We start from the raw sequence: 208,116 nt of genomic DNA on the forward strand, positions 1-208,116 counted from the left end.
CTCTAACAATACACACTTTCCTAATTTTCATAAAATACCTGTTTGAACAAAGTACAGAATTATATTTGGGTTCATTATTCACATTTTTAAGCCAATATCTACTGGATTTAATCCATTTGTTACTTTTAGTGATAAAAGTAACAGGTCTATCAGGTCTGGATCTGAATTCTAAACACAATAAAATGCACTGGATTTAAAATGTTTAAATGGATCCTTTATACATTTGACAGAGTATAATTTGTGAGCAGAATGCACCTATTCCAGTTATGGAATTGGTCTTTTTTTGTGTGAATTTAACAGCATGGAAGTGGGAATGCCAAAATGTTTGTTACCAGTCCTAAGTTGATCATTTACAGTCATACCAGTCTTATTATTTTATGCTACAATTATCCACATTATTTCTTAGCATAACATTATAGGTCACAGCTAGGCCTCTTTTCAACGACAATAGCATTCCTGCTATCTAAATTATATTACATTTAGAACATTTCAATCGATACTGGCCAGAAAAGGGAATACTGATCCAAATGCTGATATTTATTTCTCATAGCTTATTTATAATGCTAAATCTGTGACCCTGACAACAGACAAAATTCAAGTGGTTTGTGGTTTCGTACATTAGCAATAAACTTAAACGGTTACATTTTAAACAAGAGAGACGATTTATGGTGTTGGTCTTATAGTTGTAGAGTTCCCCTTTGGTAGACCTTACATGGTTATCATCAACCAGGCCAAATTCATCAGTGTATGAAATGTTAAGTTCTCTATACAGTAAATACAGTCGCTAGACTATCTAAAATACATTGCTCCTTAAATAAACAAACTAGTTCCTTGCCTTCAAAAAGATAAAATACTTTAGCATGTAATATGTTATCTTTAATAGTGGTGTTCTAACTTGACAACATCTTTAGGATATCGAATTGGCTGAATATTGCAATTTACCTTACTGCTATGAAAAAATTAATAGGTTGAGGCTTTAATTAGGGTTCATTCAAAACCATCTGCAACTGATTTTCTAGCTTTCCACTGAGGACTTTTGCAAAAAACTTTTTTTCTGCAACAAACTAGAATCTTAATTTTTGAAACTTTACGCAAAGAAGGGGGTTCGGAGTCCAAAAGTGGCACTCCGAAGGTACAACCGCTATTAAATAATAAGTGCAATTTTGAAGATCATTGGTGGACAGTCATAACTTTACTTTGTATTAAAGATATAATTTGCTGGTGACATTACTGAATGGATGGTTTAGGTAGCAGCACAAAGTGACACTCCTGAGGACACCAGCAAAGTAACTGAATTTGTTTGTTATCATCTGACTTTAGATGAACACAGCAACAAGTGTTACTTTAGACCATGGCTTCTGCTGGTTTCCATTCCAACTGAGATCTCAATCACTTGACTATACCCTTAATTGAACTGATCATTTGCTTAATTAGACATTTTTACAGCTCTTAAACAGTTGCAGATTTCAAGTTAGCTATAACATCATGTAAGTAACTTGAACTCTGCAACTGTTTAAGAGCTGACAACAATTTAAAAGGTCTAATTTAAGGAAATTATTAGTTCAAATAAAGGTTTAGTTAAGTGATTGAGAGCTCAGTTGGAATGAAAACTAATAGACACAGGGGGTCCCCAGGACCGGATTTGAGAACCCCTGCTTTAGACAATGGAAAATACAAACCTCAAACGCTGTACAGGATACTACTGAGATCGCTTGGATAGACCAAAACCTCACAGAAGGGGATAAAGAATAAACAGTTGTTGTTTGTATCTGCGGGAAATTAAATTGTGATCTCTCAGACAATTAAAATCTGCCTGCCAGCAAAGAGTATATAATTTCCAATACATAGGTATTGTATGTACTGGAAATGTTGCTTTTTTTTATTTAATTTATGCAGTAGTAGGTTTCAATCTGTTAGTAAAAGTACATTCCCAGACAGTATCTTTGCAGGACAGTTTTGATATCTGTTCTTTTGGGCCGATGTTCAGTGTATGTCTGGTATGGTGTTGAGTTACTGGTAGTGTCCTCAGTCTGCTTCAGTTTGAAGCCAAACATACGATCAGTCTTTCTGAAAGAGGTCTCAGTACTGTATTAAGTAAATTCAGGTATGGGAGCATGATTCAAACTGAAAAAGCATTTTGTTAAGGCAAGGATGGAAGAAGCATAATAGTGTGTTTTCATTTTTTGTTAAACATTTTTTAAAATGAAGCTATTATGTTGTGCTTTATGGACACAAAGTACTACTTGAATGGTCCACTGCTCTACAGTATTGGACTATGGCGTCTTACTTGTTTTATGAAAACCTGTTAACATTTCCAAGGTGACAAAAAAGAAAAGTAAAAAAAATAATTGTAAAATAAAGTCTGCTTGATTCTTATCACTTGTGACTGCTTATGTAGTTCTGTTCTCAGGAATATAAAAATAACACAAAAAAACAGCATTTCACTCAAATATGTGTACAAAAAATGTATATATATATATATATTATATATATAATATATATATATATAAATACACACACACACACACACGGTTTAAAATTTTTAAACTGATTATATATATATATATATATATATATATATATATATATATATATATACACACTGATATATATATATATATATATATATATATATATATATATAATCAATTTAATGAGAAGGATGTCCTCCTGAATAATTACACTTTTAAAGTGAAGGGCTAAATGTGAGAGAAGAGGGAATCCTGTTGTAAGAAATAAGGATACAGCTTTTGTACACATTTAATAACCAAGATAGATTTGCTTACCCTAATTACCACAAGCTGCTCCGCTGTGCTGGGTTAACCTCATCCTGCAACCCAGGCTCTATAGCCCCTCAATACCTGGGCAACAGTCCCCATAGTCGTTCTCTAAAATCTATTAACCAAGGCACAACTGGGAGGCTGAAAAAAACACAGCAGAAATGCTTGTCGTTTTTGTTCAGGGAATTGAAAGCATTCATGAATACAGTGCAATGTTACAATTTAAAATAAATGGAATATTTTGTCATGTTGTTTTTCCCCCACTGCACTTTTTGCTTTTATTTCAATTTTTAAAAATTAGATTTTGCTGAGACTAGATTTTCATTCTCCTGTTATGTATTAACATCATGAGAGCTTGAACAGGTCACCTTGCAATTCGATATTTCTCTGTACAACATGCAAACATTCAAAACTTGTGCCTTTCAATGCTTTCGCTAAGAGAAAGGGGAGAGCTAAAGCATCCAATATCCAATCTATTTCAATTAAAAAAATATCATTCAATGCACAGCAGTCAGAGTGGACCAAGCAGCTTTTGCCAGAATAATAAATAATGACACTTCCTTGAAAGTCTGTTTCAGTTGCCCTTTTTTCCACTTTTTCAGCTGGAAAAACTACCTTCATATGCATGATATTGTACATACATTTAATGAAAAGTAAAATAGACTGGTTAGCAAACTGAATGTGTCTGATGTCTGTTTTACACAAACATGACTTGGGTACTACAAGGAAATTTTATATGGTACTGCACAATGATTTCACATAATGCAATTTATTGTCAGAGTGTAAAACGCAGAGAAAATGCCACAGCATCACATAATATAAAATGTAATCTCTGGTGGTGAAAACTGCACTCATTATTGGCTCCCTAGTGTCCTGCTTCAGGTCAAAGGTCACCAGGTACATGTACAGCAATCAAGTGCTTTTTCACTCCAATAATAGCTACATGACACAAAGATACACACTGTGTAGCATGTGGTCGGTGGAGAGTGTGTCCTCCCAGGCCAGCACAGTTAGTTTTTGATTGAGATTTCCTGTTCTACCTCTTTCCACAACCAGACCCATGTCTGCCATCTCTCTCTCATGTCTTCAGTACCTTCTGAAAATATTTTGATAAGGAAAATGCAGTAACAGCTTTGGCTGCACCAGCTATGAAAGACCTAACACCCACTATATTTTTTCTCTCATGATTTCTTTTTAGGGGTGATTTTACTTCACACATTAAGCAGCCAGGTAACCCCTGTGTGCATGCATTGATGTTATACTTATCACACACAAAAGGCATTATTCACTTTTAGCTTATTTTAAGCAGGTTAAATAGACTTGCAACATTAAGTGAATGATTATACTATACTGTGAAAATAATTACTGTGGTTAATGGATGTAAAACAAAATGTAGAAAAACGACATACAATTACATTAGTCAACTCTAGTCACCAATTTTGCAAAGTAAATTCTACATTAAAATATTATGTTTTTTTAATTCCCATACTAATCTGTATTTGACTACCTACTGTAATCAAAGCAATTTTCTAAAAAACTAGACTGGATCCAGTATTCATGTACTGAATAAATAGCAAATGAAGATAAACTTATTGCAGCCCTGAAAAAGCAATGTGTTTTATTAGTCTAAAAATTGGGTGGAGGAGGAGAAAAAAATAAATAAATAACCTGTTACTTACAGCGCACTCCAGCAGTAGACTCTACATCTCAGTAGACACTGCAGGCAAAGGAACATTGTACTCTGATCATTACAGAGTGAGATTAAACCTGAAAACATAATTTCACAATATCCTTGAAGTCAGACCCCAAGGCAAGGACATTAGACAGACAGCAAGATCAAACAGTGTCACATAACATTAAATAATTTTCAAAACCAATGCGCACTAGAGACAAATTGTGAAAGGCTTACATTTTAATATATGTATACAGAGAATCCCAGAAATTATTTACAAAGTCGAAGATCTAAATAAACACAGACTGTTTGATTTAAATAGGTATATAAATACAAAAGTGTTAGAATACAGTTTACATTCTTTCCAGTGTCAAAAGAAAACCACTGCAATTTGAAATCTGCAGCATCCCCCTTTCTAACCATAAAAAAACATCGAAAAATGGTAAACACTAGAATTAAGAACTAAAAGAAAAAACAACCACGCAGTTTTATTTTCCAAACACACAAAAGAAAAAGGAATACTGCAGCTTTAATTGTAGTTGCACAACAAAACACTTGAAGGGTCAGCTCTTTTTATAACATGTTCCACTAAGAATGACAGTGTTGAAGAAATAACTGCATCAAATGAAGAGAATGTGACATCATAGACCCCCAGAATTCTGTGTTCACTTCTAAATCGCTGCTGCAGGGTAACTGCTGGGGTCAATCGTTACATGCGCACACATTTTATTTGAAATGGGTCCAGGTTCAATGCAGCCCTCTTGTGAACCTGTGGTGTGTGACTGCAGATACTGCTGTAAATCAGGTACATGCAGAGGCTTCATTTTATATGAAGTCCCCAGCAAACTTGACTGTAGTAGTACATAAATCCTCCCGAAAATAAACATTTTAAAGTATTTTTATTATACTAGTAAAGAATCTCTAATATGGTGTTATTGTACTGCCTGCAGCATACAAAAAGTAATAATGGCAGCAATTATGCACAACTTGGTCAGACTTTACAAAAGGATTTGGAATTTTTAGGGGAATTTTAAGTAATTCCGGTTGTACTTAAAACATCAGAGCACAAGTACAGGTAACATTTAGTGGTTATACAGTGAAAACATGCCATTTCGTAACAGTTCAATGGATTAGGTAGTGCTACAGAACATGTTTTATAAATATATGCTGTACCTTCAATATTTCTTCTTCAGGCACCAGAATTACAAACAAAACACAGCATAAAGAACATTTCTAAATACACTTCAAAACACAAGTTGTTGTTCCTAACTTGTAACAGCATAACATCCTTTAAAATGAATCCTCTCTTTTTTTAACCAATAATATAATGTAACCAAACTTATAGGTTGTCTGTTTGAACAGTAATATAGTCAGGAAAGATGCCTTTGACAGTGTGTTTGCCATATGTAGAACTGCTGTGCATTACTGACTAGCTGTAAGAATCTAGCAGTACACACAGTTTCCTTGTACAATAGGTATATTTGATGTTTTCACAAGATTCATGACTTTAGTTTTGGATCCATTATTGCCTTGAAAAAGCATAACAAAAAATGATATCTATAAATTAAAACTATGACTTAACAGTGTCAATTGCATCAATGGCCAAACATATCTCTTGAAAACATCCTTTGCCTGAAGTAAAATTTTCATCCAAGGTCCACGATACTGAAGAAATCATATTGTTACGGTTCATGTGTAAAATTGGTAAATCTGTAGATTAACCGGTATATGTGTAGATTTACCAGATCAGCGGTCAATGTATGACTAAGGAGATGGTAGTTATAATAATTCAGCATTTGAGGTGATTTCGGAAATAAAGTAACATCAGGGAGCTTAACGGCATAAAAATAAATTTTAAAAAATTTAAATTTCTGTAAGATCTTTTAGGTACTGTACGTGGGTAAATAACTTCACTACATCCCTTCTTCCAATACTATTATTATTATTTAATAATTTATTTATTATTTATTATTATTATTGTTTTATTACTATTATTATTTTTATTAATATTAATAATAATAATAATAATAATAATAATAATAAATGTATTTAGCAGAGACCATGTATTAATGTTTGGTCCTATAAACAGACATGATTAGAGACAGATTTCTGGTTTTATTTCTAATGATTTTTTACCCACTTGTCTTTCGCTTTATGTTGAAAAAAAAAAAAAAATACACTTTCCCGATTTTATTTTAAAAGTGACCATAGGGCAACCATTAGGTATGGTAATAATTACATCTCTTCAGCAAAACGCATGCCTCTACTAAGTGTGATTTAGTATTAAGTTGAACTCATTTAGAAAAAAGCATAACCTAAGTGCACACATGTTTTGCATTTTAGTGAGAATCATATAGTGGGCTACGTCATTTTGCCGGCAAAACATTGTTTTGTATTGTGAATTGTTGTTGTTGCCAGACAGTGATCGTGGATGTAAGTAAAAGAGATTGTTTACTACCATCTCCTTATTTATACATTGACCACTGAGCTGGTAAATCTACACATTTACTGGTTAATCTATAGATTTACCGATTTTATATATATATATATATATATATATATATATATATATATATATAGTGAGATTTAAGATCCCTTTTTTACCTGTGCATCTATACAGTTGCATTATTTTACGCTAATAATAATCTATAGAATTGGTAGTTCCAAAGTCTGAGCCTCTAAAATTGTATAAGTTACAAATCCTCCTGCTGCACCCTGTCACTTGTTTCACAGTGGAAGGAACATTCAATTTCAAGATTGCAGCAGCCAGGTAATACCTGTGTCATGAAATAAAAAGCAATTCCCACAAAAATAAGGGTTACTGTCCTAAGAACAAACTGTATGACCCCCCCCCCCACCCCCCCCCCCAACCCCAACCACTACTATTACTACATCATCTAGCTGAGAAGATACAAAAGCAATGATATTTTCATTGCTCTCAGCAACGCTGTCTTGTCTAGCCAATATTTAGTGTTTTTTTCTTCCCTCTTTATACAGAACTAGGAGGTACTCACTGATGTAAGACAGTATTGAGTCAGTGTCTGTCTTTGCAGGTTGCTCTGAAGGAGTCATCAGAAGCCTGTAACTGCAGATGTATTACTGAGGGATGTAAAATGTATTTTCGGTAATGAAAACAGGGAAACGGTTAACGTTGGTCACAAAAGTTTTCTTTTCTAAAATACCATTTCAGCTGTTGTATTCTTCAAGTTCTATTTTAGTGAATTGCTTCATTTCAGTTAAAATCACAGTTTCTCTGTTTGAAGACACAGAAGAACCAAAAAGGCAAATGATCCATAAACATATCGGTATGCCTTTTCAGTCCAGTGTTTCGATGTGTGTTATGAGACCATGTTCCAGTTATAGTTAATGCATTATGCTATGACCTAGCGTGTAATATTTTATTGATTGATTTATGGTAAGTGTTTATTTTTAATTAGATTTATAAAAGTATACACACACACACACACAACAGAGAGGTTTAAATATTAAGCTAGTAATATCCTACTAAGCCAGATGTTTAGCCAGTCACTGTGCATTCTGGAAACTTTCCTGGATAAATCTGAGTAAAAAAAAAAAGTCATCTACATCAAGGCAGGTTTCCTGAAAGAAACAAGTTTTGGAAGGGATTAGAGAATCTATACCGATCCTCAACACAGATTGGACAGGAAAATTCAACCAGAAGCACACCTCTGTGGTAATGAGTGAAGCCCAGAGAGCTGGAATATCCTTGCCTCAGAGTAGCAAAGCACCCCATGGACTGAAAAGGCATAAAAAAACGGTATCTCTAAACAATACAACATACACACATGAAAGTGTAAATAACTCTGCATATAGACAGACAACACACAGGCTGTGTACCAAGAATACCACTTCTTAGGGATGCAAGTGTTTCTTTGGGTTATTAGTAGAAATAAGGAAACCTCAGTGATACAGGGTTTAATTCATCCCTTATGGGGGCACTTTCTTGTTCCTAGGTTTACGGATGGGTGGGATATATCAAAATGGCTTGCTGGAGAACAGCTCTTTCAGTGACAGACTTATGGATCAAAAATGTTAACTGTAACCTCTTCATGAAAGCAAGACATTTGCAAGGTTGAACATTTGATTAGCAAATGTTTCCCTTTTGTTAACTACATTATATATTATATCTTCTACCACCACAAAGATAGTATAGGGAGAGTATAATACTGAAGGTTGTTAATTTGGCATCTTGATTACACCAGCATTACTGGTTTCAAAAAATGCTCCCACTCCCAAAGAAATAAATTGATGTCTATTTGTGCAATCCCCTCAGGAAAGCAGCGATTCCTGTGGTACACAGCACTGATGGTGTTAAAACAGCAATTTCACACACGTCTGACTGTGGGACACAATCTTCTTCAGGCAGTCAGCAGCTCATCATCAGTGCGGCCAATGGCATCCGGGTTTGAAAGGGGGTCCAGGTCAGCAAACAGGTTAAACCAGGCCGACATGTCTCGAGGAGCGCTCTTTGAGGCTATGGGTGGTAAAAAGAGGTGAAAAAGCTGGTTAGAAATGTCTTGATCAAATACACAGGTCCTGAATTCACATTTTTGGTCCGTTGAGTTGAGAATGCACTCCAATCCTACCAAGAGAGAGATCTAAGTGTCTTCAATTGATCTAAACATGAAGACCATGTATATAGTACCTCTGATACCTGTATACCAATGCTGCAACAACCAACATCTCCAACACTGCTTGGGATTCCTTTTCATCTGTAAAATGCCAGAGAGGGTTCTGTTGCAATGTTCCACAGCCATTAGAGTAACCAAACTTAATATGCATGACCTCTAAAGGTTCTTTCCGAGGGTTCATTGAAAGGAAAAGGCTTCTCCAACCCTAGAGTACAACAAACGGTCTGTTTTTTTTTTGTCATTAAATGCATTACACTTTCTGGTGCCACACTTCACATAAAGAGTATATGTATGTATGTATATATATACACACTACCGTTCAAAAGTTTGGGGTCACTTAGAAATGTCCTTGTTTTCCATGAAAACATACATGAAATGAGTTTGAATAGGAAATATAGCAAAATGAATAGGAAATATAGTCATTGACAAGGTTAGAAATAATGATTTTTAATTTAAATAATAATTGTGTCCTTCAAACTTTGCTTTCGTCAAAGAATCCTCCATTTGCAGCAATTACAGCCTTGCAGACCTTTGGCATTCTAGTTGTCAATGTGTTGAGGTAATCTGAAAAGATTTCACCCCATGCTTCCTGAAGCACCTCCCACAAGTTGGATTGGCTTGATGGGCACTTCTTACGTACCATATGGTCAAGCTGCTCCCACAACAGCTCAATTGGGTTGAGATCCGGTGACTGTGCTGGCCACTCCATTATAGACAGAATACCAGCTGACTGCTTCTTCCCTAAATAGTTCTTGCATAGTTTGGAGCTGTGCTTTGGGTCATTGTCCTGTTGTAGGAGGAAATTGGCTCCAATCAAGCACCATCCACAGGGTATGGCATGGCATTGCAAAATGGAGTGATAGCCTTCCTTCTTCAAGATCCCTTTTACCCTGTACAAATCTCCCACTTTACCACCACCAAAGCACCCCCAGACCATCACATTGCCTCCACCATGCTTGACAGATGGCGTCAAGCACTCCTCCAGCATCTTTTCATTTGGTCTGCGTCTCACGAATGTTCTTCTTTGTGATCCGAACACCTCAAACTTAGATTTGTCTGTCCATAACACTTTTTTCCAATCTTCCTCTGTCCAGTGTCTGTGTTCTTTTGCCCATCTTAATCTTTTCTTTTTATTGGCCAGTCTGAGATATGGCTTTTTCTTTGCAACTCTGCCTAGAAGGCCAGCATCCTGGAGTCGCCTCTTCACTGTTGACATTGAGACTGGTGTTTTGCGGGTACTATTTAATGAAGCTGCCAGTTGAGGACCTGTGAGGCATCTGTTTCTCAAACTAGACACTCTAATGTATTTGTCCTCTTGCTCAGTTGTGCACCGGGGCCTCCCACTCCTCTTTCTATTCTGGTTACAGCCAGTTTGCGCTGTTCTGTGAAGGGAGTAGTACACAGCGTTGTACAAGATCTTCAGTTTCTTGGCAATTTCTTGCATGGAATAGCCTTTATTTCTCAGAACAAGAATAGACTGACGAGTTTCAGAAGAAAGTTCTTTGTTTCTGGCCATTTTGAGCCTGTAATCGAACCCACAATTGCCGATGCTCCAGATACTCAACTAGTGTAAAGAAGGCCAGTTTTATTGCTTCTTTAATCAGCACAACAGTTTTCAGCTGTGCTAACATAATTGCAAAAGGGTTTTCTAATGATCAGTTAGCCTTTTAAAATGATAAACTTGGATTAGCAAACACAACGTGTCATTGCAACACAGGACTGATGGTTGCTGATAATGGGCCTCTGTACGCCTATGTAGATATTCCATTACAAATCAGCCGTTTCCAGCTACAATAGTCATTTACAACATTAACAATGTCTACGCTGTATTTCTGATCAATTTGATGTTATTTTAATGGACAAAAAATTTGCTTTTCTTTCGAAAACAAGGAAATTTCTAAGTGACCCCAAACTTTTGAACAGTAGTGTGTGTGTGTATATATATATATATATATATATATATATATATATATATATATATATATATATATATATATATATATATATATTAATTCATTTAGGAATGACCTATTCCTGCTTAGATGATGGTGTCCATTTTAATGATCGACTCTGCATATATATAGCATTGTTTAAGAACTTAAGAAGAACTCCCTGTATATATAATTTATTATTAACATTGCTAAATACAATAAAAAATATGCAGTTAAAATACAAAACGATTACAGCTAAGTCTTGACATATTCACAATGGAAGTCATTACACAGAACATGTAGCTGACCATTCTAAAACAATGAAGTTTCATTTTTCAACCATATCACCATATTATGTTAGACTTTGGCATTTGAACTTGTAGTTTATTATTATTTTTCATAAAAAGCAGCAATAAAATGAACCGTTTCATCAATATCATCCATTTAATTAATTGAGTAAACTTCCGTATAGTTTAATTTTGGTTTGCATTTTTCACTGCATGAGAAAGTCCCTTGATTTTATTTTGTAAATTTCGGCACAACCAAAAGTAAACAGTACAGTTTAATTTACTGCAGTTAACACACATTTTACAAATACTAGAAGCCCTAGTGTGTACTTGCTTCTCTACACAGACTACACCCAAGTATGGCAAAACCACTTACCAATGAACTTTTACAAACAAAACTTTTGATGCTGATGTTATTTGTGTGTGTTACTCAGAACAGTGTCACACCCAACCAAGTTTTTCCAGATAGAACGTGCACAGACTCAAAGTAAAGTCTGGACTCGCAGCCTTTGTCTTAACACTCGTTCATTCTTTACACGCAATAAGTCAACAATTAAAAATGTGAATATTTAAACTTGTGTACATCATGACGGGCCTCCAGAAGACTTTCCACTAGTCTGATATTGGATTCTTAATCAAGGCCTGAAACATCACCATGATACCCTGGGCTCCCCACAGCTAGTACCTGCTGATTCGTGCCCCTGATCCTTAGCCAGCTTTGTGGTTGCTGGTGCTGGATCTGCGATACCTTGTCTTCACCCCAGGGGCACCTCCTATTACTGAGGAATCTGAGAACACGCCCCACTACTTGATAGCTGGTGAACAGCAGACTATCTTTAGGCTGAACTGAACTCCCAGGCAGGCTATGCCAGGCACAGTAAAGTGCATTCTTTCTTTTTTTTCCCCCTCATACATGCCTGTTATACAAATACACTTGGCTCCCCACACCATCACAACAATCTCTGTTTAAACCTATGGGGTCAGGACTAAACAATGTCAATAGATTGCAGGCCTACTATTGGAAACCAAGACAACACCAATTCAATTAAATGCAAGGCCTACTGTACCTTAACCGTTCTAAAAGCGTATGTGACCATTCCTCAATGATTAACGTCACATGAGTTTCTTATTTCTGGTCTAAGCCAAGGATAAATGACTATTGACAGCAAACCTTTCAGCACAAAAGTTAATTCAGACATGTAAGGTCTATAGGAGGACACTCTATTTATCAATAGCTGTTTGTGATGCAATATATTTTATAAAAAATGAATTATTTCCTGTAAATATGATGGACACCAGCTTTCCTTAGCAAATGAGTTTCATCCTTCAACAGTTTCTAAAGGTTATCAAATCCATTATGAAGACTGACAGACAAGGTAACATAATCTGCATAGCTGCACTGTGCTGAACCCTTTCAAAAGTGAAATCTATGACCAGATTCCCCTCCAGGGGATCCTATGTAATGCTATTTCCCTCTGCAATTCCAGTAAACCCCTAATTCACCGCAAAGGGATGAGATCACACATCTAAAGATTGCAGCTTGGAATCCCAGCTTTCACCAATTCCTCCAGGGTCTGCCCCTAATCCTAGAGATGCAGTCTTCTACTGATCTTCACTGCCATTAGCAGGAAAGGTAACACTCCTCGCTCAATGATAGTGAAAGTAGGAGACAGCTGGCTGCACTGTGGAGCCAGGGCACAAGATGCTTGCACAGCACTAGCTTCAGTAAAAACCAAAGGCTCCCACTGAAGCCTCTCCCAGTGAATGTCTAGAGGGCAATCAGCTGAATAGGTATTGATCAAATCGCTGAACCGGTTTAAATTTGTTTAAAATTATTCCTGTACCAAAATGTACCTTTTCTAAGTATCATGACAGTTAACAAGCAAAGGCATGATTTTTAACAATCACTGCTTAACCCAAGCTGACTGATTTCTATAGTGCAGTAAGCTATAAAACAAAGATTAAAAAACAGGGCTAATTCACAAAATCAAAGGCAGATCTCCTTGTACAGTACAACGTGAGAAATGGCATACAAAATATATACTAACCTCAAATGAGAACTTCCCTTTAATACAACAGATACATCCAAAACATATCCTTCTACTATATATAGTCTAACTTGCAGACAATAACCAACTAACTCAAAAAGTCTCCCATTAAAATACCAATGCATCCCTCAGTTAGGCCTTGAAAAATTAATGAGAGGAGAACACTGACAGAGCATCTTGAATACTGAAAGGTTGGGGTGAGTTTTATTGCCAACTGTAACATTGCTGTAATATTAATGCACCAATCCACTGAACAGTTTTTCATTTTGGCTGTATCAGTTACTGTTAGACTAATGAAACCTGTTACTTGCGTGTGTACATTATGATTTAGCTATGTGGGGGTTTATTTTTGTTGTACATTTCATTGTTCTACTGAGACTGACAAGTTCTTTCTTGTTTTGCTCTACAATATGAAATGCAGTCTCGTCAATTTCTGTTTGCAATAAAACAGATATTGCAAAATGTGTTTTTAATGTCATGGTATTCGGGTTACAGAGTATTGGTTCATTAATCCAAGGAAGAGGTTTATTGAACTCAGAACACACACATTACTGACAAAGAAACATTTATCTAATTTTAGTGAAAAGTTCATTAGAGCAACCCTGCTATTCTTCGAAAGAGTGCCAAGTGATGTCTGCAGGCTCGCTGAGATGTAATGAACGAGGAGTGGGGGTGGGGGGTGTTTGAAACCGTGCAGCCATGCAAGCAGCCGACAGCAGACACAAACTGCAATGTTGCCGCTGAATAAACAAAACTCCTCCAGTAACGTGGTGCTTTTGTGAACGTGAAACAAAAATGTTCACACGAACCGTTGAGCGGGGCCTTGTTGAAACCAGCATTCACAGCTTAGCCTCATGAATAGCTTGCAGTGATAACAAACCGAAGAGTCATTTCTCACCCCAGTTGGCCCATGGTACCATTATGTAACAAAAAGGTACATTTTAAAGAATCTGCAATAATATGAGGGTACTATTTTATGGGCCTATGCAAACACAGACAGCTTATTAAGACACATGAACTGAAGGCTTAATTATGAACTGACTGATTTGACCCTTTGCACTCCTGTTCTAAAGGAAAAGGTAACAGATGCTGCTGTTGTAAAAAAGTCAAGCTCGCTTACACAAGGAGCTACACAAAAAAAAAAAAAAAACAGTGGTCTTGTCTGCTGGAATATATGACAAACCTCTCTCCACTTCACCAAGCTAGTACATGTGGACTACAAATCATTACTCATGATTAATGGCCTAAATGTGCTCCAAGATAATGGTGTCAAATTGAACACGTGTACGCTCTTCAGTTTATTTTAACCCTTTAAAACGGCTGCATTAAACTCGGAGACAGTCACTAAGTTCATTCAGGTTATGTTGGTCATTTGCTTTCTTGTTAATTGAACACTTTTTTTTTTTTTTTTTTTAAGTTTATACTAGAAGTATCTTTTTCTTTTAAATGGAACACAAATTTTGGAATCAATTTAGCATTCGTATTTTAGCAAAGCAGAGTTTAGACAACTTTTTCATTGAGTGAACTAGATTGCGCTTTTTTTGCAAATTCATTAGAATTTTTAGAGAATATTCAAAACATGAAAAATCTAAAGTTTATCCCAACATTTTTTAACAGGCTTTCAAAACCTGACTACCCATCAAGGCTAAACCAAAACCATTTTTAGTACAATGAAGTCAACATTAGGATTACTTTGGTGCAACCTACAGTATATCTCACTGCAAACTGACAAAAAAGCAAAAATCAATTTCCTTTACAAGTTTGATGTCAAGAGCTTTGATGTAATACTTCTCAATGGACCCTTCTTTGTCAAACCATGCTCTCCTACTATTGAGCAATGTGCCAACTAACTGCAGCAGGAACTATTTTAAAGCTTTGAAACGATACGGTATGGTAGTTTCGAGAACCTTAATAACATCTAATACCACAACCATTGCAATCAGCCATGTGCATCCTCAATAAAAATCCAACTAAAGAGTCCCTGTTGCCACCTTGTGGTGAAACAACAATAAATCACTCAAAATAATGGAATTGCGATCATTACCGTATTTGCTCGAGTACAAGTCGAGAAATTTAAACCCAAAACACAATCCTGAAGTTGGAGGGGTCGACTAATACACGAGCAAACATATGAACCGATCTATAATTTAAGTAACAGCCTATATTCACTGATTGCGATGACTGGCGGCAGCATGAACGCTATAAACAGCACGTGGGCCAAAATAAACAAACACGGAACAAAAAAAGCAACAAGTAGTATGCTGGTTGCAAAACCAGCATACGCAGCAATTGTTATATCCCGTAGTAACAGTTTTCACAGCTCACGCTTCGTTCCGCCTGTACACACTCCTCCAGTGCAGCCAAAGTTGCAGGTCTTTTATATTATAGCCGAGGGATCAATTGGCTCGTAATTATCTTGTTAACCCCTCGGCCACAGTTTGCACAAGTTTAATAAATCTGCGTGACTGTCAGCTAATTAAATAATTACCAGCCGACAGTCACGCAGTCTCACAAGTAAAGTACAAAAATACAAATAACAACAGTAATGGCGGACAGCTTTTTGTCCACCCTGCATTTTAAATAATAATAATAATACAAAATAATACAAAACATGCACAGGGACGGGGAGTACCCCGTCACAAGGCTATAAAAAAAAAAACATGCACAGGGACGGGGAGTAGCCCATCACAAGGCTATACAAAAAAAACATGCACAGGGAGAGGGAGTACCCCGTCACAAGGCTATACAAAAAAAAACATGCACAGGGAGAGGGAGTACCCTGTCACAAGGCTATACAAAAAAAACATGCACAGGGAGGGGGAGAGGGAGTACCCTGTCACAAGGCTATACAAAAAAAAAAAACATGCACAGGGAGGGGGAGTACCCAGTCATAAGGCTATACAAAAACACTGTATTGGAATACGCGTCAAAATGACGTGCCTGGCGGTGCTAGGTAGAAGTGCTTATAAAATTGTTATTTTTGCAAATCTGCTGGAGGTCTGATCATCAGCAAGCTTCTATTATTATATTTTTCATAGTATAACCCAGGCCCCCTACAACCATGTATTCTGTTTAAACATATTAGGTCTAATTCTAAAACACTATAATAGAAAAAATTATGAATTACAGCACAAGCAACATTAAATCATAATGGTTTCTTAACCATATGCACTGTAGCATTTTCCAATAAATCACATTATAATGAACCTAAAGGATTAAATCAGCCTAATCAGAACATACTACACTCTAAAAGGATTACCGGGCCATCTGTGGCCTGTATTATTTTTACATCAGACTATTTTAAACCTCACAAGAAAAGCTAATCTGATGCTGTTTGCATGGGGGATATCTTTTGTTCCCGTAACAATACCTGATAATTAAATCAACATCTATCTCTCAAAATATCATCATCTAGCTTACTTAGACACCCATCACAAACTTTAAAAGAGTTATTATAGTACTTGAAGTCATCAATAAGCTCTTACCCTTTTGTGGCATCTTTGGCAAGTTCTGGTGAGGCACTGGCAGGATCGCCGGCTGAGACGAGGGCCGAGGGGTCTGCATGGGCTGTGCTTGAAACATGGGTGGTGTTGTCCAACCTACAGGAATAGCAGAAAACTCTAAGAAACATGCACATCCCAGCAGGCAAGGGGCAATTGTGCTCACAGATTCCCGTCATTGTACATTTGATTTTTAAAGTGCAAATTCCTTAAATATATTATTGATGCCAGACTGCTATATAAAAAGAAGAAACTGTTAGTTTACAAGCCTGGCAAATAACAATCTAGGCAGACAACAATGGAGAATCACCTGTTGCGCTGAGGCTGTGATCGAGGAGCTGGGAGGGGAGGAATCCGGTCGGGCTCGAAGGCTGCTCTGGTGATGAGGCTGGTCCGGATGCTGGGGCAGGACTGGGCTCAAAGCTTCCAAATGCATTATTCCACTCCCGGCTGAACTCGTCAGACCCTAGAGGCCCCGGGCTCAGCAGGTCCTTCAGGAAGGACATGTCATTCCTGTCGGAATCCTCTCCTTCTTGGAGGTCAGCGAAATGGTCCTTCGGGACTGAAGAGACAAATCAACATGATGTCAAGAAGTATACACAGGGTGGTAGCTTCAATGTTATACAACAGCAGGGGCCCAGATTTTTAACCTTTGTAATTAATAATCTCCACCCCAGGCCCCAGCCAAATTATCTGCTGATTAGCTTAAAGTTGGGTCTCTTATTTTCCTGAAATAGATTATTTAAAAAAAAAAAAATACAGTTTTTATATTTTTGGTATAGAAAATGGGATTTAATTTTTTACAAATGAATTGTTTCCATTAAAAAAAAAGACAAACCCTTGAAGTCAAAGCAAGCTTCCAGTTGTAGCAGACTGGTGCTAAGTTTCTGAAACCTGTACACACCGGGGTAGGTAGATGAAAACTCCTTTATACCAAAATGCATTTTGCAGCTGTATCATCAGGGAGCTGTTAAAAGCCTAAAGCCTATAGTTAATGAACTAGAGGAGCTCATTTGACCATCAATGGTTTTTCAGTTCCTAATAACTAAGTTCCCAGAACCGCTTCCTGACAGATCCCAATGAATCATCAGCTACAACATCTCTTGGCAGCACATTCTATACATACACTAAAAAAAAAATACTCCCTGCCTACCCCCAATCATGAATGCTGTTAAATAATGACTGGGGTTGACCTTCTTAATAATCTACTTAGTTTATTATTGGCTTTCATCCATGACAAGAAAATATGTTATTCTTTATACAACTTTAGAGACTGGGACCAAATCCATACTAAACTGATAGGACAGAACTGTGTGAACACTAATATTTTACAGAGATTATTCTGAGCCAAGTGCTTAGTTTGTAGTACTGTATATAGTTACAAAACTGCTCTCTGTCCAACCTGTACCAGAGACCCTGGAGATAAGATATAGCGGTATGTATTTGGGATTCATCTCCAAAAACAAAGAAACAAGTGCAAACTTTATGTTGATTCTTAATAATACTTTGAAGAGATAGTTTAGAAATATGCAAGTACCCTTAAATAATGTTGTAATTAGTTGTGTTTCCACATACAAAGACTGTAAAGATGACTTTACACATGACTGCAAGACACTACTAACCCTTACTCCGTTTTGTACTGTTCAATTAATAGCACTGGGTAGAGTATGGGACATAGTATTTTACCATTAAAGTTACGGTAAGTTATCATTTGAAGAACCTCAGAGACCCTCTAGATGAAATGGCAGTTCTGATTGGTTATATTGCAAACAAAACCAAAAATCCATCCCACAGCACTGAATTTCAAGCAACAGAAAAAGGAGACGCATGTGCCCATAAAGCAGAGAACCTGTTCAAGCAGCACCAGTGCACAGTATAAAAATGCTTCTCTGGTCTCTACCCGTCTCATTGAACTGCTTGACCTCACTGCTGGATGCTCGCTTTGCCTCAAGTGATGTGGGGCTCAGGGGCAGATCCTGGTCAGCCTTGCTTGCTGTCGTCTCTCCCACTCCACTCTGCCCGTCTGTTCGTTTAAACCAGCAATAAGCAAGGCTCCTCTGGGCTTTTAACACACTGCTGCTATCATTACATCTGCACTAGAAACCTGCCTGTAAAACTAAATCTCACTGTTCTAATTGATTGCAAACAACATTGCAAAACGTTAAGGGAACAGTCTTAAACCTAAATAAATTATTCTGAAAAAACGTACTCTTTAAATGTAAAATATCTAAAAGAAAAAAACTCATTTGCAGGAGTTGGCAGTCACAAGTAAGGTTGTTTAGAAATTATTATTATTATTGTATAGCTTCAACATCTCTGTGAAATTAAATACACATACATGTAAACAAGTGCTCTATTTAAAGCAAGCAAGATTATGTCAGCTATAAATTCTGGCTTTTGCTGCATTTGCTGATTTAGCATTTCTCGTGCATACAGATATTGTGGTTGTCAGTCACTTACCACTGTCAAGGCTTGGGAATAAGGAACTGTCACTGTCTTTGCTTTGGGTGTCGGCACTTTGGGCTGCAGCACACATAGAAGGACAAATCAAATAAAATGGCACACAAGCAAAGCAATACTAAAACGATCATAAAGTGGTCTATATTTTTGCTGAAATTCTTTAGTCAGAATATATTATAAAGGCAAAACTTGGTGCTTTTCCTCTTACCATCGGTTCCAGATTTTGTGGGATTTTCTTCATCCAGTGAAATCAATCTGCAATCACAAATACAACACAAAGGTTATTTCAAGTTAATTAGCTTTTTTTCATGCCCTGGTGCCAGGGATGAAGTTGGCAGTAAGGCAACAGCCATCAAGAGTTTAAAGTTGTTAAAAGAAGCCTTAATGACAGCCTGTCAGTGACAGTTTCTCTTTCTAAACCCTCATTTTCAAAACTGATTCATCCAATAATACTACTAACAGGTTAACTACTGGTAAAAGACCATCCAGCATAGTATGAACTGGATTTAACTGCAGAAAAAAGCTCAATGGAAATGGTAGGGCAACTGCCTCACAGTGTAACACTTGGCATAGTATAATAATCTGATCAGCAAAAAAAATAAAAATAAAAGGATTGTTCTGAAAACAGGAAATGTAGAATTGGAATACAAAACACCAAAGGAACATTACTCTGGGTGAGATATGTCTTTAAAGTGTCCCCACAGTAAGTTCATTTAGTTACTATGGGTTTGCATACACACCCAGATTTAAGATAAGTATACATGATGTGCCAATAATGAACTGCAGTGGTCTCCTTTGGACTACTGTATTAAACAGTTGAACATCAGCTACCCCAAACTAATTTCATCTTACCTGAGAGACATGATATCTTTCTACAGAGATGGCCAAAAGTTTTACATCACCTAGAATTTTAGGATTGAGACAATTAAACAAAATAGATTCTTGTATATAATATATAGATATAGATATAAATTTATATATTTTATTTTACATCATGTAAGCAAAGAAACTACAAAATGAAAACTCTACCGGAAGCCATAATAGTACAGTATTTCATGTTAGATTTATTTATTTTTTTTAATTAAATGGAAAACTACAAAGCAGTAAATTACTTTAATATGTCAAAGTGACATTATTCAGCAGGTTTCATTCAACTTTTGAAGCAAAATTAGTTAATTTTATAAGGTGATGCAAAACTTTTGGCCATAGCTGGATATTTATAGAAGCTACCCCAACTAGTTTTGTACAAAGAACATCGCTGTGCTAAACACCTTTGCGGGCCATTCATAATGGATATCTGTTGCAGAGTACATTATGGGTGAAAATAATCTGTTTTTGGAAGTCCTCCGATTAACTTTGAAATACAACATGCTAGGTGTCTACTAGCTGCGTTGCCCATCGATCACCGGGCGCACAGAAATAACAACATGGGTGATTTTTATGAAACACGGATCTAAATGGTGGAGAACGCAAATATCATCACCCAATTACTTTATTAATCCAATTGTTTATACCTTCAGCTAATATTTATTCAGAGTGAAAAAAAGGTTTAAGTGCATTAAAACAGACCTCAAAAGAATCCAAGCAGACAACGACCCCTCTCGAATCCTTTATGGACAGCCCTTTAGCTAATGGTAGAAGCTACTTACGTTTGATTAAATAGCGCTCTTAAATGAACCTCATCTTTGATGAACATAGAACTGGAAACAGTCATAATAGCAAAGGGAAGGTGATGAAAAGAGTCTATTGAAAAGGAAGCAGTGTAAGAGAAATAGGACAAAGAACAATGAAGTCTCCTTTAATGATGAGCACAGTCCATCACAATCAAAGAAAATGAACACATAAAAGCTTGTTGTAACTCAAAATATACTGTCTCTATATAGCAAAAACCTAAAGTCACATTTAGGTAAGTGGTAAATGTCACAGTCACTGTGGCAGGGTAGAACAGAGCCCTGCACATAATTAGGGGGCAGGGCAAAGCCCTGCTTGCAAATAATGTATTGTGTTGTGTTGTGTTTATTTAGCACAGCTGAATGTATTGTAAATACTGTATTGTTTTGGTTTAGAACGGGTGATTCGAAGGTGGTGGTTTGATGTCATTGTTGTACAGCTTAAGTGTGGTCTGGCAGAGGCGGTGTTAGCAACTGTTCTCTGCCAGACAGCTTGTGAGAATGCGTGTCTGGCAGTCAGTGATTATTGACAAAGTGACTGTCGAGCACGCAGATATAAAAACCCTGTGCAGATTGTGACCATCTCCAGGTTGATTAGAAACGATTAGAAAGAGAGAAAACGAAAGAAAGTAAAAACAGAAAGAAAACAATTGCTACATGTGCAGGAAGCAAGTGGTTTTTGGGTGTCAGTATTTTTGTATAACCGTTTTATTTTGCTCTGCGAGCAGTGTTTTTGTCTACACTTTTTATTTATTATTGTTTTGAATAAAAACGGCACAGCAGCGCCTTCACCCGAAGTACCTGTCTATGTCTGTCCGCTTCCTGGTCTTGGGACATCATCATGACTCAGCTATCCTGTCACCAACATATACTGTGTAGCAAGCAGTTTATAAAACCAGGCAAATAAAGTCATCACCCTAATAACTTGCAGGAAATGTAGATTTTTTTCTTGTAGGAGACCCACGATCTAACTTGACACAGAGAATCACAAAATAGTTATGTATGGAGTATGACGCCGATATCTTGAAGCGTTAGGTGTTTATCACTGAAATGCTTTATGAGTAGGCTTGCTACTATTCGATTTTTATTTTTTTGCCAAATCGACGAATAATATCGATTTTTTTATTTTTTATTTAATTTTTCAATTCAAGCAGAGAATGGGTGAAATCGACCTTCATGCTTTAAAAAAAAACAAAAAAAAAAAACACCTGACTGTTTATGCCACTGCGAAGCCCCTTTATTATTCCAAATGCAACCAAACCCTGGTCACCAATATTCTAATACAACATTCAAACTGAAATGACGTTTGGTCAATGCGGAGCTATGCCTTGTATAGATAAAGATCCTACACAATTAAAAAAAAAATGTCTCAAATTAACTGCAGAAAATGCAGCATATAAATGTTTATTACACAAACTTTTATAGCATACATTTACTAGTAAAAATATGCACAGAACAAAACAGATAGTTGAACAGAACTAACTTGCACTTATTATTCGGAGTCTGAGCTTCCCCCCTCTCACAGCTGGACTCAGATACCATGTTTCCAGGACACCTCCCTCAACTAGTAGCATGGAGCAGAATCGCTTCAAAACACACACCACGCATTAAATCATGAGGGAAACCACCACCGGATTCTTGTTTTTTCCTGCATTTTCAACAAACAAGCTTCCATTGTACTTCAAGACAGTTTAGTATTTTTATTACCTTGTTGTGATTGCATGTGTTCAACCATTCTGTTTGCCTGCGCGGTGACTTCTCCTCTGCAGTTACATACCAGGATATGTTTTTCATCTCCTGTCCCACATTTCTTTACAGTTTTCACTTCAAAGTCAGGGTATTCTGCACAATACTCATCGGCACCACATTTTAAAATCTAACTGTCACCGCATATCTAGCAAAAGTTAACCTACACCTTACCTGTAGCTGGCAAATGAAAGTGCACAGTTGGTGCCGGTCTAATGATTGACAGTCATTTAAACGAATGAGAGCATTCTAGCGCTGCTTCAGGCAATGAGAGCTGTCTGAACAGGGTGAAATGACAGTGACAGTGAAACCACAGTACTAACAGACCACTGACTGACAGCGATACCTAGCCATTCAGAGCGGAAGAGAGACGGGACAGACAGTAAGTATAAAAACTGCACAAAGATGATAAAAAACAGCGAGTGGTTTTACCAACGTTTATCCTGTATAAATCTATTTCAGTTGAACTCATATTTTTTGGGGAATTCGACGTTTAACGAGCTTTACCGATTAATAAAGAAAAGTAGCAAGCATATTTATGAGATATTGGCAGTTGAGGCAGTGTTGGTGGCAGGATTGCAAACACATACAATTTCAGGTTTCAACAGAAATTTCTGTCACTAATACGCGAGTACCCAACTTTAACAGCCATTTTTAAAATAGTAAGGTTTTTGAATGCTTTAGTTGCTTACTTATCTAGGTCGTTAGCTATTGAATCCTCAGTCTTCTCATTTTTTTGATCTTCTGTTAACTGGCCCAGTGGGTCTTGTAAACCCTGTTATTAGGAGAGAATAAAAAGAAAAAAAAAATGTTTTGACACCAGTCTTTATTTATTTATTTATTTTTTTAAGCCTCTGATATTATTTTCAAAAACAAGCAACACCCACTACATCCCTGACCCCAGGTAACATAGCATTGGCTGGCAGAGTAAACATGGATCTTCATAGCTTCAATCTAAAGCTGCTTTTAGTCAAGGTATGTTAGAGAGGCAGCAGTATTGGGACAGTGTGGTGTTGTACAGGGCATTTAGAAAGATCTATATTCATTTAATTATGACCATTCATATTCATATTCAGCGTCATATTTCTCATATTACCTCCCCAGAAATTATTTGTCAAAAAATAGTCGTGCTGGGGGCTCCCGAGTGGTGCATCCAGTAAAAGCACTTGCTAGAGTGCAGGATGCGCTCTATAGCCTGGATGTCGCGAGATTGAATCCAGGTTATTCCACAGCCGACCATGGACAGGAGCTCCCAGGGGGCGGCGCTCAATTGGCCGAGCGTCGCCCGGGGGGAGGGAGGGCTAGGTCGGCCAGGGTATCCCCGGCTCACCGCGCACCAGCGACCCCTGTAGTCTGGCCGGGCGCCTGCGGGCTTGCCTGTAAGCTGCCCAGAGCTGCGTTGTCCTCCGACGCTGTAGCTCTGAGGCGGCTGCACGGTGAGTCTGCAGAGTGTAAAGAAGCGGGCGTCTGATGGCACACGCTTCGGAGGACAGGGTGTGTTCATCTTCGCCCCTCCCGAGTCAGCGCAGCGGTGGTAGCGGTGAGCTGAGCCTAAAAATAATTGGGCATTTCAAATTGTGGAGAAATTAATAAAAACTAATTGGCAACGACTAAATTAAAAAAATAAATAAATAAATAGTTGTGCAGTAGACTTGCACTAAAAGGGTTTTATATGTATATTTCATCCACAAATCAGTAAAGCATACACAGACAGCTGTAAATGCTTCACACAGCATGCATTTTATTATGACTGCATAAAATGGTCACTTCGGTTCAACCCACAGTCCAACAACCATTAACCCTTTTAGTCCTGGTGGGACCTCAAGGTCCCGCCTTATCTTAGTTCTGTTTAGAGTTCTTAAAGCACTGTTCTTCAGCTCGACAAAAAGAATTCAGGACTGAAAGGGTTAAAGTAATGAACACTTGAGTGTGCCAGGTTAATGGTTGCTCAAATTGAGAAAACACCTTTGTGTGAGACCCAACACTCAAGTATTAAACATGGACAAAAAAAGTATTAATCTGGCACTCAATGGAGCCCAGTTTTGTAAGACACTGATGCATTCTTTTCATGCAGATACCTGCCATTTTTGTCTAGGAACAATGGGCATAAGTTAACATTGCAGAACGAGAATGTATACTAACATTGTGCTTCAAAACATCACAGATTAAAAGCATGATGGCCACATCAACCCTAATAGAGAACATGATGCTACACTTTGAAAGTCAGAAGAATAGCTTGAGTATTACTTCAGCCAGCCACAAAAACTAAACAGCATTCCAGACTATTTATTGCAGACATTGAGCCAGCCCATGAAATGCCTCTTAACAGCGTGCTACAACCCAGAAACACTAAGAAGAAAAAAAAGGTCCTTTATCCAATTTGCGGCATGTCTAATTATGGTTTATTTACCAAATGTCTAATTAAGGTTTGGGCTGCTTAGCAACCAACACTACATTTGACAGCTTTCCACAGAGGGCAATTCTTTCAGCCAGTACTGCTGATTCACACAGTGACTGTTAACAGATTCTGCATGTTTACACCAGGAAACTGTCAGTCATGAAAATGTTTTCTTTAAATTCCAGAAGTTTATAGGTTATTATAGAGAATAATAAAGTTGTTATTTCTTAAAATTGCACTTATGGTTTTTGGAGTATAATTGTGGGCCACGTATGAGTGTTTTTGTAATAAGTGAATATACTGTGTTTATAGGTTATTTTTCACAGCAAGCTGAATAATATTTTAGCTCTCTCCAGTGAACATCTTTAATTTTATTTGATTTCCCCGGAGAACTAGCCCATGGTGAGGAGTGAAATGGCAAAATAAATATTATCAGAAGCAGGGTTTCAATAAGAAAATGGAATGACATCGTTTTTCTTGTTTGTTTTTTTTAAATCTGTGTTTAGAGTAATTTTTTGTAGGACTGTAAAGTGTAAGTGTAAAATGTCCCTCCCCCTTCCAATACAAAGATCTAGAGCAGGGTCTATGATTACTGTAAGGGTCAAGCCACATCAATCATGTTACATGCAAGCAAACCCAGTTACATGCCAATTGAGCCCTTGCCAATAGTCCTTCATTCATTCTTAATGCAAGAGAAAGTAGGCCTGCTATAATGTTACACAAACTAGTTTTAAATGCAATAGACTGCATCATACAAAACATAATAATGAATATGTCATTAAGACCATATTTGCACAAAAACAAACTATGAAAATGGCTAAAAAAGTAAAAGATGAAGACACTTTTGGTGTAATTATAAAACAAACAAGCTATATAGTGAAAGCAACTTCCCCCGAAACAATCAGAACCCATACCCTGGAGATTAGATACAAGTTTGGAGCAAGAGTTTGAGTCACTTTTTTTTTTTTTTTTTTTTTTTTTACAGTATTAACCCTTAGGTGCATTTTTCTACAAAAAATGCTATAATTATCAGGGCCATGAGAGAAGGAAAGACATTTATTGCAACACAGAAATTAAACTTTTCATCTGGGGAAAATAAAGTTCTGCTTGTAGTGTTCAAAATAGACATCCATCCATGTGCATGCAACCTTCAGATCAGAATTGTGTCCTTTACCCACCAGAGATTAGAACAGCCCCAGCCAAGACACATGATTTAGTTATTTTTTTACCTTTAGAGTAGTGAACTCATATGGTATGTAACCTTTAAAATCTTCTTGGATTTCTGACATCATCTGGGCTGTTTTCTCCCAAAAGTGCAGCTGTGCGGTCTGTGAGGGGGAGGAGGAGTGCAAGAAAGACAACACGTATTTAATATGTACCAGTATATTCTATCTGGAAGATCTGCAGACATGCAGCTTCCTTTACGCACTCTGCCCCCTTAATCATGCTGCTTTCTGCAATGAAAACCACATCATAGGTTGACTAGGCTGATATATCTAAAGGTTACGCTAAATCAAGCAAAAAGTCTCCTGACCCTTACATTAAGTGAAATTTAATCTGATATAGTGGTCGTCATCATATTGCAGGACTGCTTTTTTTTCTTTTTTTGTTTTAATAGATTTGTAGTCATACGTATGTAATTGTGCAGTTTTGATGACCTGTGAATAGACATTGGTTATGATAGCTTACTCTTCATGCTATGCATACAGATTGTGGTGAAGTACTTTATTACTATCCTGACACTAGGTATATATTACAATATGTATTATTATTTTTTGTTTCAGGCTTTTGTGCAGTATACTAGACACTCTAGTTGGTTATAAAAAATATATTAAAATTATTTCGTTTTAGAGTATTTCACGGTTATGGTTTCACGGTATGCAACATAGGGATAAAATACATCTTTCTGAACAAGATTCCACATTGGAGAAAACCTCCCTCAGTGGACCAAACAGATAAGTTTAATTTTTTTTTTTTTTTTTTTTTTTTAATCATTTTTCAAAGCCAGCTGCACATGATTCCACAGTGCTTGTGCTTTACATGAAAAATAAAAAATTATAACCTTAATTAATTAGATTGATCACACTGAAAAGAATTTGGTCAGTGAATATTTGTTTTGTTTAATTTGTAGTCAGATATATACAAAATAATAATTAAAAAAAGCAGATATGGAACATATTTAAAAAACTTGTCACTCAATGATTAGAAATGCTCCTGAATTTTCCAGTTGTCTGTTGCCAAAAAGTTTAAAATAATGGAAGAGATCACTGAGGCACCAAGACCTTGAATTTTAATAAGTTTACTGTTTTGATAGACACAATTTATTTAGCAGTTCTGTTGTGGTGTGGCTATATAGTGAACGGAGATTTGCTGAAAGTACCAGGTATCTCTCTGTGACAAACATTTTAATATAATGACAATAGTATACTTCTATTCAACAAGTCCTTCTACAACTCAGATTAGACAGGGGTTTTAAAGTCTCACAAAACATTTGGTTTTATTTTATCCTGTTTGTTCGCAGGCAGTGTTTGCACGTGTGATTTTCTGGCCCAGGGGACAAAGCTTGCAATTTACTGAGCCGCAAACAAAACTAATTGAAGAAATGAAAACCACCATGTTAATTACCTGGTAGGTGCCAAGGGAATGTGAAAGCATGTTGCAGCGACTTGCTCCCAAAACGTCTACTTTCTGGCACACGTCATTCTTCAGTTTATCAAACTGTGTCTTGGTGTTTCTCACCTGCACTTGGACCTGTAGGGAGAAACAGACCAACGTCAAAGGTGCGTCTTAGCAACGCCTTGTCTTATTTGCTTATTTGGTGCTGCAGTAAGCCTTTCAATAAAACTTAAACCATAAAAGCTTGAAGGGACATGATATTTATTTAAATAAATCCAAAATGGTGCAAGATCTAAATACTGCTGCTGTTTAGATTTTTGCTGTATAGTAAGGTTACTAAAATCTAACAGTACTTGTGAGCGTCTATTTTGTAAAAATATGTACAAAAAAAAAAAGGCAGCAAGGGATCCATGTTATTAAATAAAACAATATTCAGCTTCATTTACATTTTTTACAGAACCTTATAGGTCAACCCATCCCTCAGAAAACCATTATAAATTGTAATGAAGCACCCCCCCCCAAAAAAATCTATGCATTCAATACCATCTGATGTACCAAACCGTAAAACAGAAATTGTTGTTATTATTATTATTATTTATTTCTTAGGAGACGCCCTTATCCAGGGCGACTTGCAATTGTTACAAGATATCACATTATTTTTGCATACAATTACTCATTTATACAGTTGGGTTTTTACTGGAGCAATCTAGGTAAAGTACCTTGCTCAAGGGTACAGCAGCAGTGTCCCCCACCTAGGATTGAACCCACGACCCTCCGGTCAAGAGTCCAGAGCCCTAACCACTATTACACACTGCTGTCCTCATGCTGTATGAAGACTACAGTATAGATCTGAGGAAGGTGGAATACGTAGTACTGCACTATAATCTATTCCATTACTCTACCTTCCTATGTAGTACTGACATTTAAAAGTGCATGAAGGGTTGAGATGTCTGAAGGGCAGACCAGGATTACAAAAACTGACACAGTTAGCATTCATGAGGCAAATCTTATCTTCAGGGTCCTCTCCCCTAATTCAGAGGGTGTTTTCTCCAGGAGAGGGGTTATCAGAGTACTTGGACCGGACAAGTGTACAGTATGGTAGCGGGTACAGGATGGAGCAGGTGGCGTTTCAGACAGCACTGTTCAGCACAAAATACAATACATTACACCTTTCACTGGAGTCCCAGCAGAAATCAACTATAAAACTTGGCATAAAAAGGAACCTACTGGAAACAATATATTCAATCGGAGGCTCTCAGTTGAAACATTTATAAAATTTGTGTATTTAAATTATTATTATTATTATTATCTATTTATTTATTTATTTATTTATTTAAAAGGTTCACACCCCAAAGCTTGACTGCCACATTTATAATGGACTACCAGGGACAGACTGGCATATTATGTGAAGCATTTCTTTGGAGTGTGTGATATGGCAGTGGAGCGAGATGTGATGTCTATGTTGCCTAAGCGCCACAGACACTTTGTACATTATATTATATTTCAATACATGGATCATCGGTGATCAACAATGAAAGATACATTATGAAACTAACAATGAATAAATATATCTATTTATAGAACAGGGTTTATATATATATATATATATATATATATATATATATATATATATATATATAAAAACAGCCAGAGCACAAAACAGTGCCTGAAGCTGACCTTAGCAATACCCTGAACTCACGTTTAATAATCTGCAGCAGCCTTGTACATATAGATTTTCCACCTAAAGGGAAGTCCAATGGAAGATCTGCGAACAAGAGCACAGTCTGGCTTCAGAGCTGCAGGAACAAAGCTCAGTCAAAACATGGAACAGACGGAGCGTGAGGGGAATAAAGATCCCACAGGGCAACGAGTTCTGAAAAAACTGTGTTCCCCCAGTGTTTTCATATGGTGCACTGCCATTCTGGGAATATGAAAGGGAGAGAGAGAGTCTTGCACAACCGCATGAAGGAACATCGCTCATATTTTACTGGCGGTTCACTCTGCTGCACGAGAACGTTTTTTTTACTTCTTGGTTCAATACAAATGACATCCTGTGTTGTTATTGTTTTCTTCGTTAAATCAGGGAAATAAAGAATATAATGTACACAAATATATACAAAATATATGTACAGCATACGTTACATCACTTCAAAAAATATGGTTTCAGGCACGGCATTGGAACCTATAAAGACTGTTTGCGAGATCCGAGGTGTTTCACCTGAAGCAAATAGTTGCTGAATTAAAGAATACAGCTGTGTGCCAAAACAGAAGTCAACATTTCAAAGCATGTTCATCCACAAACTACCCATGTAACTGCAACATGGCAACCATATTAGGTTGGAAGTCAAGGCCACCATCAAAGACAACTCTTCAAATATGAAGCCTGTATCTCAAGTGGTTTCTGATATAGGTGTATAAAAAATTTGAGATGCTAGTTTTGCAGGTTTCATTACCACACAAACGAGAATAAAGTTTTTTTTTTACACCACTAACTGAATTTCCATCCAATTACCAGCACACATGATGAAATGAATTGATTGCAGAGGGCAGAGAAAATGTATACCTTTTTATAAAGCTGTCTACTTAAGTTTGTGGAATCTGACCACCGCAAACCGTACCATTGGAGGGAGGCATTTTGCTTTTGAATGGTCTGAATGACTTCAAAAATCTCTGATTATCAATACATACACAAAGTAAGTAAATGGGTTTAAATGTCTACCAGCAGTCACATTAAGTCATCTGGGGTTAAAAGATACAACCTGTGGATCAGACAATGGAATGAACATCAAGACAAATTCAGTTCAAGTGCATAGAGTATACTTAGCGAGTGAATGGGTAACTGTTTTATTGTGTTTTGTAAGAACCTAGGGGACGTGTCATATTTTCCAGCTGAAGAGGATTACCATGTTGAAATAATAAGTCTTTCTCATGCAAGGAGAATTCAGCGCACAGAAGGGCTGAAACACAAGCTTTTTAAACAGATTAACAAATTTGTTAAACATCCGTTGACATACAAAAAAACATGACGCATCCCTCTCCTCTATTTCATACTGTGCTTCTGAGAGATTCCACCAATGTGACAAAGTATAAAGAAACACTAAATAACTTTACATGTCAATGCGAAACAGTATTTTCTTGCATAGACTGTTCCAAATACCAAATGGCATTTTTTTTCATTAGTCAGAAACAGCACTACCTAGTGGGATCATCAGAAACAGCACTGCCTAGTGGGGCAATTGTAGAAACCTCCCCCAACCTATGAGTGACATAACCACATACCACATATATAGTTCCAGGGCCTAAAGATGACAATATGAAGTTCTTCTGGTTCCAAACCTCTAATTAATACTACTGCTCAATGTGGCTCCACAGTGTTGTATCAAACCTTTCTGCATTTTCTCTTAGGGCTAAAACACTCCAGCATGTTGTGCAATAAAGTATGGCATCAAACTGCTAATAATTGACTTGGAGAGATGAAAATAAATACTGATTAGTATACATTTCTTATCAGACAATTTCTCTCAGCTAGACCCCTTTCCTGGTTAGGAAGGGAGCTTTTTAAAAATAAAAATCAGTTTACTGTTACCAGGAAACAAAACAATTATCTTACAATGTCTGAATTAGTGGCCTGTGGTCTGAATTAAATTTAAAGGCAGCATCATAATTTAAATTTAAATCATGCCTTTATCAATCTACCAGGGCCAAAAGTAATGAACTAATTAAACAATCATACAATGTTTTTGTTTTCCTCTGTTCACTACTTAAAAAAAACCCCAACACATTATACTGACTGCAAAACTGAAAAAGGTCAAACTTTAGTTTAATGCTATTCAAATAAATGTTAAATACTGGCAAAAAAACATCTCCAACATGGAAAACCTCAGCTCTACCAACTATACCTTTACAGACAGCTTTTTTCAGGCCCAAATTCTCAATATTGCTGTTGGAGAACACAGGAACTCCTTTAATGGTCCCATGTGAGAATCAAATACAAATCTTAAACCTTACACCTTCTGTGAGGACAATGGCACATAAGTGCTTACCTTCCTGAACTTCTCCAGCTGTTTGTAAGTGTCTGGATCCAGTTCCTGAGAGACATCCTTCATCCAGAGCAAGGCGCCCCTGTATTCGGTGCGGGCCTTTTCCATGCGGTCCACAGTGATCAAGCTGTCAGCGATGGCGCGTCGCCGGAACGTCTCCACTTCCTGTTCCATCCGGTGCAGTGAAGTGCATAGCGTTATCCTGTCACGATGCAAGCAGCACATGCTTATTCAGGCAAGGGGCCTTTAAAATAGGCAGGCTAGTTACTTTATCTTTATTTTTCTCTGTGTGCTCTCAGTACCACCTCAAGCTAGGCATGCTAGTTTTCTAAAAAATAAAACAAAAACACTGTACAGCATTATACTGGGAAAACATATTTTATAAGTTAGGTTCTGTGTTTCCAATGCAGCTGCCGCCCTTGCCACATAATGTCTGTGCTTTGAGGCTCAGCAGCTTCTATCGCCCATCTGACCCAGAGCAGCAGTGCCAAAACATGGAATTTGTATGTAAAAAGGAAACACAAGTGTGCTTTCTGCTTTGCTTGGAGGCAATGTGCTTGGTAAAGGTCATCATACAGAGTTTAACTACACTAATTATATTTACCCTTAACACTAATATACCATTCTGGACTGCAGAATAATGGTTTGACCTCAAGCACACATGTATGTTGTAAGGTAGTGCATGAAGCAGTCTTTTAGTTCAATCCCGCCTGATTACGAACCAAAGACCTTTTGTATGTAAGATAGGACGTTTACATATTTTTTTTTCTGATCCATTTTCCCTTTATTTAATGTATAGTGACACGATTTGTGTGGCACAATGCTATAGATAAACTACTGCAGGCCACATAGTCTGACTGCAATGACCATTGGAATGCATTTCTATTGCTAGTCCTAATATGGTGCTTGAAAATGGATTCTGAGACTTTGGTTAGTACTCCTTTAAAGGCACTGTTTATGATGCATTTTGCAGCTGAACACAAATGTACTGTATTTACTTACAGTATGAATCACTGGGGGGCTAATTTAAGCCTGACTAAAGTCTTTTTTCCAGCCCTATCATTAAACTAATGAATACAACAACAGTGGTGTTTTAATGCTTGAGTGGCTACATAAGAAAGAGAAGCTCAATATACAAAATAAGAAACACCTATTCTTTAGTGCTAGTTAAAAGTTTAAACAGAAAATATGTTAGAAACATGTAAAGTCATCTAAAACAATACAAGCCTAGCAAGACAAAGCACTGTCTCCCACTCATACACATCGTTACTTAGAAAGGGATGGGGGAGGACAAACTAAAGATAACATATGAATTTCACACAAAATATTATTATTAAATTCATTATCCTTGAAAGGAGTAGTCTAAAGCGCTATTATTATTTTATAATGTTTCAAAATTAAAATAAGCTTTTATTTAGAATAGAAAATCCCATTAAATTTAATTCATTGTCCAAAAGAATAAACACCATGTGCCTGCCTGCAACAGTGCACTGATGTACAATTTTAAAAGATTACATTATTATGGTAATAAGCCGTACCTTTGCTTTGCTGATGCACACAATGCCTTGCTGGTGGCATCCATAATGTTGGCTGCCTTGGTTTTGTCCCGCTCTGCCTGAAACCTGAGAAACAACCCCAGCTCGTTCTCCTCCTGGGATAAACCTGCAAAAGAAATGAGCAAAATCATTACTTATACTTAGCGTTCTGCATTTTCGTTTTTTAATTTTAACACATTTTTACTGGGAATTTTTCGGAGTTTATTTTCCAAATCTTAAAATAGGGAAAAAATCGATAAAAAATGTGTTTTTAATCGAAACATCTGTAAAAATCGGGGAAAAATTCTCAGTATACACACTTTACATGTGGAATGTGATGCGTAGCAGTTCTGGTTTCTGATTAAGTTTAATGTCCTTGGCAAATTTTGCCATGTATGATGAAGCAGAATCTGTGCAAGTCAAGGCCACATTTTCCCAAGTTAGCTGGTACTTTGCGACCGTTTGGGCAAGCAGCACATCAGCACAAAACAAGGCAGGTTTATTTGCCTTAAAATCATAAAAAGAAAGACATTTCACAGAACCGGACGGTCCAAGGCATCAGCAGACGTGTCAAAAACTACACTGAACACAATATTTTCATCAATGTGTTCCGGCATAAATTTACCAACTAAGGCATCATCATTTTCTGTAAAATATTTACAAGCAAGATTGTTGGCATTAGGCAGTCGTTTAGCTGATCAATAGTACTGTGGCACGAAGTCACCATACCCTTCTGCAATAAACAGTGGCTGTCCAGCAAAGTACAGATGTCTGAGAAACTCATCAACAGAGTCATTTTGCGCTCTCTCTTTCATTAAAGCATGTGTACGAGCCGCAGAAATGGATTGCTTGTCTCTAGTTCACTTTCTTGTTTTAGTTTAAAGTGTTGCTTACTTTCAGTATGTTCTTTTATTCTGTCAGCGTGAGCATGTACCTCAACGCAGCAGTATTTGCAACGCTATGCATGCTCTGCCTCATCTGGTCCACTTCTGCTATGTGGCTTTTTGTATACTTTGAAACCTTAGTTTTCTTTTGAATATTCATAACCTGATTTACGTTTTCTCCCGATTCTTCATCCACTCAAAATATTATATTTGTGTACTTCAGTTAGTTTTTGATCAAGCTAGTTACTACACCCAGCACTTATAATAATCTGACTGATTGGCCATTGGCCAACAGAATCAGGTGATAACGTGTTTGGTTCTTTGTTGCTTCACAATCACGGCGACATTTGAACATTATTTGATCCTCTGTCCTCTAAACATAGTTGCTGTATTATAGGATATAGTGTAGGGCTGCTTATTACAATGTCGGAGTCAAAATAAAAAAGCATTATAATCAAAATACTGTGTATTTTCTAGAAAGTAGTACTGGGAAAATACTGCATAGTATATAAATCAGTAAAAACTGAGGTTCCGAATTTTATCAAAAAAATCCTGTAATTTTTTTATAAAATTCGGAATAAACTGGAAATGCGAAACGCTAAGCCTACACTGCACCTGGTCCAATCCATCTTGTTTTGCCATTACTGTATACAAATTTTCCCCACAAAAATGTAACTGGTGGCATCAGCTAGCATGTGCAATAAGAACATAAGAATACAGTTGCATTAACATATGTGTTAGGCTCATTATAAGGACTGATGATGCATATGGATGGATTCCCTTAGGGTTGTGAAGCAAAAAGAACGCAAATACTCACAGTTTATTCTCTGCTGGTACTTCTCAAAAACCCTCAGAAGTTCTGTGCAAGTTGTCTGAACAGATCCAAAAAACTAAAATAAAAAAAATACAATTTCAAAAAAGTTCAAATATAGTATTTCTTTAAAAAAAAAATCTTACAGTTTATTCTCTACATGAAGGTGTAACGTGAAGTCACACTGCATCACTTTTGTCTATAAAACTAACTCCGACAGCAGGCCAAGAGCACAAGGTGATATAATATTTATTACTTTGGCAGCATGGTATGATATTGCTATTGGTTGTTTTGTGTGTTGTAAGCACACATAACAATGTCTGGCAGGTGGTATTAAATTACACTTGATTTTCTAGGTTGGGAGTACACTTGAAAAAACTCCCAATAACCTTAAACTATTATTATTCTGAATGCAGCCTACACTACAGCCATGTTGTTGCTTTTCTAGTCAAGCAGCCATTCTTTTCGTCAATCATTAGACAGTGTAAACTAAGCAAGTCTGATTTGGTTTCTGTTTGTACCTTTAATCAAAAAAGCGACCGTGGACTTCTATTTTTAGTACTGGCAAACAAATATTAAATTGGTTTAATAGCCTAAAATTAGTATCTGGCCAACTTGTACAGCCAAACTGTAATCAACTATAGTATTTTTGGTGATCTTGAATTGATCCTGAAGTGCTGTTGTACACCACTGTAGTTTAATACTGTATGTGTAAATTAAGGTAAAGCAAGATATGAACACTACTGTGAAATGTACCGAGTAAACAGCAATATACTCAAAAGCAAGACGTGAACACTACTGTGAAATGTACCCAGTAAACAGCAATATACTCAAAAGGTTTAAATGTTTCTTCTTTTAAAGGCAGATTTACAGCCTTAGTTACAAAACTAAAAAACTTTGTCCTTAAATTACCCACTGGAGATCATTACTAGTAGTTAGGCAACATTAAAAAAACAAATTCAAAAACAAAAAAAGTGGAAAAAGACCTTGACATGCCTGTCCAAAACGTTTTTTGGTTTTTTTTTTTTGCTGATCAGCTGGTCAGAAAACTACTGCCATTAAAAGTATTCTGTTCATTTCAGTATTTCATTTTTTAGTATATTGTTTTAAAACAGTTGCGTTTGCACTAGCAAAATTATAGGCCCTGTACCTAATAGCAACCACAACTAATATTACTTAAACTTTGGGCTCAAGGAAGGAAATGGGTGGAGTAGATGCAGGTATTCCTAGTACTGACATTTTATCCAACCTATCTAATGGAATAGAAAGACCTCGAGACAGTTTTAGATTTCTGTATCTGTTTTGAACAGCTGCTGTTTGTTATGTCGCCCTGAGGAACTGATTAGTTAACATTGAGCAGTTTGCAATGTGTTAAATGTTTTTGCAACAAGCCCTAATTCTTGGCCTTTAAGTCGATTTTCAGTCACATCCTGGAATAATTCCATTATTTGTTTTGTGGAATTATCTGCTATGAATCACCATGCACGGCAGAAACTAGCCTTAAAGGTACACAGTGTCCTTGGTAGAACAAAAAACAATTGTATATCTATTTTCTAACCTACAAGGAAAACACACCACTGTAGCAGACAGGGTTTATTTAAAAAATAGTTAAAAGCAGAACAAAATCCCATATATGTCCAGTATTTACTTTATATACATTTGGAGCATTATGGCATGGTAATATAATGCTGCGCTGTTTTACCGATTGAAATGGATGGCATTTCAGATGCAACTCCAACATAAATAAACTAAACCCTAATTTAATTTAGACCTTTGCCCTTATGTTTCTATGTGTTAACCTTCTTAAAAGGCTTTTAAGTTAACACAGTAAATTGACCAAAAGTGCAGTTTCGTTCAGTTTTCCACATACAAACAGAAGATTAGCTACATATTTAGTTAAACAGCTATAAATCACTTATGTTTGATACACCAGGTCAAGTTTTAAATAGGCTACATTCCATAATGGAATACAACTTGGAACTTCCACAAGTCCAGTTTGATTGATTGGATGAAAAAATATCCTAAAACATGGTCCAAATCATAGAGCTCCCCCAAGTGGACAAAGCTTGTACACAAACAAAGCAATATCATCCCAAACTCCTCTTCTAACCTTGCATTTTTACTGTGCTGTGGAGTCTACATTTCTGCTCCGTCTACTTTCCTGGGTTCAGTTTTTTTTTTATTACAGTTGTAGCTTTTGTTTAAAGGCATGTTTTGTGTGGTTTATTTCTAATTTTTAAACAAAGTTTTTTTTCTTCCAGAAATTTGAAGCTTTATCAAATTTGACCCATTGTTGTTTTTTTGTGTATATATAAAAATAAAAAAAAACCCTAAAAAACGAAAGTTACTGTTGCTGCCTTTTTTAGTTGAATTGTATACAGCGAGGTCCTGCAGCAATAGACAAAGCAGCACTTTGATGAGAATTCCTTGTGGCTGCTTATACACTGCCTGGAGCATCCCTTCATGATGTCAACACGTTCAAATCAAAGAAGTACTTTGTACCATTTAAAAAAAAAATAATAATCCCCCTGCAATATAAATCATTCAGTAAAATGCTAACCTCCAGTTTTGCATCTAGGTCTGCATCCGATGCCACCACATATTCATCTTCTTTCTTCCCCGTTGCTTTGATGAGAACCTGCTTGGTTTTCCAGAACTTCTTCTGCATGCGAGCCATTACAGAGCTGTCCTCCCCAAGAACATGCCGATTGTACACGTCCCCGGAATACCTTGAGAAAATGTATTACAAATCAGAAGCAGCAAACATCATATGTGGATCCTATGTTTAAAACCTGTAAGGATATTGTATAGACCTCACTAAATAGAGTATGATTCTAACAGAATCTATTCAAACAAACTCCCTAAAATATTGGAAGCAGAGGTCTGAAGCATAAAAAGCAAATAACCTTCATTCAGCAAAGATATAAATTAGTAAATACATTTAACTGTGGGAGGCAGGGATCAAACCAAGTGGTTGGGAATAACAGATGAATAATCCAGGGGAACCTGGTTTTAATCAAGGAGATTCCTCATATTCTCTCCCTGTGACCAGGCAGGCAGGCAGGCAGGGGGGTTGGTCACAGGCGGTAAAGAGCAGAGACATCCTTATTGCTTTACCTTTCTAAACTGGGTAGCACTACATGGGTTGTAGGGCAATGTTCACTCCCTTGAGCCAAACAGCAACTTGCTGGACAACTCTGAGTTTAGATTCAAGACCATGATTTTCTAGATTCCAATCCTCATTTTTAGCCTTTTGACCATGTTACTTCCACCATTTGGCTACTACAGTTAAGGCAAATTGATGATAAATTGCATGCAACCACAAACAACTTACCCATATTGATTATCCATGTTCTATGTACTGTAGTTTTTCAACTCTGTGTAGGAAAAACAATATTACTGTAATTTTTGAATGGCTAATAAGAAACTCAAAATCATCAAAAGGAATACTTGTACCACACATTACCTACAAAAGTAGCTTTATATCGTCACATTACATTACGTAGTTCCTAAAAATAAAGAAACATTTTATTACTTTGAGCGTATCAAATCCAAACTGAATTCAACTAGCAAAATATACTGGTTTATTTTTAATATGCAGTCACGTTTTATTTATTTGTATATGTATACTCTTTCCATTGTATGCAAAACATGAATAAATATTGATAATTCTAAAATAACCCAATGACCAATTGCTCCATTAACAGCTTCCAGCTTTTGGGCATTTCATGCAGAGGGAACAGATACAATTGTATAGACAAGAATATTGTTGTTTTACAAACTGTCAGATTTTATTTTAGCTTTTAAAAAAATGTATACATAAATTAATTTTCAGATTCATTTTGTAAATATTTCACGAACAGTAATGCACTTTTACCACATCTAGTTACAAAAAGTAAGTAAATATTACACCGCAGAAACACGATGAGTTAAAGTGAAAGATTACAGGTCAATTTAAGTAACATCAATTACAGGTACCAATACTGCCCATCTAGAGAAATGATTAATGGTCAGGGATCCAGGGAGAGAACAGTGGTCTAAAAATTGATGTACCTGACTCGGCCTGCTATACCCCTCAATCCATTGTTTGTTTGGTTTTTTTTTAGACACTCTGGAATAAGAATCAAGAGGCCTTTTGGTGACATGCTAAGATGCTTCATCTATAGATATGTCCATATTAGTTTCAGAAGTCTTCTGCTCTAGTCTTTCGGTTTGTGTCTTATTTCTACATTTAGAATGCCAAACTAGATGTTTGCCCATTAACTCCTCCTGTACATTTACATCACTGGAAAGCTGGTTTTGAATTGCATAAAGCAGGGGATAGGTATCCCAACATGGTAAATCTCTGTAGCAAACCATTTTCAGTCCCATACTGACAAATTAGACATTTAGAATAGTATGTATGAGGCCTGGATCTCTTTTGACAAATAGAAAGTGCTGGTTCCATACTCATGCCTCACTTACTCTGATCTGTGTAGAAAAAAACTGATGGGGTCAACTGGTATTAATAACTGTCAGCCACTCTGCAGTACAAACACAATGGCTGCATTAGTAACTGAATTAGGAGGCTTCATATACTGTCTTAACCTTGTTTGAGATTACAATATGCTTGTAAGAGAGCATATAGTAATCAGACACTGCTGAAAAAATAAAAAATCTCTCCAAGAGCTACAGTACATTCACAATAAATGGAATAATCATTCATATACATAAAACAAGTTGATTAAATTTTACTTTCTGAAAATAAAGTCTTCATTAATTTAAATAGACCTATATTATAACAAATCTTAACAGCTTGTTGCTAAGGAATGCCTGTACCAAGTTTCATTCTAATTCAATGACCAGCTCTTAAGATAAGACTAAATATGTAAGTGTGACATGTACCGCAGGACATATGGAAAGGCCCCACCACTATATCTCCCAAGCTAGGGAGAATATTTTTTTTTTGACACATATCTTGAAAACCATGTATATCTGAAAGAAAACTTATTTGCCTGCAAAATAAGACACTTAAATTTTTTTTTCAGTATTTTTTTTAATAACAAATTTTGACATCTAAAACAGTGATTTTTTTTTTCTTCATATTTTGCAAGTTCCGGCAGCGCAGGCCACTCGATTATTATTCCTGAGGGTTTAAATTTAAAACAAAAAACTGGATTGACGAGTATAGCAGACCGAATCAGGTACATCCCAGTTCAGGCTGTCTGGATCCCCGACTATAGGTTTGGAAAAGATCACTGACTTCGAATAAACAACGTAAATGGCCTGCTACGCGACAGGTATTGTTGTGAATAATTTTGAATGGATTCAATTATCTTATCCTTATCGCACAGACGATCTGTCAGCGCTGAACCAACTCCCAGGCAGGAGTCAGGACAATGATGTAACCTGCCAACCGTATACGAGCCTAGCAACGCTGAAAAGGCTACAGGAAAAGCCGATCTAAAGGCCTCGGCTCAAAACGAATATATATATATATATATATATATATATATATATATATATATAAATTGCACAACCACCTTGGCGTCTTGCTGGCGTATATAAAGACTACCTGTTTTTAAGGCCCACAATGTATTTAGTTATCATTTTGATTACAACCTACTTAAAACAAATACGTTAAATAATTAACATAGCAATACAATTGTCTAACATTTAAGTTAAGCAGTTAAATAAAACCAATGTTTACATTGAACTGTTTTATTTTTTTTTTTTGTAACGAAAAATACAGCTGTTTATTCAGAATGCAAAACAGTACCACACCAGGCAGTAACTAACCCAAATCTGACAGCTTCACGTTAACGTCAATATTAATAAACTACATACACATGTTATCGGTTGTATCGCTAATTATATGTTCATATTTAAGGCTGACACAAAGTCACATTTAAAGATATTACATATTGTTCTGTAAATTGATACAATACCTGCCTGTTGTGTATCCTGTCTAGTCAGTGGCAGGATGTAAGAAATGATTCATCCACACCACTAGGTGGAGCCCTGGCTCTGATATTCATACAAACAGGTGAATTGCTGAAGAACGTTCAGAGTTATCTTGTTCAGCAAGGGTGGCAAAAGTTATTTATATTTTAGGTTGATAAATAAGCACAAGCTGAAACGGGTACTTAACCAAATGATTAGCTTGGCTATTAAACGTAAACTTAAACTTCAGTCCGGGAGAAGTTACCTACTACTGACCTAAAACAGTTTCACGAATATCAAACTTTAATTCCTAAAAACGGACTTTCTTTAAATAACTCATGATTTTGCCAGTATTGTCTACATGTAGTTAAAAATAATAATAATAATAATAATAATAATAATAATAATAAAATAATAATAATAATAATAATTCATAAAAGGTTTTGGAACCTAGTGACTGGAACCTACGGGTCGAAACGCGTAAGCAATTATTATGTTTACTGTGGTTTTAAACATGTTTAAACAAAGACTTGCTTTTGAGAATTCCTTGGGTCTTTGGACTTAATTGAAACGGGAGTTGCTGTCTGTATTTCTCCTTCGACGGGATTTCTCACTGGAGACCTCTCTCTCTTTCTATATATATATATCTACATATATATATATATATATATATATATATATATATATATATATATATATATATATATGTAGATTGTTGGTTTATACAATCCTTTATTGCTCCATCTAAACATTCAATATAGCACATAGCTCATTTTCAACTTCAATTCTTTCAAAACATAATTGAATACTGTAACAGGGTCAATTGATAAGAAATTAAGCTCTAGATACAATACCAGCATTCATAGAAAAGTTCTACAAAGACACTTATTTTGTACCCTAAATATATATTGCCTTGTGTAATATTACCTAGTATTAACCTATCATATAATTTAGAAACTTAATATGAAAACTGTCAATAGACATAGAGAAAGACAATGCAAGAAGCAGCATGTCTGGGTAAGAGTCAAAGCAGGGTAGCATTATAAAGGCCACAAAATGAATACACACACAACTGTGTACACAGTTTATATAACATGTAGAGATCTAAAATGGTAAAAGAATGAACCTTTACCAATACACCACTGTATAAATAATGCATATACAGCCATACAAATAATAACATTGATGTAACCGTATTACATAATATTTAACACAAAGGTTACATTACAAAAAATACTAATACTTCTATGTAATTGTAGCTAACAAAACAGTTACATACAATTTCCCCGCCATGCAAATCCATTCATTTCATAGGTCTCAAATGTGCAGTTTTAAAAGAAACACATGTTTTAACATAGCTTTTTATTTGAAACATGATACCTGGTACTCTAGGTTAAAGAAACCTGTTTGCAAGCAATGCTTTTAGTCCTTCTTGTACTTCCTGGGGGGTGAAATTGTTCCAACCCCCTCATCAGCTTCTTTCCTGTCAATAACCAATCAGCTGCTTTCCCCTATTGATTGGCATGTTTTGACCCAGAATACACTGCTGAGGTGAAATTACCCATGAAGTGCCAGATAAAGAATAAGGCTTAGAAACTGCACTGCCTTTAACCTAAAGTACTGCCAGAAGTCAGCTTAAAAATGAAAATACAACATGTTGCAAGGGACTTGTAAAAATTGTCTACTAATGAGAGGTTGGCATAATCAACACCAGCTTTTACTCAACATTGAGAAATAAAAATCTCTCTTTATTCATCAGACCGGTCTCACGCTTCTGTGAAAATAACAATAACTATTTTCCACACATATCATTGATGATGAGATCATTAAAAGCCTAATTCTTAAAAAAAAAACACATGTATTTGTTACCTTTGCAAAGTCATATTTAAAAGAAAAAAAAAAAATCCATTACGTCTGTAGCCAGGAGCCATGTTCTCAGTTTAAGTGGCCTGTTTGGTTGACCAGCCAGTAAGTAAAGTTTGTAATTTTGAGGTTCTACTGCATAAGCTTGAGTCTTACAAAATAAAAAAGGATGCCTTGTAACATTTATATATAGGCTTGAGGGTGGGGAAAAAAAATACCATGTGAGGTTTCTGTGAAAACGGCATTCCAGCTCAAGTGGACCGAACTGTGGTTGATGTGACTGAGCTAATGGTTCCAGGGCAGATGTCCTGTGTACGCAAAGGAGCCGAGTAACTTGCTCCCTGCATGGTGAGAACTTGCCTGAAGGTGATACAGGGGGGGAAATAAGACTAGGTCTTACTACAAACCTGATTAGCATCAGTGTAGAGGTAACAAGATCAGGTGGATTTTATTAAACTCAGTGAAACCAGGAATGGATCAAACTGCTATGCAAGGGGTCTTATTTCCATCCCTGTGACAAATTGTATTTGTTGGTGATGACCTAGAAATACAGTATTATAATATTATCATTTGAAAGAAGAAAGACTTTTCAACAAAAAAAAAAAAAGAATTGATGTAGGAGGTTGAATAACCATTGATCCACTTGAGCTGGAAAGACTAGTCTTGAAAATGGCAAACAGGTACAGTAAATAAAACTTTTAAAAAATCAGAAATATGTTAGTCAAATCACATGGGTCTGAAAATCCAAACCTAATTTTGTTTGGAAGGGCAAAGTAATTGTAATTTTTTTATTTGGTAAATGCTTCCTGTTTCTTTCAAAGTTAATGTGTTCTAGAATCTTCTTTTCCTACTGGATACAAGCCACATCTGGAAACGTGGAAGAAATGGTTCAGTCAACAGACACGGGCCTCCCAGCAACCTCCCGACTGCTTTACGCGCCGTCGTCAGAAGGGGGAGCAGAGTATTTGTAGGTGTACAATTTGTTGTCTGCTCCTCCGCTTAGCAACAACTAAAAACCACAAAAGAAAAAGCGTGTTAGAAATGACACAAGCCATTTCATACCATTTACCATCGTGCAAATATGCTTATCTGCTGGACTAGTTTGTAAAGAGTTCATAGAAAGATAAAAGTGAAAAAATATTAGAAATCCACATACAAGACTTTAATATGGTCTTCTATACATGTTTCTAAACTGCAATATAAATGCACTTATCTTCAGTTGTGGGGCACTTAAACACAGATGCAATGGCATATACTGTATATGAAACCAAATTAAAACAGCGTATACCCAAGGATGAGCCCATTCCCCTATTTTCTATTTTCCAACAATCTGCCGTGGTTGACCGATATTAAGGATAGCACTCACACATGGGCTGCAGGGTACTGATCAGAGTATAAGGGAGCATTTAAGAAACGTTTAAGTCAGCCATTAGACTAGTAACTGGTCTTGTGCAGACAAGGATTTAAGGGCAGTCTGAATACTCCCATCATTAGAGGATATATGCAAAGCAAACCAAACCAAGGATCTCCAGAAAATGACGGCAATACACTCAACTAGCTAAAACTCCTGATAAAATACTGTGTCCTTACCCCTCTCTCTGTCCAGTCCACACAGAGGACTTTGTCATCGTGAGCAGCCAAGTCGTACAGAGGAGCCTTGGAACTGAAAGAACAGCAGAGAGAGCAAGAAAACTCTTAACAAATCACAACAAACAACATTTAAGGGGTGGGTGCTGTGGTAGATCACCCATGCTTCTAACAAATACCTACTTGCAGTACATACCACACACATTTTATCCCCCAAAAGTTACTTTACACTTTCAGCATTGCAGATCTATAAAAGAGGTATTGGTAAAATAACTCAGGACAGCAGACCAGTTAACCAGGCCCGGTCTTAGGTATGCCCCTATGTACAATTTCTATGACTTATTCCATAGAAGACACTGAAACTAATCATTTGTTTTAGCGGAATTGTCTTTTTGCTTTGCAGTTGTCTAGTCATTACACAAATGCTGGAACTGAGCATGAGTAATGATAATTGCTATAGCTTTCATTCAACCCATTTCATTGCTGTTGTCATGGTTTGGGTTACATTTTGATTTCTCCTCCTGCTACTTCCCTTGACATTTCCTTTTATTAGCCAGCCATAATAAAGTATGGAGTGTTGCCACCAGTAAGCAGGTCCTTCAGTATGCTTCTGCCTAAGCAACGTGCAGTTAGATTTCATCCATAACTATAAAACAAAATAGTGGTAAATAAAGAAATACCTAAAGAAGCTTTGTAAAATTCAAGGCCGGATGTCTTTCTCATTTTGTTTTGCTGAATTTCTCTTAGAATTTCAATATGCCGTTGAACCCTGCTAGGTTCAATGAGCTGAAACTCAAGATTTTTCTATCACTGCTTTTTTATTTTATGTTACTTTAATGCAAGTGGCTGTTGTCACAGGATTTGCACTTGAAGAACACGGCCTACAAACCTCCTTGTGTCCCAAAGCTTAACAATGTTGTCCAGAGATCCTGATATGAGCTGATGTTCGTGTGCTGGTGACCATTTCACTGCTGTAACCCAGCCATTGTGGGAGGTGAGAGAGAGCAGCACCAGGGAGCCATCTAAAGAAACATACAATTAAAGATTAGCAAGGACAAAATGGTTTTGAAAAAAAAAAAAAATACAATCATATACATGTTTACTTTTCGATCGGTAAAAGTCCCTCAAAGTGATGGCAATATATCGTATTACTTTCAAAGAACCTGCAGCGTTTATTTTAAATTGCTAAATACAGCTGCAGCGCTTACTCAAGGGCGGTGGTAATTTGAAGTACTACAGTTTTGGAAAGGCGTAATTTTGTTATTGAGGTTTTTACAGTATTTGAGGGAGGCGTATGTTGAAGTTTATTTCTGTGGACACAACTTGATCAGGGTGGCGAAGAAGTCCTACAACTTTAAACTGAAAACTGTTGAGCTGGCAGATCAGATCAGTGTTTGACTAGGTGAGGTCACATACCAGTATCAGTACATAGTGCTGTGTACCTACTTTTTTTGCTTGTGTTCCATAAACTTTACAGCAAAATACCGGTATGCTCCAGTGTGTAATTGTATTTTTAAATAACATTCATTTTGTTTCTATTTGTATTGTTTTGCCATACTGTGTTTTTGAGCTAGGGTAGGGAAAAAATGTACATGTTTCATTATTGAGAGTGGCGTTTATTCGAGTGCGGCGTCTATTACAAATCTGATATCTGAGTTTGATGATCATTCAGATGGCGGTAAGGAGGAAGACAAAATAAAACCTCTAGTGCGTGGATCCCAGAGCCGGATGTGTCTGTCTGTGCTGCCTGAAGCCAGCCTCTTGCAAAGTGGAGAGAAGGAGATGCAGTTGAACACCTTGTTTCCTGTCTGGAAAGGAAAGGAAAGTGTTACAGTAATAGGATTTTGATAGAAAACAGAAATTGAAACGTCTGGAATGAAAACTCAGCTAGGTACCCTTCCAGATCTCAGTTTGGTTTTCATTATTGTAATTAAATCAGTTTATGGTGGCACCAATTTTTTTTTGTTTGTTTTATTTATTTTTAAGCACTTTTCTTACACACAATATTTATTTCAGAGGACTTTTCAAGTAAAGCAAGCTAAGAGAAGATTTCTGTAGCTCACCAGCGTGGATTTAAGCCCGCCAGTCTCTGCGTCCCACAGTTTGATGGTGTGATCCCATGATGCACTGCATACTTCTTCAGTGTCAGACCAAAGTACTGAGGAGACGGCTTCGCTGTGGCCAGACAAGGTCATCAGGGGTGTCTGGCAAGGTTACAAAAGAAGAACACTGTCTTTTTACATGTACGCCAAAACCTACCAGATAACTAAATAAAGCCCAGTTTACATTAATAATTTTGGTCTGTCGGATTTGAATTGAGCCATTTCAGATTTTTTTTAATGAGGCAAACCATACCATAAAAAAAAACTTAATATTTCAAAATGCTATGCACTGCCAGTCTGGCAGTTAAAGTACTCTACATCCTTACCCTAGTTAACCCTATTTGTTTAATTTTCTGTTTCTTCCTTGGTCTGGCTGCTGCATCTTCTATGTCATCCTCTTTATCTGTTGGAACTGAGGCGATAGGAAAATGAAGACAAGCAATGAGAAACGATACCTTTATTTTATTTTAGAGTATATAATATATTTTTTTCACCCACCATCCTTGTCCTACAGTCAGCTGCGACCATACTTTTTACAGACAATTAAAAACCCTAGTGTTTCCCCCTTCCTAGTAAGTAAAATAACACCCCAGAAGCTGCAAATTACACTTAATGTGCCATACTGATTTAAAATGTAAACTGATTTGGGACCGACTGCCTTAGTAAACAGATTTAAAAAATACCTGCAGACCAAATCTTGAGCATTTTGTCCCAGGATCCACTGCAAAACTAAAGAAAAGAAAACCTTCAGTACTAGGATTTTTAAAAGAGTAACAAAAATATATATCAGCATAGGTCCTGTCCTAATAGAAAACCTACTTTGGTCCTGGTGCTGTCGACGGCGATGGAATCCACGCTCCCTCCGTGCCCTCGACAGCAGTGCAGAGCCTTCACCTTGTTCCTCTCGGAATTCCATTCCCACAGGATAGCAGTCTGATCCATGGAGGCGCTGAGGAGCAGGGAAGTGAAGCCGTCTGGTAGAGACAGGGGGAAGGGGTCAAAAAAACAGATATGACACACTACGAAACTGATCCACCTGTTTTACTTGACGAACACACCTTAAAAGTTACTTTGGTAATGGTATATAACATAATATTAGTGCTGGGACGAACACAAGATTTTCATATTCGGATATTCGCTCAATTTAAATATTTGTTCTGATATTCGTTTGTTTTCAAAAAGTAATAAAAGCTATTATATTGCATATAACACAGGCATAGACAGCATAGCAGCAGAGGCGGGGGGGGGGGGGGGTGGCCCCTGTGTGTGTACCTTTATTTTACAGCAAGACGTTACAATATGTAACAGGGTAAAGTAGAAAAATATCCCAGGAGTAAAGAACACGTTGTGTAGGCCTTACTTCACCCCAGTGAATTAACTACAAAACAAAAGGATGCCAAATAGCAGTTCAAGTTAAACGCTGTTTTGTTTATTCCCGAAATAAATAGTACATAAAGTTGACAACGCATTTTTTTTTCATTCCTTGCTATTGTCGTTTCTTTGCATTAAACAGTGGCCAAAGACACGTTTTCATAAAGCAATAACATTTACTTGTGTCTTTTTGTAGATGAACAAGCAAAAAGTGACATTTAATTTTAAACACTTAAGTTAAAACATTCCACAAAACCAAGTCACAACTATATATATATATATATATATATATATATATATATATATATATATATATTATATATTATATATTATATATATATATATAAAATCTATTTGAAAATCACTACACATTTCCAGCACGTTGGGCAATGTTTAAGCGAGACATTTCAGAATGACATGCTTGCCTTTTTTCTATCCCATGAGATTGTGACTCGCTCTAAAGCAGCACAATGCGTTTTTGAATCATATGGCCTTCCATAGAAATCACTATGCGTGCGCATGCATAATCAGTTTTTTTTACTTTTTGCCGTCTAAAACTTTTAAATAGAGGCTCAAGAGCTGCTGTGTTTATGCTGTGTTTTTATATATTTATCTCACACATCACACAGAGCTCTTTTTCATTTGCCATTTTTGAAACTGTTGCACAACTTCTGGTGAGACAGTAAATAAGTGGAAGGTATTTTTGTAATTTGTAGCAAATACAAACATCTGATTTTTGTATCGGAATACATGTCAAGAAATATTCTGATATTTGTCCCAGCACTACATAATATGTTTATGAAGTCAAATGAATGGGAATAGAAATGTGAAATAAATCTTTTTTTACACTGCACACCTTCACATTGCATGCTACCTTAAACTGAATTACTTTAAACCTATTTTCATTATTTTATAGATTGTTGAGAGTATTTTGTTTTGCAACAGAAAATATACCAGCACCACAGTGACTGCTTAAGAATGTATTATTTGTTTGAGATGTTCAAACACCAGTTAATGGCTTTTGCATGTATTTTGCAAATGTCTGTATTTTGCTGCTTATAAAAAATAAAAATAAATCACTACAACAATGAATTTTACCTTGTTTAATCCACGCCACATCTTTCACAACCTCAGTGTGCCCAGCGATCGTCATAATGGCCTTTCCTTCTAATGACCAGATTCGGGCAGTTTTATCATAGGAGCCAGTCAAGATCCTAATAAAAAAGTGGACACACTAAACTTAAAAACTTCTACTGCTTTGACTTTAAAAGAAAGAGGGGCTCCAAACTGCAGAATTAAACACCAAAACAACAGATGGTTGAGGGGGCTGATTAGATTGTTCATGCTAACAAGAGGTAAGGAATTGGATTTTAAATACTTGGTTAGTATTCCTTTAAAAAGGACAAATAGATAGCACATGACAAACTGATTATTAACAGTAAGCTGGGGTTAATTATATAAAGAAAAACAAGAGGATCATTGTACTTACCATTCTCCATCAGCCTCTACAGCACTGACCCAATCATCATGCATCATGCACTGCTCGGGCTGAGGGGCTGTATACTTCTCCACATACTCGATCTCAACCACGTCTTCCTGTAACAGCAAAGCACAAAACAAGGTAGTCCTCAGAGTAACACAGCATCCAACACTTCAGATACTGTAGCCAATGGGAAGGTTACCACACACAGAAAAGTGAACAACATTCCAGCAGTTCTATAAAGAAGTTTACAACCCTTGAGGTGCATTCTGGTTGTCAGCTAGTTCAACTGCCCACCACCCCACACAATCACTTGCACAACAAAGTTGCTTAGATGAAGACCCAGGTTAACTCCATCCAAGAAGACAAAACCATTGACTTCTATGCAAAACCTAAATTCAATCCATTAACTTTCGCTGGGAGGTAACTTTTTATTGATCTGTAATGATTTTTAACATCTGGCTATTAATACCATGAAGATCTGTGTTGTTTTTTGTCTGGAAAGATTCCATGACACCATGCAAAAATCACATCCTAATCCATGTAAAAGAACATACCGTTGATATGCTCTCAGTCTCCATGTGTTTGGCCAGACCAGTGCGCAGGAACTGACCCTTGATGAGAAAGTCAAACTCCACATGTTGGTGGACCTCTGAAGCAAAAAATAATAGTTGTTATGAAGACATTCACCTTATGTTAAGCTCCAAGTGTTTAATGATAATTGTATCTAATTGTGAATCTTTTTTCACATCATACAATGTAGCTTTCCGTTTATTTTGATCTGCATATCCTGATGCACATCGTGCCCTGGTTTAATACATTGTTCACCCCTACTTTAATTCAAAATTCATTTTTAACCATTTTTTAAGATCATTATTTTAAAATATACATAATTTTTTTTTTAGAATGTATGTCACAACTATTAAGTATTTAAAAATATATATATATTTTATACTCTGTCATTATTTTAGTATTAATAAAAAAAAAACTGTTTGGATAACAAAGACAATCTTATTTTTTATTTATTTTGAGCTTAAATATAACCTCCTACTTCTGAAAGTTGTATCAGGAGCATAACTTTAGTGTCTCTACAGCAAAAACTACTGAGCCTTGCCCGGGCGCGTAGACAAACTGCGCTGGCTACTGTCTAGACCAGCTTCCTGGAGAACAAGTGCAGTGGAATCCACTGCAGGTTTAACTATGAAAGACTTGTAAATAGTCACAGTTACATTATATCCTTTACTGTGCACATTCACCGGGTCAGCACAAACTGCTCTACTGGAGTGAAATCTTACCATGTTTAGCTTCCAGGAGTTTGTTAATGACGTTGCTGAGATCCACAATTTCAGAGGAGGCTGGGATTGAGAAGGGGACATCATCTATTGCATACCTTAAAGGAAAACGTAATACAAAAATAAAAATAAACTTTGCATAACTTTGCGTATCACAGCACAGTCCTACCTCTTTGCTGGACTGTAATGTGTCACAGTTCAATTTGCACTGTATAACAAGGCTGAACGTTTTACATTTTGCAAGTTACATACTATGTAGATGATCCTAAAACAAAATACATGTTAAAATCACAACACTAATTTTGCAAAGCAGACCAGCAAAGGTTATCATTAAAAAAAAAAAAAAAAAAACTTTTGCTTGTCCTGTTAAAAACGTACAACTCCCAGGGCAGTGTATCAAAACACTGCCGTTTCACACTTACTTTTTATTTTCTGTGAAGAATCTAGCTTGTACCTGCGACATTTTCGCTATGTAGATGGAAACCTCTTGTTTATAATGTACTCTTATTTAATTATACCTATTTATGGTACAAAATTACACTGCATATAACTGTAAGCAGCACTACCCCAGAAGAGAGTGATACCATGTGGTTCCCTGACCAGCATGCGTTGCAAGCGAATATACATCAAGCACAGAGCTATCGATCGATGGAAACGGTTGATTAGTACAGTCTGGTCTTAAGGGGTAATATATATTTTTAGGACTTGGTTACTTTTGTTTGATAGTTCTTCCCCAAACCATGTTTCTTGTCACGTGTTCTACAAAAATGGCATTGCACAGTGACTTAACTGTTTATGCCAAAAGGTATGTATAATTATTTATCTGCTTCAATAAAGTCAGAAGCAGCTTGACTGATGTGTTTATTACGTTCCGGATCGAATTACGGTGGCCTACGAGAGCTGGTGTTGCGCACTTTGCCTGCAGTACGGTGCTCGCGCTTTGTCTCCATGGTGGCAGCGGGTGAAGTCCGGGTTGAAGACGAGGTTGAGTAGACTCGTTTTGAATTTTCTGTCCTTCCTTGGTTTAATTCCATTCTGGAACTCCAGAGAGGAAGCAAGTTAAAGAGACAGGGCAGGCACAGCATGCTTTGAATCGATCACAGCTGTTGTTTTCTAGGGGGAATTCGTTTTAATCCCAGCATTTAAGAAAGCCTTTATTTCTGCATCATCCAACATGGCGTTCTTGTAAATGCGTGGTGTATTAAATGCAAATAACTAAGGAGCTTTTTTGGTTAGCCTTGAGTACAGGATTGAGTTATTACGACCTTGTAATAATCTGCCCCTCAAATAGTGTGTTGTATGTCAATTATATTTTATTGACTTTGTTTTTTTAACTTCCCTTTCATGTGAGGCTTCTGTTTCCTTTATTTAGTATGATTAAAATAATAATCTGCCGTTGAAAATTAGAATACAATTAAAGACAGGAAATAAGGTGCTAATTTAGTTTTTATATTTATTAGCTTGTACTGGTATGTTGCTACAGCATTAGTGTGTACCGGTATGTTGCTACATAATTTCAGGGATTATTATTAGACATTATTTAATTACTAAGACCATGTAGGTCATAACGGATATTTTTAACAACCTTATTGACACACTGATGTAAATGATCCTCGTGGCTTCAGATTCTGTTAGACTGCAGTGTGTAATCAGCGCGTGTGCCTATGATATTTCTCATTTTATACAGATTTTCTGTAAGTAGCTAACTGTATCCATTGCATAGATAATTACTTTACCTAAAAGCTACCGTTGCTTTACGAGTCTATTACTGGTTATTAATGTAACCGATAGCTGTTTCAACTGTGCGCCTCATTTATGAATGGTTAACTTAATAAAACACTGGAGACACTTAAAAATACAAATACATGGTAAAGTGAATTACGAGGTTTGTCTGTCTTTTCATCAGATATAGACAGTAAAATGTATACTAATAAAATACAACATGACGCTGGTTGTCCTAAATATAAGATTTGTGTTTTTAGCATAACTAATTTACACTGTAAGGCAAGAAACAATAATATTTGACATCACCCATCCTTTTATTTATTTATTTTTATATTTGAAATTACTTTAACCTGAGATGGGAAGCATCAATCTCCAAACTTTATGACTGTGCTGGGTTTTTTTTTTTTTTTTTTTTTTAGTTCCCAAAGCAGAATTATTTAAAGGTCAGACATTTGCTTAGGACACGTTACACACACACACACGCCCTATTGTGTTGGTGGGGGCCATGTGTTACTTCTAATTAGTCAGAATTGCTTCCACATTCACAAGGTGTAAAACCAACGTACCGAACCGTATTCTTATTGTTGTACTGGATCCATGTTTTAGGGGTGTAGTAAAGGGTGGAGACCAACAAGAGCTTTCGTTATTCCAGTTATTAAAATAGCCAGGGTTTTCTAATAATTATTAAAATAGCCAGGGTGTTTGTAATAATCTGCAGCACTGGGGCCATGCATTGATATAGAACATGTCAAAAACGTCTAGGTTCAAAATGCTGCGGAACCGCGACATAAAAATATGACAGATTTCAAAGTGAATGATATGTAAAGGCATTCTATTGCTACATGTATATTGGATATTGTGAAGCGCAATGCGATGTTTGACTGAATTGCTTTATATAGCACCTAACAAACAGTGGTTAATAAATAAATACTATCTGTGTTTTACGTTTGAGAAAAAAAAATTCTGCATGTCCCCTATTAAATAGCCAGTAAATTGACTATTTGACCCCCCGCCATTTTTATGGTTGGTTGTGTGAAGCATAATTCCACAAAGCATACAGATCTTCAAAAATGTTCTTCTTTCTTTGCACTCTTAAAGCAGTCAACAGCATCTCCATGCCGTTATAGGGCAGCAGTGTAGAGTAGTGGTTAGCGCTCTTGACTCTTGACCGGAGGGTTGTGGGTTCAATCCCCAGAGGAGGATACTGCTGTTGTACCCTTGAGCAAGGTACTTTACCTAGATTGCTCCAGTAAAAACCCAACTGTATAAATGGGGAATTGTATGTAAGATAATGTGAAATAATGTATAATGTGATATCTTGTAACAATTGTAAGTCGCCCTGGATAAGGGCGTCAGCTAAGAAATAAATAATAATAATAAAATATGTACACAGGGACAGGTCTGTGTGTGTGTGTCTGTGAACAGTGCTCAAAAGGTATGTTTATCTTTGCCAGGTTCATGGGACATGGAAGAGAATGAAATCTGTATGGAGAGAGCACATGAATTACTGGGAGCAGAGCCCAACATTGCAGAGGTACCTGAGGGTGCACAGCAGGTTTTCCAGGTGTGTAGTCAGTCGACGTCTGGACAAAGACCTGGGATGTCTAGCACACACTTTTGTGTAAATGTAAATGCTTGATCTTGTTCTGCAAATGGATTCTCTGACCTATGCATTTCTCTTGTACAAGACACATTTTGATAGATGGATGATAATTGGCACTTGGTTGGTTGGCAGGTGCTTCCACAATCAATATTGCACAAATTATTTCACAAGGAATAGTCTCCAAAGTGACCACTCTGTGACTCTGTTCTGACGAACAGGCTTGGTACAGATTTCTACTGCTAAATATCCCGTACAAAGCTAATCGTTGTGTTGTGGCAGTGGTTTAAATTCTGTATCTAAACCCTGCATCACATGGACGGTTAAACTTCTTCCTGTCACTAGGACCGTACCATAGATAACTTATTTTATTCATTTTGGATGAAAAGGACATGGCTTTCGGGATAGCTCATCCTTCAGTGTTAGTAAAATCCCCATTTGGATGGTCCCAAAGCAAACTCGACAACTAATAATAAAGAGGTATTTAGTCCAATAACAATCCTGAATCCCCTTAGTCATATTTTGACTTGAGTAGAGATGGGTTATTATAGAGATGTAATGCTCTAAAAAGTTACCCTGTCTGTGGCACTCAAAGAGTTATACAATAATGCTGTTTATTTTTTACCGTCCCTGTATTTTCAAGCAGCTGCCTGGTATCAATGCCAACCAGCCCACCCTGGAACACCAAAACTCGTCTGCAGTCCTGCCGATCACACTGCAAACAGACAATCCCCCAGCGTGTGGGAATGTGCCTGAGCAAGCATCCCATAGCCAGCCCAACGCCAGCAGTCAGTTCCACATCTTCGATCAGAATGGACAGCCTGTCCAATACGAGCGCATGGTTAGTAACACAGCAAGTCTGGGGGCCATTTCACAGAAGCATTTTCACCTAATTGTATTATGAGAGTTTTGTAAGAATAAGTGTACCCAGCCACTCCTGGGTTCATGCGAGGTTGAAGGTCAGGCTGGGAGAGAACACACCCCTTATGAAAGCTTGCACAGTATTTCTGCAGTTTTCCCATGGTTACTATTTACTATAGTTTACCCTGGTTTGTCATGCAGTTACGCTGTGCCAAGCTTTTACTGTGCTACACATTACACATTGCTATGGTTTTACTGTGGGAAACTATGTAGGGACTTTAAATCAACATAATTATAATTTTTTTAACATTCTTTTTTTTAAGTATATGATGGTGTGAGCCAACGTTCTGTATTGCTTTCAAATTCATTCAGCTAAGCCGCTGTCATTTTTATAATTAAATTTTTTTCTCTGAATTGTTTTTTAATGTGTGTCTGTTTGTTTCTCTGTCTAAAGGTGATTGTCACTGGCCAATCAGAGAATGGACAGGTCTTCCATGTGATTCCATCCAGCCAGTTAGGATCAGCGCAGGTGTTACTACCTCAGGGACAGCTCCTGGATGTGACGGCCGCACAGAGTAAGATTTTATGTTAAGGGTGCAGCAGCGCAATTCTGATAACGTATAGTAGATATTTTCTAGTCGCTAAAGAGTACCTTTTTCATTTTCTACGTAGATTCCTGTGAAGAAAAGACAGCTGTCAGTGAATTGCAAACAGTTTCCTTGAGTGCAATAGCAGACAGCACAAGTGGCTACGTGACGCTTTCCCAGCCTTCCCTTACCCTGCCGAAAAACACAGCACCCAGGTGGGAGTCTGTTTTTTTTTTTAACAAAGTCCGCACTTATGTTATAGTTGCATACATATGTTTTGTGTTGAACTCTGCCATTCTGCCCCAGAATTGCATACAGTGCTTCCCCTTTATTAGGCTCTCCTTTATAACGAAGAACTAGTTACAAGGGGCATGGTCGTGGCTTCCATTTGCCCCATAATGCCATTCCACTTTCTAACAATCTTCCAAAGCTTGGAAAACTAACTAATGGGGTCATTTAACAGATTTTACGTGCACCTTAATTTCTTTCTTGCTGGTTTGCTTACACTTATAGTTTAATTAGTCCTGCTTTCCCCAAAAGCAGAGTTGCAAGTGCTTTGTGGGTACGGCCCACAGTACCTATCTGTTCCAGCTGTGATGCAGGCCGAAACCCATGGTGTTCCATGACGTGCATATTGATGAGCAACTGTACTTACGGTAACAGGTGACAAACAGATGGTTCGAAGAGGCCGTGCTTCCCTTTTCATTTCGCTTTGGTTTCTTCCACAGCGCTGATAACTGTTTCGCGGTGCCTTCCAAGCCTCTCCCACCCAACACACCCGCCTGGGCCCGGAGACTCAGGAGCTGTGAGGTCAGTTTCATGCGCCTTGAGAAGCCCTCATCACACCCCTTTCAGACAACCAGAAAACATGATTCACATGCATTCTCATTAACTGAGAAAGACATGATGCGCATACTGCACCATTGTTCTAATCCAGATTACACACAAGAACCACTATCAATGCAATATGTCCTGCTATTCATTTAAATAAACATGTACATTTGACAGTGTCATTTACTGTAGAAGACCATGTCATGAATAGACCATACAGTACTGGCTGTGCCCAACCTCTAAATGGTTCAGTTCCACCACAATTGTAGCTTTCGAAAGGCTTAAATTCGCACAGTGAGTCATCACCAAAATGTATAAAATATTTACCACTGTAAACATTTAGATGGATTCTTAGTCTAAATGGACAGGTATTCACAACACAAACCTCTTTCAGTTCCTCAGTATGAGGGTAGGCAGCAGTGTGGAATAACAGCACCATATATCATCGGCTGTCATTTGTGCTTTCTAGTGCATTGCCCTACCCTCTGTTTTACATGCTGTTTGTTTACCCATAATCTCAAAGTGTTTTGTTTTTCTTTTTACTGGAATTCAGAAAATCGGAGACTCGTTCCGCGGTTACTGTTTGAACGAAGCTGAGCTGGAGGGGGTGCTGACGCTGCACAAGCAGCAGACTCAGAGCGTGTGGGGGACCCGGCAGTCTCCCAGTCCGGCCAAACCGGCCACCAGGCTCATGTGGAAGTCTCAGTACGTGCCCTACGACGGGATACCCTTTGTGAATGCAGGCAAGTCTGCGCAGGATTCGAGTTACGCAGGATACATTCTGGGTCTCAGTGACCTATTAGATTTTACACCACAAGTGGGGCCTGATTACTAACGAGTGGCAGAGCTACAGTTAAATAGGGTTTTACTTCTATTGGAGGAAAGTCTGATGGATGACTGAAATGCATTATGTAGTATGTTTTCATATGGTTTATCAATCCTTCAATACATTCTGGTTTAAGGAGCTTAATTGCTGATGTTGCGCTGTTCATGTTAAATCTGTCCATATTCTGTGACTGTTAACGACGCAGGCAGCAGGGCTATAGTGATGGAGTGTCAGTTTGGACCAAGACGGAAAGGACTGCAGCCTAAGAAGACTGTAGAGAATGAGGTCAACCCAAACCAGCAATACAAGGCAACCTGTCCAGCGAGGTGAGGGTCACGCATTAACATAGAGAGAAAGTCATAATGAGTAGTACCCATTCCCTTTTATCACTACATGAGACAACCTTTGGTGCAACTGCATCTTACAAAGACAGAGTCTTGCTTTAAAAAAAAAAAAAAAAGTAGCAATATCGATATTTTAAAAGGGTGATTTTCAGGATCCATTTCAAAAGCGGGGCGCATTCATTTATATGGAAATTTAGTATTTTTGGTTTCTCTGCCGTTCTTAAGCTGTTTTTATTGTCTTGATATTAATCCCTCCCCCAAGGATTTACATCAAGAAGGTAAAGAAGTTCCCTGAACACAGAGTGCCGACAGACCCCAAAGTTGACAAGAAAATTGTCAGGCAAGAACAAGAGAAAGCTTTTTTGAATCTGAAGAAGAGCCTCTGGGATGCAGGAGGAGTGTTGAGGTAAATTTGCGATGTTCAGTCACTCGTGTACTATACTTGTGTCCAATGTAGCTTTACCAATTCGGCTTAAAGAAATGCCCTTTTTATTACAACACAGTATTCCATTAAAAATGTTTGCTTCTTGGTACTTAATAACTTCCAGCACTGTAGACAAGATTCAGTCCATTGGTCTGTCTCCGGTCTCTGATAGTGGATTAAAACCCCCTGGCTATCTGGTTTTAAATGTTATCACCTCTTTATTATCTTGACAGGTATTATGTTCAGCTGCCCACTCAAAAGGCCCACCAGTACCATGACTTGGAGACTGCGTACTTCCCTCCGCCCACGCAGCTCCCCCTGCCTGTGCCTGAGGAAGAGGAGCTGGAAGAGGAGGAAGAGGAGGCGCCGGGAGAAGACACCAGCTGCGTTCCCTCGCGCCTACACCCACGCGTGGCTGAGAAGATCTGTGAGCTGGTCTCTCAGGGATACGACCAGGTCTACATGGTCAGGAAACAGCTCAGGTCATTTTAATTTACAGGCTCTTTTTCATTTCAATTAAGTGAACACCAGAAATGAAAAACAGACTTACATATAAATGTAAGTTTATTACATATAAATAAGTGAACACCACAGACTTACATATAAATACTGGACCTGGCCTTCTAAGTCAGATGTACAGAAAACAGGTGATTTTAAATTGTGATATAATTTTAATTGTACAGGTGATTTTAAACTGTGATATCATTTTAATTATACTAGCAGGGGGAAATCAAGAGTTTAGTTTTTTATTTCCACAAATCATAATACTTCCACAAATCCCTTTCAATGACAAAGGCGATGTCCGATAACTTTGGTAACTTTGGTGTGGACCTGGCTTTTGACTCGAGTTCAGGTGCTGACCTGTAGTTTCGCCAGTCTTCAAGGACATCAAAAATGTGATGGCTGTTGACTTTGCTCAGATTGCAACCAGAGCAGCTCATACTTCACCTCTCTGTCTTTAAGGGCAGCGGGATACTTACTGTCTGTCTTGTGTATTCTGAGCAAGATAACAGGATGCAAATTTTTTGTTTTGCATTCCGGTTTTCAGGAAGTTCGTAGAGCGAGAGATGTTCAAAGCAGACGAGGTTCCTGAAAGACACAACCTGTGCTACTTTCCAACAGTGAATGACATTAAGAATCATATCCACGAGGCACAGAAGGCCCTTCACCAGGAAAATCCTGATTACAATCCAGAGGCAGCTGATACAAGGGTATGTGCTAAGCTTGGCTGACATACCAGAATAATGTAAATACCCACATACCCCCGATGTTGAGGCTATACAGCAGTTATAGTTTGGAGATGTAAGATACAAGCTGATTTTCGCCCCTCTCGGGTGGATGTCATGTTGTATAGTACAGCTCTCCCTATATGATTTGTATTTGTGTTCCATTAGACCCTGTGGTCTGGAGAGCATCTGGAAGTAAAAAGTGTCAAATGTTAAAGTGTTCTTTCGCTTTGCTTTTCTTTAGCTTCAGTGGACTACAGACAGTGGAAACCCAATAACAGAGACAGTGACATTGACACTTGCTCCAACAACAATGGACGGTAATATCCTAGATTCCAAGCAACACTGATGAAGGCATTAGTCGAAAAATTCCAAGCAGTTTTAAAATGCAGTGCACAAACTGCAAACTGTTACAATATAGTACGTACACAAATGGAGAAGTAGACATTTCCTTGACTGTAAGTAGTCATTCGAATCCAGTCTCTGAATAAATGGCTCTTGGATGATCTGGATGTTGGTATCTTTACAGAAGCCCCGGTGGATTTGATGATCTCAAAGGCAGGGAATCTAGAAGTCAGTGACACGCTGTCTCCTGAGGCAGTTCAACTCCTCAGCTCCTTCTCCTCCCTACAGCCCAAGATATTTGCACAGTTACAGGTGAATAATTGTCTACATGCTTTTGTGTAAATCTTTCCTTTTGAAGTCACTTTGTGCTCACAATGAGCAAATCTGACAAACTTTGATTTAAGGCTCATGGCAAGCACGCAGTTCTCACAATGCTTCCTGCACACATTTCTTGAGAAATTTTGCTCATGAATTATCCTGTATCCCTCCAGAACAATTTAAACACATTTGAGACTAGCCAAGTCAAATCAGTTCCTTGCTGGCTTCTGAAGATGGCCCTACACCCTGTGGGGTAATTCCAGCTCAAGTGGACCAAATTTTGCGGAGATGCTTCCTCCATTTGATGATACAGATCTAGAAATATAACATCCCTTTTAACCATGCTTCACTGGCTTTTTGTTGGTCCTCTTGAGCTGGAATGATCATATGACACCTTTAACAGATGTTTCAAATGTTTGGTTCTCCCCATTTCTATTGCTATTGCAACCATATGTCAATGAAACTATGGAACGTGTATTTTCATGTTTCTAAAGCATTTTAGGTTTCATGTACAAGACCACTGATATTGTATATAGTGATGTTTGTTTGTTTCCTGGTGAAGGGAATCCATCTGCAGCCCACATTCAATCCCCATGATGGGTTGCCTGCACTGATGGCAGTGAATGCCCAGCCCCTCCCAGCAGTCAGCCAGGCTACAGAGATCCTGGACTCAGGAAGCCTCTCCACCTCCCACCCTCTGCTCCTGAGTCCCACGCAGTTCCTGCAGCCCAGCGCCTCCCTTTCAGAGAATGTGATGGCGCCGCCCACCCTGGTAAATGTGTCCATCCCTGACCCCAGCCTCCTGGGCATGGGCCAGCTGGTGGCAGTGTCTGCTGTGGGAGAGAGCTCCATGGATGGGGGGATGCACCAGATCCTGCTGGAAGACGGGCAGACCATTCCAGTGCACATCATGGATGACCCAGCCAGCACTGGTAAGCTCTCTGAAGTAAAGCATTAATGCACGTTTCTATCTGCTCCATGACACCGTCCATCTCTATTCAAACTGCATTGATATTCCTCTGCTGCCGGCAGAAATGAATGGAACTCTATCCCAGTGGCAGACGAAAACAGTGCTTTAGAAACTCAAGTCGACACACAGTTTGTTATAGAGCTGAGTAACACTAACACACTTAAGATGAAGGCACGAGCAGAAAAGATGTTTCTAGTTGACTTGGTTTCTTTTCCATCAGAATTTGAAGCTTAGGTCTCTTCCCCAAAGATTGTACAGTAAACTCCAGCTCTATTTAAAAATGAGCTCATCATTAAGGCCATCCATCAGTCTCATACAATTTGAAGATGAAAACTCTGAGGATCTCTCTAGTCTATTTGGACCATTTTCCCCTATGGTGGTCATGATCTAGGAATTCCACTGTTGTACTAAAATTTTAACTCTTAATTTGTACTTTTTATATTTATATTTTTTTAATTTTTTTTTAATTTGTTAGTTAGTTCAGAAACAATGCCTGGTATCCATCATGAAGGTGCATTATTACCAAAGCGTGATGCAGAATTGTAGTCACTCCTTTAAATGTATCTTTACTTTAATACTGTGTGTTATACTGGGTGAGTCATAAATAACACACCTTATCTGTCAACTTTTTTTTATGAATCGGTGTGTATAAAGTAAAATAATAAGAATTCATCACATTTGGATTTATTGCTGTGATATTTTAGCTCAGAACAACTCAGTCTGCTCAAGCCAGGTAAAAGTGGAAGCTGATAACAGGAGCATTTCAGAAGGTGGCAATGCAACTGGGCACTGACCAGACAGATGAGAACCCTGCCTTACACCAGTGGGCCTGTCACCATTATAATGTCAGCTAACCTCATGTAAGTCTCTGCAACTCAGGAGCCTTGAAGCCCTGAATTCACTGTTTCTGTTAAGAACTTTCTGTAGTTTAATGGGGCAGCAGGACCAGTGAACAAGAACAGCACTTTTGAAGGGGCAAGTGGTACAATTTCAATTCAGCTATGCAAGAGGTCATTATTATATATATATATATATATATATATATATATATATATATATATATATATATATATAGCATTTGTTAAAATGTGCTTACATGATAAATCCCATTAGCAAGAGTACTGATGACATGAATATTTTGTGAACTCAAAACTACTGTATTATTTTATTTGACAGACCTATAAGCCTTGGTTACACATACTCAGCGGCATGTTTTATTTTGTAGTACATTTCACAAAGGTGCTGCTCAAGGTGGGAGGGAAAGTACAGTGGACTCCCTGCCTTACAACAACCAGAATTATCCGATTGAACTTTCCAAATTAAACGGTGGAGATCTGCTGACTGTCTCTACATTGAAAATGACTGGTCTGTTCTTTCTTGTCAATTGGTTTGGAAGGAGGGAGCTTACTCTTCTTTACATTGCTGGGGAGATAGTTTTGAATCTCCAAATGGAATATAATAAAACAACTTAAAATATTGACATTTACTTATTTTGTAGGTATTCAATACGTTATTAGGTTAAACTACTGCTGACAACGTAAGTAAATGCATAGGTTATACCCCACCAATAAACAATGAATTATATTGTGTTTTTTTACCTGCTATATAGGTGTTTCATTGTCTGCAATGTACGGTTTACTTCATTAAATCATGCAACTTTTTAGCCAGAGTACGTTTTTAAATGCACTCATGCTCATATTCCATTGTGAAATATTCAGATAATTTTAAAGTCATGAAAATACTTTTACCATGTAAATGCTACGATTGTCTATATAGATGGGGTGTTTCTGCCACCACCAAACAGAAATCTTTGTATAGAAACATCCACCAGTTGAACCATCTCAGGTTATTTTTATCTGACAATCAGTTTCAACTGGAGGATGTAGTCTTCTCAGATCCCATTTGTTTGTGAAAAAGAGTATTTAAGTTGCTTTGATTTCTCCTGAAGAATGGTGTATTATATGAAACTGTACAGTGTTGAAACACGTAAAGTATCCAATTGTATGTTGTTTCTGAATAACCTTTTTGTTACACTTTTTATCAAAACCAGGTTTTATTTAAATTATTGAGCTGCTGGCATTGTTTTATTTTCACGAACTAGAAATACCTATGCAAAATAAACACATGAAAGCAGAAGGAAAACATTAATTGTATGTATTGATTTAGCATTCCCTTGTTATGCAGCTGTTCAACATCTATTCTCTACATGACAAGTAAATGTATGTAAAATGATATTTATATTCCAAATGACAACGCACGCAGCACAACTTTAATGTTGTGTAGAACAGTGCTTCTCAACCCTGGTCCTTAGAGACCCGTCTTCTGATTTTCATTCCAACTGAGCTCTCAATTACTCAACTAAACAGCTTAATTAGGCCATTTTAATTGTTTCCAGCTCAACCAACAGTTGGGAGATTTCAACTCAACTATAAAATGTTAAAAGTAACTTGAAATCTGCAACTTTTTAGGAGTGGAGAACAATTAAAAAGCTTAATTAAGCTAATTAGTTCCATTAAGGGTTTAGTTAAGTAACGGAGAGCTCAGTTGGAATGAAAACCGGAAGACACAAGGGTCCGAGGACTGGGGTTGAGAACCAGTGGTGTAGAACACACAAAATGTATTAAACTAAAATGTTTATTAAAATAAGATTTTCTTGACTACTAGCTCCTTATTCTACACACATAGTATGTATATTTCCTTTGGATTAGACCCAGATATTATGGTTCTCTCTTTTCTCAGATATACAAAACCAAACTTATTACAGGGCATTCTGCCCCAGTACTGACCTCCAGTGCATTACAACACTGTATATTTTAAAAACCCAACTGACTTAAATATAAATAACATGTGGGGTCACAGATTCTAAAGCCACTAAACCTCTTGTCCCAAACAAAAAGGGTCTAGAAGACTGAAACTACAACCAACACAATATGGAATATTTGCAGAAGTTACCGTTCCTATTGTCACATTACTTTATATGGCACCCGTTTTAATCTTTAAACAGCTTCAGGATGTTGTTTAGGGTTATGAGATTAATACTTTGGTGTGGTGTTCCCCCACTGAGCAGGTGAAAACCCAATGTACTGAAATGTCAGATTTCTGATCTGCATGGCATTATTCCACAGCCACAACACTCTTGCATTCATTCTTCCAAGTCCTATCACAGATAGTGGTGTTGCCCATATATTTAATACCCGTAGCTAGCATTACTCATTGTTAAACTGTATGCAGTCAAAAGAAGACAGTAGTCCAAAATATTTTACAGTAAGATCTGTATCTGTACAAAATGGGGACAAATCAAAATGAAAGCTCTAAAATACATGGGTCATGTAAAATTCATCTTGTGTAACAATCATATGGCAGTGACTAATGAATATGAAATTAAAAACTGTATAAAAGGGAAAGAGACAGACACTGGGTATGGCCAAAGCAAATATAAAACAGTGCTGCTTTATTCATCCTCCTCTTCCTTTGCTTTCTTTTTCTTTTTCTTCTTTTTCTCTGAGGGCTAAAACAAAGAAAACGTGTATTAGAGAAAACAGGTGCAAATCTAAAGGGTAGTTGAGAACTCCAAATCAAAACTTCCATTTCTTGGAAATATGTAAATACGAGAGAAAATATATAGCTACAAAACAGATATTGGTGCTTTTTAAAATCATTTAAATCCAACAATTCAGAGAACAGTTCCTGGGTTTAAGGCCTTTCCAAAAAAAAAAGAATTAAAAAAAAGGAGATAGAACTTTAGATTGACCTGGTCTCATGTAAATCTAAAACAAACCTTTATTTCCAAAACCAACATGACATTTCCAGTTTTGGAGACATTCAACTATATCCTGCCAGCTGCATTGTAAATTGTAAATTGTGAATAATTTTGAAGTATTTCTAAATCTAGTCAAACTTACTTCCTCTACAGCAGCAGGTTCTTCCTCCTCAGCTGGCTCATGCTTCTTTTTCTTTTTCTTTGGAGGCTCCTCTGCTGCCTCCTCCTCCTCCTCTACTGCTGTGTTACAAACAATTACAAATTAAATCTGCACTTTCTCCACCTCTCCAGATTCCACAGGGCATTTAACCCTAACAATGTTTTAGCAACAGTCAGTATAAATTTGAGTATTTTAAAATCTATACTATAACCCATTTTTCTAAATCCACAACTTTATAGTGTAGGGTTCCATGCAATTGTTAATTTGTAAGAAATCCCTGGGTTAAAAACGGACATTCAAATCAATGCAAACAATATAAAACCCCAAAGAAGTTGCTCTGGATCAATTCTCATATTCACTTTTCTATTGTACATTACTGACAGCCTCACTGTGCTAAAGCAGTTACATTTACATGGCACCAACCTTCTGGTATGCGTTCCTTTTTCATTTTCTTCACTTTGACTTCAGTCGGTTCCTCTGCCTCTTCTAATTTTCTTTTCTTTGAAACCGAGGGCAACGTGGAGTCTCCAGATGGGTCGTATGTTTTCACTTCACTGCAAAAAGGAATTCAAATAATGAAGTCATATAAATACCAATGTTTAACCCTTTGCGGTCCATTTATTAAATGCGCGTCAGGCACGCCAGGTCTAATTAATTTTCACATGCGCAGTTAATTTTAGACGCGCTGTTTAAAAGTATTTTTTTTCACAGTCAAATGGGTTTAAATGGCCCTGCATATCAACAAAGCACTCACTAGGCATCTCCAGCCCCCCCCACCCTTTCGTTCGCTATAGCTTTCACCTATGTAAGAAATAATAATAATAATGATAATAGTCGTACATACCGATCAATCATCTCCTGATCACTCGTTTTATCACCAAACTCCTCAATAATGCGATCCAAGTCATTATTTTATTACTATAACATCTCAAAAAAGCTCTGCAAATGTCCATGTTCTCTGTGCGGGGACTCACTATCAGCCAGCTTGTTTACTTATGACCGCCCCGTTATCTGATACCAGGGCCATGTATGACTAATCATGAGATACGCCTTTTTTTTTTCTTCCCCCGACTTGTCTCGGCTCCTGTCGTTCCCACTCGGCCATTGAATGGTTTTCTCGACTTTTTCCGGAGAAAAAACGACTAAAACCTGTTTTTTGCGTTTCTATAATGATGTCGGACAGGGTCCGACAATGGACCCGATAGGAATAACTGCAATGTCGGACCAGGTCCAACAATGGACCGCAAAGGGTTAAACAGTTTGTGTGAACTCCAAGGGGTTTGAGAAGTTGCCCTAACAAAACGTTAAATTATGCATTACAAAAGATAGGAAACTTAACATGGTACATGCAGTGGCTGAAGGGGATATACCATAGTAGTGCTAATTATGGACCAACATCTCAGACATTTGCATGTATTGCACAACAGGGGGGCTCTCAGATGAGGTAGTGACTAAAATTGCCCTCATGGTTGATCAGGCAATCTTAAAAGAAATCATCATCAATGAGCAAGGAGACAGAAATCCTTAAATTTAGGTCTAGACAATGCCCACCTCTTATGTTGGTACTTCTCGGTTTTTGCCATTGCTTTTCCTGTTCCACTTATCCTTCTGATCTGTAAAAAATACAATTAAGACTTATATAGGTCCTCAAAAAAGTTGTGCCATAAAAAGGAAGTTGAAGTCAGAGTTGCCTTTTGTTTTATATATAAAAAAAGGTACATAAATAAATCATAGTATCAAATAGTGCATCCAATTGTCTGGTAATCATTTTATTCATGCAGCAGATTCTTTATTTTCTTGCCAGACTACAGGCCTTTAGAGCTCTTGATCCATTCAGTAGACTATGAATGCTCAAGGACAAACTTACCCCTTTCTCTTCTAGATGTCGTAACCTGACCTCCAGCTTGGCTCTGCTCTCTACTCCCAGTTCTGTGTTCGTGTCCTCGCCCAGGGCGTCGTAGCGGATTGCTAGGGCAGCCTTGGCAGCCAACATTCTGGAGATCTGCACAAGACAGAGGCAGCAAGCTTAATATCAGGCACAAACAAACTTATCACAGCAGTTGAAACTCATTTATATTACTATTTCTTTTTTGTGTTAAAGGAATCTCTTCCACACAAGTAACATGCACAGACACTAAAATCCTGCCACATAGAAACTACGATTGCGAAGTGATCAGTACAGCAAAATTGAACACTTCAGGCATGCTGCCACCACTTAACCACTGAAGCACCATAATGCATACAATTGCTACAGCTGTTCTTAAAATATAAATCAAATGTTTCAAACACTATTTGTTGCACCATGTTCTGAATGCAAGCTAAACTTGTTACCTTTCCCTTGTTTTTTGGTGTCGTCTGTCCCACTAACGATGCATGGTAGATTAAACCATACTTAGGAGTGTCCCTTTTTGTCTTTAATGCTCTGAAGAGAGCTTTCTCTGCTCCAAGGATCTGAACTGTGGAAGCTGGGTGTTTTGCTAAATTCAAGAGTGATCCTACAAAGGAAAGACCAAAGAGGAGGTCAAAATATATCCTGAAAAGGAAGGCTTGGTAAATTAATGACATTAAGAAAAGGATTGCTTTGCATTAATGGTCAAAGGTAAACTTTATACATTCTCAACTTTCACTGAATGTACTCTTTGCGAGGGGGAATCTCAGACGAGGTAGTGACTAAACTTGCCCTCAGGAAAAGTCAGGAAGTTTTGGAAATTCATCATCACTGAAACCACCCTTCATTTCAATGAAAGTCGGAAGTACAATACAGTATTCTCTGCACATCAACTCTACAAGTAGGTATGTTGGTTATATCAAGTGAAGTTGAGAAAATATATAAATCTGTCCAAATGTAAAACTAATGTAAAAAGATTGGAATAACAAAAACTCACCAGCATGTGCAATGAGTCTAGCTCCAACAAGTTCTCCTACCATGACAGTAAGATTTGGAGCTATGGCCATCATTCTGTTCTTCAGGTAGTCATAAAGCTGTGCACGGTATTCAGAGATCTCAATTACCTGAAGAGGAAGACATTGAAAGGTTAAACTTTTTTTCAGAAAGCCAACAATATTCAAAATGCCAATAACGAGGCTATAATGCTACAAAGGTAATCTGCACTTCATAATTCTAGGTTCCAATTTATTCCTACGTTTCCACCTTGCTTGTTTGTGCAAACATGTGGTTTGATCTATAGCTGAACGAAACTGAAGGCATAAGTTGGCTTACAACCAGCAATACAAATAACTGATCACGTTGCAGCTCAGATGAGGTAGTGACTTAAAGCCCACATGTTTTATTCAGTAAAGTGACAATACGTCATCATCATCACTGCTGCTTACGACCCACCAACGTATTTTGAGAGAATGTTGTTTAAAGCACAGAGATGCTAATTAAAAAAAATATGTAAATCAGTCCAACTGATTAAGCATCATCCATTAGCAGCTGGACAAAACCTTTGCAAATTAAACATACCTGGTCACACAAGTGCAGAATGTTCCCAATATCCTCTTCTGACACTTCTGTCCCCATGGAGATCTCTGCCGCCGTTTTCACCTCTCCCTCCACCTCCTCAGGCAAAATGTCTGAAAGATCTGTGGTGGCAACGTTGGTTCTGACCCCTGCAGAATGCAATACACTATTAAACACCTGAAGTCAGCTGTGTATAGTGTAACTTCCATACTGTGTGAAGCCTTTGCTACAACAGAAACTGGTCTTTAACCCTTTGCGGTCCATTGTTTGACTGGGTCCGACATTGCAATTATTCCTCACAGGTCCTTTGTCGGACTGGGTCCGACATCATTATAGCAACGCAATAAAGGGGTGTCTAGTCGTTCTTTCGCCGGAAAAAGCCGAGAACCATTCAATTGCTGAGTGGGAGCGACAGGAGCCGAAACAAGTCGGGGGGGGGGGGGGGGGGGGGGGAGGCGTATCCCTCAACTTGTTCCACATCAACATTTCTAAGTGAAGGGGTTATATACCCTTATACCTATCTCACGCCACACTGGGCATCTGACTCTCACCTATTTTCTTCACACTTTTGCAATAGGCAAGGTTGTCTGTGATGATTTTTCCAATTTCAGGGAAATGCCACCCGTACCATTCTCTGCAGCGCATGATGTAATTGTTCAGTTCTTTGTCCAAGTCATCAAGCAGAGCTGTTTGAAGTTACATTGTTAGTACACTTTGAATTTAAGGTTGTAATAAAAGAAAGGCATTTCAGACAGAATATTATTAAACCCTTTACTACTATACAAGACACACTTCAGTAAATTTAAGTTAACACTTGTGGTAATTTCAGCTTTCGTCCATAACTTTATATAACTGCTTTAAAAACTTTAAAATCACTATCCAGATGGCTACTCTAAAATAAACACATACCAAAGCAGTACTTACAGATAGCTTGCACAATCATTGTGTCCACTTTATCAGGGCTGAATTTCAGTTTGTAGCGGGACAAGCTGTGAACAGAATGCAAAATGAGGCTGCTTCAACAAACTGATTAAACAAACAAAATAAAAAAATAACGAAAAAAAAGTAGCCCGTCAAGAGAACTGCATTTTTACATATCCCTCGTTTTATTATGTTTGACACCATTCCGAGTGGTTCTGGTTCTCAAATATGGAGTTATTTTCCTCCAAATTTGCCTTTACCTGGCTTGCCGCTTTCCGTGAGCTGTGGCCATATGTCATTTCATACAGAGTAGGTGGGTCTTAAAGGGCTGAAGGGATTGTAATTATCTGTAAGCATACTGCATCAACATTGACAGAAAACCACTTGCATCTCATGGTTTACAAAAGATAATAAATTGGCCTGAATATTCTTTTACTATATATGAAGGAACATTCAAAATGTACATACCTGTGAGCTAAACCAAGAGACATAGCACTAATCTCCCTGGGAGGCAGGCCAGTGATTAAAGATTCCATCTGGTTCCGAATACCCCTCATCAGCTCTGCAATAGCAGTATTGTGTACGCAACTCAGGTTCAGCTTATCCTACAAGAGAGGAGGAAGGGAAAAAACAGTTAGTTTCAACTTGCATTTCAGCAAACAAACCAAGTTCACTTCACACCACACAATACCCTTTTACTCTTTCAATTATTTGTGGGCAAACCTTTTTTGTTGTCTTCAGAACAGATAAAGTGCAGAGGTTGCAGTGCAGAAAGATAATTAGCTGATACAGTGCTTTAAATTCCGTTTGATCTGCACAGACGTACAAATACCTAAAGCAAAGCCATACACTACCATATTTAAGCCTAGCATGAATTCACATAGCTTGCACACGAATTACTACTAAAGTACTGAAGGACGCTTTGAAATTAATTTGAGGAATGTCTTACTTTGATTACTCCCCCCAGTTTGGCATCACTGATGGCCAGTTGTTCATGTGCTTCCTTTGCAACTACTTTCTTCAAGACCTTCTTCAGACTCTTTCCAATCTTTCCTTCCACCAGTGCAGTGGCCGCTAGCAACAGATTTTAAAATATATGTTAAACACGTAAGACAGTACAATACACAAGAGCATAAAGCATTTATGTATTGGTCATATAATTGACATTAGATTTGTTTGTCAACAGTCCTTCAAAGCTACAACTTAAGGGTTCAATTTCAAATTACCTGCCAGTGCTTCTGTTGTGTCTTGGAATTTCTCAAAGTGTTTGAGTTTCACACTGCAACACAAAAAAATGCATTTTAAAAAGTTTAAATTAAAACAAATATGATTCTCATGTAAAAAATGGCAAACACCTGTAGCATCTACTTAAAGTTCAGATAAGCAATACATATTAAGTCATCATAGGTATTCATGCATCATATCACAGAAGGTATAGCAAGTATAAAGTTTGAGATTCAAACAATGAACCCAATTCAGATATAGCTATCATAATATTATAGCACTTCTATTAATGCCACTGGTTTCATACACCTTGGCGAATAATTACTGTTACAGCAGGAGTGCTATGATTTATACTCTCCCCTCCCTCCCACCCTTGCCTCCTCTGCCCCTCCCCATCCCTCTTACCTCCTCCTCTCCCTCCCCGCCTCCTTTTGGTTTTCCACTCAGATAGACAGGCTAGCTGAAACATCTGTGCCATGTTTTAGTTCCAATGGTGTTGTGTTACTGGCATAGTCCTAGTATTTATTGCAATTGCCAAGAATACTGGTTTACTTTTAGTGCAGATGTTGGACCGCCAGACACAGGATGTTGCACAAATAGGTATTTTGGTACACATTTATCCTCTTTTGGATAGTTTTCTAACAATATTTGTCAAGCCTACCTTAATTCTTACTTACATTTTATTTGCTTTTTCTGGAGTTTCAAATTGCTTCCATAAACTATCCACCTCCTGGAGCTTCTTCTCATCCAGGACCTGTCATGAAATTTAAAAAAAATAGTTTCTCTCAACACCATTCTATTCATATAGGGCCTACTTGAAGAAAAAAGGATAAGGCAATCTCCTCGTTCATATTTATTGTCCCTGTGCTACTACTAATTTTGCGTAATCCAGTTATGGCCGATAGTTTTGCATCATCCTATAGAATTAAGTAATTTTATTTCATAAAGTAGAATTAAACCTGTTGAATAATGTTACGTTAACATATTGAATTATGTACCGCTTTGTAGTTGTGCATATACTTAAACTGACACAAAACATTTCGAAACCCGACATGAAATAAATACTCTACTGACTTATGGCTTCCGGCAGACTCGTTTTGCAGTTTCTTTGATTACTGACATTAAATAAATATCTAAATTATGTTCATATAATTTTTTTTTCCCCCAAATTTCTAGTGATGCGAAACCTACCTGTAAACTTGGTTAGTTTCTCTTACTAATTAATAAATTTTTGTATTGCTCTCTAAGAAATACTTGTATTATCAGCTTAACAAAATTACACATTGCAGGTTATAAAGCACGCGTATCATATTTTAATATACAGAATTATTTTTAAAATGTTAGAGATATTAATCCAAAACACACGCATATTTAAATCTTGAACAACACAGCCGTAATTGTACTAGTATTATTGCATGTGTTTTTAAAAGGAAAAAAACACACACACACAAGTGTGGGGACCGGCTGCAACGTGGTGGTAATGGTGTATCCAGCACATGACGGCACCATTGTAATGGGAAGGCCCCAAAAACTCTCGTGCAGATAAACAAACAAAACAAAAAAATAAAAAAAAAAAACACAAATATAAACGTGTAATCGGATTTGGATCCCCTGATAAAAACAGTATGATAAAAAAGTAATGTGTGACAATTACTGGCCTATTCAAAACGTGTATATACTACCACATATTCCTACTTACCTTGAAAATAGCATAGCCGGCGGCGGTTTCGAACAACACCAGCATTTTCAATGCTATGCTGACTTCTTTATTCCTAAATATCTATATAAATGTTTTTCCTTCAAAGAACCATACGCACTCCTGCGACTACAACTTTTCTTGCACGCAGTCCACGAGGAGAAGCGTCCCGAGTTTGCGCTGTACACCCGTCCTGAAGCACGCGTGCTGTGTTTACGCATGCGCAGTGTTTGAGCGAGTCATACCTCTTACCTCCGTCACGTTGCGCGCATGGGATTGTGGGATACACAGAGCGCTCGGGTGAAGTTTCTAACAGAACCGTGTCATATTTCGCAGTGTTTTTTTTAATCATATATATATAACTTTTGAAGTAAATTTCACTTTTCCCAAAGGTCTCTTGAAGAAACCCACAAAATTCACAAATTATGACAGTACCTAATTATTATGAGCAATTTTCTGAGCAGTCGTGTTATGGCGCATGCGCAGAAATACAGCGTAACCTCCCCCCCCCCCCCCCCCCCAGCCAGCACAGATATTGTATTGGAGCATTCAAAAGAGTAAAGCTGTAGAGACTTATGTAACATTTGGGTAACATTGGTAACTTTGGGAATATGTAACATTACAAACATTAACAGTTCACATAACAATATAGCTGCTGGAACGAAGCACGTCATTGAAATAGGCATCCCCATGAGTATGTTGTGTGGTTATTTTATTCTTGAAATCCTGTTAAAAAGTATATTGGTACTGTATATATAATATATATTTGATATGAACGACTTTTCCATCTGACTACTGTATCTGTCTATTTGAAAGTTATCTTATTATCTTGCGCGCACGACATAGGTATCTCGTGTATATATATATATATATATATATATATATATATATATATATATATATATATATATATATACAGACGTGCTCAAATTTGTTGGTACCCTTACAGCTCATTGAAATAATGCTTCATTCCTCCTGAAAAGTGATGAAATTAAAAGCTATTTTATCATGTATACTTGCATGCCTTTGGTATGTCATAGGATAAAGCAAAGAAACTGTGAAAAGAGCTGAATTATTGCTTATTCTACAAAGATATTCTAAAATGGCCTGGACACATTTGTTGGTACCCCTTAGAAAAGATAATAAATAATTGGATTATAGTGATATTTCAAACTAATTAGTTTCTTTAATTAGTAGCACACATGTCTCCAATCTTGTAATCAGTCATTCAGCCTATTTAAATGGAGAAAAGTAGTCACTGTGCTGTTTGGTATCATTGTGTGCACCACACTGAACATGGACCAGAGAAAGCAAAGGAGAGAATTGTCTGAGGAGATCAGAAAGAAAATAATAGACAAGCATGGTAAAGGTAAAGGCTACAAGACCATCTCCAAGCAGCTTGATGTTCCTGTGGCAACAGTTGCAAATATTATTAAGAAGTTTAAGGTCCATGGAACTGTAGCCAACCTCCCTGGGCGCGGCTGCAAGAGGAAAATCAATCCCAGATTGAACAGAAGGATAGTGCGAATGGTAGAAAAAGAACCAAGGATAACTGCCAAAGAGATACAAGCTGAACTCCAAGGTGAAGGCATGTCAGTTTCTGATCGCACCATCCGTCGCTTTTTGAGCGAGAGGGCTCCATGGAAGAAGACCCAGGAGGACTCCACTTTTGAAAGAAAAACATAAAAAAGCCAGACTGAAATTTGCTAAAATGCATATTGACAAGCCACAATCCTTCTGGAAGAATGTCCTTTGGACAGATGAGTAAAAACTGGAGCTTTTTGGCAAGTCACATCAGCTCTATGTTCACAGGCGAAAAAATGAAGCTTTCAAAGAAAAGAACACCATACCTACAGTGAAACATGGAGGAGGCTCGGTTATGTTTTGGGGCTGCTTTGCTGCGCCTGGCACAGGGTGCCTTGAATCTGTGCAGGGCACAATGAAATCTCAAGACTATCAAGGCATTCTGGAGCGGAACGTACTGCCCAGTGTCAGAAAGCTCTGTCTCAGTCGCAGGTCATGGGTCCTCCAACAGGATAATGACCCAAAACACACAGCTAAAAGCACCCAAGAATGGATAAGAACAAAACATTGGACTATTCGGAAGTGGCCTTCTATGAGTCCTGAATCCTATCGAACATCTATGGAAAGAGCTGAAACTTGCAGTCTGGAGAAGGCACCCATCAAACCTGAGACAGCTGGAGCAGTTTGCTCAGGAAGAGTGGGCCAAACTACCTGTTAACAGGTGCAGAAGTCTCATTGAGAGCTACAGAAAACGTTTGATTGCAGTGATTGCCTCTAAAGGTTGTGCAACAAAATATTAGGTTAGCGGTCCCATCATTTTTGTCCATGCCATTTTCATTTGTTTTATTATAATATCACAATTACAATATTATGTTGAATAAAAAATCAAAAGCAAAGTCTGATTTCTATTAAATATGAAATAAACAATGGTGGATGCCAATTACTTTTGTCAGTTTCAAGTTATTTCAGAGAAAATTGTGCATTCTTCGTTTTTTGTGGAGGGGTACCAACACATTTAAGCACGTCTATATATATATATATATATATATATATATATATATATATATATATATATATATATATATATATATATATTCTCTCATGTCCCCTCCCGGGCTCCGTAATTTTGTTTTGCATTACTGAAACCTGTTCTATTATAACAACGCTCTGACTTGTAGATGTGACAACAGCTCAGTAGCATAGAGAAGGTGGGGCATGGCACATTGGCTCCAGCAGCCGTATGCACACACACTGTGTGTACCACTGGTTTGCAAAATTTCTGTTTATTTATTGGCAGTAATGAGCAAACGGCAGCAGATAAGTTTGGTTGAAACCTTGAAAAAGAGCGAACATCTTCATTCTGATCACCCAGAAGTCAGAGCGAAAAAATAATCAGTAAAAACACCTAACTGTCTATTTCTGATGGTGGTAATTGCACATAAACAAGTTTCATTTGTATTTTAATCAATTGGGTCAGTTTAGAGGATTTGGTCTGCAGTCGGTACGGTTAGGTACGTTTGGTGTGAAGTGTGAACAACAAAGTCCGCTAGGGAAACTAACCGTACCTAAAGTGCTGGACTCGTTCCTCTGGGATCGGGGAACTACATTAGAGACATCCTGGGAAAACAAACAATCTCATTTTTCGGGTTTAATTGTTTTGTCCCGGTAAGAAACCGTATAATTGTTAATCGTCAGATTTTGCTGTATATATGTATGTATGTATTTATTTATTTATTTATTTTTAATTCAAAACTGTATCAGCGTGCTCTGCAAGTTAATAGCAGAGTAAGGTTGTGTGTTAGCCCCTTTCAAAAAAAAAATAATAAACGATTTTATGGATTATTTGTTTAATCATTCTGATTATGTTTATATCAAATATGTTTAAATGGTAAGAAATGATCTGTTTTTTAAATCTGGCTTTTTGTACATTTAACATGTTTTGACTAGGTGACAATATTGTAGCGGCCGGCTGTATATACGTTCGGTGGGAAGAAAACTGCAGGACGCAGCATGCAGTCAAAGCAGTTACAACTGATGTTTTTAGCTATTGGTTTAGCTCTTTTAGAGAATAGATTGCTCGCTCATCTCCCTCCTCGCATTCAACAACCAGCTGGCGTAGACTCCTCCTACTTCACTGTCACTGGTCCAAACAGAACACAATCCTTCCCGGGATGGGAGATGCAGCTCAGTGGCGCAATTTTCTGGTCCGCGGCCGAGGCGGGGATACTGGGAGTGCAGCCGAGTTAGAAGATGCATTCCATTGGTGTCGCTCCTGACTCACCAGCCGCGAAGTGCCGTTCCCTCTCCCATACCTTATATTTGTGCTTCTGTTTGAGGCCGGCAGCTTGAAGACTGTCAGTGGCATACTCTGGTCCGGACGGCAGTGTTTCAGTGCCAGGGGGTCGTCCGAACAGCATCTCAGCGGGAGTTTGTAGTTCCTTGCCCACCATGAGCAAGGCAGGGTTGCGGCTGGTGGACGCCTGTATGGCCGAATGATAAGGAGAATGAGGGACAGCTGGAGGTCCCAGTCCCTCTGGTGGTGGCTGGTGGCGACGGGACTGGCAACCACTGGACAGTCTCAATCTTTGCGGAGTCGGTCCGGATTCCATCTTGCTGCACCCAGGTCCTAAGAAGGCGACCTCCCTCTGCATCAGTCTGCACTGATCTGAATGTAGCTTTAGCAGACAGTGCTGAGGGGGAATGCCGGTCAGTACGCGCTCCATCAGCCTCTCAAAGGTGGCGGAGGCATTGCAGAGTCCGAAGGGAAGCTCTTTAAACTGCCAGAGACCTGTGGAGACGTGTGGACTTCGTGGGACAGTTCAACTTGCCAACAGCCACTGCAGAGATCCAATCAGCTGAACCAGGCAGAGTCAGCCACCAGATCCAGGGACTTGTTAGTACGCAGCAAAGGATATGAGTTCTTCTCTGTCACATTATTAAGGCGCCTAGTCCACGCAAAACCGACCACTCTTCTTCGGTACTAGCACAACAGCAGTGGCCTATGGACTGACAGAGGGCTCAATGATGTCTGCGTCTTGCATTTCACAGAGGATGTGGTCTGCCGCTCCCTGCTGGGCCAAGGGTAGTCTGCGGGGGCGCTGTCTGATGGGACGGTCGTCACCTGTATAGATGGAAAGCTGGGCTAGGAGCATGCGGCCGGTTTCTTCAGGGCGGGCAGCGAAGGTGTCCTGAAACTGTCAGCAGTGTCCACAGCCTAGTGCGCTGCTCCGGGCAAAACCCTCATAGCTATTGCGCCAGACCGCTGACAGGGCCCCAGGTGAAGTTGTAGCTGCTGGGCTGGCAGGTGGCAGGTTGGTGGCTGGTACTGCGGGCTGTGGTAGCAACACCGCAGGAGGGCCGGAATGGGCCCATCTCTCTTTCTATTATTAAGTCCATATTTTCGCTGGTCGCTTGCGTTGCGGCTCCCCCTCCGTTACAATATATATAAAAAAAGTTGTTGTAATGATCTGAAATAAATTCACCCAATGTTTAATTTTTAAACTATTATTGCGTCATTTTATATACTGTTATTTTTGTTAACAGCTTCAATGTTGCTACAGCGTCTGTGAACTGAAGAAAAAAAAATGTCCCCGTTTTTCAGTGTGGAAATGTGGTAATTTCTACATGGACAGTGCGAGAAACTGGAGCTCTGATAGAAAATGTGGTCAGACACCAATTGCATTGTGAACACAAACGAACAGGGTCCTGAAAAAAATGGAAAAGGGCCCCTTTGCTCGCTGGTAAGTGTGAACAGCAAGCACATTGATACATTGTTTCAAAAGAAATGAACCGGATTGAGTCGGTTTGAAACGGACCAAGTGTGAATGCAAAAATACATTTCCTCATCAATAACACATAATTGCCAATTATTATTATTATTATTACTATTATTATTATTATTATTATTATTGTTGTTGTTTTATTTTTTTAACCGCCTGTTTTGTCACATCGTGTAAGATTAAAAAAAAAGTCTTAAGTCTGTAGTTCAAATAGGTTTATTGTTGTTGTGGACTATTTGACTGTCACTGTGTTGTGCTGTGTTTATTCATTTTTAGAATGGGAAAAAGTGATGTAATTTGATTGCAGTTTTATAATGTTACGCCGAACCACGAGGACAGGACACCACAATTCGCAGAAAGGTGGCCCTGATTCCGTTTCAAACAATTCATACACTCTCTCTTTGGCTACTTTTGTGAGTGATGTAACTTCCCGAGGAAGTTCCTCCCTGATTCCAATGAGGTCAGTATCTGTGTGTTTTTGTGTGGGTTTGTGAAAAAAGCTGACACCGATACCCACCAGAATAAAACATAAAGTATTCAAATTTCTCAGTTGGAGGGTTCACAGGATCAAACATGTCTGATACGGTAAGGAAACGATTTACATAGTAATGTAAATAAAACGTTTGTATCTTAGATCAGGCATGGCTACGGTATAAACAAATACAACACCACACACAGCCCAGCAGTAACTCACCAAAAAAATGTATATATTTACGGTATTTAAACCAAAAAAATATTAATTATCAGTAAGGTGAGATCGAATATTTATATTTAAAAAGAGAGATGTGTTTGTTGACTAAAAATATACGATTCTAAGTTGAGGCCTGTAAGTTTGAGTGTAATTACTGTGTAGTACGTTAGTTGTCAGCTGTATCGTACCCGTATTATTTAATTTGGATGATAAGTTATTTATAATATAAGTCAGTTTTCCAAGAAACTAACCTGACAACATTCACCGCTCCTCGTGTATTGTCTACAATATGTAGAACAAATTAATTATGGCGGTAGGATTGAATCCATTTTTGGTTAGGAAAAAAATATGGCCCAGCCATCATGTCATATGGCACTAGTTATATAAAATAAAATATTTTCTCTCAATAATTGGTTGCTGAAAGAATTTGACTGTTTTATAAAACGTATCTAATATTCTTAATAGTACTTACGGAAACTGTGCCAGTTATTGCATTTCTGAAAGTTTCATGTGAAAGAAAACCTCCCTAAATGGACAAAAACAACGGAAAAACGGAGAGAATCATTATGGCCGAGGGTAAAGCTGTTGCTGTTCTTATTCTTGTTCGTTTTAAATCTTTAAATAATATGGTTGGCCAGTTTCATTGGTTTGTTTACAACTGCTTCCATGGCCTGAAGTGTTCGTTTGCCAGCTTCGGTTTTTGCTGTTGTCGCCGGAGATTATCATACTCATGTTTATCGCGTTAATGCGGTCCTTGAAGCAATAGAGACGACTATGGTGTTGCATAGTACACCTTTTATTGCTCGGGAAGAAAACCCGAAACGAAAAATGTGTAATCGCCTTATTTCCCCCCCTGATCGTGCTTTTATTATAATAGGATAAAGAAGGTGCCTTTATTGTGACATTTCCATACATTTAATGCAGGTAGTGAGCTAGCAGTATTATCAACCTTAACATGCATGTTAGTAACTTGCTTTCCACCCCACTGCTCTAAATACAAAATCTGTATCATGAGCAAGTAGATCAGTGTGACATACATACATTGTAGCTTACATTTTTAAACGTGACATGTGAACGGACAGCTACCCAGGCATATCTCCATATTCATATACACTTAATAGTGTTTTAACCAAGTTTTTATCAAATTTAGAAGAGTAGTTCTCAAGATTTGGGTTGCGTAAGACAGACAGGTAGGTCCTTGTATCTTCAAGTTTCATCACAATTGGATAAGTGATTCTCTTAATATACTGTGTGTAAAACAGAAAAAGTGTAGTGTGTGACATATAAACATACATACCGTACTATATCCCTGCTGCCAGGGGTTACGTATATGTACAGGGATGGAAATAAGACTCCCATTGTAAAGCAGTTTGATCCATTCCTGGTTTTATTATGTTTAATAAGACACACCTGAGCTTGTTACCTATACACTGTGGCTAATCATGCTCGTAATACAACCTGAAATGGGTGAAACTGCTGTGCAATAGGTGACTTATTTCCATCCCTGATGTATCCCCATCGAGAGATAATAATGTCTTGCGGTTACATTCGATGGATTTATCCACAAGTTAAGAATACAGCCACCCCTTCCTAATAAAGTGATCACATCTGGCTGATAGTCAGGGATGGCTTGCCATAATTGTTGACCTCCTGAATATTGCTCCTAAATGTTTTTCTGGTGGTATCTTATTATAGTGCTCGCTGCATGGGGCAAGACCCAACAGGTTCCCCGTGTTTGGTATTTCATAACATTAAAGTGAACACATTCTTTTGTCTAGTGTGTTTGTGTGCTATAGTCCTAGAAGACACAAGCAGCTTAGACAGACATACAGTACACGAAAAAATAGGGCACCCAGGTTGTGAGCATGTTTCATTGGTAACATTTAGTCAATTTCTGGAGGTGTGGTATATATCTGTTTTGTATCGATGAATTGATACTTCCTTCACATGATATGCCATTCATAACTACCTATAGGCCACCAAATAGTTATTGAATGATGGATAAATGTGATTTTGTAGTTGGTAGGTAAACTGTATCCCACATTCCTAAAACTTCCTTCAAATGGTCCTACTCCACTAGTTTCAGGAGATCTTTTGAAACAATTGGAAATAGATATTTTCCTAATTGCACAATCCTATTTTTCTGAAATATGCCTTTTTGTACAGATACATTATGAACAATAAATCATAACTTGGAACAACTCCTAATATTGTTTGCAAGTACACCACTTGATGTTGCAGTTTCAGGCCTAAATTGCATTACTTGCCAGTACCTTAGATTTGAATGATAAAAATGAAAAAAAAAAATATTTTTGGAATGTTTGTAGTGTTTGAAAATCAGAAACCTTTGCATTTCAGCACAATTATTATTATTTTTATTTATTTATTTCTTAGCTGACGCCCTTATCCAGGGCGACTTAAAATTGTTACAAGATATCACATTATGTATTTATTTTTGACATACAATTACCCGTTTATACAGTTGGGTTTTTACTGGAGCAATCTAGGTAAAGTACCTTGCTCAAGGGTACAGCAGCAGTGTCCCCCACCCACGACCCTCCGATCAAGAGTCCAGAGCCCTAACCACTACTCCACAATCTGTGCAGTTAAAAGTCTTTTTAGTGGTGGACTCAGACTTATGACGCACACAAATAAAAACCAAAAATGCTTCCATGTGAACTGAATTTAGGTTTCAACCCCAGCAGTACTGTTTCTTTGGAGAGGGTTACACCCCTTCAAAAAAGTACAGCTACACACCAGAACAATTAAGTTTTTCTTAATAGGTGGCAATTGCTGCATTTGCATACCAATGTCTATGTTAGCAGATGACTAACATAAATATCCCCTCTCAGGGTGAAGGTGGAAGGCATTATCTATTCAACATTGATTTTTATTTCTTTTACTGCATAAACATGCTATCAGCTGCCTAATATTTAATTACATTGGGAACCCAGTTAACACCATGCTCAGTTCCGCTCCTCCTGAGCAGCCCGGAGCGCTGCAGAAGACATTTCATTGGACAAATTATTGCTCTGAGCCACTTGGTTACTTAATGCACCCAGTGTCTGTTAATTAAAAGGAGGAGTTTTGGATAAACCTTGTGATTTACATCTGGTGATGGGACAATAGTTTTAAATTACAGGGTGGGGTATTGAGTTCATTCAGTATCCTGGCTGTGCTGGATACCATCCAGCAGCCCACCTTTCTTCACTGATTAGGTTGGTATGCAATTATTATAATTTTTAACATTTAGTCTGCAATACATAAGAGCAACATCCCTCTTTGAGAGAGTTTCAGTAATAATGGTAAAAGCCTGGTAGTAACTGTTTTGTACAATACTTCAAAATGGTTCTTTGCTGAAGATATCCACTCAAGTCAGTAGTTAGAAATTGTAAGGGATCATTTCAAACATCTTGTGGATTTGGGTTTACATGGGTGGTGGGGGGAGGTTATATTTCTTCCACACATTTGGAAGTGGGAGGAGTAAGGTAACTGACGGTATCGGAGCTCTATTTTAATGCAAATTGTGTTAGCACACAGCTGTTGGATACAGTGCAATCAAAGCTAGAATGTAGGACATATTGTAGTTTACAGCATCTATTCCACAGAACAGAAAGGCCCTGATTAGGGTTAAATTACTGAAGGATTACATTTCTTATTTTTATTTTTCACAATGAGAACACCTTTTTTGAAACAGCTTAGTAAACTTGTAATCATCGTCACCGCCTTTAAGTTGTTAAAAAGGGTATTCTCTTTTTACCATCAGGATACCAAGCCTTCAAGTCACGATTCGGGAGACAAGAAGGATGGAGAATATATCAAACTCAAAGTCATCGGGCAGGTAAGACCAAAGCTTATGTGGGAAAGTTACATTTGTGAGATCTTGGTTTTCTTTGTGCTGTATGTAACAAAGGACCATTTTCCATCTTGTGTACCATTTCCTGGAAATGTCAGCGTTTTGTTTTCAAGAATGAAAAATCTGTGACAAAGATATTTAAAAAGCAACAACAGCTGGTGCATTTTAAGTTACCAATGGGTGTTTTAGGCTATAATATAGCATCATCCTATTGTTCATTTTCAAAACTTAAATATTTTTGCAGACCATGTAAATCAATAAAAGTTGTATTCTTTTCATAAAGATTATTTTGTGAATTATGGGGTAACAGTTGTTAAACTGAAAACACTGGGCCTTTGTACAGTATATTGTACAGTGTTGCCTGAAGATCCAGAGTTGCTTTGAACCTGGCTGGATTTGCTGGTCATTTTCATGAGGTGTCCGGCTGTGGCAACCATTGAAATCCTAAGGTATCCTGACAGCTTTTTGGATTTGACCAGTTACAACAGAATCAGAAATTGTTAACTTGATTCCAGCATATTTTCATGCATTGATATACTACTATTCTGCGTTGATATGGATGGGGGAAAGGGGAGTAGATTATGCATTAAATGAAAATAAAACTAGAATAGAAATGGAGAACAATTTAACTGTAAAAAGTTTTTTAAAAGTTAAAATGAAAGAACTACAAATGTTTAAAGAAAGGGGGGGGGGAGAAATAGGCCTAGTCAAGTATGGCTTGTTTTATATTTCACAGTTCTGTCTCTGAGGAACTGCCTACACCCCATTAATACCACCACAGAGGTCCTCTTGTTCACTGAAAGCAGATTTAACACCTAATACTTCATTTCTTGCCTGCTTAGTATCATATTGTGCGTCATCTGTATGATTCTCTATCATTTCTGCTTAGACCATCATTTCCCTTGCCTAGTTTTCAACTGCTGATTCATGGGAAGAAGTGAGGTGGGGAAGCATATGAACATTGCACAGGCTTCACTTTCATCTCTGTTAGTGCACAGTTGTGTTTCCCCACCTCACAGCCTAAAGGTGTCTTTTCAGAAGCATTTTTTGCTGGAATAAGTAAGCATGGCAAATAATGAAAGTAGAAACAACAGTAGAGAATCATACAGAACAGCAAGACATTAATTGGGAAAATGTAGTTGATATAATATATCTACTAATACACTTTTCAAATATACATAATTATCAAACTGAAATCTTCTAGTTCCTCTTTTTAAAATGTTTTGGTAAGCCTTTGTGGCTTTGTTTTGTTTTTTGCAATTTCCTCTTGCCTCCTGAAGACTGTCACTTAAGAACACCTCATAGCAGAAATACATGTGTACCATAGCTTCTAAATAAGAAATGTGTAAATACAGCTGGCAGCTACATGCATGTGTCTTTGGCTACTACTTGAGGTCTTCGTGGTCGCTTTCCTAAAATGCATTTCTTACCCTTATTTTTCAGGATAACAGTGAAATCCATTTCAAGGTGAAGATGACGACACATTTAAAGAAATTAAAAGAATCCTATTGTCAGAGACAGGTAAATAAAGTATCGTGCTACTTTCTTCTTTTGTGTTTTACACCCTTGGATAAAGACGTCTGCTAAATAAATAAATGCATAAATAAATAAATAAAATAAAATTTGGTTTAGAAATTCATCAGCACAAGTTCTTGAGAAATGTGAATCTGTGATGCTTTACTGTATATTGAAAAAACTATTTGTCCATCCAAAAAGATATAGTGGAGAAACTCGATAACCCCTTTTTTATTTTTCAGAAATTGTATTTGCTTTGGTAATAGGATGGAAGTAAAGCCTATATAAAGAAAATAAAATTGTGGGTAACGCAACACCCCTCATTTGATACTAGCATACTTGTGTGTCGCACAATGCGCTCTGACCTCTTTCCCTTTTTATAACTATTTATTTTTTTGCCATTTTTAATTTTTTTTTAACATTTTTGTCCTTTTTATTTATTTACTTTTTTGGTTTCGTGGGTTTCTTTAATTTGAGATACATGGCTACTGTAGTGATCCAGCAATGGGGTTACTAAATAAAGTACCCCAGGGGTCAAAATTTTGGATCCAAACATAGCCCTCGACCTTCCCCTGGATGAAAGAGGAGGCCATGCAAAGTTTGGTTGCACTGGCACCTGCGCGGACTGAATGTATAAAGGAACGGACAGACAGACAAACTTTCTTCTTTATATATTAAGATTCTGGGACTTCGCTTGCAATTTGGTGACCAAATAGAAAATAGGAATTGCCCTAAAAAGGTGAGGATAGCAACTCCAGGGTAATGGTTCACATTACGATAGGCTAGTGCTGTCTTTTGTCTACTGTATGTTAAATCCTTGATTTAACATATTCTCAGATTCACTTTAACATCATGGTCAATTGCATGTGCCTTGCATTACTTTCTTAAAGCGAATCAGAAAGAGCTGTAGTGATCTCTTCCTGTAGGTCTCAGATTTGCTGGGCTTGAAGCCCACGAGATCCTTATTGGAAAGTTGTGCCCCATGGAGAGATAGGGAAGTGACTGTTCTGGCAGGTGCTGTCTGATGCTATTGTGTATCTTGTTTCTTTCCAGGGTGTTCCTATGAATTCTCTAAGGTTTCTCTTTGAAGGACAGAGAATTGCTGACAACCAAACTCCAAAAGAGGTAATTTGCATTCTAACACTATTTTGAAGCGCTGCTAAATGTATTTAGAAATCTCCTGTCTCCTGCGCTTTTACAGTGGCTCTCAAAAGTATTCCCCCCCCCCCCCTTGGACTTTTCCACATTTTATTGTGTTACAGCATGGAATCAAAATGGATTTAATTAGGAGTTTTTGCTACTGATCAACACAAAGTCCATAATGTCAAAGTGAAATTGTTCTAAATTAATTACAAATACAAAACAGAAAATAATTGATTGCATAAGTATTCACCCCCTTGAGTCAGTATTTGGTAGAGGCACCTTTGGCAGCAATTACAGCCATGAGTCTGTTTGGATAAGTCTCTACCAGCTTTGCACATCTGGACACTGCAATTTTTGCCCATTCTTCTTTGCAAAATTGCTCAAGCTCCGTCAAGTTGGATGGGGACCTTTGGTGAACAGCAGTTTAACTCTTTCCACATATTCTCAATTGGATTGAGGTCTGGGCTTTGACTAGGCCACTCCAGGACATTGACCTTTTTGTTTTTAAGCCACTACAGTGTGGCTTTGGCTGTATGTTTGGGGTCATTGTCCTGCTGGAAGATGAATCTTCTCCCAAGTCCCAGGTCTCTTGCAGACTTCAGCAGGTTTTCCTCCATGATTTCTCTGTATTTTGCTGCATCCATTTTGCACTCTATCTTCACGAGCTTTCCAGGCCCTGACGCAGAGAAGCATCCCCATAGCATGATGCTGCCACCACCATGCTTCATGGTAGGGATGGTGTTCTCTGGATGATGTGCGGTGTTAGGCTTGTGTCAAACATAGCGCTTAGCGTTGAGGCCAAAAAGCTCTATTTTGGTCTCATCAGACCATAGAATCTTCTTCCACTTGGTCTCAGAGTTTCCCACATGCCTTCTGGCAAACTCTAGCTGAGATTTGATGTGAATTTTTTTCAAATGGCTTTCTTTTTGCCACTCTCCCATAAAGGCCAGTTTTGTGAAGCACCCGGGCTATTGTTGCCGTATGCACAGTGTCTCCCAGCTCAGCCATGGAAGACTTGGCCATAGGCCTCTTGGTGGCCTCCCTGACTAGTGCCCTTCTCGCCCGGATACTCAGTTTTTGAGGATGGCCTGTTCTAGACAGATTCACAGTTGTGCCATATTCTCTCCATTTCTTAATAATGGACTTTACTGTGCTCCGGGTGATATTAAATGCCTTGGAAATGTTCCTATATCCTACTCCTGATTGGTGCTTTTGAAGAACCTTATTCCGGATTTGCTTTGAATGTTCCTTCGTCTTCATGATGTAGTTTTTGTTAGGAAATGTACTAACCAACTGTGGGACCTCCCAGAGACAGGTGTATTTAACCTGAAATCATGTGAAACACCTTAATTGCACACAGGTGGACTCCATTCAACTAATTATGTGACTTCTAAAGACAATTGGTTGCACCAGAGCTTATTTAGGTGTGTTATAGCAAAGGGGGTGAATACTTATGCAATCAATTATTTTCTATTTTATATTTGTAATTAATTTAGAACAATTTGTAGATTTTATTTTTCAATTTGACATTTGGGACTTTTTGTGTTGATCCGTGGCAAAAACTCCTAATTCAATCCATTTTGATTCCATGTTGTAACACAATAAAATGTGGAAAAGTCCAAGGGGGGTGAATACTTTTGAGAGCCACTGTATATATCCCTACATTAACTTGTGGAACAAAATCATAATTTTATTTAATGGTTCACAAACCCTGGGTCATTAGCCAAAGTATGAAACACAACAGTTACATAGAAATTGGTTTTGTGTGTGATAATGTACGAGCATACAGTACATTCATGCATAAAACTGGAATTTTTACTAATTATCATGGCATCTTAACTTGGTGAAACAATGGTAGCCAGATTATGTAATTTTCTTCTGTGGAAAACATGCCTCCTGAATTGAATTGAAAACATGCCTTCTGAAATGAATTGAAATTGTGGTATAACTTTTTCTATGTAAAATGATGTTCCTTGCTTTCATTGTACCTATTTCTCCAGTTTGACAACCTAATGACTTGTATCTTTCTCACCTTTTTTTTCCCATAGCTGGGGATGGAAGATGAGGACGTCATTGAAGTTTATCAGGAACAAACAGGAGGACACTTGGACAATTAGACTTTCAATATATATATATTTTTTTGCTTTTTTTTTTTTGGTTGTTAGTAATAGGCTGCAATACCATGAAACAGATGATACTCGTAAGGGCTCCCATTAGCTTTAAAGGGAGGGGTAGTAACCCCCCCCCCCCCCCCAGCCCCCTTCCCCTCCATGTCCCTCAACACACATCAGAATTAAAAAAAAAACAAAAAAAACAGGATATATTGAACTGGTTAATGGAACCAATGCTCTAATCTGTCCAGTTAGCATATATGCCTTTTGAAACCACAGCCTTTTCAGACAATGGTTACACAACTCTTGGAACTGTCATGCCACCCTTTCAGCAGGAGTTCTTCCTTAGCTTGTCATCTGTAAAGGGTTCTACAGGATAGCAGTTAGTTGGATGTAGGTCTATGCGTCGACCCACCACTGTGTTCAGACCTTGTATGAACTACTAATTCTCAGATGCATGTTTTATTATTGCTTAGTTGAAGCCTTACAAGCTCTGGTAAAGTTTTAGCACCATTAGTTTAAATAGCAGCCTCTGTGACTGGCTGCAGTGCTCGTCTCATTGCTGAGCATTTAGTCTTCTATTGGAAAGCTATATGTAATGTTCACAATTAATTTACATATTATTTCCAGGCATTTTTACCTTATTGGAATACTCTAAGATATTGCACGCAGTACTTACTTATTTCATCAGAATATTCATGCACAAAAAAAATCTCCAATACAGAATAAGCAAAGATTTCAAAATCCTTTAATACAGAATATAGTGTTAAGAAGCACAGCAAGTGAAAAGGGCTTCCAAAGGCTGTCGGAGAGCTTGATTATCCCCAATAGAGTTCAGCTAAGAATTACTGTATATAAATATGTGGTTTTAAACTGAGAAACTTTGGCTTGAAAACAAATTCATAATTATTTGTTTAACAGTGTGAAGAACTCGATTATGAGACTGAAATGTAGGATCGCTAGATTGTCATAAGGGTTGGTAAAATGGCGACCAAACCAGATATTTGATTTGTTTGTTGTTGCTTTGGCTTTTGGATCCTGTGGTGCAGTGGGGTCCAAGTACCCCAAACAGTCTGAACCATTAACAGATTTTAAAAAATGATAATGTAGATCTGTGCTGGCCATTTTACAGTGATGGTCCAGTCTAGTCTAATGCACTCTGGTTTTCGAGGTTGCATGCAGGAATTTTAAGAATAGAATGGGTTCAAAGTCTGAAACAGATGCCAGCAGCCCCCCACCGCCCCAATTTGTTTTTGTTAAAAATGGTATTAATGAATGCTTTGGAAAGAACAGCCTTGCTCTTTTGTACCATAAATATAACAAGACTTAAGTTTTGTTCAAAAGAATAAAAGCTAGTATATAATGTAATATAGTGCTTCTCTATCTGCGACAGTCTTCACTTGTATAGCTCTATGCTATTTTTTTTTTTTTTTTTTTTTTAAAGCATAGTCCTATAAGACAGCACATGCTTTTAGGTCACTTTTTAGAAAATATTTACAGCAGTACGCTGTTGCAGAAAGTTAGCTATTTGGCCACACTGGGCACTTCAGATAGCAAATGTATCCCAAATTGTCACCATTTCTCATGTTATAGTCTATGCCTATAATACAGTAGCACTATTGAGCTGTCATATCTGATTTCCAACTGGGGAAGCCTGAATGTAAGTGGGTAAGAGAGGACTAATGAGATACAGGAAGGTGAAGTGACTGCCAGTCACCCTCAGAGGTCCCCAGAGTAAGATACTCTCCTGGCTTCTTGCCCTCTCATAAACGGTAGGCCTCATAGCTTGTTGGCAAAGTTTCTATTGCCTGTGTGTCTGAAACTGTTTATTTTCTGTACAGAAGACTAAGAATCTTTGATGTATTACTGTATATCATGACTATTCGTGTTAGATGTCAGTCCCAGGATACAGATTAAGTGCAGCAGATATCTAATCTGAGAGCCATTTATCTGCTGTACAGGACGGGGGAGTTGCAAGGGTTTTAAACAGAATGAGTTCGTTTTCACATTTGTTCTTCCTAATAATCGGCCTCTAGTACAGAACACATGCTGATAGTCCATGGGTCGTTCTGCTGTAGGTTCAAGGCTGCTGCTGTTTTTCAGCTTGATATAACCAAATCCCAGTATTCAGTCAAGTGTATATAGATGTCTGCAGTTTAATTTACTGTACACTGATTAGTCCTCCGAGCACTGTTGGTGTTTTCTTGAGAGTTTGACATTATTTGTAGCTTTTAATAGATTTCCAAAATAACGCAGTATGGGTTTATTCATTTGTTAATCCATTCCGAAGCGAAGGTTGTATGTATGGCTGTTTGGGACATATAAGGCTATCCCAGTCCTGGTGTGTTTGTGTATTGGAAATGGGCACTTCTAAACGCCGATCACATGCCTGGTTGGAGCCAGTCACAGCCCAGTAACTTGCTAAATTAAATGTGCAATCCCCTTCCTCTTTGGAAATTGGTATATCAAATTATTCCCTCATGTCGTGGAAAATCTAAAGACACCCTCCGCGCTGACTGCTGGAAGAATGGACGTACTGTTTGAACTTCAAATTCAAGTTGTGTCGCTAGTCAATTTAATCTGGAAGTCGGTAACCTTTGTGTTAAAGGCACAAGTAGCACTTTACACTAACTCTAGGCCGCTAGATCAGGTCTGGTTGGTTCGGATTAAAACATTTTTTAAATTGTATTCCAAGATAGCTCCCTTTTTTGAAAGGCTGTGGGTCTGTGTGCTTTTTGTATGTAAAGAAAAAGGCATGGGTTCTTTGACTCCCCGTCAGAGAAGCCCCATACCAGGTTGCCGAATAAGATAATCAGACTCACTGTGGTGGATAACAGCATAATACCTGATGGGTCGAGAGAGAGCGCAACATCGTTATGCAACGCTATGTTAAAATGTTCACTGTAAAAAATACAAAACGGACAAGTGCCAACAGTCCCTTTTAAAAGCTACAATGGGATTTAAACCAAAAACGATTTTTGTAATCCGTATGTATCAACTGTACAAAAATATTGGTATAACACTTGTATGGCACAGGAACAATGGGTATTAAAATATTTTCCTAGCTATCCAGTAGTCCAAGACACCTGGGTAATGCAATATTTCTTAAAAAAAAAAATTCTGTTTTGCTTACTGGTTGATGAATATTTGAAAATGTATCAGAATGTTATGTGCGCTGATGGGTGTGTGGTTTGTTTTTTTTGTTTTTTTTTTGTCGCCCCCCCCCCATTTAGCCTGACACATGATCATTTACAATATGCTTCAAGGTTTTTAAATAGCTGATTTTTTTCTTTCATTTTTATTGATGTCTTGTTCACTTGCTGTAAGATGTATGTATAGGTAATGCTGAGCATCCAACTTATGTGTTTGTGTGTTCTAGCTAAATGGAATTGACAAACATTTATTTTAGGTTCACGTATGGGAGCTCCTGTTGTACATTTGTTACAGATCTTAAATTTCAAATGTGAGGAATCGCTTCTGATGGTTTTAGCCTGTAATATTCTTTTCCTTTTTTTTTTTTTTTTTTTTTTAAATAAAACCATTGACAAAACATGTTTTATGTGTTGAATCCCCCCAGCTGTTTTCATTATACTAGATTCTGTTACTCTCAATAGCTTGTGCTAAAGCTTGTACAGATAGTTTAATCATTGAAGAAGTAGGTCAAAACAGGTACAGACTTTTTATAAAATAAAACCAAAGGAAATGGAATAAAAAAAAAAAAGTTTGATTTAAGCTCTGTGTAATTGCAGCTGGAATATAGAATGTTTAGATAAAAAAAATTAATTAAATATGTGATTTCGGTGAATTAGCATAGCCTTACATATGTAGCAATTTACAAACAACCATTTAGCTTATCTGGGTTACTAAATGTGAATAAACATTTTGGTCAAATACCTTATAATTTGTAACCGTACTAGAAATTGTAACACAAAAATGTTTGTATGTCTCTGCACAGTATTAGAGGGAATTAAACTGCCTCCCAACAGAATAATTTAAGTAGAGGACAGGTTTAAACTAGACAGGAGCTGCTGCAGAGCAGCACACCAGTGAGAGTGGACCCTGCTCTCCTCGTTTGGCATACACTATCGCAGCAGGATGCTGGTCCAGGTTCACGCCTCCTCCGGCACTCCCTCTGGGGTGGCCAGCAGCCCCAGCATCTCCAGTAGCTGGAAGTAGTAGACCCAGGGACGTGAGAGGTCCTGCATCCAAAGCGAAGGTTCTGCTCCAGGATAGCCCTCTGCTTGTCACAAACAAATAACAACAACCCATTATTCTTAGTATTGTAGACTTAAATGCTTGGTTATCAAAGTCCTGGCTGGACGTTGTTGCCTTAAGTACTCTATTACAATTTTTATTTTTCAGGATGTTTGCATGCGTTTGAACAACTTTACAGATTTACTTGTTGTGTAAAAGTTAAATTTGTCAATTGTAGAAGAACTTACTTTATCGACTCCAATTAGGTTTTGTTGACGCATACATTCGTATATCTGAACAGCTCCCATGCTTTACTTACAGTGCTACGTAATACACTTCCTTTATCCTTCCACTAGATGGTGCACAATCCACTAAATCCTGCTTGACTGTATCTGATTGCACATGTATTGAATGCACAAAAGGAATAGTAATGACCTCATTGCTAATTCAGTATGTTAGTTTTACCTGGTGAACAACTCTGCCTGCCCCAGAGCCTCGCGCAGCCCCCCCTGACTTGATCCTCGGCTTGCATCTGCCTCTTCTTTACCTAGAGTAATAGTTATTGGTGCAAATGGGGATCTGGGAAACCAGACAATGAAGTACCTTTTGATTGAGCGGTTTGAAGTTATGGTTGAAGACTAGAATTAAAATGCCACTGCCTTCTTCAGATTAATTAATTAGCCCAAATGTTTGTCTATTTGACATATAGTTTTATGATGAAGTTATGATGAATTTTATTGATGTAATAGATGAACTACAGTATGTATTTCTTTGAAAGATCCACTTAACAAAATATTTATAATATCTGCAACTAACATTACTCTGAAAAAGGCAGCAACCAAGCATTGCTTGTTTAAATTCAAAATTATGTTCACAGTGTGTTTAATAGATTACTGCAACTGATGAGCATTTTGTATTAGTTTGTACCACTTTTGTTGGTACATATGACTATTCCACCAATAGGTCATACCACTGCAGCTGCCCTCGTTGTCCCTTTAGTGCAGAACCAATGCATTGCCATTGAAGATCTTGGTTAAGATCCAAAGCTAGTGAGACTTTCTAATGGTCTCGTGTTTCCCTGCTGCCCTGTGCTGGTCAGCGTGTGTGCCTGCTGTCTCAGCCTCTTATCTGTTGTCGGTTCCTGTGCGGCTGCTGCAGTTTCCTGTGGTACTCCTACTGCTGCTTGCGCTGTCTCTCCCGCTCCGCCTGCTCTCTCCTCAGCCTGCTCCTCTCCTCCTCCTCCTCCTGTTGCTTCTTCAACCTATTGATCTCCTTATATATTATATATAGCTTTAGAGCTCAGAACACAAAACAAAATGTGAGAAAAAATTAGCTGACATTTTCTGCCTGGAAAGAGAAGAACCTTATGAGATGTAACTGGTAAACACATAAGAATGGATGGTCCTCATAATCAGGTATTGTAAATATTTGTTACATTTGTATAAAATCAGCAGTTTATCAATGCAAAGTGTGACATACAGACAGACAGACATGATCAGTGCATATGGGTCCTTAAACAGAAATACAGAGACAGGACAGAGACCAAAAAATGGTGCTACTTACAGGAACTGAAAAATAATTTTAACACTTAAAATGTGTCTGTAATCTCCATTCCCTTCCCTTCAGATTCCAGTAGCACTAATATGATTAACTTTGCAATGTCAAAGTAATGCCATACAAGTTGCTGTGGAATGTGGGCCTCTAAACCGGTGCTTTTAGATCTCTGTCGTTTACAAGGCCCTTTGTGCACATATTTTATGTGTCTCGAGACTGGGACATGAACTTTTGGCCTCACACAGGAGAATACATTACCGCCACCAGGAGGCGCTGTTAGCACATATTTCAAATGAACTGAAGAAGCACAAGACAGCACCGCAGTCAACATACTGTATGTAAGAACTACCACAGAAATTTTAAAAATCCACATTTATAAATATAAATCTAAGCTGCAAATATTTGCCAATAAAAACCTAGGGTCACCCATTCACTGCTTTTTAAAAAGCCACAACATAATCCTTATTTATATAACAGAAAACAGATAAACATGTTGAGCAACATTGTGGAGGGAAAAATAGAGCCACCATGTAAACTGTGAAGTGGGCAAAATCCAGTGAGCCTTTTTTTTTTTTTTACCCAATTTTTTTAAATGTACTGTGGCATTCCATGGTAAAAACTAGTCAGTAATTGATTGTATTTGTGGTGATTGCCTGCCTGCCTGCCTGCCTGCCCTTGTGCCCTACCTGATCTCCTGGGCTCTGCATTGCTGTTCCTCCTCCAGCTCCTGTCTCATCATTTCCCCCCTCTTCTGCTCCTCTTGCTCCCATCTCTTCCGGTCCATTCCCTGTCGCCGCTTCTCTGCCTGCTCTATCTGGAGCTGGTCCCGGACTGAGCGCACTGAAGACCCAGTCTCACTGCTGCTGTGACAGTCATCACATTATAGTCCATTATAAGAAAAGAAAAACCAAGGGGGTTGTGTCATTATTTATAATTTATGTATTTTTTCAACAGAATGGAAAACGGTTATTCTGCCTTGTTCAATTGCTTATGGGCAGGTGAGGGAAAAATAAATTTTAAATATGTGACAGGCTAGTCTGGAAAATTTTACAAGGCAGTTAACGTGGAGAAGTATTTAAGTTGAACTTCCTTTAAAATGGCTTGCTTTTTAACAATAATAAATGTGCTGTTTTTCTCCCCATTTTAGAATGTCATATTACCCTCCTTCACTGCTGCAATTCCCCACAACACCTCAAGAAAACTGAAGATCAGTGGGTGTCCTATGATCCCACGACCAAGCCGCTTGCCTTTTACACACTGGAGGACAAAATCCAGGCCAGGAGGTGTCTGCCTGAGCTCACCGGGCTCCCAGTCAATAGCATCTGCAAAAGTGCGATGAGGAGAAAGCAATCCCTAACATAAATAAATTAAATAAATCTTTGGGGTTTTTTTTTAATTTAAAATATTTAATTTATGAGGGACTTTTAATATGATAACATTTTAATGTGATATAAAGGAAATACAGCAGATGAAACGTTTACCGAGTAATGTGTCACCAATATTAACAAGAAATACTCATGGAAATAAACAGTATGCCATGTGTGCTTGTGAGAGTTTTAGATACAGGGGCCCAGCGGCCCGGTGTTTTTCTTTGATAGCCCAGCCAATGCCTTTGAAAAACCGAACTGATATTTAACGCAATTAGCCAAAGAGCTGTAAGCAGCAATCTAGGGATCAATTATGTCTGGAATTCAGGATCAGTTACAAATGGTGACTTTTGAGTCTCATGAGTCAAATCCTATCATGTCAACAGCTAAACTTCCCGTAAGTCAAACCGAGATTCCTTACAGTGCAAATGTACACTGTGTCCAACATGGAAACAAACAAACTCATGAGCTCAGTTAGTTAAGTTGTTCCAGGGTTGTTGTTACACTAGCAGTCACTCGTTCTTTAGATTTGTTGATAAATCCTTTTTTTGCATTTCATTTTTATTTTCTAAGTGCAGTTAATGTCTAAACTGTCCAAAGGTCTAAAAAAATGTGTTTTTTTTTATATTCACTATCTATGTATCTATCTTTACAGATATATCTATATATACAGTGGAATTCCGTTTATCCGTGTGCTTGGGGCGACATAGGTCCACGGATGTGGGAAATCTGTGGATTAATGAGGTGTCATTGCGTGTGACTAGGATGCATAAATAAAATACACAAACTAGTAATGTAAACCAAGTTTACTGGAGATATATGCAATACAATGTATTTTAAAGACAGAAGGATGTTTTAAAATTTGTTTACTTTGACAGTGTTACTCCTAGCCAAATCAAAATGCGATACACCTCCAACCACGTTTCCCTAGCTTTTTCTGTTATCAAAAAAATAGTAATAATAATAATAAACAAACAAAAAAAAATACTACGAAGGTCATAAGACATTTTATGATGGGGAAAAAGCTATTCAGTCCATCAGAGCTCATAGTTTTCCTATAAACTAAGTAATGTGTCTAGCAGCTAGAAATATCACAAAGTATTATCACTAATTTATTCCAAGCATTAATATTAAATAATGGTAGCTAAGTGTTGTTAGTTTTCTGGGATTTCAAATAAAAATACAATTCTATTTTTTTTTTGTTACTTTAAATGTAAATAAACCAGCCTGCTGTGTAATTTGAACTTTTCTTACATTTCAACAAAATATGTACAAACAGAAGTGTTTTTTTTTTCATAACAGCTTTTATAAACAATTCACTGCTGCAAGCAATTCTTTTAAACCTTGAGAAAGTCCATCATAGTCTTTTGTTTCAGTGAGATAAAATATGTTTGCTGGGATTTACTAAGTAACTGCCTCCGGAGAACTAATTTTACAGAATCGGCATCCTTCTGCTGCTCATACCAAGAAATGAATCCTCCCATTTGTAACGCTGCTGTCTTCGCTGCTCCACAGGTATGTGTGTGTGTGTGTGTGTGTGTGTGTGTGTATGTGTGCACCGCGGACGGTAAGTCTACATTGGTGATAATGTACTGTTTTTCAGAGATAAAACTCATAAGGGAGCCGCGGATGAATGGGGTGTGGATAAATGAGGTTCTACTGTATATATAAAGCTTCATGCTGATATTGGACTCAGCTCTCACCAAATAAGCACCAACTAAGACATAGCTTCTTTTACTGTAAACTAATGTGATCTGTCTGTGTTTCCTTCCATCTGATGATGTAGATATCCTTCTGCCTGGTGTTGGTGGCTGAAGTGTAATGCTGGCTCCAAAGATCAGCCTATTTTGCCTCCCTGGCGCACCAAAGTTTCTTCCTTTCATACGCCTCATCCACAGGTATTCAGTCTGCAGAGAATGCAAAATATTCTGCTTTCTCCATTTCCTAATTCTTATCCATTTATTATTTTAATAGAACAGAGGTGCTGTGCTTTTTAAGCTTAATGCATATATCAGTGACTGTGCCAGGATTTCAACACAGAATCCCCTGGCCTCAGATGTCCTCGGCTTTAAAACCAGTTGCTTGCACTACTTTTATTTTAGTTTAGTTTTCCCACGACAAACTCAGCACGGCCCTCCAGCCCACTTCCTTTAGCTTTCTTGTTCTTTTTTAAAGAAGTACCAGTTTCATTTTCTGAGCCCTTTTTCAGTTTCTTCTTTTCTTTGTCTCTTACCTCCCCTTGTTTTCTAAAAAAAAAAAAAAAAAAAAAAAGAAAACTCATTGTTTAATCATCAGCCTGGTGCTGTTTAGCTTGAGGCCTACTGAGGCACATATTGCTGTTATTTATTTTCATGCCTTGCTTCATTGAAAGCTGCTAAGCACAGAATTCAAGAATGTAAAATGTCACGAAAAAAGGCCACGGATCTTCTGTTTGGAAATCATTCATTTTGACAGCTGAATGATGCCACTTGTAAACAGACTTAGGAAGCTTCCGGCCTAGTTTCTATCCAAAATATACGAGATACCACAGAAATGCCACTATTTCCATTGCACGTTTAGTGCCAAACTACTCCGGAACCCAGATAGCATCTTTCACTTTTTTTTTACATTTCAAAACATCAGTGTAAAGACCAGAGGAGGATTCAGAATTTCAGCAGACTTTAAGACTTTCTTTCTTTTATAACCCACTAACTGATCTTGGACTGAAGATCTACGGGTCACCTTTATTCCCTCTATCAAGCCAATCGTGTCTTTTCACCTGCCAAGCCTAAGCAATGGATGATGCCAAGATGATCAGCAGAGGTCACTGTTTCCCCAACTGATTTCCCCCACTTCCCTGAAGGAGTGTAAAAGCCAATGCAACGCTCCCTGTGGACCCCCAGATAAGATCATCAACTTGATAAGATAATCAAATTCAGTTTTGTATTTTGTTAGTATAATGTTAAAGGATTTATAGACAGTGGTGCTGTAAATACAGCTGAGAAAAACACACTGAATATCTTTGTATAAGGTTTAAAAAAGGTTTCTTGAAAAATGAGTTCCAGTATGAAAAACAACATCCCTAACAGTGCCTGGGAGTCTCAGTAGAAGTCAAGAAGAAGTTTTGCCAAAAGACAATTAAACCTCTGTGGCTTTTTGGATTAATCCCAAAAGTTCATACACTATTCTTGACAGGCTAAATCCCCCCTACCCGGGTTAAAAAAAGTCTAAAAGCATTCAACTATGTGTGTCTAATTTTCTTTTTCTTAGTAGCTCAATGTTCAGCAGATGAACCAAACCTAGAATATTGTGTTCAGTTCTGGTCACCTCGTTACGAAAAGGATATTGCTGCTCTAGAAAGAGTGCAAAGAAGAGCAATCAGAATTATCCCGGGTTTAAAAGGCATGTCGTATGCAGACAGGCTAAAAGAATTGAATCTATTGAGTCTTGAACAAAGAAGACTACGCGGCGATCTGATTCAAACATTCAAAATCCTAAAAGGTATAGACAATGTTTACCCAGGGGACTTTTTTGACCTGAAAAAAGAAACAAGGACCAGGGGTCACAAATGGAGATTAGATAAAGGGGCATTCAGAACAGAAAATAGGAGGCACTTTTTTACACAGAGAATTGTGAGGGTCTGGAACCAACTCCCCAGTAATGTTGTTGAAGCTGACACCCTGGGATCCTTCAAGAAGCTGCTTGATGAGATTCTGGGATCAATAAGCTACTAACAACCAAACGAGCAAGATGGGCTGAATGGCCTCCTCTCGTTTGTAAACTTTCTTATGTTCTATGTTCTTCTTAAACAAAATCCAAACAGACCCTCCACCACTAGTTTACAATGTGCCCTACCTACTGCACCCGCATCATCTGATGCCACTTGCCTTCTTTGTGGAGGAGATCCAGCTGTGGTGCTGGACTCCAGATGTCCCCAGCTGTCTAAGGGTGCCAGGCCCTACCCTCCCTCTGCCTGTGGATGGGGAACAGCTGTGGAGTGGGCAGGTACTGGAGGCCCCAGGCTGTCGGAGAGAAGCCAGGCCCTCGCCTGATTCCGCACCTCGACCTCAAACATGGGCGGAATCCCCCGCTGTGATGGGTGTGCCCTGGAGGTGGCATTGGTATTCTTCAGCCTCACTGTTAGGTAATGCGCCTCTTCTCTGTGCTCGCTTTGAGGCTGTAGAACAACAGAGAAAAGCGACCTGTCATAGCAAACTGCGGTTTGTCACTCAGTTATCCTGTAGTAAATGTAAGCCGTTATTTTTCAATGGACTGCAGTCATACCACCTTGGAGATTGGTCAGTTCTCAGTAAACTAAGCAGGCTTGGCCTGGTTGGTACCTGGATAGGTGAATAAGTCTTGATGACAAATGTTTCAGCTTCCCCCATCACCAATGTAATTGTATTTTAATACAGCAAAGACAATCACAACAAAATCAATTTGCAGTATGGTTTCTAAATAGTTCATATATTTTATTCATAACGAGAGATTGTTAACCCCTTTCCTGCTGGTCAGGTGTTAAGGGCCGCTAATGAAGCAAATCTGACCTCAAAGGAAAGTCGGGTACTAATTAATGGCACTCTTCTATCAAGGCTACAAACCAATGGCCCAGCTTTGTATTAGGCTCTATGCTGTGGTCCACATCTTGTCCAGCCCAAATTTTCTGGCTAAATTTGAATACAGGCCAATAAAATTGATCCTGGAAGAGAAATACATAGTCTGGGGTTTGAACACAGTCAAACCCTACAAACCTGCAACAAAGCTACATCTAACACATGAGGCTGGGAGTCCTAAGAGAGGGACTGTATGATGTGTCAGAACTCTTGGGAGAAGTCAATAGGTGGATCTCCAGCTGTGCTGCCACCACCTTGCCACCCTGCAGGTCCCTTCATCTTCTCGAAGGGCTCAGTGTAGAACACACTGACTCTCGGATTCACTGCATGGTTCACATTGACTCTCGGATTCACTGCATGGTTCACATTGACTCTCGGATTCACTGCATGGTTCACAGTGACTCTCGGATTCACTGCATGGTTCACAGTGACTCTCGGATTCACTGCATGGTTCACAGTGACTCTCGGATTCACTGCATGGTTCACAGTGACTCTCGGATTCACTGCATGGTTCACAGTGACTCTCGGATTCACTGCATGGTCCACAGTGACTCTCGGATTCACTGCATGGTTCACAGTGACTCTCGGATTCACAGCATGGTTTACAGTGAAACTAAACTGTACCTTAAAAACACTACACAATGTTTTATTATATGTATGAAAGTGAATTATGAAAATGAACACAGGCTTTGAACCTAGCTTGGGGACAAGCCAAACTCATGATCATCCATTTACATTTTGTTCAGCCAAACCTCACCACAATTTGCTGAAAATGATACATTTCAAAATACAGGCCCATTAAGTCCATGTTGTTACACTGCAGTTAGCTAACATTTCTGTATGCAGCGAGCGCACGATTCAGTGATTGTGAAGGTGCATGTGGACCAATACTTACTAATTCTGAATCAGAACTGCCAGCATCAGACTTGAAACCTGTTTTTTTTTGGCTGCCATTCATTATATAATTCTGCTGTTGTAAAAAGAAAAAAAAAAAAAAAGGAACATTAAAAACATTACTCACAGCTTTACGGTCAACTTTGACATCTATTTGGAAACTATTTCTCAAAATAAATATTTGGTTATTTGGTAAGCAAAACTATACTGCTATTACGACTGCTGTGCCAACAAGGGCTTTGAGTTATAGTTTCAATTGAATGATTCTTTCTAACAGGTTGTGGAACTCAACAGGCCTTTGTGTGACTGAAGAGTGTGTTTAGATCACCCACAGGGTTGATTCTGTTAAGTGGGGAAAAATAAAGATTATTATTATTAGTTTATTTGGCAGACACCTTTATCCAAGGTGATTTACAGATGTTACAGGGCAATACAAGATTACAGTGTAAAAACAATATTTAAATACAGTATGAAAAGTAAAGCTTCAGATCAGAAAAAAGACAAATATACATACTGTGTGAAAGCTGTGCAAAGAATTCACGCAAACATAGGGATCGACAGTAGAAGTGTTCTTCACTGTGTATTATCTCATTCAATAACAACATTAAAGATCCCTTATTAAAGACAATTAGATGCAGTCTTGGTGGGCTCCATTGCAGAGCCATCATAAGCTGCAATTGCAGGTAGTTTTGCAGGTGGTCAGCTGTGAATATTCTGGACTGCTAACATATTGAGGCAAACCTTTGAAAGATTTCAATGATGTGCCTTTGACTTGATCTGCAGATTCATATTTATAAAATAAACAAGAGAGGTAGAAACAGATTCTGTGAAAAAAAGAACTAACTAGAAAGAAATAGAAAAAATGCAAAGATAAAAGAAAATGTAACTTAACCAGTCAATCAAGTAGCATATTTTCTAAGTGTTTACATCAGTCTTTAATTAACTCTTATACAGAGAAGGGCAACTAGACTGATCTCAAGAATTCAATCTCATCAGGCTAGAAAAAAGAAGGGAATGATGGGACTTGATTGAAGTCTATAAAATCATAAATGGAATAAATAAAGTTACCCCAAGACACTTCAAAGTTAACAGAACAAGAGCATAAATGGAAGCTGAGTAAAAGTAAGTTTAGAACAGAAGTTAGGATGCACTTTTTTACACAGAGTTATAAATGCACAGAATAGCCTACCAGGTGATGTAGTAGGATCTAAAACACTGGGAACATTTTTAAAAAGACTGCATTATGTGCTTTTAAATTTGATACTCCTTAGGGGAGAATGGTGTGCAAGGAAGGGACGAGCCTTGATGGGCCGAATCGCCTTTTCTCGTTCCCAAACTTTTATGCTCTTGTGGAGGTCCCTGGTTCAAGCCCCACCTCAGCCACTGACTCATTGTGTGACCCTGAGCAAGTCACTTAACCTCTTTGTGCGCTGTCTTTTGGGTGAGACGTAGTTGTAAGTGACTCTGCAGCTGATGCATAGTTCACAAGTAAGTCGCCTTGGATAAAGGCATCTGCTAAATAACCGAATGTAAGTACATCAGGTAACAAATGTAATTAGGCCATTTCTATGTAATTGCACAATAGTTACCAAGAGCTGGGATTGCTACTTACCCAGTTATTACAATGAAGCATGACGCATAAAGCTACACAAGTCACACTTCTATTTGCAATGCAGCATCCCTTCAAGCTAATGTAGCAGTATTAAACAGAAGGCTCATGAAGAATTTCTCTTGAATATACATGTGTTGTAAAAGTCACCACATAAAGTACCCTGTCCTGGTATTTGAAGATAATCTATTCAATTCCAGGGCTACACAGGTGAGCTGGACAAAGCTGTACTTAAATAGACGTTTGGTATGGGGTGTGAATAAAACCTACTCAATGGTTTCATTTTCAAAAAGTGTAAAGCAGCTTTGCTTTTGTATTTCAACTTAATAGTATGTTAGGCTCAGTTAAGTTATGTTGTTTACGTAAACATGCTGAAAATGTCATTTGCCTTTTTAGTTTCAGAATTGTGTTTGCTGTGATTTCAACAAAAGTTATCAAGCTTTGAAAATAAACCCAGCTCAAAGCAATGAATATTGAGAACCATTGTCTGCATTACTCCTGTATATTCATGAAGATACTGCTGCTTATATATTAAACTGTGTAATATAAGTAAGAAAGAAAGAAAGAAAGACAAGCTGAGTGTATGGCCACTTAACTTTTCCAGCTTAATCGGTATAACACATGTTAGCACACCTCTTTTGTTTTTATCTTGACAGAATGACAGCAGAGGTCAGCCAGTGGCAGTCAGGGGAGCCCGGTCGGCTCGGGAGGACAGGTGATGAAGCATTTAGCCAGGCTGGCTCCAGGGCTAAACCCCGGAGGCGCGTCCATGTCTGCTCACCCTGTTGCTAGATCACACAGCTGACACTGTCAAATGCCACTGATAGCGATCCCAGGGAATCGCAAGGACATCCGTACGTGACATTTCAGCAGAAACCGCAGCATCCCTGCTTGACCTCTGCTCCCCAGGACCTATTTTCCTAACCCTGTAGGCTTCGACACAGACACCACTCCTGCATTCTTTTAATCGCCTATTCAAGCCAAAGCTGACAACACCTAGGAGAGGAAAGGTCTTCTCTCTCAACCCACTCAGAGGCAAGAGGTTATTTTAAAGCTGTTACTGCCAGGATGAAATGTTCAGGGCTATAGACTAAAAATGTTATAGGATGTCTGGAACAATAAGAAACCATTATACAGTGGCAGAAAAATGTCATCTATAACTTCAAAACTCTCAATCAGCATTCTAAGGCATCTTATAGTTTTACCTTAACAATAGAAAATAGATACTAGCAATTTATAAGAAGTAAACTTTACACAATGACTTTATTGAACTGAAGCTTTCCACCTACAGTATGTTATGAAAATGATATTGAATCTTTGCATGGACACGGGTTATGTTATTCCTCATAATGTGCATGTTGGTCATGCTAATGATATATTTTTTTTGTTATGGTGCTGATTGGTTGAGCTATTGATGGCTATATCTTGGCAATCAAAATTGATTAAACTTTGCATTTTTTGGGGGTGGATATCCATAGTCTATTTACAGTCATCACTTTTGAGACTGTCAAGTCCTGCAAATCTAGCGCTGCCCTCAATTAAACTCTATCAGAGCTGCTGTCTTGCCCATTGTATCTGAAACTGACTTTCAAGAGGAAGATGCAGATCTCATATATTGCACAACACATTTCAGGGACTGCATTTGCTTGACAAACTAATAATCAATGTGAGGGACAGCTCATTTACACCAAAGTGTATGTTGAAATGCCCAAAGTTTCCATTTTGTCCAAACCCTGTATAAACTAGCGCATACCAGTAATGACAAATTAGAGTAGGACAGAAACACTGCTTGGACGGTGTGTTGTTGTAAACTTCCAGTTAATTTTGTACTGGATTCATCAAAATTATTAAAACCTCTTTAACTGTCTCTGGTATGCTTTGAACTTTTGGTGGAAAAACAGAAAACTAAACGTCTTTGCTTTTAAGTTCTGGCTATAAAATAAAACGGCCCCCGGGAGATTTGATGTGAACTTTGTCTGAAATTCTTTGGGAAATGCATGGCTGATAGTGTGAGACCTCTGCACGCTCCCATTTAACCTGCTAGACTGTAATGCCGAACTGTTCAGGGCTGCTGACTGCTGCCGACAGAGGACTTGTGTTGGAGTGATGATGATAAAGTCTCTCTTTCCAGTGTAAACAAATTTAGATAATAAAAGCGACTCCCCTGCTGTGTTGGAAAGAGCCCTGGAGCCTGTGTGCAGCTGCAGGTTACATTTAGCTTCACAAGCCGAGCTGGGATTGGAAGGCAGTTATACAGGGTACAGGGTGTATATAAAACTCGGTCACAGTTGGGCCAAATGAAACGTATAATAAAGTCAAAGTCATAGCAACCAGTCACCACTAGAGGGAGCAATCGTCACAAGTACACATAGATTCAACAACACAATCCTTTTTTTTATGCTGAAAAAAGCCTGTTTAGCAGTCACAGATGAACGCTAAAGTAATTGAATGATAACCAAGGCTTTAAAATCTACAACTTATTAGCACTAGCAACATTATCAAGTTCCACACCACACATTTACTTTAATCTGCTGTTTCCTGGTAGATTGCCATTTCTTGTAATGCAGGTTAGTCTCCAGGTCAGGTGAGGCCAAACCAAGAATGTTTTTACGGTTACGGTAACCTTTAGTACAATGTTCAGGGGACCAATATTTTAAAGCCTTGGTTATTACACTTTTAATAGCCTCGGAATCTGATAACCTGCATAAGTTTTCATCACCAGAAGTTGGAAGTGATATCCATGTGCATCACAAAGAAAACAGGGAGAAAACTGAACTTTTTACAGACAATCAATACAAAACCTAAACTGCTACAAAAGTGAAGAACAAATAACCCAGCAAAGCAGTCAGTAATTCATTTTGCATTGTTGCTGAAATATACAGAAGCTGATTAGGAGGCTTCAGACCCCTTCTTTAGCTAGAGCAGTCAGTTGATTTTTTTTATTTTTGTTAAGATCACATGGCCTGAATTATCATTTTTACACAGATGACACTCAAATCTATATTCATTCTAAACCTGATATTGATGCTGCTGTCTCTGTTCTTAATGCCTGTATCTCTGATATAAAAAGTTGGATGTTGCAAAATGTTTTACACCTGCATTGTAATAAGACTGAGGTTATGCTGTTAGGTACTACCCATCAGCTATGTAAAACCAATGCTGTAAATTTGTCAGTTGATGGTACCATGCTTGAGTTCAGATCTAAAATGAAAAATATGGGTGTGATTTTTGATCCTGGGTTAACCTTTGAACCGTATGTGTTGAATACTGTCAAGCATTTTTATGATTCCTTTTCCTTGTTTCTGTTTTTGTTTCTACTTGTTATTGTTTTTGTTGAATTTATCTGTGAGGCGCTCTGAGATGATTGCTTTTAAGGGCGCTATATAAAATAAAGTTTATTATTATTATTATTATTATTATTATTATTATTATTATTATTATTTTGGCTACATTTACTCAGATTTACACTTTAGTCCTAAGCGAAATTTACACCGTTTATAGTTAAACCTGTTAGTGGCTGCTTATTAAAGTCTGTATTGATGAAATTAATAAAAAAAACTGAAATGTAATATTCCTGAAACTGTTCAAGAATGTTTAGGCTTTAATAACAACAGTTTAGACCAGTTTTGTGAATCTCAAACTGTATGTCATTCAAAAAAAGGGTAGATAAAGGTTTGTGAATAGGGACTAATATTACACAACTAAAGCATAGTTTTAGTTTTTCTAGTTTTTCACACTAAGGCATACTGCAGATTTTCTTTCAGGATTCCTTTAACTTCCCTACTGTGCAAACTGGTATAAATAGCTTTATAAGTTGAAAATGAAAGTTACAAATGCTACCGTAGTAAGAAAGAGCTTTCACAACCCCCCCCACCCCCCCCCCCCAAAAAAAAAAACAAGAACAGAAAATTGCAAAATGTAACTTAAGAAATGTAAGATGAAATAATCTTTATTATTTCACAAGGAAAAGAACCTGTTGGGGTCTGGAAGTCAGCAGCATGTCTAAATGTTCCAGAACACTAATAAAGAGTTCCCGAGGTGCCAATGTGTTCTTTTTTTGGCTGCATGTGCTTTCCAGCAGCAGTGCATTCCACACACCGTGATGTCATCAGCTCGGTGTCCGTCTCTATTAAAGTGTTCGGTCACAGGAGACGTGTCAGCAGCTCCCAACATTGTTTAAAGGAGGTTCAGCAATAACCAATGTCGGGTTTATTTCACTTTCTATAAATAAGTCAGGGCACTGTTTAACCTGTTTCATCTACCCAGTGGTTATAGTGGATCTGATATCCACACATGTTTTTTTAAAGTGAAACTACCAAATGGGAAATCAATCGTACTAATAGAAAATAGGGCTTGAATATAAAACGTGCAAGCTATGAAAGAAGCTGGAACACCAACTACAGGAGCATCCAGAATAAAACGTGATGCATGTGAGGTATTCACAAATGACTGATCACACATTTAGGTCCACAGATGATCTCGGAAATTATTAAGAACATATTGCTGGCTATTTTGGATGTATGCATTATTTTTTTTTTAAGTGTAAATTCTTTTTTTATAGATTCTTATTTATGTTATAGATGCTTCAGTGCAAACCAACAACAAGAACAACAGACGAATATTTTTTTGAAGAGATCCGGTTAGGTCGAAACCCAACTGTCAGGGATATTCCCTGCAAGGACGGAGGAATAAAGTTGGATATACTCATCTGCCTGAAGAATCTTTATTCAGAAAGTGTCCGTTTCTGATGAGGCCTCTAAAAGGGTGGTTAGGGGGAAGGGGGTCAGGTTTCTGACTAGTGACAGGATAAAGGAAACAGAGCAACAAGAGAGGTCAGGTTGAGAAAACACAGGGCCTGTCAGTCAAAAACTCAAGGCCCAGGATTAGGGCCTAGCCGGGGAGATCAGATTTCACTGTTAGGGATACCTCACTAAGTGAAAACAGAAACAGATGTTAAAGATTAAAAAAAAACAAGGGGGATGGGGGGCATCAAAAAGCAGCCAATTCTAGCTATTAAACATAGTTGCCTTCTGTAGACTCAGACACAGTTCAGTTACATCATTTCAATTTCAAGAAACAAAAAGCCATTGATCCCATATGGTACAACGGAAACTGACAAGCAGTTGACAGTACATAAACTATAACAGTGATCTCCGGAGAAACGCATGTAAAAAGCTGCTATCAATATTTTAAAAATGCTATAAATGTATCATACTTTGAAAATGTATATAGGGAAGATATATTTGTAAAAATAATTGTGCTCGTAAAGTGTGAAGGATTGATTGCCCCTTGGGTTTCTGAAGCGCACTGAACGCTTTTGTTCCTTTGGACTCCCCTGCCCCCACTCCAGTAATACAAGTACATTCCCAGACTGAATAAATAAACAATGCAGTTTCTTACTATTGGAAATCTTCAAAAAGAATGGGCTCTGATACATTTTTTTATGTTGGACCCCAATTAGGGTAGAAGGGTGTCTGTAGGAAATAGCCTGTGGCTTCAATAATCCAGGAAATATTGTGCTTTGGGAAATTTCAGGTCTATTCTTGGGGTGTCATGCTTGTAATTGTGTTGTTAGTGTGTGCACAAACAACAGCAGGGCTTCTGTGAGTGTTAAGAAGAGTTAAGAAAATGATCAACTGGGGGCTTATGAATCACATGAAGAATAATTCTGAATTCGCACCAGACTTTTAGGTGCTTCCAGATTGCACTTTCATGTTCATGTCGCTCATAAGCCAATTAACCCTTTTACTGGCTGAACAGACTTGAAGGTACATTGAGCACAAAGGTGACTTACTATGGGGCTGAAACAAGGGAAAATGTTGGAGGGAAGTTAATTCGTTTTCTCTTGCAGGCTGGGGATGTCTTGAAGTAACATGACACAATCAAAAAAACAGATCATTACCAGCAATGGCAATGCAATGGATTTGAGGCAAATATTACACTGTGGTCCTGATACTGTAGCATAATAGTACCAGTATGGTACCATGGTTTATTGGTCAATACCATTGAAATTAGGAAAAATGTTCCCACTGTGGTATCTACCAATGGCTTACAGTTGGCCTTGTGCTACCATTGCATTGCCACGACCAAGCACTGCCATCAAAGATAATTTCTGAGTGAATTACAAGGGATGTCCAATTGAAAAAAAACCTTGTCTGTGAAAGCAGCATGAAATGAATGGTCAAATTATTAAAATCTTTGCGAGTGACTGACTTCCGCCTTGTTGTAAGAATATTGTCCACGGCTGCTCCATGCTGACACCAGGGCCCAGGGTCCCGAACCCTGAGAGGAGGCAGACAAACCTAATGAGAGATACATGCCTTTCCTCTTTGTTCTCTTTTTTGACTCATACCAATCAGTAATCTCTCAGACAGGAGCAGCAGGGCGCACCCCTCTGCCTCCCTTTCTCACAGCTGCCCTCCGAGGACCTTGTGGTTCCCTGGTGGGTCAAAGGTCATTGACAGTCATGTCATGTTCAAACCTGTCAAGGTTTCAAACAGTGAACAATTACTCACAGCTTTTGACAAACTGGTTAATCCTACTCCTAATCACGATGTGGTATTTGAGATTATATTAGGGTGGTTTAACGTTATAATTAAAGACTGTTCACAATAGATACCCTAAAAGATCATTAAGGTTGGCCAGAAGTTAAAGGTGGAATGTTGGTCTACCTTAATGTTGTATTTTTTTATTTTTTAGTACAGAACATTTTATGGTTCAGTCTTTTAAAGTTATGGATGAACTACATAAGCACCCTGCACTTTGTGTATGTATTCATTTCTATAAGGTAATTGCTATATCAGTAACTAGCACCTAGATCTAAAATTATATATGAATGTGCGGAGCAGAATCTATATTTTACTCACTGACCGTGCTCCCTTATAAAAGTTATACCACAGTAAAAACATTGCAAAATGTAGTAAGGCATAGTAAAAACAACATGGTGAAAGCACAGGAAAGCATGGTAATCAATACAGATTATATTGCTTAAAAATAGCATGGTAGTATAATCATGAAAAAAGCCATATGGTAGAACTTCAGAATGACCATGCATACATACCATGGTAAACGTTTTTGTAAGGGTGGTGTAGCATAGGAGTGTTCATAGGAGTGTTCATAGCAGTGTTCATAGGAGTTGATTGTGGAATTTATCATTCATTTATATTTATTGGAATTAATCTGGATATTTTATAATTACATTTAAAATCTGTGAATTGCAAAAGGTTTACCAATTTAGACCTTAAAAATGATATAAATGTTCTAAGCTCCATTTTGAGTGAGGTCATCAAGGTGTAGTCCTATGCCGTAATCTGTAATGGGTCCCAGAAGAGATAAACAGATGATTTGACCTTTAGGACCCATGATGAGGCTGCCCACTGAAATGCCTTTGTAGCATTCTTCATAGTAAAAGAAAAATAGCCATGAAATGTTATCAGAAATATATGGATATTTTAAGTAAAAATCGGCAGGTACAGTAACACAAGCCTAATAAAATAAAAGGTTCTCACCTCTCAGCTCCTCTGGTAAACCGCCCCTAACGACGCCTGCGGGGATATCTTTGGAGTCTTTGCTGTTTGCTTTAAAACAGGCCATGCTGCTCTGATGACCTGGACCTTTCCTACCAACGATAGGAGGAAGCCCCACCGTGGGACCACCAGCCAGGCTAGCGAGGCTGTCTTCTGCAGGCAAAGAACAGGTTAAAAAAAAAAAAAATTGCCACATTGCAAACACTAAATCCATGTTTCTACTTGCCACTGGGATTGACTTGGAATCAGAATCGTTCATTTTCATCAGCAACAGAAGTAGATCAATTGAGTTTCAGTCTCAGTTAGGATTGCAGAGCTGGCAGAACTCAATCTCTCCAACTAACATTGATGGTGGAAGTTACCTAATGAGCCTCCAATGCAAAGAGCAATAGAGGCGAGGGCAGGCTGAACAAGGCTGCGAATGTATTATACTATCAAGGAAACATTGGAGGCTGGTGAATTAATTATAAATAGCTATTATTAGGTAATCTTTGTCTGTTTGCATTGTCTGTTTTATAGATTTTGGTGGTTAGAACTGAAATGATCTATCTATCTATCTATCTATCTATCTATCTATCTATCTATCTATCTATCTATCTATCTATCTATCTTGTTCAGTTCCCATGCTTTTTAAATCCAGTATCATGTTTCAGTTTAACAGTGCTGGTTAAAATACTTCATTCTAAACTTTCAATAGGTCTTTCATGGTGAAAGACTGAAAGGCAATGCTTTGGCAGTATACGTTTTTTAAAAGCTTGGTATCACATTTCACATATAAAAGCATGTTAAACAGTATATATTTCATCTAGCATTGCTATATCTTTTGAGAACAGGAACTAATCCTTCTTGTCATGTTTAGTAACAATTGTAAAGAAAACGATGTGTTCGTTGTTGAAAGGGTGTTTCAAATATATATAAACTTCATGCAAAAACATGCAGCATGAAACTCGAGTTTATATGAAGTAATGCAGTCACTGCTGGGAACTATACAAAATGGGAAATACACCATCTTCAATGTAGCTGCTGTTAACTTTTCAAACAAAACCATAATAACCGAAGAAAAAAAGTTTTGCTTGGTATTCTTGGATACATTTCTTGTTCTGTTCCACGTGAAATGTTCTGAAGGTAATTAATACATGATTTCGGTGCCCGTTGTAACTGTATTCTCCTTGTACAATTACCAAGCTACCAAAATGTTAAAATAAAAAGAAAAACTATTTTGAGATTATATATCATTTGTCATCTGATGTTCGATAGATTCTGACAAAAATGCACTTTTACAATATGGAACCCATACCAACTGAATGTGTGGCTACTAACCAAATAAGTGTGATGTCAGCTGCCATTGTGCACCACCATTGGGAAGCAAATGACAAAATGTCTGTACACCATTATCTTAAACTCTTTAGGGTCCGCCTAATGTTAAATATCCCGCCGGTGACCTGGCTCTTTAACTCTTTTTACTCAGGCACCGTGAGAGTATACCCTGCTTGGAAAGAGGAGAGTCAGACCTTTAAAACGAGGTCCTACTTGTGTATTTCCGGCAGATGACCATATTAGGAGATAGCCTTGAATGCCAGTGCTTTGGAATGTTGCTGTTGAGCTGAAGACCTCAGTGCATTACACAAATATTTTCACAGAAGGCATCGAAGGCACAAGGACCTATTTTCTGATAAACATACAGTACTGTGCAAAAGTTTTAGGCAGGTGTGAAAAAATGCTGTAAAGTAAGAATGCTTTCAAAAATAGACATGTTAATAGATTATATTTATCAATTAACTAAATGCAAAGTGAGTGAACAGAAGAAAAATCTAAATCAAATCCATATTTGGTGTGACCACCCTTTGCCTTCAAAACAGTATCAATTCTTCTAGGTACACTTGCACAAAGTCAGGGATTTTGTAGGCATATAGTCAGGTGTATGATTAAACAATTATACCAAACAGGTGCTAATGATCATCAATTCAATATGTAGGTTGAAACACAATCATTAACTGAAACAGAAACAGCTGTGTAGGAGGAATAAAACTGGATGAGGAACAGCCAAACTCAGCTAACAAGGTGAGGTTGCTGAAGACAGTTTACTGTCAAAAGTCATACACCATGGCAAGACTGAGCACAGCAACAAGACACAAGGTAGTTATACTGCATCAGCAAGGTCTCTCCCAGGCAGAAATTTCAAGGCAGACAGGGGTTTCCAGATGTGCTGTCCAAGCTCTTCTGAAGAAGCACAAAGAAACGGGCAACGTTGAGGACCGTAGACGCAGTGGTCGGCCAAGGAAACTTACTGCAGCAGATGAAAGACACATCATGCTTAGTTCCCTTCGCAATAGGAAGATGTCCAGTAGTGCCATCAGCTCAGAATTGGCAGAAAACAGTGGGACCCTGGTACATCCATCTACTGTCCGGAGAAGTCTGGTCAGAAGTGGCCTTCATGGAAGACTTGCGGCCAAAAAGCCATACCTCCGACGTGGAAACAAGGCCAAGCGACTCAACTATGCACGAAAACACAGGAACTGCGGTGCAGAAAAATGGCAGCAGGTACTCTGGACTGATGAGTCAAAATTTGAAATATTTGGCAGTAGCAGAAGGCAGTTTGTTCGCCGAAGGGCTGGAGAGTGGTACACGAATGAGTGTCTGCAGGCAACAGTGAAGCATGGTGGAGGTTCCTTGCAAGTTTGGGGCTGCATTTCTGCAAATGGAGTTGGGGATTTGGTCAGAATTAATGGTCTCCTCAATGCTGAGAAGTACAGGCAGATACTTATCCATCATGCAGTACCATCAGAGAGGCATCTGATTGGCCCCAAATTTATTCTGCAGCATGACAACGACCCCAAACATACAGCAAAAGTCATTAAGAACTATCTTCAGCGTAAAGAAGAACAAGGAGTCCTGGAAGTGATGGTATGGCTCCCACAGAGCCCTGATCTCAACATCATCGAGTCTGTCTGGGATTACATGAAGAGAGAGAAGCAATTGAGGCTGCCTAAATCCATAGAAGAACTGTGGTTAGTTCTCCAAGATGTTTGGGGGACCCTACCTGCCGAGTTCCTTCAAAAACTGTGTGCAAGTGTACCTAGAAGAATTGATGCTGTTTTGAAGGCAAAGGGTGGTCACACCAAATATTGATTTGATGCAGATTTTTCTTCTGTTCACTCACTTTGCATTTTGTTAATTGATAAATATAAACTATTAACATGTCTATTTTTGAAAGCATTCTTACTTTACAGCATTTTTTCACACCTGCCTAAAACTTTTGCACAGTACTGTATATTTGTTTTTCGTGTTTGTGGATCAGATGCACAAGACAAGCGCTGTTAGGGTTAAGTAGCCTTGCTGGCCATTCAAGCCACAGTGAACAGCCCCATCTTGTGCTACATGATCAGGGTGCCTTGGACGAATAATTTGAATGGGTTTATGTTTCTTTTTGTTTTCTTTTGCACATTTTCAATGAATCCGTTTTTTTTTGGTTGCTTTTGGTCCCTGTTGTATATATGGCCATAATCCCCTTATTTATTATCCAGTTTGTTCACATTTTTTTTTTCATGTTCCCTACATGTTGAAGTTTCAGATTTCAGATTTGAGCTGGTCATGCTAAAATATTTTTTACAAACAACATTTTTCTTTTCTTTTCTAAAAAGCGTCTCTTTTTCTGTGTTTTCTCTCTATTGAACAGGGTGAGTTTCTGACTATTTCACTTTTTTTTTATGAAAGACTAGTAGTGTGTGCACATTTGTTTCATGTTTGCCATGTACCTGTAACCTTTATAGTTAAAGAGTTATAGGCACAAATCTAACAATAGTACAAAACAGGCGAAAATGGCTAGGACCGTTTTTATGTGGTAATGTTATTTGTTCCTAAGATGGCGGCACTCCACAGTATTATTATTATTATTTATTTCTTAGCAGACGCCCTTATCCAGGGCGACTTACAATTGTTACAAGATATCACATTATTTTTACATACAATTACATTATTTTTTACACATTATTTTTACATACAATTACCCATTTATGCAGCTGGGTTTTTACTGGAGCAATCTAGGTAAAGTACCTTGCTCAAGGGTACAGCAGCAGTGTCACCCACCAGGGATTGAACCCACAACCCTCCGGTCAAGAGTCCAGAGCCCTAACTACTACTCCACACTGCTGCCTGTGTAGCGTGACGATGTTAAGCAATTGGAGAAAGCTCCATAGAAGAAATCTGTGTGATGTAAATTTCTTGTGGGATTATCTACAACCACAGCAAGTTACCGTGATCATGGCTGACTTCTGTGTCCATGTTCTCTGTGGTTCCCATCCCACTCCACTCCAGGCCTATCTCTTTGGGTCTCACCACAGGAAACAGGGCTGTCCTGGCTGCCTTCTCTGCAGCTGGGCCCTCAGCTCTTGCCTACATTTCCTTTTAATAGTTTCTAGAAGGGTCAGCTGGTTCTGTTTCACTGTCAATAGATGTGACACACAAGACTGATCCCCTTATAAATAATCAAAACACATGACTTAAGCCCCAGAGAAAAATACTCATGTTTCAACAGAGAAAAGTTTCATGAAATCACATCCTACTGTATAAGTTATTCAAATGTGTTTTTCTTACACTATAAATAAAAAAATACATTTTTTAAATTAACCAGCTGTTACTAGCTGTTTAACTTGTTTATCAGGTAACAACAGTTATAGGTTATCGCGGTGTACGAAGGAAACGAAGGACAATGCAGAGGTGTATACAATTAATAGGGAATAAAATACTCAAGCCTTGAGGCATGGAAGTGATGTACTTGTGGAAATGAATACGCTGTTCAGAACAACAGAGACCCATTCACGTTTCTTATCCCTCATAACCAGCCAATACATGTCAAAATCAATATACAGCACTCTCTGACTAGCTTTGGGACAGTATTGAGATACAGGGTGTGGCCCTACACAATCCCACATGGAAGGTAACGGAGACAGTCGCTGTTTCAAGGAAAAATATTTTTGTCTCAAGGGGCTCTTTCGTGTAGAACATATGGAGGGATTCATTTCTGTAAGTGTCTTCCATTTATGTTTATTACAGCCTTCATCAATTTGATTTAAAGTTCCTACAGGCATTAAAACAATAAGCTGTCGACAGAATATATCTCAAGCATCCCGCAGAGCGTTGGGTCTCTTGTTTTGCTTTATATAACAAACCCATAACACTATTATTTGTTTATGTATCTTCTCGACAGTGGATGGCAGAACTTAAGTCAAATCAGCAAGGCAGTATCTGTGTTAAATTGGCCTGCTTCACAGTAGCAATGCAGTGTGATGACCAAGCAATACACATGCTAATAAGTCTGCTTATCAGAAAAAGAAGCACTCAAAGTTCATAAGCTTGTTGCCTGGAGAGCTGTAATCTAGTGATGAAGTCATTATAAATACAATACCTGGTTTAGGCAGACCTCCACTGTCTTGCCAGCATGGAAAACCCTCATGAACCGTCTCAAGGGTTGGCAGGCATCCTGGGAGTGCTTTATAGGGCCAGGGAGCAGTGGAGAGCTCATACTGGTAACTGTGGTTCTGGGTTCTCTGGATAGGAGAAGGGAGTGTCTCTATTGGGATTCAGCAAAGCATGAAATGACACAGAGCACCTGGAGCTCTGAAAAGAATGGCTTGCAAATACATTCAGGGGTGACCAAATCCGACACAATGGGCTTTTCCAATGAAGTGTTCAAAAGGCTGCTCTTAATATTAGGTTTCAACCTGCCAATCTTTCCAGTGAACATGAAAGACAGCGCCCACAGTCTCTGTTTACCTCCTTGTGTCTACACCTTGAAGCTTTCCTTTCTTTTTCTTCTGCTGCGACGTCTTTTTTTGGCAAATGATAACTGAATGTTAGAAAGAGTGGAATGTAATTTATTTTTTGCATGCAGGTACATGACTTGGTGCTTTACACACCTGATGCTTTTAAGGTGACAGTCCCTGAAGAAAGGTCAAAATTACAGATACAGAAGCAACAATATATTCCAGTAGGTAGAGTAGCTTAATATTGTTATAAAGTACTTCCAATGGGGATTTTTGTATAACACACACCCAGTGGACACATGTGTTTGTAAATGTACATGTACTGCAATATATCTAGTAAAGGAAAAGTATATTTGAATTTTCTGTCAATCAATTTTCTATTTCCTGCATCCCCTTTAGCAAGAGTATTGCAGTTGTCTTTCATTCTTTCCATCACACGGTATGCTTGACTGAAGATGCTGTAATTGTTAGAACAGGCCATCAAACAGGGGAAAGATCCCATACACATCCTGGCCTAAAGGTCAACAGATCGGCCTCCTGTCCATAAGGCAATGCTTGTTCTTATGGACTGAGAGAGGTTGGGTAGGGGAAAAGTATGGAGCATCTAGATTACATAAGGTTATTGAAACAGTGATAAGAAGAGGAGAGTAAGAAAGGCAGAGAGGGAGACAGCCTGTTCTATCGATCACAGTCTGAGGCATGGCCCCAAGTAACATTACACTGGTGCATTGTTCTGTTTCCAGAAAGAACAGCTTTTACCCTGAAAGATCTCCCTTTTGATGGACCTTGTATTTTGAATGTCATATCATACACTCAACAGAACATATTTCTTGATTATTAGACAGTGTCTAAAATGGCTTTATACAGTAGAATCCAGTAGAGCTGCTCTCTTATCTGAACTAGAGGTGTGTGTCCCTCAAAAATGTCTACCAGTATCAACTACCAATGGGAGAAACTCAAATGTCAAATTATACAAATCATGTTGCACCAAAATAGTCAAAAACACTTTGGACACACTGAGAAAACTGGACAGCTTGGAATGCTGCAGTTCCACAATTAGAAACATGGTGGTGCATTTCCCATGATTCTGTGTTGAAATGTTACTGAACAGACTGCAGGGTTTAAAACACAACCCATTATTTTCCCTAGTTTCCTGCTTTGTTGTATGTATTCCTGCAATATAATTTTCAATATAATTGTGATTGGTTTTATATTTTTATTAACATATCCCTGGTCATAAATCTGTTTTGACCAGTTATTTTAGTTTTATATAGGTTATGCAACGGGTCTTCGTGTCAAAACATCTTCTAAATTCACAACATCGGCTGCTTGACTCCAACCTGTTCAGTCAGAAACATTTCATTTGTTTCCCCAACTTCTTTCACAAATTTGGATTGGTTCATCTGTCATCTTTGCCAGCATCAGAAGGGCGGGAACAGGTTTATCAATATGCATGACATTATGTTGAAAAAGATATTGCAGAAATACGTACAACGAAGTAGAAACTTATGGTATGTAATGTGTTGTGTTTTAAACACTTTAAGCGTCTTTGTTTCCCAGTTATTTCCTGAAAGACTGCAAGGCCCCTGTTCTAACAATCAGCAAAGATGGCGGCAGCAGTGCCCGTGTAATGGAGACAGACCTGTGTCTCTGAGCTTGTGCATGATGTTTGGGTCCCAGGTCTGGGAGAGGCAGGCCAGGTACCTCTTGGCAGAGTAGCCCAGGCGGATCTGCCTGTCCCCCAGCTCCTCACTAAGGAAGTGGAGGAAAGGCTGGACCTTCTGCCTACCTTCCTACCAGGAACAAAGACAAACAAACCTAGGCATTACCATACAGGCCATAACATAACAGACCATAACATACTTATCAAAGCTGTGTACTACTATGAGGTTTATAGTGAAAGTAAAACACCATATTGTGTAGTATTTCTAAAAAAGCGAGGTAAAGTTCTGACAAACGTTTAGACTTGAAGTTTTTCTCATTGTAGTAGAAATGTTTCTCAAGGAATTATAGTAATACAATATATTCTACCACTGAGTGTTGAAGTTATGGTTTATGGATGATATATTGATTTTATGATATATGGCTACACATATACCCAGTGGTTCCTCTCCTTTTCCAGCTTTGCAGTTCAAGAATAGTCCCATAGACCACTACCAGTATGGGACCAAAACAATAGGTATTTAGACTACAAATTAAACCTTTTGGTGTTTAATTATTTCCTGTTTCCCTGGTTTTTTTGTGAATGACCACAAATAGGTGTATTTTTTAATTTTTTATTTAGTGTGTCCAATTATAATTTTTCCCCTTATTTTCTCCCAATTTCGGATGCCTAATCCCTTTTCTCCTCACCGCAGCAATTCTCCAGTTGGCTCAGGAGACCCGAAGATTGAGTGGATATCCTCCGATTCCACGACCAGGCCAGCTTCCTTTTTCACCCAGGAACTCAGGAGCGCATATCAGCGAGCTACCGACCTCTGGAGGACAAAGGCCAGCCCTGCAGGTGTCTGCCCTGACCACACTGGGCGCCTGGCCAGCAGGGTTTGCTGTAGAGCGATAAGGAGAAACAATCCCTGCCGGTTTTACCTCTCTAACCCACAGGAGCGCCTGTGCCAATGTGAAGACTGGCCTACTTCGCACAGCCAGGATGCGGTTAAAAATCAGAATAAGTATATTTAATCGAATAAATATGACAAAAGTCTCATAGAAAGAGCAATACTGCTGTTCATGTCATTTCTATTTGCTGAGTTGACAGGGAGTTGTAATCCTGTCAGAGTTTAGGTATTTGAATCACAGCTGGAGGGAGTGCTGCCAGAATGATCTGGCTTGGGACGTCAGGCTCATGGATGGTTCTATGGTTTCATCTCGCCTTGTCTGTGTCTGTCCAACACCCACTACCTCAAACGGACACATAGCAAGATGTTTCACTCTCTTATAGACATGTATTTATAGTGTGGAGGCAGTGGGGCTGCGTGTTGGATTCCTGAAAATCCAGCTTTTAAATTCCAACTCTGAAGATTCCTCTCATGTGACCCCTGGGGAGAGTAACTTCATTTCCTCATGCGTATGTCCCTTACAGGCCCTAATGAACACTCCTTGACTCATTCTCACTGTTTACTCCTGCTGCCTCCCGTTGCAAATCCCTTTTTAAAAGCCAATCCGCATTGATGGGTTATTTGTTATCCAATGCCCTGGTTAATTATTCGGGTGGGGATTGCTGCCAAAGTCCTTTCTCTTTTCTGCACACCTCAAATCTGCGGAACGTCATGCTGAACACTACTTATGTGTAAACGAATGTCTCTCTAAAAGTTGCTTTTTTTCTGTGTTTTGGTAATAGTGGCAGTTGAGAGGGCCATATATTTGCAAGCGTCTTGCTTGGACAGTAGGCAGTATTTGTGGACACAAATCTCTAAACAAGTTTTATATATAAAAAAAAAAGAAATTAGCAACAATACGTACAGCAACTAGCGAGAACAACATATACCTAAAAAAGAACATTCTAATGTTGAAATTAATATCATACTAAAATCATAAAAAGGTTGAAGATTTAAATTACACTTGTAGCTATATGTCCTTTAAGCAGTATATTACTAAAGATGAAATCCATCACGCATTGGCTCAGGCAGGTTAAAGGCTGCTTGTTGAATTTTGTAGGTTATGGTTCTGAGGGTACTCGCAAAGCAGCAACAATAGACAATAGTGGATTTGGGAATTTACATCTATAAAGTTATTATCCTATTACATTAGGAAAATAAATGCTGTGATAAGTCACAGCCTGTTTTTTTTAGAGAGTGTTACAGTACTAGATTTCAAAGGTTGATCAAATTTCCCCCCACTAAGTCAAGTAATGTTTCTGATCCCATTTAATAAAACATTTGTATTAAAGCCTTTCACCTTTAAAGAATTCGAAACAAGTGGTACAGTAGTTCTATATAAAAGTGTGCTCATGCACTGGAGGTCATTCTAGTTTATGTTTATGTAAGTTATGTCTGTAACCATGGAATGACTTACTTTGTCCACAGTGAAAAACAAAACAAATAAAATAAAAACAGAACAAGAAATGAGGTGACTTTGGATTTGTTTTTAGTTATGTCTTCCGCTTTACATGCTAAGATTGAAATCTTTGGATTCATTTGATAGCACTGCACAAGAAAAACAAAAACAAAAACCATCAGGATGGATGTTTTTTTTTATCATGTTTTGGAAATGTATATAAACATCTGTTGTGAAAGCCTAATGCAAAACAGGTTTGTTTCCATTAAAAAAAAAAAAAGTTAAATCCTTTTTATCTTTGCTTCCAAAGATTATCTGTTTATTTTTTTGGTTTGACCTCCCCTCTAATTCCTCACGCCTACATCTGAATCGTTTCTAATTGATTCCGTTGTCTAGGTAATCTCAACATCTTATTATTGTTGCCGGTTCCTCTTGCATGAAATTACATCCCAAACACGGGCTCCATCGACAGGCCAATCTTTCGAAGTGCGTCCTATTCTTTCAGGAAACAGAACAATGCACCAGTGTACTGTTTCTTGTGGCCAGGACCACACAGTGATTGCAAGGAATTAAAAAGGCTTCATCCTCTACGAATGGTTTAATTAAGGAACAGTGTATTTACATTCTGAAGCCAGCAGAACATGCTTCTTAGAAGGTTCCACAGCTGAAATCTAACTCGAGATGAGCCTTCCTGCACGCAGCACCAGATGACGGCCATTCTTCCTTGTCTGTATCAGGCTACAATCTTCATAGCCAGACAGGAAGAGCATGTGAAGGTATTTTTTATAGATACAAAAAAGTACCATTAGAAAAAGTTTACTACAGTATAGTGCATTTCCCTATGCCTTGCTTTTGTTATCTGTGCTTTACCCTGCTTGCCTGTGCTTCACTAAAATAAGAACCATTAAGAATTAGAGCACACATCACAAAAAAGGCAAGGGGACAATGACAAAAAATAAGATCACTTATGACAATTGGAACCCAGGTATATCACACAATAAACTATACTGAGTATGTCCTTTGTGAATATGTTTGCCTCACTCATAATGAAAATTAATAACTAACAGCACTCATCTGGTTACAGGTAAGACATTATGAAATACGTTCTGTTTCAATTATGAAACTCAGCTGGCAAACAACATGGGGTCTGAAGTAGAGCTTCATTTGAAACTCCAGAGAGCTATGTTTACTATGTAAACTAAGTGAATGAACACCTTTTTCTTTAAACCTTCCGAAGAACACCAAAAGGGCTTTAAGGGTGATCTCATGGTGATATGAACATAAAGAAACATTCAAGACACAATTTGTGGCCTTCCCTTCAGTGTGATAAAGTCTTTGATTAAATACTGATATGATCATTAAGACAAGTCTGTGCAAGCAAGAGAGTTTATAGTACACCAGTGTCTTATCTTGAAGGTCAAAATTTCCCATCTTTTGGGATTGTAAAATGATAGATATGTTTGTTTTACTCTGTAGCTTTATGGCACCCGTAATTCACCACCAAGGACTGCAATGAAGATCTCCTGGGGGGGTGGGTTCAGGGTAAAGTTGACCCCTTGTTGCATTGCGTTAAGTACTCTGGGCATTGAATTAGGTGGTACATGTAACAATTCTGTTCAATTACAAAAGATTTTTCAGATCAGTGAAAAAAGAAAGAAGAAATTATCCAACACAAATGGTCAGAATCCCATCGCCGCAAATCTCAGCGACCCTAATGTGAAAACCTTCCTGCTACGACTCAAAAGTCAGAATGCGCTGTCAGATATAGTTTATGACCACAATTTCTGTCATAGCCTGGGAGATTTGCCACTTATTTATTATATGGGACACACATGCTTTAAAGATTTAAAGCTGGCAATGGCAACTACATGTGCAATACCACATAACCACATCCAGACTACTGGCCAGATATTTGTGGCATATACAGCAATCTATCTTAAGTGTGGTTGTTATTATTATTATCATTAGTAGTAGTAGTAGTAGTAGTAGTAGTAGTATCGATATTTAAGGCCACTAAAATATACAATAATTACATTTGGTGATCCTGAGTGAATATCTTGCATTCTTTCAAATCCAATGACAGGATGACCGGGTGAATCACACTGTTCCATATTACACCACTATGCTACGCAGATGCAGAGTTTGCGCAAAGGAAAGTAAAATATAGGTTTAAACAATCATAAGGATCGCCGTAAACAACACAGCTATCCTAATTTGTGGAATAACTACAGCCCTCTAGAAAGGTTAATGGAGTAGCCTCTATATATTTCAATTTCTCCTTTTAGCTTGAAAGGGAATTAAAGGTCAAAAGCTAATTAAACATTATACTGCTTTAAAAAAAAAAAAAAAAAAAAAAAAACAGACCCCAATCCCATTCTACACAGTGGAAGCCCTGGATGATACCCATTGTGTTTTTCAAAGCTTGAAGGTATGAGCCAGCCCACTTCTTGTCTAGATGCTCCTGGAGCCATGGATGTTCCGGCAGCATTCTTCACTGGAAGAATCCACAACCTGCCCAATATGTGGAACTGTTAGGTACAGCAAGTAAATACAAGTTCCCTGGCTGGCTTCTGTATGAGAGCCTCTGGATTTAGAGCCATAGTGACAATTCAATAAAAGGAAGCCTTTAATCCAACGACACAAACAGATTCAGCCCACCTACTTTCCTGGCTTCTCAACTCTTCCTCAGTGTGTAGGCCTTTGTCCAGTCTGGCTCATTTGTTGACCTATTCTTCTACCTAATTTGCTGCCCAGTTGGTTGATTGCCCAAGTTGGCCTGGTCTCTATGGTTACCAATGTTAAGCATTACAGTAAGCTTAAAATGTTTCTATAAAAGGAATTCATTGCTGGTTATGCCTAAACAACTCTGTTATACAGAAAATAATAACATCACAGCTCATTTGATAATTTGTTTTATATATCTTGACCACAATTATTTCCCTAACACAGAGGTTTTCAACAGGTACACACTCTGTTTTCTTTTTTTTTTTTTTTACAATGAACCAATACCAGCTTGGGACTAAAAATATCAGTTTTTATAATACAAACCCTACCAGTATAGGAATACAATAGATATTTACTGTGGGTTTTACCATACTACACTTATCTATGATTTACTTCATGTGCTTTCACAATTTACTATGCTTTTGTACTGCAGTAAACTTCATAAGGGTTGTTCCTGTTGCTGACCAACCTGTTTGTTCCCATAAGCCAAGGTGGCTGCTGTCAGGTCCCTTAGGGTATGAAGCTCCAGTTCCATATCTTGTCCGTACCACACATGGCCTTGCAGGCCTTTCCTCTTCCTGCCTGGCCTGCCAGGTTGCCATGATGACAAGGCCAAGTCCTCTGAGTAAAGGATAAGAGACCCTTTCCTCGTGCTGTAGGTTTTAAGGGGTGTTGGTTCGGGCATGTAACACTGTAATGTGGTTGTGCAATTCTGTTTTGGTATTTCTTACCTCCGGTTCAAAATAAACCTCCAGCTTCCCCTGGTCATTGTGAACCTTGCGTGGGCTCTTTCATTTTGCCCTCCAGGCCTGCCCTTCACCTTTGCACGCTCTCCATGTGCTGGAAACCCTTCCACAGGACTGTAAATATTGACCATTTTGATCCTTTCTGACTCTTCGGTCTCTTCCTTCAGCCTTCGACTCCACTGCATAGATCCTGACCGGCAAATGGTTGACAAGGTTACCTGAAATGAGTTCTGAACTCAAAATGTTGCGAACGTCTCCCCCAATCTGCTCTCAAATCTGAAAGCATCAAAATGATTAAAACATAAAGAGTCTGAAGCGAGGCGGTTTTGGTGTGATGAGTTGCATCAGTAATACTGTCACTCAAACTGACAAACTAACATTAAAAAAGAAAAAGGCCTAGGGGCTCTAAATCGAAATGTCATCTAACCAGCCAGCCATATATTTTGATACAGGCCTTTGAAAAAAATAAAATAAATAAATAAAAAAGCAACAGGGTATTTTGGAAATGTGTACCTATTATTTTAACACTTTATTATTATGACACTATAAAGCTTTTCCTGCATAGTAGTGCGGTGACAAATGTGGGTAATATATTTAAACAAGGAACTCAGGTTACTTTCCATTCCATAGAAGTAAGTAGTAAGGGCATTGAGCTTGCCTCATCTACATAATTAACCTTTATTTCAGTAAGCAATTCAGGCCAACGACAAATGCACTTATTATAAGACCAGGTCAATTATTATTATTATTTATTTCTTAGCAGACACCCTTATCCAGGGCGGCTTACAATTGTTACAAGATATCACATTATTTTTACTTACAATTACCCATTTGTACAGTTGGGTTTTTACTGGAGCAATCTAGGTAAAGTACCTTGCTGAAGGGCACAGCAGCAGTGTCCCCCACCTGGGACTGAACCCACGACGATCAAGAGTCCAGAGCCCTAACCACTACTCCACACTGCTGCTGCCCACACTGCTGCTACACTTGCTAATTATCTAGCAAGTATAGCTTCAGAGGGTATTACTGCTATTAACTAAAAAAAAAATTGTATGAAGATATATTTTTTTATACGTTTACTTTTGTACTGGATGACATTAGGATGCTTAAAACCACTGACGAGAGTTTCAAGATCCTTAACTTCCTCTACTGGTGAGTTAACAACCCCTTTATTTGTAATAAGTTTTATACTGTAAATGAAAATCATTTTAACAGCACTATGCTCATAGGTAGTTGATAAAGGCAATAGTAGCAAACTGACACACATGCCTACAAACACAATTTCATTGAATGATTTAGCAGCCATTTCTAGTACTGTCGCTTGGGGCTGCAACAACAAACTGCAGCACATGAAGGAAAGTTTACTTATCTTACCCGCATTCCACCCAAGCGCAGGTTTGCATTGTCCCCAGTAAATGCAGAGCACCTCAGAAACCTAATTGTTGTAGTAGGAATTTTGTACTAAATTCTCCTTGTTTTTTCAAATGTCCTGTGGTCCATGTCATTTTGATATTGCTCCTACTTTGTTGTTTATGTTGTTGCCAGCTCTTAGCGCCTAGGAGCACCAGTGTGCTTCCTTTATTGTGCTAAAAGTGTTTTTCTGTTGCCTTGGCAGCGAGTAAAAAATGACCCCCGCCCCTCCACTCCCTCCTTCCCCCCAAAATGCAGACACAAAAAGTTTTCAAGATACCCAAAGAAAGAAGCTCAAATTTAAACTTCTGATTCAAGTCACCAATAAACATAGACCTCCTGTGAGCACAACTACCTCCCTTTCTACTCAATGTTCTTTATTTCATTGGCAACCTGCTTGTTCCGTTACTATTATCTCAAATTGCTGTGCTGTTGCCAGAACACTTGTTGTAGTTTACAGCCAGTGATTAGGTAGGTGTAGTGGGTGAGAGCTACTGCAAGTGTTGCAGTCATACACAGTGTAAGAAACTGCTGGGAAAGGTACGTCAGAATTCTTAATACTGTGGATAGAACCTCGGTTTTCAGGTACAGAGACTCAGTCGCTGTCTGTTGTTCTAAAACTGTATGGAAAATTCTACAAGGTAATTTATGAAAATGTAAACCAGCACTACAAAAGTTGATTGAAGTGTCATATCTGTGTTGACATAACAAAGCAATGCCTGCTGTGAAACCTTGGAATCCGCCTTGGTTACACCCCCTCAGCAATGCTAACCATCCCCATACAGGCAACACAAAGTCATACGAGTACCCCAAAGTTAACAATCATCGCCAAACCGTCTGGTCTCTCTGATATTCTCTATAATGGCACAATCGCAGCTTATAATTATTTTGATAGAAGGTTTCAAGTGATACATTAATATATATATATATATATATATATATATATATATATATATATATATATATATAATTCAAGTTACATCAAAAAATCAATAGCAATAAAGTTTTAACACCCAGGCACATGTTGTGATAGATGTCTTCAGTAGTGCTTGCTTTGGATTTCGGGCTCTAAATCCAGCACTGCTTACTTAGTGTGATTATTTCAGCAAATTATAATATGTATTTTTTTAAAGTTAACACCCGGTTACAGCACCTCCACTTTGACGGGTATCAGTGCTTGAATGATAAACTGTGAAGGCATTCTTTATTGGTGCCTGTCTAACAGCTGCTCAAAGTTCAAGTACTGGTCTGATCCCCAAACACCATCCAACTATAAGGAATTTCCCATTTTCCTTAAATTTTGTTTCTAATGGTGACAATTTAATTGCTGATTTTTATTACTAATGTGGCTAATAAGTACCCAAACTTGCACTATTACCAGGCGGTCATTTACAGTATATTATTGTACAGTAGATACAGAATAGCACGTTTACAAAGGTAAACTGAAGACAAACAAAGAGCACGGGTTATCAGGTAAGATGAAAGTGTATCTCTGTCAGAAACGGGTTCCCAAAATCATATTTAAATATCATTACAGTGGTATATTGGGTAAGCACTGGAAAACACACAAAAAAAGGTTTAGATCCTTACAAACCGCCAAACATGCCTTTCAGTTTTTATAAATAAACAGATAACAAGGTTATTACCGTTGCGGTAATGATTTTCCATGATAAAATATTAATATTTTACAGTCTATCTAAATTCCTACATTACAGGTCTTGCTACAAGTTAAATTTATTGCTATATTTAAGATATGCAAAGAAAGACTGCTGCATTAATTTGATGTAAAATTAGCCTGAAAGGCAAATAAGCCTGTTATTTATTTTTCTCAAAACTTAATTAACTGAGTGCCCTCTAAATGCACCGTAACTCATTTCTTGTAGCCTGTGGCTACAGTGCTAGAATGTGCAGTCTAAATCCTTCTCAGTGCAATCTCGCTCATGCCAGTAAATTAAAAATGCAGCCCAGCACTTGGAGTGTCTAGAGTTTCTAGTCTGGCCCAATGAAGACTACACGTTGCCTAGCAACAGATTTTGATGCTTCTAAAAAGGCTGTTTTCAGATGAGACCTAACAAAATTAAAAGACCTCATTTGGTTTAATTTCTCCAGTTTTATTTTAAATAGTATGTTTAAAAATACTTAACATTTTAAAAAACAGAACAGGTTTTTGTAATTTCCTGTTGATGTAATGTAAATTATTATGTCCCAGAGACAAACATCACCACAGGAGACAGGATAAAAGTGTTGAGTTAGTGATATACCAACTCACACTTTCAGGTGTTTCTGTCACTTAAAAACATTTAAATCTAGATGAAATGTAATCAAAACGACAGTTTAGCAGTTTACTGAAGATAGCACATGCAATACACCCTTATAATATAGGTATACTCTGTAAGACTTTTCACTGTTTAACTATTTTATCTCACTACTATGTATAAAACCAATACAGCTATGTCTGCTATGTAACAAAATTGTCTTTTGAATCAAAGTTTAAAGGTAAACACGAGGAATCATAAAAAAAAAGCTTCAGTCGTGTTTTTTTTATTTCTCTCTTGGATCCTCTTGATGGAATTACAGCGTTATGATAAACTGTCTGTGAGGTATTATTTTCCATGCAAATGACTGCGTTCATTTGGAAAACTTGTGATTCGCTGGGATTGGCTGCTGTTGATCCATTTTGCTGTCTTTTCTTACTTCTCAGTTGAGATGTAAAATGAATGTACTGGAGGATCAAAGGATGACGTCATATAAATACTTGAAGTGAAGTTATGGTGTTGGTTGGAGCCGCATGGATATTTCCTCTAAGGAGTGCAGTGGTTTCGAATTAACTGGTAAATACAGAGGAACAGTGGTTTGCGTGTTTCAGAGAAATATGCTACTCAGCGTCGACTGTAGGCAGATATACATAAACACATGGTAGATAGTACGAGACTCATATACTGCACATGCATACGTCTCAGGTAGACTAATCTGTAGCCAGTGTTTTCAATCAGTGTGCCTCTGCTACTGGAAAGGAAGTTACATTAATTTACAGTCGGTACAATAAAAACATTGTTACTTAAACAGTATTGTGGAGGATGTCCTTCTTCTGTTGTCTTGTAATTACTCCAGTGAGATTTTTAATGCTATTTTTTGGTGTTCTGTAATTTGCCCGTGCTTTTTGAAATCTTAAATGTTTGCACTTTTTTAGCCATACATATCTAAGAACATTTTGTTTATTTTTTTGTTTAAATTTTGTTGAACATTTTGAACCAGCAACATAGTGTGCTTTGCGCATAATTCAATGAACTTTTTAGCCAGGATAAATATTAATGTATTGAAAAATGAAGTAGTCACACGTGGATGTGTAATATGTGTTTGGACTGCACTTCTCATTAATGATATATTAATGGATTCATAAAGAAATATCACAGCACATTTACAGTTTATTGCATGAATTTATATTTCCCCAAAGCATTCTCCCACCTGAAATGACCCAACTCATGAATGCACAACACATACATTTAATTGCCCATGCCTTTAGATCCACCTTCAATTTCTTTGCAAGTTTGGTATACATTTGAATGATAAGCTAGAGAGGTCTTGTCTAAAATTAGGTAATAAAGTTGTTTGCTTCTGTCTGGCGGAAAGAAAAAAAACAAAAACACGATGTAGAGCAGAAGAGCGGGAGAGAGGCTACATTGCTAATCTGTAACTTGAATAAAACATCAGCACATTACCGGCAGTTTTGTTTAAACTCTGCATGCTGTACAATGATTAATCTAAATGATTACTTCAGAGAACTTCATCCAAAGTTTGACAAGCCTAAACTGTGAACTGCTACTTTCCGCATGTGTTTGCTTTCAAAAACAACAAAGTGTGTTTAGTGTTGCAAACGCAGAATTTGAGTAAGCTATTAGTGAATTGCGTCTTTAAATTGCAAAAACAAACCGTTACGTAATCCACCTTCACGTAGTCTGTTTTTTTTTTTTTCCTATTCAATCATCATGGCAAGAACCATCAGTCAGACCTCCAGGAACGCGATGAATTTATTACATTTGGATCCTCAAGGTGGCGCCAGCAGACAGGAAATCTACAAACAGGCAACCTGGCAAAGAAACTGAAATTCCATCACGTGGAGCAGAAGACCTGCCAAAATAATTTCTCAGATGCGAGAATCCAAACCCACAGCAATGCATTGCATGAAAGATCAATTGAAAGAAAAAAACCATACACTGTGACACTGGAAAATTATATTTCCTTTACTTGGAAGTGCAGGTATACGCCTACATTCTCGGCGAGTTCAAAGACTAACTAATTTCAGATGTCTTGAAACGTCAAATGTTTTTTGGTTTTTTTTAAATTATTTTTTTATTAGCAGACCTGAATGTTTTTGCACAGCTTCCTTCCCCTTTAATTTTTGTTGTGGTATTTGTTTCAAATCGCAGTGTAAATACACTATAAGGCATTTAAACAAATAAAAATGTGTTCAAAGTGAAAGAAGGTGTTTTAAAAAAAACATTCAAGATTGAGCACATGTCATAAAATGTAACATAAAAACTAAAATCTGCTGTGGCCCCCACGGTTTCAAAAATAGTTTATGCTTAAAAAAAAACTAAATAAAATAAAAATTGTAAAAAATTAGATAGGAACCCAAATGCAGTGAGCAACCATTGATGCAGCTACACATATAATACCATTATTACAGGCCAGTGCTAAGTTTCCCACCAACATCACACAGGGTTCACATTCCTCCTTGATGAGGATTCCTTAGCCTACCTATTTATTATTATTATTTATTTCTTAGCAGACACCCTTATCCAGGGCGACTTACAGTTTTAACTGTAATTTCAAATAGTAAGTATCATACATCTAACACATACATGACTCACAGATCATAAATATATTATGAACATGTATTCAAGGTATACCTAGGGAAGGGGGTACCATTGGCAACCCGTACATCAAAGCAGGTAAAAAAAACAACTTTTATTTAAAAAAAGCTTAAAATCATCTTTCTGTTATTATTAAGTTATTTATTATAGCTTTACTAGTGTATCTTAAATGCTGACCCTCTAGCGAATCGAAAGTATGTATTGATGCGCCGCCAGTAAAGTGCATTCTGTAGCCAGACTACTTCAGTTACAGGAACAGGGAGTTAAACTGCACATCGGCTAAACAGCAGGCTACGGCATTTCATTATTCTTGTATACTTCCCAGTAGGTGATATGTCATGGATGTTTTAGGTTTTCCAATGATGCCATTGTAGTCGCTGCGTTGCAATTGGTATTTTCCCTTGGAAAGTAAAGCACCGTTTTCAAGAACATTCCGTACGTTCTTCAATCGTAACTGTCGTGTAGTGCAAACACAAAGATGGTAGCGAGCGTGTAAAGCAACTTGAGACTGGACAGCCCCGAACTGAACACTCGGCTACCCGCTGCTAGGGTGGTTGCAATTTTGGAATTACAGGCTTAATTGCAGCACGAAATAATATAGCTTTTAGACAGCTTTTGTAGACTGTTGAAGATCATTTTTGTTTTTTAAACCCCAGACAGACTAGATGTGTAAATAGTAAAACGATACCACATGATATTTACACAATGTAAACTACAAGGGGGACGACAGACGTGAATCAAATATACACCTTACAGTGCCTGGAGGACGAGATACAGCAGACACACATAAGTCATGACTGGCCACGTTATATGCTGTCGTTCAAATTTTTATTTTCTACGCCACCATCAGTAGAGATTTCATTTTATCAACACACATTATGTCGAACATGTTCTGTATCGTGTAGGCACGAGTTTTAAATGTTTATTTTGTTTGTTTTGTTTTCTTGTTTTGGTGGGGACCACGTGCTGTACTGTTTTCCTTTTAATCCAACAATCCTTTCTCAAACCACGAAATAATAATAATAATAATAATAATAATAATAATAATAATAATAAAACCTTGACCAGTCGACCCACTCGCATTTACTGGTTGATAATTCGGTAGCTCCGGTAAACCATTCACTAACAGCTCTTTCATCCAAAAACATCAAGATACACTGTTGATGGTATGGTATCCTGAAACCATACATAACGGCAAAATAATAGACGAGCCTTACATTACTTGTACTACAGGAAGTGATTTAATGTCTTCCATTCGGCGTCGGACACCTAGCGTCGCGGGTTAAATTAGTAACTGACTGGACCAATACAAGTTTAATTTCAGTGGAGGCAGAACATTACACGGGACCCCATGTTACATTTTCCAGCTGAGAACACATTTTCTAGCAAAGGTCTTAGTTTCATGACAACCCGCGTGGGAGCCTATTATCTGCATACGAGACATAATTTAATTAAAACAAGGTATAATACACCGCGGAAACACCGTTAAATAAATAATATAAAAAAATTACACTGTTTATTTGCAGTGCCTGTAGGACTTGCTTAGAATTTCCATGTAACACAACATCGCGTGCTGTCGTCTCTATTGGCGAAAAAGTATTAAGGTTACATTAGTAGGAAAGCGTTGTTTGTTTTAAAGTCTTTAAAATGACCGTTAGGAACAGCAGGCAATAGAATCGCGTATTGCTTACACTGCAGAAGGCACGTGATCTTAAGCAATGATTTATTTGACATGTGTACATTACCTTTTTTTTTTTTTTTTTACTTTATAGAGCGGTTCTGTAATCGGGCGGTCCCATCAAAGTAAGGCTCCGAGGCTGTCTCAGACTTAAAACAAAAAAAGCATACAGAATGTACCGATATACACACAATGGTTGTTTTAATAGATAGTTAACATACAATGTATTGCAAGCGTCACATTTTAAAAAGAGAGGTATTTTTGCAATACAAACCTGCTGCCTCCCCTTCTCAGCACGCCTCGGGTGTTTGGCAGGGACTTCCATATACTGACACACTGAAAACTTTTCTGTTTAATTACGGAGCCTGTCATTTGTGTCAATATTTCACTTTGTCCTTAATTGGTTCCTAAACTTCATGGCAAACCGAGACATGCACGAAGCCAGAAAAAAAATAAAAACACCACTGAGTCGTCTGCTTTTTTTTGTTTTTGGCAGTTAACACTAGCTTAGGCTAACAACTCCACATGGAAGCGTTCTTATCGGTTTCCTTTTTCATTCTAACGTTAATTCTACATTTCAGCAACACAGTTGAATCGATATAAAAAAAAAAGAATTCTTGGTTTTGATCTGCTTTACATTTTTAGATAATTATTTTGAAAAGAAGGGATTTTGACCGATTGCCTCTGTAGAATCCGAATCACTCTCCCCACCATACCATTGGAACTCCTTTGATATGGGCATTAGGCAACAGCATTTGAAACAAACACATCCAGTAAAAATGTGTTCAATACCACAGCAAACTGTCTGATCGATTTCACCCCCCCCCCCCCCCCCCCCCCCCATTAAATGAAACATCACACTAGGTTGCTTAATAAATAAATAAAATACATAAATAAAAAGGTAGGCTATTAAGAACGAAATTATTTGCCAGTGTGACTCCACATGAAAGTTCATGACCGGTAGTTGGTTAAAGCAAATTGAATTGTTAAAACAATAAAACAAAAGGTAAACCTTCAACTTAAGTGTATGTAACCAATCTTAATCCATACTTTTCTTTAATAAACATTAACTATAAAAATAGACCTACCACTGTTTTTAATATGAACACATTAAATTCAAACAGAAAAAGAGAGACATGCGAGAGATTAAAAATCTAATCATTTTATTCAGTGAAACTGTACAAGTACAATAAAAATCAGGTCTCTTACCGTATTAAAAAACAAAAATCAAGTAAAAACCAGCAAAATGACTTCATAAATACATATATATTCTTTAAGAAAAAAAGTGAAGCATTATTTACACTGTAGTTGCTTGCATATTTTTACAGCTATACACATGTATAAAAAACTGGTACGACCAAAAAAAAATGAACATTAAAATGCCCATCAGTTTGTGCTATAGGATATAGAGGATTGTCTTTTTCTTGCTAAAGTTTCCATATGTATAATTATAATATTTTAATGTTCCAACTTAAAAAGATAACCAACTTTTTAAGCTCTCACATGTTAATGGCAAGAAGATGACTGATTACCAAATCAAATCTTTTTGGATAAAGAAACAGTTTTTTATTAAATGAACTGTATTAATGTATGAGGAAACTGAAGTATAGCAGGGTTATAGAAACTTCATATAAAAAGGATGAGAATCTTAATATTAATTTATGATCATTATCACTGCATAAAGATACAGGGTCAACAAATCAGCACTTGGAATCAAAAAGAAGTGTCGTAGCTTTGTGTTAAAATACATTTGCTTTCTAAAAGAAAAAAAAAAAAGTGTACACACTCCACAAACAAATTGTTCTGGACCCTCACCCCTCTGCTCGAGAGAACAGTGGAAAAAAAAGACCTAACAAAAGTGTGCAGCTCTGTAAATAGCCGAATTCCTAGAATAAAGGAAATTCTTAGACTGTTCAGTTAAAATTAAGAACATTTTGCCATCAAGCCAAATCTCCCCATGTATTATGCAGTGACTGGATGTGTAAACCAATTTGCTCTAAATTGGCAGCAGATACAGGCATTACATTTCTTGGCACAGTAACAGCAAAATGACAGCGTTTCACATTAAAACAAACAAATTCGGAACTTAAGTCAGTTTTCTTTTGCTGTCTTAGACCATTTGTTCCCAAAAACACCACATTTCGACCACTGCTGATCAAATACTGATTGGTTGTTAACAGTCCACAAAATTGCAATGTCATACTGTGGTTAAACAGTTTAAAACCTGTTACATAAATTGGGATGGTAAGGCCATGATTATTACTATGGTGGTAGTTTTCTGATACAAAAGCCTAGGCTTGGCCTGGGCGAGCCGGGCATGTCTCAGTTAGCAGTTGCTGCAGTACTGTTCTGGTTTGCCAACCGAGATTGCCAAGTTCATACAGTGGTCTCGCCTTGGTTGCTGTTGCTGAGTCTGCTGTAAAACCTGCGCCAGGACTGCAAGGTTTTCCCAGACCATATCCAGAACCCGGAAGTGATCCCCACAATCATGGTCATCAAGTACTTGATCATAAAAACTGTGAAGTCTGGAGTCATGGGGGCAAAGTCGTTCCCAGGGCAGGGGACCGCGAAGCTTTTGCAGGTCTGCTTGTGCCAGGTCTTCTCCCACTGCTCCCGGAAAGCCTGCTCATAGAAGTAGCATGCAATGACGATGGTGGCTGGCACAGTGTAGAGGACGCTGAAGACTCCGATCCGAACCATCAGCTTCTCCAGCTTCTCCGTCTTGGTGCCGTCGTGCTTCATGATTGTCCTGATCCTGAAGAGGGAGACAAAGCCGGCGAGGAGGAAGGAGGTACCGATGAAGAGGTAGACAAACAGGGGCGCCAGGACAAAGCCACGCAGGGAATCCACGTTGTAGATGCCAACGTAGCACACCCCAGTCAGGAGGTCCCCGTCCACCTGCCCCATAGCCAAGATGGTGATGGTTTTGATGGCTGGCACTGCCCAGGCTGCCAAGTGGAAGTACTGGGAGTTGGCTTCAATGGCTTCATGGCCCCATTTCATTCCAGCCGAGAGGAACCAGGTAAGAGACAGGATGACCCACCAGATGGAGCTCGCCATGCCAAAAAAGTAGAGGATCATGAACAGAATGGTGCAGCCTTCCTTCTTGGTCCCCTGTGCCACTGTTTTGTAGCCATCGTCCGCAAACTTGTCAATGCAGACCACCTTGTCCTCCAAGAAGAAGCCAGTGGCATAGGCCACTGCCACCATGAAATAGCAGCCGGACAGGAAAATGATGGGTCTTTCTGGGTATCTGAAGCGCCTCATGTCAACCAGGTAGGTGAGTACAGTGAACAGTGTGGAGACGCAGCACAGGATGGACCAGATGCCAACCCACAACCTGCCAAACTTCACTTCCTCTTCTCTGAAGTACATCAGCCCGTTCTGTTTAGTTGGTTCACAGGGGGCGCCACAGTCCTTTTCCCCCAAGAAGTGATAGTTCAGGTATGTGGGGACTTTGATCTGCCTTGGACACGAGAAAGGCTGACTTGGGCGGACGCCTGTGTTGGGTGGCAGCGTGATCAGGTCTGGAATGTAGGGGGACGGGTAAGGAGTCGGGCTGCCGGTATCCGAGGTGTTCTGCCCGACACAGATCTCCCCTGCGCCGTGCACAGGGAAATTCTCGCATCTCAGTCTCTCCGGCCACTGAAATCCGAATTTGTTCATCAGCGCTTCGCAGCCCTGCCTGGCTCGCTCACACAGAGACCTGCAAGGCGGAATTGCCTGTTCCAAAACAGTGCAGACCGGGGCATACATGGAACACAGGAAAAACTTGAGATCGGGAGAGCACTGGACCTTCACCAGAGGGTAGAACTGATGCACCTCCAGTCCGGCGTCCTCTTGGTTCGTGTGACCCAGCAAATTGGGCATGATGGTCTGATTGTAAGCAATGTCCGTGCACAGCGGAATTGAGATCGGCTGACAAAACCCGTGCTCTGGAATTGAAATGCCCTTCTCTCCGTGATACTGTCCAGTCGCCTTCTGCGGGCTGAACAAGGCACACAGAGCCAACACACACACAGTCCAGGAACAGCAATGATCTTTCTTAAACATCGACATATTTAGTCAGGGGTGTTTTTTTTTTTTGTTTGTTCAAACCGTAAAAGCACAAAAATGTCCCGGTGTATCTCTCATATATATATATACCAAAAAAACCCTCTTTCAATTAAATGTAGCTCCTGAAACAAATTAAAAGTCAACACGGTTGTTTTAATGTTCTTGGATGAAAATGCGTTTGAAATAACCCTTCATTGCATTTTCACAGCAAGGCTCAACTCAGCGGAATCTTCATTATCTGGGTTGCAGAAGCTCGTGTCGGCTTGCGGGTTATTTTATTTTATTTTTTTTAATTCTTCTTTGAAAGTTCCTATAGATTTTGAAGTTTGAGTACTCAGAGAAACAAACACAAGTTAAAAGTATACGATCGGTCTTTTCTTTCAAACTTTCTATCCTCGAGTACGTTTTGTTGTTAAAAGGTCGCTTAACTGGCACTGTTCGGTCCGTGTTCTCTCAGATCCCCAATTTTTCTGAATAAATGGTGGCAGGGCTGCTTCCAGATACTTTGTACATAAGCAGGACGGTATCCTCCGCGTTTCTGAGCTGAAGATTACAATATTTTGTTCTGCAAGTTAAGCATAATCATCTGTTATATCCCCTCGCTCCGTTCGGTCTGCTTCTTCGGTTCAACTCAAGTCCTTTCAAAATAATTTTCCAGCAGAAGCAGCAGGCAAGCAAATTAAGTTCTTTGATTAATGCTTTAGATTGCACGGCATGTTCTCGTAGTGGAATTTCATTTCCAAAATGATTTCTCCGGGGTTGCAATCCTGCAGCTAACTGTAACGCCTCTTTCTGTTCAGCACTTCTGCACAAGACACGCTCAGCACAACACAGACTTCTATACTGGAACGCTGAGTAACAAACACACAATAATGTTACATCGGTTTCCAGGTACCCCTCATTCACAAGCAAGAAACCTCCCCGCGGGGAGCCTGGAAACCAACACCCCGACCAATCACTAAGTTTGTTTTCTTAACAAGCCACAGATGATTGGATACCGGAGTAAGACGAAGAGGGTGGGGTCAATGGATCTTTTTTGAAACTTTTTTTTTTTTTTGTATTCCTGACTTTTGACTTTCACAAAATGCAATATGATGATTAAACTGACTGCTTGGACAGATCGCAAGAGATAATTAATTATACAATTAATGCTCTAAACACTTAATACAATTTAATTCTGTACCAACCGTTTCTTATGGTGTTATATGTACACTTTTGGTTGTGGGTGTATATGCAACCTTCTTTTTCTGAGTACAACGTGCATTCTTTATAAAATAAATGCCGGATAAGTGCAATACATATCAGAACAATGCAGTGTGTTTGGGAGGTAACACGGAAAGCTGTAGTAGTGGCATAATTATTACAGATACCTTTTACAGTACAACCTACTGCGACTGTAAAGTTACAACACCCAATGACTTAACGGCACGCTTGAATCATAGGTAGACTACTCCAGTCAGTCATAATAATAATCATTAATAACAATGACACCTGTTCAAGTAATTTCTTAAAGGAATATACCATGGTTTCCTTTTTTTTTTTTTGGATTTGCGTTATATATTTCTCTTTTGAAGACAAAGCCAGTTCTGCATCTTCATCAGATAGAAGTACATTACTAGTTACATTTATATTGGTGAGAAAGACTTGTGTTTTCACGGTATTATCAAAATATGATAGGATCGTGGGACGTTAAATATTGTTTAAAGGAACATAAAAGGGAGGAATTTGTATTGTATAATCTTTAGATAATTAAGTAACATTTAGCAAACCAGCCACGCATACAAATAGACTCCATTTGTTTAGTTTTTCTTGAGTTATATTTACTTCTGGCTGTAAAGTATAAACACAACAAATATTATATTGGTTTAAGAAGACTTATGGTGTCAACTATAAAGTGTTGTGGCCTTTTCACAAAAATATTCCACTTATCTCTCGCGCTTTTTTTGTGGTGGGGGGTGGTGTGTGTACGTGTGCACACGTCCCTTGTACCAGAGGCAGTCGCAAAAAAACCTTAAGGGAGGTTAAAAAACTTGAAAGATTTATTGAGTGCAAAACTGATACTAGCATCACCAAACACAATATCAATCTAGCAATCTGCAACAGATCCCTAAAATGCATTACAGGGTAGGTTAATAAAACATTTGTGTCTGACTTGAGTGAAAAAAAAAAATAGATTAATGTTTATTACAAATTAGCCGTTTGGTAAGTGGTACTTCAAATGAATCGGAAGGTTAACTAACTTGATAAATCAATCAGCTGTTTCCTGTCTGAAGTCTCACAATCACTGATCAAGTGTTACGTAGACTTTTTATTATTATTAAATTAGACTTCAAATAAATGGTTTCACTTAACTTTTATAGCAATCGGCAAGTTTGTACTATTTTGCTATATGTTAAACTGCATTTATCGTGCGTTTTTAAAATATACTTGTAGTATGTCACCACTCTCTCCTATGCTGTACCATTACTACACTTTGGTATGTTTGTGTTTTTTTTTTTATACCATGGTAAACAGGTCTTACAGTACTCCTCAGTTTAATAAAATTGGAAATTATGCAGCTTTTACAATACTGTAGGTACCAGGTTTTGTTGTAGTATTTTGTAGGCTTTCCCTCCTAAATAGTTAAAAACTAGAACAAAACTTTAGGTATTCATTTAAAGTTTTGAAAATTAACAGCTGTACTTGTTTAAAAATGTGTCAGGAGACTAGGTGGTGCAGTGAGTTGACTGCATTAGCATTTCATCACTTTGATTCAGGCTTACCTTACATACAAGTGGAATGAGCTGACTGGTATTAACTTAGCCCTATTTTGGACAGTATAGTCCATGTCACAGAAAAGAACTGGGCACAAGTTTGGCACTATTGACTTTTCTGCGTTAGAGACGCAGGATTCAAAAGCAGGGCTGGCTGTCTAGGTTATGACTGAGAAGTGTTAGGGAAACTCATACAGTCATACAGCCCTGTAATGAAGACTAGTGTCCCTCACTTTGAATGGTTACTAACCCCCACCCAAATATATGTTGCCATACTCATAAAGCATGTGTGAGCAGCTTAAAGAATCCCTGAGAAGATTCATTAAGAGCTCCTTGTTTCTTGCTAGTTCAGTAACATTCATAATTTGTTTTTTGTTTTACAAAAGTGGTGCACACTTAGCATCGTGTTAAATGCTTTGTGGACATGGCCCTGTATCTCTACAGTAAGGTTGATGGTACTTTAATTTTGCCTTGAAATCTGATCACAATCCCACATGATTGATTGCCAGGCACCTAACATGGCTGCATTTCTATATTAAAAGAGCAACAGGTTTTTTTTGGTAATAGAAGTTCCATTTATGATAGCAGTGTTAATTAAACCATTTTACACCAGGAATTAAAAGTTAAAAAAAAATTTTTAACCACAATGTTACAACAATAACTGTAGGTTTCATGTTTTATTTCCAGACTCCAGACTGAAAGTTTTGATGGCATTGGTGAGTTCCTCTTGCATAGTAATCAAAGGTTGTTGTTTTGAATCAGCTCAGAGTCATGGGTTCAACAGCTTTTAACAATAATTGTACTGTATGTGCTCATCCGTCTGAATGGAGACTTTCCCTGCTGCCTTTTATGATAGAAATGTGTTTCTTTTTCAGCACTAGACCTCTCATGCGTTTCATATTGCAGGGTGTTGCTTGTCTAAAATCTAAAAGTTATCTTTAAAATCAGCCAGGAAGAAAGGTAGTAGAGAAAACAAACAAACTTAAATTGTTTTAGTTTTCTGAAGCATCCATTTTGTTCACGTTTAGACTTGCCTTGAATAAATTGGTGTAATGGTGTAGGAAATGTTTTTTTTAAAGTACAACAAGCCAGTGTTTGTTTGTGAATTTGAACCCCCCCCCCCGTCAAAGCTGCTTCATACTTGCATGTCTTTTGACAAAACTTTAATGTACATTTTGTCTGCATGGTGGTCTCTAAAAATAGTTTCTATATGTTTAGGAAAATTGTACATTTTATCGGCATTTCATATAATCAATGTAAATATATAAACCCTGCTGTAAGTAGTAACAGATGCTTGTCTGTTTGGTTCACAGATCGAGGAATGTAAAAGGGGGAGAAATGTGTTTGCCACTATAACTAAAACTGCATTTGGGGAATGTAGGTCAACTGTACCAGGTATACATTCTGTTACAGTAGAGTGCATAACAGTAAAGTATGAAGAATGTGGTATGCACCCAGGAATTATATTTTAGTTTAAAGATGAACCTGACTGTGTGTCTTTAAGTAATCATTTCTGCAGGATTCTCAGCAGCATCTTGTTTACACTGGGGACCTGCTTTTATTTTACAGCAAGATGGGAGGGACTGAGGCTTTCAGATCTTACTATTTAGTTACTGTAACCAGTAGACCGAACTTCCATCCCAAATAATTGTAAAAACAGGAATTTCCCTTTACTGTGGTCAGCTCATAATTTAGCCATGCGTTACTGGACATCTGAAGCATGGAAGTCATCACAGCTACGTTCAGATGTCAGTAAGACACTGAGGCAGGTTTCTGGAATCCCCCTTTCAGAGTGGAGAGTGAGGAGGAAATGTGTAGTGGCTGAGTCTCTATGAAGAAGGCAACATACAATGTTATTGCAGTATTAAAACCAGACACTATTTAACCATTTAAATAGACCTCATTGTCTCTGAAACTATGTTGTTAACATTTACATTACATTTATAGGCACAACCGGTGACCTCTGCCAAAATAATGCTGCTGTTTTATTACACACATCTGCAGATTTGGTTGGAAGATGTCCTTTGTAGCCTGCCATTTGTACAAGTAGCAGGGGAATTCCTTTGGCTCAAAGATTGTGACAAGCAGGTTCCAAGGCATGATGTTTGTGTCCTTACATTTAAACTACCCACGAGGATGTAAACAAACTAGGGTATTAACAACGTGTGCAAGTTTGAGAAGCACTGCTCTAAGGTAATAGGATTTTTTTTGATAAACATTAGAGTAAACAGTCAAGAAAGACTTCAGAAATAAGCAAAAGGTATTTTTTTTTTTTTTTAACGTGATTTTATTTTTTGGCTAAGGCCTAATATTTCAGAACATGATGCAAAAACTTGGCAAATCTGGTCTTCATTGCCTTTCTTGTAATAATGCATTCGTCCATATTGTTTCACATACTAGTATGTCATACACCCAGAGAAATACAGTGTCAATGTGTGAAATGTCTGAAATGTCTAGCGAATCGACTTGGGGTACTTTAATGTCTGTAACTGTTTTATTTGAAACAGCTGTGTATTTAACTTTACTGTGGAGAACATGTGTATTTGCTTTGAGGTAAAAAGAGGAAACGAATAACTACTATGTAACATGAAAAGCATGTACTATTAACTACAAAGTGTTTGACTCCCAAACCACCAGATACATAAACTCCAAACTGAGTTATGTTAAAACAAGCACATCAAAAATCAAGTTACTGGTTCATTTGTTTATGTTCTGACTCGCTTGGTTTCTTCTTAAAGGAATATAATAATTATTTGCCCCCTCCTCTGGGTCCAGAGGGTAAACAAGGTTCATAAAGCATAAATACTGTGGTACTTTGATCTAGATTTTTTGATGTTCTCAGTTTTATTCAGTCGAATAGAGATTATACTTCTTCCAGTTGCTACTTCAGCCAGGGTGAAAAATGAATTCCCACTTTAATTTATAATGCTTCTTTTTACCACATGCTATACTGGGGTTCCGAAAAACACTTTAAACACCTGCCATAACAGTGTCCATCACCTGTGATGGCAGCCAAAGGTGACGCACTGATTCAATGTGACTGCAGGGTTTACATAAGTTAGTTCTACAAAATGGCAATCTTTTCTAATTTCCTGCCCCATCACTGTAGTGCACTCTGTAGCAAGTAGAGGAGAAGCAGTATGTGGCCCAGACGTGTCTGTTTCTCTTGTGAGGTTTATGTTAATGTACCACCATCACCACCTGTGTTCCTTTTTATCCAAAGTGATTTAAACAGAATATCTAACCTGTGCCAGTCAAGATACCATGGAATACAGTTTACCAGGGGCACCATTTAAACTGTGTAATGTTTTTCCTCATATGTGGTGAAATTAATATGGGATCCCACAGGAACCCGTTAGATCTCACTTTTACAGTACATACTTTTCAATAGAAAACTCATCAAATAGCCTGACAAGCAGGCTGTGTAAAAACAAAACAAAACAAAAAACTGACACCATGAGGAAGCTGACTTAAAAAAAAGCAACATAACCTCCCTGGAAACTGAAAGAAAAAATGTGGTCCCTTTGGTCTCAGCTCTCTTCTACATAATAACTGTACATAACCATTACATATCTTTGAAAAACACAAAATGTGAACACAAGAAAACTTCCATAGAGAGCCTCACTCTATACACTTTATCCCAGTAGGATTCAGCTGGCTGAATACGGTTCCTGCAAAGGCATATTGTGAATTCTAGTGTCAGGTTTACTCAGCTGGTCTGCAGATTCTCCCTCCTTATATCCAAAACTACAATTATGAAACTAAATAATTTGAGTATTATCAAATACCTTACCACATGAACTGTTTTCTTCAGAAGTGAAATAAGTCACGCAACCATTATATTTAATCAGTGTACCACCAAGAATCTGTACCTTGATACACAAAAGTCTCTACTTCACTGATCTTAACAGTGTCAGTGCTTCGATCCACCTCCATTTCGATCAGTCGAATAGCATAATGTTTATTTAGCATTTGATTTGTAACTGGGATTATTACATATAAGCAACTTCCTATATTTATAGTATTTTACTAAGAAAGATATATATATATATATATATATATATATATATATATATATATATATATATAAAAAAAATACTGTCAGTTTTTATAATTATCATGTAGTGGCCAGGAACAAAAATTAGCATAGTGCTAAAATGCATGCAACCCATAGCGTAATCATTATCCATCCTTATGCTAATAAACGATCATAGTATGCCATGGCCCGCAAATGTAATTTTCCTGTCGTCGGAAAGAAAGCAGACATTTAAAAAAACAAAACACCATGGTAACCATCTGTTTAATCAGTGTTCTTTTTAATAGAAGACAGTGCCGGTGTTTTTATATGGTCTTTGTCGATTGTCTGATAGCGTCGATGAGGATTTATTCAATAAGTCATATTAATTTGGCCCCTTTTTCCTTTAAGCTGATTTCCCCTGGGGGAGGGGATAGCGAGTTTTCCTCTACTGTCATTGCTAAGCATTGATCTGCTGGTCAGGCAGAACCAGGCAAAGAGAGACATTTCCTAATTAACCAACAGCCAGCAGTCCAATGTTAAGGACCCAGCAAATGCCTCTCAGTGGTCTAGTGGTTGTATGAAATATATTCCCTGCAGGTCATGTCGGGCATTGGACAGGTGATATAGCTGTTGAAAGAATGCTGGCTGTTGATTGTAAATAATTAGTGTGATCTTTGGCTGGACATGATCATGACTTTCATTTACACTTTAGAGTGTCCTTTTTGCATTGTGTTGATTATCTGAGATTATGTCTGTTAGGTTTGAATACATTAAATCAATTGAAAGAATTTAGCCTCTTCTGTAAAACTTTCTAATATTTAACTAAGCTTTTGCTCCAGTTCATGGTGCGCACCATGTTTTTGTAAAAAGGCTGCAAATCAAGCTACTAATATATTTTTTCACTGAAGAAAGGAAAGTGATGCACTGGTAAATCTGTTCTTAAATATATATATATATATATATATATATATATATATATATATATATATATATATATATATATATATATTTTTCCTCATTTAAAACAGATGTTTTATAACCATTATTCCTGCTTTTAGGTTCCAAAGTCTAATCTTGCTCCGATCATACAGTACTTAACGATAGAGTTGAAATTTACAAAAAACAAAAAGTCAAAATTTCCATTTATTTATGTTTGGAGTAAAACTATCTCTGTTCATCTTAAATAATTTATGGCAGCCCCTAGGTAGCAATTTGCATAGCTGGTTAAAAGAATGGATACATAGATCAAGCCAGTGCACTATCCTGGTCCTGAAGGAAGTATTTACAAGCCTTACCAGTGGGGGGCTAGTTCCAGTCTCCCTGCAACTAAATTGCTGTACTGTAGGTAATAATGATGAACAGCACAAAATACGTGACCTGGGGCAACCAGGGGAATTACAAATGATAAACAGAAATAAAAGTATGAGTTATTGCATTAAAGGATAAATGTCAAGGGAAAGGATCCGTTCCAATCTAGAATTTTCTGCGCAGTAGCTGCCAAAATAAGCACTGTAGTGTGGCACACTAATGGCGGAGCAGGTTTTTGGTGTCTTGCACATGTCCACAGGCGCACGATGTGCACGGAAAAGGCTCTGCTGTTGTTGTATCTTTGATTTTAAGGAATTTACTTTAACCTGACAGAGACTGGTCCAGCTGGTATGTTTTAGGCATGTGTAAAGCCGCTCACTTCACACCCGGGAATTCCCTCGCATCCCAACAGGCTGAGACTTCCCAGATATGAATTGGAGTATTCAAATTAAACTTCTGATATCTCAGGAGTAAGCCATTTCTGCAGGGGACCCTCAGTGAAAGAGCCAGAGGAGCCGAGGAGCAATGAGCTTTCACTGCAGGGTACTCATTTATACCAGCTTTTTAGACCCATGTTCCAGACTGGGGAAAACAATACATAAATAGGAAACTGTTTTTTTTTACCAACTGGTGCTCCGTTAACCATTTCAGTAGCTGTATCTGTCTGAGGATTTCAGATTTCAGTGCTGGGAAATGCTTTTACTGGTTTCATTCACAACATTTGTGAGTGGAAATTCAATTCTAAAGTAATTGTAGGGGATATTCTTCTTGTGCTGTTTTGTATTTTTGTACAGATCTCTTTTGGTTTGCAAATTGTTGCTGTCTCCAGTGCTTTTAAAAATCTGTGTTTTCCTTTTATTTCTATTTCTCGCTATCTATATTCAGTGCATTTCTATCTATCAGTAAGATGCCTCATTCCAGTATCCTGCAGCTATACATCAAACTGAAGTGCATCTGATCACCCTGTAATTAACTGTGTTTTTGTTGCTGCGCTACAATGTAAACATGTATAGACTACCACCAACCTAAACAGAAATGTGAGCCAAAAACATTTTATTAGAACAGTTGAACAAACCATGGGATCAGAGCATTTGTACAAATGGATGGTGCAAACGAGTAGGGATACTGAACACAAGGTTTGTGGCCTTTGGAAAGAATGGAACCACTGTCTGAGGGAATGGTAGAATTAGAGATTGGAGTTCTGTTGTTATGTAGCTATGAATTTGACCTTCTTTGTAGTGTTTCATTTCTGCAATAGCTGACACCTTGGTGAGTATAATTGGCAGTTGTTGTGCTTACTACTTTTCAATGTTCTGATAACCTTGAGAAACCTTTACTGCCATAATTTAGTTTTCCCTTTAGGGCAATATACAATATGTTCTACTTTATGGATGCTCATCGATTCTCTCCTTTACTTTTTTTAAATATCTTTGTGTGCACTTCAGTTAAGACTTACATATATATATATATATATATATATATATATATATATATATAGTTAGATAAGCTGTAGTTAGATAATTGAAGTGGTTACGATGTGGTGTTTGTCGAAGTCATGCCATTCAGAATATTTTAGTGTGTAATGTGTGTGTATATGTATATATATATATACATTACACACTAAAATATTCTGAATGGCATGACTTCGACCAACACCACATCGTAACCACTTCAATTATCTAACTATATATATATATATATATATATATATATATATAATTTCAAATATCTAACTACAGCTGCTATAATTTATATTAATCCTGTTTGAATTAGGTCCATGAAACAGCAGGGTTATTTAGGATGGTGGTATTAAAGTACACCACTGTTTGAAATATGAAAAAGTATATAACTATATATAATAAATTAAACATTTGGCCTGGCACCACCCTTAAAGAGTAAGTAGTGGGTTCTGAAAAATATAGCGTTACACGTCCCCATGTGTTGCTACAACTGTTCAAAATGGCCACTCTAGTGCACTGACAGTGTAAGGATTATTGCCCACATTGTCAAACAGGTAACACAGCAATAACGATCCATGATGTGGTGCAGAACAGAAAAGCAGAGTGCTTGTTGTTATGTTGTTGTTTTTTTAATCGCTCTTCCTGCAGTAATTTAGAGGACAGATCTCCAGTGCACTAGAGCGGACATTTTGAAAAGAGCTTTGAAACAGATTTTAAACTTGTAAGTGTAAAAAGCTGTCAGGATTTTAAAAATGAAAAGAAAAATTGTTGATACATTATTTAAACAGTTGTAGCAACACGTGGGGACGTATAACATTATATTTTCCCCCACTACTTACTCTTTAAGTCTGTGTTCCTCCATTCATCTGTGGTAATACTACGTCATTGTTGCCTGAGGATAAAAGTCCAACAGCTTAAGTGAAAAACACTCAGTGGTTGGTACTGAATATGCAGATACATAAGTTAAAACCCAGGAGTCCCACCTTCACTCAGTATATATAGAACCGCATATGATAATTGGCACTTGGTATGTATGCAGTCAAATAAAGAGAGTCAGTGTTGGGCGTGCTGAAGGAAAGTACTGAACCGTCAAAAGGTGGATTGCTGTGAAAGGGTGAAGGAATACAGCTGTTGGGGTTCTGTCATCGGTAAAATAACTAACAGTATGATCTTGAGCTCCAGACCAGAATCCCAAATTAAATTCCAAAAACTGAAGTGGAGGAAAAAGTGAAGAAAGAATGATTTATAGTACACAAATATACAGTATGTATGGTGACAGTATCTTAATGCTGGCAGCATGTGGAGTTGCGTGTGTTTTTTTTTTTTTTTTTTCCTGTTTCTGAAAATGACAGGGGATTTAAACATACCTGAGTACATTTGTTCTATGTAAATATTGGAACGAATTTGATACAGGCACCCAAATGTGTGAATTCAATCCCATACTCAAATTGGAAAAAAAATATAAATAAATCACTGATAAGTTTGTTCAAGTTAAAAGGTAACATTTGGAAGGTTTTTGAGTGGATTTTTTTTAATATGGAGCTCCTTCTATATGTGCCGTGAAGTATTGTTGGTTCATAAAGACTAATTAACTCATGAGTGGGGTTGCATTATCTCACAAACCAACATGTTGTTATTCTTAATGAATGATGGCATTCTTCATAATCCTCTCTGTAGATAATTCTATTAGTACCACAAAGTTTTTTGCTAAATAGTTGAAGCTGACTAATATAATCAGAAGCTAGTTTTATTTGCATTTTAATCTTAAAAAAACAGGGTTTGGGTAAAGAAATAAATAAAACAAATCAGATCAAATAAACTAAATCAGAACAAAAGCTTGCTTGTCTGTAAACAGAAAGGGTGTTAATGGTCAGTGCAAGATTCATCTTGTTTTAAAGATGAAATCACTCAGTTTAAAAACAATGTGTTATATAAAGGCTGTTGCTTGTTCTGAGGTAGACAAATGATGATGAAGCTTTAAAGTTCTCTTCAAGGCATGTTTCTTTCGAACAAAGAACAAAAAAGCCTCCAAGTGTTCCCTAGAGTCAGTCGGTTCTCATGAAAAAGCCTGCTTCATATCAGAGCACAATAGATGTGATAGGGAATAAACTGTGGTCTTACGCTGTCCAGACCCTTCTGGCAAGGGGAGTTTGTAAGTCTTGGAGGCTTTAGCTCTCCTGACACAAAATCAATCGATTGACAGAAACAAGTACATGTGCCTTTGCTATCCTGCTGCATAACTCAGGCAAATACTGTTTTGGTATCGGTCTAAAATCTTTACGTGGTACATGGGAAAGCGAATGAGGTCAGATCTAACATAAGGTCCCTAACGGTATTCATCATTGTCAGGCAATTTCATCTGCTAGATCAATAGGCTTTGAAGTTCTCCTTGGGCTTAAGCGTCTTACACTTCTTCTATAAACTGGATATCAGTCTGAGGTCAGTTAATGATACACTGAAATGTAAGATAAAAGACCTGTAAACTAAACCAGAATGCCTCCGACAACACACACTAATTTAATCCCATTCCAACAATGCTGTGCAATTTCACCCTGCAATCTTATTATCTCTTATTGTATTTGCTGTAAGTAATGGGAACTTCTCATTTAGAATGTATGGATGTCAATGCATTAAATTACTTCAGTCGTATCTTTTTTGTATGCAGGTTTTCTGGTCATTGACGTGTATACATAATGCTAAGTTGGGGCTGTATTAATGAATTTATTAAATTAATTATAGTCTGTATTATATTATTGTAGCAGTCCTGGACAATAATGACTTGCACACTACAGAGATGATTGCCAGCCCAGGGGTCCAATGAGTGTTTCCTGTGGGTGATTCTCGGTGAGGAATAGGAGAACGACTCCCAGGGCGAGGAGAGTTAGGGCCAGAGTTTGGAGAGTGATACGCTATTAGAGTAGGTCACTCTGCTGTACACTATTTAAGGAAATAAAATAGTTTTTGAATTAAATGTAATGTGGTCCCTTTGGAACAGATACAGGAATGGGATAATGTATTATACAGGTGGTGGAGATGCACGCTTTCACACGCTGACCGTCCAATGAGCTTCAACCCTGCTCTGGAGGGATCATACTTAAGCTAAAGAACTGGATGCAAAGGTGGCAACTACAGTCAATTGTCAGTGTGGGTCTGTGCTCTGGATACCTGTCGACTTCTGCTGGTACCTGGAAGAGACCATGAACACTACTTTCACATTGTCTTGAAGATCACAACACTTCTAAGCTGAATCTCTGCCCGGAGCCCATGTTGGAAAAGGACAGCTGACTGAGTCACTGCATGGAACCTCCAGGTCCTGCCGGGGGTCCATGGAAGGAGCTACTAAAGAGATACATCCTCTGCATTATGTACTTTTCTTGTTGCAATTTATAAATCATAGTCCATATGGAAATGAAGATGTTATAGCTATGAAGGGTCAAAAGTGATCGTGAGATAGGGAGAATCAAGACTGGCAATGCTGGCAACATTGTTTTCATTCATTTATTAATAAGATATTTCCCAGTGTTTTTATAGGATATGTCTATGCTGCTAAGATCTAATTTGATCCTGGTCGGTTTGGCATTACTTTGCTCTTTAACAGTGATGCCCCATGGGGCTCGTATTGATTTCCACAAGTAACCCTTTCCCTGGATAGCTGGATTCCAGAGGAGAAGCATTGGGGAACTTGCATGGCTAACTTTCTGAACTTTATCTGAACCATCAAGCTAAATGTCAGCAGAGTTTCACAAGCTCAGAGGAAAGCCTGGATTGGCTGCAGGTTGTAGATAATCCCCAGCACTGCCTACGGTAACCAATACCCGGGGGAGGCAGTCAGACGTCGGGTAACTGTCTTGCCCTCGAGCAGAGCCGCACAGTAAAGACTGTGTAAGTCTGAGTGCCAGAATATGTCCGGAGGGCTCAATTCTCAAGTTGGCTTTGATGGAACACAATAATAATAAAAAAGTTCCAATTTTGATTCTGTTTGGATCCAGCCATCATCAGTTAGAACAGAGCAAAGTGAAACAAAACTAGTCCTGCCTGTCCTGTTGGTAGCGTGATGCCTTCTTTCTGCCCACCCCCAGTTGTCTGTGACTTACAGCTGAGCACCAGGCTAGTGGGCAACTCCTTGTACTGTTGTGCCACCGCTGCCATACCTTGCCACATGAAGCAAATTAATAATGTAAACAAAACGTGCACAGCGTGCCGGGATGGCACTTAATTTGTTGTGACAATGTGAAATCGTGATCCTCATCGCTACAGAAAAACAAATGAAACGAAATCTCCAAATGACATGTCCTTCCTGCCGAGAGCCGTTTAAGCCTGGGTGTTATTAAAAATGAATGTGGCATGGAAGGGTACGGTCAGACCCTGGAGAATGAAATCTGCCTTGATTTAATAAGCTCCCAAGTCTATGGGAGAAGATAAAAGGGAAAGAAAGGCATTTATATTCTGATACAGCACCCACTTTCCATAGGCTCATGTTTTATTTATCAACGCTCTTTCCTCTTCACCTCCACACCCCCCACCTCCTATCTCTTTTGCACAACACCGGGGTGAAATTGGATTTTGAGTTTTAGTTGTGCTGCTTTGTTTTCTCGTTTATGTCTCAGCCCCTACGCACCCGGGCATTGTAAAAGCACACATGCAAAAACATCTTGTGGGGCTCCCAACACGGCAGCAGCCATGGCTGTCACTCAGCACTGTAGCATGCCAGTGTGTTGTTAAACTACCTCCTTCTCAACCGTGTCAGTGTCGGTTTGCATTCTGTCTCTTCAGTTTGTATAGGGAGACGAGACTCCCTCTGAGATGCAGAAAGTCGGCAGACCTTAACCAAAAGTTTTGATGAAGCGAGGGGCTAATCTGAAATCCCCATCATGTGGATCAGCTGTTGGGCATTCTGCTCCCAGGAAGCCGAGAGCAGGATTGTCAAGACACATAGAGTGCTTGCTTTTTGAGTGGATTATGATTGTTTGTGCATCATATTAGTTACACCCATGTAGCATGTGAGGAGTACAATAATTGGTTGAAAGATAATAGTGTGTTTATATTTTGGTCTGTATTCCCTGAAGGAAGTCAACAGCATTATAATCTAGGGCCTTCAATGCTTGTACTTATGAGAAGACATTCTTATTATATCAAGCATTGCGATGTGTGTTTAAGTAAGTCTGTAAAAAAAGGGTCTTTTATTGTGGAGGCATAGTATAGTGTGTACATATCTTATATATTGTATATCTAAAAGGGGTGCTCTGCAGCAATTGTTTGCAGTGATGACTACCAAATCTTTGAAATCAAATTTCTTTACCATTGTCTATGCTTTGTTTATTATTTATTTATTTATTTATTTATTTATTTATTTATTTATTTATTAGCAGACGCCCTTATCCAGGGCGACTTACAATTGTTACAAGATATCACATTATTTTTACATACAATTACATTATTTCACTTTCACTTTGTGCTCGCAGGGCCAGAACATGTATATCTCAATAGTGCAAGCTCTAATATACAGAGAGACCTAAGCAACGTTATCACTTAGAGAAGATCTTTTTAACTTAGATTTATTTTTTTATATTTATATTGAGATTGGTGCATACTGAAATTTAAGGCTGAAGCTGAGGATAGGTTAGAAAACAAATTTAAAATCCTTTGGTTTGTACAAAAGAAGAGATAACTTAATAAGGTACATTCATCCCAGGTAATACCCTTCTCACTGTGGCCAGCAATTCTCACATCATTATGATACATTTATTCAGATGTGAGCCATCAAGAACTGAAATTGAAGATTATCATGGTATTGCTGATGGCTTTGAAAGAAGTTTTAATGTTTAAGACCTTTTGTAACAGTAGCCAAAAGGATACTAATTTCACTAGGGAATTATTCTTTTTGGAGATTGGCCAGCATAGTTTCTCAAGACTTTGGCACATTCATTTTTCTAGCATGCTGGTGTACAGATTCTCTCTTGCTAAATGTAGTGTCTTCCCGAGCCTCGTAGTATTCAGCATTTGGAGATGCAATCCCATCTGGAGGCATCCTGGATGTTGAAAAACAGATAATGTGTATGACAGACGGTTTTATATTCTCTCTGGCAAAGTACCAGAAACAACAGCTTGTAAGAAACTTTGAGCTGGAAGACTACCTTATTTGTTCTTGATACAAAACAAACATATCCTGTGTAGGCATCGTTTATCATGACACTTCTCAGATATTGTTTAAAAACCTTAATCCGTCTAAACAGGAACATATATGTTAGTTTAGAAGTTTGGAATATTCTCCTGTTAGTTGCTGTAAATTTTTCTCGTAGCTCAGTTGGGTGGGGAAGAATCTGCACAGGGATGGAAAAAAGACTCCCATTGCAGAGCAGTTTAAACTTTTCCTGGTTTTAGTGTGCATTTATTAAGACACACCTGAGCTTGTAACCTATACACTGTGGCTAATCAAACATGAATAAAAACCTGGAACTGGTGAAACGGCTATGCAGTAGTCTTATTTTCATTCCCATCATAATCAGGGAAAGCTGGATACATCAAGCTCTTGGTATGTACATTTGTATGTGTTTTTTTTTTTTTTAAACAATTATTTGTATTCATTTTCCAATTTTTCAATGTCCAATTATTATTCAACCTGGCACACCGCTGCAAACCCAGAACTAACTCGGGAAAGACGAAGACGAGCACTCGCGTCCTCCGAAACGAGTGCCGTCAGCCATCCACTTTATTTCACTCTGCAAGCCTGGCGTGCAGCCATATCCAGAACTTACAATGTCAGTGGACCACGTTCTGAACTGCGTAAAGGCCAGCCTGCAGGCACCCAGACAGCCACAGGGGTCGCTGGTGTGCGGTCAGCCAAGGACCCTAGCCGACCTAACCCCTACCCCACCTGGGCAGCGCTTGGCCAATTGTGCATCGCCCCCTGGGAACTCCTGTCCACGGTTGGCAGTGGCATAGCTTGGATTTGAAACAGTGATCTCCAAGCTATAGGGCGCAGAGCGCCTTTACCGGATGCGCCACTTGGGAGCCCCCTATATTTGTACTTTGAAATTATGTTGAACCCCATGTGCCAGTCTGCCAGATTTTACACATGGTAAATTCAGAGATACTGACACAGGAAGGTTCATTGAATCTTTGAAATCATTGAATCATTAATAGTAAACACAATGAGCTAAACAGAATGATGTCACGATTCAAAGTATTTAATCCATCAGAAGGAGCTACATTTTCTTTTTAGTAAGATTTGTCAATAAGAGTTTGTTACGCAGGCCATCCAGTATTTTCTTCTTGTGGTAGTTAGATACACTGGCCTCCTTTATGACGGTTCTTAAGAACGTGCTTGGATGCTCTCTTTAATGTGCGAGCTGTGTTCTGATCTTCCGTTATCGTCCAGAGGTTTCCAATGCACAAGGATTGTCAGCTTGAAGTTTACGTCTGTATAAGGTTAAAAAGAATGTTTCTGACAACTCTATCCTCACTCACTGATGTCCCTGCTGCCTCTCTTTGTGAAACATAATATTACGTATATCAATTAAGAGGAATACATTTAAACGTTAATTTAGGAGGTTGTCCTGTTTGTTTTTCACTGGCAGAATGTGTTATCAAAATGAGGAATTTGAACAGCTGAATTACTTCTAAAGGGTACAGTGCCAGCTATAGAGCTGTAGACACCGTTAATAGCTGTGCCTGCCATAATTTAGAATCTACCGTACACATACTTGTCAACCTCTAAGTGTTTATACCAGTGAAACCCCTGCTGAAAAACCCTGGGATTGATGAAAAACCTTAACCTAGACCAGGGGTGGGCAACCCTGGTCCTGGAGTGCCACAGACACTTCTGTTTTTTGTTTTACCCAAGCCCCTTAATAAATTAATTGATTTAATGATTGGCTTAATTGGTTAGAATTTCCATGTGTTCCAGGTATTTAGCATTTTACAGAAATACGAAACCAGTGTGTGGCGCTCCCCGTCACTTTGAGCAAAATGAAGGTGAAATAGAGATAGACATACCATCAATTTCCAATTGTTCTGTTTTTCCATATGGCATCTTTCTTTTCATTGTCTTTATAACCACTGACACTGGCATCATAAAGAACATTATATATTTCAACTTTAATAATTAAATTCCCATTGCTGTTCATTTCTATTTTATTTCTGTGAAGGCTCGCGCAGACAAACCGTCAGTTTGAGACAACAAGGCAATTCTATGTTTGGAGGAAGGGGGGAGTTTGCGTAGCAGCTACAGGAATGTAGAATTGTAATGTACACTTCTTCATGGTGATTCCCGCCAAACCCACCCCCCTCCAAAAAAAAAGAAATAATACGCTTGGACAGTTGTATTGGATTTACCGCTGTATCATGAATAAAGGGTTTCGCAGTCTCGCAAACAATAACAAACGTATGCACAAACGTGAGAATCCATTGCACGGCCGTGAAACTCTCAACATTGTGAAAAACCATGAGTTTCACGGGTAAACCTTAAGACTTGCATGTGTACTATTCTAGTATTTTCTAGTGCTGAATTATTTCAACTTTGGGTGCCAGTTTTTTTAATATAAAACTTGGAAAGAACAACAGGGGTTAAGTGTACCTCTATCGTATGTTAAGCACCTGTCTGGAACCTGCACAGGTACAGCTAACACCTGTGGTTCATCAAATACGGCCTGAATTTATTTTGTGAACCTACCCTTTACTTTTTTATTTAATTTGGAATAGCCAATTGCTTTTTACCCCATTTTCTCCCCAATTTGAAATGCCCAATTTTAAGCCTGGCTCACCGCTGCAACCCCCGCGCTGACTCGGTAGAGACGAAGACGAACACACACATCCTCTGAAACGTGTTTCATCAGCCGCCCGCTTCTTTTCACTCAGCAGGCCCACCATGCAGCTACCTCAGAGCTACAGCGTCAGACCACGCAGCTCTGGGCCGTCTGCAGGCGCAAGGCCAGTCTACAGGGGTCGCCGGTGCGCGGTGAGCCGAGGACATCCTGGCTGACCTAAGCCCTCCACATCCCGAGTGGTGCTTGGCCAGTTGTGCGCTGCCCCCTGGGAACTCCAGTTCACAGCCGGTAGTGGAATAGCCTGGTCCCAAACCAGCGACCTCCAGGCTATAGGAGGAGGAGGAGAAACATGCTATACAGGTGCTTAAGGTGGCCTAAATTACTCGAAGCATGTGGAATGATATTCCAGCATTTCACCCAGAACTGGCAGACATCCAGAGGTAGCAGACTAAGCCTCTGGCCTGGCACCAGGGTTTCCATGGCAACAGTCACAGAAAACTGACAGGAATCCATAGCACTGTTTTCTCATGGGGTTTTTTCCTTCCAATTTTCATACCATGAAACAAAGTGTGATTGAAAAAAGCCAGATGCTGCTGCCTTGCGTATTGATCAGATGGTTTCAGCTCCAACATTATTCTCTATTAAAGACATCCCCAAAACATTCACTGGATGACAGAAAGCTGCTTCTTCATTTTTTTTCTTATATAAATTGTACTAACATTTTTTTCTTTAAAATTGAAGCTTTTATAGCTTTAATAATAATAAAAAAAACTCCACGACAGCAAGCCCCCTGGTCTTTTGGTCATATGAAGCTATACTCAGGAACACACGGTTGTGGTGACTGATTCATTTGTATAAAGAGTTTATGGTGTTCAAGGGATCCTAAAGAAAGAGTCTATAGCCTCTGTACTTTGTGACAAATACACCAGCTCTGTTCTTGTAAATACAGCCTGTTCACTGCCTGCATTCAGAGACTGTGTGTCACACCTCTACACCCATGCCTTCCCCTATCAGTGGGCAGACATTTTCTTCTGGGGTCTTATGGGGTACTAAAAGAAGCATTCTGGTTGCAGTTTCAGTCTGGGATTCAGATTTAAATGTTTTGGTGCCCACTATCAGCTTCATTTGATCTCTGGTGAATCTTTGCTACATATTTTATGGTCAACTAACTAGCATCCAGCTACTGAATGTCTTATATCCTGCAAGCAAGGGTCAGCACTGTTTCTGGTCAATGTATAATTAAACGTCTAATTGAAGCCGGTGAAAAGAAAATACAACAAACCAGCTTTAATTAAGTGTCTGTCTCGGTTTCAGCGAGGCAGAGTTTTTAATAATTATTTTCCTATTTTCACCTACTGTGAAGTTTCAGATGATAAGACAGTCAGTCTCTGAGCTACCTCTGAATACACAGAGAGAGAGAGTGTGGGCCTGGTTGCCTTGGAATAGCAAGAATTCTTGGAAAATGTGGCTGTTAGTGATTAGACGTCTCTCCCAAATCCTCACCTGACACACACATACAAATACACTTACATTAATCACATCAACTTAAAATTCCTTCTGAATTTTTACATCAGATTGACATGATGGGCACTTGACGTTCTGGAAGCAAGCTGTAGATAAACTGCTGGAAGTCACTTATGCTTCCAAAACCCAGACAATACATATCATCAACAGAGCATTATTTTATTCCTGCCTCAACAAAGTGAAAGGCTCATGAGGACGGAATACAGCAGCGAAATCACCTGTTATACCTAAAATTACAATTCCGGCAAAGCAAACCATTTCCTTTGATCAAGATCACAAGGAACACTTGGTATTGCAGTAACCATACCACAGTAGTTATGTGTAATGCGGTTATGAAAACCAACATCTCTAACAGTGCATGCAAGTCTCTTTTTTGTGTTTGTCATGCCTTTTGAACCATGTAAACCACCTGAAAAGGATGGGTTGTTGTAAGTGTGCTGTTGTCTCAGCACAACTGAAATACAGTAGGCTTGTGTGAAGTGTCTTGTGATTATGGCACCATAACTCCCATATAGATATTAGAGATCTAATTTACTGGTATAAACAATGAATGATGTTTTTACTGCCGCCTTTAATTACAGTTTATAGAACTCTACTGGATTAGTTTAAGACCATGAGCTATGGATTCTTTGAAGAAACTGTGTATTTGTTGACTGTTTTAAAATGTTATTGTTTTAATTATGTAATGTCTTGGGATGCACAGCGGCAACACTGGAGAAAAAAGGGATTTCTTGGGGTATGGGGGATAGTGTTCCTGGTCAGACATCATCGTCACCTGATACTCCTTCTGCTCATTTAAAAGCTGATTATGTGCTAATTGAAGAGGATTTAACTTTAAGTCTCTGTTTGAAGCTTTTGAAGGCTGCTTTGAAATCAAGAAAAATCTCTGTAAAGTGGGGAGGCTTTTCTCTTATCCCTTCAGGTTTGTGTTTAGTGTAACCCATCTACTTTAATGAAAATAAATAAAGAATAATGTTTCACTGGAGTGAATGCTTACAATATGACAATGAAGCCTGTTTATCCAGTGTGCAGTAATTTGCTATATTTTCATTGACTATATAAAAAAAAATACATCTTGTCTGAAATGAATTGGAAAACAAACTCTTACTAGTTTCAAAGCTTTACTGTTTTTTTCCTTTCAGTAAAAAAGTCGGAAAAGTTGCAAACAGTTCAACAATGTTAAACCGGTTAAATGTTTTCACTTTATTTTCTGAGAACATAAAAGTTACTTTCGGTCTAAATGAATACAAAGATTTTTAAGAATGTTTTTAAAAGGTTTTTTTTGACAGTATTAAAGGCCAACAGTTTCAGAAATATCACACTGTGTTTATTCATAAAAATAACTTCTAAATCTCTGTGAATCAGGTGCCTTATCTGTATCAATTGTAAACAAAAGGTCGAATATCTAAATTGATATCAACTGAAGTCATTATCCGTGTAGAGGCTCATGGTACCATTAGATTTTTCCATATCGATCTGTAATTAAGGTTTATTAGATTAACAAGGCTTTGTATATTTCTATAAAGAAATATCGTCACATTTTTTTTCTTTACATTTATGGCATATGTTTCAGATACAAAACTATAGATTTCAGACATTTAAACCACTGCTTCCTTCCTGTGCTATCTCACTCACATGACCCGAGTTTCTCTCATAGATCAGAGCAACTTTCTTAATCTATAACGTTGTATATTATACAAAGGAAAATACAAAGGGGCTGTGTTAGAAGATTCACTATAAATAACTTTTTTTTTTATCTTTGCCACAGATCATACAACAAAGCTCTTCAAAGTCCCTGCATAATTGCATACCCTAAAAAAGTGAAATAAGATGAAATGCTGCTAAGAAGAGATCTGCGCTTCATTGAGATGCATGCAGCGCAGCACCCTGTCCCCTTCATCAAGGCTAGATTCGCTACGGAAGATCATATCACTTTTATTAGCGGCTTGTAACAGAAATCCACAGGAGGGTACACTATACGTTATTGTAAAACTGCAGGCTCTGAGAATTGTTTGCTTGTCAAATATAACACGTAGTTTAACCCCGGCCGGGTCAGCAGTGCACCTTTAAAAGCAAGTCAGCCCTGTGTTTTTCCAAGCAGAGCTGCTGAGTAGGCTGCCGTAGCTTGATGGGCTGTAGTTGCGGGCCCCTCTGTTTACGTTTTCCCATTCCAGACCTGTGTGTATTCAATTCCATTAGGAGCTCCTAATCCGACATAGCCCCTCATGTCAAAATTCAGCTTCCTTAATCCTACTGAATAGAGTTCTCATTTGGTGGAAATACTTAAGCAACAACACATGAAGACACAGGGCTTAAAATACTAGAACCAATTGGCTCTGCTTGATTTAGGTTGTTAGGTTTATACGGTAGCTTGCTAAGCCTCTAGCTGCCACTCTATGGCTTTAACTATTGTGTAACTTTGAACTATTGGTGACAGTTTTGAATCAAAGGCAATAAATCCTTTTACTGTTCCGCTCAGCTTTTTCTTTTCAGGAAAGTATGCGTTAACTCGTGTATGTGGTAGCTGTGAGAAAACGAGTAAAGTTCTCTCATAGTGCTCAGATTGAACCAAAAAAATTATTCTAAAATTAAATACAAAACTCAATAACTGTACTTAAAGTAATCTGAATTGCTTACTTAAACCTATATACATGACTAAAACATACTAAAAGAATTGTTTTAACCATAAGTAGTAATTGTCTCTGTTCTTTGAAAGTAAAAACAATCCTAACTATTCAAAGTTGGTGTATTTTAAAAGGGGTTGTTCTCTAGTTGTTGTTTTTTTTTTATATAACAGCCCCCCCCCCCCCCACAGCAGTATTTCACACCCAGACATTAACGTTGCAATATAAATTAATAACAATCATTTATTTATTTTAAAAAATCAAAGCGTTGCTTAAATGCAATTTTGTTTTTCTCTCTCTCTGTCTTTTTTGGGAGTTTCTCTTCAGCCTGAAGTTCTGATTCCACTCTCTGTGACCTTTCTGGATACTGGGACCCTCCTGACAAATAATTATTTTATGTCTTAACACCATGCAAATGGAACCTTTTGTTGAGCAGGTTTGTGAGCTGGAGGGGAGCAGTGGACTGTGCAGGAGGAGGAGGAGGAGGAGGAGGAAGAGAGGAGGAGGGTTGGATGGAAGTGTGGGTTGCACAGGGTGAGGGGAATAAGAGCAAAGAGCTTATTTTTTTCTTTATTCTTTAATGCTCAGCCTTGCACACAAAGACCACTGAGGTAATTTAGGGAGTGAGGAAAAAAGAACAGATACACACAGACAGGAACACTGAAACCGTTTCTTAAATGTGCACACAGGCACGCATAACACTCACGGCATGAAAGGTGCTAGATCAGTGAGCTTGTTTGGTTTTAATTGGAGAGCAAGGTTGTGAAAAGTCCGATTCAGCAATGTTTCAGACATAAACCACTTTTTTATCCCTGAATCTCATCTGGGTAGAATGCAGTGGATGTACTGGTCTCTCTGTTACTTCATATGTTTATTTTGTGGCTGAACGTTTGTTTAAAATTAAAGAAGCAAGTCATCGCGGTTTTATTCAAGCACTGTTTTGTATTTTGACCCTCATTCTTGAAGAGTTTTGGTTTTGAATGTTGATTAATTCCGGTTTTGCTTTTTTAAATGTTAATACAAACTTGTGTTACATACAGTTTGTTGGCAAAATATCACCTTTTTCTAGCTTCTCTTGAGTCGGCTCTAGTGGACACTGCGTTACTTTGGCAATATTTCCATGATGTACAATGACAGATTCTGAGCTGCACAGAAAAACACAAACATGTTTTTAATGTTATTGGATCCCACTCCAAAAAAATGTTTGTTTATGTTTTATTTTTGGGTTATGAATTCACCATTTGTATTGGTATCAAAAAAGTGGTGCTTGCTAGAAAAAAAGTGCTTTTAGTAAATCAGACTGAAATTGTGGAGTTCTGTTACAATGTAGTTGAATTACCTATTTAGACCCAGGTTTACTGAAACCATTGTCCTGTCTTCTAAGAACACACGCTTTTGATGGCACGTATCCCCTTACATCTAACTTTCCTATGTGTTACAGCTCTTCATTTTTAATCAAATGCACTGCTTTTGACACCAAACCCTACAAATCATGAATGGTGGTATCATGCTTTCTCTAAACAGAGCCCACATTGGTTGTTACCAAAGAGTCTAATTCTGGAATGCCCTCTGTCGATATAGAGCAGCTTATGATGGTGTTTTTTTTTTTGGGTGTGCATATTTGTGAGAATTTCCCAGCACTTATAATAGTGTCTGGGTATTTGCAACAGCCCGCTTGAACTAGTTTTCATTATTGAGTGGAATATTCAATATTTAATGACACAGTATTTTATTGTGTACACAAAATGTGTGTTTGCAAACCTTTTCATTTTTTAAGCTAGTGTAGCGTAGAACGATGCTTTTATTCCTAAACTGTGCAACCTGTAACTGACAACATTTAGTAGAGTCAAGTCAACAGCAGAGAATTACATGTATATGAATGTTGTTGTCATGCATCTTCAACACGTCCCAACAGGGTGCTCCAACAATAAAACTGTAAATCACAGTCACTATGTAAATCCAGTAGTTGCAATAAATGTGCCAATTACTGCCATTCATATGTTGGCTCTGTGACCAGCAGTCTCCTAGAAACTGGGTTGCACCGATCACAATTCATTTTGGCCTTGCTTTCTGAGTCAGGAAAGGCACCCAGTGTCAACTGTCCACTGTTGCCTGTTGTACTTTAACCCAAGCCTTATTGGTGAAAGGCTTGTGTGTAAACCCACTGCGCTGCCTAGCTCCCTGCATTTTTTACTTCTTAACTGAAGCATTCATGCAGCTGGAATGCCCCAGAGTGGATTGACTGTGTTCCAGGTGGATGTTTTGAGGTCAGAGTTGGACGTTTGGACTGGTCCCTTTTCCTGGGGACGATCTTCCCCTTTTACACCCGAGGGTCAGATATAGGAAGGCCCTGGGATCACAAAGCAATCAGGAGATGCACAAGCTTTTGATGTAAATTTCAATTACGCCTCTAAAAACTGACAGCTAGCGGCGTGCTGGATTTGGATGTTATTGAGACTTTTAAAGTGTGGCATCCTCTTTTCTTCCACCAAATGACTTAAGAAAACAGGAACGTATCCTGCGATCAGCAGAGCGTGCTTGTTGTTTTAATTTTTCTATTTCCTCTGATTTTTCAGCAGGTCGATGGTGCATTTCGAGAAGCAGAGAGCTGAATGACAGGGGTTACACACGCAAATAGGTCAGGACAGTGACAGAGGATTGTTAGCTACTTTGACTCTTATGGCCTTTTCGCGTAGGATTTGAACCAAACATATGCCTGCAAATTTTGCCGAACCTTAACTGTATTCAGCAGTAAACATGAAAACATACTATGGGTTTATTATTCCTATTTTCCAAAGAACTGTTTAACCTAAGAGCTCCTCACAGTAGTGGGAACAGGGCCCAGGTAACTGCAACATATTTCTGTCTGGTTCCTGATTCTGATACAGTGCACAGGAGCAGTGGCATTAATAAAAATCAGTCTGGGTTATTATTTCACAAAGTAGTGCCACTGGGAACACACTGCTTCAACTGAGCTGGGATGTCAACGTGAATCTGTTTGGCATCTGTGGCATCGAGACAAGGGCTAACAGTGTTTTAAGAAGGAGATCCAACGCTCATTTTCATATATAATTACAATATGTAATAGTTAAATTTCAAAATATCACTGTCCTGGTCACAAAAGCAAAGTTTGTGGGGAATAATAGCCATTTTCTATACTTTTGAGGCATAAGCAATTAGGAAATAACACTTACTACCCAGGAACCAAAAAAAAAAAAAATTGTTACACGGTGTTATTTTTGTGACAAGAACTACTCGCTCATGGCCTGATTTGTTTTCCAATGAAGGCTACCTTCCTCTAATGGGATAGGAGGTGCCAGTAAGCTATCTGAATTGGTTGGCTTTTGATGAGCCCTACTATAAGTGTAATCTTGTATAACCATCATTACCCTCAATCAACAACTTGTGACACAACTGCAGGCAGGTAGCAAACCACAAAGGTGGATTTTGACAATAAAGGAATCTACATGTAGTTTTGACATTTGCTGGTCCTAAAAAGCATATTTTGGTAACACATTTAGTACACACAACACAGAAACACAATACATAGATGGTGTAAGGCAGGTTTGATGAATCGTAACATTCAAATAATGATCTATGTTCACCTCTCAGCAGCTGTAAGATCTGAGTGGCTAGTCTTGTGTTTCGGGAGTTTGGCTGTAGTTTAATGAACGCTGTGTGAATTTAGTTGCAGGCAAACTGATGCCACCTACAATCCTTGATCTATGTCCTAGTACTAATAATATTTAGTAAAACTAGCCCGGTGACTTGTAAGATTAACTAAGCTCACACAAATGCATTTCATCTTTTGCATTTAATGTGCTGTTGTCTCCCTGTGGCGGGGTATCCCCGCCCCTGTGTATATTTTGTATTATTTTGTTGTATTATTATTTAAATGTACAGTTTTGTGTTTATTTAGAAAATAAACATTGTTTTATTGTTGTTATTGTTTTACAGCCTGGATGGGGTTAACATGCCGTGAGAATGCGTAATCAACAGAGAGTGTTTATTGACAAACTGGCTGCTGACCGCATGTATGAGAAAACCTGTGCCGAAGGTGGTCGAGGAATAAACTAGGTAACTAATAGCCAGTTAATCCCTCAGCCACAATATAAAAACCTGCAGCTTCGGCTGAACGGGGTGGTTGGATGGGAGTGGAGAAAGATACTGAGATGGTGTTTTGAGAGATCTATGAATGAAACACAGAAACCAACTGCTACCTACCTGATCGCTGTACCAGCACGGTATTTGTTTTGTGTTCTGTTTCTAGTGTTTGTTTATTTTGGCCCTCGTGCCATTTTGTTTGTTTAGTTATTGAAAATGTGTATTATTTAAATTAATAAAACCCACATGAGCGCAATAGCGCCTCATTCCCCCCAGTACTTGTGTTGATATCCATTCATTTCATGGTCTGACGTCACCTGCAAGCCGTCCGGGTCACACTACCTCTTCATGTAATTATACATTTTTGTTGGTTTTGTTTCCTGAAATGTACTGATAACAGGAAGTTACTTAATTGACATCATGAACAGGTGTGCTATTCTTTTATATAAATGTATAAATAATGTATTGATTTATTTATGAGAATTTATTTATCTGGGGTTAGTACCTTGTTCACACAGATATAGATCAGCAGCACAAACATACTCTAACATGCAAGACAAGCACAACACAAACAGAAATCAAAAAGGTTAACAACAGTGATGAGTTTAAAAACAATGGCAAACAAGGCGGTATTGAGAAGGGCTTGTTAAAGACTCAAGTGTGTCTTTAGGTTGGGAGCACAATTCTTTCTAGGCAAAATAATGTTTACCAAAGTCGTTTTTCTTTTTTTTTTTTTTTTGGTGGGCAGGTTCACATGCAATGTAAGGGAACAATGCTTAACACCTGACTCTTAAAACAATGCAGACCAATATAGGCCTAGTTAAGATAAATAAGAAAGATTGAGAAAGACAACTAAGGCAGAACTGTGAAGCCCACTTAAATTGTTTCTTACATGTTTTTTTAACATTTTGTGGCGCAAATTACAGCCTGTAATGAAAGGGCTTTTAACATTTTTTTCATCAGATCATCCTCTTTTTGTTTTTCATTTGACCTTTAGGCGGTGCTTTACACTAACCATAAAATACTTTATCGCGCTGCAGCCCCCACAGCCCAGCACAGTCCTTCTTTGCTGCGGTAGCTGATACCAGAACTAGTATGCATGGGGCGGATCTTCTATTGAATCTCCCACACTGAAATGGAAACATACTAAAGTTCCATGCACATTCAGAGTATTTGATGCTGAGGAGCGTTTTGTGCTATTTTTATCAGCGCGCAACCTGAACTTCTTCGACTCGAATGTGGAATGCGCTGCTAGCGGCAAACCCTGTGTAGCTCCTAGTTTACAAGGGTACACTGCTGGCAGCATATATGCACACATTGTGATTACCCATTGTGAGAATTAACTCAAGGTAGCTCACATATATTGCATCAGCTGGGCAGTGTGGCCATCTCTGTTTTTATGGTTGTGTGTGAATGTTGCATTTCTAAGCCTTTTGGCAAGCTTGCTATAAAACAATGGGCAGCTTCAGTGTGTTCAATACATCCCATCTCACATATTGATTTATTTAACTCATAGCAACCTGAATTAAAATGCTATGTGGTGGCCCCCATCCAGATAGTTGTTGTCAGAGACAAAGTTTATTAAGTTTATTTAGTTTAGTTTTTCATCTTGTTGTTGCTGTGAACTGGACTGCCACACTTTGATGTTTAATTCTTATCAACAGAGGGATCCAGGCAGTTAATCCTCAAAAAAGCAGCAGCTGTATTTCCCAATCCCAAATCAAACAGGCGCGTGGGTGTTTTTCATCATTTCTCCTTGGCGCTCTGGTATGCAATGCAGGGCTGTTGTTTATCCACCTTGTCTCAGCACAACCAGTTGAAAACTGCAGAAATGGACCAAAAACATCAGAGGAGCAATTTAATAAATCTCCTGAAAACAAGTTTTCAAAGAAGCCATATTTAAACAAACAAACAAAAAAAGGGCTTGGAGTTACCATTATAGAGTTTAAACAGGGCTCAGAGAGGGGCATCAGTGAGAAGATAATGAAAATTAAGCAGAAAGATAGTGAACAAAGAGCAAAGCCTGAGCAGGGATGATAAGATAAGAAGGAATGTTTGCAGTGTGGAGACTGTCTTCCTCTCAGCTTAACTCCTCCACCTCAGGCCTGCTGGGGCCGAGCTGAAGAAGGCCTAACTCCATTCTTTTGGATTAGACTTTGGAGCCATGATTATATCCCTCCATTAGTCAAATTCGCTGTCAATAACAGACTACTGTGTTGTTAAGTTTTACTAAATCCATTTTTATGGGCTTCTTTTCTCACAAACAATGGTCGTAAATCTTTAAAGCGAGTTTCAAATTAGCGTATTTACTTCAAAAGGTACCCTGACATCTAAGACTTGTATTTGGTCAGGATTTCTGCACACTGTTCTTGATCTTAGAAGTTTTAAATTAATTAATTTCAACTGAAGGCTTATTGGTTACTTACTCAAGATGAACCTTTTTGATGTTGCCAGGTAACCAATAATGGTAACTTCCTACAATCTATAAATTGACACACAGATAAGACTTATTTTGCCTCCTGTAGATAGTTATTTGCTTTAATTAAGCTTCAAATATCTGTTCCTACTAAAGGGGATTATTTTTGTGGATGCATCTTTTTTTAAGTGAGATTGTAAATCGCTAGACAAACATGATTAAATTCCACAAATAATCATGTATATTCTGGCTTTTTTTTGCATATCCTTCTAAGTTACATCATCTCTTTAATGCATACTGCGGCTAATTCTACCCTTCATTGCTTGACTTACAAAATGACACAAGCTTTAAGACACACTGAGATAATGCTTTTTATTTTATTAAAAATTGTGGAACAGTCAGTTGTTCTGATACTTTTTTTTTGACCAATATGTGTGTTCTGACACCTCTCAGCCTATGTGTGGGACTCTTAAAATGATGAATGGGGTAAACTGTCAGGTCTTTAGTGGAGAACGCCAGCTTGGAGTTGAGCATAAAACATGTATTTTCTCTGGAAATACCTGAATAAAGAAAAAGTTAAATAATGCAATCAAATGGATCTTATATATCAAAACCCTGTTGTGCATATTGGATGTGCATAGGAGTATAGGGGACATTCAAATATTGCAGTGTACAGAAATGTTACAAATTGAAATGGATTTCCTCGGGTATTCGACATCATGTTTGCATGCCTCTTTGTAAAGTAAACATCCTTGGATATCCTTTGGGATCCGGGTACACCTTGGATATTGAGTGCTGTTTTCTGCTTTTAAATCCTGTACAGAAAGATATTGTTTGAGAGGTTGGGGGTGTCAGAAATGTATTGCTTTTAAGATTGGGGGCATCATAATGGAAAAAGCATGGGGGAAAACATTATTTGATTCCAAACCTCAATCTAAACAATGAAGCAATTTATCTGTCTGATCATTGCAAACAAACACAGACTATCAAAGTCGAAGCTGACTGATTGCCAAATTCCTACGTCTTCTTTTTGACTGGTGCACCCTAGGTGATGTAGTCCTTAATGTCCTTTAAAAATACATTTTCAGGGCCTCCTTAGTGGCACATCCGGTAAAGGCACTCCGCATGGGGTGCAGGATGTGCCCTATAGCTTGGACAGGAGCTCTCAGGGGGCGGTGCACAATTGGCTGAGCGCCGCCCGGTGGGGGAGGGCTTAGGTTGACTAGGGTGTCCTCGGCTCACCGATCACCAGCGACCTCTATAGACTGGCCGGGCGCCTGCGGGCTTGCCTGTAATCTGCCCAGAGCTGTGTTGCCCTCCGATGCTATAGCTCTGGATTGGCTGCATGGTGGGCCTGCAAAGTGAAAAGAAGCGGTCGGCTGATGGCACATGCTTCGCAGGACAGTGTGTGTTCGTCTTCGCCGCTCCCGAGTCAGCGCAGGGGTGGTAGCGGTGAGCTGAGCCTAAATACAATTGGACATGTTCAAATTGGGAAAAAAATGGGTAAAAATTAATTGGCAACTAATAAATTTAAAACAAAACAAAACAAAAAAAGCCCTACATTTTCACAGAACTCTTTGCCTCTTGCTCAAGTAATATTATATGACTTGTTAACATTTCAATTGAGCTTCATATTACGGTTTCCTTTTAACTAACCTCCTGGGGATTAATGTTTTTTTTTGTTTGTTTGTTTTTAATTGTCTAGCTAATATTTTAAAGCATTTATGTACCTGTCGAGTATAATGCCAAAGATTAAAAAAAAAAAAAAAAAAACTGAGACAGATAACCGAGGACCTACATGCAAAACCTTGAAAGAAACCTGAGTAAAAATGATTATTTTCACTGCAAACATTATCCCAAGATGTTCAAATATATGAATAACCAAGAATAGTGACGCAAGTGTAGCTTTGGTGAATAAGTGCACAAACTGCCGAAAATATTTTAGGGAGAGGTCCCAAATAAAGATTAGGTGAAATTTGCATATGTTTATAAAACAGTGTGTGTGACATGGATCAGTATAGCTTTATATAGAGTGGGCAAATACTGTTTTATTGAAAATGGCATTGGATTTCTAAAATATATACCAATGACACCATCCTTATCTTCATTATGGACCTCTTTTAGGCAGTAGTTGCTGACAGTTAAGGTTAGATTTACACTATACAGTGCATTGCATAAGTATTCACCTCCCTTGGACTTTTCCACATTTTGTAATGTTACAACCTGGAATTAAAATTGATTTAATTGGGATTTTTACCATTTGATTTACACAACATACTTAACACTTTGTAGGTGCAAAATATTTTTTATTGTGACACAAAAGTTAATTAAACAAAAAAAAAGACATTTGTTGGTTGCATAAGTATTCATCCCCCTGAGTCAGAACTAATAGAAGCACCTTTGGCAGCAATTACAGCTGTGAGTCTTTTTGGGTAAGTCTCTAGAATTTCCCTGTATTTGGCTCCATCCATCTTGCCCTCAATCCTGACCAGTTTCCCAGTCCCTGCCGATGAAAAGCATACCCATAACATGATGCTGCCACCACCATGGTTCACCGTGGGGATGGTGTTCTCAGGGTGATGAGCAGTGTTGGCTTTGCGCCACACATAGCGTTTTGCGCTAAGGCCAAAAAGTTCAATTTTGGTCTCATCAGACCAGAGAACCTTTTTCCACATGTTTGCTGTGTCTCCCACATGCCTTTTGGCATAATCCAAACGGGAATTGATATGGGTTTTTTTCAGCAATGGCTTTCTTCTCGCCACTCTTCCATAAAGCCCAGCTTTGTGGAGCGTCCGGGTTATAGCTGTCCCATGGACGGTTTCTCCTTTCTCAGCTGTGGATCTCTCCAGCTCCTTCAGAGTTACCATTGGCCTCTTGGTTGCTTCTCTGACTAATGCCCTCCTTACCTGGTCACTGAGTTTTGGTGGACGGCCTTCTCTAGGCAGAGTCGCGGTTGTGCCATATTCTTTCCATTTTTTTATTAATGGATTTAACGGTGCTCCGGGGGATGTTCAAAGTTTGGGATATTTTTTTATAACCCAACCCTGATTGGTGCTTCTCCAGAACTTTATCCCAGACTTGTTTTGATAGCTCCTTGGTCTTCATGATGCTGTTTGTTTAGATATGCTCTCTAACAAACTCTGGGGCCTTCCAGAAACAGGTGTATTTAATATGAGATCATGTGACACTTTAATTGCACACAGGTGGACTCCATTCAACTAATTATGTGACTTCTGAAGGCAATTGGTTGCACCAGAGCTTATTTAGGGGTGTCACAGCAAAGGGGGTGAATACTTATGCAATCAAGACTTTTCAGTTTTTTATTTGTAAATAATTTTGAAAAATATGTAGATTTTTTTCCCCACTTTGACATTATGGACTATTTTGTGTAGATCAGTGACAAAAAATCCTAATTAAATCAATTTTAATTCCAGGTTCTAACACTACAGAATGTGGAAAAGTCCAAGGGGGGTGAATACTTATGCAAGGCACTGTAAAAGGTCTCCAAGGATGGATCACTCTGGGACCAGGGTATCTATATAAACAGTTGCTGTAGTTGAATAAAGCTGTCTAGTGTTGACCACACAAGCTGGGGATTTCCTCTTTTCCAATGGAGATCAATTTCCCAATAGAGTTGTGCTATGCTGCCTTGTAGCACACCAGGTTTCTCACCACAGGGAAGGACCATTGTTCCCAAGCATAACCATGCACTCCGATACCATCAAGCCCTGTGAATGAAAATGCAATCAAGGGCCTTAATTAAATGGAAAATGAAAACAATTCGGAAGATCACACCTATCCGCCCAAAGAAAAGGAATGGAATTTAAGGGTTTCAGTCATTTAAGTGAGCAAAAGAAAGGGCTGAACTCTGATTTTTACACCCATTAACACCTCATTCAGGTCAGTTAGCATGATCACATGGCACCCTGTGGCATGGTGGGATAGGTGTAACAATGCTCTCCTGAGGAACTGTATTTGGGAAGCACATTGGCTTGTGGAAAAATCTTAATCCTTGTTTTGGGTCTTGTATTGCATTGCAACCCCGTGTTGCATACATGCCTTGAAATCCAAACTGCAATATGTCAAAACAGAACTGCATCATGAAGGGCAGATTTAGACATGTGGATAGCTTGGCAGTATTTATTCAAAGTAAGAAGTCATGTTACTTACTATTTACTTAACTATTTAAAATATGTTTTTAGGGGCTCCCGAGTGGCGCATCCAGTAAAAGCACTCGCATAGAGTGTAGGATGTGCCCTATAGCCTGGAGGTCGCCGGTTCAAGTCCAGGCTATTCCTATACTGACCGAGCAGAGCTCCCAGGGGGCGGTGCACAATTGGCCGAGCGCCGCCAGGGGGAGGGAGGGTTAGGTCTGCCAGGGTGTCCTTGGCTCACCACACAGCAGCGACCCCTGTGGTCTGGCCGGGCGCCTGCGGGCTTACCTGTAAGCTGCCCAGAGCTGTATTGTCCTCCGCCGCTGTAGCTCTGGGTGGCTGTATGGTGAGTCTGCAGTGTGTAAAAAAGCAGTCGGCTAACGGCACACGCTTCAGAAGACAGTGTGTGCTCGTCTTCGCCGCTCCCGAGTCAGCGCAGGGGTGGTAGCGGTAAGCAGAGCTAAACAAAATAATTGGACACTACTAAATTGGGTTGAAAACAACAACAAAAAATAATTGGCGACTACTAAATTTATTAAAATATATTTTTGAGATTTTAATTTAGTATTTTAAACAGGCATATATAATAATAAAACCCACTCCGATTCTTGATTTTCTGAAGCCATGTATACTTTTATTACTAGCTTTTATTTAAGTGGGTTTTGAGTGGGTTTGCGTTCTAAGTGTAGTCAAATATTGATCCCCATAAATATGTTTATATCTACCAACGTCAGGTCACAGACTGCAAAGCAAGTGAGATGATGATGGCTAGCAATTCTGGCTCTGTGCTGTAATGCTGGAGCAATCTGTAATAATTCCTTTTAACAATATTTAGATATCTAAGGTAATATTATCTGCAAAGTAGCAAGGAAATGTGTGTCTATTCAGTGGCTAAATAGCTCTTTTATTGAACTGAAATAAGGAATGCTGGTTAGTGATGGCTTGCCATTCATATTCCTATGGAGAGGGGAAAGGGGGCAGGGGGCAGGATGGTGTTGCAGTTCAAGTTTATTGTAGTTGAATTGTCTGTTGTTGTCAGTTACTAACTGTATTTCAGATTTCAGGCCACCTGAAATACCAGTGGTTGGCTCTCTTTACTTGGGGGGTAAAATGGCAAATTGCAAGAGGAGATATCATGCTGTAGCTTCAACACAGTGATAATGCTGCTGCATCATGTGTATGATAGGATTTCATTTTAATAAACTAATTCAACAGATACGCTTGTTTATCTGATATTTTTGTTAGCAGTCATGGGACGCTGTACATAATTATTGTCTATTTACTCCAAAATGTGTCTGCTTAACGTTCTTTGCATAAGAATACAAACTTGCAATGTATAAACACTGAGCAAATTCTGCTATATGGTGAACTTCATGGTTGCACACCCTATGTTCACATTTCAAGAAACTGAAAAACTAAACACTTAAAGGTACTGCAAAAGATGCAAGCAGCGATACCCCCCTGGAAATGATAGCTGAGCATGTTTCACTTTTCTTGCAGACTGTCTAAATCATGTAAATGAAAGGGAAAGAGAAAAATCCCATTTGAAATACTGACAAGCCGTTAGAAAACTTCTCAGTTTATTAGAATTATTATAAACCTTTCTTTACAACACTTTTAAGATTGATCCTTTCTAGACATCTCACTGCCTAGCAATGTTTTGAACAGTGATGCAACAATTAGAACAGGTCTCACAGAGTTTTGCCAGGGGGAAATAAACTTTTGTCTGCCCCCCTTCCCCCCTTCCCCTCTTCCCCCCCACTCCTCCCCTTTTCAATTTAGCACTCTTTATTTCTCAGCATTTACTTGCAGTAATATATTCCTCCCCCTTCAAACCCACCTTGCATGAGAAAACAGCAACTCAGCACAAAAACAGAACTGTTCCAAATTCATAAATATTAATCAGTCAACACCCCTTTCCATTTAGAACCAGAGACTGGTACTAAATTCCCCCCTTTTTTCAAATCCCAGACAGTCCCTCATGAGAAAGCAGCAAAGCTCTGGGAACCCTATTAATAGAGCCTGCAATCAGGGAGACCGTGCAAGGTCCTGACCTCTGGAATAGCTGGGGTCATAGGTGACAGGGCAAAACTTTGGCTCAATTGTATATTGCTTTGAAAGAAAAGTTATTTTTTCCCTGCTTCTTTGGCCAAATTTTGAAAGTATTTAGGTCCTGAAACAAATGATTTGTTTCCTTTGTTGCTTCCCAGCTGACAGCCTCTGTGGGTTTAAGGGACCTCCTTTGTTTTCAATGCATTTAGTTTTGCTTCTTCTGAAAGAGAAAATACCCCTTTAGTTTATGTGCAGGACATAATTTGTTCTGAAAAAAAAACCAAAAAAAAACATTTTCAATATATATATATATAGCCTTAAAAATAACTGATAAAATATAACCAATTCATCATAAACAAAGAAGCTGAAAAAAGCTTTGTACACTCTGCATGTATCACTCATGTACTGTAATATAACACTTAAGTTAAACCTTAAATGATAAGTATTAATAAATATTACACTATGCAGTAACTGCTGTAGAGAGGGAGTTTTGTTTCAAGATATGGTAAAAAGGGGGGATGTTATACACAATGTGTATAAAGAAAACAACTGTACTATGAACAAATGATACAAAAAGGTTTAAGTCAAACAACATGCAATACGGGCTGAAATGCCCCTCTATTTTTTAATGTATCAGGCACTACTCTTAAAAAAATGACTTGGCCATTTCAATCTCCATTGTATTCTCTGAAACCCTCCCTGTACTTTCCAGACCCTGGGTGCTGAGCTACAACAGGACCTGGCCATGCTACATTGACACCCTTGGATTAGAACATATATCCCTGTTATTTTATTTTTTACTGATTACTTATCCTACAATAGATTATGTGTGGTTCTCTGTTGTGTTTCTGTGTAGATGAATTATACCATGATCTATTAAAGAAAAGGATTAGTATATTTCAGGCAGAAACAAGTTTTTTTTGTTTTTTTTTTAACCGTGGCAAAAACAAAGTGACAAATTACAAATTTTCATAAAGTAATATCATTATTGTGGTTTATGTATGCCTTGACATGCAAGTGCAAACTCAATAGCAGCTAAGAGCCAGAGAAGCAGTATTAGGAAACAGAATGGAAGCCGCATGAACTGTGCTGAATGAAAGCGCATTTGAGAAATGTTGCACTAGTGTGAATGAACGGAATGCAAGCGCGTTGGATGAAAAGCAGATGAAGTAAGTCCCGGTACCGAGTACCGGCATTAAAATAAGACCCGGGACGGAGTACCGGTGAGTACCAGCAGAATTTCACCCCTGGATTTAAAGTATCACAGAGTCTACTGAAATGACCTAAACAGCAGCAGATCTAAATCTATATTATTTCTGCAAGTGTATTTTTTCTTCAGGGGTGATTAAATGACCCTGTTATTAACATCAAAAATGTAATAAAAATATGATGGAAATTATTATTATTATTATTATTATTATTTATTTCTTAGCAGACGCCCTTATCCAGGGCGACTTACAATCGTAAGCAAATACATTTCAAGTGTTACAATACAAGTAATACAATAAGAGAAAGAAATAAAATAACTTTTGCTCAAGCAAAGTACAAGTGTGACAAACCACAATTCAATAATACAGCAGATAATAGTGATAGTTACATCAGGATATGATTAAATACAAAGTACTACAGGTTAAGGGGGAGGAGGAGGGAAAGAAAAGGAGGTCAGATTTAGAGAGGTTGAGTTTGAGGTGATGCGAGTGCATCCAGGAGGAAATAGCAGACAGACAGGTAGAGATACGGGAGGAGATGGTGGAGTCAGAGGTGGGGAAGGAGAGGAAAATCTGAGCATCATCAGCATAGAAATGGTATGAGAAACCATAGGATGCGATGAGGGGGCCCAGGGAGCGGGTGTAGAGAGAGAACAGGAGAGGACCCAAGACTGACCTTTGGGGGACTCCAGTTAAGAGAGGGTGATGTGTGGAGGTTGCTCCACGCCAGGTTACCTGGTAAGTGCGGTTGGAGAGGTAGGAGGAGAACCAGGCCAGAGCAGTGCCAGAGATCCCCAGGTCAGCAAGAGATGATAGTAGAATAGAGTGATCAACAGTGTCAAAGGCAGCAGAGAGGTCGAGGAGAATTAGGACAGAGGAGAGAGAGGCAGCTCGGGCACACTTAAGTGAGTTGGTGACAGACAGGAGGGTGGTTTCAGTGGAGTGGGCAGAGCGGAAGCCAGATTGGAGAGGGTCAAGCAGAGAGTGGTTGGACAGGAAAGCAGAGAGCTGGCGGTGTACAGTCCGCTCGAGGGTTTTGGAGAGGAAGGGTAGGAGGGAGACAGGACGGTAGCTCTGGAGGGAGGTGGGGTCGAGGGTAGGTTTTTTGAGGAGGGGAGTGATAGAGGCTTTTTTGAAGGCAGAGGGAAAGATACCAGAAAGTAGAGAGGTGTTGAGGAGGGAGGAGATGAAGGGGAGTAGAGCAGGAGCAGCAGCTTGAAAGAGGTGAGTGGGGAGGGGGTCCAAGGCACACGTGGTGGGTTTGTGACCCTGGAGCAGGGAGGAGAGGTCAGAGTCTGAGAGGGGCAAGAAGGTGGAGAAGGAGGGCGAGTTAGTAGGGGATGTAGTGCGTGTAGGGGTTGGAGCAGGAGGGGGTGCGGGGGGGGGGGGGAGGTGTTAAAGAGTTTGCGGATATCTGAGAAATGAGAAGATTTATGTCTACCGCAGTTGTATTAACATCTATCTCTGTTCCTTAAGAAGAAGAAAAACACTCAAACACACAGAAACCTATCCAACTACAGACCAGAACACTGCAGTTGTTTGGCGGCGTTCCTTCAAGCTCCCAGCTGAGGAAGCAGCAGATTCTTTTTTCTAATCTTGGCTCACACACCTCTGCAGCCCCAGGCAGGTAATTTCTGACTTTCTGCACAGCAGTAAAACTGTATGTTCCCAAAGGACTCGACTTGGAGCAAAATGCGGCATCCCAGTTCAGTTGCCTTGGGGGGGATCATTTCTTAGAAAAATGCCTCTTCTTTTCTTCTTTCTCTCATGGGGCTCTTCACTGCAAATCCAGGTAATCTACTACCAGACTTCATCCATAGCTTCCAACTCCATCAAAAAGTCTTGATGAAAAGTAAAACACATTTCAACATTTCTTTTTCAGTATTCACTTTGGCAGACTAAAGTTCATTTGTGGGTAGTTTCAATACGTAAGAAGTGATTAACTTTTATGAATCCGGTTAAATTGCTTTTATAAGTAGCCTGTTTGCTTGTTAATACTTAAAGTGGAAGTGGGTAAATTGGTTGCTCTGTCCAGAAAGTTTTTTTTGTTTGTTTATTTTTTTAACCCTGGAAATAGAATCGTGGTAGTTACTGATTGGTCGGTGATGTGTCAATATAGAGTAAATGAATCCAAACATATACTGTAAACTATCTTAATAACAGACCATGCTTCAGTAAGCGTGTCGTCGGGACTATAAAGCGCCCCCCCAACTCTCTCATACACCACCAAACACAAACTACTTTAAGTCACAGGTTATTATTCTTTAAAAATATGTACCAGGTAGGTGGGTCTTGAGAATGTAGTTTACCAGGGCATCTATTATTAGTAGCCTATTAGGAATGTTATGGGTTACTGGCAAAAAAGGACAGCTACAATCTATTCCTGCTGTGTTTCGAAGAAAATTGTAGAGATTTTGAAGGTGATTACTTAAGGAGCAGGCAGCATTACAGCTGCATAGGCAGCTCTGTTAACACATTTAAAACGACAGGACTTTTACAAAAGTCTAAACCATCATTTGTTTTAGATCTTAATACTGTTACCTAAAAATGTGTAAACCTGTTTTCATGCCAACCTCATTCATCTGTATCTTTATTATATTGAATGGAGTCAATCAATCACCACTGGTGGAAAACAAATGATTAATATAGAGTTAAAGGACGGCCTATCGGATATAGATTTGTAATCTTTACCCATCTCGTGGAAGGGGTCGGGATGCAGTTTCCATGTCATACCAATGTCAATACTAATGGTAGTGTCCACTACCTTGCCACTAGGGATCCCCAGATAATTGAGTTTATAGTCACTTGTTTTAGTCTTGCATCTAAACAAGGAAAGTCCGGGTGGCTGATAGACCACGACATACCAAATTAAAGGCAGATGCGCTGCAGAGGCTGTGTCATTTAGAATTGTACTTACACTTGTAATTACCCCCCCCCCCCCCCCCCCATGTTACTTAAACACTGTGTGTGGCTTATAATCGGACCATTTAGATTACTTTGCAATTCCCTAGAGCATACAAAACACAATGTCAAGTCTAAAGCCTAAAACGTTATTGACATTAAAGACTCCGGGTTCTGCACAGTACAGTGTGGGAGCACTCCAGAACAAGGAAAGGAGTACATTTTAAAGATGGGCGACTGAGTAGAACAGTTTGCTGATTGGGTCTGCTTGTTATTGCAGGTGCATATTTTAATTGTTTTTTATGAATTCTTTGATCTGTGCCACAAACCTCTAGGGACACCAGAGTTCATTGAGGGGCATGGACACCCCCCCCCCATCCCCCAATGGATATGCCACCTGTTTGACAACCTCATTCCAGAGTGTTACCTTGCGTGTTCAGCCTGTAAAATGAGTGATATCTAACTGCACTTCCAGTTTTAAACCTATGATTATATATATATATATATATATATATATATATATATATATATATATATATATATATATATATACAGTATATATGGATTTTTTTTTCTTTGTTGACCTCAATTAACAAGATGATCTATTGGCTCCTGATGTAAATTTCAGAAATGATTAATGTTGGTTTCTTAACGTTTTGTCTGGATGTAGTACGCAGATAATTGTAACTCAAAGTGGTATGCAGGTAACATGTCAAGATTCTAAGCATACAATAACACATTATAGATGTTGCAGGTACTTTTAGAAAAAAATAAACCCACCCACTTATTATTATTATTATTATTATTATTATTATTATTATTATTATTATTATTATTATGTATTTGTTATTTATTTAATGCTTTTATACTATTAAGTGTCTACAACTACTAAACTCTCAGAAGTGCAGAATTTAGAAATACTAAAATAAACTAAAATTCAAGTTTTATTATTTTCTTTTAGTATTATTACATATTCAACATTTGAGTGTTTTATAGTTATGGATGATATACTTCTAAGATGGAAAAATGATTAAAAAAAATAAAACCTGATGCTAAAGTAATGAGACCCTCATTACAGATGCCACGTGTCAGACATTGGTTCTAACTGTACTTCATCTTGGAGCACAGAAAGCCACAAGGGCTTATTCTGCAAATGAGTATATACTGTAGACATTTGAGTATATAGATAGACACATGAGTATATAGACATTTCATAGTAAATGATATGTATCAATTGCACATATGCAAATTATTCTATCTGATATGACATTCACCTTATATTATGCACCTGGGTAAGCTTTGTTTTTGTTCACAAAAAGTCAAATTTCTAATTCAGTTTCTGACTGACTTACAGTTGAACGAAAGCCCGTTTACATCGTGTATAAAACAAGATATAAAAACCTCATAACTGAAAAATGAAAATGTTTTTTCCATGAATAACAGAAATAAAGTCTCTTGATTTCACAAGTCCTGGGAGTGGGACTTACATTGCAGAGATACAAAGCTTATATTATCACTGTAACAATACAGCCATTAAATCAAGGCAGAGCAAGGCATTCAAAGGTTATCGCCTAAAGCTCTGTCGAAAATGTACTGAGAAAAGAAATTGGTCTCCACAGTGATTGACGCTGGAGGTAGGACCTTGTCACACTGTGCTTCCAAAGACAGAACATCTGCAGCTAAAATAAATACAGTGAAGACACAGCTGGGAAAGAAATGTGACCTTCGGGCACTAAGTTTATATGAGGTCACTAGAATGGGATATTTGTTTTCTCTGATACCTGCCTGCCCACCCCTAATGTTAATCAGTGTCTTTTCAGAGGAATGTACTTTTCAGTTCAATACCTGTCAATGGGCAGAACTGTTTTCCAGACAGCCCAGGAATCGATGCGCTGCCCACCAACACGCTGTTTTGCTAAAGCTGTGTGTGACGCTGTCCAACACCCTCCCCCCCCCTCGTCAATCTCGACTTGACACTTGGGGAATGTGAAAGAATGAGGGAAGCCAGACCGTTGGGAGTCATCATTAACTCAAGCCCAAATTAGCTAGGAGACTCCTGGCCAAGGCTAACGACTGGGTGGTTCAGTGGGTTGGGTTCCTTCTCATTAAGGGCATTCCTTAATTATACCTTTACCATCTGGGACCTGGTTTCCTTTCTATCCCATCATCCAGAGACTGTTGTTGCTTATTTGGGTAATAGCAGAAGTGATTCTGAGGTGAATCTCATCTCTGTGTTGGATACAGTATTTCTATGCAATTCTTAATATGCAAATATACAAATATACTGTATAAACCCTAACAAAAAGCATCCTGAAGTAATGCACTGCAGCTTTTTAATGCACCCCAAAATAATCTCTCTCGTACTAAGAGGGGGTTCCTTTATGTCATTTACATTTTCCTAATCTTTAACCTTACATGTTTCATCATATCTTGTTCAATTTGTTCTGTCTGATTCATTGTTTCTGCTTATATCATTTTTTTTATCTAACCAGGGTCTACCAAACTGTTCCATACCATACCACTGCTTTATATGTTATACATCCTGTATCTACAAGCATATTAATACTGAAAATAGGCAGAGAGATTAAAGGTATCAAAGAACAAGGCCGGGGACATAAGGGGTTCACTCAGATAAGAATGGACAATGTTGTGGACACAGTTTTGCAACCACTGGCAACGTGTCCTTTGGTGTTTCTGTCTTCAGAAGGTTATGTATATTATAAAGGTAGTTTCTTGTCATTGTCATTTTAATATAAAAATATATATCAGACTTCTCCATCAACCATTCCTTACTATTCAATTCTGTGACGTTCCTACTTTTTGCCAAGATCTCTTGTTAACCGTCTATATTTACAAAAAAAAAATCTGTCTGTCCATTATATAAATTTGAATATCAGATACACAACTGCACACCAATATGTGTGTGTGTGTGTGTGTGTGTGTCTATATATATATATATATATATATATGTATATGCAGGCTACCAGTGAGCATCTCAGTTCAGTCACTCTAGTTTCTGCCTCCACAGAGCCCCACTCGATTCTGATTACCCAGGGGATTCCGCTATTGAAGATTTTCCCACCAGCCTGGTCGACTGGAATATAAAGTTTCTCCTTTCTGTGGCCCTGTTTAATGATCTCCTTCCAGCTGCCCAGTCTCATAAGTAAAATTCTTATATGAGAATGCAATACATTTTGATCCAGTATTTGTTTTCAGACTTCACGTTGCAGGATAATCCCGTTTGTCATTGTTGAGTTCAACGTGCACACTTGCCAGTATGGAGACTAAATGTACACATTTATTCACGGTGCTGTTGTTGAACCTTTATGAAAGTTTACTGGGGTAAATTTGTGTCTGTCACCATGTGAATTTAGCTGACCTTTCTATGGTTTTAGCACGGCATTATCATTTCTATTGAGCTTGAAAACTATTTACTTTGCTTTCACTCTATTAATGAAGTAATCTTTTTAAAAGCCATTTTGAATACCATCAGAACCAAATCAACGGCACACTTTTGTATATTTTGATACTATAGACTTACCCTTATACCAGTTTTACATTGTTAGGATAAGTTAAAGGGGGTGATATGATCAAGTAATACCCATCTGGGATAAACCAGAGCTGGATCAGAGCATTTCACATTTATCAGGGAAACCTCTGTGCATTGCATCAACCACCTATTTTTTGGGGGAAATCCTGGGAACACCAATGACAGGTGGTTGATGCAATCCAGGGAGAATCATCAGTACTATAAAATGCTCTAAACACCCATTTGTGACTTATCCCAGCAGGCTAGGTTGATCAAATCAACGTCTTAGTCCTTAAAATAAATAAGAGGCTGGTATGTGCTGTAGGGCATTGGAGAGCAGGCTTACAGTGATTAACAGAATGGATTCAGGAGTCAGGCTCAGTTTAACATAGGCTCAGTTCAACATCTCAAGATAACTCTGAAGCTAAACAGCCAAATTTAATGAGGTTTTCTTGTGGCTCCATATTTCTTTTCTAAAACAAACCAACCTAGGAAGAAAAATAAGGTGGCGTTGTTCATACAAGTTACTACCGGTTTGTGTTTTGGTGAAATGTGCTATCTTTTAGCAAATTTATATTGTTTTAGTTTTGGCTGTGGCGGGTAGGGAAACAAAGACCCCACAGTGAATTTGGTCAAAGGAGACCCCACAGAAATATAATCTTTGAAGTATTTATGAAGCCTTTGAAAATGTATGACACTAAGACTGAACAACTTTGTTACAGGAACGAGCAGTTAAACCATTGCACTGACTAGTGTCTTGATTGTTTTATGATGTTAATATTATTGTTTTTTAGTCTCTGGCAAGTTGCCTTTGTGCTCAGAATAGTCCCCAATGAGTTGTTATATATATATATATATATATATATATATATATATATATATATATATATATATATTAGCTCAAAGAGCCAGCTGCCCAACGTTTCGATATGTTGTACATATCTTTCTCAAGGGAGCCTGTGTTTGAATCCCAACATTGGAGGTATTTATAGGTTTTTGACGGCATGACAACTACTTGTTAGTTTACATTCAAATTCATGATTTATTCTTACATGATGTAATGGTGTTCTATATATTGTGACATCATGTTTACTTCTATCTTTGAATCTGTATTAATTCTAATTAACACTACTTTATATAAACTTATATTTTTATTATATCATGCAATGCTGGCTTTGAGGATCAGTCATCGAAGGTCCACCTTAATATTACTGTGTATTTCATTTGCCATTTTATGAAACTGGAAAAGAGATTCTTCTCCATGTGTCCAAACCCCAAAAATATCATCTACAAACCGAATGTATTCTAAAGGTTCTCTTTTTGATTTTCTAAGTAATTGTTCTTCCCATTTCCCCATGTATGTACTGGCACAATGCATTCCTAATTTAGATCCTATTGCGGTACCATCGTTTTGTTTGTAATTCTTATCAACAAATGTAAAATAACTGTTTTCTAAAACTATGTTGATCATGTTCAGTACCTCTGCTGTAGGTATTGATTTATCTAGTCTATTATCTAGTGCTTTTTGACAAGCTTCTAAAGTTTCTTTACGAGGGACACTTGGGTACAAGGATTTTACATCCATGCAAAATAAAATTGTATTCTCTGGAAGGTTGTGTTTTATTGATTCAAGTCTTTTTAAAAATGGTGTTGTATCCTTAACATAGCTTGGTAATTTCTCAACGTGCGATATATTTAACTACAGACTATTTTTTTCCCCCTACAGGCAAATTATAAGGAAAATAAGCCTTCTATAGTAAATGCATTACATGGGAAATGTGCCCTGCTTTGCCTTTCCATCCACAAAAAAAGTGGCACAAAATGTTTGTATTGACTTTTGTCTAGAAGGGTTTTTTATTGTATGTGATCTCTCTTGCATGTTTTAGTTCATACCAAAACACCATACCAGTAGATAGCCATTAAGCCATTAATTAGTACTTTATACCCCAAATGTATACCTCTTTAGGAGTCACGTTACACTCGCCTTAATTTTTAAAGAGATCTGCTTTATATCCTATACATGTAAGGATGCTAAAATTACCACTTCAATTATAGTTCTGTGGTTTTACCTTTATATTTTTTTAAAATCATAAACCAGCTCTGAAAATCTTCTGGATTGTTGATAAGAACAGGCTTGAATGATTGTTGGCTGGTAAAGTCCAGCTTTCTAATTATTGTCCCATTAGTGGTCAGTTATCAGAGGATTTGCAATCAATTCTCCATTCAGAGTGCTAACGGGTTGTGGCTATTCATAGAGTAAAGCCAAATTTATGAGGTGTTTCACATGCTTGTATATATGCTGTCACTTTGATAAAAATTGTTATGCTTGTAAAGGTCACAACCACTTGACCTGTCACTTGATCAACTATGCAGTTTATAAGACCAAGAGCAGTTAGTTAGTTAGTAGTAAAAAGGGTAGATTCAAAAACACATCTGAGTTTTAAAGTGAATGTCTGACTAGTCAGAGCATCTGCAGCTGGCATATCAAGCATGACTGCATCTACATGCAGTCTGGTTATCAGGATCTCTTTGTTGTTTGTTGATAAGGTGGCAAAAGTAAAGAAAGATCCCCTTTCAATTTCTTATAAAACTGTTAACAATTGAAATTGAAAAATACAATTCCAATTAAACTGCGGGTATTTACGTAGCTCCTAAAACCAAGTTCATGTCTGTGTTGACATTCTGTCCCTTATCACTTTAAAACGCAAGCATGCAAAAACCCATTCCAGCATTCCCATATCTTTGAACATCTCTGCTCTGCAGACAGCGACATTGCATCAGATTCCAATAGATTTTCAACGAGGCGAGACTAAACAAACACCAGGTCAAGAAATCACCTGAAACCGTGCAGCCAATCAATTTTAGTTCCAGTAATATTGGATCAATGCAATTTGAAATCAGTTTACTGAATTAACACTTTTCTCTCTGCAATATAGAGGATACTTTGAGAAATTATTGTGTTTTTTTAGCTGTATTACAGTAGAAGTGAATTGTAGTTTTGTTAAAATATATATATATATATATATATATATATATATATATATATATATATATATATATATATATATATATATATTGTATTTGATTCCTGAATGGTGCTGTATTAGCTAACCAGTGTTCTTTGAATATCACTTCATGAAGAGCCTTCAAAAAAGTGTTTGTTTTTGATAATGACAAACACATGCATTTATAAGATACCTGATTATGACAGGCATTAGGGCAATTTGCACACTGGAAATTGCACTAGAAAACCACTTACCCAATTGTGATCAAATATGGTTACAATATCTATTACCAAAACCTTGGTAGATACTGAGGAACCCAGTTCATCCTTATATACATACAGTAAATTTGGGTGTACTTGTTTTACTCTTTGAAATTGCTGGTGCTCATGATCGCTAGCATTGGAGTATGACATCTCATTTAATTATCGGCAAACCATTATCGGCAAACCAGGGCTGAGTTGAGTCGGTCATACTAATTTTACTAGTAACCTAAGGCTTCCAGAGGTGTAAGGCTAGTTTATTAACCCAATGCCAAACCAGCTTATGGATACATCTTTTTTAGAGTCAATGTTTAAGGGGTAGTTCCTTTTTAGTTAACTAAATTATCCAAATGTTTGCAGCGATCTGAAAACTAAACTGCTAATTTTTTTAGAAAACCTTAATTGATTTAACCTTGGTTGTGTACTGTACTATTTGAATCCAACAAACATGCACTGCCTAGTGTTTAGTTGTTACTGAATTTACTGTATTTTCCTGTATGTATTCTTCTGTTTCCTTCTCGCACCAGGTAACCAGTGTGTAAATGAGGACTCAGTCTCAGTGGGGTCCCTCTTGGTCAATAAATAAAATATACAGGTTTGGTCTGAATGAAAATAAGCTCCCTCAAGAGTTAGGAAGCCCAGCTGTGGAGGGGTGACCTTTTGCATCCGACACCGATGGCCCCCTTTTAATCCTTAGCAATGAGACCCATTACCTTTATGAATACAGTGAAGTATAAGGCCAGAGAGACTCATAGATTTAAATGCGGGGCCTATTAAAGGCCTGGCGAGGCCTGCTTTGTGCTGCGGCCTCACCCAATCTTAATTAGAATGGGGCTGAGGTAGGTGGTCTGTTGGTGGGATATCAATAGATGTCATTATCCTAATGTGAAAGGGAAGCGGGAAGAAGCAGTTCATGTGAATGTACAAGAAAAAAAAAGAATAAGGGAGAGTATTTCATTACAAGCTTAAAAAGGGTTGATAAATGCCTGTCTGCCTTCAGGAGCTGTAGCCTTGATACAGAAATAGTCTGTTAACCCTTTAAAGACCAGCCTTTGTTTTTACCAGCATTTTGTCTTGAACAAATCGAGACATCTTTTGTGTTGAAACTGCTAAAATTCAAGTTGTTGCTGCTTCCTGGTACATAATAACTTACTGCTGTTAAGCTGCAACCAGACCATGAAGTGACAGGATGTGATTAGTACCAAAAAGCAGTAGTTTATTGTTTTGATCTACAGCGGTGGATTTGAATCATTAGAGCTAAAGAAAACAAAACAACAACAACATTGCAATGAAAGAGGAATCATTTTAAAGGCTTGGTTATCACTCCTTTGAGCTTATTATCTAAAATATACACATGACAGACCCAGGGCGTTTCTAAGAAAAGGGTTAAAGTCAGTTACACTGTAAATAGGTCAGTTGCGGTGCCATAAAGAATATGAGAATAGTATCTCGACAGCATCACAGACAGGCACCCTAGTTATGCTTCTAATGATTATACACATATCTCGGTAGAACACCCAGCCCATGTGAATGTATGGAAAGCTGTGTACTGTAAATAAAGAGATCTTCAAGCATCACTCCCACTCCAGTTGGTATTATTGAGAGACCTGGTGTGTTCTGTTGTGAGAAGAAGTCAAAATATGATTGGAGTGCCAACCAATGCAGAGCAGTGCATGAGTGAGTCCGAGAGATAGCTTTTAGGACTGGTAGATGGGTGAGCAGAGTGAGGTACTAGGTTGTGGTGGCTCACAAGGTATACTGGTGGGAGATAGAGAGTGAGTTTACTGGGGCTTAGTTTCTGTGGTTTCTTTCTTCCTATATGAATATACAAGAGTTTGACAAATCATTTTAAACACCTGTCATAGCGTAACGCTGTCATTTGGGTACAGGACTGATAACTGACCAGCCCTCTAGTTAGGGTTGGAAATCTACTTTCAAATATTAGCAATCAGTCAGTTAATAAACAGGTTGCTCTTGGGTTTTACAAAGTAAAATGACAATGCTTGTGTCTTTTTAATATTTACTTTCATAACAATAAAGCAGCAATGTTTTCAAGACTTCCTGATGAAAAGTTTTCCAAATAAATGTACTAGTCTCTTTTAGTATTCCTACACATTATTTTTTATAATATTTGATTCTTATTTACGTCCTTGCAAAAAATACTAACATTAGTATTAAAGTGATTTCATAATTTTAATTCCTGTTTTACTTTTATTTTGACCAGTACCTAAACTGGGTGATATGGCCACCTTTTGAACAACAATTATATTTTGATTTATATTTAAACAGAATAATGTGACATGAACATGTTGGTTTGAACTGTGTTATTTAAATGTAGACAACACAGATAAATACAGTATCTTGGTCCCATTTCCTGCAATGAAAATGCAAATACCAAGAGCTCTGTAATTAAACTACATTGCTATACAGTGTTTCACATTTAGAAAGCAGTAAACAATATACTGAAAGTAACTATGCAAGTAATACGAAAGCCAATAAATAACTTAATCAATGCATTTAGTGGCTTTGGTCTCTGAGGGCATGGCGAAACAATTCTGTAAATGAAACTGAAATGTACACATGTATTTGTATTGCAGATACAGTAAAATACAGAATTGTTCTACTGCCTGTCTCCATATCACATGGTGCACTCTCTTCTGCTGACTCCCAGTGAACTTTGTGAGGCTGCGATTGTGCATATTTTGGGCGTAACCGTTTTAAGCAGGGACTGTGAGAGGCTGCTGAGAGAATCCCGATGCAGAACTCCCAGTCTTTGTGCAAATTGGGAGCCTTTCTCCACTTTCTGACCTCGCCTCTCTTTCCCAGTTTACTTTTGTGAAGCCTCACTGCTAACAAATAAAATTAAAACACAACCCTGTCTAAGTGGCACTAAACATTCCACAGATTAGCGTCTCAAAAGGCCCAGTGTATTAAGTCACCATTACCTCCTGAACACATGATGTTTTTATCCTTAAAAACAGGGGAACTGATTTCCCACATTCCCCTCTGTTCCAGCTGAAAAAACTCAGCATGGCTTAGGCAGGCTTCCTTATGTGCTTTCAGCTCTGCTTAAGTAACGGCCTGCAATAAAATACCCCCAAAGCGTGCTGGTTTTAGTTTTTACAAGGCTTCTGCTCCCTTCCCTTTTTTATGGCTGCAAAAGTGTAGGGCTAGCTGCTTGATCCAAAAAACTGGTCTAAAAATGGCACTCACATATTCTTAACGATCCCCAGTTCCTGTCCCTCTTTTTGCTTCCTGCCTTGTCCTGCCCTGCCTTTGTCTGTAGACTGTCTGTATATATATATATATATATATATATATATATATATATATATATACACATTTGGTCTAAATATGCAAATAGACCTTTATTAGAAAAATGAAAGCTACTAAGTTAATTTAAAATTAAAATAAATAAATAGAAGAGGTATAAGGGGGATCATAACTATGCTGTATTTACAGACTTAATTAATAGTCCAGACATGAAGATACAGCCTCGGGAACTTCCGTTTAATTGTTAAATTCAGGCCCTCTTAGGCTTCACATGCTTTTACAGACATAAATAAACTAAACTAATTGATCCTTACTAATTTACTCTAAATTAAACTGATTTCTCTGGAGACATCTATAGAGACATGTTATTTAATGGCACCATAGCGCTGCTATATCTGTCTATGAACCCGTTTGCTGCTCCTATATATAATAAAAAAAAAACTAATATTTAAATGAAGACAACACATTAAAAAATATGTGTAGTGTATTGATTGTTTGTATTATTTATGTAAAATGCAGGAATTTAAAGCATACTGCTGTAGGTGTAGTTATACGTTCTGTGATTGGGCAGATCTGAAATTGATGTGTGTTTGTGAATCACTCGTTCAGTCCCCACAGAGAGACAAGTGCTGTTTATTTTGTAGGCCCCATTAACTATCCCATTTACAGCCAAGCTGCAGCACGGAGGAGGCTAGACATACAGCTTTGTATCACCACATAACGTCCGTGTGCCATGTGTAATTCAGACGTGTCTACACTATAATGTGCAAGTGCTGCTCATTTCTCTCAAGTGTCTAGCTTTATGTAAATAAATACTGCACCTCCAGACTGTTGCATGTGTACATAGTGACAGTACTTAGACATCTGGAAAATATATTTTAAAAGGTATCTGTTGGCTAATGGACTCAAGAATATGAAGGAACTGTATTTGCATGCAAAAGCTAGGCCTTGCTTGCAAAATGCAAGTCAATAATTTTTGGTTACAAAGAAATCCAGTGAAAATCCCCTACCCGGCAATGTATTCTATGTGCTCACTTCTGAAGTGTAATGGGAACCACAAGACCTAAGTAATGTGTATTGTGTGCAACTATTCAGCAACGATAATGGGAAGGGAGAAGGATCTCCATGGCTGGGATGATAGTGGCTGCATCTACCAATGCGTCTCCATTAAGACAGTCTCCGGGGTGTTCCTGGATGATGGGGATACTGGTGGAAGATTTAATATGGGTGTGTACTGTAATGAGCTTCATAAAGTTGGTGCTAGTTTTCTAATTTTGTTCATCATGTGTTAAACGGAGTGGTAATACAGTCAGTTGTCAACTTCATGCTGCTGTTGTAGAGCAGCAAAACTTTGCACTTGGAGGCACCAAATGATGGACAACAATATTCAGGTCATAAAGATCCCTGTAGCTCACACCTAAGTGTTTTTGCATTTACTGCAATATGGGCACCATTTATCTCAAGGAAGGGTTTCAATGACTAATACTTGGTGGAAGGCATTAAGCACCCTGTACAGCTCTAAAATACATCCTTACTGTAACTATAACTATAATGCCTGTGACTAGACACAGATTATTCCACTATCTAAAACAGGTGTTTGCACAGCATAGATCCATTCATTTTTTATGTTTTGCCAAGACTGCCAATATAAACTGCTGAACTAACTTAGCATATTAACTGGTGATTTCAGCTGTATGTTTAAAGGGATGAAAACATAAATCCACAGACATAAGCTTTCAATATGGGCACAGTTATGTGCAATCCCTTGATCAGGTTACTATGCATTCGGCAGGATTTAAGTTCATGATACCTGGGTATTATAAAATACAACAGGAAATACTTTAACTAGGAACTGACATGTGAAGCTTTTAAACAGAAGGATAATTTTGATGGTTGGCTCAACAGATATGTTCTTTTTGTGATGAGATACACCAATGGCAACAGCTTTTCAGGAACAAATTTTATCTTTATTCTAACCTGGCAACATAAGCCTCCATTAACTCCTCAGATAGCGATTTGTTTATCTGACTCCCAGGGTGTTGCCCGTGTTTTCCCACACAAGCTTGAAGGGTTCTGCTTGGGTGCTCACCACAGCTGGATAAACAATCTCAAACTGTGGGCAGCTCAACTACCCAGCCGGGGGACTTCGTGTGGCCTCCATCACCTCCAACCCCCCCCCCACACACACACACTCTTCTCTCCCTCTCCATCTCCCCTTTAAAACATAAACACACACAAGGTGCACACACACATGCTTAGTCCTGCCCTCAGGACCCTTGTCATTTTGTCAGGAAATTATTGATTTAAACTGAGAAAAGGCCTTGTCGGAAACAAAAAACAAATAAATGAAAACCAGCACACAACACATTAGCTGTTTATAAACAGTTTAGACCTTGCCTGGGTTTCTGTTCTGTCTCCCTGAGGGTGATGGCCTAACTGTTGTCTATTGTGTGCCGCCTTTTTAATTTCCCAGAATTCTTCAGTAAGCTGCAGCATTAACGGCAGCAGGCGTCTGCCCTTTTCACTGTTGACACTTCACAAAATGCTGCTCATTTTATTACAATTGGAGCAATGGTTTCTTTGGGTATTGGCTTTTTAGTTACATTTATTTTCACTAGGTGATGATTGTTGTACTTTATCACTTCATAAAAAACAGACCTCTCAATCTCAATAATAATGAATAGCAAACAAACAAACTAAAACATGTTGGTTCGTAAACTTTATTTTGTACATTTTAATGAAAACATTGCTAACCGAAGCAGACCAGGGTGCAGAGGTTAAGGGCTAAAGACTGGGGCTCCTCTCTGGTTTATTTGAAACCATCTGCTTCGATTCAAACATTTTTTTAAATGTGGTTTGTGGAATATTAGGTTTGATACTACTTTTCCATTTAATACATTTTTGTAAACATTAAATTGATTTCCCGTCTTACTAAACGTATCCTAGACAAAAAAAAAAGATTAATAATTGTTTAATACTGTTGATTTGATGGACAACGACACCTGTGCCTTCTGCCAGTTCAATTCAATGCTTGTCTTCTTTCTATTCTTTAAAGATATTATCTTCAAGTATTGCTCATCCTTGTTAGACAGCTTTGTGAGTCTTCCAGTCCTGGGTTTGTCAATTACAGTTGATGTTTCTCTGTACTTGTTGATTATGCTTTGGATACCACACCTTGAAAATCGAGTGATGTGAGCTCTTTCACTCAATGTTTTTCCTTCTTTATGCAAGTCAAAGTTCTTATAAAGGTAAAAAGCAGAAGAATGCAACATGTCTAAGACTGTTGCACAGCAGTGTGTGTGTATATATATATATATATATATATATATATATATATATATATATATATATATATATATATATATATATATGTTTTGAATAGCACTTTCATGCCGTTTTATTAATTACAGATCAATGAACTAAATTAAACAAAACAAAACCTAACTCCGTTTTGGAGTGCTAACTAAACTTTTCAGGAAAATCCCTAACTGTAAACCGGACAGCTACACCCTTTACCAGTAAAACAAAACAGTTTTTTAAACGCACACAAACCAAAGGTTCACACAGTACCTTTATGTTAAACCACCCATGTTTCTTCACCGTGACAGCCTCACTTCACACAGACTGGAGACTGTCTCGAACAAACATATTGGTTCCTTCATTATAATTTGGAGCCAGGTGAATCCCACCCTGGCTCCCTCCCGTGGCATTCTGGGGGATGTAGTTCATTAGCCTCTCCTGATCTGCATGTATTTCTCTTTCTCCCCCATATATATATATATATATATATACAGTATATATATATATATATATATATATATATATATATATATATATATATATATATATATATATATATATATATAATGCGTTATATTACTGTCTGCATGGTTAAACTGTGAACAACATTTCAAACCTTTCTGGAGTGACAATTAGACGATGTGCTGAAGATTTCACCAACAAAGTCTGGTCAAACTGGATCATAAAAAAGTTAAACCATGGATTGGGTGGTAAAGTAGTTTCCATTGTTTTTTCTTTTCCCCGGGGGAATTCAATTCAAGGGGTTCATCGGCTATGGAAGCTCTGAAGGGATATAGTTACCAACTGAAGACCCTTGTGAAACTGTCACTTCATCTATCAAAAGAGATTAACAATACCAGCAAGACAACACTCAATTTCTTAGTATAAGTATTTGGAAACTGAAGTTGGGTTTTCTTGATCTCAACAACAGTATTTGCCTTAAAATATATAATTAAGCTCTAGTCAGCGAGTGAGGGGTACTAGTTTTAAAATAAAAGCAAAATTTAAAATTTCCAAAGCAAATTTGAGCTCAAAAACTTGAGATGGCACACCTTGTTTACACTGGCATCCTCAAAGCTGAAAGGCTATAAATCTCTCTTTTTCACCAGCTCGTGAATTTGTTACAGACTCCACATTTTCAGTGTTATGAAATCGCTTCTGCTATGGCAAAATGGCTTCACATTTGCCCACCTTTGAATAAAATCGTACTGTGTCCACAATTTTTTTCCACCTGTGTCTTTCACCTTTTCTGAATATACATTTTACATTTTACTTCATGTTTCAATCACAAACCATTCTACCAGAGGTGTCATTCTCCTTATACTTTGCCCCCGGGTATGCATCATTTTTGTTAGAAGTTTCTCTTTTATTGTGCTATACCTTTGTTTAAATTGCTCTAGTTTGCACTGTTAACTTGAAAGTACATTAAAATAAATGTTATGTATTCGAAGAGGTATGAGACTCTTGTTACTTTCAAAGAACAGTAATTATTATTATTATTATTGTTATTATCATATACATTGTTTTAACTATTAGTTACTGAGGATTATGCTATAACTTTTCTTGATTGGCTGTTGGAAATATGTGAGGATAATCCACCAAGTGTCGTTATGTCACATAATGCCATTTAATACATATCGGTAATCGTAATCCAAATTGCATAGTACCAGAAGTAATCGAAGTAATAAGCACAGAAAAGCAACATTTTAAAAGGTGCTTTAAAAAAAAAAGTTTCCCCTAGAGGTCGCTTTAATTATAACCTACAGCCTTTCACCATTCCCATCCTGCTTTCATTTTACCATGAAAGCAGCTTGTGCCTGAGGATTCTTCGATCCAGGAGTAATAAGCTTCTTACTTCAGGTATTTTAATTTTCAATTGTCTTTGTGAGACTTTCCCCCACAAGGAAAATAAGTCTAGCAGGGAGCCTCTACAAACTTGACATGAGGCAAGGCCTTAAGGAGCGTTAGTCAAACCCCCTATTGTAATGGAGCCACTCACTCTAATTGAATGTCCCCTGCAGGAGCTAAACCTGTATTTAATCAATATCCATTTCAATAGCAGCACACTGAAGGAGCGTTGCATGTCAACACACCCGTATCATTTCAGATAACAAATGTAAATTCATTAAAATGGGAGAAGAATTGAATTTCTGTTTACCAAAGTCAATACAATTTAATGTATTTTTATTTCACGTAATTGAAGGGGGTTCAATATTTCTGCTTATTTTTTCTAATTGAAATCCCACCTGTTATGGCAGCTACAAACAGTTTGCAGGCTATGAGGATAAAGGTAAGAAGCACTCATTGGGACTGAGCATACCCTCCAAACCGTCCTTATCTTTAACTGTGAACACAAGAGTCGGCACCTAATTCACCTTCTGTCCTGGTTAGCCACTTCCAGTATGGTAAAGGTACATGTTTAGGACTGCCCTCAGAGATTTGGAGATACTGGCCTGTCCAGCAACATTAAAACCACTTTTTTTCTATTTTCTTTTAGATTCTAATTTCAGAGTCTCTTGCTGGTCTAGATTTGAATGGTTCATTCTGTGTGCCGCCATTGTCTTACCACATGGCCCCACCATAGATAAGCTTGTGGTTAGGATGGGTATGGGACATCAGTGATGCTTCTGATCTCTTCTAAACAAAGACATTCATGAATCAATCCCCAAGCCTGCAGGCTCACCACACTGACACAGTTGCTGTAGCCTTGCTATGAGAGAGGGTCCTGTGGCCAGTTTCACACCAAATGGGCTTAAGAATCTTCTAATACTTTGTCATCTGGTAGCCATTTACAACAGGGTTATCTTGGGGGGTGGGGGGGGGGGGGGGTACTGTAATCTACAGTAGGACATTATATATATTTGGGAACAGATTTAAATGGAGTTTATTCTTTAACCACAATGACTACAACTATTAACAGCCCATACTGTAAATGAAACAAGACAATTAACTGTCTTGTGTCTTTTGGTATTTGGTTGTCACCAAGGGGTGAATTCAATTAAAACAGATTTGTGAATGGCAGTATACCTATAATGGTAACATTCAGTTAAACTTCTATACCTACAGTAGGGATGACAAGGTTTTTCCATTTCTTTTTATACAGAACTGTGTTAGAAGCATGTCTGAAAGTTAGATAGGATTGAGCCAGGGAAATATTGCAGGTCAAAAAGCTGTAGTTTATGTTTGGATTACACATCTATTAGACTATTGTTCTAGCATACAATAATGCTTTAATTGGTAACACATGTATTCAGGCTCTCTGAAAAACGAGATTGAATTTCAATGTAGTACAGGGAAATAACGCAGGTCATAAAGCAGCACTTAACAGCACAGTGTCTCAGTCACAGTTCATTGTCTGCTGTGTTAATAGTACAGTCGCGGCAAAGCTGTGGGGCAAAAGAGACTCAATGACTGCTCTGTCAGTCACTTTATTTCCTACCAGGTTTTCTCTCCCCTACCATCTGGACTGGAGGAGGCTACTCTGCCCTGGAGGACTCCTTTACCTTCTATTTGTGCTGTGTTAACCCCAGACGGCCTATCTGCAGACATTCTTGCTGTCTGCTCTGCCATTTGGTCATTTGCGCTTTGACACTTGGGGGGGGGGGGGGGGGGGGGAATGGGAGCCTTAATTAGAATCACCCCTGAAAATGTCTTGCAGTTTTCTTTTCCAGCATTCTACGATAGGTTATCTGCTGTGTGACAGCGATGCCTTTAGGTTTAGGTTTAGGTGTTTTGTGTGTGTGTGTGTGTGTGTGTGTGTGTGTGTGTGCGCGCATAATGGACGCCATTAGGAAAGACATCAAGTTCTATGTGTTGAATCGCTTTAGCATAACAATACATCCGGGTGTATGATTGATTAATCGTTGAAAATTGCAAGGCGCCAAGCAGAAGTTCAGGATATTTTCATAGAAGGCTAGCTTATCATTTCATCACAACCTTCTGAGATGCCATTGGTTGTGTAACGCAATAGTACAGTAGACTCACTCATCCAAACCCTGGTCCTAAAAAGGACCTATAGCAACCAAGCATGAATGAACTGCATGGCAGCTGTAGAAACCAAACGTCAGTATTATAATTCTGTAATAAGTATGTCAAACATTTACAGCTGTCTTCAAGAAATAAAAGCTGGCATCCATACTGTGTTACCACCATTTCCTACTAGTGTGACTGCCCTGGATTCACCATTGGTCCTTTATATAGAGCCATTGCATTGCCCTGGTATAGCGACCAATGCAATGGAAAGATCATCTGTCTTCAGGATTAATAACCACTCATCCTGATTGACAGTAGCAAAAAAATTTAAATATTGTGAAAAATACAATAATTACCACATTCCCCCCCAGCCCCCGAAATTCACAATTCAATTAAAATGTTTTAAATGCTTCAAAAAATCTTGTGTGCTGTTCCAAGGAGTATATTCAATTACCAAAAATCAAACACCAGCAATAACAGCCCAATAATTTATTAGCTATAGCTATCGGACAGCTGGAAGAAGTATTGACCTTAGTGTCAATGGTCAATTACCATTGTGAGGCATGCAATAAATCTCTCTTCGCTTTTAATCAAAACCATTCCAGTTGAGAAGTTTTCTATTTATGTGATCAATGTTGAGATGCAGTCATCTTTGGGATACCTCCCTAGCTTGTATGCCATTTCATTACACTAAGCTAGTTAGAACTTTTGGAAACACACATAATGATAATGACATTTAGTTGTTACTGTATGCTGTTGAAATGAAGACAGACCTTCTCACTAATAATTGTAATGGTATTACTAAATGCTTGGCTGCTGGAGCTAATACAGGTTGTGTGTGTAACTGGTATTATGTAGATTTTGATTTTCATAGTGAACTTTTGTTTTTCACTGTGTTGAACATGAAAAACAAAAGGAATGGAATGGAATGGAATGGACACTCAATCTTCCACTGTGGCCAAGTTGCCCATGTAATACATTCTTTAAATAAAGTGTGTAGAGTGGCATTATTTATTTATTTATTTATTTATTTATTATTTTGCAGAATTCTCAGTATGATCTACTCTAAATACTGATCAGAGAGTGGAGAAACAGGCAGAGCTCTGGCTGGATGAGGAAGAGAGTTGAGAGTTACATTGGGTTTGATTGATAAATTAGAAGAAGGGTATTGGTGCAGTTCACTGTCAATGGGGTGAGGTTAACCCTCGAGTAGAGCTATGTGAAAAAGCAGGTTCATTACATTGCGGAGGCAAGCTTGTTGGAGATCAGTAGAAGAGAAATGGTCAAGATATGGCAACAATTGTCATGCCAAGACAGAGAAGTGAAGGCATTTTTACAAGCTGGGGAAATCTCCTAATGTAGGATATCTAAGACTGAAGAACCTACCAACATACTGTGTAACTTAAAGGGAAATGTTATGTCATCTACTTTTTCATAGTACTGAATTCATACTGTTCCATATCCTTTTATGCATGTTCTCTATCATTCTTTATTGTTGTTTCTGCTTAGCTCATTTTTTTTACCATGCTTACTAACTATTCCAGCATACATTTCTAGCTCTGCTTCTAGAAATCTAAAGAATGAAACACTAATTTTTTCTATTTAACTCCTTCACCTTTGGTTTTGAAAGCTAAACTAAATGAAGAAAAAAAAAAAAGCCAAACAAAAAAAGCTCCAAACAAGAAGCCCTTAATCCCTTGTGCAAGCAGGGCGGATGAATGGAGCCCCTCCAGATTTCTCGGCGGGATCTTTCAAATCCCTTCTCCTTGCCTCCGGAGGGTGCCACACTGTGTCAAAGACCCCCCTCATTAATATGATAATACAGGAAACATTGGACTGCTTGTCTTGGCCAGTGGTATGCAAGGCAGAGAAGCTCTTTTCTTCCCACACCAGCTTGGCTGCCTTGCCTTTTCATTGTCGGAGGAATTAGCTCAGCGCGCATCTTAAAGGCCTCCCCCCGCTGTCTCTGAAGGAGGTCAGTGCACCCCTTAACATATTCCTCTTCTACCTTGAGGGCAAATGCATTAGCCTTGTGCACCTGCAGGAAGCTGCTTTGAGAGATTCGAGAGGGAAACTCAACCTGTATGCCCGTTTCAACTCAAAAATGTCTTTATTTTTTGGAGAAAAGAAAAGAAGGAAGTGTATTCTTAAGCTGTATGTATGCAGTATTAGTGCCATAAACTGCTGTATAATGTAGTATATGTAAAGCACAGTGGGGCATTTAGTAATCCTTTCCCCCAGGTTAAAGTTTGAACTACTTTACATGGAATAAAACACTTAATGTTTTCAAAAATAAAAATGAACAAGTGTTAGGAAGGTTATCTAAAGTGTATCTACTGTATATGTGCCAGTTCCAGTTTTTTTAAATTCCTCTTAAAAACACAGAGCTCTGTAAATCTGGCCCAGTAAATGTCTGGAATTCCAGACTGCAATATAACAAATATGAGTTCTAGTCTGTGGTTTCTAAAATAATAATGTTTTGTTGAAAGGCTGTAAACAATTACAGTGTAATCATGATGCATTTAAAGATTAAATGTGCCCTAGGGTAGATACATCTGCATATAAACAGACACCTCAAGTTACTTTTGAGTGTGAATGTATTGTGGTGGGGGGGTGATGGGCGGAGGATTCTCCTGTAGCGTTGGTGTCTTTTGAAGATATACAAAGAGGCTTAGTAAATTTGCATGAAGCCATTAAGTTTAAATTGGATACCATGGAACCTTTACTTTCAATACAAATGCTTTGCCCAAATTAACCAAGCTTTCTGTAGAACCACTGAAGATTAGACAAGGAAATATGCAGCATAATTAATTGCACACCAGTCATTGAGGGTTGGAGGGTTTGGAACACCACGTGCGTGTTAACTTTGGAGCTTTCTAGTTTGAAATAATATGAAGACGCTTTGTTCCACATGGTGATTTACATACATCTTAATCACCCAGGGGTCATAGTTCCACAGGACTGACAACTAGCTGACTGCCACCCCGTGGTGGGGTGTTGCTGGGTGGAAATGTACAACCTAACCCTTAGGCAGGATTTAAACCAGTGACCTTACGGCCCAAAGGTGACTAACCGTGCAATCTGCTGAGCCACCAAAGAATAAAATCTCCTGTATAGCAAAGGGTACTGTGCCATAGCAGCACTGGATGCACTTTCTTACCTGGTCAATATTGTATTATGTGGTTGCTCTATTGTTCTTTCCATTTAGTTCCTAAGTTATACGCCATGCTTAAAAACTCGTCAAACAAAAACTGCCCTCAAAAGACTGCTCGGGGCTGAATAGAAGGTGTCATATTAGCATTGCACCGGCTTTACCGCACAAAATTAAATGAGATGCGCAAATCAACACTTTGGGTGGTCACGAGAAAGTTCTTCCATCTTACCATAATAGGTAGGGTCAAGCAAACTTTTCATAATTCACTTTTTTGTTAAGAGACAACGCTTATGACAAACTAAGATGTAAAGGAATGTCAGAGAATGTAGAGCTTGGAAAGGCGATGATGATTCCCTTTATCGTGTATAATTTCTCGAAATTTCTCGAAAACAAATAATTATAGGAAAAATCTTTTGTAGCAAAAGTTTTGCTTTTGTGGAGGAGGAAAAAAAGTTACAAGAAATAGATGGCTACAATTATTTATTTCAGCAATTTTTTTGGCAAAACTTCTTAAACTCATACCGAACAGTCTCAATTGGATTTAGATCAGAACTTTGACTAGGCCATTCCAGAACCTTGATTTTATTCTTCTTTAACCATTCTGAAGTAGATTTTGATGTGTACTTTGGATCGTTGTCATGTTGGAAAGTCCAGTTGCACTTTAAACCATGTTTTGTAGCGGAGGGTTTCAAATGATTGGCCGATATCTTTTGGTACGCTATGAAATCCATTTTACCATGTATTGAAACTAAATTTCCTGTACCATTAGAGGAAAAACAGCCCCATAGAAGGATATTACCTCTTCCATACCTGACAGTATGTATCGTGTTCTTTTCTTTGTACACCTCACCAGACATTCTCCAAACGTAACGACTATCAGCGTGACCAAATAGCTCGATTTTTGTTTCATCACTCCACAAAACCTTTGACCAGAACTCATATCCATCATTCAAATGCCATTTTGCAAACTTTAAGCGATTGTCCTTGTGACGTTTTCCTAAGAGTGGCTTTTTCCTTGGCCTGTGACCATTGAGACCTTCACCATGCAATACTCGACCTATGGTTGAAATGGAAATCCCAGTCCCACTTGCAGCCAATTCACTTAGAATATCTTTGGCAGTCAATCTTGGATTGTTATTAAAGAAATAATAAGAAATAACCTTCCTCACAATTCTTCTGCTTGTTCTTGGTGAAAGAACCTTCTTTCTTTCAGACAGAGGGAGCATTGTGACAGTACCATGAGTCTTGTACTTCTTTATAATCTAAACAATAGTTGAAATTGGGATACTCAAATGCTTGGAAATCTTCTTGTATCCTTCTCCAGCTTTATGACATATTGACTTATTGGTAATGACAGCACATCCTATGCCTAACCCTTTTATACTCTCTAAGAATGTTCACCTACAATTCAGCATTTTCTAGACTTTTCTAAAATTAGGATCTGCATTATCATATTGAATTTTCTAGCAAATTGTAGACAATACTATCATAGCATCAAAGGGTATGAATACTTTTGAAAGAAAATGCTGAAATAAGTAATTGTAGCCACTATTTCTTGTAACTTTTTTCCCTCATCCACAAAAGCAAAACTTTTGCTACAAAAGATTTTTCCTGTATTTGTTTTTGAGAAATTTCTAGAAATTATAAATTTCTATTGGGGTATGTAAACTTTTGACTACAACTGTATATACAGGTCAATACAGGTACAATTTTGTTTGCTAAACACTGTACGAAAATGACATGGTAACTTCCATTTATGCATATATATATATACCTGTATATACCTGTATGTGTGTATGTGTGTGTGTGTGTGAATGTTACCATGTCAATTTCATACAGTGCTTTGCAAATTTCTTTTAACCTGTATTGAGTTTTTGAAGGTATCACGGTCTGGCTATTTACAGTAGATCTGCTATTCTACATGCTAACTTAGTTATATCTTGGCTATATCTTGGGAACAACTTCTGTGATTCTGATGAATCCGTGCATGGACATTTGTCATGGGAACCTGCAATATACATATAGTATTAATCTTTGGCCATAGTATCTGAATGCACAAGCATAGGGGCTGGACACTTTATTAGAACATAAGAGAAAATAGAATTGCAATAAATTTGAACCAATTGCCATGTGTCATTAACCACACAGCACATAAGACCCATCAATGTTAGTTTGTTGACCATAAAATGAGCAGGAGCAAAGAAGCTGTAGCAGCACGACTTTTAGAAGCGGCAGATGTTCCATGTTTTTTGTCCAGCCTATTATCGTAGTTAACTATCAATATGGGTACAGCAGCTGGCTGGTTTCTGACAGACAGACTGTAAGAATTTATCAGAGTTCATGCCAGTGAAGAAGCTCAACTTACTAGTTTGTTGGTTTGTTAAAGCTTGCTTCAAAAGTCAACCTAATTATCTCAAGCGAGCGTAGCTGGAGTACCTAGTGGATTTGTCTGGTTGTCTCTCAAGCTCTTAATATGAAACATTAATTAAAGGATCAAATGTAATATTGAAGGTCCACAGTGAGACTTCTCTCCACTAATGAAATTCTGTAGGAGTGCAAAGAGTCTGCTGGGTGAAGTGAAAGCGATTTACATTTTGCTACAAGCAAATTACCCACAAAGCCTTTTTTATATAATAAAAAGGTCACGCTTTATTTTTTTTAGTTTACTAATTGTTAGGGTTAGGGTTAGGGTTAATAAAAACCTGATTTAATTTGCTAAACATTACTACAGTAACAATTTGAACCGATTTCAAGCATATGATCGACTGGGTATTGATCATCCATAGGGCTCTGATGTTTGATTGATCATCCATAGGGCTCTGGTGTTTGATTGATCATCCATAGGGCTCTGTTGTTTGATTGATCATCCATAGGGCTCTGGTGTTTGCAGTTTTAGCTAGCCTATTATATCTTATTAATTAACAGTTAACAGAAAATAAATAATGTACATAAACAAAACTTGTAACCAGAAGGTCAATGGTTCAAATCCACCTCTGCCACTTCCTGACTCACTGTGTGAACCCTGAGCAAGTCACTTAATCTCCTTGTGCTCCATCCTGCAGATGAAATGTTAAATCAATGTCCTATTGTAAGTGACTCTGCATATAATGCACAGTTCACAGCCTGCCTCTGTAAAGTGGTTTGTGATGGTGGTCCACTATGAAAGGTGCTATATAAAAATAAAGATATTATTATTATTATTATTATTATTATTATTATTATTATTATTATTATTATTATTATTATTAGCTGTTTGTTAATAGTTAACAGTTAATAAACTAAAAAAAGGCCCTTAAAATAAAGTGTGACCAATAAAAGCTTAAAGTACGATGAATGTCCAGACAGTTTTCTATCACTGTGTTTCTATATTGGCAGTTTTATATTAAGGTACAGAATATACTTGTAATATACACTGCTTTATGGTATGATCACTGCTGAATGTATGAAATGTATGTATATATCTGGAGATTTTTCCCCAACTCCAGTCTTGTCAGCTAGTATTTTTCTGGTACCAGCGGTGAAGTATATGTGGGTTAGACCACAGCTGTTAGCCATTTAATAATAAAATGGGTATAAATGAAGATTGTATCAGGGTTTGAAAGATGCATGACTAACTGGAGCGACTGTATCCCATTTTACAATTATGTTACATTTCTCTATGGGTTAGCATATAGAAGATAACTATTTATTAACTATTAACTATATAACTATTTACTAGTTATTACTTGCTGTGGGAAGTGCCTGGCGACTGGCAGGGAAGTACAATAACCTACACATTGAATGTAGGCAGTGAGCAAGCCGTATTGACCAGAACAGTGCTCAGGGAGCTACACAGAGTGACGTGCACCCTTTATAAGGTCAAAGATTCCTTTCCTATATCCTGTATTTTCAACACGCAGGTACAGAAGGTAGGCTACTTCTCACTCACCCATTCATCATCTGAAAAGCAATTCAGTAATAAAACAACATTGGACTGCTATTCAAGTTCATTAACGCAGCTGGATCTTAAACTGTTACCCAGGCATCAAAGCACTTTTCCCACCACAGCTCTTTTTATTTTCCTCTCTCGGGGCCATATTCATTAAGCATCAGGGTGCCATTAAAGCTTTCAAACTCATTTCTCTTTATTAATTTGAAGACCATTTTCCTGGTTCACCTTATCACTGTGCAGCCAATTCTGACACACATATATCTGAATTGTACAACATACTGTGACAACTGTATTATCAGAACTCCCTCCACCCCCTTTGAAGGTTTAACATGCCCCTCCTGCCCTCCCCATCTGTCAAGAACAGCTGATTTAAAACAATGTTTTTCCTGCTTTTTCCTGCAACTAAGTTGTGTCTTGCTAGTTTTGCACCATTACAATTGTTTTATTCTTCTGAGAAATATGTGTGCCTTTGCAATGGCTTCAAAATAGCGCCCAAACTCTTTTCCATTACATGCTGTGCTTTAATGTTCTTCAGATACTGGGTCAGGTGAATGACTTAAAGATGGGGACTCCATTTTAATTATGGTGCTTTTATCCTTAGAGAAGCTTTAAAGAACAAAACCAACAAACCAAACTATAACAGATAGTGGCACCTTAATTCAAGATCCCAGACAAGAGGTAAATATTTCCTCTGAAAGGGACACAGAGAGTTCTCTGGCTCTGAATAAGAACCCACTGATAGAATTATCAGAAGTCTAAAGGTTCAGCCACATGGCCTACCCTCCTGTGCCCCATCTCTATGAAGTCCCTGAGCCCCTGTATAACTGATGGGAGCCCTAGCCCGCTGAACTGACATGCCCCCATTGCCCCCAGTCTCTTTTATGAAGACCACTAAAATAGATCAGAATCACGCACACACAAAAAAATCTCGTTAGCAGTCAGCTTACATCAGTCTTAAAGAAAAAAAAAAAGAAAAACAATTCCTGAATGCATGTTAGATACAGCTGCTTGGAGCCATAGTTCTAGATAACGAGCTCAGCCCTTGATTGTAAAGAAGCAATTAATTAAAGTGTGAGGTTAAGGACCCCAATTATTCCAGCACCATCAGCCATTTAATTGGTCACCAATCATTTTATGTTTTACAAGCCTCAGTTAAACACATATTCTAATAGCTTCATATTCAGGGCATCTGAGCAAACTGGTGTAATAAGTCACAAGTAAACGATTAGGGATCAAATATATACAGTGGTGGTGTCCATAAGTATTGACACAAGACCTGTATAAAATGACAGGAAACAATCATTTAATTGGTGGAGCATAAACAAGCTTTTTGGCACAAATCTTATGGGAAATATTTTGCCAGTCTTCTATACATGTATGTTTCAACTGCAAAAAGACTTTCAATTATTGCACTTTGATCTGTTACAGTGGAGCTCATCAAGATTTCAAACGTGAGACTGATTCAATTAAAATCAACATTTATTGCATGGTACTTCCAGAAATAATATTTTCATTTTCAATGACACTGAAGGACGCATTACCTTTCAAAATGATTGTTAAATATGTAGAGGGTCTCAAGTTTAACCAGGTTGCAGTACATGGGAGCACTGTAGGAGGATCATTTCGTCTTAGAAAACGAAACAATTTCACAAACAGACGTGAAGACAGCACTGACCTCTGTGTTGTGGTTTTTATCACGTTGTTGTTTTTTCCTATGTTGAATTAGCCTGTGTTTTTTTTGTTTCTACTATTACTAAAGAGTTTGTGTACTATTTTATTTTTGGTTTCAGTTTTTAATTATAATTGTTCACTTGCATTTATATTTTTATTTTGAAATTTATGTTTTTCTGTGTTTTAATAAATACACTCCTTGCTATTGCATTCAACTTTATTAACAACTATGTTTAGCCTTCTGTAAACCTAGCTGCTGTCAATAAAGTTAACCCTTGAAAGATGCTTGAACCATACTTGACTCCTTGACTTTCATTCAATGTTAAGGAAATCTACACCATACAGTGCATAAAGTCCATACCTACAAGATGACATATGGTCCAGTATTCCTCTCTAGATGATCAGGAGCTAGAGAAAATACAAGCAAGCTTGCCCATGCATCTCCAATAAAAAGGGTCTTTGGTTTAGGCTGTCACACATTCAAGCAGAAATCCTTGAATAGAGGCTTTTGGGCTTTATAAGCATTCCTGAGAGGTTCAGCTTTCCAAAGCATTGTGGTGTGAGAGGTGGAATGCTCTTCCACCTTCAAAGGAAGCAGTGTCTTGCTGTTATGGAAATGGCGGCTGTTCTAAAGATTTCAGTATGCCACTATGATCTAAACAGTGGGTTTAGATCACTAAAACAGACCCCAACATGCCAGAAAACAAACAAAGGCTGGAATTATTTAGAAAAAAAGAGAAAGATAATGGTATTGATTGAATTAGGAGTAGGCTACAGCCTATTAAACCAAATGGGCGATCTCTCCCAATTAAAAAGCTGACTGAATAAAACTTTGGGTTGAGTTCTAGTTCCTTTGAGCACTCCAGGCTTTCTCTCTCAGGTACAGTAGCAGCCCTTACCGTGTAAACTATGAGATGGTGGGTTTATTGGTATCCCCAGTACGGTTGCCAACTGTTGTGGTTTTCCCTGGGTCATCCCAGTTTTGAGGCGAGAACAGGAAGTAACAGTGAAGAGTAGGCCACTGTCTTATAGAGCTGATTTATGGAATTTGCTGCACCACACTCTCAAAAACTCAGGAGGTCTCTTCCTCAGATTTTAGTATTTTTTAAGCTGCTGTGTTTTGAATTGACTCCTGTAATAGAGTACATTTTTGTTTTAATGAACATCCAATTCAGGAGTTTAATTAATTGTAGCTAACAAATTAATTAGGAGAGCAGTGTGGAGTAGTGGTTAGGGCTCTGGACTCCTGATCGGAGGGTCGTGGGTTCAGTCCCTTGTGGGGGACACTGCTGCTGTACCCTTAAGCAAAGTACTTTACCTAGATTGCTCCAGTAAAAACCCAGCTGTATAAATGGGTAATTGTATGTAAAAATAATGTGATATCTTGTAACAATTGTAAGTCGCTCTGGATAAGGGCGTCTGCTAAGAAATAAATAATAATAATAACGAAATAGTTCCCTACATTTTCTCTGCCATAAACATCCATTCATTATATAGGTCTCAGACATGTAGTTAGTAAACGTGCATTTTCATTGTAATACATTATATCTGGTACTATACTAGGGTAAGGAAATCTCTGTTTGCAATCCATAATTTAAGATGTTCTTGCACTTCCTGGGTCATTTCACCTGGAGGGTGAAATTATCCAGCCACTTCATTGGCTTCCTTTCTGTCTATAGTAACATGTCTGTTTTAAAATGAAAATACATGTTTGTTATAACATGTGTTTCTTTAAAAACTGCATACTATGTAGCTAATGGAAGTGCAAAGGGTAAGATTTATTTAAGTATTTTGTTGCCTGTACTTACTTTAAAAAAGCATGGGCTGGGATATATAGTCAAGGTTATATGCAAGCCTCTAAATATTGATATTTTACCAGACTTTTATAACACACACACATACCTTAAAAAGCAAACAAAATGCCTGGTCTACTACACTGCAAGTTTTAGCCAATTAGCTTGATCGGGGACTTGACAAGCCATTAATGAATCTGCCTGTCACTACCATTGAAGGCGTTACAAAGCAGTCCACTAACACGGCCTCTGACATGATTTGCTGTTATGCAGTACAAGCTCCCATTACTTCCAAGGGGGGACTTTCTTTGTTCAGAAGGGGGAAAGTGGATAAAGGGTTTTAAAAAATGAAAACAAAGACAACCAGGAAGGCCTTTCATCCCACTCTTACTGTCATCTTCTCTAAAGCAGGGGTGATTTTCACATTGCAAATACAGAAATCCACTGGATTACAGTTCAAGTGTTAAGTTGCCTCTCTCTTAAAACTCAAATTAATCATTTGAAAAGAATCCAAATTTAATTTTTAAGATCTCCAGTTACAATTCATACCCCAATTACGACTTGAGGAAATAGTCTCCCTTTAGTCACTTTTTTTACCCCCACTTGCAGTGAAAATGATGATATTCTCACGATGGAACAAATCCATTGGCCCTATGGTACAATGTCACCAAATCTGAGCCATTTTGTGGATTTCCACCTTTTGGAGTTTGAAGCCCAAACTAAACCCTGTCTTATCTTGAGTTTTATGAAAAATAGCAAATAGCAGTTAATTGGGCTAACTCCCTGCTGCCTTATCCCACCCTTATAGGTTGCTGCTACCATAAATTTTTACCCCAAATGAAACAAACCAAAAAAAAAATACATATGTGAACAGCTGGACAGCTTCTCCGCTGTGTGTTTAATTCCAGAGTGGGCTTTTTGCAACAAAAATAATATGCCAACTAGGGCACCTCTCACCACTGTATGTAACGCTTGTCTTTTTGACACTAATTTTTAACAGGCCATCTAACTAGGTCTGTAATCTCCTTTCTGTGGATTTCACAACTTGGCAGCTCCCAGCGGGAGTAAGCAGGATTTGTAGATCAGGAGGCAAACAGGCCATGGAGAACTTGGCACAACGAGAACATGGAGCCATTGCTAATCTTTTCAGGCACGAGAAGGCTCATATTAAACAAGAAATATACCAGGATAAATCAGTTAGATATTATCAGTATTCCAAAATATATTAGAAATGTATCAATATATACTATAAAAATAAACTGTGGACATACTTTTGCAGTTTAAACGAAAACTGAAAGTATGAGAAACTAAATAAAGTAGGCAAACATGTTGGCTAGTGCATTATTTAGTGTTCTTGACTTCGTTTTTTATAGTTTCAACTTAGAATTCTGATTATTTTGAAGTTATGGAAAATACTATTGTTATAAACACAGTGAGCAAATGTTTCATCTATTGCCTTAATTAGTGTTGTGATGATTAGCACTGCAGAAGGCCTTAGTCGCTTGTTGTTCTACATACAAAATGCTGTAAGTACAGATCTCCCTAAACTAAGAACTGAATGCAATACTAGGTCTTAGGTGGAGCCATTTCTGTGGAATGCATTGCCCTCTGATATTTGTCTCCCTAATAGATTTAAATGGAATCGGTTTAGATTGAAATGTCTTCAACACAATTTCTGTAAACTGATGCTTCTTTGTAATGTGTTTAGTTATGTAGGTTGTAATTTGACTCTAGAGCTCCAGAGCTATATCCTGATATCAATGAATAAATAAATCCTCCAGGCCACCCCTTCACACATTCAGCCCTTACAGGCAAGTTTGAATGACAGCAGATAGGCAAGTTTGAATGACAAACACCATGATGAGCTTTGACTCCATGTTTATTTCTTTGACATCTCAATATAGTCTAGACAGTTTCTGACAGGTATTTAAGTCTATAGTTCTGAACTCACAGTTCATTTTTTTGTTTCAACCGGGACCTAAATATTTATTTGAAATCTGCACTGCATTTCCATGCACATAAAACAGTTACTTCAGATAGACTGTGGCAATTAATCAGTGTGCATCAATAGACTACAACACAAAACTGTTAATGGAGTTAACTGAGTAAGGGACATTAGTTCAGTGTTTTTCAATGGCCGATATTCATGTTGTACACTTAATAAACATTTTTAACACCAATGATAAGAACAAGATGAATGCTTAGGAGAAACATATGCTCAAACACAGCAATAGGAAGGAGACTCAGTCCAGGGATAGTTTACTATTATTACTATATGTCTATCTTTAAAACAATGACCACAATCTGATCATTACAGTGGACATATTATTACCAGGTATATTGAAATTCATGTTACCAGAATTTTATTTCATGTCCTTGTTATATATTATATATTATATGTCCCAATTTGGAACAATTTCAGTTTGGTTTATATTGTGTTGAATTAGTCTTAGGGTCAAAGGTCACTTTCTAGAACTGTAGCTTTGCGTGTCATTACAGTGAAAGACATTGACTGGAGCTGACAACTTGACACAACTAGAAACAAATGGTAAAATAAGGTTTTCATCAATATACTGGGTTAAGCTTTGATAAAACTTTCAATTTGCTCCATGTAACAGTATTTAATTATAACGGTCCATTTTTTGTGTGGAGGGAGACTTTAGATACCAGTCCTAGTTCTTGTAACCCGAAATATGACTCCAGCTTGTTAAATAACATAAATCCCACAGCTGGGGAGACGGGTGCTATACTTTGTCAAATGTCTCTAAGGCTGAATTGGCATGTAAACAGAGATTGATTTTAAAGATATGGTTATCTATATATTCGATGTTTGCAATTCATGAGAAAGCAAAGAAAAAAAAAAACCTCTTGGTGCTCCTATACATTATGCCCTGTCAGAGAATGTGTGCAAACCCCTTTAGAATACATAGTTAAAATCCTCAATCATAGCCTTGCAGAAAAGTTTGAAAAATATCATTAGGAGATCACTAGGATTGCACTAATAGGAACCCAAGCAGAAATGTTAGCAGAACACAACACAATGGGTTTGGAACAAATGCTGCACTTGATACAGTGCCATACCTGTGCTGATATAGGACCCTGGTACCGTGTATTGGTTCACACTATTCATTGTGATAGCATTGGTATGTTCAAATCTGACACTATAAATATCATGGTACCATTCTACCAATGGTTCATACTTCTGTAGCTGAACCAGAACCATTGTAGTACCACTGTAAATCATAATGTGCCTTGGTAGTAGTCAGCAATGGTCAAAGTATATTTAATTAATCAAAACAGACTTTAAAAATAATTCTCTAAATACAGTAACACTCCTTAGCTCTGAGAACTAGGGTTCACAATTTAATAATTTGAACTGGGGAGTGTTGGGATTGCTGCAGTTATCCAGACCTTTCGGTCAGTTAAGTTCCAGGGCTTTGACCTGTAAACAATAGTTTTGACACAAAAAAACAAGGTGGCAGTGATAGTGTTCCCCTTTGTCTCATCGTATTTCAGGTCTTCTCAAAGAATGCATTGCTTGCAGCTTCTTGGTATGTTGCTACAATGTTTTCCTCAGACAGATGATTCTGGTGACATGGGTGAGTCCCGCTGGTGCACATCATAATGACTCTGTTGAGGAGCTTACACAATGTGCTCCTCTATATCTGCTGATGGCTAACTGGTAAGAGCTGTACTGGATTCTTTAGATTTTTGCAGCCATGCAGCCCCCTGACAAGTGCTTCAAAATAAAGTTTATCCTTGATGCACATTGCAGATTCCAGGAACATCCACTCCTCCAGGAGCACATAAACCTAAAGCTGAACTTCAATCACAACTTTACCCCAGACTATGAACTTAACCCTAAACTTAAAATCACTGTCAGATTTCAAAATTGCTATTTAGTGGAAGGGTTTAAATGTTATTTCTCTACACAATAGAATCTGTTCAAAGTGTGGATATTCTCAGAGAATTTAGGATTGGACAAATCAACAACCTGCATCTCAGGATCTGTAGGCACCAGTCTGCATGTGTTAGTATAAAAATAAAAATGTTAACAATAACTATTATTATTATTATTATTATTATTATTATTATTATTATTAGTAGTAGTAGTAGTAGTAGTAGTAGCAGTAGTAGTAGTAGTAGTAGCAAGCCTTTTAAAATTGTATTTACAGTAGGTAATAAAGTATATGAAGCAATATTCATTCTTCTGTTATTTATCCCCAGTATGATAATAATGTAGCATTTTTTGTTAGTAGATTTAATAACAGTTCCCCATTAGGGAATATCTTAATTTTCACTTGCCCAAAAAAAGTGTTCAGGGCTTTAATGGTGTGTTAAAAATGTCCACTAATACAGAAGATACCTGTAGTGTGTTGAGTAAAAATTAATTTAAAAAAATATATATTTCAATTTAGTCCACTTTCAAGTGTTCTGTTAATGTAATATTTGTTAGAGGTTTAAGAGGCGTTATAAAATGACAAAGATTATCTTTAGGCTTGTGGGAATTCATTCAGCTTGCTTTTTCATTAAAAATGTAATTTAAGAAGAAGCCTGCATCACTCATCTTTAACCCTGAGGATTGATCTTTTTGTAATTCCATATACGAGTAGCTTTGAACAAATGCAATGTGTGACCAGGATGTGAGTGGTGAAATGAATGAATGTCCAAACAGCGTTTTGGTTCCCAACAAAAACGTCTGTGTTTATTTAATAATAACAAAATAATAAAGCTACCCTTTACCAACGATGGTATTGGGAGCGAAACACGCCGGGTTTTCAGTCCCGAAATAATATACACAACAATATCACAGTCCAGTTCTTTGTGCACGGAAAAGTGCTTGGGTTTTCAAGTGAAGTGCTGTGCTGTGGATTAGTGCTCCAGGTGGTTGTGCTGGCTTTGTGGCTGCAGCTCCCTGGTTCCTAATCCTCTGCGATATATAATAACAAAACAAAACAATAGCTCTCTGGCTTGTTAGTTAATCCAGTGTAAGGGGCTGTACTCACGTAGCTGCGTCCCTTTTGTACTACCCAATTCCTCCCTGCAATCAGCCCGGTGCCTCTGTTTATCCAATCGCTGCCCTGCCCGCAGGCAGCACAAAGGAATATCCACTAGAAAGTGTATCAGATGATTTTTAATGGTTAGGTTTAGGGATAGGTATTGGGTTAAGGTTAGGTTTTAGGGCTGGGGTTGCTTAAGGTTAGGGTTGGGGTTGGGTTAGGGTCAGGATGGGTTGATTTCATAGAGTTGTCGAGTTCTGGAAGTGAAAGGTGGGAGTGCTTGGCAAATGCCCTAGAATCATCTGATGGCCTCAGGACACTTTCTAGTGGATATTCCTTTAAGCTGCAGCCCGCAGCAGATCGCATGGGAATCGTTCTGCATACTCGCAGCTACGCACTTCCTCCAAGATGGCCTACTGCACTACAGGAAAAGGCTAATCTATGGGATTTTTTTTGTACAAGTGAAATGTTAGTACAAGTTTGCTGGTATGAAGATAATGTTTTCTTCTTTCTGTTTCAGATTTCTTGAAAACTGCTGGGAGAACTGACTGTACACATTGTTTCTCTGATTGTTACAAAAACACGAGGAGAAAATACTCTAGTAAAGGCCTAAAAGATATTTGGGTAGGGGTTAAAGTAATGGTGTTGCTGCAAACCAGTCAAATTTCTATTCTGAACTATTATTATTAAAAAAAAAAAAAAAAAAAAAAGATTCTTCCTATTGTATTTAAAATTGAATTCTCAGTCTTAAAAAATTGGAAAAGAGGATTTAAAATCTTTATTAAGTTTTAGTTGTAAGTTTTAAGTACAACTATTACATATGTACATGTGGTAAATATTGCTTGTTGATACATACACTTATTGTACTGTGAAGGCATTTAACATGTCTTTGAAGACTACTCCTTTAGTCTTTATTGAAATGTCAGGATCCTCTGTTTTCTGTGTCCTGTCATTCAGTCTTCTGTGGTGTACCTAATTTACACACTCCAGGTCCTTGTCACAACATCCTAGTTTTTGTAGAAATGGCAAATTTGTATACAAATCGGGGGTGTTTTCCCCAAAAGACATGCTCAATCATTCCTTCTCTGGGGCTATTAATCTTTTCCAGCAATGGGATTGCTTTACTTCCAATAAATCCGATTTCCTTTTGAATCTGACAAATCTGATGTTTTTGGACCACTCTGTTTATTTGAGGTATAGTCGAAACTAGGATGGTTGAAGATTACGCAGTAATACTTTTAGAGAATCTTGTACTCTCAGAACAAATGGATGAAAGGCTCTCAAAGAGGAGCACAGTTTAAACATTTATTTTTGTTTGTTTGCAGAGTCTTATATTTGTTAAAGCTTCTTTACTTGTGACTCACAACAAGCAACCTGTTTCCAGCTGTTCTCATCTTCCTGCTAGGCTGAACAACGATTTAAACCCCACAGTCTCCTCTTTTCTTACTAGTTGGCTGCAGAGCTGTGTTGCTTATCCAGCTACTGTATCTGATGAAATCTGCTGCCGTTTGAAACTAGATCCTAAGTTAAGAGAGAAACACGCACAAGTTTGAAACAACTCAATAATGTTGTTTGCAGGGAATGTGCTAATTGTGTGTTGCTTGGAGTGGATTGATGGGCTAACATTGGGGCACTGTACAGTTTGGATTGGTTGAACTGGAAATTTGGGCAGATTCATGGAGTGAAGAAGCATTAAATAAATGGCAGGCAATGTAACATATCCAAAGTGTGAAGACACAGTTTGAGGCACAGCCTGGCCTGTGTCATTCTAAACCCCAAATACATTCTACAGATCAATTCAACAGAATAGATTTATAGATTGTTAAGATTCCTAAGAACAATATTATATATGAGTGGTATTTATTATTATTATTATTATTATTATTATTATTATTATTATTATTATTATTATTATTATTATTATTATTATTTATTTCTTAGCAGACACCCTTATCCAGGGCTACTTACAGTTGTTACAAAGTATCACATTACACAATATCACTTTACACATAAGAGCAGTTATCAAGCACAGTAAAATCAGTAGAAAATAAGATCAAATTCAAATAAGAGCAAAATTAAGAATAGAGTAAATAATTACATTTAAGAGCAAATTTGACTAAAGATATTTGCTTACAAGAGTAAATTCCATTAAGAGCACGTAGTAAGTACAATAAATGGATAAGAACGATTTCAAATAACAAATTCAAATTACAGAAAGCATGGATACTGATATCTTTAAGAGTAAAATCAACTTCAAGATACAGACCATGGTTATAATTAAGAGCAGTAGTAGAATATGGCTAAATATGGGGCAGTTCAGTGCAAGTACAGGAAGATGCAAGTACTGGTACAATTGGGTGCCATCTAATCCAGTGTAGTCCAGAGTTTCTTTCTTAAATCAGCACTATTGAGCTC

General features: G+C 38.1%; 6 protein-coding genes, 3 long non-coding RNA genes and 1 other non-coding gene across 18 annotated transcripts; 2 read left to right on the forward strand and 8 right to left on the reverse strand.

Annotated features, from left to right (window-relative positions):
* Window positions 1-7,326: 7,326 nt before the first annotated feature.
* Window positions 7,327-41,062, reverse strand: LOC117410191 (islet cell autoantigen 1-like protein). 4 transcript variants are annotated; one of them, XM_059032125.1, is made up of 16 exons: window positions 40,958-41,062; window positions 38,501-38,539; window positions 38,365-38,407; window positions 37,591-37,759; window positions 35,037-35,109; window positions 33,339-33,462; window positions 31,804-32,002; window positions 27,770-27,895; window positions 26,374-26,472; window positions 23,439-23,521; window positions 19,539-19,585; window positions 19,331-19,393; window positions 18,771-18,893; window positions 17,181-17,432; window positions 16,856-16,969; window positions 7,327-8,947 (listed from the first exon to the last, which is right to left on the reverse strand). In XM_059032125.1, exons 3-16 carry the CDS (start codon window positions 38,379-38,381, stop codon window positions 8,832-8,834), a joined length of 1,605 nt encoding a protein of 534 aa, XP_058888108.1. In that variant the 5' UTR covers window positions 38,382-38,407; window positions 38,501-38,539; window positions 40,958-41,062; the 3' UTR covers window positions 7,327-8,831. The 4 variants fall into 4 exon arrangements, with proteins under 4 accessions (XP_058888108.1, XP_058888106.1, XP_058888107.1 ...); XM_059032123.1 differs by having other exon boundaries at window positions 38,497-38,539; XM_059032124.1 differs by lacking the exon at window positions 38,501-38,539.
* A 951-nt stretch (window positions 41,063-42,013) lies between these two features.
* LOC117407283 (ribosome biogenesis protein wdr12-like) lies at window positions 42,014-51,308 on the reverse strand. Its single transcript, XM_034012108.3, has 13 exons — window positions 51,070-51,308; window positions 50,651-50,745; window positions 49,913-50,007; window positions 49,365-49,471; window positions 48,974-49,089; window positions 47,324-47,478; window positions 47,188-47,233; window positions 46,831-46,916; window positions 46,466-46,606; window positions 46,105-46,210; window positions 45,292-45,424; window positions 44,406-44,478; window positions 42,014-43,824 (listed from the first exon to the last, which is right to left on the reverse strand). The coding sequence occupies exons 1-13, from the start codon at window positions 51,108-51,110 to the stop codon at window positions 43,747-43,749; spliced, it is 1,272 nt and encodes a 423-aa protein (XP_033867999.1). The 5' UTR covers window positions 51,111-51,308; the 3' UTR covers window positions 42,014-43,746.
* Window positions 51,309-51,323: 15 nt separating this feature from the next.
* On the forward strand, window positions 51,324-63,350 carry LOC117407253 (calcium-responsive transcription factor-like). Of its 4 annotated transcripts, none has more exons than XM_059032128.1 (15): window positions 51,324-51,631; window positions 53,827-53,936; window positions 54,616-54,813; window positions 55,288-55,408; window positions 55,506-55,635; window positions 56,149-56,230; window positions 56,805-56,998; window positions 57,287-57,403; window positions 57,684-57,827; window positions 58,079-58,327; window positions 58,894-59,056; window positions 59,316-59,391; window positions 59,601-59,728; window positions 60,297-60,666; window positions 61,409-63,350. In XM_059032128.1, exons 2-15 carry the CDS (start codon window positions 53,838-53,840, stop codon window positions 61,495-61,497), a joined length of 2,160 nt encoding a protein of 719 aa, XP_058888111.1. In that variant the 5' UTR covers window positions 51,324-51,631; window positions 53,827-53,837; the 3' UTR covers window positions 61,498-63,350. The 4 variants fall into 4 exon arrangements, with proteins under 4 accessions (XP_058888111.1, XP_058888112.1, XP_058888109.1 ...); XM_059032129.1 differs by having other exon boundaries at window positions 54,619-54,813; XM_059032126.1 differs by having other exon boundaries at window positions 51,324-51,452.
* A 609-nt stretch (window positions 63,351-63,959) lies between these two features.
* Window positions 63,960-72,180, reverse strand: LOC117407273 (nucleolar protein 58-like). 2 transcript variants are annotated; one of them, XM_034012095.3, is made up of 15 exons: window positions 71,932-72,180; window positions 70,910-70,986; window positions 70,235-70,287; window positions 69,958-70,082; window positions 69,477-69,613; window positions 69,012-69,076; window positions 68,639-68,773; window positions 68,091-68,236; window positions 67,510-67,636; window positions 66,956-67,119; window positions 66,492-66,626; window positions 66,176-66,237; window positions 65,048-65,178; window positions 64,607-64,701; window positions 63,960-64,212 (listed from the first exon to the last, which is right to left on the reverse strand). In XM_034012095.3, exons 1-15 carry the CDS (start codon window positions 71,974-71,976, stop codon window positions 64,156-64,158), a joined length of 1,554 nt encoding a protein of 517 aa, XP_033867986.3. In that variant the 5' UTR covers window positions 71,977-72,180; the 3' UTR covers window positions 63,960-64,155. The 2 variants fall into 2 exon arrangements, with proteins under 2 accessions (XP_033867986.3, XP_033867978.3); XM_034012087.3 differs by having other exon boundaries at window positions 64,607-64,704; window positions 71,932-72,179.
* On the reverse strand, window positions 67,872-67,955 carry LOC117414936 (small nucleolar RNA SNORD11B). Its single transcript, XR_004546326.1, has one exon. It is a non-coding gene; the product is annotated as a small nucleolar RNA SNORD11B (small nucleolar RNA).
* A 5,330-nt stretch (window positions 72,181-77,510) lies between the features above and the next one.
* LOC117400829 (small ubiquitin-related modifier 1) lies at window positions 77,511-87,990 on the forward strand. 2 transcript variants are annotated; one of them, XM_034001150.3, is made up of 5 exons: window positions 77,685-77,816; window positions 81,689-81,763; window positions 83,222-83,299; window positions 84,347-84,418; window positions 86,485-87,990. In XM_034001150.3, exons 1-5 carry the CDS (start codon window positions 77,805-77,807, stop codon window positions 86,551-86,553), a joined length of 306 nt encoding a protein of 101 aa, XP_033857041.1. In that variant the 5' UTR covers window positions 77,685-77,804; the 3' UTR covers window positions 86,554-87,990. The 2 variants fall into 2 exon arrangements, with proteins under 2 accessions (XP_058888113.1, XP_033857041.1); XM_059032130.1 differs by lacking the exons at window positions 84,347-84,418; window positions 86,485-87,990 and having other exon boundaries at window positions 77,511-77,691; window positions 83,222-83,274.
* A 2,178-nt stretch (window positions 87,991-90,168) lies between these two features.
* LOC117973091 (uncharacterized) lies at window positions 90,169-91,641 on the reverse strand. The gene is made up of 2 exons (XR_004663797.2): window positions 91,207-91,641; window positions 90,169-90,784 (listed from the first exon to the last, which is right to left on the reverse strand). It is a non-coding gene; the product is annotated as an uncharacterized LOC117973091 (long non-coding RNA).
* Window positions 91,642-97,534: 5,893 nt separating this feature from the next.
* On the reverse strand, window positions 97,535-108,667 carry LOC131738176 (uncharacterized). Its single transcript, XR_009329718.1, has 3 exons — window positions 108,266-108,667; window positions 99,150-99,224; window positions 97,535-97,818 (listed from the first exon to the last, which is right to left on the reverse strand). It is a non-coding gene; the product is annotated as an uncharacterized LOC131738176 (long non-coding RNA).
* A 5,026-nt stretch (window positions 108,668-113,693) lies between these two features.
* LOC131738177 (uncharacterized) lies at window positions 113,694-123,105 on the reverse strand. Its single transcript, XR_009329719.1, has 3 exons — window positions 122,883-123,105; window positions 121,232-121,784; window positions 113,694-113,829 (listed from the first exon to the last, which is right to left on the reverse strand). It is a non-coding gene; the product is annotated as an uncharacterized LOC131738177 (long non-coding RNA).
* A 7,511-nt stretch (window positions 123,106-130,616) lies between these two features.
* Window positions 130,617-134,439, reverse strand: LOC117401055 (frizzled-7-A-like). Its single transcript, XM_034001470.3, has one exon. It carries the CDS (start codon window positions 133,527-133,529, stop codon window positions 131,847-131,849), a length of 1,683 nt encoding a protein of 560 aa, XP_033857361.2. The 5' UTR covers window positions 133,530-134,439; the 3' UTR covers window positions 130,617-131,846.
* Window positions 134,440-208,116: the final 73,677 nt, after the last annotated feature.

Source organism: Acipenser ruthenus, chromosome 10 (genome assembly GCF_902713425.1).
Source record: "Acipenser ruthenus chromosome 10, fAciRut3.2 maternal haplotype, whole genome shotgun sequence".
In the NCBI taxonomy this organism is placed as follows: Eukaryota; Metazoa; Chordata; class Actinopteri; order Acipenseriformes; family Acipenseridae; genus Acipenser; species Acipenser ruthenus.

Excerpts from the sequence above, each read along its gene's own strand:
- LOC117407283 (XM_034012108.3), bottom strand. The coding sequence starts at position 51,110 with ATGTCGCAGGTACAAGCTAGATTCTTCACAGAAAATAAAAA. Across the intron at positions 50,746-51,069 it reads TTCTTCACAGAAAATAAAAA|GTATGCAATAGATGATGTCC; the intron begins GTAAGTGTGAAA and ends TTTTCCTTTAAG. Across the intron at positions 44,479-45,291 it reads AAGCTTTGGGACACAAGGAG|TTCCAAGGCTCCTCTGTACG; the intron begins GTTTGTAGGCCG and ends CTGTTCTTTCAG.
- LOC117407273 (XM_034012087.3), bottom strand. The coding sequence starts at position 71,976 with ATGCTGGTGTTGTTCGAAACCGCCGCCGGCTATGCTATTTTCAAG. Across the intron at positions 67,120-67,509 it reads TAGACTCATTGCACATGCTG|GATCACTCTTGAATTTAGCA; the intron begins GTGAGTTTTTGT and ends TTTCCTTTGTAG. Across the intron at positions 64,705-65,047 it reads AAAGGAACGCATACCAGAAG|CAGTAGAGGAGGAGGAGGAG; the intron begins GTTGGTGCCATG and ends TTTGTAACACAG.
- LOC117410191 (XM_059032124.1), bottom strand. Across the intron at positions 35,110-37,590 it reads ACCTAGATGCAAAACTGGAG|TTTTTTGGATCTGTTCAGAC; the intron begins GTTAGCATTTTA and ends TTTTTATTTTAG. Across the intron at positions 17,433-18,770 it reads CAAGCAGTTCAATGAGACGG|TCCCGAAGGACCATTTCGCT; the intron begins GTAGAGACCAGA and ends TTGTCTCTTCAG.
- LOC117400829 (XM_034001150.3), top strand. Across the intron at positions 81,764-83,221 it reads AACTCAAAGTCATCGGGCAG|GATAACAGTGAAATCCATTT; the intron begins GTAAGACCAAAG and ends CTTATTTTTCAG. Across the intron at positions 83,300-84,346 it reads AATCCTATTGTCAGAGACAG|GGTGTTCCTATGAATTCTCT; the intron begins GTAAATAAAGTA and ends GTTTCTTTCCAG.
- LOC117401055 (XM_034001470.3), bottom strand. The coding sequence starts at position 133,529 with ATGTCGATGTTTAAGAAAGATCATTGCTGTTCCTGGACTGTGTGTGTG.
- LOC117407253 (XM_059032126.1), top strand. Across the intron at positions 57,404-57,683 it reads AAGGCAACCTGTCCAGCGAG|GATTTACATCAAGAAGGTAA; the intron begins GTGAGGGTCACG and ends CCCTCCCCCAAG. Across the intron at positions 59,729-60,296 it reads AGATATTTGCACAGTTACAG|GGAATCCATCTGCAGCCCAC; the intron begins GTGAATAATTGT and ends TTCCTGGTGAAG.